The 288,358-nt window shown below is 41.2% G+C and overlaps 2 protein-coding genes across 9 annotated transcripts in view; both read left to right on the forward strand.

Moving 5' to 3' along the window:
• Positions 1-66,397: 66,397 nt before the first annotated feature.
• Positions 66,398-223,591, forward strand: rnf220a (ring finger protein 220a). Of its 8 annotated transcripts, none has more exons than XM_072364645.1 (15): positions 66,398-66,792; positions 79,616-80,800; positions 187,302-187,431; positions 193,903-193,951; positions 197,531-197,626; positions 199,904-199,946; positions 201,603-201,649; positions 202,948-203,077; positions 208,888-209,080; positions 209,183-209,238; positions 209,649-209,760; positions 214,662-214,773; positions 217,811-218,005; positions 218,423-218,497; positions 221,830-223,591. In XM_072364645.1, exons 2-15 carry the CDS (start codon positions 80,146-80,148, stop codon positions 221,899-221,901), a joined length of 1,965 nt encoding a protein of 654 aa, XP_072220746.1. In that variant the 5' UTR covers positions 66,398-66,792; positions 79,616-80,145; the 3' UTR covers positions 221,902-223,591. The 8 variants fall into 8 exon arrangements, with proteins under 8 accessions (XP_072220746.1, XP_072220745.1, XP_072220743.1 ...); XM_072364644.1 differs by having other exon boundaries at positions 199,904-199,944; positions 201,583-201,649; XM_072364642.1 differs by having other exon boundaries at positions 66,405-66,792; positions 199,904-199,944; positions 201,583-201,727.
• A 64,213-nt stretch (positions 223,592-287,804) lies between these two features.
• The window catches only part of klf17 (Kruppel like factor 17), a 2,538-nt gene continuing 1,984 nt past the window's right edge, over positions 287,805-288,358 (forward strand). The window contains exons 1-2 of the mRNA XM_072363162.1: positions 287,805-287,962; positions 288,091-288,358. The exon at positions 288,091-288,358 is cut by the window's right edge and continues 840 nt beyond it. Of these exons, the coding sequence (XP_072219263.1) occupies positions 287,897-287,962; positions 288,091-288,358 (334 nt within the window). The 5' untranslated portion in view covers positions 287,805-287,896. The remainder of the gene's footprint in view (positions 287,963-288,090) is intronic.

Consider the following 288,358-nt stretch of genomic DNA (forward strand, 5'->3'; position numbering starts at 1 on the left):
GGAATCCCATCTCTCCCCCTTCCTCATCCCCCTTTTGTTTGCCAGTGATGGCATGTCACAGTAAATTGTTCACTCGTGTCAGGGGCTATACGAGGTTGAAGTCAAGCACTCTCATCCATTCGATAATTAGGTATATGGGCATTTAGGAGCTACTGGTATTACTTTAGCCAGTTGTGTGAGGGGATTTTGTGCAAAAGAAAACATTGATTTTTAGTTTTCTTACAAACTCCATTTTTTTTCTCTTAATCTGCCACTCCCAAGTTTCTCTCTCCACCCACCACCTCCCTCTTTCTATCTTTTTTCTTCTTTATCTCTCCCAACCCTTCCATCTCCCCTTGTCCACGTTTTCCAATCTCCCACAACACCTCTCTTCCACCATTCAAATCCTCCTCTTCCTCTCTCCAAGTCAGGTGACACCAGCCAGACCACTAATTAGAATTCTGTCACTAAGTAAATGCATTGTGACCGGTGGCTGACAGCTCTGTGTGTGTGTGTGCGTGTCCACATGTGTGCGAGTGTGTGACAGTTTGGGCAGCTTGTTGGCGGTGACGATGGCAGCCGCCTGGCATTTTTAACGTGGCAAGGTGCTGCTCTCGCCACTGACCTGACAGTCATTTAAATTACACAGAGTATGGCTGCTCTGTATGTGTGTGTGAGTGTGTGTGTGTGTGTGTGTGTGTGGAGACAATGAGAGAGATTGAGGAAGGACCATTAGTAGCTGTGGGTAATTCACTGACTTACAGGTTGACTGATTGACTCTCTGACTCATTGTTGGAAAACAGACAGACAGACAGATAGGCAAGGCTTGTTTACCATGTCAGCTCACCAGTATAACACAAAATTCCTCTTTTTTTTCACCTCATACATACTTACACACTTGCAAGCTTTGAGAGGCAACACACAGTGTGAGGACAGTGAGAGATGAGAGGAGCAACAATGTAATAGTAGAAAAGGAGTGTGAAAGAGGCTTAAAATCAATTTCTTCAGCTTGATAAAAAAGACTGGCGGTGCGGGTGGGAGCGAGCGGAAAGACGGAGAAATCTGCAAACAGTATTTACCCGTCATGGCTTTTCATCCGTACTGCGTTATCTGATTGTTTCTCGAAGTTCACCATCCGTGTTAGAAATGCCAAAACAACAGAAAAACTGATAAATTTCCTTGTTGAGCATGACCATTGTGTCAGAGCCATTGTGTTTGTTTAAAGCAAATGTAAATTATGGTGTGCAGCGGCAAGTCAAGATCAAGCACAAAGATACTTCACATGACTCTGAAGCGTCAGTAAACCCTTTGATTTTTTTCTTCACAATTGGCAATCACTTGTTAATTCATCTATCCATCTTTGAAGAACAATTTTGAAAAGGAGAAACAAATGAACTGAGGAAGATGGACATAACGCGTATCTGCAGTATATTACACATATTACACAGTAATGCGTGCTTCTGTTGAAACACGTTTTATTTGGAATTATGACTGGAAATAATATTCCATTTTAGTAGCACACTCCTTACACAAGTAAACAACAACAAAAGAAAAATATGCAAATGGCCACAGGAAAAAGGTGTCTATAAAGTCAAATGATTGATCTCAATTTAAAAAACAAACAAAAAACAAATTTTTTCAAAGCTTACAACCAACATTGAGTGTTTAGACCTGTCAGAATTTCTACATAAAAGCCTTTTCACAACAGTTCATTGAAGCTCATTACAACAACTTCTTCACATAATTGTTGGAATGATTTCCTTTCACAGGGCCTTACACAAAAAGGCACATCTGGATCGTCTGTGAATGTCTGTCTGAGTGCACGAGAGGCGCACGCTTTCTGGCAGTGGGGACAGAAAGCAAGCGGCTAACTTGACTTTATGAAGTCACACGCAATCTCCTCTCGTTTCATCTTCACTTCACACAAAACAAGCAACACTTTGACTGCGTGGCCACGTGGGGTGAAGAAGCTGAAGACCATCTCGTGAGTTCTCAGGAGAGATCAGCTCAGTTTGGCATTACCAAAATGAACAAAGCACACGTGCCGTTATGTTTTTTTATTTCAAATCAGGTTTCCATTTTGTATAATACATGTCTGCATGGTGTAAACTCAACATCCTGCCTGGCAGTTGGAAGTCAGTGCTATTTAGCTCAGTTCAGTTCTGGTGATGGGAGGAGTCCCAGCAAGAAACCTCTTGTTGCCACTGGTTCTTCACATTTGTTTGGTATTTAAGAGCCCCAGCATTTCTTTCTTTCTTTTTTTTTTGAAGTGGAGTTCTGAAGTTATTTTGGATAGTTAGTGTCATACCTGCAGTAGGCAGTGGTGGAATTTGGGAGGATTCCTGAGCTCAGACCTGCTCAGACGGGGAACATCAATTATTTTTACCATCAGAACAACTCACTCCTTAAAAATGATATAGCAACTTGATTGCTTGAGTGACACGATGTAATATGTCATGTGTTGTCATTCACCTGACTTTTTATCATAATTTTAAGCATGTCCCTTATAAGGTTCTATATAAAGCCTTTGAACTGAAAGAGGGCATACTTCCTTGTTTTACAGGTGAGGATCCAAACACTGACTCACAGGTGGAGGCAGGTGGATAAGAACTAAATATCATATTTCATATCAAAACCCACAGACCATCACACTAAATGACAACAGAATAAAAAGTGCACTGCAGACACATGAACTTGTAGCTAAACTACACAGACATGACTGTGATTAATGTGCTGTTTGACCTTGTTGAGTCAGAGCTTTAAGACAAGCGATCTGCAGACAGTAAAGGAAACTGAGAGGGTCCCGTGCTTTAGAATTCAGTCTAACTCTGTCAAGAAGTGTGGATGGAGTTGTAGCCGTAGTCAGTGCAGAGTTAAGCAGAGAGAGGAGGTTTTCAAACCATGACGAGATAGAGGCAGGGAGTTATTGATCGGCGTTGGCATTCCAACAATTAAACCAACTTGCTGCTCTCTCTTAAATGCACAGCTCTGTGACTGCTGGAAAGTACAAGTCAGTCAAGTTAGGGTTGGTGAATCGATAAGGATGTGATTTGACTAGTTTTAAAGAGAAACTTTCTTTCTGAAAGCAGAGCTGGACGAGTCTGAAAGAGCTCCGCTGTCCCTGTAGTATGGGATGGATTATTCCTGATGGGGAGCAGTTTGTTCAGTAAACTCCTGTCCCTCAGTGACTCGACATCTCCAGCTTCTCTGATGATTTTTCAGACCTTCTGACTGAGTTCATTGATCCTGCATTTCTGGTATTTCTGGCACTGATGCTGCTCCCCGAGTAGACCACAGTCGATGGCACTCGACACCAAACACTGGTACAAGATTCTCCAGCATCTTACTGCATACAGAGAGGGATATGAGCTTCAAAGCAAGGGGCTATAATTTTATTGTGAAAGGCAAAGTGCAACCAAGTGCAGAGGTAAAAAAAACTAAACAAAACCGGGGAAACGGAGTAGATCCAAACAGAATAGTCCCCTGAAGGAAAACAGCACTCTGCGTCACAGCCAGCAGACAAGCCACAATGACAGCAGCATGGTAAAACACCTCTAATGCATCTCTATGGGTTTTTACTGCTTCTCATATAGCAGCAAGGACACACATGTGACACATGCCTGCACAGGCAGAGACACAAACAAACCAGCGATCGGGACACTTGCATTTTTGTTTTTGTTCCACTGCAACCTTACTCGCACAGTGTAGATATTTATTATTCACTCTTTTGTTTTGCACACAGACAACATGCTTGCTGTTGAGGGGAGAGGAGGAAGAAGCGAGGGAGGGGTGGAGATAAATAACAGTGATAAGTCTTGTCTTGTCAGAGGAGAGAAGAAGGGCTGAGTGACATACGATTGGTCTCCTGGTCGTGAAATATGCATGGCTTTTTCAGCAGCCAGAGGAGAGGAGTTAATTTAGGCCTCTCGCTATGCTCGGGGTAATTAAAAGAGATGATCGATAGTCCCCCCCACCTATCCACCCCCGGGACTGATAACAACCCACACACACACACACACACAAGCAAACAGGCACTAACAATGCACAGACTACTGCAGCGAGTTTACATGCACACAGCTGTGCACGCTCACACTTGGAGAAGCACAAAAAGAAACAAGGAATAAAAAAGGAGTCAGTTTGAGTTCAGAATAATGTGGCACCTAAAGTGATGCACAGTCAGAGTCATGCCAAAAATGCCTCTTTACGGCAAACTAACAAATCCAGGTTACAGCAGAGGTGTTCACAAGTCATGTTTTACAAGTCCAAGTCAAGTCTCAAGTCTCTCGCCAACACTGAATCAAATTCAAACTCTGACCTTAGAGCTGTAAAATCCTTCATCCTGATCAGTTAGCCTTGTGAGCACCTGCCCATGTCTGTCTTTGTGGTGTTTTAGCTGTCTGCTGTCACTGAAGTTTGTGTGTATGTTGAGATGCCCTCTCCTGAAATTGTAACCAAATCTACCTACGGGTATTAATAAAGTTACCTTGACCTTGATATCGGACAGTATTGATACAACAACATTTGAATCATGTCCCCCCCCCCTCAAATTAAAATGTGGGCAGCAAAGGGTGGAAGTATACAAATATTTATTACGTATTATTAAACGTCAATACCTATACAGTAACATTTATTCATTATTTATTCATAGCATGAATAAATGTTAATGTTATAAAAAGAAACAAGAATAATATGTATGAATTTCATATATATTATTAGTGTTTCTTTTTTATTACAACTCATGAACATCACAGAAACACTGCGCTGCAGTTTAACACTACGGTGCAAATACATGTTCATTATTTTTTTTCTCCAAGCTGCCTTTTACCTGCTGCTTAACACAGCAGGAAATGTATGGGGATATTATAAAATATTTATGTAAAATTACCATAATTAACGCAACTTTGTGTTTATCAATAATTAGTAGCTGAGCCACTAAGTTAGTGACATTAACTAACAGAGTCGTGCTGGTGTCCTGCCTGAGCTTTCAAAATAAAACCATTGCTATTGTGCGCTTCTTCTTATTGTTACTATTATTAACAAACAAATTTGGGGCTTGTCAATTGCTGGAGAAATGACAAAACTGGAGGGCAGCAGGAGATGGGTTCGAAATATGGGAGAACCAGGGAAAACTATTTTATTAGCATAAAATCTCCTGGATTTTACTACTCAATTGTTGGTTTGTATGACATAGACTAATGTTCTGACACATCTTAAACCTGGTGAAATGTTAACCCAAAGTCTGTCACATCATATGCCAACAGCAAATATGCAATCTTCCTGTTCATAGCATTAGCACACACAGTTCGTTATGGCTAGTTTGATGGCTAATTGCTAATTTTAACGTCTTTCACGTTAGCAAGTGACTAACCGGTTTGGGTGGGTTTTCAGATGCCGGATGAAGTTTGATGTAGTTTAACCATAATCTTGGATTTTTTTGCCACACTCGTTGCACACTGCTGTCCGCTTGTTGGCTGCCTGTGTGAAGGCATTGTATCCATACGTCATGATTAGAGGGAATCTTGGTGAACTTTTTGCGCTCGCCATTGTCTGATAGTGAAGTAATGCATCAAAGTATGATACTGAAGATGTGCGCTTCACACATGGCGCAAGTGCGTGACGTTGGCGTTTGCATCTAACTCAGAGCCAGAGGTCATACAAAAAGATGAATGACACAAATAATGAGACTAATAATAACAACATGAAATAAAGGCTGTTCGCGAGTCTCGAGTCAAAGTCAAGTCTGAAGTCTTTTGTGGTCGAGTCCAAGTTGAAGTTACAGTTTAGTGAGGCTTAAGTGCAAATCGAGTCCGAGTCCCCAACTCTGGGTTAAAGCACGTATGTATTTTCAAAAACTCCCTCCTGGAAACATATTTGAAAAATACCAGTTTGGACTCTATGAAGACTATCTTTAAAAAGTGCAAATTTCTACTAGTTGGCTGTGTGCTGTACACAGTTTAATGCTGTTTATGTGCAACTTTTGGTCTTCTATCATGTTCATTTTAATGATAGTTAGCCCTTAGCCAAGAGTGGGTGATTCCTGAGGAGCTTTTACAACACTTTTACAAAAATCAGCTGGCTCACTTAAGACAGGAAGTCAGAAAAGTTAAATAAACATTAATAAAGTTTTTATGTCTACTTACAATGAATAGTTTGAATGATACAAAAACAATGTGAATCCCTATCTCTGAAAGTGATCAGAAATAAGTACTAATACTATACTTTTTAAAATAATAATTCATATTTTAAGCTATTACTCAATCTAAGTTATACTGTAATGTTTCAACATTTCATCAGACCGGCTGAGTCTTGGATTTTTGAGCTGCAAAAATAAGATCAATGAAAGCAAAATGCTGAAATGCTATACTTACTGTAATGTATTCCACAGCTATTTGTGTTTTCCCCGCGCGTTATTCATCCACCATTAAATATCCCGCCGCTCCCCTGGTGATGATGATTTGTATTGTGTCATTTCTGATAAGAAGATGTAGAAGAAGTGAGCTCAGTCCTCCAATCTCTTCCATAAACCTGCACTCTTTCATCAATATTGTAGAGGAATCCATACTGCAGGACTAGAAGACTAATTAGAGCCAGCTCTAAATTATTTAACTCCCTCTGATTTTATTGATTTGTCAGTTCAAAGCTGCGACTCCGAGCTGTAAAATTGACTCTGCTGAAAGAGACATGCTCGTCTGCTAGTTTATGGCTGTCAGCACATGGACATAGACCGACACTGATGTACTAATACAGACGTGCACCGAACAGAAGGAGACAGTAAACGCTCATAGATATAGACAAGAGCGCACATGCCAACTATGACGCAGGACTGCGTGCAATCAACAAGTTGCTGCATTCACCGGCTTAATGAACAGTTTTGCAAAAATAAACACACCCGTTTAGCACACACACTAATTATGTAGCTCTCAATTAACACAGATCTCCTTGTGTGAAGCCCCAGGGATCCAGTTAGCCACCTGTTACTAATATCTCAAATCGAGCATGATAACATCAGGACACAGATGCACACACATGAATTCCCGGTACTGGCCTCCAATCGAATGCACCAAATGTTGTAAACACTTACGCACTCGGAGTCAGCCTGGATCTTAGACGATTGTTAAATTGGTTAATTGCCTAAGTGGTTAACTACAGAGGGGTTCTGTTCAGATGACTGGGAATCGATTGACCGGGCACAAACCGTAGCAGGTATGATTGACAGATGTGAGAAATGATCTCAAAGGCTGTGAGAAAAATCAGATGACAAAAAAGATCAAATGACAGCTGATCTTCCAGTCCTGGAAGTGAGCCTTTATCTGACTAGCATTCATTTTTAGTTTGTTTGTTTGATTTTAGTTTCTATTTCTATATTTTGAAATATACAAACAGTACATGTTGAGGAGTTTAAGATTTCAGTTTAGATTTGGCATTTTTTCTATCTTGTAATACAATCTTTTTTTCTTTTTTCTTAAAACTTGCCGAAAGCAAAAACTGCTTATATTATCATACAGTTTTGGTGTTTGTTCAAGAAATATTTTTCCTGTCATTGCAGAGCAAATTAAAGGCAAGGCAAGTTTATTTGTAGAGCACAATTCATACACAAGGCAAGTGCTTTACAGCAAATAAAATCATTAAAAGATAAAATTACATTAACGGCAGCTAAACACAAGATGGGGAACTGTGGTGCACTTTTGGTTTTGATAAACAAAATCAAGATCAAACTGCTGTGGCCAAAAGTGTCATTGAGCTGAAAACCTTAAAAATGTTTTATCCCTTTCTTCATATAAGTGTACAAAGGAGGAGAGAAAAAAAAACATAAGCTAAAGAAATTCTTAACCATGTACTTAACCTATCTGTAACAGTAGTTTCTAGAGCAAAATACATGACATTCGTATGTAGGTCTGATTCTAGGTCTGCACTCAGAGAGCAGTTTCATCCAAAAGATGGAGTTATGGGGACAGAAACCTTTAGGGTGTTGTCACTAATCTGCTACAGTCTGGGCTCATTAGTGGACTCTGAGATGTTATGACTTTACAATTAAAGCATGTGATCAGCTTGTGTTTCCATTAGTTTTCATGCGCAGGAACGGAATCAAGTTATTGACCAAAGTATGTCCAACACTGTCACTAGGAGCCAGACAGAGTTCTATGGAACAGAACTGACCCTGGTAGGGAGGTAGTAATATTGGGATTACCCTGAAACTCCTGGGTGTGGCTTGCAGCGCGAAGCATTTCCCGTTGTTTTCCCCGACTTTCTGTCTCAGCCTTCCAGAATGTAATATATCCTCAACAGCTTGTCAAATCTGTTAATCTCATGTTGCAATAGTTGTTACCTGTTGTTAGCACAACATTAGATGCCATTCATGCAGTTTTTAGCAGCTGAAAAGAGAGAGGCCTCGAGGTGCGGTGGTTGAGCAAGCTTTAGGATAGATAAGGTGCAGGGGCTCCGACTGCGGCAAAAAAAGCATTTGAATCAAGGGAACAAAACTTTAATATATGACTGTTTCACATTGGTAATGTTCTAAGGCACAAATGAAGACACGTACAACCTGTAGATATGTTTAACATTAAGATATTTTAAGTAAAGGGAGTTGAGGTGAGGTTTCACTGCTCTGTAAGCACAGTGGAGTGTTGGGGAGAAGCGAGACACCTCCACAGACCTCATTTACCTAATTTAACTTGTATCTTAGATGTCAGTGGAAACGCAAAAGACTCCATCCTGAATCCATCTCTTAGTTTGTTGGAAAATGCCTCTGGCTTTTTCTCAGCCGTTGATTTTCAGAACAATGAGAGGACTACAGTATTAATCAGTATAGTACTGCTGTTGTCATTCACTAATTACTAACCCTTTTTTAAAAATGTGTTTTATTCTGGTGTCATGTTTAATGCTAACAAGTAGTGAGGAGTCAAAGCCTTGCTCAAGGACTTCTTAACAGCGGATGTTTCTTATTTCTTATTTCTCTTAGATATCTTTCAGCAGATCAAGATCAAGATCATTTTCTGGCTTTAAAACCACCAAAATTTGACTGATGCTACTGAGACGAGTTGTTGAAGTAATTTCATCAGTTATTGTGTTTGCTAAAGATCTGACTTTAATATCAAAGTGTTTGCTCTGACACACGTTTGTGAGTTTCAGCACAGTACGTGTCTGCACACAAACTCAGAGCAACCAACATAACTGCACGAGAAGGGAAGAAGAAATAATGAGGGAAAACTTGTGTTATAAGAATATAAGAATAAGGCAGGTTCTACCAATTTTCTGACACATTTTTGATGATTTTAAAGTTTCAGGTGTTTTAGTTGATTTGGTTGAACCCATTTTAACTCCTTTTTTGAATGTTCATATGTACAGTCGTAGGTATCAGTGATTCCTGGTGCACTGACACATTCAGCAGCGACACCAGAGCAGCAGAAGCTTCAGATGTTGCAGGATTGCGGTCAATCCATCACTTTACAATCATTTATCAAGCTCTCTCCTTCTCCTTGTTTTTCTTTCCCCCCTCTCTCTTTCTTCATTTATCAAACTCTCCAAATCAAAAGAGAACCAGCGGACCCTGAGGAACACCTGGCCTGCGGTGACAGCAGCCATCTCGCACACACACACACACACACACACACACACACACACACACACACGCACACACACACACACACAAACGCATATAAACACAATGAAAAAACATTCCAGCCACAAAGGGATTTCATTTCTAACCCCCATGTCAATCAGCAGCAAAGAGGTGTGACTATTTTTCATGTTGGTGGAAGTGTGGCAGCTCTGCAGATGTGATGTTTGTGTATGTGTCAGGGCTGACTGGACACAGATTAGAGGTGGCGTTACAGACCACTCCTTCATTGAGCAACAGCTAGAGTGTGACTGCAGTTCCTCTCTATCACTCCGTCTTTACTTAGCCCACTTCTTTCCTTCTATCCCTCTGTCTGTCTGTCTGTCTTTCTGACTTATTTATTTATTTATTTATTTATACATTATCAGAAAGTAGCTCCCATTTCATCTAATGCTTTCAAAAGTTAGATAACTGTCTTTAGTTTACGATAAAAAGCTTCATCTTTTCAGCTCCAGTAAAACCAAAAGAACCCTGAAATGTGTCACGAGTGTGCCAATCCACAAAGTTAGTTTTTCACGTTGCAGCTCCAACACAGAGCACTTTCCTAACTGTTGTGAACATCACAAACATGACAGCAGATAACAGGACTACAGCAGTAATGAAGCCCACATGGAAGTCCACAAAATCACAAATAATGGCCGCTCAGTCATTCAACAAGTCCAACCTATCTGGGCTACCCTACAACTGCAGCGTGACTGTTGTAAGTAAGTTTTTGAGGGGGGTGGACCAAATATCTTTTTCCCCCTCTGTTGAACTGGACTTACTTTACTAATCTAAACATTTGCACTCATCCTCCTGCTTGCTTACATAACTATATGTACTTGTTCATTATATCCCAAAGAAGAAATTAGAGGCAGCGTTTTCTCACATTGGATGGTGGCATTGGATGTAGTTCAATTGATAACTCAATTTCTCTGCTATGCACGAATGCTGGGACAAGGGTGGTCCAATTAAATGAGCAAGGCTAGCTGTAACCATGATTAGGCTCAGCTGTACAGGCAACTGAGCTGAGGTACTCAAAGAAACTGAGCAGATGGATAAGGAAGGCTGCCTCAGCACTTGTGACTGTTGTGGAGCTCTTGCAAAGAAGACTGTTGCAAAAGCTGATCAACATAATTGGACAGTGCCACTTGCCCTCTACATAACATAGTTATCAAACAATGAAGTGTGTTCAGTCAGAGGATTCCTCAGCTCTACAGCAATAAAGAATACAGTAGGAAATAATTTCTTCAGCAGCTATAACGCTACACAGTAACTTTCTTTTACATTTGCTAATGAGTAATAACTGTTTTGACTCTACATGCTGCAAAATAATTTCCCATTTTGGGATAAGTGCAGTATTATTTTTCTACTCTATTCTGTTATTATTTTCCAAGCAGAAACATGACACCTAGGAGGAATATTTAGCAAATTTTTGTAAAAGTTGCATCGCACCAGGAACGATGTCTCTCATGGAGGCAATGGCTGCTTCTAACTGCTTTCTTAAGCTTTCGTGACACTGTGGCTGTCTCACCGTCAGTTTTCAGCCATTTCTGTTCAAGCATCGCACTAACATGATTCAGCTGGCTTCGGGTGAAGAAACAAGATTTAGAATATAACTGTTCTTTGGCATGTTCTAGATGTTCAGTGTGACGCGAGGAAAAAAAAAGTTAAAACCATCTAAATGAGAATCGCTGTCTCTCCCAATCACTTCATATGATGATTCTCCTGGTCGGGTTTTCAAATCTCAATAGCGTGGACAGCATCAGACCATGTGTGTGTCTGTATATGTTAAGATATGCATGTGTGCACCCATGGACACACTTACGTTTCCGTGTCTCAAACATATGTCAATAAGTGTGTGTGTGTGTGAGAGAAGGAAAAGTTTGTGTGTGTTAAGAAGGGGCGACAGACGTATCCAGTGGCAGTCCCATGAAGAATGAAGTCACCTGGCTTTCCCTGTCTTTGAAGGTCAAGGAGACCCACTTGCATATTCATGGTCAGGCGCGTGCTTGGAAGTGTGTATTTCTTGCGCAGAAGTGCGTGCATGTCTGTGCATGTCGAAGCGCGTCCATGCACGAGTATGAGCCTGGGATCGATGGCTTTTAATTGTTTTTTCCTGAGCTGTGGAAGGAAGTGCCAGCAGTTATTGATTAGATGGAGGGATGGGAGAAGAGAGGGGGGAGAGGATGGAAAGACAGCGGGAGTACAAAAGAGGAAGAGAGGGAGACAGTGTGGCAGACGAGAAGGAAATGTGACAAGACAGGGTGGCGACATGGAACACAGAATCACTGTCTAGTGGGTGGATGGGGTGTGTGCACGTGTGTGTGTGTGTGAAAGAGAGAAGAGGGGGTTGATGTGTGCATAGGGAAGTGTGTGTGTTTGTGTGTGTGTGTGTGACGGGGCTGGGGGAATGTCACAAGGTGTCTGATCTGGATGCTACACACACGTTGCGTGCAACACTCACAAGCTGCATTATTGAGTCAGGCTAAGTGTGTCTGTGTGTGCACGAATACGTGTGTGATTCCTTCAACTGGTTTGGAGACATTTTATTTTATTGGATATTTCATGTTCAGCAACAACAATGACGTTTTTATTTTTTTCTTTCTTATCACATCATATGGGGTTTGATGGCCTGATGGCAAATTAATCTGAGATTTATGAGACAAAAACAATAAGTTATTCATATGACATGGTATAAACAATAAAGTAATGTGCTGAAGCATTAACCCCCCCCCCACCCCACCAATTGCTTTACATTTCAATTCCAAAGAGCCAGACTTCCTACTAATCTTTTAAAGTGGTCTTGAACAACAGTGCTCTGCGCTCTGAAGGTCTGTCAAAGTTATTCTTTGGACATTGGCTGCTGTTTCACTCATATTTACTCCAGTCTTTGCACTAGACCAGTTTGTTTAGCCACTTAATACGAACCTATGAATCAATAAAGCTTAGAAAATGCACCTAATTGAAGAGATGAACCAGTGTTGTGTCTACACATAACAGGTGACTTGGCAAAGAACTAGTTTTAAATAATATATTTAGGCATGTTGTTGCTAGCAGTTTGTCACAAATACATGTTTCTTTAGCTGCGTCTACAAAAAAATACCAAAGAGTTTGATGGACGTGTAATGGTATGTTTGGACCAACATGGTCTCTCGCTGGGAGCTACTGTACTAACGGAAAACATGGTTTATCTCAGCGCGGTGAGCAGTCTGGACAACTGAAGAACAAAAGTGGCAGCAGATGAACTGTATCAGTATCAGCGGAGCTCTGGGCCCTTTGGTGTTGTTTCGGCTGACCATGCTCCTTTCAATTTTCATAACCCAGTGCAGGTCTGTCTCTATCTGTACCACCAATCAAGACCCAAAACGTCACTATTGCAAATTACTATGTTTCAAAATGAACAAAAACGACTTTGAAGTGAAACAGATTAGTTGATCTATCATCTATTTCTATTTTTCTTGTCAACGTATAAAGAAATGCGGTTTGACTCAAGAATTTTACGCAGCACATACAGTAAAGAAATGCCTGTAATTGAAAAGGTTTGTGCTTTCTCAATGTTTCCAGGTACTTATTTGATGACTCCCTTGAAAAGAGGCCTTTTTCTGTGTACTATAAAACACCGCAGTAGACAGCAGCACTGTTGTTTTCTCTCTTCAGCAGCTGTGAGGGAAGTCATACTGTGGAGGAGCTCATCTCTCTCAACCCAACAGTTATAAATCAATACATCAATAAATATCACAGCCGAATTTAAATGTTTCACCGAGATGCCTGCTTTGTTAATAGCTATCAGGAGATACACATCTGGGGCACCTGCCGGTGCTGAGAGGAAGAAATATTGCGTTAGTATTGATGGCGCAGATCTTTTTCAGTCTTTTAAACCATGCAGAGAATAAGAGAATTAGACATTTTTACACACTTTGATATCATCAACAGAACCTCAAAGTCCTGCACAGCAGTCGTAAGGCGCTGAGCAAACACCAAAAAGAAGAAGATTTCAAATGCACTCATGGACTTATTAGACTTGCTTTGATTGAATGTAAAAACAAATTTGATCATTTAGTTCTGAATGCTTTTTCAAAATCTTCTAGACTCTGAAATAAAATATAGAATCTTTATTCTTCTCTTTTTTCTAAAATAATTTTTCTTTCCTTTTTTTTTTTGCTGGCTTAAGATGAATAATCAAATATAAATGTGCCAGACATAGCAATGTTAAAGTATATCATTTTTTTGTAATTACATTTTTTCTGCTTCAAGAACAGTCTAATTCCTCCTAGTTGCTGAAACTTATTTTTCTAGAGAACTTAAAATTTTTAAGTGCTTTTTTAAAAAGCACGAAAATACTCAAGAATGAATCACAAGATTAAAAGATATGTCACTGCATGCACTTCACTCTGAAGCTTTACTTGATTTACCGTCAGAATATTACCGTCAGCAATCAGCCACTGAGTGGTCTGTTGTGTTTATTTTAAGATAGATTGTAATATTTAATTAAGGTTTTAAATGTATTTGTTCTTCTCATTGTTTGCTTTAAAGTCACATGCGCTAACTTGGCCGTTGAGCCACTAGTTTCTATGGTGTCACAAAATAAAGAGGAGGAAATCAGGCTCACATTTGAGCTACAGGGCAAGATTAAATTGGAGTCAATAGTGTTGGTCAACCCTGACCCAGTGTTAGCCGAGGCTTTTTTGGATAAGATGTGTGTGTGTGTGTCTGTATTGTGTTTGAGTAAATTCTTGTGTGTTTACGTGTGTTTGGAGTAAAAGTAACAAGCTTTGTTCTTTAACAATGTTCCACCTTGCCCTCATTACACACAGGTTAAAGCGGTACTTGGCCCTGTCTAGACTGCTAAAGAACACACACGTGCACAAACCTACACACAGGTAAGAGCGGACTGTGTCGCAGTTTCACCGATGACCAGGCCACAAGCCCTCAATCATGGAACAGTTAGAGGGAGAGATTGTGATGATTTGTGGGGAGAAGTGTTTAAGGAATTTAACACAAATACAGACCTCCAATCAAGACGTAAAGCATGTTGCACTACGACATTTTACCGCGGTTGTACGATTGCAACTTTTGAATAATCATTTTTAATTATGTTTCTTTGAAATGATCATCAAACAAAGCAATTCCTCACTGTGAAAAAATCAGGATGTGTGTTGAAAATCTGAAGGAAAATGGGAAGAAAAGGGGGAAAAAAACCCATAAATGTCAAGGGTATTTATTTTTGTTGTTCTCTCACAGTACGTAAATCAGAGAGCACTGGTAAATACATGTCCAAGGACACTAGTGCTTGCACCTCTTGGTGCTCTCCCGCTCTGCGAGTGCATTTTCCTGCACTCTAAGAACTGTTTCTTACTCTACCCACATTGCTCCCCGGTCGTTTTTGTCCCGCTGTCACCCACTTTACGTCTCGCTCCTTGCCCAAAAACCTCCATTCCAAAAGACGTGATAATCAGCGTCTACTGAAGCACGGCAGAAAAACATGTAAGTGAGGAGAAGGTGGATGGGAAGGGGACTGGGGGGAAGGGTGTGGGGGGGGGTGAAGCAGCGTTGGGCTTGAGTGTTGAATTGGTGGAGAGGAGATTGCAGCTACAACACACACAAGGCTTTGCTCTGCTCCGCCACACTGTCAAATCTGCCTTGTATTCACACACACACACACACACACAAATTCACACAAAGATTCTCTGTAATAGATTCTCGTCTTGACACTCAATTCCGTGGCGAGACGATCCCGCTTTATCCCTCCCTGCATCAAATATTTAAACACTTGTATTAGTGGCTGTGTCATCCCCTCAAACAACCGCAGCTCAGAGCACCAATCTCCTCTTCTTCTTCTTCTTCTTATTTATTTTCTATCTGTCCTCTACCCTGCTCTCACTCTTTCCTCATCTTCTACAATTCCACCCCTAATATCCTCAGTGTTATCACCTGCTTGCCTCCCTCCACCACCCCACCATTTTATATTTTCTAATACTTTCCACCTTTTTTTCTTATGAAGGAGTGTGATAGAGGGAGGGACATAAAGGAGGGGTTACATTTTTTTTCTTTTGCTCCCTTGTTCTTTTCAAGAGAGGCCTTTTCAATCTCATGAGGCACAGCTCCACAGATTGCAACAAGGAGAGAGGGAGCAGGAATGGAGGAAGCGGGATAAAAGAGGGAGGGGAGAGGGGACGGTTGTGTGGCTCGGTGGCGGCGGCGGTGCGCTTGAATGACGTCTTTCAAGAGGAGCAGTCTAGCTTGTCAAATCGCCGGCTGCGAAATGAATTGGCATATCTGTTTGGCTCGGAGAGGAGATGTCACGCCACGCCGTTTCATATTCCTCGATAAGGCCAAATAACGCAATTGTCAGAGAGACAGAGTGTGTGTGACAGAGAATGAGAAAGCAGAGCCAGTTAGAGGAGAGTGGCGGTAGCGGGGGGAGGAGAGAGTGAACCTGGCAACAATGGAGTGTATATGATAGACAGACAGAGCTTTTACACCTGATACTCTGCCTGCCTGTCTGTCTGTGGTTTGTGTTATGGCAGGCTAATGCAAACCTTTTAAAACCACTCAACACATAAATCTACTGGCTTAAATCTGATTGCTTGCCATTGAAGTTTCCCCACCTTTGAGGCCAAACGGAGCTAAAGCCATGACCTGATCATTTTTGCAAGATTTTTATGGGCGCATATCTGCTTTAGATGGAGCACAATAAAAGATGCATTGGATGGTTGGAGAGGGCAAGCGTCAAAGGCCAGAAGCCATAAACCAACTCTACAATGTCATGAGTAAAAGCAACTGTTAGGACCCCCTGGCTGATCCGCTTTTACACATCAAGCTCTTTTCTCTAACAATGCTCTGCTATAAGATTTGGAAAAAAAGAGCGCAGGGGTGGGGGGGTATATATATTTTTGACCGGACTTCCTAGCTCTTGTGTGCAATTTGTCACTGGGGTGTTCATTGTTATGCTGTCCACTTGTAGACTACAGTCTGGTTCAGGTCTGACAAACTGAGACTTCAGCAGCACTCTGCCAGTCCAGCATGGGAGAGAGTCAGTGGTAGGGTATCGTTAAAGGAGACCACTGACTCCAGAGCTGGCGATGATGATCATGACGAGTCATATAATAACTTATATATACACACCTGCGAAGGGTTGCAATGGCTTCTGGAATCTGATAGTAGAACAGGATGTGACAAACTCTTAGGAGGGTTGTCTGAAGCATTAGTCCAGTTGGAAAGGATGAGGAAAAACATTGGACAGACTTGTCTGATTTTCGGAATAAGATTGCAGGTGTTTTTGTCTGTTTGTGATGGCAGACGGAAGCTTCACTGGGTTCGTGGTTGCTAAGAATTATGCAAAAGAAACAAGAAATGCTGTCAGATTCTGGCAGCATATTGCAGAGGACACACACTAAGCCCCAGTCTCTCCCCTTCTCTCTATCTCTACACATGCACACATAAACAAATGATAAAGTATCCTTGCTGTTTGCTGGGTTTTTTTTGCTCAAAACACTCACATGGATGACTTTTCATACATTGATTAATGAAAGCAAAAGCAAAGAATGTTATAAAGATGTATTATTCTTGCATCATATTAATCTAACTCGTGCATAAGCAAGCAATCTGTTTTTACAGTAACTAATCTCAACATTCAGAAAAATTAAATACAAACCTTTGACTTTTACTGTAATCTACAGACTTTGCCCCTAAGTTTATCAACATCTAAAATTAGATATAAAAAAACCAAACTCATTGTTCATGCGCCGTGAAACTGATGATTTGAGCCTTGCATTTGGTGTGAAAGGAAAAAGCACACGTGTGTTGCATATTATCTGTATGGGTTCATCATTTGTTGCAGCCTACTTATCTTGTTGGTTCACAGCACCGACAGAAATGGCTGTGTTTTTCCAAAAAGCAGGATTGAATTGAATTCACAGACGAGCACACTCTACAGACGCAAAGCAGGAGGTTGAGGAATTTATTGGACAGATCTTAAGTCCACCAGAGAATGCAGAGTAATTTATAATGTGCATCTGTTTCCACGCGGCTCATTGTAAATGCCATGTTTCTGACACAAAAAGACATTTTTGTCTCACCTCGTTGGTAAATAGGTTATCAAGAATTACTGCTGATTAAACTTACTAAATAAAATGAAGATGTTGAAGGAAAACAGAAGATGACACTTGCCTCGGCATGAGATTAGCACATGTGAGCAAAGAATAAACAATCTGTTACAGCAGAAAAATGAGCATCGTTTTCCATTAATACAAAAAGCACAGGGTCTGAGCACTCTCTGGCTTTTCTGTCTGCGGGACTCGCTCGCAGTCTTTCCCTCCCCTCCATCTGTTCCAGCCTGCCTTTCTCCTCTGTGGTCGGCCCATTAGCTGGGTGACCAGTGGACTATGACAGGGCGGCCTGGTCATGGCAACACACAGCTGTAACATGGATGGTGCCTTTCACATTAGTGTGGTGAACAAGGGGAACAGGAGTAGGAGCTTTTCCATTAGCACCTCCCACGAGCTGCCAACATCATGACAGAGAGAGAGAGAGGGGGAGTGAGAGAGCATGTTTTCAAACAGCTGCTTCTTAACATCATGACAGTGACACGAGCCGAGCTGTGAGCAGGCCGATCACTCCATGTTCACACTGAGAGACTGCAGAGACGCTTGTGTGCAACGTTGCGTATGGTGTGTGCTAATATTTGTGTTTCACACTGGGAGAAAAGCACATCTGCACTTGAATATTATTCATTCATTGTATTCCTCTTTGTGTTCATTATTATTATTTGCTCATAAAATACTAAATCCCCTAATGTCCATGTGGCCAGTTGCTTTATTATAAATATTCAAACAGAGATTTCCCCACAAACAATTTTTTTTTTCATAGTTCATTTTCTACAACTAGAAACTGAAGAAACTTAAGGTCACAGCATCCAATGGCCCATCTAAAACATTTAATTTAAAAATCTAAATTAATTCAGTATTGAAAATGATTTGCACAGGGCAACTTCAGTCACTAAGTCACTCAAATTTGAATGCATGTGTTTACATCATTTCTTAAAATGCCAGGTCTCCTTTTTTCCTTCAACTTCTTGTTTTTTCCAATGCCATGACGCATTATTACAGAGCTACTGAAACGGATTGCCTTGCATTTCATCAATGGTTTGCCTTTCTGGATTTATTAGTTTTCTTCATTCAACTGCAAAGGTAGCAGTGATGTTTCTGTTGATAAAGTGATCAAACGACGAGGGGCTCATTTGCTGTGATCACAGAGCAACACATGCTCTCGAGCCACCAAGTTCATCATTTATTTTATCTTTTTGTTCTTCGTCTCCTGTCTGTTCCCTTGTAATTTGACACGGAGACGCTCGTTATGGCAGATCAAAGACAGCCATCTGTGGTCTGTCACATTCCCTGAGACAAAGTGGGACCTGAGACGAGAAGCTCCATGACATGCATATATCAGAAAGAGAAGGAGTCAATCAGAGATGCAGGCATTGGCAGCGTATGACACAGGAATGGAGGCAAAGGACTTACCTGCATCAGAGAAATGAAAATGAAAACTGCAACAACAAACAAAAGGAGAAGGTCTTTGGTGGTGCAAAAGCAAAGAGTAGAAATGTCGGGTACAATGATTGTTTTGTGTGTCATTTTTGACCATTTTGAAGTAGTGAAACTATGTTTAAATCATTTTGGTCCCTTGAAATGTAATGTAACTTGTTAGTTGTTTTAGTAGCCCAGTAGGGTCAAACCAAATGCTGACACCAGAGCAAGCTTTTAAATGTTTTTATGACACCATATTTTGTGCTATGTGCTTAAAGGAGAAGGGTGATATAGATGGTATTTAATTGGTTGCAGTCTACATTTATGCTATTGGGTGTCTATACACCATACATACTGGAGCTTAGATAGCAAATTAGTTGAATTGGTTTCACCAATGCATGCACTGGTGGTATAATTTAAGGCTGTGCTATTGATCTTTATTAAAATATTCTGGCTCAGTTTTGTGTCTCAATTGGTGTGATTGAAAAGTTGTTTTTACTGATTAAAGATGGCAACAACAAACAAGGGCACATAAGGTCTTTACTTAGGACCTGGAAGTTGACCAGTAGACCATCCTTTAAACAGCATGCAAAAGTTGGGTGAAGGGTTGTCTATACTGAATCCTTCCTGTGAAAAGTCCTGTAATTCTTTGTGAGAGTCACTTTTCAATAAGTGCTTTATTGAAAAGTGCTTAGACATAAAAGATACTGTATGACAAGAGCATAGCTGCCAAATGATGAAGGGCACACATTACATGGATGAAGACAGAAACGAACAGGATTGTTGGGACGTAATGGTACAAGACCATCATTAGACTGAACAAGATATCGCAGAGGATGGGACATAAAGTGATCGAACCTTCTCTTGAGAGATAAGAGATGAGAATGACAGAGAGAGGGACATGAGGGAGTTGGGGAAAGGACAAAAGAGTGAGGGCGGGATTGAATAGGAGGACAACTCCACTCAGAGAGACCCTATCCCTCAAAATAATGATGATGTCTTAGTTGGTTAAAAAGCAGTGTTAAGCATTGACCGGGTTGAATATCAGGGAGAGCTGGTGGGAAGAGACGGATAGCTTCTTAAGTAGGAACATCCTGATGGATATGATGGCAGGGGAGCTAAGCATGATGCATACTGTAAGGAGAGGAGGGCATTCAATATTACAGGAGGTGGAAAGATACATCAAGATATGGAACAAATGGGAGAATACATTACAAATATTCATTCTCAATACAAAATGAAATTTTAATTATTAAAGCTTCTTTTAAATGAAAAAATAAAGCTTGGACTAGGCTAAGCAAACATTGCTATTCATCTCGCTTTATAGTACACCCATCTGTTCTCGGATGCACACTGGAATCTATATCATACATCCATGACAATAAGAGTCCAAACAAAACAGAACAACAGTAACAACCACAGCATATTAAACCAGTTACACTTTCATGACTCTTTGCTCTCAGCTGCATCAGGCAGTTGTTGCTATGATACTTTTCTAGCTAAAATAGAGACATAACGGTAATGTTACATGACATGCTGACACACCATGTGTCTATCTTGCTTGAATCAGACAGAACTGAAGAGAAATGAGACATAAAACTCCAGTCTATTTCGAATACAGTAGTGGTTGTGTGAGTCCAGACTTATTACTGTCTCCTGACGTCTACTAGACATCAGAAAAAGACCGTGGTTCACCTCGCCCACATGTGGCAGATTGAACTAACACAAAAACACTTTGGGACGGTACAGTGGTGCCCAATTTGAATCTCCCTTTGGGCCTTACTATTTGCATGTTCTTCCTGTTCCTGTGTGGGTTTTCTCCAGGTACCAGTCCAAAAATATACATGTTAGGTTAATGGGACATTCTTCTTAGCCCTGTGATGACCCAGCAACCTGTCCAGGGTGTACCCCAAAGACACAAACCAGGTTTGGTCAGTTTTATAACATCAACTATCAGATTATACATTTTTTATCACTTGCCTTTTACAATTTCCATATGTTTGGTTTTCTATGTACTGCTGGGATAGGCTCCAGCCCACCCGCTACCCGACCGATGGATTGACGGTATAGAAAATGGATGGATGGTTTTCTATGTGTTCTTGCATTGTCCCTGACTGCAACAGTACTGTAAACACCATCCTCATATGGACAGGAAACTCTCCAAGCAGTGACCCAGAGGTTTCAGGCCGAGTCAGGGCCCTCATTGTGGGGATGCAGCCTTTTACAGAAACTGATAAGGCTGTGGTCATAAATAGCTATTACTGTTATTAAGATATACTATTCATTCTTATTATGACAACATCATGTCTCAGTGCCATGGAAATCAATCCAATAGTGGTAAAGATGACTCACTGAGAACCAAAAATGCCATCTTGCTGGTGCAACAAGGTGAATTCAGGGGTTTACCAAATTCCGTCGTTGACTGACCCAAAGTCTGGTACTGCCAAAACATTGATTAAAAAACAACACAAAACGCCTAGGTGTTGGTGGAGGGGAGGAAACACAAAACACTGACGTTTTTCTCTCAGTCCTCTGCTGCCAACAGAACATGGGGTAGATGGGCACCGGATCGCTGGGAGTTTTCTGTGGTGGTCACAGTGTTTGGCAGCAGATCCTTTGGATCCTGCAGGTTAAGGGTTGGGGCCCTGGAGATGGAATCTCTGTGGATCATGCAAGCTCTGGCACATCTTGAGTAGAATGAATCGAATTGCGAGCTGGGGATTTTAGGTCCACAGTTCTCCAGTAGTTTTTGTTGTGTATGCAGCACATTGTACTGTTGGGGGAGGCTGCTGCCATCAGGGAGGGCTGTTCTCATGGAAGTTGTGCGTACTTTGTGACAATAATTAGGTGGGTGGTATTTATTAAAGCTGCTGGGACCCAAAGTTTCTTAACATTGGATTGTAATGGGATGAGATCGGTGGCATTTCCTGTTGGTTGGTTTTAATGTTGTGGTTAATGAGACGATGAGCATATCATTGATGGATCTAATTTTTTGTTTTGGAATAAAAAATGCACATAAAGTTTCCAAGCTTCTGCAGAAGATGTCATCGTCAACAAGTGCCCTCTTTTTTTAATTTCAGACTGAATATTTCTTGTGTTTTAGAGGAGTTGAGATTTAAGCTGGAATACTGCTTTGTCAGGTTAGACTACGCTATGAAGCGATAGTGTGATCTTATAACAGGACACTGAATGTTTTTGTTGGGGATTTACAAAATTCTCGATATTTTTAAAGCAACTTTCAAAGAGGGAAGCAAGCTGAAAAAAAATAAAGATTAAGGCAAAGAACTGCATCTCGCCTTTAAAAAAAAAAAAAAAAAGTCCATTTATCATTGCCTCTAGATTGCTCTTACCCTCAGACAGTTATTTTGTGCGATAGGACTGAACCAGCCCTCCTCCCCAACCACTCCAATAAGTGTTTTTCAATTACTGCTGTCAGCCGGTAATCATCCAGTGATGAATAGTCTGATATCTAGCCTTTATATTCATCTGCCGTCTTTGTTATATTGTTTCTAGACGAGGGTAAATTTCTGTGTGAGTATAGCGAGAGGTAATGTGTTTTATTTACAAAGTATAGAAGGTGAGATTATATGAATGGCAAAGTTAATGAATTTTGCCTTGTTTAATTTTTTAGAACGCAAATAAATATGAATGTTGTTTTTCTGAACAATTAAACGGTCTACTGTCATTCCTGAGCGAAAGCTGGAGATATTATTTGACTGAATATTTATGATTATTGCTCATCACGGATAATTATTGCAATTAATTTCTCTTTTCCAGCTTTTTCAGTGCCAGTAACATTAGTAGCGAAACAGAAGTGGCCTAATTTTATCATTAGAGGCATTACCACAATATGTAGGAAGCATATAATTGCACCACACAAGGCCAACACAAAGCAGATGGAAAACGCTGATTTCATTATTTAAGGGTCATTCCAAAAATCAAGTGTTTTGTAAACAGCGTGAAGTACAAAAAGGATTAGAGCAGATAAACATGAAATGCCTCTCTGTAGTCGACCGAAGAAAGAAAAACAAGGCGTTATGAAGTTACACGACTCCTGGCAGAAGTTTTGTGGTTTCTATGATGCCATGGCACAACCAGGCTTTCTCTGAACTGTTCATCTTCAGGCTCGAAAGTCAATCCAAGTACAACACAGGGAATGTTCGGTTGAACGTCTCCTGTCACACTGCAACTTGACCAGATGCTGTTGGAAGCCATCACTAAGCTTCTAGCAGAATTCTGGTGGCATACGTGACCAGTTCTTTTGGCATAATTGAGTTCAGTATAATTCTTAAGAATTATGAGACAGTTCTCCTTCATTAATCATGAATTTTACACAAAATACTAGTTCCACTGGGAGAAAACCAGCCCCAGAGTTGAATGCTACCACTGTCGTGCTTAAAAGCTAGCACAATGTGCTCTTTTCCAATCAAAAATAACTCCGCATTTGCCTCTGTCCATAAAACCTTTTCTTCAGGCTTTTTTATTTGCCGACGTGCAAACTTTAGTTGAGCTTTAAGTAGTGAATTTTGAAAAAGGGCCTCCTCTCAGTTTGTGATTACATAAGTTAGGTAAAGGAGTTTTTCAGAACTGTCCAGCACCTATATTCTTCTCTCAGGCACAGGAAGGAACAACAAGAGCCAACTGGGACATAGTTGACCTATGATCCATTGGCAGGAACGCCGCCATGCTTTTAGCTGTGGTTGGCTCAGTAATCACATTAGCGCTTGTAATGAGAGTTGAAATCATTTCAATCATGAAATAAACTAAAATCAATTTAAGCATATTTCTGTGGGACAGCCATAATGCGGAGCATGACATAGAAAATACATCTTTACATCTGGAAGGAATGTGTTCTGTGGACAGTCGATGGTTCAAACCCCGCCCTCCCCTGATCACATGTTAGTGTCCTTTGGCAAGACACTGAACCCCGCTTTGCCTTGAATACGTTCATCAGTGTGTGAATGTCTGTGTGATAGGAGAAAGCACTGCATAGCCTGTAGGATATGTATTTACTAAGGAGTGCAGTTTTATTGTGTTTTGATTTTTTTTAAAGTGACTAAAAATACTCACATATATGCACAGATGTGAACAATACAAACTCTACAGTTATTTCTTGTAATTTTACACGTGTAAATATTACCAAGTCACTTCAGGAAAAACAATGCAATAGAATGCGTGTGCAGGCAGAGGGAGGACTCCCTACCCTCCTCCTCCATCACTTCCCCTCCTGTTTTCTCGCCGCTCTCCATCTATCACATCCAGCGGGTACCACAGGCCACTGACCAAGCCTGTCCTCCCGTCATTAGCCCCGCGTTCTCCCCACGCGATCCGTGTGGCTACCCCTGTCTCCTCTCTCCAGCCCGACACCCCATAATAATATCTCTTTCAACCTTCACACCGTGATAAATAGGAGTGCACAGAACAAAAGGAATGGTGGGAGAGGAGGGAGGGAGAACAGAGCGGTGAAGTTTCAGAGAATAGGGGGCAAAGAAAGAAAAAGAGGGGAATGCTGATGTAGTCCCTCAGTCTACAGTATGTCTATTTCTTTTGTGAACTATTATTGCGTATTATGAAAAGTTTTTATAGAATGTGGACGATCATAGATTATTATCGCATCTCATAAAGATCTATAAGAATAAAAAAAACAAGGAGCACTTTTTGGTTGAAAAAACTTTTATCAGACATTTAAATGTTCCATAGACGTCAATGCTAAAATTCGGCTAAATCAAATTAGAATGTGATTCAGTTGTCTTATTTGAAAATGATTTGACCAGGTTATCATCAGAGCCTACGGTGTCGCTCAGTCGGCTCCAAAAAATGACCTACACAGTCATGTAGAAACCAGGAAGCATTGTGTCTGTGCTGGAGTTGAAGCTGCTCAATGATTGCCATGTTTTTTTGTGCATTGGGTAAGTCCAGCTATAACTTATAGCAGGTGGCCTTGTTATTTATTTTACATTTAAACACTCAACTGCCTCATTTTACAATGTCCTAGATGCATCATGGTGGCAACATACAGCCTGTATAGTTCCATATTTATCACACATTATATGAAACTTTAAATTTAGCCTGAGAAATTCATGGTCAAGTTAGAGCTATGACTAAATGCAACGTTGAAACCACATCTAGTCCTCAGTAAGTGTTTAAATGAATTAAGTGAAATTAAATGATGGACAACACCTGCTGGCATCATACTAATAATTCCAGAACAACTAATACTCTTTATCACTTTCACATCAAGGAAAAAATAGACCCGATGGTCTTAAATTATGGGGCTACATGGAGGAAAAGTGGCATTGTCAGTGCAGGGCCTCAAACTGTCAGGACAACTATAGAAGTAAAGTACATTCTGTACATTCAACATGTAACAGCAAGCAAGTAGAAGCACAGGAGCAAAAGTTCCTTTACAAATGAAATTTAAAATTTAAAAGCAAAAGACAAATGAAATGTGCAACTTATATTTTAATGATAATCCACCGGTTGAGTCTATTTTGTTGCTTTTGTTGTCAGCGCTGATATATTTAATTTCAGGACATTAAGAGACATTATTTTCTTACTTCCATGTGTGTGAAAGTTGCTATGGTTTCATTAAAGTTAATAAAGCGACTCGCTGTTCTTTTCGTGTGTGTGTGTGTTTATACTTTTCACTTTATCATTGTAAAACTGCCTTTAACAGGAAACCATCCCAAAAGACTCACATTGCTTAATGGACAAACTTTTCCCCATGAAAAATACTCATAATGTGACAATTATTGATAATCTGTGGAATTTCTTTAACTTTAGACCATAAGTCATCATAGACTGCACTCAGTCATTTTCTTGTATTACAGGAGCTGGAATTTCTGTCATTGAGTGTTCCGAGGCTGATTATATCCACTGCTTGTTGCACTGTCTAGCAGCATCTTTGTCTCTTGACTTTTTTAATAGCACAAATAATGATGATAATGAAATAAATCAACATCCTTCTGCTCCACCAGACAAAGAGGGATATGAAGTCATTATGCAGGTTCCCCTGAGACCTGCTCAGAGTTTGATCTTCAAGTCATAATTAAAAAGTCTCTCGCCTCTCCTCTTCCTCAGTCCCTGCTCTTATATCGCAGTGATTTATTAGCCCAGCCACAAATGAGTCTTTTTATCCTCTCTGTATGATATGATATTTTCATACTTTATTTCAGCGGTTTAAGCAGATTATTGTGTGTGCGTCTCTATGCATCCGTGTGGACCTGTGCAGCAGCGTGGCTTTGATGAGAGTAGCGCAGTTTACATGTCTGGTTAAGGACTGCAACAGTGAACTAGCTGCCACATCTTTATCACCTGCTGAGATGAATCAGCCATTAGTTGTGGAGCTGGGTTGCTATGAGTAACTGAGTGTGTGTTTGTGTAGTTTTGCATGATTACTTCTAATATGCCAGCCGTGAGGACAAAACATGATGTAAAAAAGACTTTTTTAAAAATTATTATTTCTTTTTTTTGGTTTTGAGCAAGTTGCTCAGACTTCTACACTATAAATCCCTCCATCTTCTCCTCTGTCCCTCTGTCTCTCCGCCCTTCCCTCCCTCTGTCTCTCCCCAGCTTGATTTAAGAGTTGCCCTCGTGGCTTTGACACATTCGTATTTCTATCAGAGGAGATTAGAACCGTGTGTGTGTGTGAGTGTGAAAGGGGGGGCGGGGGTGGTCCGTGATGATTCAGATATAATAGGTCTGTATTGCTGCCTTCCTTCTACAACGGTACAGTTCAGCGTCAGAGATGTGTGCATACGCGTGTGTCTCCACTGTTGTGTGTGCATGTTTGTTGACTCGTGCGGCTGCATATTACAGCCCAGACAGTAATATCGGCCATGCATACATTAACCATCATTCCTATTATCCAGAAATCACAAGCGGGAGAATTAAAGTGCAGCTCCTTTCAGTTATGTTACTGTTTCTGAGCAGAGCACATTGCTGTGCAAACCCCCCTCCACCCCACCCCCCACCTTCCTACAGTCAGAGGTTAAGTTAGCAATCAGGGCAGAAGCGCAGATGGAGAGAGACATTTTAATAATATTTTAATATTCACAGTAGCTGGTAATTGTTGAAGGACAGTCCAGTCATCGCTACTCTCAATTGAGCCAAAGTCTGTATGCAGTGATATTAAGAGAGAAAGAGAAGAAATAAAGACTGTAAACTGGCTGTTGGAATGCCAACTCGGCCACTTGGATGACTGATCTCAAGCTGAATATTTTTTTAAATGCTTGAATGTGTTTTGATCATTTCTGTGCCAAGTTTTTTTTTTCCATGTGTTTTATAGATAGATAGATAGATTTATTACAGACCTGAAGTCCATATCACACAAAAAAAACAATCAATGATAAGATTAAAAGAAAAAAAGAAGAGTAAAAGTACATATGAGAAAATACATAAAGACTCCTAATCTTTTAGGAGGCAGTCATACCAATGTTTCCAAAATACAGATGTATATCTCACTGCACTATATTTAATGATTTAATGTTAGTCAGCAGTAGAATAATTCTATTATTGGATTCATTTAGTCGCCAAATAAATTTATACATAAGATAACTTTAAACAGCCATCAAAGAGCTGACATTAACAGACACAAACAGTTCACTGGCACTGCTCCATCTGGGCTTCTTTAACAAAAATCTTAGTGCATAAAGATCCATACTTAAAAAATGCCAAAAAAACATCAGGATAAGACGAGTTTGCTCTGTTCTGTAGACATTTTATGTTCAGTTCTGATGTATTTTCCCAGTGTCTCTTGAAAGTTACCATTGCATTCCTGATTTATTAACTTGGACAGAAGTCACATTTCCAACGAATAGACAGTTTCTTTAGTAATCTGCCGATTTAATTGTCCTATCGCAGAGCATTTAAATCTGTACAAACACCTTCTACTTTATTTCAAGTCATTTTGACAATTAACATGTTGTTTCTCTTACTACCGCAAGAGGCTGTATTCTTTGAATGTGTTTATTACTACAGATTTTTTATTGTCGGTCATTTTTGGCATTGGGCAGTGTCACAGCAGCATTTATTCATCAATGCATCCTCTTCTTGTTTTTCATTTTTACCTAAAAACCTGGAGCCTCGTCAGAGGTATTGTTTTTATTTCTATTCTTTCTTTTAAAGAAATGAATGTGCCGTCTAACTTTTGTCTGTGCCACCGACTACTTTTCCATTCAGGGTCGCCACTGCCTTGCAACTGTTTAACACCGAGGATTCAGAGAGGGGAAACCACACATTTTCCTTTAATCTTAAACATGCAGGCTACAAAATCAAATGTCAAATTGCATCATGATATGCTTTAAGAGGGCAGAATACACATTTGATTGCCTCACAGCAAGTATCAGAACTATTGGATGTAAAGTGGCCGAATAAAACATGACCAGCTGAAAGGTAAAGGGAGCTGACACCAAAATAGGCTGCCTGCTCTGCATGCTTCTTACTGTTATACATCAATCTATCAACCAGCCTCATTATTATTCAGATTACACCAGCACACACACATACTATTCAGATTAGGGGCTAAAGTGTACGGGAAGGGGTGAGGGGGGGGTACAGCAGAGACATAAGTGACCTTTTCAATCTTTGCTGGACACTTTAAGTCAGCAGTGAATCCATCTCAGTGAACTAGTGTGATAGGCGATTTCTGGAAACCTGTCTAATTCTCTTCAGATCTACTACGAGCCTATTGTAATGTATGCATATTACATTTGTTCAGCTGTGTTGTGCCGTACTTCTGTGTTCCTCATATTGTTGTTGATTGCAAGTATTTTGGGCTCCTGCTAAATCCCAAAAGTCAATAATTCATCATTTCAGTTTTATTTTGCATAACTTTAAACAGCAGTTCTTAGTGTATCAATTTAAAATGAGTGGGAGGGGGCTATAGCAGAAGTCCTTAGCTAAACAGGTATGTAAGTCCCATTGAAGGTGTTGAAAACTTAATGATGTTAAAAAAAAAATTTAACATCAGGTTTTTAACATCAAATTCATTAATTACAATTTTGGAAATTGAATACATTTGAAAAAAAACTAGATGAACAGAGAAAAGTTCAAGGTCTAAAGACAAGATACAATTTACTGTATATAAGTATTTTATACAATTTGGGCTAAATCTTCACTTTTAACTCAACAATGATGTCAAAAGCCCTTTGGCTTTAGGTTGTTTAAAGACTGATCAAATTCACAGAAAGCTGCAACTTTGTTTGGCTGATGTAGTTGATGGAAGAAAAGAATATGCGCATGCTCTTTAATTTTTAATTCTTTTCTATTTTTGAAAAATTGCATTTTTCAGCCAATTTGTTGTAGATTGATAGATTCAGAACATTTTCGTATTCGTATGTCACAGTGATTTCTCAGTTTTTTCGCATGAAGGTCTCGTACGAACACGCCAAGTCAGATTCAACAAACGCTCTTAACTTCGGGAAAGGTTTGTAAACGACCTGCGTAAATTATGAATGCCACCCGTGCGTATTTCAGTGCACATGCACGAGGATAGTAAATTTGCACACCCCACGCCCAAAATAATACCATATAAGGCTACACTTCTTCTCTCCTGTGCAGGAAGTGTTGAGTCATGAGAATGGCATCAAGGCACAAAAAGAACAACTTTACGGGCTCTGAGATTGAAGTTCTGCTGTCAGAGATCCAAAAAGGAAAATCTGCCATTTTTAGCAGTGTCAGCTGTGGAATTACGGGGCCTGTTGTGGGTTTTTTTTTCTCCAGATATAGTGCTGTGCATTACGACCAAACATCTCCCCTTTGGTTTCATCTGTCCAAAATACCTTGTTCCAGAAGTCTTGTGGTTTGTTCAGATGTAACTTTGCAAAACTAGGCTGGGCTGGCATGTTCTAAGAGTGAAGAGGCTTTCTTCTGCAGTCTTTCCAAACAAGCTGTCTTGTTCAGTCTTTGTTTAAAAATACGGTCAGAAACTTTAACATTTAACATGCAAGACAAGGCCTGTACAGTCTGAGATGTACTTATTGAGTTTGTTGCAGTTTCTTTGAGAATTGTCTGACTTTGGGGTGAACTTGATGGGATGTCCACTCCTGGAAAGACTGACGACTGTTTTGAATGTTTTTCACTTATGAATAAATGTTCTCACTCTCCCGAAACATAAAACCTTAAGACTAAAAGAAGGTGTGCTCTGTTTCTTTCACATGTATTAGCACCAGGTGAGGACACATTATTCATTATGATGACAGACAGTTGTGCTGAGTGATAAGGACTGGCTTCAATTTATCATCCATTCATCCATCAATTAATTTCCTAAACCCATTTAATCCAATTGAAGGTTGCGGGGGCGCTGGAGCCTAGCCCAGCTGCTGTTGGGCGAGAGGCAGGGTACACCCTGGAGAGGTCGCAGTCCATCGCAGGGCCACACAGAGACAAATGCGACAAACAAACCTGAACGCTCACGCTCACTCCTACGATCAATTTAGAATCATAAATTAACCTAACATGCATGTTTTTGGTGGAAGGAAGCCACAGTATCCAGAGAGAATCCACATATGCACAGGGAGGACATGCAAACGCCACACAGAAAGGCCCCAGCTGCTTTTGATCCAGGAACGCTCTTGCTGTGAGGCAAGGGTGCTAACCATCCTGAAACCCTCAACTTGTCATGAGAGTGCCATTTGTAATACCTTCACTAATACACAATTTTCAGTTTTAATTATGCTAATTAATGTCTTATCATCTGTCTGCATTGTGATGTTTTTGGTTAGGATTTGTTTATATGAAAAAAAATAAACTAGAAGGTCTGTAGCTCTGAAATATTTATTTGTTCTTTAAAAAAAATTATATTAACAACAAAGCAATCTATACACACTGAAGCAAAAGCGTGCACACAGTAACACATTATGAGTGCCCTAATAGCGGTTGGTGCTCCTTCACGTATATCCAGTTAATGTCTTGGTTAATTATATAGGCCATTAAATTATTGCTATTCTTTATCTGTTGCTTATTAGCTCTCTAGTGAAGCAGACAACACCCAAGCATATTTACTGTGTACACTTTAATAACAATGTAAATGTCGACAGTAAGGACCACAGTGCAGGGATAATATCGCAAAGAATCACAATCACAAATACAGACATAAACATGTGAGAAACATGTTTCTCACAAGGCTAACATGTTTGGAGAAAATTGGGTAATGTTTAAATTGTATCACTTCCTTAAAAATTATCTGTGATATCTAAGACCTTGCTAAATGACTAGTGTTAATTAAGCGCATCAATGCCAGTCCAGTCCATCTTTATTTCCTATTGCAATAACCCTTTTTGCAACAGGAAACATTTTGTTTAAACAATTATATTATTTATGTCCTTTTACCTGTGCTTCCGTCTATAACCTATGGATCACCGGTGACTACTGTGAACAGGGCAGTTGGCATTCAGGGAAGACTGGAGGACAGCTGGGACAGACCAACTGACGGCAGGAAAGACTACATCAGGTGTAGAGGGGCTAGTTACCCTCTCCACAGGTCCACACATCGGGGAAACCCCAGCCAACAATGAGCATAAATAAAGATTGGCCACCCAAAGGTCCACCGAGAGGCAGGATGGAAGATGGACCAAACATCACAGACAACACAGAAGTGACCGGCATGGAAACGACTAATGAGCAAAGGACCCTAACGAAATACAGCTGTGGGTGGTCCAAAGTGATGAGTCATAGGGGCTAAGTGGAAAGGGTAAGTGCTGAGGGAAGGAGCAGAGGCAAACTTGCCCTGTACTAGCAGGCCAGACAAAGAGGAATCAGACCCTGGTTGAGCACCACAGCGCTACTGACTCTAACATTGCTCACAGTCAAAGGGAGGTGGGGCAGCCTTGCCAACAGCTGGTGTGCACACAGCAACAAGTACACAACCAAGAACCACGGGGAGATGCCTAGCACTGAGCCCTGAAGACAAGCAAGGGTGGAGGAGAGACCAATCACTTAACTCAAAGTCAAATGGCAATGCAGCCTGGAAGAGTTTCAATCAGGATTTGCAATTCTTGTCACTAGAAGGCAGCACAATCACCAAGCTAAACCTCTTCAGTTGCATTGTCAATGAGGAAGGCAAGGAGAGGTTTGGGGAGATCATCCAAAGGAAGAACACCCCCAGGGAGAAGAGACTGCGAGAGCTGGAAATACTGAAGCTCGTAAAGGAGAGGCTCAGCAGGGCCTGACTGAAGGTGCAAAACAGTGAGACAGAGGCCCTGAAGGTGCTCTGGGACCAGATCAAAATCAGGCTTGTAACCCTGTGGAGAGTGAAGCGGATCCAAAAGCAGGGAAGCAAGAAAGAAAAAGAGTGGACAAGGCTCTTTCAGGACCCTTTCAAATATGCTCAGAGCTAGAGGAGTAAAAGAATGGAACATTGAAAACTATTCTGCAGGAACTTGAAGAGAACATCAAGAATCAACTACACAACCCTGAGAAGACCACTCCAGGGCATGTGCCTTGTCCCACTGATCCAACCGTCAAGTTCAACTCTACACTTCCTAAGTGGGCTGAAATCAAGCTGGTAGACAAGGCAAGGTTTGGCACTCTGCACCAGGACCAATAAGGTCCCTATAAGGTTTGCAAGAGCTATCCTATGGTGCTGAAGCTCCTTTAGAAACTGATTAGAGTAGCCTGAAAATGCCCCAAGCAATCCCCTCACAATGGAGTCAAGCAATCACCGCATTCATCCCAAAAGAACAACATTCAAATGCCATCACCCAGTTCAGTGGGATTGCCCCTCTAATTGCAGAAGGGAAGATGTATTTCTCTGTGGTGGCAAAGCAAGTGAACAACTACCTCCTGAGCACTAAGTGCATGGACACCAGTAGCAAGGAGGCAGGTATCCCAGGGTTCCCCAGGCGTGTGGAGAATTTAACCATGATCTAGGAGCAGATTCAGACAGCCAAGCATGACAAGTCAGACCTCCATGTAGTCTGGCTGGATCTGGAAAATGCCAATGGCTCTGTTCCCCACCAGCTTATCACTTTTGTCCTTGAAATCTTCTACATACCAACCTGCATTCAGAACCTGGTATCCAGCCACTTTGGCAGCTTCAAGGACTGCTACACAATACAGGAGGCTTCGACCTGTTGGCACCAACTGTAGAATGGCATCACAAGGTTCAATCACCCCCATCCTCTTGAGAGTGGCCTTCGAAATCATAATCACTGGCGGGAGACAAATGGTCCGAGGTATATAAGCACAGAAAGGCCAGCGACTGTCAGACTTAAGGAGTTAAATGGCAGATGTAACAACCCTCCTTTCAAACATTAGTCTGCACCACCCAGATCCTTATAACGCTTGAGGAAGTCCTCACAAGGGCCAAGATGACGATTAAACTTTCCAAATCTCAGTGTCTCTATACGGAAAGGTACCACGAATGACCTGATCTCTTTCTCAGTGGATGGAGAGAGGACACCATTGTTGGCAGAGCAACCTGTCTGGAGCCTGGGTAAGCTGTACATGTTGTGGAGATAAGAGTAGTAGGACTCACCTTTGCAGCCTCTTATGGGGAATTTATTAACAGGAACTACATAGAAACATACGACATGGCAGCATACAAGGAATTCCCAGAAACAACAGCTTGTGACCCTCTTGTACTTCCTGATAACATTCTGTGCATACATGGCCAAAACCCAATCTCTGTCCAGCACCACAATGTCTGAGATTGCCACAGCATCTTCTGTTGTCACCTTGATAGAGAACATTCTGACACTAAATAATATGTGGTGTGAACCGCCACAAGCAACACAGCCTATACTGCCAACCTCTGGCAACATTAGGCAGTTTACTTTATTCACTTGAAGGCAGAACTTTTCCTACTTTTTTCATGGAAACCCGGCTTTTGCTGAGTTACCCCTTAAAAGTTTCTACCATATCATTGTAGGATTACCTCATTTACAGTAAACTATGACAATATCCTTCCTACTTATGGTCTTATAAGCTCATTTATTTCAACTAAGATGTATCAGTTAATGGAGAATAGAGTCAATTTTCTTGTTGCCATGACTGATGCCTATCTCTTTATTCATGTTTTACTGACTACTATTTTTAGTTCTTGATGTCTTCCATTTTCTTTCCATGTGGTTCCTTAAGTGCTACATGATGTTTTCCTGCAAGAAAGTAAACATAAACTGTTGAAAGCTTACCATTTGCCACCAAATAATAACCTGGAGAGAAAGCCTACGGCAGACACAGACAGAAAAGTCAGAAGACATCTATACAAAGACATGTGAAGGAGGACAAGCGGCAGATATCTTAATAGAGGGATTGGACAAGGGCTAAAAAGGAAGAGTGAAATCATTAGAATGCAAATGAGAGGAACAATTAGAGTGTGTGCAAGAGATTGAAAGAGATACTGTATGAAAGGCAGAGGATGAGATTGAGTCATCTCTGCTTTCACTGGGGCTTTGCTCTCAAAGCAACTGTCACATGTTCCCTGTCAAAGTTCCAGACGACGAGTGCAATTAATTTTACAGTGATGACTATTTTACCAGCCGGAGGAATTTGTTTAACAATGCTGCAACTCATGCATCTGTCCAGACCATTTAATGCAGCTTTTTGTCGAAAACCTGAAGGCAAGGTTTGGCATTGATCAAGTCCTGCAAGTCTATTTTCTATTATCCTCCAGAGAAGCGGTCTTGGAGAGGACAGTTCATGTTTATCATATGAATTGTTTTCATCCTGTGTATGTGTAAACGTGTGTGACTATGTTAAACAAAAATAACACACAGTATTGTGCAAAGGTCTTGAGCTACCCCTCATTTATTTATATTTTTCTCTCAAAAAGCCAGACTTTCTTGTAATATTTTAAGCTGGTTGTGAGCAATAGTTCTCCAGGTTTTGTAAAACCTTTGGATCTTTTCTTTGGATGTTGGCTGCTTTTTCACTCATTTTCAGTCCTCTTCTTTTACCTGACCATTTTCAGAGGAATGTGTTTTCTTTGTTTATTCACTCATTCACACTGACCTATGAACCACTCAAGCATAAAAGGCATCTAACTCAACGGGATGAACCAGTGCTGTGTCAACACGAGACAACTTAACAGACAACCAATTTTAAATGATATCTTTAGGTCATTTACCAGTAAAAAAATTGGTGTCCCCAGGACATTCATACAAGTGGAGTCACAAGTCTTCACTGTAGTGTGTGTAATTCATTACATGTACATGTCTGACAATTGTGTGGGAAACCTGGGTTTGATTCTCATTTGCACATCTATCTCCAGAGAGCTGGCAAGCAGTTATCCTTTATTGTCACAATTTTGAATGTCTTGCAAATAATGTCCCTGTACAGTACCTAAAAGTGGGTTTTCGATAGCAGCCTGCCACAAATCCACAATATATATTTATTTTTGTTGCATCCATAAAAATGCCAAAGATAACAGTTTGACAGACAGAATAGTATTTTTGCACTGGTTATTCGCTAAGAGCTATTACCTGAAAACTTGGCATATCTCAGCATGGTGAGCTATCTGTTCTTACAAAAACTGAGGAAACTGGATAAATGAAGGACAAAAGTGTCAGGCCATCGACAGCAGAAAACTAGTATCCGAAAGTGATGTACTGAAGCCTCATGGTAGGGTGACTGTCAAGAAGCTAACTGTAAGGAAGAGATATGTAGAGAAAAGGCTGAGGTCTGCCAAATGACACAAGAAGTGGACTGAAAATCAGTGGTAACAGGTCTTATGGAGGGATGAATCCTCCCCAGAGCCCGGACCTCAACTTTATTGAAGCAGTGTGGGATCATCTTTACAGAGAACGGACCAAGAGGCAGCCAACATCCAAAGAAGAGCTCTGAAATGTCCTTCAGGAAGCATGGAGAACTATTCCTGAAGACTACTTAAAGAAATGACAAGAAAGCTTGTTTAAGAGGGTTCAGACTGTATTGCAGAATAAAGGTGGTCATGCCAAATATGGACTTTAAAGCTGTGTTTGCCTTATTTAATGTATATCCATTTATGTTTGCAAATGTTTCAGCAATTCACTGCACTTTTATTGGGAATTTGTTAAGAAACGATGGCTCAAAACTTTTGCAAAGTAACGCATTTCTGAACAGCAGACACAGACAGACCTTAGACTCTCATAGACTGTTTTTATGCACCACATAAATTGAGCCAGTGTCTTCCTATAGACTCACTCCCCTTTTTTCTCTCTTTTTTTTATCTGCCTTTCACCTGTTTTTTGTCCTGCTTCTCCTTCCTTCCAGTTTCGTCTACCAATGAGATGAGAAGGTTTGCACTCCGTTAGCCGCTGTCTTTGCCGTTGAGTCTCTTCATAAAACAGAAATATGTAGTGGCTCGGGCCAAATCCATGACCAAATAAAATCCAGCCAAGTGTCTTCCAGGGAACCCATCCATTCACGTCATAAAAATGGTTCTCTATTTGTGTTTTCAGTGTGTCAGTCTATTGTTGGCCATTTGGCTCGTCTTAGGTACTGGGATATCCCCCCTCTCCATAAATCCCTCTTTCATCTCTTTCTCTCTTTTTTTCCTCTTTCACTCTGTCTCCCGCCCTCTCCTTGAGTGTTTCATGGTGCATCATGTGAGATTTATTTCCAAATATACGATTGCAAAATGTACTCTGTGTCTTCTTGTTTTGAGGAGGGATTTGCTCCCCGTTAAGAAGAGTTATGTACACTGAGGCATTTTACACCCTGACTCTTGGTAACAGGGTGTTCTCTGACATATTTCACCTGGGCCTTCACCTAATCCACATATCAATCCAAAGCCAGACACACACATTTACTGAGGAGAAGAAAGAGATCTCATGGTGTATTTGACGTGAAACATTTTAAACCCAGTCAGCACTCGACTTGAATTCAACATTGCGTCTAGTCTTGGCCCTCATTTAGTCCTAAATATGAATTTAGACCACTTTCATCCCATGCAGTTTAGGCCTTATTATTACCTAAGTTTTAAATCACACCAACAACTGTAAATATGTAATTTAAATATTGATAAGAGAAACTATATTGGATAATATGAAAATGTTTTTTCTAAACAGATTTTACTAGCAGAAACGTGGTCAACAGAAAGACTACTTTCAAGGTATTTGATTTGTTGTATGAATTTTGAATATGGAACTGCACAAGCTATCTGCTCACACCAAGATGCTACCGACACTGTAAAGTTAAAAAACAGAAATGTGTGATTTAGGAATAACAGCGTTAACGGTTCCATTTCACCTAAATTTGAACATTTATTTAATGTCTAAATATCTGCAAAACTATACCAAATATAACCCAAACCTAGACGAGACATCTATGGACCATATGGACATATTTTCTGCCAAACCTGCTCTGCGGGAAGTGTTGGCTTGCATTGTAATTCTTTTAGTGCAAATTATCAAAGTTCGAAAATACGGAAATTTTGACTTAGATGCTGTTGTGAAGTTGGTATAATTCATATATTTCCTTTTCAGAGCAATGCTGATGAGAAGGATTGTGTTGCTGACTACTAAAGCACTGTGTCCATTAGTACCAAATAAAGCATGATATTAGTGCATGTATATGCAGTATAGGCACTCGCAGCGTGTGGTTAAGATCAAGGAAAGGTCATGTTCTTGGTTTAAAGCAGAAAACCTTTGCCGTGAGTTGAAACACAAGATATGGTGAGATCACTTTATGAACATTTGCTTTAACCACAACCAAAGTCCTGTTGTTGTCTGAATCTCTCAGGATGTGAACTCTGCTCTTTGACGTCAAAGTCCTGTACTTAACACACACACACACACACAAACACACACACAGGGGAATCTAGGAGTCACAGAAAACAATGCATGTATGGACAGGATGTGAGGCAGAGGACAAAAGCTGGTCCATGCTCCCAATTCCCAAGCTTGTAAGATAACATTTGACCATCAGTTTAGTGTTCTTGTGTCAAAAGGCAGCTTTCAATGTCCTGTTTCACTTTCTTTCAATCAAAATGTTTTATGAGGAGACACAATTTCTTATTTTGTCCTATTTTATATGGGTTGTATGGTGTTCTTATGAGTTAAAGGGTTTTCTGATGGGTGAGCTACACGTTTAAAGCTGTACTTATCCACCTAAAAAGGATGATCTTTCCGTGGTTTTGCAAACTTAACCTTTTTGCATCACACAGGAGTTAATAACATGTGGTGACAACAATAACTACCTAATATTGAAGTGAAGCAATGTAGAGATGCACAATACAGCTCAACTGCCATTGGACAGATGTAAACCTTTGCAAGACATTCATGGGGCGCAAAAACCATCAATGTGATGATCCTTTCGATTTTCCTGCTTTAGATGTTGCAGAGATTAAACTGAAATTAGGCTAAACCCACTCACACATACATTGCTCTTGTCTGTGACCTTTGGTAATTGGTGTTCAGAGTACAGAGTTATTGGAGGAGTGACTTCTGTTCCCATTTTCTCATGGCCCAAAGCTACAAAAACTGTTGAAAATGTGCTCTTTACAACCTTTTCCCCACACTGAGCATTCATCCAGTGAGCACTAGATGTGATTTCAACGTTGCAGCTAGTTGTAGCTCTCATTTAGTCCTGCATCTCTGACTGTATTTAGACCATTTTTAGCCTAAGCAGTTTAGTCATCATTACTTAATTTGTTTTGCGCGCCAACAACTGTATATATGTAAGATTTTAAAGTTTATAAATCATGATATAATCATAGAGAGAAGGATGGCAGAGTCCATAGTTACACAGAGTACCTCCTGCAGTTATGTGACTGATAACTTGTTTTAACCAATTTTCACTCAAAATACTGTTATAACAAGGTGTCAAAAACACACAATTGCTTTGTTCAGTTGTGAGTTCACAGGGAGACAGTATTGGTTGATTGGAAGATCACTAGCACATTGAAAGTGATCAACAAAAAGATGCATTTAATTTATCATCTGAATTATAGACTAATTAAAGAACTACATAGACTGTTGACAACAGACAGTAATGGTGGAAGTTGAATATAAAAATGTGAAAAAGATTGTTGTGATTTGGCATTATTTAGGAGGAACAAATCCGACAATGCTACTCAGGCTGTCAATGGTGCTGGAGACAATGGTGCTATGTAGCCTCAGTGGCCTATATTGTTCCATAGCCGTGTAGATCAGTTGGTTATGAGAGGCGCTTGAAAACTGAAGATTCAGAATTAATTCAGAGGGCCATTTTGGATAAATGTAAATACTTAATCAACATCTTGGGCTAAACTTAGACGTCTAGAAATTTTTTTTTTAACAATTTTGACCCAAATTTAGAGTAGGCATTTATGGACCATTTAGGTGTCTTTTAGATATCTTTAAAAAAATGCTCATTGGGCAATATTCCTTTAAATATTGGTAAATACATAGTCAGTGCATACTGAAAGAAAATACCATAACACAATCTTTTCCACTTCCTTTGTGTGAATTACTCTTTCCGTCCTTTTCAATTATTGCTTCTGATGCAAAAATGTTGAGGTGATCAGAAACTATCTCAATAAGGGCAGCCGGACCATGCAGATGGGCTTAGTGTTACTTTATCAGGAAACATGGCTTTTTCAGATTCAGTTGTATATTCCCCTCTGTAGTTTCTCTTTTCTCTCTATTTCTTCCCATTTCACTTCCTCTCTCCTCAGGCTGTGTATCAGGGCTCTATGTTAATGACAGTTGACAGATAGTTGAAGGGCATGGGCTGCTCCCTGTCAGCCCTGTTTTGGACTCATAATTATTTCACCAGTGTCACATCACTGTCACCATTGCCTGTTTTACACTGTCACACACACACAGATCACGCCCACCCTTCCTGCTTGAGGAGAGAAAGACTTTGTGTGTGTGTGTGTCTGGCTGTCAGTCGGCCTCACCGTTGGCCGTTTCCCTGCCAAGACAAGCATCGCTACCACACGACAACCATCGCTATGCATCTCTGTGGTAACAAACCTGAACCACAGCCTTGTGGCAGTGTGTTGGTGTGGTGGAGGGTGACTTTCCAACTGGGTACCAAAATAATGTTTTGGCAAAATGTTTTACAACTGGCAGCAGATGCGCCGAGGTTTGCATGAGAGGAAGTTGAGGAGGAATTTGAGCAGCCTGGCATTTTACTGGAAAGTCACTTTGAAAATAAAACCGACTCATAAGTGAAGGATGCCCTGAAAATAAATCGCCAGAAGAAGCGAATGCAATGGACAGATTCCACTGTCATCTAAAGCTACCATACAATATCAATTTACACATGTTGATTTTGCCTCATCGTTTCAGGTCCAGTACCTGTTGATCCCACAGACATGAATTCAACATTTCCATTATGTTTGTAAGTGCCTGAGATGGTAAGCTATCTTTTCCAGGACAATGATAATCTTTCCTGGTTGCATAAAGAATATCAGTGATGTTTCAACAAATCAGGAAGTGATTCATGTTTTATTCTTCATATTGGGCATGGGGTATGAATGCAAACCAACATAACTTTGACAAGTATACAGCATTGTTATCCCAAATTGTATTAAGTTCATAAACACTTGATAAAGTAAGAAGTAGAAATAACTCCATTTAATAACTCATTTTTTTCTGTATCTAGCTGATATGGTTATCAGGTCAAAGTCATGCTTATTGTTACATGTAATATTGTTAAGCATAAAAAATATGCAATGGGCTGCTTAGTCTCTCCCACCGTATTCACAGCAGCCTTTGAGATGGTTGGAGACAAATGGTGCGAGGTGTAATATCACAGTCAGACCATCGACTGCCAGCCCTAAGGAGTTACACACAGTGGGTCTACTTGATGAGATTAATTCAATTATGGCTATAGTTGGGTTATGCTCCTTATCTGAGCAAGGGTAATTATCCTTGGATATATGGCGGTGAATGAATCGAATCACTGACACAAAGCATGTCATACCTCAGCACGATGGGTAGCCCTGTACCCATTTTAACTATCGCTAATAGAGCCACTTCCAGTTTACGGCTTCACCACCAACAACAACAAAACTTAGGCATTCGAGAAAGATGGCGAACGAAGAGCAAGATGAAGCTATGTGCCTCTATATTTAGTTCGTGATGAGCATGGTTATGGCCCAAATGCGATGCACAACGGTGCATTTTCTATCGCGTTATTTATTTATTTCTTTCCAACGGCGGCAACAACAACAGTAATATCGTCTCCTTCGACTTCCGGGTGACGATCGCAAGAAAAAATGAGCATGCGCAGAACGCACGATCCGATCCAATGTCATCTACATGCACTTTCAGTGGGCATTTGGATCAAGTTATCTCGGGGTCTTAATCCGATCGCAAGTAACCCGATCCAATTCGATTTCTTGTCAGATAAAGGTCTCTACATGAACTGAAAAATCCGATGGCACGCATGTAACCGCACTGACGGATGATGTAACAACCCTCCTCCAAACATCAGGCTTCTCAACCCAGCTTCTCAAAAGGCTTGAGGAACTTGTTGCATGGGCCAGGATGAAGATTAAATAATCTATACACAGCTGAGCTGTCTGACAAACACATGGCTACATGAACACTGTCATGAACTCTCCGAAGGCCTGGAAAAAGCCATCTCCCCGTCAAATTCCAGACCTGGAACTATCAGTGCACCCTATACAGTCATCTGATGTGGTCTCTTAAGATGTATGAGGTCACCACCTCCACAGTGCAGAAGATGGACTCAAAAGCCAACAGGTACATCCGGAAATGGCTGGAGCCTCTCAAGCACAGGCCTTTTTGGGAGGAATGCACTACAGCTGCCACTGAAGTCAATCCATCTGAGCTACAGGTAGGAGAAGGCAAGGCTTGTGTTGGAGCTGAAGGACTCAACAGATCCAGCAGTAAGAAACACCAAGGCCCCGGTCCGAACAGGTCGCAAGTGGAGAGCAGAGCAGGCTGTCGACAAGGCTATCAGACGTCTGAAACACCAGGAAATGGCAGGACACAGTCTGGGAGAACTGGGTTACGGTGGGGAACCGCTCCAAAGATGTGATCAAAAGCCACAAAGAAGGAGAGGAAGAAACTGGTGGGATTGGAGGTAGCCAGGGCAGAAGTATAGGCCCCAGGCCAGGTTAAGCTTCCTCATAAGGTCCACTTATGACACCCTGAAACCTGAGCCAATGGAGTGGTTCAGAAGAAAGCCGTCTACTCCTCAACACCCCTAATCCTAGCCTGCAGCACATATTGTCCAGTTTCAAAACAGCACTGGCACAAGGTCGATACAGGTCGATACAGGTGGTGCCATGACCGTGTTCACGGAAGCTGGCGGAGACCTTTAAGAGATGCAGGTTAGAGGTGGCCAAAGGTCACCCATCAATACCAAAGTTATCCACTTTGTTGGAGAAGGGGGTGTCGCACAGAACACCGACCATATGATGAGATCTGCCCAAACATCAGGGTGAGAGGGACCTCACAGCAGAATTTCCCGACTGAGATCACCACTATCAATTTGTGACCGGATATTGTGCTATGGTTCACTGCAGCCCGTAGTGTGGTCATGGCAGAGCTTACTGTCCCGTGGGAGGGGGGATGGAGGCAGCTTTCATGAAGAAGAGAGAGAAGTACCTGGATCTGACAGCAGTGTAGAGAAGCAGTGTGGTGAGCTGTCAGCTATCCAGTGGAAGTTGGCTGCAGAGAATTTGTGGGAGCATCCAGTCAGCGCTCTCTGCAGAGCGTAGGCGTGACACGGCACAAGCTCATAAAAGCCACTAAAGATCTGGCAGAGGAGGCTTTGGCTTAGACGGAAAGATCAAATGTGGGGTAGGCGAGGTTCCTAGGGTTAGCTGCTGGGGGCGGTAGGGAGATGTCCCTATCGTTGCTCCACCACCGTGAGATGTTCCTGGATTAAAGGAGCGAAACACCAATAAAGGGTGGCTGCCGACTGATGACCCTACCGATACCCAGATGACACTGTCAGTGGTGCAACAGGCAGTAATGTCTATCAGATATGCTTTTACCTGTGCGTCCACTTGCAATTAGATAAACTTGAATATGTTCAAATATGAGAGTCATTAGGGTCAGTACATATATTAGAAGCTATATATTTTCAACCATATGATGCATATTTTTAGGGAGAGGTTTAGGGTACATGGCATAGTTATGTGCTGGACTTTTATGTCTCCAACCATTGAACACATATTCAACATCAACATGTGACAACTTCTTTTTTCACTTCTGAGTTATAGTCGGTGAGTAACACAACCTTGCTAAACGACATTTGTCACTTCCTGTCTGGGTTTGTCCAACAATATTGCTTGGTTAGGGTTAGGAAAAAGATCATGGTTACGGCTAAAATGCACTCTTTTCACAATGCCAATCGCATTGTAAAAAGAGTTGTTAAAGAGTTGTTACTGCCATCGACTAAATTTTGCGGCTTACCTTGGTTATATGTGAACACAAGAACATGTTTAGACTAATCTTTATCATTTCCTGATTGGATTTTGCCAATTGCATCACTTGGTTATAGTTAGAAATCAAAACTACCAGGTTTGAGTTGAAAACATCATTGTTAGGATTAGAATAAAATATTTGCTCAATGCCACCATAACCTTAATTTTTAGCACAATTTTTACACTTAAAATCAGTTGTTCTCACGACAATTAATATCAGATAAAAAATATCAGATGTTCTTGTGATTATAGATTTTTAAATTTTTTTAATCATATATAAACAAATGACCCGCAGGGTTATTTTTTGGTGGACAACACTTGAAATTAGCATCCACTTATTCTCATTACATGAGAATTTGCATAAACTCATAATTGCTTTCAGGTATGTTAAAGGCCATAGAAATGTGATTGATAGTTCACTCAATCATCTTTTACCTGTTTTAAATTCTGTGTCGTGAATGACAATAGGATAGGAGTGTCCCTTCAATATGATTGATCACAACATGACAAATGATGTTCATAGACAGGTGTGTTATCTGTATATTGCTTCATGTTGATTTTTGTATTGACAGCTGTTAATACAGCAATGTATGATTAATGTTACTGATCTGTTTTTTCCACTCCTAATCTTATATAAAGTCATAATCTTGATAGCTTTAGAAATTTACATCTCACTAACAACCTGCAGTGAATTATCATTACCGTTATTAAATTATCATTTATAATAGTCGTTATGTATATTCAGAATTAGATGAGTCACGACAGTAAGGAAACAGTTTATAGTATCAGATCTTCTGAATAATAACCCTCATAAGAGGGAGAATAAAAACAGCAGTTGAGAGAAAACAAAAAGGGTGTAAAATGTAGAAAGTGTCGTTGCCCAAAAGAAAAAAGGCATAGCACAAAAGGTGACTGACACAGAGACATCTCAGGAAGAGAAACGAGAGAAAGATTGAAGATAAGAGCAGCATAGAGTGAAGAGAGCAAGACAGATGGAAGCGATCAATGATTTAAACAATAATGCAGCCCTCTGTATTCACTGTCACACTCTCACTTGCAGCCGCCATCAGGATTGTCCTGTAGACACACACAAGTCGAGACTGTCCATCTGGTTCATGTGGTGTGTTGAAGCTGTCTGTAAGGGTGCTTCACTCTCCTCTTCCTCCTCCGACTCTCCCTTTCAATTTCTCTCTCCATCCTGTGACATCTCTTGTGTTTCTCTCTGTCTGACTTTGTTATTTACACAATCACGTCAAGATCAAACCACTCCTGTTAAATCTACGCTTCCTTCTCCTTTGTCTTTTCTTCCAGTTTATTTATCCGTCTGCTGCCACTATTCCTATCACACACTCACACCCATTTTCTCCATTTATCTGTCCATTACTATTTTCCTTTTTTTTTTTATTAGAAGGACGGAGGGAAGAAAAATTATTTGAAGCTTCTCATTTTCAGTTTCTGTGGTAATATTAGAGGATTTCTGTGGAAATAAGTCAATAAACACTGGGGAAACACCCTCAAAAGCACAGTCACACACATACTGCCCATTTCAACTGCAAGTCTACCAATCAAAAAGCGAAGGTGTCTGTGTGAAACCCTCTCATTCCCTCAGTTCTCACCTCCCTCAGTCTTTCCTTCTCTGCCACTTCCAGCCTTCTGTTTAAATTAAGGTGAGCTGACAAACAAATTAAATCTGTCACATCCTGTTTGCATGAACCAGACGGGAAGTCAATATCATCAGCCATTTTGGTTAGCCAGAGCTCTAATCACACTTCAGGGCCATGGCAACGGGGATCAGGGTGGGGGTAGAGTTGGCCACACTGACTTGTACCCATAACAGTTGGCCTATTATCTGCTGTGTTTGTCTGAGGTAATTCTAATCATGGCAGTAGGTTACTGTTTTTTCTGTCTTATAGATATACAAAGTGTTACCTTACGCTATGCCATGAGGAATTAATAGAATTAAGTAAAAAAGACAGAGCCAAAACAGAGAATGATAGCAAAAGGTATAGAAGGAATGAACCTACTGCTCACATGCGATAACTTTAGACACAGTTTAGGCACATGTCATTCATATAATTCACATCTGAAATGTGGCACATCGCATTTGGAAATCACATGTGAGATACAAAAGAGAACAACATCTGATAGACTAGCATGGAGCTGCAAAGCATTTGCTAACAGGCTTGTAGTGGTTCAGGAAAAAAGACAAAAACAGAATAGAAATAAATTACAACAAAGAAAACAAAAGGAAGCAAAGCATATGATAACAAACACTTATTAGCTGCTGTCACACTATTGAACCAGGGCAGGCTATAAATGGTTTGAAGCTAAGCCGAAAGTCTCTTTAGATTTCAGCTGTTGGGTCGCTGGCCTTGGAGGACTTCGCTAAAATCTGTCCGCAGTATACGGAACCATTGTAAATATCACCCAACCTGCTTATTCATTACATCAAAAGTTTAAGTTTAGATAACTTGTGAGAAAGAAAATCTGGATCCTAGGCAGGCCACAGGGTGGCACGTACGAATGGTAATGGAGATTGAAGCAGCCGCTGTTTGCTGTTGTAGTTTTTCTTTTTGTGGAAGTCGTACCAACAAAGCAGAGCTAAAACAAATTAGTTTAATTAATATAAGGGGGGATCCGAGGCGGGTAGCCAAAAAGCAGTTTTGACTGTGTAATGACATGGAGCAGTTCAGCAACGAAGACTGCATTGGCAACAAAACTGAGGTTTGAGCAGACTGAACAGGTAATATTATGGCCTTGTGTGAGCTTTTTTCAACGTAACCCTCTTTTAACATCACCAGCTATGTCCTGAAACCATCCCGTAATTGCTTTCACAAAATGTCTCGTAGAGAAAAATGTGGAATGCCGCTACACTACTATATTTTTGCCTTATTAAAAAGCTGCGGTGTCACCAAACTGAGATCGAAAGCAATTTATGTGCAACACACAGTATCAGTAAATGTTTTTATCTGTCAAACTGAACCACAGCCAATTGAGCCACAGCACCAAGTTACCGTCAACATTATACCACTCACTAAACAAAACGGAAGAAAAAAAAGATGTGATCAATAAAGAATGAGGAAAAGTCATTAGTTGTAATAAAATAGTTATTGCTGTGGGCAAGACATGCGCAAAGCTGAAGGCTGCAGTACAGCAACCGGACATGTCATTCTGTTTTTGTATGCCACTGGGTACAAGGAGCAACCACTGCTCTGTGCAAACCCCTGAATTCAGGATAGTGGCCAACCTTTTAGCTGTGAGTCAGTCTTCTGTTTGCCACTGTTCTCTGGAAATATACGAGTTTGTCCTAACACACCTCAGGCCTAAATACAGACTGTTTTGAGTAGAGATTTGGGATTCTCTGCTGTGTTGGTGCAACGGATGTTTCCCTCATCCCAATACGGAAACTTTTCATTCAGATTCAGATTCCTGCAACAAGGTTAGGATTAAGGAACTATTTGTTTTTTACTCAGTTACATTACTCTATCAGCAAAAGTTCAGATTTGGATTTTTGTGTATAGAAAGAGTTTTGCATATTAAATGTTGAATTGTGTATATTGACGTTTTTATTGTTCTAAATGATTTTAAGCTGGGATTCATATATGAAATATATGTGTTTAAGTGATTGTTTGTGTAATATCTAACCTTGTGATGCAAGACAAATTTATTGTGAAGTGTGATCTTATTACACCATTTATCAAGCGAATGTAGATGGCAAAAGGGATATTCTGGCACCTCTGCATCGGACAGCGTTTTAAGAAAGTAATGCATGTCAGATTGGGCCAACACCAAAGAGGCTTTGTTTGACAGAATTTGAAACTTCTGTGGGACTGATAGAGGATATTTCATTCCTTAAAACTCTATTTATCCAATGCAAAAGTGAGTGCTGAAACCCTTTCCTCCCAGTGATCTACGAGCAGAGTCAAAAACTGTGCTATGTCACACCAAGTGGAACTCAGTGTGTTGGACAGCAGGCCTTTGGTAGGTTGAAAGGGAATTGGAAATACCTCAATTAAAAAAAAATACTGCATTTTCATAGTTTAATACGATGACGGCTTGGTCACTGTACAACCTTTGTAAATTTCACTTGAAGGGTGGAGGACTGATGAAGATGTTGTGTGGCCTGGGAACTGCTCTGCTGATGATGAGGTCTGATGTGAAGTGTGTCGCAGCAATGCAAAATGTGCTTTTCAAAACAATGTTTTCTCGTGTTACAGGAAACCTTGTTACTGCTCTCTTTTTTCTAATGTAACACTTTACATAAGCATTTTGTTCAAAGTTATATTAGATAGCAAAACTTATGCGATGGAAAAAAAAATCTAACAAAGGGCATCATCACTCACGGCTTTGAATCTAAAAGCAAAGTAAAGAACAGAGGAGCATCACTTTGAGAAAAGAAGAGTGTGTGCTTTAAACATTGCTGTCGTGTTTTTCAGTCATCGCCAGAACGAATGTGAGTTGGGGAGCGACTGAACCTTGTTCTTAAGCACCTGGTTTCCCTCCTTTCACAGTGACACCGTCTCATACTGGAGTTAGCCTGTCCCAAGGGTACTTGTTGCATTAAAAGCCCTTGCCTCTAGCCCAGAGGGAGCCCTGTCCAATCCTGGCTTAATCCCAGGAACAGAGGGTGAAGACGCTGTTAGGACTGGCATGCACATGCCTTCCCACTTTTGGCCAGATAGTGTAACCAAGCTTCACTGTCCACATAATTTGACTGTTGTCAAGGACCCAGACATACAAAAACAGTACTTGTGTGATCCACCTCTGAATGTCCCCAGAAAATCAACAGTATGTTGAAACAACATCTCTGCCAGCATTCTGATTCAAAACTAAATATGGAGCCACAATAGTATTGAAAAACCTGTGGTGCTGTTCAAAAAGAATACCTCTGTGAGGCAAGGTTTTCTACAGCAAATGGAATTAAAAGTAAACTGCAGAACATACAACAGGTGTCACTCGCTGTCTCCTGTCAAGCCCTAATCCTCAATGGGACCATCATTGGAGAGAAACAAGCTGAGGGCTCCCACTCATCATGATATCGTTGGGTTGTGTCACTTGATCTGATTACAACATCTAATATAGACGCCCGCTCATTGGCCCTTTAAATGGTGTGCAGACTGTCTACTCGGCCCATCGTATGGCATTTACCTGCTGTGCAAGAGACCACTGTGGTTGACTTAATTCAGCTTCTGAACCTCCAAGCCTCGATGGTGACGTTCGAGATTGTGGGTTTTAGACAAATATACAGAATACTTAATTTATGAAATGAGATATCTCATTACTGAAAATGTTCAAATATACATTTTTGAACGCATTTATACATAATATGAAAGTGCTTTGGTTGTCATGGATATCTGCAGCACAAAGTGCTAAGCATTCAACAAAAGAATCTCGGAACACCTCTCATTCAGAGGTCACTGTTGTCGTCTCGTCTTTAGCATCCGTGGTTGTCCAATCGATGCAGACTTTCTTTTTTTCCCCAGCCGTTTTCTCTCTCTCTAGTTGTCTCACACACACACAGCTGTGCTTAACTCCCTGTGGAAACATACAGCTAATCTCAGCGACATCAGTCAGAGTCATATGCTTGAGGCTGTGTGTATGTAGGTGGGCAATTTTGTGTATAATTTGCGTGTGAAGGTCAAGGGTCAGAGGTCAGGACACCTGCAGGGCAGAGTTTGACCCTGATACCCTCTGAATACACATTTGACACCTAAAACTGCAATACAGCGAATTTGTAGCCGTAAAGACTCGTCAAGGAAAGAGAAAAATGGGACAATAAAAAAGGTCAAGAGGTTAAAAGAATTAACACTTGAATACAGACGCTATATTTTTGAAACGGGTTAGACTTAAAAATATGAACTATAAAGTTTTTAGAACAGACTCATTGACTCAATGAATTTTGCTCCGAAGAATGAAACTACGAAAAGTAGTATGTATGTAGCAGTATATAAGTAGAACCAGAGACCAAATTTGAATCACTATTTCAGACTTGTTCTATTATCTGGAAACATAAAAACAAAAATTGAAACTGAAACAGTTTTATTGGACATTCAGCTGCATTAAAATACATTATAGACAATCACAGAGAGAAGAGGAAAAGATGTAAGGGGCTTTCTGACAGTTGGCAGAACACTTATAATTCATATGATGTCATTAAAATGGCTATAGCATTAACTCATTGGAATAATATGGAGATATGTATCTTTAATGCATTTGATACAGGTACATGGATGGAAATTATATTATGTTTAGTGAGAAAATTTGTCCTAATGAGGCCCCAGGTCCTCTGAGATAAACACGTTTTTTTTCCCACAGTTTTTGTATTTTCTTCATCCATTCACACTGACACATCCAATTTGTCCACCTATCCTACCCGTCGTGCTCCTTTCTTTTCGCCCTCAGGTTAAGTCCCTGTTTACTCATTTGACCCCACTGCTCTGCTGTTTAAAAATGCATGAACAATAAATAAGGATGCTCCTTCCCTCTTTCTCAGTAACTTGCTCTCTCTGTCCATTCACCCATCTCTCCATCCATCTGCTCATGTTTGTGCAGAGCTCATTCAGCCTCTTAAAGGAAATGGAAATCGCCTGTAGTGACCCTGCAGTCACTGAGGTGACTAACTGATATCCTCTTGGTCAACATTTACAATTCTTTGACTCCAAGGTAGGCACTCATATCTCCTGGGGACACTGAGACTGATGTGTTTTAAAGACTCTGACTGACCCCAATCAGACTGAAGATGGGACACTTTCAGAACCCTGATACCCCTGCATGGGGCATGGCTTCTTGATATCCCAAATAGCTTTCTGCAACTAAATATCCAAGAGCAGTTGTGCTTCAAGTTTCATATTCACACAAGATGTGCAACAACACACATTAATTTTTTAGATACATGTGTTGTGGACTTGTGTTGCTTGAACATCATTAAGGATGTGCACATCAGTCTCACTGCAGGAAAGAAGTGGAGGATGACAACGGTCAGGGTGGTACTGTTTTACAGTTGTATCATTTAAATTTGGAAAAAACACCAAATATCTCATTACACATTAGCATTAGCGTGCTATCATGTTTTTTTTTTTCACTATTATTCTTCCTCTGTGGCTTCTGCAATGACTCTTTCTCAAGCACAGAGCCCTGACAATTGTAGCAAATCCAAAGAAATCACCAGTGGGACTCAACGTTTGCTGGCTAAGCTACAATTACAGGTTTTAATGACAGGTTCTCAGTGAGAGGTGATATGTATGTGACATTTTATATATCTTGCAGTACAATGGTCCATGATTGGCCAACTTTAAAATCCCATTACAGTCGGTTCAGATTTCTTGCCAGACATCTTTTGTCAGTTTTCTCTTTCAAGAATACTTTGCATCAATCCTCATTGAAATGAATTAAAAACCTACATTTTCTTTCTGTGGCACAAAGCAGAATTTGAAGATGACTTTTTTGTTTTCCCGCTTCCTTCAAGGCTTTCTTATATGCCTACACTCAATCTGTAGCATCAGCCTCTAAAATCCTCTGTCCATTTCTGCTCTTCATAATCAAATGCTAAACATATCTGTCCACTGTATGTGAAAAAACAAACGAACAAAAAAAAACATTTTTAATAGGTTTTATGGTTTTGATATATCTTTATTTATCAGTACAGTGAAAAACAAAACCATCAAATAAATACTTCACTGAGAGTATTTTGACATATTATTATTCATTTACTTTCATAAAATGACCAAAAAACAGGGGATCAGATTTCGGGCACAATACCAGTTTGTTAATTAGCAGATCTGACACTCAGCAGCTGATTTCCATTTCTCTTGGTAATGTTCAGCTACTTTCTCCATTTCTTATTTTCAAACAAAATAAACAAAGAGCAAATCCTCAAAGGTGGCGCTCCTGTCCATTCATGCAAAATGGTATGAAGTACCTTCTCTTACTGTATAGTAAGAATACATGTAATGTCATTTGATATGTTATGGTACAGCCACCAAGTGGCAAAAAGACACTATGGACTGTTTCATCGATGCAAAAGTAGGGTAAACGCATCTAAAATGGTGAAGAGCTGTTGTGCAATCCACAGTCCACGAGCTGCAGCAATGCATGACAAAAGCACCACTCTGGCCACTTAAAGACTGGAATTGCCGTGAATTTAGCTAATCTTGCATGTACAGACGCATGTAGCGTCAGAATGTCTTTAACGTTTGTTCACACAGTCAAGAGCATTAAGGCATCGGACACACTTCAGTCTATATCTCGATTCCACTCCCTTGCATGTTAAGGCTTAGTCAAGCTGCAATTGTAGCTCAACTTGACTGTTCATGGATCTATGCTGACTTACATTGGTGCATTCTCTCTATTATCTGTCTTACATTTGTTCTGCACAGTTTTCTTCAGACATTTAGTTAACTTTGCCTTAATGAGCTCTTATGGTAGAACCAGATCTGACAAGAAAGTGGAATACAAGACATGACAAGACTCACAACACACACGCACAGAAATAAAAATGAATGTTGAATGTTTTTCTTTTCAGTGGGTGCCTTTGTTATTTTCATTAAGGTTAACAATGCACAGGAGATAAACGCTGATGAAGAATGTAGAATCCAGTTAAATTTAGTGCAAAAAAAAATGTTTGGAAATCTAAAATGTACTTTGTTTCAATGTGACATTCAGTGATACAACTGCATCATTAAACTGACATCTGGGTGTGCAACTCGAGTGCAATAGAAGATGAAAAGAAAAGAAACAGACCAGCAAGGACAAATGTTTTAAAACTGCAGGAGAACCATCAATCTTTCCCTGGATCAATTTCCTAAAGGCCATAGGATCAGGAATAAAGCCAGAATGGGGTTAATCTGTGGAAATTATTTTGTTATTAATAATCATTTCTCAAATATCTAACAACCGGGAAAGACGTACTGTAACACTAATCAAAGCTGATGGGAGAGTCTGTCATTGCACATAAGAAAATTTCCTCTCCCTGATTGCTGTAAGTGGTGTATGGATTTAGTCTGTATGTCCTATTCACTCCAACTAAAAAATCACGTATTAATCACAATGTATTTCAATTACTCATCATACCATTCTTTTCTTGCAGTCACTCAATGTTTTAACCTTTTTTTTAATGTTTTCAGTTGGAGTTTTACTCATGAAATAGTTGCATTCCATTGTTCCTGGGTAAACGAACCCTTATTCACTTTAATTGCTATGTTGCTCATAAACAGTCACAATATTATGTGGTTAATTGACGCAGTGTGTGCGTGTGTTCTTGGAGAGTTAAAACAAGCATAATGAAGTAGCAAAAAGCTGCCTTCATCCCTAGACCCTGAAACAAGCAATTATGGCTAATTTGTCTTTTAAGAAGACACAGGGAAGCTATTTGTCCTGAAACACACACACACACACCAGCACAATGAGAGAATATTCATGTCTCTTCCTCCCCCTCCACAAACACTTAGGAGCTAATTATTGTTATTAGCATCATGCTTGAAATCCCTCTGCAAGGGCATGTCAGCATACTTAAACATATGTACACTTCTTTTCGTTTCATCAAAGGAACAGGAGAGACGGGGAGAGGAGGGACGAAGAAGTGACACATAAAAATGTCCTGAGATCACCTTGAAAAGGCCTAATCAAAATGTTCCACACTTGCGAGTCGTTTTGTTTCACACACAATGACACCGTTTCACTATAGCCGTAATTGCTTCTCACAAAATATTGGCCCGTTATCTACGTGAACATTGATTTAGCCATAAGCATCACAATTCCCATCACAGCAGTGTTGTTGTTATTTTGCTGTTATTTCAATCACGGGGCCATAATGTGCAAATGCGTTCACTTCTATGACAATATGTTAATTATAAAGCATGGATTTGACTACGGCTTAATATCTGTTTAAGATGAAAGCTATAAACATTGTTGAGGATCAATAAACTACAGATTAGCTTACATATAAAGTATATAATGTATATAATGCGGCAGTAGACTGAATAAAATTGTATTTTATGACAACAGGCATCATACTCTCCCCTCAGTCAGGAGGAGCAGCCCAGTTGTGATTGATCAGCTGGACACACCTGCACAGGTAAGCTTTCAGGAGGCAGCCTGGTTACATGCTCAAAAGGCATTGGCTGTCTCAATGCTGAGCTCCTTCCATTAGATGGAGTTAATAAGTATCACACACAACATGTATGTGTGAAGCCTCGCTCGCATAAGTGTATGTTGTTTTTTTAATTTACTTTTGTTCTTTAATTTGCCTCAGATATGGGATATGCACTGTAAAAATCTGGGCTTTAAATCTTGTAGCATGAATTTAGGACTGTTACTTGTTATGGGCTCGTTTTCATTGCTTTGGTTGCTCGTTTCTCTGGCAACAGAAGCAGCGAGTAGGAAGTGGTGGAGTGTCGATGAGCATATTCATGGAGTGATTTGATCCTTAACTGCATTGTTTGGGTGTGTTAGCCCGGCTGAATTTTGTATGATTTTGGTTGGAGTAAACAAGAATTTTTAGTCCTGTTTTGGTCAAAATTTTTCCTCGTGTCACTACATAACGCGCCATACATAACGGATGGAGATGCTGAATTGTTTTCAGAAATCTCTCTGCCTATTTGAAATGCATTTATAACTCTGCCCAAATGGGCTAGAATCTCAGCAAAAGCGCTTAATTATAAATTTCCATAAATTAACATTTATTTTATCCCCCAGCGCAGTATCATAATGAAACAGAGCTTCTTTCCCAGTTGTGAAAGCAGTTGTGCATCAATGGAAAAAAACGAGGAGGCTGTTTTTGTCGCTGTGGTACTGACGCCAGTCTGAAGATGACCCGGGTTTCTCTTCTTCACCAACATCTGAGTTTTATTGGTTGTTATCAATTTAATTTGATCCTCTTAAAATCCTTTTTAGCTACAGAAATATTTTGATAACCGTGTGGATAAATAGTCTCTGATTAGAATTGCGAAAATGCATAAAAGAAATGCGCTTAATGTATTATTCTTTATGCATCTCAGATTTTTTTTAAATGACGCCATATTGATGATGTTTTTATCTTAAACACAGCAAATAGGTGTAACCACTTGAATTGCTGACTTTTTAGTGTCCACTAAAGCACACGCTGCTGAGTGAACACGCACTCACTCACACTGACACACTAAATTAACTGTCTTGCTCTCAACTCTAATGCATCTGTCATATGAGGGCTAAACCCCTTTGATCTCTCTCTCCCTCTGTTTCTGACAGCTGGCTTGCTGTTCACTGGTCCTAAATGAATTGATATTTCTTCTGGCCACTTGAATTTGTCACTTGACTTCTTTGTGTAATCTTCACTCTTTAGTGGCTGCGGTCTCTGCCCGTGTGCATGTGCTTAGAAACCTGGGTGACACAGTTCTGTGTTTTGGATGAAAACACATGGCTAATAGAGTCGCTGACTGCCAGGCCAGCGAGTCAGACAAAATGCCTGCAGAAGGCCTTCATGATGAACCTGTCATAGGTGATCTCATTTTCCCCTCAAACATAACAATGAAACGTAATCGCCTGCAGAGGCGTGACTAACGCAGTGGAAGAAAAATCCAAATTTACTGGCAGTAAAGAGTGTGGCTGTGGGTGCTGATTGTATGTGCCGTTTGTAGTACCTGCCACGCAGTGAAACTTTGGACAGATATTAATAACAGACTGTAGGTATTCCATCATTGTCTTGTCCTTTCTCGTTATACATTTTAGGGACATATATTAATACCCCTTTACAGCTGTGCAATACATAACTTTAATGGCTTATTTAATCTGCAACTGTGACAGCTTTCTATCGTTCAGAAAAACGTCAGTTTTATATTAATGTTCCCAACAGCATCATTCAGATCTAAACATAACATTGATGGAGATCTTATATTAACCTGCTGCATGCTCTTTTCATGTAAAACATACCATCGGTGGATGGCAGTACCAGTAAATGCCGCCTTTTAGCTGTTTAGGCCTGTCGAGCTGTTGGTCTGATAATGGACTATTGTGGGCTTTTAATTCCAGAAAGGTTTTATTAAACTTAGAGTAACAAATATAGTTGTTGTCAACTTATAGTGCTTATAGCAATTAGTATTCCAGATCTTTTTGGTAAGAAATGATTGTCATGTGTTTTGAACCAAAAAGTTTAGGGTCCATCCAGACTGTCATCAGTCTGAAAGCGAGGCTCTGTGATGGCATAGGGTTATAATAGTGCTTTTTCACGTTTCTGTGATGAAAGCATTAATGTAGAACATTACAATGACATTTTAGAACAACATAAGCTGCCCTCAAGATTGCATTATTTCCATGGAAATTACAAAGTTTTGCCATATGTTTTCAACAGAACAATGCAAAACCACATAACAAATGCATGGCTAAATAAAGACAGGCACTGGACTGGCCTACCTGCAGTACTGATCTGTTTGACATGTTTGCCAGATGGATGGGACGAAACAACACCTGCTTCATCGCTTCATAGTCTCATTGCAAGAATGTCTATTGAGTGTTGTGAGAAGGAAAGGCAGCGTTGGCCTGAAATGCAGATATGGTCTAATAACAGCAAAAAAATAAGCTGACAAGAAGTAACATGAGATATCTTGTGTTCACACGATCTACAATTAAATAAAAGTTCATTAAAGGTAACAACTTTTTTATGTTTGCCATCTCCCAACTTATTCACATTTAGTGTCTTATTCGTACATGATTGAAGCATAAAGTGTACCGACCCTTTAGATTCACATCCAGATAAGGCAATGTGTTTAACTGTACCTCCAACAGAGTGGTTTATCAAAGCCACGAGGTTACAACTGAGGCTCTCTATAAGAGGTAACAATTAGATATACAATTCACTTACCTGTAATTTTGTTACTGTTTTTCTGCATTAGTGTCTTGAATGAATGTAATTCTTCTTCATATTTAATCCCCCTTGCCGTGTGTAATGGATGGACTGAAAGATTTTCTGAACCAGCCCAAGTCCCTCTTCTTTTCTTGAACGATAAACAGAAATCATACCTTATCTCTCATCTGCTTTTCTCCAAATGGCTTTGTTTGAGTCTTATGTACATCTTTCTCTGTGTGTGTCAGAGTCCAATCACTCTGTATCTCTATCAAAAGTGCTCTTGAGGAATATGGCACAATAATATTCAGCATAAAATCAATGGCTTGTTTAATTTAAAGAGGGAGGAAGTGGGGAGGCTGGGTAATTGCAGAGAGAGCCCCACAAATCAACCGTCCTTGTTATCCCATTTGACGGACCATTAAACGTCTGCAGGAATAAACATTATTTTTAGCTCAACTACCAGCCTCTGCCAGCTATAGTGTAAATGGGGGAATCATTCCAGCAAAAAAAAACAAAAGTGGTCTTAAGTAAAAGAATGGGATATTTGTTTATCCAATTATATTCCTAACTATCACTTTATTTTAAATCATTTTTGCCACACATTTGACAGAAGTGGCAAGTTAATTCAGTTGATTGCAACTGCAACTTCCCTGCAAGATAACTGATTTCAAAGTTTTAGCTCTCATAACCCCTGCCAACAACCAGGCAGAGCTGACCACCCCTGCCTCGAGACCTTGAAGCAGCGTCCCATGTGAGCTTGGACTGATGGGACTTCCAATACTTTTCCACTTCTGGAAACAGATGGAAACTAACTGTGACATACTGGTGGAAGCGTCTGTATGGTGTGGTATGGGTGTACTTCACCTGTGTTAGCAGAGATATCAATCAGAGGTAGAATTTGAAGAAGTGATGCACTGATGCTGAGCCTCCAACTCCAGAACTTCAGTGCAGTGGAAGTCATGAGCACCTCCTGTGAAACTTTGTTGCCTGCAAACCCGAGGCTGGGAACCACTGCTCTAGAGAATTTTCCAGGTAAGCTGCATTGAAACAATCTATTGGGTAAGAAGGCAGCTAAAACACGATAGAGCATATGTGAGACAAAATATTAAAGAAAAATCTCCATCATAACTTTCCAGGATTGGAATGAAAGGCTCACTGGAAGGATGGGTGTCGAGTTCTGCCCAAGCCAACAGGGCTGCTACTTGATTGAAAGAAACTTCAGTCTGTCAGCAGAGTCTTTATAAGATGTTGATGCTCTAATAGGCAGTTTCAATAGTTCAGGAGTGGCAAAAGTGGGTGGTTGCTCATCATTCTCATTCTGGTCAAGAGCCCCATGAGTCAATTTTCAACGCATGGGATACCCCTTTACCATCTCTTTGCAACACAACAGGAAGTGTCTGACAGCTGCACATTGCCAGACATCCTTCTGTGGAGGTAAGTGACACACCAGCTGTGCCAGAAGTGAACCATGACAGGAAGATGTCACTCCACAGCCTGTGTTATTACCAGGTAATACGGAACAGGCACGGAGGTTAGAGGGCTGGAAGGCGATGGACACCCAACTCACAAGCATTAGGCCCATCTTCAAGTTCAGTCTTGAGCCTGCTATTTTTCCACTCCTTTTATTCTTTTTACTTCTGTTCTTTATTTAGTCTTTCTTCACTGAAAGTGAAACTAAAAGTACTTGCTTAAGATTAGGTAAACCTAACAGTTAGCCTTTAGTAGCAGACCAGCTTGGGAAACCCTCCATGTCCAAAAGTGATGTTGTACCCCTCTGCATTCAAAGCCCAAGCAAGTTGCTCATAACCTGGTGTCTGGAAACAGTTGAGTTGCTACATGTGTGTGTTTGGTATTATATATCGTACATCTATAAAGGATTCTGGATATACTGATAGAATAAAAACTAAACCCAATAATTAATTTATCTTTTCTTAAAAAAATGTGTTCTTTTTGTGTTTTTTTCTCTGTATTTGTGGCCAATTCCATGGTCAAGACACAGTAAAACATAAAATAACTCACATTTCTGTGAAGTCTTTATGATTTGATTAACATGGTACAAGTTTTAAAAAGAAGTTATATTACAGAAAAAAAATCATGTATACCTTTTGAACAGTATGATGTTAGAGTGGTCCTCTATCTCAGCAGAGATAGCACTAGTGGAAGCAGTATCATTAACAGGGACAATGATGATGGTGATGATGATGATAGGGGGCAACTTCAGGTACTTGACTGAGAGGATTACCTATTCTCTCTCTCTCTGCCCCCCCTTATTTGCATCTGTTTCATAGAACAAAGCAGATGTATGCTTGACTCTTGTGCACCCCAACCCCAAATTCCCCATTATGTTTACAGATAAAAACATGTTTTTTTCCTATGTTGCCCTTGATAAAAGTCGCCCCTGGGAGTTGTCAGAAATTAACTTTATCTAGTCTCTAATTATGGCACATGTGCTCTGATGCGTCTCTCACACACCCCTAAACCCCACCTCCACCCTCAACAACCCACCCCTAACACTGTCATTTTCAAAGCTATTTTAAGACAATGTGTGATTATCTGTGACATTGCTTGACATGTGCCTCAAGGCTGTCTCTCTCTTCACTATCTCTGCTCTGTCTTTCTGTCTCCCTCTCTCTTTCTCTTTCTGTCTCTCGATAATCAAAAAGCCAAGCCATGCAGACAGCTCAGAGCAAATAACAAGTCACTCCCCGTGGATGTTTGAAGATGACAGAGCGATCGGAGCAGCAAGGGAGAAAATACACTGATCGTTCCCTGTCTTCAGGCGAACACAATGTTTCAACGTATACATATTTTCATATTTTTGCACCAGGTTTACTTATTCATTTATTTGCAGATTTTTTAAAATGTCCTTGTTTTTCTTGCTTTTCGTTGATTCGTATCTGTAATATTATTATGTAATGGGTTTTTTTTCTAGATCTAAGGATTTTTCTTTCAGATGAATTATTAATTAATTAATTAATTAGTTAATTTGGATGCAACCATTGACATTTGTAGCCGTGAGACATTTCTGTGAGGTGAATTCCCTGTCGTGAGACTTCAGAACACATTTTCATTACCCTTAAATTTGATTTGATTTTCAAAATCCTACCCTTTTAAACTCTTTTCTCTCCCACTGTTAACTACTTAAACAATCTTTTTTACAAAAACAAAATGGTTAATGTGTAGTGTAGTAGAATAGCCACCATAAATAAAGAGTGCATTTGCTCAGAAGGGGTATCACGATTGTGAAAGTTTAGTTGACTATTGATTGCTGTACAAATTATTATATTCAACTCTTTAGTGATTTAACAGCTTTTCTGTTCATTTGTTGCCATTGTCAAAGCCTTGACCTACTTATCGGTCAAAATGTTTATAAAGAACAACCATTCATTTATGTGAAAATATCTGTCTGTATGCTTTTAAGACTCTTTAAACAAAAATACCAGATATGCTATGTCCAAAGCAGAAGATGCATAACAAGATGACATCATTAAGAGGTCAGGCCAGTCAAACTACCAAATGGTGGAAATATGAATGTGTTAATTATGTCAGATGTTTTCATACAAGTGAATAAAATAGTTCTTAAGATTGTACCAACATGACTGTGATGATCTCAGATAATCAACAAAATACAGTTATCTGATCATCATGATAGGCTGAGTGTTAAAAGGATTAGTCCTGTGTCCATAAATTGATGTAACAGGAGACAAGTTTCAGGTACTGTTTCAGCTTGAATTTATATGTGAAAGCACAACAGCTTGCATGTTGGACAAGTATGTGAGCAGATATTTAAGGCTCTTTGTGCAGTAATTGCCTGGAACTGGCCTGGTGATTCTCTCCTGGATTGTTTCTCAACACTCCTTGTACTGAAGATATCAGGTAACCGTCCTTGTTTGCAATGGAAAATCTCTAGAAAGCAAGGCTTGAGCGTTATACTTTAGAGATGCTCATTTGTCATCTGGTTGTTGGAATATTTGGAAAAGAACTGCATGTGTGTTGTGTTCCACTGAAACTAGCTAGGATGACGAAAAAATGTGGGAAGGTTTGTAAAAATGTGAAGCAGTTTATACGAATTTGTTTTTTTCTTAATTAAAGAAGAGATTAAGAAAAGAAAATCTTCTCCAACTGTCACATAGGATGTGGCTTTGTGTTGCGCTTGTCTCTAGGATATGAGGCACAGGACAGGAAAGAGGGGCGCACACATGCTAATCTTTCAACCAATTACTTGGCGACCAAAAGATATCCTGAAAGTAGCTAATTCTTCCAACTGTATATCTGGATGCAGGATGTTATCTCCCAAGCTGACAGAGCACAGCCCCAAATATTACTGTGACAGATGAGGAGGAGGAGATGAGCCGCAGCTAAGATGGTGTGGGTTCATAATATTCTTGGATCAAGAAAGTTTAGGATCATCCAGGAGCTGCACCTGTACAGTGACCACGTCAAGGTCTACTTTAAGATGAGTAAGGAGCAATTTACCAGCCTGTGTAGTAGAGTCGCACAGAGGCTCACAAAAATGAGAACCAACTTCAGGCAGCCAATCAGCACATTCCCTCTAACTGGATGCGTTGAAGTGACATCAAAAGTTGTCAGTTGAAGTTGTGCATGGACGGCACAAGCAAACTACTCTCCGCTCATGATCAGAAGACTGTGACTGTCAATTTTTCTACTTTTTTGTTTCAACCTCTCATTGCGCAAACCAAGTTCAATGACAAAAAAGAATACAGTCGTCAAGCCTGTGACAACTGAACAAAATCAGCATTTATATTAAAAAAGGTTTAAATGGCAAGCAGTGAAACATTGATGAAATTACCCATCTACCTTCTCTCAAACGGTTGGCCATGTATCATAGCCAGAGCAAATACCACGTAATTACATAATTAATCAGATCATGTATGTTTCCCTTCCTTCATTTTTGTGCCTTTGTGCAAGAGTCAAATGCATGTAATCACTTGTTCTGTAATGTAATCTGATCAGGGCCATGTAATTCTTCATTTTGCAACAGCTCCCTGGAGCAACCGATCTGAGAGCGAGATGAATGTAGCTTCGTCCCTCCTCTCTCTGTCTCTCTGCTCTGCCTTCTCTAAATGTCGCTCCCTTGGTGTGGTTAACCGCTTGGCTGTGGAGCTGCTGTCAGCCGCATCTTCTGCTGAAGACAATATCGCTCCTCCTCACTTGACTCTTTATCTATCTATCCACCAATTCTCTACTACTCTTTTCTCCTCCTCATTCTCCCCTTCTTATCTCTTTAAATCAGCTATCTTTCTCCTCTCCACCCCGTTTCCCCTCTTCGTTTCCCTTTCCTATCTCACCCTCCCCTCTCCCTCCAGTGGCGACACCAACCATCAGGTCCCATCTATCTGTGTGTACGTCAGCAATTAGAGCATCATGGCAGCCAAATGCCAGCCATGTCCCCAAGCTACACACACACACACACACACATTCAAAGGCTATGCCCTGACAAAACAGCTAGAGAACAAATCACGCTATAATTTATAATCTTGCTGTGCTAAAATCTCATTATATTACAGACATATGGATTTGGCGGTATGCACGGCTGGGGAGCCAGCACTATAAATTCCGCCAATCATAAATTATTAAAGGGAAGATAGAAATGACCATCGCCTGTCCAGATTAGCTGTAAATCACACTCAAACATGGTTTGTTTAAGGAATTAAGTCCCATGCAGTTTGAACGACCTTCTGGGTTATGTTAAGTAACTGGTTGGTGGGGAGAGTCGTGTGTATAGACCAACCAGATCACAGAAGACTTCTACTCATCTTCTCATTTCCTGTATATTTCCTGTTATTTGAGCCCGCAGCTTATCTCAACCTCTGCGCAGTCTTTGCCACAATCCAGCCCTCATATTTTAGAGTTTTTAAAAAGGTGGGGTTCAGTTTACGGAAAAAAAACCTGGCTAAGAGGTGAAAGCAGGTTGCCAATGACCAGTCCTGTATTTTGGTTGTCATTTTGGCTTTTTCTCTTTTAACTCTCTGCCATTATTTCTGAGAAGTCAGCTGTTTGCTAAGATCGAACCCTCAAGTTAACTTTTATCCACCAAGATGCGATGTTATGCACTCGTGTAATGTTCCAGGACTGAGGATTTCCAGTAAATACTTCTCCAGATGGTTTTTGAATCTGAAACGTACTGAGAATGATGGTATGCTTTATTATTATTTATTACTCAGAATAACAAAAAGCAAAGATTCCCAAGAAGTATTTTTGAATTTGTTACCGAGGACTTCTGGGGACTGTTTGTCTTATTGGTAAATAGTGGCACAGCATCAATCATTTTTGCAAATTCTCAAGAGATGCCTGTAACTTGTCAGTAACTCTCACAAAGCCCTCTTCAGGATGATGACCCTTTTTGTTTGGTGCAAATGGAAACTGGTCCATCATCAAGTCTGCACTATTCAAATATTCCATCAGGACTGAGTCGAGCTCTATGAAATTAACAACATGGTTATCTCTATTCTGTGGTGAGAAAGTTCTCTTGTCCTTGAGTACTTATTTTAAAGCAAACCATGTTTTTTGTAAAAAAAAATGTACACCTGTTGTTATTAGAAGTAAACCCATTTCAACTAAAACAGAAAAACGTGCCCATTTTGTATTTGTTCATGCGGTCACACAATAATTATATTCAAGGATTGCAGTCATGAGAGCAATTACATTTGAAGGATAAAATGGTCTCCTTGACTGTAAAAATAATGTATAAGTCCTAAGCATGATTATTTCCTAAACCTAACCAGGAAGTGCCTGAACATAAGTTGGTCTTGATCTCACGTCACACAAAGGCCCATGGTCGAAAACACAGTGGGTAACTGTTCCATCCGCACAAACCCACCCCTCACTCTCTTCCTCTTTATAAGGACTTTGTGACTTCTTTAACAAAATACTTTATATTATGTCTCTTCTGATGTGGAAACACTCATAGTAATAATATCTCTTCAGTTACTTGTAGGGCTGGTAATGAGCCATATCGAAGGGTATGAACAAACGACCTATGACCGTCCCAGTTGGATAACTTGGAAGTCATCCTCTAACAGAAGTGATAGTTTGTTGTCCTAAACGTATTCTGTTTGTTCCATTAATTACTCTTCCTGCTCTCACTGTTAGGGGATCCTCTTACAGTGATTTCAAAAGGCCCTTTCACTTGGGACTTTCAAGCCAGGACTGATGCACTTTTGTTGCGCATTGGTGTCATGTGTAAAAGTACAGAGGTGGCATTGGGGTCAAAGTTGATCTGCCACTGATATGCCTCAGAGACGGCAAGGGAGGTTGTGACAGTTTAATGGCAAGCAGTGTCTTCACTTGGCTGATTCCACAACGCCAACTTGATGTGTGTAAGCACACACTGACACAGTATTGAACCCACAGCTCCTCTAACTAGCATGTGTGAATTACCAAAGAGGAACAACAGTGCGCTAACTTGGACATGTCCTTTGTACCAGACACAACCAGTGTCTGAAAGGGGCTTTAACAAGCCATGCAGGTAGTAATCCACAGGCTTCTGTTCACACTCAACCAATTTCTAAAGTTGGAGCCAATTAACACTTATCAGATCAATAGGATAGCTTTAGAAATGACCATGTTTTTAGTATAAAATGGCAGGTTTGTGTTAGACTTTCGCTGCGACAGCTCAGAAAACCAATCCTCTATGTGAAGGGACAATGTGGGGAAACTTGTACAAGCTTCCAATACCCACTTGATTTTACAAACCTAGTCATATGACATTGCATATTTGCTGTTTTGTCCCCTATCGGGAACAAAATTAGAATTTTGTGGAAAGGAAAACACGCTGTAAGTTGAAAGTGGGGAAAAGAAGCGCTACAGATGCTTCAGCAGTGAAACAGGAGCTATCAAAGTGCTTCCTAGTCAATACACACAGAGGCAGCATTTAAAAACATCAGGGGGCTGGACTAAAGGGTGGCATTAGACTTTGAATGAAGAGGGATCTAATACATGGATGGTCCTCTTCCTCAGTCAGCCCATTGACTCCAAACTGAGCCTATTAGCAAGACAACACACCACTAATGGCACTGCTACTGCTGCTGCTGCCCCTCATGTGTATGGAGACCACCCAGCTAACACACACACACATCCCTTTTCACTTTTCCCACGCTTTTGTTACCTGAAACACTGGTATATTATAGCGTGAAACTAGATCAAAGTCTCAGTTCCATTAAAAAACATAACACTGTTAGAACTGAATGTTAGTCTTGTATTATTAATTTTGGGTGGGAGATAGAAAGCTTGGTTAAAAACTGATGGAATAGCACTGACTGGCATCCACAGAGTTGGGTTCTGTTAAGTTCTAGTGATGAGATCAGATGGCATCATTGATATCATATGTGCAAGTAAGATGGACTTAATTTTTCTTGTATAGCTCTGTATGTAGGATTTGTAGCATTATCAAAATCATATAGTAAAATGTTTATCAAAAGTGTCCATTCCAACTACAAAATGCAGTTGTGTGGACTTTTTTTTTAAATCAGCAAACACTCTGGCAGCATTTTGGTGCGGATGACGCAGTGATTTATTGATAGAGATGAGAACTCAATTGAAATCAAAGTTTTGGCGGATGTCTTGCTCTTTCAGTTCGGAGTTGGACTAACGTTCAGTTCCTCGCGTGGCCAGCAGGGGGATGTAGTAGAGAGGGAGACGGGACATGAAAGCTTCTCTCCTCCCTGCATCTCTCATTCTCTCTCTCGGTCCTCCCCCGAAGCCACACAAACACACACACCTCATTTTTGTCAAGTGATCAGTTGTTGTGGCATTTATTTATTTATTTTTTAATTGTTGCCATATTTAATATTCTGTTTTTGGCCGCGAGTAACTTTTTTCATTCAGAGGTTTAGAACTACAATGGAGTGAAAATATTTGATGGATTCAATTAGATTATGAAAAAAAAGAACTAACATTTAATTTGGATGAGGAGAGAAAAAAATCACTGTCACATGCTCGAGATCATTTTCATACTCAACCAGAAACCCACACTTGTTTCTCAAGTTGGTTCATTTTATACAATTGAAAAGCTCAGCTTGAAGTATTTTCTGAGAGCTAAGTACCCAGATAAGCGATTAATTTTATTTTCAGAAAAAAAACAAATATATATATATATATTTGTTTATATATGCCGACTCTTGGACGTTTTGCTCTGTCGCTACTGACTTGTAACACCCAGCTCCAGATCTCGGGCTTAGTGAACTCCCGCCTGTCTCACTAACTTCAGTCTCTAGTGCGCACTTCCTGAGAGTGTCTGGTAGTCCACTTCTTTTTGTTAAGAGGTGGACTTCATTGGCTTTATGGCAAATAGCAGTCTCTCCACCGGGTGAAAGAGACAAACGGGGGGAGAGAGCAAGCGAGGAGGGGGATAATTCATTCACTTTGCGCACAAAGCGCAGTGGAAATCACCCAGGGGAACGAAGCGCCAGACAGAAGGGAGAAGCAGAAGGGGGTGGCGGGATGGTGCAGAGCTGTGAAACAAACCGGTTACAGTCCACACATGCACAAGTCAAACACTCAGAAATATCTTAACTATGTAGCTTTTATTATCATTGGATTATTTAATGCTGTTTTATGTTGTGGAATGACAGGAAGAAATCCAGATTTTGGAAAGGCTCCCTAAGCGTCAGAAGTACTATAAGTCTGTTGGTTTAATCTGTTGAAACGCAAAACACATGAATGTGGGATATTAACATTGGGACGTGATCACTCATAAGTGGATCCAGATCATTTTCAGGCCAAGGGAACGTTCTGCTTTGGTGGCCCCGGTGAAATGAGAGTAAAACAAATGAAAGCTCGCGTCAGTATTTCAGAGTAGCAGATGATTGTTAAATAACAGTGTTTTGTTCTAACCAGACGTGGTGTATACAGTGTGTGTGTCTGCCAGGCACTGAGCGACCCGAGCGCTGCGCGGCAGCACTGCACCTCATAGGCGCCCCGGACCCCGGACACCCCCCTCTCTCCTCCCCACCTCCTCATTCACCCCCACATTCCCCGCTCAGCCTCGCGCAGCCCAACTCCAGCCTCACACACGTCGCTGTTGAGCACCGTGAGCTCCCCCCTCTCCCCACACACACTCACACCCCCACCCACCCCCGACACCACTGCCTGCCACCGTCTCTGCGATCCTGCGCTACCTCATCGGCTCCACTGCTCTTTCCTCTCACTGATCGTCCCTCTCGGTGTTTCAGCGGAGGGGCTGCGCGCGATTGTGCTACTGATGCCCACTTTGCAGCGCGGCTGTGGAAAGTACGCTTGTGTACGCGTGTTTGTGTGTGCGTGTGCGCGCGCGCGTCTGTGTCCCTAGCTCTCCCCGTCCTCCTCACTGCTCGTGCTTTGGTAAACTAACAGGGAGGTGTTAACTACTTTTGCTTTTCCAAAGCGCCTCCCGTTATCTCCGGTGCTCCTGCGCGAGAGCCAGAAGGGGCCGGTGCTACTGATACTCCTACTCCGAAGAAAGTTTTCAGTTTGTTGTGAGGATAAAAAAAAAAGAAAAAGAAAAGGAGAAGAAGCCGGAAACCGAGCAGCCGTCTGCATTAGAAGCGGATTCTGCCACGGCGAGGTGAGTAACACCGACTGCCTTTTTGTTTTGTTGTTGTTGTCGGGTTTGAAGCGTGTACAGTTTGTGCCTTCACGCCTCCCGCCGCTTCTTTTCTGTTTTGGATTTGAGTCTTTTCTTAACTTTCTCTGGGACTGCGCGGTTTTCGTCGACGCGAGCGGGTGCATTTTCAAGCCTGGGAAAACAAAACAAAAAATAAAATGGGAAAACGCCACAGCACCGTATCGGACACTTAAGTTTCAAACGTGCGCGCGAGGATGCGTTTATGTCTTCTGTATTTATGCGCTCGCGTGCGTGCTTATGCGAGGTTCGCAAACGAGAAGGTGGCTTTCTTGGAAGCACTCTGAATTGTTTGGTGCGTGTGTTGATGCCATTACGCATGCATTACCATCACCAAACTACACTCCAATTCTACTGTGCGACTCCACTCCGCAGCTAGAACTATTTCAACTTTTTACAACTCTGAATTAGTTTTGTTTTTTTTCCTCTAACTGTGCTTAGTGGGACTCTTATTTCTTATGGGAACTGGCGCGGCTGGTGGAATTATCCGTAAACCCGTACAGGAAAAAAAAGACTTTCTCCGGCACCTCCTCTCACTGCAAAGATGTGCATCTGTCCGCGGGCCGGCTGTAGATACTTAAAAGTTAAGCTTTAGTTGTTGTTTTTTTGACACGCAGAATTCATAGCTGACTGAATGTTTTCTGAGAAAGTCACTGCTAAATTGGAGCATTAAGGGCGCCGATAATAATGAGCGCATGCCGAGCAAAGATCCACTATAGTGGCCTCATTAGCTGGGGTTTAATAAAAGACGTGATGAGACGGATTTTAATGCATCGCATAACACAGATAGTAATGAAGGGCTCCTTCTCCACATGAATGTTTGAGCTGCCATCTGCAATCATGGATTTTTTTTTTAATTAAACCTGTTGTAATTATGGCGACGTAGATCATGACAGTTTTGGGGGAAAAAAAGAAGAAAAAGGGCGCTTTGAAAAGAAAGAGAAAACCTGAATATTTGATCGTTAAATCTGTTGTTTCGAGCGTCCGTGAACGCGTGTTCTCTAAAAAAAATTAAATCTCTCAAAGAGAAACAGACGGCTTGAATTGAGCAAGCGCGTGCACGCACAGGAGTGCACCCACGCGCACACACACATAAGCAGAAACAGTTGGGAAACACCTGTTAACTAGGGAGCCACTATAATTTACATCATCCCCCTAAATCAGCAGTGCCCAGCCTCTGGAGGTCCCGGGGGCCTTCCAGCTCCGTGGCCGAGCAAAGGGAGCCACAATGTGGATTAATTCAAGCTTCAGCTCCCACCCCTTGCGCCGGTGTTACCGAACATTCGCTTTCAATTTACAGTTTCGATATTCTGTCGAGTCTTATTAAGGAGAAATAACTGTTTGTGCGTTTTGTCTCTATTCATTCCGCTCACCGTAGGTTTAGTGAGTTGTATTTGTTTCAGATTGTTTTTAACTAATGAGAATTCAGCGATGAAAGCAACAGAGTGAGACCGGCCCTTTCTGTTCACGCCTCACATCTCATGATCTTTTGATGCATTTTACAAAACTTTTCCCCGCGCCTTCATTTCTCTGTCCGTTCACCGGCCCATCGATGCGTTCGTCGCGGATTGAAAAGCAAGAACGCCAACAAGTGAGCCCACGTCCACGCACATCGCGGGCGCACCAAGACGCGACGCACAGGAGAGGGCATAATGAAATTAGGAGCTCGCGGAAAATGCGGCAGAGTTATTAGCAGTAATTTGCAAGTTGAAAAGTCTTCTCCGTGTCAACATTAAACAGCGCGTAAAAACGCACTTCTGGACCGAAGGTGCGGCCGAAGCGGGTCAGCGAGCTCGCGCCGCGGCGATGATTGAATTATAGCACCTCCAAAAATAAACAAATACGATTTAAAAGAGAAATAAAGAAAAAAGAGCAGATTGAGGGATTCCTTCTGATTGATTTTATTGATTGTCAGATCAACCAGCTCTGACTCGTAACGACCGACTGAGCCGTTTCATTTTCCTAACCAAACACTGGAGCAAAGCAATAATTATCTTTAAATGAGGAGGTGTCGCACAACTATATATTATTCCCACAACGGGTCGCGTTGATAGATGATGACGTGTGGACCAAGTGGCTTGGGTGGAAGTTATTTATTAGATTATTTGTTATAGTGAGAAAATAATAATGCGATTAATTAACTCAATTCAGCGTACATGTGGAAGGGTGAGGTTTGCGGCGAAGCGCGGGCACGTGTCGCTCTTGTTCTTGTATACTGACATCGAGATATTTTTTAATTTGATCATTTAAAGGATTAATTATCCAAAGCAGATATTTTTTCCGTTGAATTTAGAATCAACTTGATAAGAGGTGGTGCGGTTTTACAGTCTCACACTCCAAATGTCAGAGTTGTGTTCTGAGTTACATTCTCACTAATTCTCACTAATGAAGACCATAAGAGTCATTTTTTTTGTTGCATTGTGGATCTAAATGAGTTTGAAAAAAAGCCACATTTATTGGCTTTTTTTTAAATACAGATCCTGTGATTTTTTTTACTGATGCACGGCCTTATAAATAAAAGGTTTTAAATCGTAAAACGCTGTCATTCGGACTTATTAAGGTTCTATTATTCAGTTGTTTTACGCTTCGCTTTCCACGCCCGCGTGACCTCCATCCGGTCGTTTACTTCTCTCATTAGTTGGATTTAACTCTCTTGTTTTATTCTATTTTTAAGCTCATTCCGATCTCTCATTGTTTTTGTAGACCTCTTTCTATTGAGAATAATTATCTTGTTGGTTTTATTCTAAACTTTCGATGCCTGCTCTTTTTTTTATTTCTTTTTTTTTTTGTGGCATTAATTCAGAGAAGCGGCATTGAAGCTCCAGGATGAACCATTATGATTCCCATCTTTAGCTTAAATATTGAAGAAATAATTTTTTCATTTGGGCCTTAAAACTCAACATCCAATTCAGCGTTTTTCCGTCGATTTCTTATTTAAAGTCTCGGTCTCTCTCTCTTTTTCCCCCCATGTAGGCCTCACCTTTTTCTCTCCCGTCCCAAAGGAATAATCTGCAGGCGCAAAGAGGGGCAGGAGAAAGTGTTGAGGTTGGAGGAAAAGTAGCAAAAGATGATTTATTTGTCAGTGTTTTCTACTACTCCTCCAACCCCACCTTCTCCTTTCTCCCACTCTCTCAGCAGTCAGCTGTTATTGCTCGCCATTGATCCCCTCCCCCGCCTCCCCCCACACCGGTGCTCACTCCTCTTTGCGCAGCGAGAAGTGAACTAAAATTAATGTCCATTTCACACTTCTTTCCTGGATCGATGGGCACGGGGAGAGAAGTTTATTTCAATTTGGATGCCAAGAAGCCAAAGAGATCCTTCCACCTGTTTAATTGCTAAGTGGGGGGAAGTTTACTTTCCCTTTTATGGCGACGGAGATGATCATTAAGTTGATGGGATCACATTCAGCAGATCCGTGTGCTTTACAAGAATGAATCGAAGTTTAGTTTTTTCTTTTTCCTTTATGTTCGAATGTAAGAAGGGACTTAAGCTGCTGTATCTCTCAAAGGAAAGGGCCTGTTTAGATGCATCTCTGCAAGATGAAATTGGTTGTTTCTCCTATTTGGAAACGTGAACGCGTTACCCCCCCCCCCCCCCCCCCCCCCGTTACATGACACTCATAGCGAATTAACCACGACTCGTTCAGTCGGGACAAGTTTGATGACCTCCTTCAGTCTATTAAGTCCTATCAATATGCACTAATTCCTCATTCTTTATGGAAAGCAGAACCAACTCCTCATGCCCCCCCCCACCCCCTCATCCCCGTGTGTTTTATCATTTCGTTGTGCTAATAAACACAACACATGCGCGAGCTTATTTGACATGCAGGCTGTAATTGAAATAAACGCGTCGCCGGTAAATAACAAGTGTTTGAACACGCGGGCGCGGGAACGGCCTCCCCCACCGGAGAGAATGCGCGTCGTGTGCGTTCTGCGTCTCCAAACTTTATGCTATTGTTTCCTTGTTATCGCCGGTGTAATCACCATAATTAAGCGCGTGGAGCTGGATGCAATCATTTGATGGCTGGATATTGTAGGGCTGTCTCGCTTATCAAACGAAGCAAATGTTTTGCTGCAGAAATTGCACCCTGTCGGCAACGCAGACTGTGTTTTGGGGGAGATTTTGATTGATTTGTCTAATGTTCCGTGTTGGAACTGGGATGGAAAGTTTTTAGACGACATTCTTTTTTTTCAGGAACATCAGCTCATCAGAATGCATGCTAATTTCTTTCCTTTTTAAAAAAGAAAATGTTTTAGAGAAAACAAACAGCTGTTTTTCTCTGATATTTGAATGAGAATGTGCAAGACTTGCCCAAATGTTTGAGGTTAAAGAAGCACCTTTAAATTGTAGTAAACACATAACTCCTGTAGCATTTAAAAAATGCCTCCATTATTAATGATAATGTCTCTGCTAAACCAAGAGTTGTTGTGTAATTCTGAAGTTTATTCCTGCCATGCAAATATACATGCAGAGCCAATTATTTCTTTTATTGATGACAGGAAAGGGGAGTAGCTCAAATCCAGTCATTTTCTATTGGAAGGAAATCACTCCATAGAGGGGATGCAGCACTGTGTTTAATGGTTTGATTGCATTGGAGAAGGCAGCCTCTGGCCGTTATAGGGGAAAATATCACTTGGAGAAGCTATTGGCAACAAGAGAAAGTCATAGAATTAGCCTAATGGGGGGAGTTGTGTCGGGTGTCAGATACTTTCTATTCTCCATATTGCTCTGTGTCTCTGTCTCTCTGTGTCTACCCCCCTCATCACCAGTTCTGCAACCCCCCCACCTCCTCGCATCACATCTCTCTCAAGTTTCCCCCACCATTCGTCAGTTACACTGTGAGCCGGATCATAGGCTAATATAACCCCCCGAACACCTCCCCAGAAGACACTGTCGATGCATTTGCTTCTATCGATTGGAGCCAGCTTATAATTTTTCTCCGTGTGGCCGGCGAGTCATGCAGGCAGGAAACGAGGCTGATGCAAGCAGGCTGAGCTGCGTGTAAATGCACACAAATACCTGCAGGAACAGACCACTACAGAGCTGCTTATCCACACTCAAGCAGGTTGATGTTCGCTTTGTGTGCTTGGCAGCCTTTTTTCAGTGAAAAAGTTCAGGCAATGATTTGGTTTTTCGATCGAGCATCCTCCCAAAATCCCATCCGGGTCAGCGCTGCTGCTGTCTTGCTAACGCTGACCTTTGACCTCTCCGACGAGCAGTACAGATGGTATCCCCGCAGGCATTAAAGAACTTTCCCTTTGTTCAAATTACCATTATTAACTCTACAATTGAGGATTTTACAGCAAAAATCTGAGTGAAAACAGTGTACCTGGCAACAGCTCTTTCTTGTTAAACTGCAACTAATTGGCTTGCACGCAGCCTTTAGTACAGGCCGGCCAGCCTGCCGCCTGTCTGCCTGCCAGCCAGCTAGATTAGTGGCTGCTGTTGTACAACCCAGCACAGCAATAAAGACTCATAGGAGGGAGGCTGGTGCCATGCACACACGCACACACACGCACACACACACACACACACTCAGTCATACTCTTACAGGGAAGATGGTTAACTTTGTCATCAAAGAGACATCAGTGTCAGATATATACTTATATGAAATCAGAATTTCAAAGTATTATGGCACACCCACAGATGGGGATAATATGACCAAGCTCGTTGTTGCAGCATCTCCTTATCCATTAGCACAAAGCTCAAGCACAACGTATGGCTTACTGGATGTAGTGAGGGACGTCTGTGGTTAGATTTGTTAGATATTAAGCAACTTTAACCAATTTCAAACACATTTTTTAAATTAATTTTCAATCGCACAAACTCCGCATAGTGCAGTATATAGACTGGCACATGCTGCACCTGACTGCAGTCGGATCTAAAAAGAAGTCAACGTCATTTCAAGGAAAGAAAAATGACGAGAAAAAAAAAGAGCTGAGTTTTGGTTCACTAAGGCACCAGAAATACACCCTGTAGGTGGCAATCTGTAAGTGATGGAATGGCGTGCTTCTCCCATTTGGTTTCGTCTGGTACCAGGAATTAGCTGGCCCCGCTGAACTGGGCCTGGCCAGTGATGCCGTGAATAGAAATCCCCGCCTCAGGCCATGGCCGTCTTCCAGAGTGATTTCTGTCTTCCGGCCACAACTCTGTCTCCATTTGACAAAGGCTGATTTCAGAAGTAAATCTTTTCTGCTGGATGCACGAGTATTTAATGAAGGGTTGAGAAGAAAAAAAAAACACAAATCATTTAAAGTATTCTTGCTTAAGTAACACTTCTTGTAAATATATTTGTTGTCTGTGAACTGCTGCCGTCAAGCATATCCAATCCGTATTGATTCTGGTGCTGAACATTGCCCAAGTGTCATTATCCACCCCAGGGTGATGTGTACGTCTGCCTATTATTAAATCTAACAGTAATATTTCTCACTACGGATGCATATCTCCTGTTAACTGCAGCTGCTGCTGGCTGAAGCAAATAACCTGGTTACAGATTTCATATCGGAGCAGATGAAAGACGGAGAGGGAAAAAAAAGAGGACGACGCATGAGATTGGATATTTGAAAGACATTTGGAAACAAAATTAGGGTTTTAGAGCCGAAAGGAACAGACAAGGACTGATAATATGAGGGAGGAAGAGAGGAGAGAAATAAATGGGCGTGATTCTTATTCACAAGGACATTCGAGCTTTGCCTCACGGCCAGACATGAATGAGTAGATTTCAATAGTATCGACTGTTGCTTCGGACATCAGCAAACACACATGCGCACATCTGCTCAAACACGGGCACAAACACCGTAGTCTGTCTGGAATACAGAGTGGACCTGCCTGCAGGTCAGTGCACACTTTTTATGCTAAAAACGCACTGTATTTAGAGACAGCTGACTTTGAATTTCCCTCTATCCCAGTGTCATGAAGACAAATATGACAACAAGGTGTTTTCTTTGTCTTTTGGTCGTAGAAAAGAGTCCTCAGTCTGGTTTACGCTGTAAACCTGGGATAAATGTTGTGTGTCTGAACCATTTAGAGCTCTCTTTGTTGTTTATATGGTGCCAAACTATTTTTAATTTACTTGTTATGCTATGTCATGCCTCTGTTCGGGGAACTCATCAACATATCTGGTGAATTTTTCAGGTTTTCAGACAGCCTAAGAAATAGAATGCTCGTAAATGGCCTGAAAGAATAACCTTTCAGTTACGTGTGCGTCTGTTTAATAATTCATGGAAAGATTGTAGTTTGTTGGTGGTGTAATTCTTTTATCATGCACTCATGTCATATGTGCCGTGTTTGTGACAGTGAGGGCTAAGTGGAGGAACTGGGTTCGATCACTTAAAGATGTTCACCTCCACCAGACCAGAGTCAAAAAAATTTTTTTTTGAGTAAAAGATATAGATTTTTCAAAATGATTTTGACTGCTTCGACCCACATATGACACGTGATGGTTCAACTGCACATCACTGTAATTCCTCTAAAGTGATAATGAACCAAAGCTTTGCGGGGTTCAGGAGTTGGGTGTGTGTTTATGGAAGAAGCTGACGGTGGACTTTTGAGGCTATTCATCTTGACAAAGTTTCCCCGGTGTTGGGACATTTTTGTTCTCCTGAGAGTTTTTAAAAAAATTTTTTCAAGACCTCATATTTCAAAATGCTTCCGATTTACCACAAATACAAACCCCCATTTCTTGAGAAGTTGGGAAATTTTCTAAAATTCAGTTAAAACCTCTCTCTGTAATGTAAGAGACACAAGTCCAATGAAATCATATTTTGTGTTTTCTGACCGACTTAATTGTGTAAATGAAAAAAGATTTATGCCAGTGACTCACTCAAAATAGTTTGGAATAGTATCACGTTACCAACGTGTTACATCGGCTTCCTTTTAATTTCACTTTTTAATTATTTGGGACCCAAGGGCGCTAATTGTTTCAGTTTTTCAGAGGAAGCCATTTTTGCTGAATACAGGATTTCAGCTGCTCAGCGGTCAGTGCTTGTTGTTGTCAGATTCTCCTCTTCTTGATGCTCCATGCATTTTCGACAGGAGACAGATCTGGACTGCATCCAGTCCAGTCAAACCCACACATCCTGCATCTATGAATCCATGCTGTTGGAAGTCCTGCAGAATGGGGTCTGAAGTAGTTCTGCTTAAATAACCACCCATCTCCCAGGGAAAGAAGTTGCTTTGATGTCTATAGATGTTGAAAGTCCAAATGTCTGGCATTGGCTTATTTTTTTCCCTCTTACTTCTTGATGATTCTGACTTAGCTTGGCATAAAGTGATGAGCCACCACCACTTTTTGCTTGGGAAGACCCATTCCTGACACCTCCACCTGTCACCACTAATCTGCTGATTGTTGAATCTTTTCTTCACTCCTAACATTTTGAATGTGCTGCTGGCATCGGATTTAAATTTTTCATTTTCTAAATACAGTGAAGTTGGTCAGTTTTTTGTATATATATATTTTTTTAACAAATAAAAGTTTTCCCTGTATTTTAGAACATTTTCCAACTTTTCTGAAAAATGTTTATTTTCATCTACCCAGGTCAAGTAGTAGTATATTCGGAGCATTAATTTAAAATATACTTTGTGGTCATATTCAAATTTGAGTAACTCTGAGCTGGCTGTGTGTCTGCGTGGGTTCACCCGGCAGATGCGAGGACTGACACGCCTTGGCCCGTCTTGTGATAAAATGTAAGAGTGGCGCTTTCACGCTTGTCAACGATCTCTAAATAAACCCGCAAACCAGGAAGTGTGCTAGCACACATTTAGACAGACTGCTTTTCTTTCTGTCTCCACGAAAAAAAAAAAATAATTCAGTCACTTTGGTATTCAGCAGTTTCAGCAGACACACACACACACATCGATACATATACACAAGTCACAGTCGACAAGACATTTATATGAGAAAAATTGGATTCCTTTTCGTTCCTCTCCAAAACTCCGCAGTGGAAAACTCACTGTGACAAGTTTCAGCTCCATGTTGGAACAGCAAAAAGCGTCAGTTGCACACTTAAAGCGGCCGTGCAATAAAAAAATAGTTATTCCAACTATAGTCAACAAAAATGATGGCTTGGAGAAGAAGGGTGCTCTTTGTTGTGTTGCCGGTGTAGTTGTTTGGATCCCATTAACTTTCCCGCTTTTCTGATTCTGACACTCATATTTGAGCTCATATTTCTTTCCTCCACCTCTCGATCTAAGAGGAAATGTGCCGTAACAGCTGGAAAAAACATGATGAAACATTTTACTTTATCCTCCATGGGAACCTTTTCGGAAAACAGATTATTCTTATTATTGTTGGCCTGAAAACGATATTTGTATCCATAACGCCTTCATGAAAAAAGTCTCCACCTCCTGATATTTTTCTTATGAGTTGTTCAACAATCAAATAACATTCTATGATTATTCTGAGGAACGACATTATTTATGACCGTTGTATCAATTATTTTACATGGAATCTGTGAGTGCTCCTGCTGCCCCCCCTCCCAGTGACTCCTATTTTCTGAGTGAAATTCCCCCTCAGAATGATGTTTAAGCACATTGTTGTTGACACCGCAATTTCACCGACTGCTCCAACATTGTCACTTAAAGTGCAGATTGGATGTGAAAAGCCCTCCTTGCTGTTTGTATTTAATATCGCGCTGACAGCTGTATCATTCTTGCACACTGTAATCAAATTATGACAGCGTGGTAAATGTTCCCTTGTGACATTTTCTATTATAAAATGCATATGCCCGATGTCAGACAATGTGTAGGGGGTATCGCTCAGTGGCAAATGGGATTGTAAGTGGCACCGACTGACATCATGTGTGTTTGCATTAGATGTAATTGCACTTGTATATTATGGTATGCATAGGTGTGTGTCATCTGGAATTATGAGTGTTGTTTTCGAGATAAAGTTGGAAAAAAAATAGCATGACTGTCTATTAGCAGCTTTTTGACACTTCTATTAGTGGAATATTACACCTGTGGCAGGTTGCACTTTGAATTACACATAAGGATGTCTTTTTATTTAGAAAAAAAACAGCACAAAATTTAAAAGAGACAGATTGTTTGGTTTCTGGTGGCAGTTTTTTTTAGAGCCTCAAAACACACATGCATGTCTTGTTTGTGGGAGTGTGTATGTGCATAAACACACAAAACCACCAGGCCAGAAGGCTGCCAGCTTGTGTCAGTCACCCCGGGAGATGAGCTGTGTACCCTTTGCTCTGGTATTACACCCTCTCTTTCCCTTCTTGCTTCCTCACTTTTTTCTCTCTTTTCAACTTGGATCATTTTCTTATCACCTCTCATTTCATTTTGTCTCATCTCCTCCTTTCTTGTGGCTGCTTCTTCTCTTTTCTGCTCCTTTGTTTCCTTACCTTCATTGTCCCCGTTTCCTCTCCTAATCTTGCTCTCTGTTCCTTTAGTTTGATTTTCTCTCATCTCTCCTCTTGTGTTGCGGCCTTTAAGGAACTATCCACTGTCCTTTTATTGGATTGGCAGCTTGTTGGATAATGATAATAAAATTGGAATATCCCAGTGCTTATCAGTGTATTACCTTGCTATCAACACCTCAGACACCGTCCATTTTTAGAGGTTATACAACAGAACAAATGATCTGATATACAGCGTGAACAGGAAGGATACCAGCTCAGAAAGGGAGTGTAGAAAAAGTGATTGAAGAAATTAGTTTCATTATGGCTATATTTTCAAGGTGTTATTTCCAGGATTGATGCGATAGAAAGGGAAAAGAGGGTGGAAAGAGGGGATGGACTCGCAGGAGAGGTGTGTAATGTGACTCTTTGGCGTGAGTCCAGACCAGTGATGTGTAATCGTAAGCTGTTCTCAACGCTCCACACTAGTCCACTGTACATTTGCGGTAATGTAAAACATCTCACATCATCCCAACTCTCTCCCTCTGTCTCTGGGCCCTCTCCTCTCTGCTTCCTCTGGGCAGTTGTTGTTCAATGTGTGGGTGCGCGTCTTCGTGTGGGAGGTAGAGGAGCGTGCCAAAGCCGAGATCAGGTTTGGAAATTGATTTGAATGAGTGTTGTGGACAGCTGATAGCTATAAAAGATTTTCTCCTTTATTTCCCAGGGAGTTTCTCCTTTGATGTTGGCTGGTAGTCAGCGCAGCTTTGAAGCTCGTCTAGAGCAGGCCGGGCTGCGACTTGATAACGTGTGAGTTTGTATTTGTTGTGTGTTTATGGATGTATACACATGACTTTCTGTTTGACCTTTTTTAGTTGAGCTTGTCTGCAATTTTGACTGGGGTGGCTTTCAGAATACAGCTAAGGATATTGCTTTTTCACACTGCGAAAATGTTGCATATGATGCATAATTGAATTGCATATAATTTTATCAGACTTAAGTAAATCAGGTAAAAGCAGTCATGGTGACTTATTTGCATTTAGGCTGATCTTTTCTTATCTGCCACAAAATCCCACTTACACATGACAAACGCATCTTTACCTTCTTTAAAACTTAACATCACCTTCAAATTGCCCTTTGGGGATAAGAAATGTTATTTTTGCATTTCATCGGCTGCTTCTTTGCGATCCTCCAACCCACCAAACCCTGCAACAATCTAATCCCCAAGAGGGAAGATTCTAGTCTCTTCCCTTGGATGCTGGGGGGGTCGACAGGTCAAGTACGGCTAATTTATTCACTCAGTCAGATTTCCTCTGACTCGTGGATGGCAGATGGAGAGGCCTGATATGATATCACCCATCTGAATCACCCAGGGGAGAAAGAGGAGGCAGAGGTGGGGAAGGGAGGGAGAGATGAGAGGAGGAGAGATTGACAGGAAAGATATGAAAAGAAAGGGGGCACAGATAGTAAAAATTGGGGAATTAAAAATGGTTAGATGGAGAGATTGGGTAGCATTGCCTGCAAGAGTGTGGAGTGTGTTCGCCCCACCGAGTCGGCTGCTGAGCTCAACATTGAGCCACACAGGATCTTATCTGATGTGTGGGTGTGGGCGTTGTGTGGATATGTGTGTGTGTCCTTATCTTAAGACAAGTGGTTCTGGTCCAATAATATCCTGGGAGATGGTAGGAATAAGCGGCTTAGACCAAGATCTGAGATGGAGAAATGAAGGAGAATTGATAGCGCTAGGGAGATGAGAGGAGGTGATGGGGATGGATAGAAGAGGAAGAGGAGGATGAGATGAACAGATAAGGAGAATCGAGGACAAGACAGGGACATTTGAACAGATGAGATGTAGAGGTCTGTAAAGCTCGGAATGGAAAGATGTGAAGTGGAAAGAGTTTGGAGAAGTTTTTTCAAAGAGGAAGGGAAATCGAGAGAAGTTTGAAGTTTGAAATAGTTCTTGGCTTTTTGTCAAAGGGCAGGGATTTACAGGATTTGATCAACAGTGTCAAGTTGAGGACACTTTTTCCCAAGAGGGCCTGCATTTGTGGCTTTAACAACAGTCTGCACCTAAGAACACTCTGTCCCAAAGGCTTTGACTTCAAGTCTTGGCTTCCAACAGCTTCTTTATTAAAGAACATTCCACTCAGCTCCACTCCTTCCCACTACTTACAGACAGAAGGAAAAGTATTGATATTTGTTAAAATGCTGAATGCCTCTTGAAAGTACCTATCATTAAGAAAAGCTTTTGGGGGCAACAAGTTCACTAGATTGCACGTTTTTTCTATTCTCTTTATGTATTAGCCAAAATTTGTTTAAACTGCTGACTGAAAGGTTTTAAGTTGTTTTTAAAGAATTGATAAAGAATTACCTCTGAACACTAAACAATCTGAGTCTAATGCTTTTGCTTTGTGTGCCCTTAGTTTGGTGACCACCCGAAGACAAGGAAACAGCTACAGATGTCCGCCCTCTCTGGACCATTCGGCTTCAGCAACACACCTAGCAGTCACAAGCGTGGGAAGGTTTTAATCCTTTTTATCCAGGAGGACAAACTACATCAAGAACATTTATAGTATTTATCATCAGGACTAAACTGGTACAAAGTTGGACTGAACAACTGAAGATACCCAGTGGCAGTTTCCTGGCATGGAATGATTTGAACTGAACTATGCCCATGTGAATTTGGCTTGCGACACATTTAATTATTTTAGCTCCACTCAAGAGAAACTAACTCAATTCAAGCTAACCTGAACTTTAGTTGGCTGACTTTTTTTTCTTTTAAATATACTCTTCCTTCTTGCAAAGGGAAATTGAATCTTTTTAAATCACAAGCCATTTTCCTGCACCTTCTCAGACCCATTCCAAAGGCGTTGGGTATTGTCCCCAATTTCACTGAGGAGGAAACGTCTCCTCCTCCTTTTAAATTCTTAAAACCACTTTCATCTATCCAAACATGGACCTCCACCGGGCAGCCTTCAAGATGGAGAGCTCCTCCTATCTGCCTAATCCACTGGCCTCCCCAGCCCTCATGGTCTTGGCGTCAACTGCTGAAGCTTCCCGCGATGCTTCAATTCCCTGCCAGCAGCCACGTCCGTTTGGTGTCCCAGTTTCTGTTGAAAAAGATGTCCATTTGCCATTTAACAATGGTTCTTATACTTTTGCGTCAATGTACCACCGCCAAGGTGCAGTCCCACCTGGATTTCCCAACAGGGACTTTCCTCCATCCCTGCTCCACCTCCATCATCAGTTTGCACCACCTAATCTGGACTGTTCGCCCATCAGCATGCTGAATCACAGCGGGGTTGGCGCCTTCAGGCCTTTCGCATCACCTCCAGAAGATCGGGATGGGGTGCCAGGCGGGTATCAGTCTGCTTTCACCCCAGCCAAGCGCCTCAAGGGCTGCCTGGATGCAGACGCTTCCCCCCACCTGCGGTACTCTGATGCTGAGGGGAAAGAGTATGACTTTGGTGGCTCTCAGATCCCTCCTGGAAGCTCGCCCAGCAGCGCCTTGAAAGCAGTTGAGGACAGCGGAAAAAAGATCTTTGCTGTGTCAGGCCTCCTGTCTGATCGAGAAACTTCCTCCAGCCCTGAGGACCGCATTGAGCGCTGTGAGTAGCTATTCATATCTGATACCTCATTGCACTCAAATGCACTCAAAAAACTGCAAATACATTGAAGTTTGCATTCAAAAGATTTACAAACAGTAAAATCATTATAGATCAGTGGAAACACAACAGTATTTACCATAGGGGGTAATTCAATGACTTAATGGGTATGACATGATCTTAATCTTATGCTATAGTCTGTGCTATAGTTGCCATGTCTCAAATACTGAAGACGATGGGGCATTTTGGAACAATGTATAAAACAGTGCTCTCTGTTACATAAATGAAAATTACACAGTGAAGACTTTACTCCCAAGAACTGCATCGTTTTTCCCTGTGTTTATTCCTCTGGAATTTAGAGACTTCGAAAACTTCTGCAATCCTTATGTACCAGTCTTACTACTGTCCATTGGGAATGTCTGGGTTGTCAGCAAATTTCTTTCTCTTCTCAGCGTGTAAACACTGTCTGTACTGTCAGACCATATTCTTTTTTTTTTTCAAGCCATTTCAGCATGTCAAATCCCCAGTGTAAGTGGGTCTGTCAGAGAGGAAGAACACTTTGATTAGCTGTTCAGCATAGCCAGAGAGGCCACAACTGAACCCACTTAGTGGTTTTTTGGTATACAGTCTTTGCCTCTGTCTAATGTTCTCCATAACCAACAGGTTGAGCATTGCCAAAACTACTCCCACTGCATTGCAACATTCCCGTTAGCCATCTCCTTGATATTCTTACAAACTTTTATAGTAAACAAATCACAGTGCTCTAATAAGCAAACGCTACTTTGTTCACCTCATTGTTTTTTTTATTTATACACTCTTTTGGCATTCCTCGTCATCTTCTGGTTTCCTTTGTTGTTAAATAGTCTTTTGCCTCCTTCTATGTTGGAGAGTTATGTCCTCTTGTGCAGCCATTTATGATACATCTAAGCTGGTAGTTGGATGTGGTAGTTATGGTATGTTCAAGTGCTGTCTTTTTGTGGGGACCCTGGTGGACGCAGCACAGTATTGATTAAAAGACACTGTGCTGAGTTCCCTGGCTGGTGGATGCGGAGTACCCAGCACAGCAACCCTTCGTCACTGGTTCTTTACCATGATTTGGTGTATAAGAGTCCTAAAGAAAGAAGCATTGGAGCTGTTCTTGAGGCTCCTGGCGGAACACCACCTTAAAAATGCTTTACGTTGGGTTTTCCATATAGACATGTTTAGAAAAATATTGACTTGCAAATTGTGCTTGCACAACGATACATTTACTCAGCAGTCACACCACACTGTCATATAGATTACTGGTGGAGTCTCTTCAAGGTCATACATGAATCAGACCCTCATATGCCCTTGTACATATAAGGAAATGGTGCACAACTCGACACATTACTAGTTAAACATTAGAGTCAAATGTACAAATTGTTAGAATAGTTCTCTAAAGGTTTTGCACAATTCCACATTTTGAAAAGTATCCAAACTTCTTTCGGAAACACATAAAACACAGCAAGACGCATACAACCAAATCTGATTCTAGCTTTCAACTTAAAACAAAGTGTAGTTGTTGCACTTTCTAAAATGATGCAAATGTTCACACACTAGCATCAAACGCACTCATAAACAAACCCATCTATGTTCGCTTGTCATCATTTCTCCTGGCTCTCACTATCCTTGTTTCACAAGCCCACAAGCTCCACCGGCCACATTAGCATTCACCAGTGGAAGGATGCCATTTGGCCCGCATGGACTGGGAATCTGATTAGTGTGTGAGCGTGCGCATGAGTGTGAGTGTGTGAGGGACTGGTTCAGAGACCAGCCATGCTCTTTGCCATCAGCATTCATCATAGCTCTGTGCTGGCAGCCCCGTTGCCAAAAGATTTACCCACATACCCAAAAGCTTGGCAGGCCCTGTTTCTGTGTGTGCGTAATAAAAGGAGGGTGGGAGAGGGGTTGTAAAAGCTCAAAGCACAAATACACAAACACTCTAACAGACACACACAACAGCTTTTTAGCATGACCACCGACATGTCCTACACATGTCAACAAGCTGCATCGGATCTCAGTGACTAATTAGGAGACAAGCAGACAGAGATGCATGCATATTGTGTACAATTGTTTTGAATAATTGAGTAATTTGTTTTTGATATTTTCTGATAAATTTAGTATAAAGTGTTCCTGCTTTTCTGTCTATGTCACTCTTCCTCCATTTCATTTTCTTGCCTCTTTCAGTTTATGTGTGTGTGTCTGAATGATACCTCCTTGATGGAAGACATGAGAGACAGAGGCGGCGACCTGAGACTGATCCGATAAAAAAAACATTGTAGGAGAGAGGCAGAGGGTGAGAAGGAGAGGGATGAAGGAAGGGAATGTAGTGGAGGAAATAGGGAAAATGACACCCACTGGTTGGCAGCTGAGGGGGATTGAAGGAGGAAAAAGATATCAAAAGCATTATTGTAAATAAGGCAATGCCCCTCTGCTACACCATCTTAGATTGCTTATCCTGCACATTTAACTTAAATGTATTTTGTTTTATTGTCTGTCTTGACATGTAATGTCTCCGGCTACACTGAGACACAGATACAGGCATAGTGCCTTGCTTAAACAAACTGTGGCCATTGAAGGCTGAGAATTTTGCTGCTATGTATCATTATCACAGATTCATATGCACTGTAAAACTAAGTCCAGAAACCGAAAAGAAGATGGGTATAAGGTGTCAGTGCTGTCTTTTGGAACAGTTTAATCTGCATCTAATCAGGTTAAATCTTGGCACAAGTAGCCTCCACCTCCAAAGTAGGCTTCTAATGCAATTGGATGTGCAGAGGCACTGCTTACTGCAAAGAATTATGGGTTCTCCTTCACTGGGTTTGGCTATCCAGGGGAGGTGTAAAGAACAAACAACTCTTTGGTACAGTCCCATGAGAACAGTGCGCTTGCTGCTACACACACTCGCACACACACACACATTAGCTAACTAGCAGCTTTCGGACTGCTTCACACAATAGCCTATTTCTGACTCTCACAGGCAGGAGCTTTATTGTGCTTGGAATCATACAGAGTCATCACAGACTGTGAGAGTGAATTGTAATTGAGTTAAACTAAATTCATAAAAACATATTAAGGTCAGTACGTAATCAGTTAAAACACAAGTTTCATTTGCAGGGTTTCCCAACTTGAATTCTGAACATTTTTAAACATGTCTGAAGTCTACAGAAAAACTCAAATGTCTGATAAACTGCATGGCTTAGCTCAGTGACATGGTGGATATCAGGGAACTTTGAATCCTTGTGTCATTACATCTTTATCTGTGCTGATATTATTTACAACCTATGGATTGAATTTATGTTGCCAGGAAAATATTGGTATCTCTCTCTCTTGGAAAATTAATCACATGCGACATTATGACTTTAAGAAGTGAATAGAATTTAAATCCTGAAAGGGTAAATGTATCGTTGAATATTATTCATTATTTTGATAAAATGACTACGTAAGAACAAACAGTTATAACCAAATTAGTTATTGGGAAAAAAGCTATTCTGTGGGCAGGAACAACATTTTGCACTGCTCCTTATTGCAGTGGACCTGAAGAAGTCTGTGACTGAAGTGTTGTCCATTATGTTTAGCATATTGTTCAGCATTCTTCTTTCCAAAATCAGTCCCACAGGCTATAGAGCAGTCCCCAGTCTTCTTTATCAGTTTGTTTGATTTTTTGAGTCACTGACTCTGCTGCTGCTTCCTCAACAGATGGCTTTGACGTGAATAACACTCCCACCACAGACTTCGAGAAAATATGCAACATCTTGCCGCAAATGTTGAAGTTTCAACCACTTTCCAAAAAAGCGTTTGAGGTAGAGTAAAGTGGGCTCATTTAGTTTAGCTCCAAACTGATTGGAAACACACAGTGTTGCTTATTGTGCAGTTGTTGCAGTCCTATTCTTTATGTTACAAATATGTGGCTCATGCCATGTGGAAAAAATGGCCTGTGTGTCAGCTGTTTGTCTTCATGCTTATTTTCGAATATATCAGGCCTTTAGCACCTGTTCTTCGACTTTATTCCATCCATATAATCAAGAAAACCCTATTAGGTGTTGAAAGAAAAATAAAGAAAAGAATATGGTACTAATTACAGTCATCCCATTGCAATTCTATCAATGGAAGTTTATAGGTGGAAAGAAGACCTTGACTTTCTTCACACCTAAAAAATGCCATTAAACAGCTTAAAACCCTGGCAGTTTTCACCTTCTTGCATGGAATTCTGTTGAGTTCGCTGCCACTCCAGGCAACTATGGCCTTCTCAAAGCTAAGCCTTTCTAAATCCCCCCACTGCCCCAGCAGGCACGTTGGCTGTTAACTAAACCCGCTAACCTGTCAGCCGCTAAACCTGCACATAAAGGCCCAATCATGCCTTAAGAGGACTGTGCATGTCATATTATTGTAAAAGCTATTACCACTCACTATATTCACATTATGAGGTTTTAGCATAACAACAGAGGAATTCAAAGCATAGCAGGGTTTTTGAGAGCATATAACATGAGTGAAGGAGAGCTATGGGATGATATATGATTGGAATTAATGGGAGTGTTGACAAATGAAACAATCCAGCATTGCACTGCACTTGTTTGTTTGCTGAGGGGATTTGATGCAGTTGGATTACATGTCAATGTGAAGGTCTGTGTGTGTTTGTTCCCCGCTATCAGCACGTTCCATCATCTTTGTTTTCTCCCGACTCTTTCCAGTCTCTTTGCTCTCCTACATCCCCTCCTTTTTTTCAGTCTTTTCTCACTTCCACCCTCCATGGTCTTTTGTATGTGTGTGCATTTCCCAATACAAGTGTGACAGCTGTAGTTTATTTGTATACGTTCTCCCACCTCTTCACATTTACACGGCTGCAGAATTTACCTGATCAGGTTGAGTTTTATACTTTGCTGTCAGTCATGGTTAGGGTTAGGCATAAAAAGTACATGGTTAGGCTTATTACCTACTGTAGCATGTGTTTTTTGTCCCTTTTGACCCTTTCGTGACAAACTATCTCAGTTTTTAATGATTTTTGTAAAACATGAGACAAAGTCACAAATTTAACATAAAAAGCTGAAGGTTTAACCCCTCAAAATATTTTTATTTCTTGTTTCTAGTTACCTCAGAAGTGGAGAAATAAAAGGGTTTAGCGGACAGTTTCAAATGTTCATAAAACTCTCAGGTTTTAAAATTTGTTAAAAAAAAACAAAAGGGTTAGGTCAAGATAGGTTGATAAATCATTAGGGCGAGACATGAAAAAACAAAGGGTTTTGCCAAATATGAATAAATACATGATTTCTGGTTGGTATTGCATAATGTGAGCACTGCTGTAAAACAATGGGTCCGGGCTGCTTTTACACAGTCACCAAATAAAACAATAAATACAGGAAAGGAATGTAAAATGTAACGGAGAACGCAAATGTGCAATCGCGAGACAGAACAGAATGTGTTGGCAGGAAAAGAAAGAAAACACAAATTCTCAGAGCACAGAGTGAGAGAAGGAGAGGATGAGATAAAAGATAAAAGCCAAAGGAGAAAAAAAGGGTTGTGGGAAGGAAGGACGGGGGGATAGCGGGTGGATGGTGAGATGTTGAGCTGAAATGCAGATCCCATCTGCCTGTCTCAACTGAAAGCAGAGGAATTCCTATAGAAGCCACACCATAGGTAGGTAGTTAGTGGTAGCTTTCGTTTATTGCTAATATCTCTTACACAAGCTTGATTTGTAAGCAAAAGTCAAGAAATTAGGGCTCAAAATGTGACATTTTAAATCAGGTCCAATTTCTTTTTGGTGTTCTCAGTGACATGAAACATTTTGAACTTTCAACCAAGTGCATCACACACAGCTGTTAAAACACACAGCGAGAGGCCTTCTTTTCATCCTCCTCTTCTCCTTTCTTCTGCTCTTAAGCAGAGCAAATGTCACGCGTGTTGTTTCTTTCTGGGGCCGAGTCGCACAAACTGTGCTGCTAAAAAAAAAAGTCACAGTGAAGAAAAATAAACTGTGGAAAAGAAAAGATATAGAGTTCTCACAAATGGAAGATGGGTGGTAGAGATACTGATGTTGATGGATGACAAACAGATTATGTTGAGATTTCTTTTTTTTTGTGTCCATCTTTAGCTGTGGGATTTCTGCACAGCTCTTCCCACACACCTCATGTCAGTCAAAGAAATGTTCCTTACGTTATCCTTTACTATTAATGTCGTTCCTTGACAATCTTTTAAAGAAATTCCGTCTTTGTCATAGCGATGTTGATGGTAGTTGTGATATTAAAAGAAGAAGAAATGATGACATTGTGATTTGATCATTTTTTAATTCGGCTTGTGTTTTTTGGCATACATTCATTCGCACTGGTTTTAGGTTTAATTCAAAAGAAAGAAATTTTAAATGACAAAGACTATCTATTTTCAAGTTTTCAGTTGTTATTGTGATGACATTGTAATTGAAAATGCTTTTGGCCATGGTTATTGGACGGCACTATCATTATCAGTCCTCTCTGTCCTTCTCTCACTTTTCTGTGGCACACATAGAGTTAAAAACCAGTCAAGGAGACAGAAACGCTCATCCCTCTCCTTGTCCTCACAAAAATCTGCCCCCCTCTCCCCCCATCCATTTCTGCCTGTCACGGTCTAGTGGCAGGGTTAAGTTAAGTAAGAGTGTTCTAATAATTAGGACTGGGACTCGGCTGCCTGCTCCCCAGTGTGTGTGTGTGTCTTCCTGTCAGTGCTTAGCCAGATGTTAAAAGGCTTGTCCCTCTCATGTTGCCTCCCTGTCAGTCTCCACCGTGTGCCACACACACAGTGGCGCACACACACCCTCGCACACATTGGCTGCAGGGATATTGGAAGCTGTCCTACTTGTGGTGGCTTTGTTTACCCCCAAGTGTGTGCCCTTCTGCCCTTCTGGCAGCTCCCCCAGGGAGAGGAGTGTGCGATTTTTATGTCAATTCCAGCCTCTGTGCATCTGATCCATACTGTTCACATGTCGGACAGCGACAACATTCAGGTGTTTATTGAGCTGAGTAAAAAAAAATATATAAAAAGAATAACAGTAATATTATGTTTTAATCTGAAATTATGGAAATGGCTTATTTATTTGAGCATTTGCCCCTTTCTCTCTCACTGGGTGGTAACTGGAAGCAAGCAGTCTGTGTATGTGTGTATGTGTCATTTGGTGTGAGTCTTGCGGTCATTCTTGCGACGCCGCACAGATCAAGGATTAGTCGCTTCCTGTTGAGCCTTTTGTTAACCCAGCCACACCATTTGGACACAGATCGCTGGTGTGTTTGCGTGTGTGTGTGCGCGGAGGAAGAGGTTACACAAATGACCCACTGGAAATTGTGTAAGGCACATGAAGGAGATCGGATGAGCTGCGAGGATTCCCCCTGCAGCGCCTGGCAAAATATTCTCCAGCCTAGAGTCCTTTCATTTCATTTGGGGAATTTTGTAGAAACATGCTGAAATCAGGTAGAACAGGATGCCACTTTGAGGGGAATTCTTAAGAAAGGTTGGTTTGAAATGAAAGTTTTTTTTCCTGCACACACACACACACACATACACACTTAGACTCATAACATCCCAGGTTCCGGAATTCCACTTTGTTCCCCCGGTGATGTCAGCTTCGGCCAATAAAAACCCTGTGTTAAAACTCCACTGAGCCTCATACAACTGCAGCACACCTGGCAACACAACACACATTTAGCCTTTAATATGTGTACACATACACACACAGGCTCTCACAAGGTCGAGGCGTGCCTCAGCCCTGAACTTACCGCGACAGCATGCTGTCTTTCACATTTTGCTACTTGGCTGAACTTTTCTGAAAAGATGCAGCATTACTTTAACAGCCTGAAGCTCATTGAATTTTTAGCATAAAAATGCAAACGTACTTTCAGGGCCAGAGTTTGGTGAAAGAGATCAATGAGCTTTGAAAGAAAACAACTAAAACAGGTGTATTCTCCTCAGTCCAGCCAAGAAAGAGCCACCGTAATAATTCATGGCTTAACTTTCAGTACAAAAATGCTACACAGTTAAATGTGTATTCTCTCTCCAAGTGCCTCCTCCATGTCTGACAGAGGCAGAGATGTGCAATTCAGACAGACACCTCCTAATGCAGATGTGGTAAAAGATTCTTCATCAGTCCCTCCTCTTATTCTTTATCTTTCATTTTCCTTCTCATCCCCCATCCTGCTCTCCATCCATTCTTTCTTCAACCCCCCCACCCCCCTTTCTCCTCTCCTTTTCCTCTCCTCAGTAATCTAATCTGCAGCCAGTTTGTGGATGCAGTCTACTGTGACAGCCCCCCCCCCCCCCCCCCCCCCCTCACCCACTTCTCTCACTTTCACACACACAAATAGCAGGCCCGTTTCCAAAAGGCCCACTTACTTGGCAGAGGGGTGCCCCCCCCACCACCTTTCCTTTCTGTCTTGGTCACAGCCTCTTTAATATTGAATTATTCATCAAATCTGATTGGATCCTGCTGATGGCGGCCATGATGCGAACCAACGGTTTGTGTGTTTATGCGAGGAGTGGGTGTTGTGGGTTTGAGATCACTAGCTCTACCGAACACGCTGTCGCTTCCCAAAGCTGAACTGACTTGTTTTTTGGCATGAACACAAACCTTTATTTCTTTTCTTTTTTTCTGCTTCTGTGTGAACGATGATACACTTCCTCTGCACCGCTAGATTTTTGGAAGGTGAAAAAGATCTTTCAAAAAGTAATAGCAATAGCATAATTTCCTTTTTTTGATCAAGTTGAAAAGCTCTGGTTTGTTGTCACCTTCTCGGTTCTAAAAGTTGCAGCCCACCCAGAGGGGTGCAGCTTAGCATCTGCTGCTGCTGCTACAAAAAAAAAAAAATGGAAAAGAAAGCCTCCCAAGTCCCTTGAAAAGGTGAAACAAATCAATAATGGGTGTTTTATATGCATACCAGAGTGTGTGTCGATGTGTGTGTGTGTGTGTGTGTGTGCATCCACATATGATTTGCATTCACCAGAATCTATACTATTCAATATTGGGAGTGCACTCTGCTATCTACAGAGTTAAGGGTTTCATAAAACGTCAGCTCCTGTTTTATCAGCATTATTCCCTCACAATGTGTACTAGTTTTACCCACGTTTCATATTCTATTTAGTGGTAACTTCATGCAGCCTCCTAAAGTGCTCCAACTAAAAAAAGCCGTCTGGGAATATTGGTTTAAATGATGAAAAATTCCCTGCCTATCTGCGATAAAGATGTCTCGGCTGCAGACATAATGGTGCGTATCTGTCCTGCAGCATGATCGGGTTTATCCACAGTATTTGCTGTGCCGCAGACTTTGTTAAAGGCATAAACAGTCAATGGTCACGGATTTACCTGCACTTCAGAGAAAGACGCGGATATAGCAAGGATGAGTGTGTCGATGTTTGCACACATGTGTGTTTGGTATCTCAAACACCTCACAAGACACTTCACATTGACCCTGCGGTGCGTCTGCATATCTAGAAGGCATTAGAGGGAGCCTGTGTGTCCACGGGTGTGTTGTGTTGGAGTCGCTAAGTGGAGCTTAGGCACATTCACTGCAGTCCAGGTGTCGCAGGTCACACACTCACAGTGAATTTTCAAGTAAAGAGACAGAAATTTTTTGGTGGAGCTGTGTTAAAACACACACGCTGCCCTTCATCTTCATCCTTCTTATTCACATCCCTCTCCCATCTCCACATTATCTCTCCCCCCTCTCTCTTCTTCTCCCCCTTGCCTGGGTGTGTGTGGAAACCCAGCCCACTGTTCAGCAGATGAATAATTTAGCGGTGTGTGTATCATCTGTTTACCGTGCTAATCCATCTGTCAGCAGGCACCTATCGATTCGCGCCTGCCTGGTAATTGTGCATCCGCGCCACATGCACACACACCGCTGAGCATACACAAACCCGCGGATATTACAAGGCATACACACACGCTCGTGCGCCCTATATGATGTGCAGGTTAGCTCATATTCAGATCCTGGAGTTGTCAGCTGGACACTTCATTTTCACTGAGTGAAACTGAATTTAAGGTCAAGGTTACAGAAACAATCAGGTATTTGATGCAATTCAGACAGTTTAATGTTAATGATTGACTTAATTTGGGGATATATGTCATTCTTTTGCTTCTTAAATGTAGATGATATGACACTACTATGATGTTCACTACAGCTTTACCAAAAACAACATATATTTTAACTGGCAACGAGTTTAGGTAAGTTTAAGTTTAAGTTTACTTTAATTAAGATTACTTATACATATGATCCATGTATGTATTACACATATATATATAATATACACACATGTTTATGTATAGACTGGACACCTGCACGTCTGACGTTGTTCAGTTTGATCCCACAGAGGGATTTTAAACCTATTTTAAGGATAATTGAAAACGCGTCCTTGGAAATTTGTTCCTGTTTTTACTTCTTCATTTTGCTTTCACTTGGCTCTTGTACTTGTACTGTAGTATGTATAAGTATATCTGATTATCACTAGTTTTATTAATTGTTTGTTTGAATCAGGTCTCTCTTGAGAATGAGACCCCGTGTTTGAGTGAGATTACCTGTATAAATAAAGGTTTAATGATCAAAAAAAATAATCGCAGTTATTGACAGCTGTAGATCAAAGGGGCTGCATCGGTTCAGTAAATTAGGAAGTAAACCAAGAAGTAAAAAAAATAACCCTCCACTTTTCTTTTGTTTCAGTTCTGAGTTTCTGTTTTCACATAGACATACGGTCTTTCTTAGTAATTCATCTATAAACAGGATTGAATCTAGTCCTGCCTTTTTCCATCCCCATACATTTTTTATGTTTATCCTTATTTAGCCTTATCTTTCTTTTCCCACTTAAACCACCATATTGTCATATTGGTTATATGTTTTAATTATCTTGAAACACATTGCTTACGTGACTTCTTTTGGCCGATATAGTATATTTCATCATGTGTCGATGGTTTCCTGCGTCTTGCTTTGGTTGTAATTGATTTGCATTAGCTACAGTCCAGTCTACAAGTTACACTACACCCACTAAATGCTAGTTATAAGAGGGAAAACCTTTGCTGCACTCTGGAGCCCTGCATATGGTAAAAGTTGTTAAATGAAGTAAAATCATAGAGACAGACAGACATACTGGCAGGATGCAAGGAGAAATCGTATGGCTAAAGATTGTACTATAATGAATTCATGGGTTACCATTGATGGTTGTAATTATCAAATGGCTGGTTTTAAAAGCTCATTGATTGATGTCATTAGCTCCATGAGTGATTACTAATTGCTGCTCTAGTATGTTAACCACACAGGACGGAGACACACGTACACACCCACGCAAGATTTATCAAACGCACACATGCATTCGTTCTTCTGCTTGAAGCCCCACGTCAGATTTGATTGTGTGTAGATTGAGGGTGATTTAGCGGCACAGCTACATAAAATATAATACTGAGCCAACAAGGAGGGGAGACCCCACCCCTACATGTTCAGAGTGTGGTTTAGTGAACATTATATGAATCTTTCCCTCTTCTCTGCCATTTTCAAATCAACACGACCTTTGGTGCTTTGATCAGATTGTAATTACTTCCATCAGGTGTCATCCGTGAATTATTAGGATTGTGTATAGACTATTATCTAGTTAACCCTGTGGTGTTTCGTGTCATGTCAAACCCCCCCCCCCCCCCCCCCCCCACCACACACACACACACACAGACACACACACACAAACCTCTTATGCAGCCTGGAGAATGATAGTCAGAGTTGACATTCAAACAAACAATGATTCTGCTTTTGAATATACAAAAATCAAGCAAATGAAATCAAGCAATATTTTTCTGTTTCTCACTGAGGAGCAGATGACATTTTCCACAATGAAACTTGAGAATATTATCAATATTTAAGGGGTGTTGACTGACTTCGTTCAAATGGATATTTGGGAATTAAAGACAGGTGACTGACAGAGTATTGCATAGAGGTCCGGAGGGTGATTTGATGTGGCCGCAGAGTCTCACTCCAGGCTGTGAAATAACTGTGTTGGCAAAAAATGTGGAAGTCTCACTATAAAATCTCAAAATGCCAAAGTGGATCTATGCTTATGTCTGCCTTTTCAAATTGTAACAGGTTCATAAAGTCAGTGCTTTCAAGGTTCTCACCTTTAAAGAAAATGTGAGGTTGACTATGAATTCTGACGCTTTCTTTTGCATTTACACAGACTCTGAATTCTAACTTTTGAATGATGTTTCTACACTCAGACTGTAGGATCAGCATCTAAAGTTGTATTTGAGTCTATTTTTACTCATAAGAAAATGCTGCCCATAAAAAAACAATGTCTCTCATGAGTTTCAAGATGATCTTTTTTTTATCAGTACAGTGTAAAATGAACACACTTTTACATGTATTTGGAAGTATTATAATTAGTTCACCTAAATAAACTGGCCAAAAAGAGGGCAGTCTGATTTCAAAACGATTATTAATTTGCGGAACTTGCATTCAGTGGCGGGATTCAGTTACTCTCAGTAAGGTCCAACTTCTTTTTCCTTTATTCTTTCTCAATCTCTCTCCTTCTCCACTAGATATGGCTTTTTTTAGCCTAACAAAACAAAAACTAACCAGATAATAATGACAATTGGCAGAAATAACAAGAGAGTAATCTTTGATGACACACGTGCTGTTTCTTTCTCCATTGTGTACCTTTCACATTCTTCTCTTTGTTCTGATGATAAAGAGATGACTTGCCCTTTTGCTCTGCCTCCTTTCCCTGACTTTTTTTATGCTACATGCGTCCTCTGCTCTTGCGTTGTCCTGCGTACATTAAGTTATGGTGCAATATTCGTAACCACAGCTCCACCAGTCCATCTTAGAGTCTAATCATTCACAGTAACCACTTTATGGCTATTTTTTCTCCTCAGATGTCTCAATCACTGCTTTATTTCTGTGTTTCTTTTAATGTCTCTGTTTAAAACCTCATGAGTTCCACCATTTCTTATTTGCTTCTGCGCTATTGTTTGTTCTGCCCTGAGGTACAACACTTTCCAGCGACGTTGGAGATTGTATTTAGCTGTCGAAACCTGGTCTCCACCGCCCTTCAGCCTCTCTGTCTCTCGCACACATTGACCGTACAAACGTATACACACTCAGCGGGATGCGCAGCAGGGTTCATTTCGATGTGGAACGTCTAATATCACATCCCTGTGGCAAAAATGCTCGGAATTCTGCCCTCTTGGAGAAGCGTCACATCTCTGTGCGTGTTTGTGTATGCGTGTTTCTTCTTCTATATGTTTGAGTGTGTCTCCATCTGTGTGGGTGTGTGTGTGTGTGTGTCAGGGGGTGTTAGAAGCAGGCAGGGGCTTAGCAGAGCAAAAGAGAGCAAATCTGTCAGCTCTCCCTGGGCAGACAACCCTTCTGACCCTCATTCAAAGACATATTGATTCTCCTCTACACCCAACAGGGGAGGGTGAGTGTGTATGTGTGTGAAAGAGTGTACAAGTGCTTAACACAGCTGCTTTCCTCCATCCTTCCTTCTTCATAAGGACAGAGGCTTGTTCCCGCAGCATTGTTAAACAATCAAATAAATCTTTTTCTATAAATTCATTCGTGAGTCCAGATATAGACTAGAGTCAAAGATGGAGATTATTCCGAAACCACAGCTCTTGAAGCACTGTCTGACCTAGTTTGCTTGTCCTGTGGGTTTTTATCTGCTTTGCTCTATTTCCTGTCCGCCACACACTTTGTTTTGGTTCTTGATCAGAGAGATAAAAATGTGCCACTGACACAGGCTCTCCTCATATGTCTACGCTAACACCATATTAAACCTCGCCTTGCACTTGTTAGCTTGGCCTTGTTTCCCAGGAAGAAGCCTAATGACCTATGGGACGTCACCAATCGGGGCTCTGCAGACTGTTAGGAACCATGTGTGTACTTTCACATAGTTGTCAGAGCGGTGCTGTGCAAGGACTGGGTCATGAGCGAAGGGCCAGTGTTAAGACTACAATCGACACCCCAAATTGTACTAAAGATAGTATTTACCATAACTTCTTGCCTGCTAATGACTGAAGAAACTGCAGTTTCCATATGATGCTTTTGTGTGCTCATTTCAGCAGCTCGGATCAAATTCTTTGATTATCCCGCATAGACAAGATGCAGAGAAAAACTTTTTTGTCTATTTTGTTTGGTGATGAGAGCCCAAACCTGTAAAGACCCTGGGCTGCCCCCGCAGGGGGCAAAAGCTAGCATTGATTGCTGTAAACAGTCCAAGCTTTAAGTTCCTAACAGAAGGAATATGTGAGAAAAACAACTGACTTTGCATCAGTGTCGGGGCAGCTTGTTCAACATATAGTATGCGCATGCATTGGTGCTTGCCATTAGGTCACATGTCTCGCGACCTGGCACGGCAGCACGATGTAAGGTCTCTGGTAATGGCTGGTCGCTGGGGGCAACCAGTCCTGTGTATGTGTCAGAGGGGAGTGTGTTGTGGGAGGTAAAGGCTTCGACATGGCGAGGTTGTTGTCTGCAGCACAGGAGGGATGTGGCATAATGTCAACAGGCCACATGCTGCTGCTGCTGCACACACACATCACACACACATGCACAGTCAGTGGTATAAGCTGAAAAGTGCTGGCTAAAATAATGAAAGGCAGGTGCACAAGGAGAAAGAGGAAGACAAAATGAGAGAGGACAAAAAGAACATGTGAAAGTCAAAGATGGTGAAGAAAAGTGACGGATTTGTGGATGATGATGTTAAATCTGTGCATGTGAGAGACAGGTGTACTGTGTCGAGTAGGAAGACAGATATAACACCAGAAGACGAGCAGACGGCAGAAGAGAATTTGCATATATGCTTGTAGTTACTGTCTTTGACTCTACCTGTTTTGTCACCACAGCATTCATAATATGACACCAATACACACATTTAGAAAGTGATGTACAATGTGTAGTGGAAGGACCTACGCGCACACACCCTCATCAATAAGAGGTCAATATCTTAACTGTGACAATCGAGTGGACACATAAATCAGCATTTTTTAAATAACCAAAAATCTGTAAATGTACTGTAAAGCTGTAAACAAACACAGATTGTGTTTTTCCTATCCTCACGTTAAAAAGAGCTCTTTGACGGGTGACACAAAGCTTTTTTCTGTAATGCAGCCTGCACACCTACCCACCACCAGACAGCATCGTGAGTTAATGAGTTATAATGAGAAGCTTTCCAACACTATATGAAAGGTTGAAAATCAATCTCTTATATAAAATAAAGTCATTTTTCCTTTTAATTCAACCACTAAAGTGTTTTCGTCTAAAAATTCCTGTCAGGCAAACAGAAATGAGCTTGTACCTTTCATGTATTTTTCCATTTCCCTAAATTCCCCCAATTATGGCATTTTAGAGAATTTAAATGGACACCGTTGTATCTTTATCCTCCAGGAAAATGTTAAGGAATTTATCTCCCACACATTTTCAATTTGTGGACAACTCACTTCTGACATTGAAATAGCACAAAAAGCATCCCTTTAATTTCTGGTTGATATTGATTTTGACAATAATCGTGCCTTATCTGTATTGTTTCTATCTCCTTGTTCTTTTGTCACTGTCTCCTCTATCTGTCTCTGTTTCACACTCACACAGTGACACACAGGGCGGGCCACAGATGGCATGGTGGTGTCAGGGTGAGAGGGGTTTGTTAGGATCAAAGAGCTCCAGTGTGTGGCCCCTCCACCCTTCACTTGCTTTCTTCTTCTCTTTCTTTTTTCTGTTTGTCATTTTATTCCTCCCCTTCCTCAGCTTTCAATCTCTCTTCCTCTCTCGCCTGAACCCCACCCCCCCATATTTCTCTCTCTCGGTCCGTCTCTCTTCATTTTTTCCCCTAATCTGTCCATCAGAAGTGTTGATAAATTATTCATGTCCTCTGTCTGTCCCCAAAGCCTTGTCACCTCTCCTCCAGTCGCCGGTTTCTCAGCTTCCTCTCCTCTGTTGCCCTCATCCCTTCCTCCTCCTCCTGCTTTGCTAACATCCCCTCTTCCCTCCATTTCCCCACCTCCTCCTCCTCCTCTCCAGTGTTGCAGAAAGCTCGACCACACACGATCAAGAATCAAATCCAAAAGTGGTGTGACTTAATAAAATGAATTCATATTACTTCAGAACGTTCAAGTAATTAAAAAAGGAGATTGGGTTGTGTAAGTTCAGTGAAAAACAATGAAGGCATTTGTTTTTTTGAAAAATTCACTTGACTAAGAAACATTTCCTTGATTGTACTTTAAATCATTTGTTTGATTTGATTGTGTTGCGCTTCTTAAAATGCAAACGGTGACCTGCTGATGGATAGAACAGACGAGAAGGAACTCAAAAGCTTCTTAAAGTATATCCTTCCTTTCTACCTTTTTTCCTTTCCAACCTCCTGCATCCCATATCCTGCCGGATAGAGCGCAGAATACAAAGAACAAAAAGAAAAGAGAACAGAAATGAAGAGGTAAAAGAGGCTAAAATAGTTCAGAAAAGACAGACAAGGATGCAGTTGAAGGGGTCGTCTTGTAACTAATCCAGCATTCTCTCCCCAAACTATTAAACACTGGTTTAAGTCTGATTAAACTTACAAACACACATACACATAGACACTCAAATGCAGTTTTCAGAGAGATAAAGTTTACCGCGGAAAGCTATTAATCATAGGAAATCCAGATGAATACAAAGTTTTGGAGTCTAGTGATTAGTGATGAATTGCCTTGTATTTCCCCATAGATATAGTGTCTGTGTGTGAATGTGTGTGTCTGTGTGTGTGCTGACACAACTTTGTGAAGCACTTGAGCTGAACCCTCGGGATATTAGAATGCAGCTAAGTGTGTGTAGGCATGTGTGTGTTTGTGTCACACATGGTCTCACTCTCAAAAGATGGGCCTGTCGCAACCACTCTCATCCGCCGTTACCACGACGATTAATACATTTTAAAAAATGTCCCCTCCACTTTTCCCCTGAGCTGGTCACACTCTCGCACACACACACACCCACACACACCCACCCACACACACACACACACACACACAAATACTGCTCGCTATTCAACAGGGGTTACTGCAACATCAGCAGCACACACAGCTCTGCCTGTAGAGGCTGATCAATCTGTGCTGCTGCTCACACTGATGAATTGCAGAAGTCAAGAAAAAAAGGTTGGAAGAGAGGAGGAAGAGGAGGAGTAAAAGGTAGTGGGAGTACGAGAAAGATGAGTGAAAACAAAGACATACAGTAATGAGGAGACAGTTTGGCTGGAGGAGCAGACATAAAGCAAACAGACGGAGAAAAGAAAGAATAAAGAAGCTGGAAGAGTTTGATGAAAATGAAGAGGAAGGCCGATGAGAGCAGATGCCCATCACATGGATCTCTCATTTAGTCATAATCAGTCCAGCCTCAAGGACAGACAGACGAATGACAAACAGAAGCCAAGTGCTCCAAATCCATCCCTAACTATTACGAAAGCCGCAGAGAAGCGTTAGGCCTGAATAGACGTCTTTGTTTGTCAAGGGAGGGAATTTGTCTTATAGAATGGAGACTCTCCAACATCTTGCTGTTTTTAAAGAGCTGTCGTAAGGGTTCAAGACTGGTAATGCATGCAGACAGTCTTGCCAAGAAGTGTGGTCAAGTGTGCAGTATTTTCTCATGATGCTCTCTCTCCCACACACACACACACACACACACACACACTTGATGTGAAGTGAGTTCATCTTAAAAGCTCAGACACTGGCAACAACAGTATTTGAATTGTTAGGATATATTATAAACTCAGTGGACAGTTTACTTTTCTGTTTTTTTCTCTGTTAGAAAGGTAACAAGTGGCATGAATTATTTCTAAATGCTTCTGCTCCAACTAAGAAAGTTCCTTAGATATGTTTTCTCTTTTATTGTTTTTTTCCCCCGCATGAAAACATGATAAAAATGTACCCTCCACGATGTCTGAGAGAATATGTGAAACATTTTTTTCTCTCCCTCCCTCTCCCCTCATCCATGCTGGTGATAAATCTATAGCGATCTATGACAGCTTTGTTGCTGCTGGGAGGCCCCTCCTGCCTTGTTTGGCTGTGATTTCAGCCGACAGCTTTAGGAGCGTGTCTTTATTTAAGAGCTGCTGTAATTACACAGGCTTTAGCATATGTAGACGGCCAGATATGATTCAAACCGCCACGACAGGGAGAGGGGAGCTCAACGGGTGAATGAGAAGGGAGATAAAACACAATGGTGGGAAGAGCAAGAGGGAGACGGTGAGAGCCAAGGAGGAGATGGAGGGAATGAGCAGGGAGAAGAGACAGAGAGGGAGAGATATGGTGAGCAGGGCAGACTGATAGAGCAATTGAGAGACGAGGAGAGGGCAGTTGGGAGGGGGTGAGGAAGAGATATGGTTTGGCAAATAAAAGAGGAGCACGGTGCTGCTGCAAACTGTTCGCCTTATGATGCCTCATTAGGGCTTAGGGCTGTAGATAGTGCCTGTTAGAGAGATCTATGGTCTCAGCCCTCAGAGAGGGCAGAGGGGGAGAAAGAAAGAGAAGAAGATCAGGGCAGACAGGGAAAGATACAACACAAGAGCGACGGAAGACTAAAAAGTAAAGATTCAAGCTGCTGTGCAAAACATTTCCCTTAAGTGAAGCACATGATTTTCAAATGACTTGACCATGGTAATTAAGTGATAATACTCAGCATCAAATAATACTTTACTGTCCAAACCACTGGCCGTAGAGTGGGATACAAAGGAGTTTTTTCTATTCTTTTTTGCTGTATTAAAGAACAGCATAAATCGACATCGGTGGATAAGTTGCAGTGTTTAAGCTTCAGGGTCCCATCTGCATTACAATGTAATACCTAGGGGCCCAAATAACTTCAGTCATGTCAAAAAGGAAGGAGACCCCTCTTTTACTTCTAAGTTTTTATGTATCAGTACACGATAAAAAAGATAATCTGCTTCTTAGAATTAGGGAAATACAACCTCAGATAAACAACAATGCGTGACTAATTTCACCGTGTCACTATTTATTTAACAAAAGCAAAGCAAAGTGCTGAAACAGTGGGAATGCCTAAGTCACAGTCTTAACCTAAGGGTAAGCAGGACCCAGGGACTGTTGATAAAATGCAGTTCATTAATTCATCAACAGCAAGTGTGACCACCTCCATAAAAGCAGAAGTTCTGTTTATTGCTCTGTTTAAAAAAAATTCTCCATTTATTGAGAAATGCAGAACACATCCAGAACATGTTCAATATTGACAGCTAACAGTGTAAAGGGTACAAGGGATTCTTGTACTATTAGTTTCCCAAGTACTTGTATTGACCATCAAAAGGTGTTGGCTGTCATATGTGACTTCCTTCTCATTTGCTAAAGACTTCAGTGTACACACAACCTCTCTGAGAGCACTGACAGATGACCTCATTAGTTGCTTTTGCTCACTCAAAGACAACAACGATATTCTCTGATGATTCTGCAGCAACAACCACTTCATTCACAAGCGACAGGTCCACTTAGGTCTCATCCAAGAGCAGCAACAGTGCCAGCTGGTTCTGTGTTAGATGATGTTGCAGTGACCTCCATAGTTCATGCTGACGCCTCTGTTGTTCAGTATAGTCAGCGAGTTGCTGTACACTTACGTGCAAACATGAAAAGTCATGTGACCAAGGTCAGAGCACTGTGTTGCTGGCACTTCCCTTTGTCGTGCCAACAAACCTGAGAACAGTACTGTAAACACTGTTACCATTTTCAACCTGGCTGGAATTTATTTAATCATTCAAATTTTAGGGGCCAAAACTGCACTTGCATTTGGGTGATGAGCCTAAACGTACAGGAAAATCTGTGTTTGTCAAGATGCCTGCACACATGTGGACAAGGCCTTAGAGGAGCAATTGTTGCTGGCCATCAATCTGTGAAGCATCATGAGGCCATTTCCAAAGTATATGGAGCCCATCATTCTACAGCGAGAAAGAATATTCACAAGTGGAAAACATTCAAAACAGCTGCCAATCTTTCCAGGAGACATCGCAGCAAGTTCACCCCAAGGTCAGACTGTGCTCAGAAAACCCGTAAGAAACCAGGGGCTACATCTCAGACTCTACAGGCCTCAGTTAAATCATGACAGTACAATTAAAAAAAGACTAAAGAAGTATGGCTTATGTAGATGGGTTATAGGAGAAAGCCTCTTCTCTTTCAAGAGAACATGGCAGTACGGCTTAGATTTGTCAAGTTGCATCTTGTCATTTATACATGTATGTTATGGCAATAAGGTATAACGGAAAGCAAGACTGCTACTTCCTTCCCCCTTCCTTCCTCCTTTTTATCCCCCTTTGTATTGTGGGATGACATTACAGCCAGTTGAAGGAAAAATATTTCACAATATTGTCTGGCAGAGCTTCTTATGATAATATCACTGTTGTGGTAACACAATTGCTTTAACTGAAATGAACGAGCAGCCTGCATTTTCTGTGACAACGCTAATGCTGGTCTGACCACAAGCTCATTTGACATAGCAACAGACAAGCAAAATGAAAAAAAGGGCAATTGTACAACAGTGAGGAACAAAGTACAGCGACAGAGGGAGCAGAGCAGATAAGTAATCAGACACTCTCCAGTCAACATGATGAAAAAAAGACCAAGGCTCGCTAAAATAAATGCCTCTTTTTCTTCAGCAGGTGCAAGAAAGATAGCAGATAGTATATCAGCTGATTACACAAGGACTAATTAGGAGACTTTTTTACAAGAAGAGAAAAACAGCGAGGCAGTGAAAAAAAGAGGGAAGGAGAGAAAGAGACAGGAAGGGGGCTGAAGGTGGACCGTTAATCCACCGTCCATTGTCGGTCGCTACAGGAGGGAGCGCGCTGGATGTTTCACCATGGGAGACGGCCATAAATCTGCAACGCAACCTTTACACGGCGCACTCACAATGTGATACAGATGCAGACGTACATGGTACATGATACCCTGCTGACACAACTGTAGCCACTCAGTGACGAATAGCTTTCATCAGAGACACGACACAAATCAACTGACTGCCTGTCTCACACACACACACAAACACGCACACACACAGTGACGGAAGCATAATCAGTAGGCATTTTGCTGCACTTGTCCAAAGTAGTAAATCAGAACCTGTTGTTTCTGTCATGAAAGGCCAGTGCTTATCTGCAAGCTACAGGTGTGTGTGTGTGTGTGTATGGTCTGATGGTTATCTTTATCTTGTAGCCACAGAGGGGCCCTTTGTGGTCTGTTGCTGATTAGCTGTCTGTACACATGGCCAACCATAAATCTACACAATCTCTATGCGAACCAATATTAGCCCTAATGAGGCATAAGAAAAGGAAGCGTAAGAGGTGAGCTCGTGTTTGTGTGTGTGTTAGTAATTGCATTGTCATTTCCACAGGGGTCCAGTCCAGGTTTTCTGTGGGATTTGTTAGGCTGACTCACAAGAGCTTGATACCTGCTGCCTAAGTGGGCCTTAGAGAAAACTACACACACACTCGCACAACACGAACATACGCATTACACAGCTGTAGTCCTCACCCTTACCAGGTCCCTGCCCTTTCATAATCATAGCGTACTCCCAGAAACAACAATGTAGATGCGGTTCCCACTGTCCAGTGCATCTGCAGATACGAACACATAAATCATGCACACACCTCCCGCTGCCTCCCCGAGGTCTAAACATGCATGTTCTTCATCTTAACCCCCATCATTTCCCTAACTGCTGCTTTCCTCGCCCTGGAGGAACCCTTGTACATGCTGATCATAGTCATGATGGGCTGCATGCAGGATGCTCTGCAGGGGGCTGGTCCAAAGTGACAATTGTTCAAAACCCTGCATGTAGACCACCCGTTCAGAAAAGACATGAAACAAAGTTTACAGACAATGTGATCTACTGGAAGTTTGCAGAGATCTTTTTCTTTGTAGTGAAGTCTATTGTCAGGAAAATCTCTAACATGAAGATAAAAGACCTGCACCACTTCCATCCATTTAATTAGGGAACAATATCAGATGTTCACTACATAGTTATTGTGGCTAAAGAAATTAAATTAGAATGTTATAGTGCGACAGAAATATTGCTGCATGATTATTTGTTTGTTTTGTGTTTTTGGGAATTGAATTACACTCAAAAAGGTAGCGAGCAGGTCTTCTTCTTTTAATGTTGTGATAAGCCTCGGTACTGGTATACTGCAACAACCCTGATGGGAATGTTTTAGCCAAAAACTGCCTATACATCTTGATAAACATAGGCATTATATATAGGCATATATATTATATTCATATAAAAACAGAAGCAGAGGCCTTCCTTGTAATCGCAGTGAAGATGTTGTTGAGCTTCTTAAAACAGTTGAAAAGTGACCAGAGTGCATTCACACTAATGGGAGTTTAACTGGGTGCATAATGTTTGGTCTTTCCCTCATTGTTCTTCCAAATGGGACCTATTGACTGCTTGTGCAGTCACAGTCCATCACTATGAATGTACAGTAGATTAGAGACTAAAACAGCGGCCTTTAACTCTTCCTCACTGTCTCTTTACATCTATTTATCTCCTGTGTCTCTTTCATGTCTTCCCCTCTTCCGTTTCCAATTTGCAATTCAATTTAAATGTGCTTTACTGACATGAGTGTTGAAGAATTACCAGTGTTGACAAAGAGGTTTACAATAAACTGTGATCACAACAATACAAAGAAATGATTAAGGTATAATGTAATCATTTATGCTGCCTTTGTTTCTCTTTGCACATCTCCGTTCCTCTGCATATGACAACCTCGCAGCTTGTAGTGGTTATGTGATTCAGTAGCGTGGCGCGTTTCCGAATGGTAATTTGCAGAAATGAAAACTTAATCAAGCATGCTGCAGAAGTGGTCCTGAATAATTTAGCAGTGAGGGGAGGACAAGCGAGCAGAGGAGGGTGTCAGGAGGAAAAAGAGAGGAAGGCGGTTAAGAAGAGATATTTTCATCTGCCCTCCACTCTGGCCAACTTCTTACTTTTCCTCATGAATTGTCTTCCTGTCATTTTCCAGTCGTCTCATTACCTGTTTCATAAGTTCTTATTTGTTGCTAACTCCTCTTGGTCCATTTCTGTTTTTCCTCACATATTCCTTTGTTTTCTATATCCTAAAATATTCGTCACATTCACATCTGGACTCTGTGAAAGCATTTGCGAGAGTTTATCTTTGTCAGACGCTTTCTGAGAGGATAATTAATTACTTAGCCCCTCTTAAACTTTTAATATCTTCCTTCTCCCATTTTATCTTTGATTAATTTCTCATTGTGGGAAAGAAGGAGTTTCATTAATAGTAAAACCATTAGTCTTCCCGCAGTAAAGAGGCCCATGTATATGGTAGCTCCTGATGAATCCTCTAACCCCCTAAATAATAAAGATACACAGAAAAAACATTTTTCTTTTGTTTGTGAAGCTGAGGGAACTTCTCCGACTAGTGCCTGCAATGACCAGCTTTATACATGGAATTTAAGCAGATATTATAGCGAAATTGGTCCATTTTTAAAAACATCCAATCAGAAATGGGTTTTGCTGCATGTCAAATCTTCTGATATTCTGATACCGGAAGCTTGTTTTTACATGTGTCAACGTTCATATCTCAATCTTGATATTTTGACATCACAATATGCCAGTATGCTCGTTCTTACGCGTAATTGTGCGTAACATGGAAGCTCCACCTCTCTGGTACAGGTACACACAGAATGGGCTTATCAGTGGCATCTTGTATAAGTTAAACTTTTGAAATGAAAATATTCACTCACTAAAATCCTTTAACCCCCACCCTCTTTTTTTTTTTTGCTATTCAAGAAAATGGCATCTTTGTGGTTTTAGTAACTTAAGTAGACTAAATTTGCTACTAACATAAGTAGCAATATTTGGTATCATCTGCTGCACTAAACATGCAAAAATTACTTCTCTGTCCTAGCTTTTCACCCATCAGACTACATACTTTGGCAGGCTGAAACAGAGGGAACTGCAGCCCCAGATTTTAGTTTGTGTAAGCTTTACACTCCTCTCCTCTAATGGAAATTAAGGGCCAAGTATTTGTAAGTGTGTGTGTGTGTGTGTGTGTGTGTGTGTGTGTGGGCGCGCGCTATGCTTTGTGACATCGCCTCACAGGACTCATAATTTTATTAAGCACTCTTTAGAGAAAGAGTGAGAGAAACAAAACAAGGGAAATACTTTTCCCTGTCTTTCTCTCTCCCTCTTTCATTTACACCCAGCCACACACACACAGACAGACACGAAGACCAGACTCAGAATTTTATTAAGTACCCTTTAGAAAGACTGAGAGTGAGACAAGAGGGGAAAAGTCACCGACAGCATGGTAATCAGGCCTGCTAACCGAGACAGCAAGAAAAGAGGAGAGTTCGTTAAAGGAGAAAGAAAAAACGGGGAGAGGAGAGGGGGAGGAAGAGAGGAGAATGAGGGGGGCATTTTCAGAGCTTCTTTTAGGGGGAGGTGGGGGAACATAGAGAAAAAGAGAGGAAAATAAACTTTGCATATAAATGAAACACTTTTCTTTTTTTTTTTTTTAAAAAGACAAAAGTAAAATCAACAATGAAACAGGTGTTTTTTTTTACAGCTCTGCTTTGAAACGGAGGCATTTTTCCCTTTGTCATTCATTCTTTTTCATTTGTATGTACACAGTGTGCATGTCTGAACATAGCTCTTGATCTCCGGAGGACATCTTGGTATAGGTGCGGATTTTCCCTGCTCCAGTTACAAAACAATCTGCAGTGAAATTCTGTGCATATTTCAGCAGCCTTTTCTCTTATTTCACCAAATATGCCCACTTACTCGAGAACAATAGACATCAAAAGCATTCTTAGTTTTACATGTATTGATTTGAAGTACACTATCAGTTGGTGAGGCAGAAAAGCTTGTCAGTGTATTTGGGTTAGTAGCTTTCTTCACTCTAAAATCATCATTCATTTCGATAGAATCTTCACTCATAGAACAGTGTTACCCTCTGTGGCCCTTTTATGAGTGTCAAAGAATACAATCTGTTCGTCCGAGTGTGCAGAACAGTGAGAAATAACTGAGCTGCAGTGCAGACAGATGCACATCGTAGATGGGCATGAAGTCAGTGAGCGGGAGGGGAAAGGAGGACAGGGAGTGACGGGAGATAGCAGGAGGAGGAGCTGGGTGATACCTTGCATGACTGCGTTTTCCCTGGAGGAGCTCAGCCACGCACACACACGCACAAACACACTGAACATTGGCTGGTGTGCGGGTGGCTGTCTTGTTGGCAAAGGTTTCTGATTTCACGGCCTACTGGGTGGTGGCATTCAGGCACCCCTCTTTTAGCCATTCACACCCCTCCCCACACACAGAGTGACCCATCCCCTCTGCTCTGTCCACCCAGTGTCCTTTCTCTGTCTTTTTTCCCCCTCATCCCCAATCCCAAAAGTCCTCTTTCTGGACAGATTTCAGAAGTTTGATTTTACTTGTGTGACAAAGCTTGTTTTTTTTAACAGTGATGGAATTCCTGTTCACATTTTCAGTGGTCACTACTAGCCACAGTCTTATCCTGGGATATAAGGTCATAAAGAATATATTCTACAAATGTTTGGCCAGTTTTCGCAAGACACTCATTCTGCAGTGTCAGGGTTCAGTTCCCTGCGCACAAGGCACTAACTGGCCTTTGGTTTTGAGAGGGAAAGCTGATAATGCTGACAAGTTGCTTCTTTCTCTGAATGGGGAGAACAGACCCCCTGCTTTCCCAACACACACACATGATGCACTCTTACTTCTTAGACACAAGCAAGTATCTCGTCAGAGAAAAAAAAAAAGCATTTTCTGAAAAGAAAATCCTGGAAAGTGTTCTCAAAGTAACAACAAACGTGTTCTGATGAAAGTTAAAGCATATTGATTGGCTATTTTGGACAAGTGATCATTTGTAGACAGAAGGACAGAAGAGCACAGAAAGAGGAAGGTGGGAGGTCCTGTCAGTTTGTGTCAGAGTAGATCAGCTCAGACTGAGGACTCCGGAGGTCAAGAAACAAGAGCTCTCACATACACGGTGATACTTTTTTGTCTCAGGCTTTGTTACATGAATTAATTTAGTGCTCAGTAAAGCAGCCCCAGCTAGTAGATTATTTTTTTGCTCCCCATTTGACTTCATGAAGTTATCTTTGGCTTTTTGTCGTCCTCTTCTTTCTTCTTTACATAGGACCTGATGGATGGCCTTTGATCAGTTTTGCTCACAAAAAAGTACTCACAGCTTTTTGACTCTGAGATTCTTCCCATAAGAGCAGATTTGACTCCGCTGCACAATTCAAATGAAAACATTAGATAATAGCACCGCACTGGATCAGCAAAGAAAGGAAGGACGGCAACATTCTGATTTATTTGTTCAAATCATTTGCAGATGACATGAAAAGACTCACAAAAAAAGAAGCTTTTGACAAACTGGACTTTTTATTGTATCACTTATGACAAACCTTGATATAACTTGTTTTCTTTGACATCTACCACGATTGCAAATATATTCCTCTTTCACTCTGATATGTTTTGTCAATACATCATAACCCAGTAAATACTTGCAGTCTGGATATGTCCAGAACTTTAGAAAAACATGAATATGAAAGGAGGCTTACCGTGTAAGACTTTTAGAAAATTAAGTAGAAGAATTGTTATAAACTTGATTTAATCTGGGAAAATTTCACTGAGTTCAAAGATCTCTTTTGTAAGTGTGTCCAGGCCAAGACAACAGCAACAGCACAGCTACAACACAACAACAGATACTGACAAATGCAAAAGACTGTAAAAGCTTTGCATAGTTTAAACGTGAAATGAGAATATACTGATGAATGATCAAATCATGAGGAAAAAGTATCACAGGGCCAAAATGTATCATAAACACACCAATTTATTAATCCGCCGCAGAAAATAGTGTTCAGCAAATGCTAGTCCCTCCTGTTCAATTAAACTAGTTATAAAACAATTTAAGAGACGTTTTATAAAATTATTTTAGTTATTCTTATCAGATATTTGTGGTGTGTTTTACTCAAATCTACTAAGAGTGAAGAGAAAATGTTAAAAAAACAGCCTCATTTGGGAGCTCAAAATATATGTTTTTGATATGTGAAATCAAATTAAGATAGTTTTTATTATTTATCATTTGTTGTTTTTTTATTATTTTTACATAACACCTGCACCATCTCCATGGCAACTTGTTACTGAAATAGTTGAATTTTGCATCCATTCAAAGCTCACTAGTTTGTTTCCACGTGGCATAATTAAGATGCATGTATAACATCTTATTTCTTGCCCTACGTTAGTTGCCTTATTTATCATTTGTTGTTTTTTTATTATTTTTACATAACACCTGCACCATCTCCATGGCAACTTGTTACTGAAATAGTTGAATTTTGCATCCATTCAAAGCTCACTAGTTTGTTTCCACGTGGCATAATTAAGATGCATGTATAACATCTTATTTCTTGCCCTACGTTAGTTGCCTTTCTAAATGTGATCAGTTTCTCCTTGAGATAATTGATTTCTTTAAGAGGAAGTGCTCGTTGGAATAACTCTCTGTGCTATGAGTTTATTTGAGAGAATGTATTAGTTGCAGACACCCAATCTATCCTCCTCTCTTCACTTAGCTTTACAGAAACAGTAAATGAAATCCTGCGTCCTTTAGTCGAAGTTCCTCCTTTTGATTTAAGGCTGGGCAGCACTAACAACCTGTTGAAGAATCACTCTCCTGAATTTGGTTTTGCACAATAAAACACTGCCCAAATGTAATTAAAGAACCTGCTCCGTCCTTTTCTGCTTGTCGTTAACCCCTCGTGATACTTTTTAGGAATTACACCATAAAGCCCAGACTTTTTAATGGGCACAAATCAAATATACTCCCATGTTAATTTAATTAAGGCTTGCCTTCAAAATGTTCGGCCTTGGTCCAAATATTTGCGAAGAGCAATACTTTTCTCCCCTCCTCCAAGTTGATTAAAATATGTGATATTTCACATTAGTTTAGTTTTTATGGGCAGTGAGGTAATTCATTGTCAGTAAATGGCTTGTCAGAGTGCTCTGTGAGTGATGTAATGCTATGAAGTCTATCGTTTGAATTGCCCCTACGCCTATTAGAGAAAATCGACTTCTGAGCCCATTATTTGATTATCTTGCAGGAAGTTTGGAGAAGGCCACTGGCATCATGTTATGGGAAGGGATCGCATTTTTCAGGTGTAAAATTAGGCCAGTCGTATAAAAGTGCTTCTGCTGTTTTATTGCAAGTAAAGGACTGAGACTCAGAACTTTGGAAAGATATCAGTGCAAGGACAACTTCTTTTGCTGTTGTTTCTTTTCCTTCAAAGCCTTTACATCTACTACATGCTTATGCAAAAGCCCCTTTTTCCATGTCATTTATTCCCCTTAATTAAAGTATGTCAGGTTCCCACTGGCAGCAAAAACACTTGAACACGTTCTTGAGGTCCCGTATGAAGGTAAATCCTAATACCTGAGCTTAATTAACACGCATTTAAAAATACTCATGATGCAAATTAGCGTTAACATCGAGACAGGGGTGCAGGGGGTGGAGGGAGTAGATGACAAGACGAGATAATTCGACTAATGCATATTTATCTCATGCTAATTGGTGTGCACGGCCAAAGAAAAGCATGCACCTAATTAATTGACACGAAGGGGGTCGCAAATGAATTGGAAGCACTCAATCTGGAGAGAGGAAGACAAAAACAGAGAGAGGGGAGGGTGGGCAGAGATTGAGCAAAGTGCTAAAGCAATAACTCACAAAATGTGCTTTTTTCCATTTTAATATGAACTAGATGAAATAAAAAACCTTTACAGGGACATCATAATAATGTTATCTTACTTTGTGATTGAAGGAAACATGAAATGACCATTTTTAAGGAAAACTCAGACGTTATTTAACATGTAAGGAAAATGTGTATAAAACAGAAAAGATGGCTGTAAAAGTTGATCTTTGGTATTAAAATCATTGGCCTTGTATTTTGCTAACAAGTGGGACATGGTGGATTTTCTAAGCTGGCCCTAAATGTCTGTCGCGGTTAGTCACTCCATGTGTCCCTAATGGCAGATTTCAGAGAGGTTTTGTCTCCAAAATAGCTGTGTCTGTCCACCTCGCCCCGTGTAATTTGGTTTGTGTAGCTGGCCCTACGTTATAGGGGCCCTCTCACGCACACATGCACACTCCCTCCGTATCTCTCATTTATTTGTTAGCGGTCTCCCCCCTTTTTTTTTAAAGAAAGCGACAGGACGCAGAAGCAGGACCTTTCACGCTCGCCCCCTCCTCCCCTCTTTGCTCCGCCCACTCAGAGAGGCATAAGAATTAAAACAGAAATGTTTTTGAACACACTCACAACACTCATCCATTTCAAGCCACAGATGGTCTTCTCAATGGAGCAGGGGTTCCCGTGTGTGTGTGTGTGTGAATGTGGGAGTTTACCCTCGCCTTTAGCCCGCTCCCCCTCCTCTTCCTCCTCCTCCTCCTCTGGATCGACGCAGCCGTTTTGCTCCGTCGTTTCTTTTTCTCTTTGTGCCTCCAAAGTCTCTCTTTTGGAAAAGTCTTTTGTGTCAAACCCACAGCCACTGACTAACTCTGCCTTCTGCTCCTCTGCCCCCATTTTCACCTTACACATGCTTCACCAAAAGGGCCCGTTTCTGAGATGAATGGCATCACTATCTTATATAGAGAGCTCACTGAACAACTATTTAATGTACAATACATAGTCACAGTATTGTGGGATAAAGACAGCAGACAGAAACCTCTTACCTTCTGAGTTTTTAATCATCTCTCTGGGAAATGTAGAAGAATTATAGCATTTTTTTCTCATCTTTGAATGGAAAAATCCCCTTACATCTCTCTTCTGCAGCATTTTAGGGTTTGTTACTTTGCCTAAAATGCCATAAACTACAGCAGCAAATCCACATATTATTTGGATTTGTTTAGATAATTTGCATACTCACTTCTGCTGAACATTTGTAAGTTACCTCTGTGGGGGATTATCCTACAGTGGCACAATATTCTCATTGTATTTTCATCTCAAGGCCCCGTGAAGAATCGGGCATTACGGCAAACACATGCTCACTCAAATTAGTCAGGGTGCGGATGAGGAGAGAGGAAAAGAAAAATCATTGCTACTGTATGGCAAATTATAAAACTGGCCACCTGTTTCTCATGCACACACATGCACAAGTACTTATCAGACGCATTCATAACATGTATTGTCTTTCTGCACAAATACTGGAGCAGGCCAGAGCAGCCAGCTGTCCCTCTTGGTGGTCCCAGTTATGTGTTGAATTTTACTTGTATGTAAAACGAAACCCAATCCTTTTTGGTGCGCTATTCCCTGCGTCGTGTTGTTTTACGGCGTCATTTTAAGCGTCTACATTCTTCACGTACATTGGAGGTAAAGTTTCATTCGTTCCTGTGACTCCTTACCACTTTTCAGCTGTGCATATTTAAAGTGCTCACTTGCGACAGAGCTTAGGGAAAATAGCACGGACACATGGCAAATAGTAGGATGTCATTGCTTGTTGCTGTCTGACTGTCTTCCTTTCCTCCTCTCTCCCTAGGTGGCTTGGGTAATAAACACACTAGCTGTCCGTCTGTCTTGCAGTCTTGGCAGGTTGAGGCCTACTTAACCAGGCGAAACCCCTGCTCTCTTTTAAGTCCCTTTGAATGCCTCCCTTTGTCGGCGACACGCTACCATGTTAATGTCATGTACCGTAGAAATTGCTGCGGCTATGGCTATTAGCCTCAGCGCTAAAATACAGAGGTGGTGGCAAGAGCAAGCAAGGCTGCCACAAAACCCCACCGGCTTCAAATGCAGACTATAATTGCATTGCTGTGAAGAGCCCTTTTATTCCCTCCCTCCTCTCTTCTCCTCTCTCTGTATCTTTTCCTCCCCCCTCCCCTCCACCTCTGTCTTTCTCGCTTTCTCTCCCTTTTTGTGTGTGCGATTTGTCCCTTAAGCCGGCGTAACGTCTCGGCCGAGGCCGCAGAATGTGGAGAGCAAATTGGAGGCAGAGCGTGAACAATGGAACATGCATCACTGCTGGGGCATTCTTCTTCTTTACTGGGAACTGTGGAAGGGGTGGAGGGAGAGAAAGTCATTTTGTGAGGGAAGTCTAGGGCCATAGACATCCAGGCGTAGACTGATAGTGTCCAGTGAAGATCTGTGTGCTGGACTCACACCAGCTTAAAGATAGTTTTGCATGTATTTTTGGTCTGTTTTAGAGCTAAAAATTTGATTATTAACAGCTGAAATTATAATAACGTTTGGAGAAAGTGAGAAGAAGGTTGATACGTACAAAATACAATAGGTGAAGGCTTTCAGAATGCCGCACAAAGAGCTATGGATTCCTTGCGTTCAAAGTTAGAACATCATTATTTTATTTTTTTATTTATTTATTTTGTTGGTTTTAAGTTGGCCACAAAGCTCAGATCTGTGTGTGGAATATATAGATGTTTCTATGTATGTTTCACTCCTCTGAAGTCAGATCACTGAGGGGAAAGCACAACTGACAGGAGGAGATGAAAGGACACAAGAATACAGGGAGGAGGGTATAAACATGGGATATGTGCAATGAGCAAAGCTGTAAAGCGCAGGTGACAGCAGGGAAGCACAAAGCAAAGATGAGGATTGGAGAACAAACTAAAGAAAAAAATGAGGAGAAATATCGCCGGAGAGTTCAGTGAGGGTATTTTCTTTCACTGCAACCGCACCGCAACATAATTTTCAGCAGTCGACATTTTGTAGTTGAGCTCCAGCCACACCTGAGTACGGAGGCCTTTGAAGCCAGAGAGTCAAAGGCAGAACAGGATGAGGCTGGAGCAAAGAGCGGAAAAAAGGGGGCAGATGAGAAAAGAAGTCAAACACAGCACAAGAGGCGAAGAGAAGCAGAACAGCTTGTCTTCACTGGTGAATAGCGGCGTGTATCGTTCACATTGAGTCAATAGATTAGCGACAGAGGAAGCTTAGCTATTCCTGGCCTCCCTCGTTTGATGTTTCGGGAGGCCTAATTTGATTTTTCACCTCCCATTGTTTCAACGCTGTGTGCCCCTAATCCACTTTAAAGTGGAGACAGCTTTCATCCCTTTTCTCTCCCTTTCTCTCAATGTTGCTGCGTCCATCTTTCTTTTGTTACTCTCTTTTCTTCCACAAACATCAGCTGATTGATAACTTGAAGGAAAGTAACAGTCGCAACATTTTACTTTTAGTGAGTTTTTGCACACCACCACTGTAGGTCTTTAATCTGGGATTGCTTTTCCTATTTTTATTCATCCTCTTTCTTTCTAACTATTGTTGATTGTATGCTACAGATATTTCATGTCACATAAACTCAGACAAGGAAAATAACAATATCTGCCTGTGTCTCCATTCTTCCATCAGAATTGATCCAACAGTTCTTCTTAGTAATAAAATCCTTCGGAGTTGCAGGGTTTTAGTTTGGCCTTAAAGCACTCCCCTCTACCAAGCTACCCCGTCCCATTCTCAACTGCAGGCTGTATTAACCCTGAAGAATGGTCTGAAAAAAAGGTGGAAATTGTCACCAGCGAGAGACCCCCACCTCCACCTCCTCTTTCTCTTCCTTTTTCCCCCCTCAGTGAGAACAGCGAAATGACCATCCCCTTGGCTCGCTGACTGCGCTCAGCTCGGTATAAGGGAGCTTAATGCACCCGATCCTCCACCCCACCCCAAACTACCCCTGAAAGAGGGGCTGTTCCTTCCATACACTCACACACACACCAACAAAAACACCAGCCTCCAGAAGTGCCACACACATCAGCTCCTTTTGTGTTGGCTTCTTCTGCTGCCATTACACCCAGCTGCATCACCTCTGTATCATCCCACCAGCCCGTCTTCCTTCCCATTCTGTTGTCTTTTTCCTCTTTCTGCATCTCTCTATCTGTCTACCTTATCCCTCCCAAAGTGGTGGTGAAGCCCTTTGAAGCTGAGGTAAAGTAAAAAGAAGGGCTGAATGAATAAGAGGCCAGCTTTCAGTACGTATGCTGCTTGGCTAAGTGCAATCCCGTATATTTAAAGAACCATCTGTCGTCTTTCACCATGTTTATTCAAACAGGTAGTGTCATCAGAAGGTTGAGAGAATCCCTCGATTCTTCTTCTTCTCAGTTCACTTCCTTTGTCCTGATTTATTGTTTTTTATTAGAAAGCGACACTCTTTTTTTTCTTTTCTTTCTGCTCTTAACCAAAAATTCCCTAGTATAGAAAAAAAACTCAAATTAAATTTAGATAAGTTAAATAAAACAAAACAGACAAATGAGAAGAAGAGAAACATTCTCAAGACTCTTAAATATAGGAAAAAAATGAACAAATTTCCTTTTGCAATTGGAGTACAATGTCTGTTTTCATACTACATGTTTGTCAGTGTGAGCCAGCATCTGTGTGTGTGTGTGTGTGTGTGTGTGTGTGTGTGTGATGGATTAGCTCTGTAAGGGGCTCAGTGGTACACTGATATCTTTGCTCAGTACTCACAGCATGATACACAAGATGCTGGCACGTGCTCCCTCTCTCTTTCACACACACGCACACAGGCACACATCTCTGAGCAGGGATTTGGTGTCCAGCAGTGTGTAGACAACTCAGTGGTGAGCTGTCACTGTGTGTGAAGCCTTGTTCTTCTAACAGTCCTCTAATCCTTCCAGAGTGGCCCTGATAGCCCTAATGACACACACTGGGACACTACAGGGTGCTGCACCTGTATGTGTGCATTTCAATGTGTGTGTGTGTTGGAGCTATTACCACTTGCTGTGACACTTAAACACGATACTTTCCTCTCCCACTTTTCTCTTTTTTGAAGGAGGCCTCTTTCTGCCTGGCGCACTGAGGCTTGCATCACATAAAAACTTCTGTAAAATAACTACAAACACCCGCAGAACAGTTCAGGTTGTGGGTTCTGCTCTGGCTACTGAAATACTTGAGACAGCAAAGAAGTGTCAGCTCCTGGCACTGCAGGAGCAGAAACACGCTGGTCACTCTCCCAGCTCCACCAACACGGCTTCAGCAAAGCAGTCACAGAAAGTGGAGTGAGTGTGCCTTCTGCTGTTAGAATTACCATGACCTTTTCTAATAAGGTCTGTTTAAGGTCTGTCACATATTTTCTGCTTTTATCTTCTTCTTGAGCAACAATTATTCAGACTTTCTGAAAGTCTTTTCTTTGGACATTGGCTGCTTTTCCACTCATTTAAGTCCAACTCTTGTATATTTCCATTTTTAGAGGAATTAGTTTTTTGGTTTGTCAAGCCACTTAACACTGACCTGCGAATCAGTCAGACATAAAAAGGTTCATAACTCAAGAGATGATCTTGTGTTGCTTCTGTCTATAACAGACAACTTCACAATTAACTAGTTTTAAATTGTATCTTTAGGCAAGATGCCACCAGCAGCCTGTCGTAAGGACTTTTTTTTCCAACAACTAAGATCACACAGTTTCACAGACATGAAATAGTATTATAAAAACGACAAGGTGCTTCTCAAAGATCTATTAGTTGAAAACTGGACAAGTGGTAGACGATAGAAGAAGTGTCAGCCCTTAAAAAACTGTATCTGGAAGTGATGGCCATAAGAAATAGGAAAAAAATAGAAATAGGAAAGACCTGACACAGGACCTGCGAGATGCATCTGGACCTTCAGCTGATCCATCGACTGTTCACTGAAGCCTCATCAGAAATTATCAGGACTGAAGATAAGTAGCAACAGGTCTTATGGAGTGATTAATCCTCCATTATTGAAGCAGTGTGGGATCATCTTGACAGAGAACAGAACAAAAGGCAGTGAACATCCAAAGAAGAACTCTGGAATGTCCTTCAGGAAGCCTGGAGAACTATTTCTGAAGACTACTTAAAGAAATGACAGGAAAGCTTTTTAAGTGGGTTCAGACTGTGTTGAAGGATAAAGGTGCTCATACCAAATACTGATTTTAAAGTTTGAACTATACATATTTGTATTTGTTTTTGCCTGATATAATGTATTTCTCTTTATGTTTGCATATGTGTCAGTAAATCGCTGCACCTACTTTCCATTTTCCTGGTAAAATATAAAAAAATTAGGGATGGCTCAAGTAAGAGTTGAAATATTTTATTTGCCATCATAGTAACTTCGCAACTTTAAAAAACCTTGCAGGCTGACGTACACATATACTACAAAAGGAAGTCCTTAGAACTGAAGTTACTGACACACACACAGCCTCTCTACATAGGAAACAGACTATTTAGTCTCGTAAACTAAGAGGTACCTGTTAACTGAAACAGGTGGCTTAACTACTGTCTAGCCCCTGGGTACTGTGCTAATGGCTTCCTGCACACACACACACACAGTCTGTTTCTGTCCAAACACATGCTCTGTGACCGACAGGAAATGTGTATATCTCCCTCAATGACAGGTCCCAACATATAGCACAGGCACTTCCAGACAGCGTGTGTGAAACACAGTGCACTTCTTTTTCTCCCCAGACTTTAATAACTATTTCCGTTTCAGTTCAGTGCACAAAGTAGCAACATGACTCGGGTATCTATGGCATTGTCGCTTGCAGGAGGTGAGGGAAAGGTAGTGCAATTTGAATAAGAAAAGAAACTTAAAGATCAAAACATTTGAAGTAAACTCAGCAAACACGTCTCTATGTCTGAATTAGTCTATTCCTTTCACTGCAAAGGAAAATGAAAAGAAACAGAGACAAGTGATTTTTTACTTCTCCGTCACTGTCTTATAGTTGCTGCCTCTTTATTTGTGCAAGGAAAAAATAACTTTCCATTTGACTGTACATTGAAAAGAAAGAGAGATAAGATAAAACAGCACATGTGACAGAGTGTTTGGCTGCATTTGTGTGAGTGTGTGTGTTATGGCAGCAAAGTGGGGTTAGATTATAGGGTCTGGTCTCTGAGGGAGATGCAGGAGGGGGGGTAGCGCAGGGACAGCTAGTGACATGATGGGACTCCTAATGGTCATAATTGGTGCCGGTTTTGACAGCAACTATATGATAGCTGCACAATATACACAGCCCAGACTGTGTGTGTGTGTGTGGGTGAGTGTGTTACTTTAAGGAGAAATTTACACAAAATTGCTGCTCAGTTGTTGAACCGCTTGTTTGCAGCCGTTGCCTGTTTCACTCTTTTCTTTGTGTTTACGTGCAAGTGCATGTGGGTGTGTGTCAGATATAAATATTGTATAAACACAGTTGACTTGGCTCCTGACAGATTTAAAAGGTAGCAGTTAAGGCTGTTCTCCTCCCACCCGTTTTCTCTTTTTTTTCTGTCTGTTTAATGTTGCTTAAACCGACACAACTACAACAGCAAATGATAACTGACCAACTTCCCTTCATTTAGAAAATATAAACCGATTTGTAACACACTTAAAAAAAGTTGGGATAGAGGGCGTGTTTACCTTGTTTCGTAACTGAGGACACAACTTGTTGCAGTTTTTCTGTGGAATCTTTGTTCATTCTTTCTGAATACAAGATCTCAGTTGCTCAACAGTCTGTTGTCTGATTCTCCGCAAAATCTATATTTTTTTTAACTTACTGATGATACAGATGATACAGATCTATAACCCACAACCCATCCTTGCTTGGAAAACTAAGCCATTTACCGGATGCTTCTTTTATACTCAATGCTGACACCCTCACCTGTCACAAATTAATCAGCTTATGATAGAATCTTTCAGAGTGGTTTTACTTGTATAATCACGAAAAACAATTTGCCTTTCTCGCAACCTTTTGTGTCGCTACTGTCAAATTTTAAATGTGTTCATATTTTCTAAATACAAAGTAATTTCTTTGGACTTGATTAATTCATTTTTCATGCTCGCTTTATCCAAGTCTGGGTCTGGAGCCTATTCTAGCTGTCACAAGGCAAAAGGTAGGGTACAACCTGGAAAGTTGCCAGTCACAGGGACTCCCAGAGACAGACAGCAATGCATGCTCATATCACTTCTAAGGTCAATTTAGAATCACCAGTTGACCTCACATGCATGCATTTGGGAAAAGCATGCCGGGAACCTTCTTGCTCTGAGGTGACAGTGCTAGCCACCACACACACACCACACACCTCTTTGCACTTGTGTCTGTTAAATAAAGGCCCCAAATTAAATTCTAAAGAGTAGATTTAGATTTGGTCTCCTTTTTACACCATACTTAGCACTATACTTTATGTCTTAGCAGTTCCCTGGGGGTAAGATCATTTTAAAAAGAGGTGACTATTCAATCCATTTGTGTCTCAGAAGTAGAAAAGTGAGAGACATCGACAGAAATACAGTTTTGTATCAAAGGGAGACACTTGCATTCAAAATAGCAGAGCAGCTCTTGCACCTGAACGAGCGGCAGCATGGCATGTGTAAGCCAAAACGCTCCGTCTGATCTTAGTTCAAAGACAGCAGGGAAGAGACTCAAAGCATTCTGGGTCCAGAGGAGAGATGAGAGAAAGAAGTAAAAGAAAGAATGAGGGATTACGCAAAAGAAAAAAAAAGCCAAGGATAGAAGGGGATAGATGCGGTAAAGATTCCCCTGGGCTGACAAATCATTCAGAGCACAGATGGGTACGTGGGTTCAAAAGCCTGTTTTGGTCAGTTTAAGAGGATGTTATATCTCAGATTGCACATAACCAGTTTCCTGGCTAAATTCTTGGCACCGTTAATCTGAAACGACCTCAGTCAAATCAGTTCTTCAAAATGACAACTAAGAACAGTTTTTAGAGGCGATACCAAGGGGCAATTATACTAAAAGCTTAGTTTCTTGTCCTATTTGGACTCAAAGTCTGTTGAAAACTGTTAAAAATGTGTCAGATTTTGTTTGCTTACACGGCAAAACAAGGATTCCTGTACCTCACAGTAAAGTTGGCTCTGAAAAGGCTTTCAAAGGTAGAGAGCAAACAGATGCCAGTGAAAGTCAGTGGTTAATATGTGGTACCAGATACTATAAAAGACAAACCTGAGAAACTCAAAGCCTCAAGAATTAAAGCCTCAGAAATGGCACTGTGTGCGTCTGTGTGTTTGTGTGCCTGTGTGTGAGGGAGAGGAAGAGTCTGATGGCCTTAACAGTAAAACTAATAGTGGATAACTGCCTTAGTTGGAGGCTCGCTTCTCTGTGAAGTTTCCAGCTGCTTTCAAAAGACACGCACATAGTTCACCGAAACTACACAGGCACACATACACAGACTCACACACCGTTTGGAAAGTCAAACATAAAGCCAAATAGGTTAGATTGTAAAAGAAAGACTATTTCATGTTACGGGATGTTGAAATATGAATCTGATTTTTTCTCTTTGACGAGAGTCGTCTTTGCTTTCAGGGATCTCAGGGGTTTGTTTGACAGTGGAAGAAGGAGAGGGGAAATGGTTTTGGAGAAAATTGCGCCTTCATTTGGAGCTGACATAACTTGCTCCCATTCTATTTAATTTAGGCCTTTAGTTTCTTTTCTCTCTTGAAAAGACACTGCGGCGCATACTGCGTCTCTCATGTCTGTTTATCAAACTGTGTGTTGTTTGTCTTGGCCGTAAAGCTGAAGCTGTGAGGGTTAAATGCACATTTGGCCACGGAAACATGCAGACAGTCATTTGGTGTGTTTGTATGCGTGGATGTGTGTGTATGTGCATTTATGTGTGTGTGTCCACCAAACAATGATGGTGAAGGTTCTTTTTGTCTGGCTGGGGATGGGCGGCTGGACACCCGTCTGTTCTCATACCTTCCTCCTTCACACACACACACACAATCAGACACACGGACACACACATGGACAGGTTGGGTCTGTTTTTGTGGGAGGAAGGTGTCACGGGTCAGCAGGAGAGGCCAGGCCTGCTTTTTCATTGGTCGACCCCTACTTCCTACTTCCTGGATGACCTGGCACCATCTGGGGAAGTGATTGGTTGAGAAGAAGAAGCCTCTTGAGTAGGGTTTAGCAGGGCTGTTGTGGGTTACCCCTCAGAGGCCTGTCACTCCAATGAGTCGTAGAGCCGCTGCTAATGATCAAACCAGCTTAGTCACGAACATCTTCACCTCAAGGCATGGCGAAAGTTTCAGTCTCCGAGTGGGATTTAAAGGAAAGAAAGATAAGAGTTGATATATTAACAATTCAAATATTGTACCGACAGGAAATAAGGGTAGATGAGGAAGGACTGGAAACAAGAGAAGGAGACAAGACGAGGGAGGAAGAAAGAGACTGAGAGAAGAAGACAGAAAAGATAAAGAAAGGCATGGGAATTATGGAATAGGAGGGAGATAAGAGTCTAAGAGTGGGACAGTTGAAAGGAAAGGAGGGGGAAAGGAGGAAGACGATAAGGGGAAAAAGGTGAAAAGATGAGAGGACATGAGACAAGGTGACAACAGATGATGTGAAAAAACAAGAGAAAATAAGGAAACGAGAGCACAGAAAGATGGACTAGAACAGTCCAGAGGAAGTTTTTCCTTTAATGCATCCTTTCTTCATCCATGTTTCCCTACTGTCTGCCATCTCCCTGCCATCTGTCTTTCATTCCCAATATCCTTCTCCTTTCCCTTCTTTCCTTTGTCCTCACCTCTTTTCACCCTTCCCTCCCTCCATCTCTCCCTCCTCTGTCTTTACGCTCCTTTACCTTCTTCCTCTGCCCGTCTCTCCCAGTCTCCTGTTTATGAAGGTAAATTTATAGGTCTACCAGGAGCTGTTAGCTGGAGGTGGCCTCCGCTGCTCAAACCACAACAAGGCTTCACCCTCCACATGGAGAAGAAGCAGCATAGTGGGCATACTGGGTTATTTCCATCACCGCATATTACACCTGATAGCACACTCTCACCTCCATATTATCTGCTAATGAGCTTTTTTCCCCCTTCTTTTCTGTCTTCCCTCTCTATTCTGCCTCATACCAATATATTCCTGTTGTGTGGTTAGCTGTTTTTTTTCTCCTTTTTTACTTTATATAGCTCCATCTAGCATTTGTTTTTTATTGGTCTACAAGGAGCAGTTAGCCAGTGGTGGGCTCGTCTGTTCAACCAGCACATGTGTTGTACTGTTTTCCGCACACTGCTGTTATAGGTCTTCTCAGTCAGTGCATAGTTGTATCATTTACACCATACATTTGTCATGTTTTGTACTTTACAGAAGCTCTGCCGCTTTTTAAGTGTGTTGTATAGACTAGTTGTCTCCAGAGCAAATGGGATTTCTTTATTTTACCCCTTAACTTTAAGTAGAAGTCGAACAGTGTTAGTTTTTCTGTAGCCGATGCCGATCTTTAAAAATCCAGACTGGCTGTTTTTTTCTTTTTCAAATGTTTGGCTAATTTTATTTTTCCCTCTATCTGATAACATATAACTTTAATTAAGAATAGAAAATGATAAACAAAAAACTGACTAGCCTAAAATAGATAATTATTGAGCAACACTTTTTTTCTTTTTCATATATAAGAGCATTCTCACTTACATCAATGAAACACATGGTAATAGTAGAGTTGGAGACAGTGGCAACCAGCAGCCCAGTAGAAAAACAATTAGTAATGCCAGAGTTTAGCAATACTACGATCTTCATAACTTTTGTCCAGAGGCTCAATGCAGATTTTGGTCACAGCTGATTTAAGGTTTGTCATCCATACACTCCCAAAGTTTCCTAAAGTTATTTGCATTTTCTCTCTAAAAGTAACTTTTCATATCTAACCAATTAAAGAAAGGTGTGTGCGACTTCAAAAGATCAAATGAAAGGTTTACTCTTCTCCCTGTGAGATTGTTCTTTCAAACAATTTTGCCTCTGTTGGTCAACCTCCTATGGGGTCTGCTGGTAGCGCGGCAGTTTAATAGACACAAGCGGCAGTGTCACATGTTGTGCACAATTTTATGTCCGAGTGTTTCCACAGTAATAACACTGATAACACTGCAGTGCCCACAGATGCGCCTGCCTGTTAATCGGCTTAGTATGCTCAGGCGTCAGGCGGGTCTCATCATTTGAAAGAAATCAACACGATTAATCAGCTAATCTGTTATTCAGCCGACTTCCATCTTTAGACTAAGAGAGTGGAGGTACCGAGGGTTGAAGTTAACACCTAAACTGTCTGATTTAAACACCTATCAAATCATCTGAACACTCAGTTTTCACAACTTTAGATCTTAATGTAACATCATGAACAGAGATCTCAGCTACTTTGTTGGTGAGTGCAAAATTATCATGACTGAAAACACCAGAAGCATAGAATCAAAATCCAACTTGCAACAAATCAAAATTATCCACAGATCCTTCACTTCTGAGAAATAATCCAAAGGGGAATGACTTGTTTGTTTTTCTGCTCTCCTGTTGAGTTGATGTGGTTTGTCTTTCTTTTCTCTTTTTTTGTCATTTCTCTTTGGTTGCCTGTGCTGCTACGCCTCCCTCATCTCCAGGTAAGTCAAGTTTCTTTCTTTCACACACACGCAAACATTCACATTCATTAAAACACAACCTGAAAACACCTGATCTTCAGTTCATGGGAGCAGAGGAACTGTGAAGTGAAGTGATGGAAAGGATGGGGCTGGTGGTGAGGGGGAGTGGTGAGCTTCGGGGTAAAGTGGGGGTTGAAGGGGTTCAGACTTTTATGAAGTCACCATGAGAAATGGCCTCGACTTGTGTGGCTGGCTGTTAAAACAGTCCCAAGCCATTCAGCAGAGCGGGGTTACAGAGTATTATAGTCAGCTGCTGCTGAATGACAAATCGGCTAGCCTCACACTCACCCCCTTATGATAATAGCTCTGAGTTGACGCACGCACACACTCGCATTTCATTCACATGTTAAGCTCAAGTCTTTAACACGAGCGTCTTCGCATGAGTGCTGCTGTAACCGAGTGGCAAAAATCAGAGGCCTCTTTTTGCAGCCATCTATTTTTTCCTTCACACATTTCTCCTTCCTTCAACTTTCTGACTTTGTCTGTTTTTGTTTCGTTCAGTCATTTTGCTCTCATTCTCTCTTACACACGCGCACACACATTTACACTGTGGCTGTAATTCCTCAGGGAAGCGGTAGTCATGTCAGAGGTTTTTACTGATCGCTTGTCGTCTGGTGGGACCAAGGTGACATTTCCTCTTACGACCTAAACGTGAAACACAGTGCATGTCGATCTGTGTGGGTGTGTGCGTGTGTGTGCATGGGTGTGTGTGTATGTGTATCCCTCTTTAGATAATGAGGGGTCTATATGCAGGGTTTGCAGCATATTAAATATGTAACAGCAGGTTGGAAATGGTGGGCAGAGGTGGCTTGTCATGCACACAAACGGACGCACACGCTCACGGTTGAGTTTCTTCCTCTCTTTCCTTCTATCTTACTTTTTTCCCTTCTTCCTTCCTCAGTCAGGTGTTTTGTCTTCCTTTAAGGCACACAAATGTGTGGCTGCTTCTTCTCAGTGATTAGTCTCAGTAATAGAAGTGTCTAAGTTTGACTGTTTTTAGGTTGGGGTTAAATGAGACACAAACCAAAGACACTCCCACCCTAAATACCCTAAATTCCTACTGAATTCTACAGGATAGCTGCATTTTTCTGTACTTTTAAATTACCTCAAAATTGTGCTCAGAAAATTAAAAAGTTTTGCTCTCTGTGTTGATTTTGAAATCTTAGCAGAAAAGAAACTTCCTTGCTGTTTTATAGAAACATGGGTACACTGTTGTTTGGTTGCTAGGATGACTCCACAGCTATTCCCCAGCTGTGGCCATACAGGACCCGCTCTCACAAAGATGCAAACGCACACACTGCCGGGCAGTTTGTACCATTCAATAGGAGTTCCCACCCTCTCTTATACTTTAAAGATACCCATCGTAAAGACCCCAATCTATGTCTTTGTTTTTTGTTTCTTTGCCTTTCTCTCTCTTTTCTTCACTCTATCTCTTTCCCCTCCCTCTTTCTATCTTTTCTTCCCTGCAGCCTTTTATCACCTCTGTCGTTATCCTCTCATTTTCTCTTTACCTCTGCCAAGATTGATTTCCTTTCCCACTATTTCAAGCAGACCTCTCCTGTGCTCTCCAATACAGTCAGTGTGGCTTGCTAATATGTACACACACACACACCCACACACACACACGTAAGCACACAGACTTTTGAGAGTCACAGTAATGGGATTAGAAGGGTCTGCTGAAATATTGAAGAGTCCTGATACAAATAATGAATAAGCTAGCAATGTATCTGGATAAGTGTGGGTGAGTGTATGTTGAGCAGTGGTGCAGGTGCTTAGCTGAGCTCTGTGTGTGTGTGTGTGTGTGTTATTAGCAGCTTGTAATGTATGGTGGGCTCACGGTGCAGTTAGTACAGCCTGGAGGTACAAAGAAGCTCCGAGCTCAAGCACACACTCTCTCACACAAGGTTGTAACACGCTCTTCATCACCTGGCACTCTTGTCTTCACCCTGCAATGACTCCCCACTTACATCTGTCTTGTAGCAAGAGAAGGAGATGAACACCTTTGTGATACGTGTGTGTGTCTTCGTGCATGTAAGAAAAGTTTGTGTGGAGGTGTGACGATGTGTATTATGTGTGTATTATAACAGTGTCTAAGGTTGCTGGCTGAATGGAGGAGAAAATTAGACCTGATACGATAGTCATGCTTCACACTGTTGGTGTGTGTGTCTGTGTGTGTGTGTATGATGTGCAGCGTATGATGACGGTCACTGGAGCCCACAGTACACAAAGACGGCAGAATTTCAATGAGAGTTGATAGGAAGCAGAATAACAAAACGCTGACATAAGGAAACACTTGAGATAGTGAGAGGTGTTGAGGTTTATTGTTTGCTCTCATGTGTTTCCATATCATCAATTCAGGTTGCTCAAATATATTGGCTTTCTTTTGCCTTTCTTTTCAGCTATATGTATGTAGAGATGCGCAGGTCTATTCGGTGCTTGTAAATGAAAACGATGTTGAAAAAAAATGGGACCAGATAATTATTAAAATCTGCTCAGTCTTTTTCAGATATAGTGATGGAAAAAACAGGTTAAAGAATCATCTGATCCTGACCAGGTCATTGAATTTGGATAAATACATACTCAGACTAACAACACATGACATATTACATGACTATATTTGTTGAACAAAAACTAAGCTAAAATGCCAACACAATGTGAAAAACATATCAACTATCAAGCACAGTGGTATAGGAGTGATGATCAGGGCTTGTTTTACAACTACAGGACCTCGGCACTATGCAGTCATTGAGTCAACCATGAATTTGTCCTTATATTAGAGTCAAATGTGAGGCCATCTGTCTGACAGCTAAAGCTTGGCTGAAAATGGGTTAAGCAGGAGGACACTGATCCCAAGTCAAGTCAAAGTACAGACCTCCACCTGATTTAAATGCTTTGGTAGGACCTTAAGAGAGCTGTGCATAAATGACTGCTGGCAAACCTCAATGAAGCAAACCTTGTGAAGAGGAGTGGGCTAAAATTCCTCCACAATTATGTGAGACTGATAATGTCCTACAGAAAACAACTGCTTCAAGTTTTTGTTGTTAACCTGATACAGGCTTGATGGTTGATGGCCAGATATGCCACCGCAATGTTTTAGTTGAAAACATAACACAATCACACATTCTTTCAGACAAATTGAAAGCAGTGCTTGTCTGGAAGGGGCTTAAATTAATTCACTCTCAGTTCCTGGATGAAAATTGTTGCAAAAGAATTGGTCTAGTCCATCACTATTTGTGTCCTCCTGCTTAGATTAGACTCTTGTGCAATCCAGAGCTGGTATAATGACCTGCTGGCTGTTGTCAACTCACTCCCATGTTAAGTGAGACAAGAGAATGGACCTGAGCAGCAGCAGAGTGGCCACGCAGTCTAAGCAGCACAGACAATGGTGTGATTGATTCTCTGGTCAGACCATGAGGAAGGAGAGAGTGGGGTTTACAGATAAAAGATGAGTTTTTCAAATTCACGCTTCACTAAAAGTAGTTCTGAGCTCCATTCACACAGTATGAAATGAACTATTTCATATTCATAGTTCACTATTTGAAATGTTGAGCACACAGTCCCAAAATGAACTAGTTCACTCTCCTTTCTCACCTATTTTATATTTAGGGTTCTCCCCATTGGTACGTTTTTCAGCAATAATGTATATCAACCATACATTGCCAGCTGTCGACCAAGTTACCAACTGCTAACATCTTATTTGATGGAACAGGAGGGATATTACAATTAAGATGCATCTTATTATTATTATTATTTCTTGTCAACTATTGCTCAGTGAGTGCCACCCCAGTGTCTCCATCATTAAAATTACACCCAACTGGACATGAGGTCATGACTGACAGGTGTTTGAGCCAATAGCGCGCAGGTGTAAATCCCTCCCTTAGGAATAGAGCAGTCCTAATCAAGCCCTTGTAATACACTAGTTCCCGTTAGCTCCCAGGGGCTAATTAGCATTCTAATTACTGATTGCAAATGAGAGATGCGTTGATTGTGTTCCGCCTGTGAGTGGAGAGGCACAAGAGAGATACATACACACACACATGCGTCTCACACGCATACTGTCAGCTACACTCACACACTGAGTGATCATCGTTAAGAAGCTTATCATGCTCACGTTCCTCTGCGCTTTTCCAGGCCCCTCTCATCCACGGCGTCTCATTACGATCATAATGCAGTACATATACACACACAAGCCTGAACACATGCATGCACATAAACGTGCAAACGCACGCACATATGGCGATGAACACTGAAGATGGTAATAAAGAAACAAACATAAAACATTATATACTGCCAAAGTGTTGCTGTTGTTCCTACCAATTAACACTGCACTGATTTACCGCTCGAGGGAGAACACACTTGTACAAACCACAAAGGCATCACAAACACTCACAAATTCACACTAATGTGTGTATAAGGACATGAAAATCAAATTCTGGTGGATGAAAGGGTATGGAGTGGACTGAGGGGGCAAGAATAATAAAGGAATTATTTCTTTTCACAGTAAAACCAGAATGTGTCCCTTTTGTTTGTATATTTGTGTGTTTATGTGCGTTGGTCAATGACTGGAGGAAAGAAGAAGAAATAGTGTGAGGAGAAGTAGATAAGAGCAGACCCACTGACAGAAAATCATCATATTATGCAGCTCAGTGTGGTGCTTTAATAAGGCTTCTGTGCTGCTCTTCAGTTCAGTGTTTGCGTGAGTGTGTATGAGCAAAAGAGGCTTCTGCATGTAGTTTGCTGCAGATAATCGAGCCAACTTGTTCTCGTATCACCCTCATGCAAACCGTTTTTTTAAGGAAGATAAAAGTTGTGCCCCTTCATATTTTTACTTTTAAGTGCTTTTGTCAAGTGAAGGTAAGGTGTTTTATGGCTTTGTCCTTGTCTGACCTCTCAAAATGTGACCAAAAATGAGCTCCTCCTCCTCTGTCACACATAAAGTTTTTTTCATACATTTTCATTTTATGAGATGTTTGGGAATCTTTTGCATTGCTAAAAGTGTGTTAGTAGGCACCCATCTTAACATAAATAATGAAAAACCATCAAATTATGTTTCAAAATGAGCCGTATTCACGGAGAAGGCTGATTGACAGATCATACACTGGCTTGAATGATGTGAAACCAGTAAAAGCATATTGCAGATATTAGATATTCTGGTAATCCTGCAGTTGAAAATGAGGCGGGTGTTGTCAGGGATCTTCAGCTCTTCATCAACGTGGCTATGCAGATAATAAATCCACTGAGCATCCACTGACCATAGTTACTTCTGTCTTCAGAGATGCTTTGCCCCATAACCTTTGCAGTGTGGCTTTTCCATTGAACAATTTAACCCACTGCACATTCAAACATCCTCATGAACATGGAGAAATTTTGCAAACCAATTTAAAAACGGTCTAAATCATTGTCATCATGGATCATGACAGTTGCTTCCCATGTGTTTGATATGTGCCTTCTCATTGTGTTTTATTCAGTTGTTTTGTGCTGCTGCAGGGACACAGTCTTATAGGAATCATTTAAGAGTTTGTCACCTTGTAATCACGCACACAAACTCGCTTTAGATTGTTCTGACCATATTCCGAGTAAAATTGGTGGTAAAGAAGCAGCAGTGAAATTGGAGACTCGCGCTCACTCTCTGCCAGTGTGTGTGATGTGATTGATGCTCAGCAACCGGTGTTTACTCTTGTTGGCCAATTGAAAACCCAGCGTGGAAGGCTGGGAAAGCACAATGGGGAGTGGATCTAAAGTGGCGGTGTGAGGTGCTGAACACTGACACTGAGACAAATAGATAGAAAGCTGTTAGAGGACACAGTGGGAAGGAGGCACAGACTGCACTGATAGGCAGCATTAGATTTAGTTGCAGCAACAAAGAGTAACAGGAAAGAGTAAGGACAAGATGAAAAGGAAAGAAGGCTAAAGGGAAGGGGAAAGAGAAACTGCAAGGGAGAAGAAATGCTACAAAAGTCAAGGACTAATGAAAGATAGTAAACAACTGCTAATAAAGGGAGTCAACACACCCAAAGATGTAATTTGAGTGATTGGTGGAGACAGGCAGATGGTTTAAGTAACACAAAGAAAGCGAGATAACCAGTGGGAAAGGCAGAGACAGACAGAGGGAGGGTGAAAGGAGAAAGAGGAGCCAGGAGAGGAGCAGAGATGCTGGACATCACTGTCGGCAGGCCTTTAAATGAAAGGCGACAGTGTGTGCTGGGGAGAAGATTGGAAGGCATTAAGGTTTGGCATGTCCTGTGATATTCTGAGAGGCTGAAAGACCCAGAAAGGGGCTGGAGGGTTGAGGGGTGGGGCAATTGAATTCTTCTACCAAGTGCCCACTTGTCCATGTTAAATCTCTCTATGATTGGTTGTGTGCATGCATTCCTGTGGTGTAAAGGTGTGAGTGTGTGATCCTGAAAGGTGAAGAGATTTAGTGGGAACAGAGGAGAGGGAGGATCTATGGCGGACATAGTGCCCTTGCCTTTGTTCACAACCAAAGCCATGGGGTTAACTTATCGGCTGTACAGATTACGGCTGTATCGATGGCACCTCTGTTTGAGTGTGTGTGTATCCTGGGTCTGCATTTAGATAAATGAGAATGACCAGAATGAAATGCCAGACCTTGAGAATCAAAATATAAATTTCAGACCATGAAATCACATCAGGATGAGGCCTCATTCAGGTTGAAGCTATTGATTATTTTTGTAATCGAATATTCTGTTGATTTTTCCATCAATAAATGGCTGATTTTAAAAAAAGAATTATCAAATGTTGTTCTTAAAATCATCTTTGACAACATCTGTGTTTTGATCTCGGTTGTGTGTTAGTTGACACACACAGCTCACAGCAGGCTGCAGCTCTGCAGGACAGAGGGGCAAGGGAGTGCTCGCAGGGCTGTTCAGGCGACACTGAAACTGAATTTAGCCACAGTTTGTCCAACACATCGTTTCATCGAACCCTTAAAAAAAACACAGAAACAAACAGTGTCAGGTCATAGTGGTATAGTGGTACACAGTGTCTGATTTTGTATTTAATTTCAAAATACTTTTAAAGACAAAAAACAAAACACTTCCTGAAATTACTTGATTCAACATTTCAGCTCTAATTACTTGCAGGAGTTCCTTGTTACCACAGTGACATCATCGAAGCTTTGACTCTTGCTGCAAGACCTCTCGACACACGTTCTGTCTTCTTTTGCTTTATTGCTTTTTTATTTGCACCTGTAAAGAGCAGAAGATTTGGAGGCGATACAAACAAAATGAGAGGAAATTGGAACCCAAACTGATTCTAATGCAACTCTGGAAACCCTATCACCTGTAAGAAAGAATACAAAACAACAAGGATAAAATATGCATCTGTGTTGAACAACAGCCCAAAGGCTACTGAGTTTGGCACTGATGCGTCTTTCCTTCTCCTCTCCGCTTATTTTTTTGTGTGTAAAAGATTTCTTTTCACAGTAGACAGACTTGTCTGTCCAGGATGTATTTTTCACACATATAATCAAGACATCAACATGTACACATTAGCTAGACTGGCCCTCCTTAAAGCACTCAGCTTTGACGGGCTTGGAGATGCTCATTTTCTTGTTTGACCACAATGAAACCACCTCTCTGTGTGTCGGTGTGCATGTGTTTTAAAGAGAGAAAGATCAGGAGGGGAAGAGTGCTATCTGAGTGTGTGTGTGCTCCTTAATAGAAGGTGGTTAGAGGTGTCACCCTGCACCCATTTTAATGTGCTCCACAATTACAGCTGTCATGGCTTGAAGATAATGTCCCCCTTTTCTTTTTTTTTCTTTCTTTCTTTCTTTCTTTTTTAACACATTCACACACACACACACGTGTGCACACTGGAGAGGTAAAATATGGCAGACAAGGAACAGGCTCATGCTCATATAAAACACCTCAACGACCCCATCATAGTTGTATGTGTGTGGATGCACTGAAGATGAGGTCGCATGAATTATGAGTTTGTGTAGATGTGTGACTATGTAGGTGTGTTTTGTGCGGGCATGCGTGTGTCTGTGTGTAACAATATTTGCTTTGTAGAACGAGCCCCTTGGTGAAAGTCAGGGTGGTTGTAGAATTCCTCATGCAGCAGTAGAGGTGTACCGGGGATGTGAAAAACACTGTAACAACGACACACTTTAAGAGCTCCTCTATATAAACAGCAGGTACATACAGAACAGCACCCTTGAAAAGGTGTAAAATGTTTGCAAGCAGCCTCTTTCACTGAATAGATTGAAACATATATTCTCAAAAAAGTAAGGATTTGAGTTTATCTTTATAAAGAAAATTGACAATATTAAGACATGAATTAAGCAAGACAGCTAAAAGACTCCTGGTCAAAAAGGCCGGATGAATGAATTGACAGATTAAGAATAACCTTCATAAAGACTGTATATGTGAGTATGGCTGGTGATTTTATAAGGTTACCATACTTCATAAACTCATCTAAGAGTCAGCAACTTTTCTCTAGTTGCTGTTCACACGTGTACTTCACAGTGGGAGACTTTCTGCTGGAGATGTGCTCTCACAGCGAGAAATTCGAGGAATCAGGGTGTGGGAAAACGTTTGTCTGGAGCGCCCACTCTGCAGGACATGATGCAAAAAGCACAGTGTGGAAATCACTGTGTTTACTTTACAGCATGTCGAGGGCGCCTGATGAGGCTCTATGATGACTTTTTTTTTATATTATTATCAGTAGCACATGTGTTTGAATGTATCCACAATATTGATGAGCAAGTGTAAAGCAGCTTACAGGTCAACAGAAAATTAGCTGCTGCGTTCTGACATTGTCTCAACCGCTGATCTTCGGGACCTTTTATTTAGAGTCTGGGTGGAAAAATCTAAACAGAATGCTGAGAACCTTTGCATTCTTGCATTACACCCTTCTGCGACATTTCAGGAGCGCAGTGCATGTGTGAAAATGGCTCAAAAAACAAAGTTACAGAAGAGTGAAGGAGATTTCAATCAAGCAGTCTGTGAAGGGCTTTACTCAGACACACTTTGTGACATTGATAGAACATTTTGACTTTAGTATACTGGATGGATCTTTTTTTACCTCTCATTAGGTATGACTTCTCATTTTCTTTCTTAATCACTGGAAGGGAATCTTTGTATGGTAATCTGGCCCTGTGTTAACTACATCTCTGCCCACCAGCACCAGCCAGCAGATAACACCAGCTCTGGTGCTCCGTTGATTCAAAGTTAAAATCATCAGTCACTGTGACTGAGGGTTTATGTCTGATTTTGCTCATTATATGCTTTGGATAAAAGGATAAAAACTTTGAATAGTAGTGGAAGGAGGGGGGGCTTTCTTTTAACTTAAAATATTTCAACTTAGATAGTTTACTGTCAATCAATAAATCTTCTTCAACCGCAATATTAATTTGACTATATTAAACTCTGATTGGTTTAAATCATTAAAGTATGAAATCAGTTTGCTCTATATATTAATGAGTGTTCTTTCTTTCTTTCTTTCTTTCTTTCTTTCTTTCTTTATTTCTTTCTTTCTTTCTTTCTTTCTTTCTTTCTTTCTTTCTATCTTTCTTTCTTTCTTTCTTTCTTTCTTTCTTTCTTTCTTTCTTTCTTTCTTTCTTTCTTTCTTTCTTTCTCTCTTTCTACCTACCACTCTGTGATAAGATGGCTGTGGCTGCTAAATGGTGTGTTGTATTGACTTAATCTCTTCAATATCTGACCCTGCTGTCATAAGCAAGGTAACCCCAGGCTTTGAGTGCTCTTGGTATACCCTTCTCTTTCTCTCTCTGTCTGTCTGACTCTGTGTCAGTCTGCCTCTCTTTACTCCACCTTTTTGAGTGCTTCATAGATTGGTAACATGACCTCTAATTCTCCTGAGACGAATATGCGCACACGGATAAAAAAGAGAGAAATGACAAGAAAAGAAAAAAATGTCTGAGTCGTTTTAATGTCATGCATTTAAGGCAATGACTTGAGATTACACCACATGGTGCACGAACACAAACATACACATACAGACACACGCACACACATTTGGCTTTGGGGTGTGTGAAATCAAATCTCTTCAAATCTCTATTCTGGCGTCACGGAGCTGAAGGTGCAAACACAGATGATCACCATTCGCACATACGCATACACGCACATTACATGCATGCACGCTTACACAGAAGCAAACATATGAACTTGACACACACACGTATGCGTCCACGCAGTTGCACACACAGAGGGGTAACCCTGGTAGATTTATCAGTGGAGGTCTGCAGCACAGTGGCTGCCTTTCTCATTTCATAGGCCACCGGGGCAGAACAGGCATGGGCTTGTTCAAATCCAACCCAGCAAGACCACCGCATACATACACACACTCTCATGCACACACACATGCATGCATACACACTTTCTCTTTAGCGGCTTAACAGATGCCAACCAGAATCGGTGGAGAGGAAAGCAGGGAGGGATAGAAGATGGGAGGTGGAGACGAGTTGGAGGAAGGAAGAATGTGAAAAAGAAATAGAATATTGAGTACCAAACAGACAAAGAGAGCATGATCGGCACCAACCAAAAGGTGAAGGAAAAGAAAGATGAAGATATGCAAGCTCTTCATCACAAATGTAGAGATCTTCTGCTGTTCTCCAGACACATGCACACAGATTACAAGTAAATGAAGGAGACAGAGACACCGACAACTGTACCCTGCCTGAGACAATTTGTGTGTGTCTGTGTACAATGTGTGTGTTTGCACATTCTCAGTGGAGAAAATCTGTGTTTTCTGAGTGCAGCGCTGTAAGACCAAAATTTAATTGGATTCTTTGGAAATGATGCAGGCTTATTGGTGTAATGGCTCGCTCATGGTGCGGTTGGAGTGCCTCGTTAGCTTGGCAGCTACATACACGCACACACATACACCCACACACACACACAAAGGGTGTGTAACAAACGAACAAGACCACAGGTGGGTTTGAAGCTTTGATAAAGAGCCCTGTGAGCTGAAAATTGCTTTTTGTCTGCAACAAGAGCCCAGTTGGGACAAAGTGAGGACACAGAAGAGCCACCTTGCACCTTGCACTTGTGCTTTTACACAACTCAAGACACCTTTTCAATCCCATGTAGGATATCCCTGTTCAAATTATCCCAAATTATCAGTTTTGAACTTTAGCAAACACGTAGAGTTCTTCAAAGAATGTATCTGTCTTCATTCTCATGGCATCACAGGTGTCTGGAAATGACAGAAGGCCTGCCCTGTTTTTCTCCTTGTCGTCTCACTTGCCTTCTCTCTTTTTCATCTTCTCCCCTTTGGTAATAAATAGAATGCCTGCCAATATAGGACCAGTTATTTCAGATGAGTAGTCAAACCCTTCACACCTTAACTGGAATTCAGTTCTCATCTCTCAACCCTGGTGGCTCTAAAAAAAAAGTAGGCAGTGTAGGTCTGGTTGAAGGAATGAGGGGACAGGAGGTTAAGGCATTCTTTGATCTGAATGGTTTCAGCTGAGGGAAAATAAAGAGGCAGCCAGGGAAAAATATACAAGGCCCCAGGAGGAGCCTGGGCTTCACCCGTGGGAGGCGACCCAGCGGAAGAGCCCCGCGTTAGGCTTGAGCGCTGCACGGCAGGGCTAGGGCTGCTCATGTTATTCTAACATGGTTAGCATATGGGCTAAACTCCCCAGTCATTTATTTAACACACAGACTCCCCACGGTGCTCCCAGATGCCACGAGGCCAAAGGGAGCTACAAACACCTCGTGAGAGGCCGACTCAGCGACACAGCTTGTTTTTTATCAAGTTATTTCCAGTAAATGTTTGTAGCTTCTTCCAGACACAGAGATGAAGGTGCATGCCTGCACACTAGGACACTCTCAGCTGTCCATATTATCTTGCATATCACTCGTTTGTTAGCTTAGAACTTTACTGCTGTGGCTTTCATAAACCTGTTTTAAGTTTCAGTGCTACATTTGTTATCATACACACACACACACACACACTAAGTACACAAGTACACATACAAAGTGGACAGCCGACCTCTTTGCTTGCTTAGAACTCAGAAATCAATCATACATATACTAATTTGATAACACTTGTTTCAAGAATTTGTGGTTTCACGTCATGTGATTCAACCAAGAAAATAGTCACCCAAGAAAATAGGTCCATATGGAGTCTGGGCTTGAACTTGGTTCGGTGACATGACAGTCAATGCTGTATTGCACCCGTCCACCTCCATCTAATCACTTATAAGTGTTTTTAACATGTGCAATGCCAGTTTAATGTCAGTTTCATGTAAAGCTGAACCTATGCATGTTGTAGTTTGAAAAGACAAGCATAGGAATGCAATGATTTTGGTGCCGAGAAAGTGTTGTAATTTCACAGTTTGTGAACAGACCACTGTTGTAAAGTGGGGGTGCAACAATTAGATTTTTTTTTTGTCATTATCAGTCAGTTATTAGATGTTTACCACAACGTCCAGAGGTAAAATCCTGTTTTTATCAGTCCAAACCCCAATTTTTCCCTTTCCTTAAAGTAAACAAAATATTGCGGCCAACTGTCAGGTACAAGAAGCTGCACTCAAAAATTGTAAAAAAAAAAAAACATCAAAACTGGTGATTCATTTTCAGCCGATTAACTAATTGACTGCTGATTTGCTCTAAATTGAGGTCAAAACATAACATGACAGATGAATGCTATATAACGTGGCTGATTAATATTTTCTCTTCTGCACGTGCACTCATTAACACACACACACACACATTCATGTAAACATACCCATACATGCATGAACAAAAACAGAAACTGGATGCCAGTTGGACATTCACTGTTTTAGTCTTGTGATATTTGGCAGCCTTGTTCCACAAACAGACAGTACACACAATCCCCACTGGACACCTCGCTGTTGCAAAGAGTGTATTTGTGTATGTGCATGTGTGTGTGAGTGTGTGTTTACCCAGTGAGCAGCAGCAGCTGTGTCAGTAATAGCTCTCTAAGCTGCGGGCTAATGACAGAACTCAGAGAACGGGACTCTAACATGGATAGATGTTTAACCCCGTTTAGCCCCGATCTGGAGACCACTGGGCAAACACCACGCAAGCACACACACACACACACACACATTCATTATATCTGCCCCTACTTCTTTTCTGGTGGCTTTAATTCTGTGTGTATAAAGGAGATGTAGAGCAAAAGACATATAGGAGGGAAGAGAGGGGGGACAACATCCTTCACCCTATATATCAGACCTGCCTCTTTCCCCCGTTCCCGTGGCAACAAGACCCCACACACAACCAGCGGTCCCCAAATCATCAACCCTCCCACCACATACACACACTCACGCAAAGTCAAACGCACACTGTCCTTTGGAGAGCAAGAGAGGGCAGGTGGTCACATCAGTAGAGTGTGTATGGGGGGTTGTTAGCTTTTTGGTTTGGTATGTTCGTGTGTGTGTTAGTGTGTGTGCATGCACATGACGGCCTGATCATCGCTCAGCCAGCACTCTATTGTCCAGGCCCATGAAGTGACTGTGAGGTCTAATTAGCAAGTTAACAAGTTAAGAGGTGGAGTCTGTCAAACGCTTAGCTCTTTCACCCCAAGGGTCAGCCCACCTCTGTTGGGCATGTTGGGGCGCCGTGTGTGTGTGTTGTTTCGAGAGATGGTCACCAGCCCCATTTCAGAGCTTCTGAGAACCATACTTAAGCTCTGAGAATCTTTTTCATGGAAATGGGAGACAAAGGTATCCATCAGATATTAGCAACTGAAAGTGAATTTAGAGAGAGAGGTGATATTAAAACAACAATTCCACCCTTTGGTGAATTGAGATGAGAAGACTGATGTGATTCCCTTATCCTATAACAGCATTTAATTAGCCTGGCTTGGCAGACAACTCATTTATCAACACTTTCTACTTTGTTTATGAACAAAAACCAAATTGCAAAAATTATATATGCTGAGACTATTTCTTGCCCCAGACAGTGATTTATTTTAAAAAGACTAAAAGTTTCCCCCTCTGCTTCTAGTCTTTTAATTATGCTAACAGTCTTTTGGAAGTAGCCTCATATTTAACAGACAAACACACAAGTAGTATCAATCTTCATGTCTAACTCTTCTTTATGAAATTTCAAACTTTCCATTTGGTCAAAAGTGAAATGGAAAAAAAGTCATCTTAGAGCATTAACTCTATGTTCAGCCAAAAATAAATTAATCAAGTAGATTAGCAGCCATACTATAGCTGCATCAACAGTTGTACTCTTGTGAGCATGCATATATATTCATGTTTTTCTGAGAAGCTCGCAGTGTAATAATTGGTGTGGTGAGACGTTAGGTCTATTCTGGGTGCTTTTATGAGGTCTGTCGAGACTCATTTGTAACCAAAACCTGCTACAATCACTTAAAAAAAGTGAGTGAAGTTTAAATTCCTTTCTCCGTTGTAACCCCCTTCTCCAGATTGACGTAATTTTCTTATTTGAGGCCTGGATGCCAGAAGTTTCACTTACTGAATGTACATCTAAAAAATGTTTAATTAAAGGTAACTATCACAGTGCTGCATTTTAACTGTTACTTTCCTTATGTGACCACAGTTCCTTAAAACCACTCTTTGTGCTACATTGCTTTGATTCTTAAACTTTCATTTCCATCTAGTCCACATGAATGAATGTTCCATCTTTCCCTTCTCTCTTCTTCTTTTTCTCATTTTCTCTGTCTTATGCACTCTCTGTCTTTCACCCTGTTAATCTGTCTGTCTCTATATCACTCCCTCAATGAACTAAAGCTCTCTACCTCCCACAAAGGCAGCACCATATTTCTCCTCTTAAACATCAGGGGCAATGCCTATTGTCTGGTGTGCAATGGAACTTGCCTACAATAGGGGTGGATGGCTCAATGTGTGTGTGCGTTGGTGTGTGTGCAAAGTAGGGGTTCCTCCACCTCCCTTTAAGCAGACAAAGATCCCAATTTGTCACCTCGTGTACAGCTGTAGACCGTGTGGATTCAGTTTGGATGTGTGCGCATGTTCATATATATGTGTGTGTGTGTGTTTGATTGTGTGAAAGTGGGGGTAGAAAAAACAGGGAGGAGGGAGAAAGTGAGGCAGGATACTCTTTTCTCCCGCAATACAACCTTTGAGGGGGCAGTGAGGAGGGGGTAAGAGGTTAGTAAGTAAAAGGGGGGTAAATGGTTTCTGCCCGTTTTCTGTGGGAATGTTTGTGTAAGAGGACAAAGCAGCAGCCACTCTGTTGCTGTGTGTGGGAGAGTGGGGGTGGGGGGGTGTTGTTGGAGGGGGGGTGAACTGAAACATCTCACAGGAGATTGGGAGGAGCTTGGTCAGAACCCCCCCTCTGCATCTTCCATCCTCTATCTTTCCTCTTGTAAGATTTCTTATAAGATAAAATCATCAGATTTTGGTGGAAAAACTGGCAGACATGGAGTGCCGATCATTAGACAACAACACGTGACATATTATACTGTGTCGATAATAATTCAACAAAAAGTAGTTGTGAATGCACAAGCTCTATGTGGAAAAATTAGGTACATCTCACTGCTTCGGTAGGGATAAGCAGCAGCAAGGTGCTGTGACAATCAAATACAAGGTTTGGTTTGTAAAGAAGCATCTGAGACAGAACACAAGACTACTGGAACTATGTTCTTTGGACAGAGTGTAGATGTTTGCTCATAATGCACAGCAGCACATTTGGTAAAAACCAAACACAGCATTTCAACTCAAACAGGTCGTACATCTCATGCACACTGTCAAGCACAGGGGTGGAGGGGTGATTATTTGGGCTGCTTGCAGCCACAGGACCTGGGCACTTTGCAGTCATTTGAGTCCACCATGAACTCCTCTGTATATGAAAGTATTCTAAATCCAAAAGTAAGACCATCTGGCTGACAGCTAAAGCTTGGCTGAAACTGGGGCATGCAACGGAACAATGATCCTAAGCACAGCACCAAATCTGCAGCAGAAGTGTTGCAGTGACCCAGTCAAAGTTCAGACCTCAACCTGATGGAAATGACATGGAGGGTCCTTCAGAGAGCTTTGCATAACAAATGCCGACAAAGCACAATTAACTGAAACTAAAAATTCCTCCACAACAGCGATGTGACAAGACTGATAACATCATACTGAAAATGATTAAGTTATTGCTGAAAAAGGTGACTCTACAAGCTATTGAATCCGAGGGTGCAGTTAGTTTTTCCACACTGCTTATACATTTTGCACTTATACACTTACACATACAAATAGTTTTTGTTAGATTAATATTGTCAATGTGTGATATGTCATGTTTTTTGTTAATCTTAAATCAATTTTGAGACCTTTGTGATAACCAGATGTTTTCTTTTTCTAATATGTGAAACTTCAGAATTGAAAGAGGGTGTGCTTTCTTTTTTCAAATATATATTATATACTGAACGCTACATCAAGGCTACTGACAATTTTCAGCAGTCATTAACTAGCTGGTTTGGATTAAGTTTGATCCTAATTTGTGCTTTGAGCAAAACTTCAAGTGAAATGTTTGAATGTTTAAAGTTACTCAAACAGCTTTCTCACCTCTTTCTATCAAAAAGCAGAATCACTTTTGATGTTTTAGAAGGAATTAAAGACACAAAATATGGTATTAGTGATTGAATTACTGCTATCCCTTTCACTCCATTCCTATCCCATCGTGCCCCAAGCCTTCTTCACAGTCAGCCATCAGGTCAGCGCCATCCTGCCTGCAGCCCTCTTCGTCCCCTGGCTGGCCCCTCATGTTGTGACTCCTGACAACTTCTCCAATTTGCTCTGCTGTGTGAAGAGGCTGGGAGCACATTGATATCTTCCCACCTACACACACACACACTAAGGAGCAATCTTTTCACCTCACATGCACACTCACACACAGACACACAAACACTAAAGTCATCAATATTCTCCCATTTATAAATGATCTGGCCCCCGAGATAGAGTTTCAAACCTGCTGGGCCCCTTCTGCCCCCTGCTTGTCACACACATACACACACAAAAAAAGTCACACTCCTCACTGGTCATTGATTGCCTTCTCAGATTTAACACAGCTTCATCCGTTGTTTGAGCAGCAGTGGGGACCTCTGTCTCCGTCCATGTTCATCCCTGCTTGTACGTGTATGTGTGAGTGTCTTGTGCATTTACATCAGCAGATTTAACCACACAGTGAATGAAGGTCAAGTGAGTGAAGAAAGATCACACTTATGTTAACCATTTTAATGTATGGATAATGGCAAGAAAGGAAGGAAACATGGGAGTGAAACATTGTGTGTTTCACTCCCATGTTTCTATTTATTATTTATTTATTGACTGATGTCAAATTTCTGTTCATAATCTCAAATCATGTGGACACATGATTCTGTCTATAACACACCATCGGGAATGATAAAAATTCTTTGGCATTTTGTTTTTAGTGGGATGGAGCTCATAAACTTTACTTCTGTACTGGCACCAACAGTACTTACCACGCAGATGGCCTCCTTCCAGAGTGTTATGCTTTTATAAATAGGTTTGTTATATTAAAAAGGAATATGGAGACAACTGTTCAATATCTCTCTTGGAAAAGTAAGGAAAAAGTATATTAACAGAAATTCTACACTGTTAAAGTTCTGTGCTTCAAAATTGCTAGTTAAATGTATTTCCCATCGTGCTGCACAGTGTTGTGGTGGTTAGCACAGTATCCATAAAGCAACAAAGTTCCTGGTTCAAATCTCAGGATGGAGTCTTTCTGTGTGGAGTTTGCATGTTCATTAGAAATTATAAAAAGAAATAAAGAACTTAAAAAAAAAAGATGGCATAAATCTTAAACTCAAGTACACTTAATTGTGAATTAAAAAGCAAGAGGGTTTTCCAGCAGATGTCAGCTGGTATTTTTAATTTAAAAAAAAGCACAAAAATATCCTGTTGGACGATGCCGCAGTCATGTTGTGGCAGAGCATAACCCTTAAATTTTGATATGCTGGATAAACACTGTTAAACTATGTGCTTCTACGTCATTTCCCTGTACACTGGATTAACATCATGGAGCGGCATATCTTAAACCTATGTTTAAAGTTAACCAAACAGTGGCTGAAACAGAAGCTGCATTCCATTCCACAGTGTACATAAACAGTACTCCCTACCCATTGCTCCTCGCTTAGGGAATCAAGAGAATGAAAGTTTTCTTGACAATATTCCTCTATTCAAACATGCTGCAGAGTCACTCTACAACAGAACACTTTGTGTGCATGACGTTATTCACTCAGTCACTTAAGATATTAGTTGCTGTTACTAGTTTATAGCTAAGTTGCTAGCTTGCTAATAGGCTAGTAGCTCGTAGCAATGTCTCTCTTTATGCTTTTAGTTTGAAACTAGAGCAAGCGACAATGACTGATGAGTAATCTTGCTGTTCAATTGAATGTGAAGTGAAGAACGAGTTCTTCCTGAAACAGTTAAAAGTTCACTTTAAACTTAGAGTTTTGGCCCCTTATGGTTTGGAATCTTAACATTGCTGCTTTTCTGTGTTGTCTACTTCACATGGAGCTAATGGGCAATTAAAACACAACCCTAAAGTTAAACCAAAAGTAAACTGGGAGTGAATGAAAGGAAGGATGTGAATGAGCAGGTGTCTCAAGATGGTCTCAAACTTAAGTATGTTTTTAAGTCATGCCAACACCTCAGGAAAATGTTTGCTGTCTTTATGTTATGTTACAGCAGCCTATGTGTCAGCGCATCAGCAAAGGACATCTTACACTTATTTCAAACGCCAAAAATGCCATGAGCTTAGACAGAACAAATGTATTTGATGCCCTGGGAATAAGATTGGGTTCTTCCTTCATGTTTCATCCATTTAGGTTGTAGGTTACTAACAGTAGGGGATATAAGGATTTAGAATTAGAAGTTATGGGGTTTTATTATAACACTCACTGATATGTAATAACACTGTAACATTTGTGATTAACAGCTAACCTACACACTCTGTCTCCCTCCCTCCTCACAGTCTTATGGGCTGTGGCTCACTGTAGATTCCTTAAAACCTGATCCTGTCTAAATTTGCAGGCCTTTCCTCATTGATTTCCCCGGGTGAAAATAAGAGGATAGGAAAGCATGTTAGACGTCTCCGGAATCAGAGCCAATCCATTAGCAACGATCAATACGCTGGCAGAGGAGAGGGAGAGAGAGACAGAGAGACAGAAGGAGAGAGGGAAACGTGAGTGTTGACAAAACCAAATAAATATAGACGCGCAAAGAGAGGAGAAATCAGATTAGTGCTGAGAGAATCTAAGCACAACACTTTTAACCCCTAACCTAACAATCTGTGTTTACACCACAGTAAGAGGAGAGGGGGAGAGGGAGAGGAGCGACAGGGAGGAGGGCGGTTTGCGGTCGCACAGAGAGTACGTCTGTTCCCAACTTGAATTTAACAAGGTTTTTGTGTGTCGCTGATGGGTGGCATTAAAAAACTGTACACCCTCCACACACAGACGCAAACTCAAAACAAGACACACCAATAACTATTGACATGCGTGCTATTCTCATAATTGCTGTGGTTGAGAATAATGTGACTTAAGATTTACAGTCATCTTGTGGTGCTGTGAAGTAAGTTCTTTTCATATAAAGATCATTACATGGTTTAAGAGAGACTGATGGAAATACAGGCCATGTGTTGCTTAGTAATGTTTCTAATATTGTCTTGCTTTTTCTTTGTTTTCCATGTGCCTTGTTCTCCCTCTGTTTGGCTTCTCCCTGCAGGTAAGTCCCATTTTTTTTCTCTTCCTGTCTTTGATCAACCAAATGTAACAAAGCTTTGTACCCCTGCACTTCATTAGAATGTATTCAGAGTTGAGTTAGTATAAAAAAAATATTTCTGATTTGGGCATGCTCCAAACAGAGCATGCCAGAAAGATTCTGACACCTTCTGAATGAACTCACATTCCTTATTTCACCCTGTTAAAATTAATGGAACACATGGACATTAAATACAACGGCATGATGTGGAGAAACAGATTTTTGGATTGCACCTTTACACTGTTACACAAAACGCTGTACAATGAGCAATGCAACGCACCCCACCCTCCGGTTTTCCCCCTCATACACACATCATCATCTCTGAAATCATTATCAATGATACCTTGGCATTAACCAAATCGAACATATGGTCTTTAAATGCTGCAGCGTTGTAATAAAGTCAGTATAAGTACAGAAACTGCTCACGCAGGGAGTGTGAGCGAGAAATACAAAGCGAAATGTGGCCCATGCTTTCCTTTAATACTTAATTCTAGGGTCACAGAAACAAAGAGACACACACGCATGCTCTGCTGCTACCCAGATGGAGGCACAACCTGGAAGAAAATAAATAGCTATGATTAAATATTCTGTCCTCACTGAAGTGTCACATTTTTGGATTTTTGCTCCCAGAAGCAGTGATTTGGCTAGTGGCAGTGATTTTGCACTTTTTGGCTAAGGAGGACACAAAATAGTCTATGAAATAGTATATGACAAAAATACTCTTTTGGCTTGAATGTAATTGTACTCACCACTTTCATTTTCCCACTAGACTTCCCATAGTTGTGCAGACAAACATCAGTTTTACAAAATATCATTTTTATATCAGTTTCCTGATCTCAATAATTATCTTTATGATTTTATTGCTGCCAATGTCTTCAACTGTGAAAATACAAACCATATCATAATAAAAGAAGTAAGGGTGTATTGTGCTTTAACTGCAGAGCTATACAGCATGAGAGTTTTGGCACAGCTTATCCTGAAGAGTGGCAGATAAAGAAACTCTTTAAAGAAAGCTCTTTCCAGAGTTAGAAGAAAAAAAACTAGACGAATAGCAACCCAAAAGCTTCGCTATTAGCACATTAGATAAAAAGATGTAAAGGCTGTCATTGTAACTTGGTTCAGAATCAAACGAGCTGGTGCTTCTTATCTCTGATTCGCTAAGCAAATCATTTCCTGTTTTGTTCATACTGCATGCAAAGACTTGCATCAATATTACACAGATTATACTCGCCTTCATTACCGCTCGTCTCGATTATTGTAACGGGCTGTATTTTGGGGTCAGCCAGGCTTCCCTCTCTCGCCATCAGCTTGTCCAAAATGCAGCTACTCGTCTTTCAACCCAATCACACAGGCGAGAACATATTACTGCTGTGCTGGGTGCCCGTCATTGGCTCCCTGTGTGCAACAGAATTGATTTCAAAATGATTTTATTTGTTTTTAAATGTCTTAATGGCCTCAGACTTGCTTCACCCGTACTCTCCGTCACGTTCTCTAAGGTCAGCTGACCAGCTGCTCTTGGCTATTCAAAAGAGGAGGCTGACGCTCAGAGGGGATCGGGCTTTTGCTTCTGCAGCCCAAAAATAGAACGAGTTGCCTCGGCATGTTAGACAGGCTTCTTTACTGTCTTCTTTTAAATCCTATTTAAAGACTCATCTTTTCTCGCTGGCTTTCAACACAGCATGAGTGTTTTTTGTGTGCGAGTTGCTGTGATTTCTACAAGTGTTTTATGTCTGTTTCACTAATATATAAATAGATAAATTTATTCACTTTATTTATTCTCTTCATTTACAGCACTTTGGTCAACCATTGTTCTTTTTAAACCTGCTTTATGAATAAATTGGGTTGAATATTCTTATCTAACTCTCGGCAAGAAAACTTGAGTCAGCAGTTCCAAAAATCTCAAATAATTGCTTTCAATGAGAGTTTCTGACAGGAAATACGTCAAGTTAACGAAATGGTTGTCCTGATACTGTTGTTACTTTTTTGATGCGCTGTTTTTCACTCATAAACATAGTTTTCACAAATACTGTGCATTTGTAGAAGTATAACTCACCACAGCAAAAAGCCCAACTGAATGCTCACTTTCAGCGACTTTCAGTTTGCCAACTGTGAGCTTGTGTGTGTGTGAGTGTGTGAGTGTGAAACATAAATCACCCTTTCTAGAGCAAGAGGGGTTTGTCCAAGTGTCTGGACTGACTTTGTTACAAACACTCAAACACTCTCATACACTCTGAAAATAGATGGCCATTTTTCCCCTCTGGAAGATAATCACATTCGAGGGATCGTTATGCATTACCATGTAGTTCCTGTCAAAGACTTATACTGAAGAGTGAAGAGGTGTTCTCCTCAGCTCTGACTTTGATAGATGGGTCCTGTTCTCAATGTGAAATACTGATGTCATTATCCATAGATTGGTATTCAATCAGTGTCCTATATTCAATCTGTGGCCTATTTTTTATTCCTCCTCTTTGAAACATTGTTTTTATACAGAATATTCTATTAAGTTGAATAAGATGCCTAATTGCACTTGGACTTCAAGTCAAACACAAACTGGCAGTTTTTGACTCACTCACCGGTGACTTCAAACACAGGGAGGAATAAGTCCGTCATCTCTGCCTCTGTGTCTAGACTTTCTCTTTGAACGCCTCCATTTCTCTGTCTCCACCCTCTGTTTTTTTTATTTATTTTTTTTACCATAACAGGATATAACAAAGATATAACATAATTTCATCTGAGACTCAAGTGGAAGTTAACTACATCTAAAATCTCAACAGTGCCAACTCTCTATATTCCCTCCTTTCCTTTATGGTCTTTTGAGCGTGAGATAATAACCAGTTTGGCTATAAAGACACTTTGCTTTGTTGTCTTTCTCCATGTGTCTTAATGGTTCATGATTACCCAGCAATGACAGTGTCTGTGTCTGTGTGTCAAACAGGGGAGGGCCAATGTCTATCTGAAAATGTCTCTGAGGTTATGTGTACTGGTGTGTGTCTTTTCAGCTGCATAAGCGGAGCACATGTCAGTGATAGGCATAGGAATATAGTATTGGCAGCTGTAGATGGATAGGTCTTTATTTCTTCAGATAATGGTGACATTTACTGAAGTGAATAATTAAACTCATCCACCACATGCCCTGGTGTGGAAAGAAATCACATTAACCATTTGAAATTTTTCTGATCTAGCACCATTTGTTTGGGATTCAGGTTTTGTTGAAACTATAAATTGACTATGCTTAACTACAACAACTGTACATCCCCCTCTTTCAAACTGCTGGAAATATATCACCTTATAATGTAACAGCGCTATGGTTATGGTTTGTTTAGGTTTAAGCACAAAGACAGCTCTGCTGGACAGGCCCTCTCATCATTGGTAAAATAATGTCCAAAATCATCTGGAATTAGGGAAAGAATCCCACTAAAACCATATTTCCTGTAACGTGTTTGACTTGTTTTTACAAGATGTGATTTAGAAAAGATGAAGATGGCAAATGTAAAAATAAAAAAGTGTTTTCTTGAGGTGTTTTTTTGTCTGTGTCAAAGAAAACTTGATGTTCATTGACTGGCATCTTCCTAGATATTATATAATATACCCGATAGTCCCAGAGAATCTCATGTAATTCATGAGAAAAAGCTCCTCCATTTACTTCTCCGGGATATCCACCACAGTTGCTTTTTCTTTTTCTTTTTTTCTACTGAAGGTGGCTTTTGGTTCGTACACTGCTTCTTCTATTCACTTACAACTATAAGCAAAGTACCCCAACTGTCACCCTCTGGTGACACTACGCAGCCCACTTTATTCACTTAAAACTAATCAATGGAAATGTGTTCAATTGACGTTCCTTTTTTTACGGCTTTTCAAAAGTTTGCTTCAGATATTCTTGCCTAGTTCATGGGAACCCATTTATTGACTGCCAGGGAAATGGAAAACCAAGTCCCACCTTTTGTTATATGATGTCTAATCCATGTTAACTTTATAGTGGAATCACTTTAACTGTGCCATTTTGAAGCCCTTGGCGATACACGTGATGCTGTCTGCCTGCTTAGGTCTTATGATAGTATGATTGGATGCATGTCATTGAAAGATATGACAACGTAAGTCTGTATGGTTTGTCTACCTTTTGACAGTATCAGTAGGGCGTGTAAGTACAGGACAGATAAACTGATTGGAGAGGAGGAAGAAGCTATTACTCCTGGCCAATGACTGGGCTTGGTAATAGTTATCAGTGTTTTAGGGCAAATATTATGGCCATGTAACGAAGGCCTTGATTACTTTATTAAGCTCTTGAAGTCATTTGGCTTGTGCTTACCGATGTGACCCTCTTCTGAGATGGCCTTGCCTCTTTTGCTTCAAACACTTCACCACCATCATCTCAGCCTTCCTCTCCTTCTCCCTTCTTCTCTCCCACAACATAACCCTCCTCCCCTTTATTTCTTGCTGCACCCCGTGATGATGAAATCAAATTAGGTGCACTGGATGGGCCTAAATCACGGCTCGCGTTGCGGGCCGTGACATAAAGAATGGCCACGACGAGGTTACCCAGAGTTCACAGCAGATAATGAAAGAGACAGGGAGGTAATAGCATGACGAAGTGGTGGGGTTCAGTATACTGGGGGTGGAGAGGATATGGGGGTTAATACGAGGGGAGGGTGGAGGTTCATTTGGAGGGTACCTGCCTATATGACCATCTGGTTCGGGACACTCATTCCCCTCCTTCGTCATCTTCTGCTTTCTCCACATTTTCTTTGCTCTTCTTCAGTTCAAGCAAGTGTATATCCTGTCCTCTCCTTCATCCTCTGCCACCTTCTTTTTCTTTTCTCAGCCGTCTTCCCTCCTCTCATCCATCCTTCTTCCACTCTCTGTCTTGATAGTGATAAAGGTTTCACACTCAATTAAGTAAAGTATCACCTAAAAGGGAGTCTAGCTGGCATCATCAGGAGAGATTCACTAAGTACTTCAGTGATGGTTAGCCACTTCCATAATGGCATATTTCTTCTGAGTCTATTTGTCAAAGAACCTCCAATGTCCACTTTTGTCGCTCCTTGCTTTAATTGACAATATACATAGTCCCTCTATCTTCTTCTTGTAACGTGCACGATATATTGTTAAAAACCATATGAACGCTCACACATTGCTCCTATGTATGACTGCAGACAATCTCATCCCAAAAGTAGCTTTTAGCCTGTATTTTTTCTTGAATGGCAAAACCTTCCTAAGCAGTCAACACAAAGTGGAATAATTCTATCAACTAAAATGCTGTTGAATGTTACCGTGTTTTTATTTCCCCTCAACAAAACAAAAGTGCACAACTCAAACCTTTAGAAACATCCCAGAACACATCGCACCAAAAATGTCCGTACAATGTTGTCTACAACGTTGTTGACATGAATTGTAGTGGAATTAATTCATCTAAGTTTATTAGAATATGAATAATAATTGTATAACCCCCTCCGCAAAAAGAAAATATATATATTTTTGTCTGCATTTTTCCTTATTTCCCAAGGATGATGTATATGTAATAAGACTGTAAAATATCCAAAAAGATTAACACATTGTAGCTTTCACTGCTTTCTGAAATTTGGGAATTTTAGAACATTTTCCAGACCTCTTTGAATAAAAAAGCACAAAAAGAAAGACGTGACCTTCTACATACAGCACAGTGTTTCTATAATCAACAGATTAGGACAAAAAAATATGTATTGCATGAGATACTTCGGTCCCTTGTGCAAGAACAATTGTTATTGGACCTGGTTAAACATTAAAGGAGGACATGATAAGATACTGATAACCCCTTTTATCAGTTAAAAGAACCTTTATGGTATCATCATGACATAGAATATGTCTCTTATGTTGTTCTATCTCAGCTGCAGCCATTTCCACAGGTAGAATTTCAATTTGCCAAATCAAAGGCTAATAATTGACTGGAGACATTTTTATTTAACCACAATGAATAATTTGTCACTCTACCAGATGGTAGCTCACAAGTGTGTAAGTGTGTGTGCATGTGTGTGTGTCTGTCTTGGTAACTCTAACGTAAGTAGACACCTGTCGCTGTTTACAGTTTGTTCCTTCATTGTTTGCCTTCTCATTACCGAATACCACAGCATAAAGTATCCTGTTTTGACACATACACACTTACACACGCGTGACGCGCTTTTCACACAAACCACCCGTTAGCGTGTTCCGATACAACAACATCAGATGACCCTTGACCTTTTCTGCTTAGCTTATTTGCTTCCTGTTCCTCCCTAAGTAGGGCAGGTAGGGTAAATGAGATCATTGGGGTCACAGTGGATTTGTTGGTCTGCTGCCAAACTAAACTCCTAATTAGTGGAGCTGCTAACTTGTAGCTTCATTCCAGCTTTTCTGTCTGAAATGCTGCCAAGAGTAACCTGCTTTGTGGCACTTGATTGTGGCAAGAGATTGATATGCAGCAAAGTCTTACATCTGACGATGCCTTCAAAATCTCTGAGACTTGATAGAATTTATAGCTTACTTTTTCTCCAGTACCTTAGAACTCATTTGATTTTGATTCATTTTGTGCATCTTGCTTTGAAGCTGAAAGGTGTCTCACACGCCCAACAGCTCTCCCAGTGACCTTGGGGCCACCTTGTCCTTGATTCACCAAACTGGGCTTTAATTCTGTAGGCTAGGGCGACCAAACGGAAATAAAAAGCCCATTATGTGTAGCCTGCGGCGGGGGCTTGTTGACTGGGTTTTATTACATCGGGGGATGAGAGCGTTTGATGCCTTCATTTAGGGCCGCGAGCTCCCAGCACTGACAGTGCTGTGACAGTACTGGTCCCCGTGGCACTGCTAAAGAGACTGTGACTAAAAAAAGGCACTATGTGTGTGTGTTTGTGTGTGCATAAAATATTGTTCGTGTCCTGGCTGTCTGCAGTCCAGGCTGGCATGGTGAGACTTGCCTGTACAAACGCCCTCGTAAAGCTGACAGATAGACATATGTATAGATCCCCCATTAAAATTTTACTACTAATCAGTATGGATAGCCTGCCCGGCCACTGGCTGCATGATGACTTCTACACATCCGACATCCTTCCCCAATCGCTTACTCCATGCACACACAGGAAAAAATGCACAAAATCTGAAAAATGTGATACATGTCAATATTTATGCATGCGCATACACATGCTTCACATCCATCCATACGGTTACTGTAGAATACACTGTGCCCCTAATGCCATGTGAACACTGTTTATGTCATCTTACAAATCACATCCATTAATTGCAGCAACGTTAAAGCCAATTGAAGCAATGTTAAATCAAGTACAGTGAGCAGTTGTACAATCTGGCCACCTCAAACAAAACCTGACGTATTTTCATTATCAGAGCCTGCAGTGTATAATGATACTGTCAGTGTTACCAGCAAGATCATCCAAAGAATTTGGTCGAACAGTCGGTGGATGTGCACAGTGGGCATATTGAAAATACCACGTAAGGGTTCAAACTGCTCACAGCAGCACTATGTTCCTCACACAGTGGGTTTAGGTAAAGTTCATCAAGGGGTTGGCAGACTCATAAAAGTCTATGTTGCGTGTCTTAAGACCCATCCATGTTGTGTTATAATGCTATCAGCTGAAGTGTGAGAACAATGAGAAGAGAAAAGGGTGGAGGGCGTAACACAAAATTTGTGGCAGAATACATGTAGAATGTCAGATACACTCTGCTGACAAACTACAGTAGGCCACTCTGTGGCCTCCTTAACATTCAATTAGAATGTGTCGAGTAACAGAAGAAACCTAGGTGCCAAGCTATGAGTGTTTCTCACGGTGAAGTTGATGTTTTCCGGTATTTGAATATAGCAGATCATTTATGAAAATGCTGCAGACTATTACTGTGAAGACTCACAGCATGTACAAATGCAGAAAAGTGGTTACAGTGAGAGCTTGAGCGTGAAGACAGAGGGATGTAAGTGAGAATATAATGGGATGTCGGCGACCTAAACCTTAGGCGTTTGTCCACTTGTGACAGACAATAATAAGTTTGTTTGATTGTGTTCTCTCCCTCATTTTATAAACTTATGTCTCCTCCCTCTCAGGTGAAGCTGTAAGATTTTAGGGAGACCGGAGTCCCTCTCTGTCTGCTCTGTGTTCTATAGGTTACGTAAACCAGTATGACAGGGGCCACCTCATATGCCACCGAGGTGCCCTTCTATCTGACAGGCAGTGTGTTTTATATGTGTGCATCCGCGTGCAACGATGTGGCGGAGTAAATAAACACATCGTTGGGGAGGTCACAGTGGCAAAGGTGAAGCAGCGGTTGCGATCGATACCCCTGGGGTGTATGTGCAGGCAGGTGTAAGCACAGCTCCCCTCCTCCCTCGGCCTCTTTGTTCCTAACACTGTTACCCCACTTGTTAGCCAGTGAGGAGTGACCCCACACACTCTCTGAAATGCACCGAACTAATGGGCTCTAATGAGAGGCAACCAGAGAGGGAAGCTTCTTTAACAGTTTGCCCAAGGGACTCAGGACGTTGTGTGCCTTTGCATGTTCATAGGTCATGCAGTGTGTGTGCATGTCTGCATGTGTGAGTATAGGTGCACCACGAGTGACCCCGTTACAACACCAGCGTGTCCTAATATCATTAGCTGAGGCCAATGTGAGGTCAGGCTCTTGTGCGTACAACATTCCTGCCTCCTTACAGTAGAACCCAGAGGACATATTACAGGAGCACATGACTTGCTCAGACACTTTCCTTGTTATCTCAAATTATTGCTTGAAATCCTTTGAATTAATTACAGATTTTATGGTGGAGCAAATATTTTGCTATCCAATGCTTTTTGTGTGAGGTTGGCACAGGAGAGGATTTGAAAACTAAATTGAGTGTGAGTAATGTTTTTTCTTTCAGTCTGTCATCTTTGGAAATCACTGAACCACCAAGATGTCATAAAGTAGTGGGAAAAAAAGCGCTTTCAATTTCCTCTAACCCATCAAGAAGTCCTCTAACTATTTGTTTGGCCTGAGCAACATCCAAACCCCAAATTCCACATCCAAGAGTCTGGGACAAACAAATATATAGAGTTTACACTGTATAGCTTCTCAGCCCAGTTTTGCTTTGAAGTGAGTCCAGAACAAAAAACTGCTTTCTAAAGTGAAAAACTGATTACAGAATAAATAAATTCTTTAAGCACTAGTAGGCAAATCAAAACATTTTTTAAAAGTATTTCTCTGGTATGGCATAGTTGAAAATGAATTCCGCTTTAAACTCTCTGTGTGTGAATACAGTCAGATCAATTACACCTGAGGCTCAATGAATGAAACTGCTTATAGTTTCACTACTAAAATTGTGTGTGCACAAAATCAGAAATGCACAACATTTTGACAGATTTATCTAGCCGTGAGTATGTATGGTTCTCTTTTTCTGAATCTTAGTCATCCTTAAACTACTCGTGCACAAACAAATTTCCACTCCAACTTTTAGTTGTGAATATAAACCAATTGCATGTAAAAGCATTGTTCAAGTATCAACTAAGTCGCCATGACAGTCCAAAACAGCCGTAAAAACGAAGTGGAATTTTACCAAAAATGAAACTGAAACACTCATAAGTGAAGTAGAGAAAAGAAAATATATTCTCTGTGATATACATATATACATCAGGGCTATGGCTAGCGGAGCAACACCTCCTGATTTATTTGCAATGGATAAATACATCCAGTGCAGTATACTGCATTGTATAGAGAAGATTGGGAGGGTGACATGAACATATACATAGATTACCGTATGTTGACTGTTTTCTTCAACGATCTTTCAAAGCCTAAAGCGTTGTATGAGCCAATCCCGTGCCAGAAAATCTGAACGGTCTTTAAATAATCGCTTTTTACAGTCTTGTTAGCTAGATCTTCCACGACCAACCTTCCACGCAACCATGACCATGGCTGCAGTTAGTATAACACCTGCAATTAGCTAAGATAATATTACAAAAAAACTCTAAAACGTGCTCTAAAATATATGCATGGTCTGAAGTATGTACTTTGGGCACATTCTCATTACACATTTATCCTTAAACTGGAAATACAAGGTTGTGTGTTAGAAAATGCGTTTGCATTCTTTTTGTCTTTGCATCACTTACTCATCTGGCCATTGGTATCAGATGCCCAAAGCTTACTTTATTGTTGCTGTTCCCACAAGATGTCACTTCTGCTGGCTCCGGTTTGTTTTTGCTTCATCTGATCATGTGCTTCCTACTTTTTAATAACCTGGAGGCATGTTACATTAGCTAGCTTTGCAGGTTACCACTGCATGAATAATGTCTGATGTTTAGCACTTTTACTTGAGACCTGGAGTTGAACAAATAAACTAATGTAAAAGCATTAACATTGACAGTGCATCCATTATGAGCAAAAAGAATACAGACGTAGCAAAACACAAAAACTTTTTCATCATCCATATATCCATTCCAATACTCATAATTACGCCCGATGACAAACTGTCTGTCTGTGAAAAGCCTCAAGATTAGATCACCAACAATATGTGTTGGCCAGATATGACCACTGGTCCCGGCTCTCTTTCCCACCCAGTTTCTCTCGGTCTGTCACCCTCTTTGAGTCGATAAGCCTCTATTCTCCTCTTTTAGCTGATATGATCGCTGTCTTCAGAGGCACTCAGACCACTTTTACAGCAACCACTAACCAGTGTTCCAGGCAGCTCAGAGCTATCAGCCGAAATCATGTAAGGCTGTCTTCATGCATGTGTACTGTCTTGCGCGCAACTCCTCTCGTCCATCTAGCTGTCGGCGTGTATCGACCAGGGCCATCATGTGTGTTTTGGCCAGAGCGAGGCCACAGATGCTACAGGGCTATTAGGTGCCCATTGTTTGTTTTGAATGGCAACGGAAACAAAATTGGTCTCATTCTGATCTTATTGTGGGTAACCCTACCTCTCTCCACGGCCAAGGGAGGCAAAAACCAATCCTAATTCACTTACCCCACCCTGACATTGGCTTTTCTAATGCTTTTTGAGGGATGAAAATATGGCGACATGCAATAAGTGTCGACAGTACAGAGATCTTAAAAGCAAGAAGGGGAGACAAATAGATGGACAGACACGTGGAAGGATAGATTAAAAACTCTTCCTTCGTTCTTTTTCCTCTCACTTTCTGCTTTACAATTGTTGTCCTGCTCTATTCTTTCTTTCCTCTTTGCATTTGTCTCTCTTTCATTTCCTTCTCTTCTAATCCTCTTCCTGTGTTTTCAACCTCAGTGCACTGTGGCTCCAGTCACAGAGCATAGGTGAAGCATTACAAATGGTTTAGAATCTATGGTTTCTATAGGTGAACCAGAAAAAAATTATCCTGGTCCTTATGAGGTCTTGAAATTAGGTGAAGTCCACCTCAGAGCATCGGCAACACGTGAAATATTACACCATGTCATTATTGCCAAAATGTAGAGGCAAAATGTGAAAAACTACATACGCTCTTACTGCTTCCATAAGAATTAAGATGGTACGTAGCAGCCATTTGTTGCTGATCAAATATACTTGATTCATTTATCATCAGCAAGTGTTATCACCTCTAAAGAAGCAGTTTTGTCAATAAGGAAAACATTAGAGACAATTAGAAATTACCCAAGGACTGGACGTCGTAGCAAGTTCACCAGAAGGTCAAACTGTGCAATACTAAGAGAAATTGCAAAAAAAAACAAGAGCTACATCTCAGACTCTACTTGTCTCGGTTAGCGTGTTGAATGAAGACAAGAATATAAGCAGCAATTCTACAACAGCATGGCTGAAAAAGAAAAGAATCAAGAAGTTGTAATGACCCAGTCAAAGTCCAAACTTCAGCTCCTGACTCCAAAAATGACTTTAGATCAGACTCAGTGTAATTTTTCTCTTTCACACAATATAACCAGATATTTTTTAGTTTGCTATATTTCCTTTTTTATGGTGCCTGATTAACAAGTTCTTATTTGGTGCGGCTGTAGCTTAGGATGAAGAGCAGTCATCTGCGAGACGGAATGGCAACTGTTCGATTCCCAGCTTCCCCGGACCACGTGCATACCTGTATTTGGGCATAACTATATCCAATGCTTTCACAAGTTGGCTTAGTTTCGGTTAAATAGTGACACAGCGTAATATTGTTCATCTCCCAGGTTGCATTTACTTGATTTTAAAACTTGGTATGGACCGGAGGATTTCTGATCTTTTTTTGATATGTAGGCCTATAACCTTCAAATTGAAAGAGGTTTCGCATATTTATCAGATGCAAAGAAGGGGTTAGCAAAATGTACTGGGTGAACTGGTGCTTTAATGATTTAATTTCAAAGTATTACAAAAATGAGCACAGATAGGAACAATAATTCAGAATTGAGGGGGAAAGCTCCAGAGTGAATAATTACAACTATGGACCTAGGTCAGGTGCTTTGTGGGAAATGTAGGTTTGTAGTTAGAAAGCAGTCTTGCATTCCAGTTGTCCCTCTGTCTCCAAAAACTACTCTTGATCATTGTCAGTGTCTGTTTTCACTTATACACAATATTACCAGGGTGTTCTTTCAAATTTGCATTATTTGCTTTTTGAGGGGGTTTAGGGGTTTAAATCACTAATGAGTTCTTGTCTTCCTAGTCTCCCCCTCCTTGTCAGTCCAAGCCCCCTTCTCTCCACCAAGCAGCACGCAGCCAGTCCTCACAGGCCAAAGCTCTGGAGAGAAAGACGATCTTCCCCCAGTGGCCAGCTTTGCCCTCTCATCTGCCCTTCACATAAACACACACACATTCATACACAACCTTGCCCTCTCCTCTGCCCCCTGCACACCCCCTGTAATGATGTCTGTTGACCTCTAACACAAAGGCTGCCCTGGCAGATTATTTTACAAGTGGCCTAGGGACACTGGGTTTCAAATCTTAACCTCTACGATTTTCTTCCATTGATTATGAATGTTCTGTCTTTTTTTTTTTTTCAATTTAGTAATGCCACCAGTGTCAACACAGCTGGTGAGTAATACAATCCCATCCACAAGTGCAGTTTTGGGTCATATTTTCAAGGAATATCAATAGTTACTGTGTAGCTCTCCTTCATTATAAAAAAAAAAGTTGTGACATGATAAAACCAAGACCACAGAACAAAGCCCATTTTCTGAAGGTCTTTGAAGTCAATACACTTCAAAGCTCCAGAAAAACAAATAAGTGGACTTTTTTGTCAGCTTGTTTGTCATTTAACCACATACACTGACTGTAAAGCAGACTGAAAGGCAAGAAAGAACCTTCACACAAATAGAATAGAATATTTATGCCATATCTTTTATACTACTGCTGATGATGCTGGAATCCTCTGTACCCCTACAAGTGGAAATATGACTGCTAATTACATAACATGAAAAGCACAGCTACATAGAAATATTCTCTCCTCCACAACAAACATAAGTACCACTGATCCCTAAATACATACTCAATCACCTCTAACCAATATATGCATGAACATACAGACACACACACACACACACACTGAGACGTCAGCGATAATAAGTGGAAAGTGAGTAATAGCCTAGCTGTCTGGCAGCCAGCTGCTAGGCCTACTGTTTACATGCCAACTGATTACCCTAATTTCAAACGCATGCATGGCAGTTAGGCTGATAAATAGCCCCCCAACACCACCACCTTCTATTTCCCTATTGTCAGCCACTGCAGGCTAGTCAGCGAGCTGGACCCATAATACCTTTTTGATTATTCAATAAATAACACATAATTCGACATTGATTGGGGCAGTGAATGGGCTTTGTGGGGAGTAGGAGATGGAAGAAATGAGGGGGGTGCAATTGGTTAGGTGGTTGAGTGGGTATCGACCAGTGGTGGTCAGTGCTTCCGATGACCACTGGTCGTTGAGGTCACTGCTTTGTGAGATTGCACACGCAGGCAGGGCCACCTTTGTGTAGCAGGACACACCTCTGGCTGGAGTCTGATGTGATTAGAATAAGGGTCATTAGTTCAGCCTCATTGCTTATTGTCCAAACAAAGATGTCCAAGACAAATGGGAGCTACTTAATAATTTGAGTGAATGATAGACAACGTTGAGGCATTGCAGATGGAAATTTTATCCTGTCCGACTGTTTTTTATTCAATCAAGTTGTCGTAGGTCACATTTCCAAACATTGGTGGAATGTCTCTATCCATATTATTGCCTTTTCTTTTTTTCTTAAGTTGTAGCGTTAAGCAGACAGCAGCTGCTCAAGTGATCCCTTCTGCTTCAACTCACCAGGGTGCAAGGTTGACAGTGATTATAACCATCAGTATTCGGTCACATTTGTTAGCCCTAGGCCCATTATGTTAACTACCTCGATGAACATTGATTGCTAATTCTTATCTTAGCTTCCGGCAATATGACCTCACTACGTTGCTTCCAAACTTTGCCAATGTATCTCGGTCCAAAATTATCCCAATTGCGTTTGGTGGGCACTTCACTGTGACATGGTTAGTATGGACTGTATTGAAACCTGTCCTCAAATGGATTATTCCGTCCTCCTAAGTAGGATGGATTTTATGGTGCTTGCCTGATCACTATCTGAAACCCGCTAATCGTTAATGTGTGTGTGTATATGTGTAAACCCGGCTGCCTTGATGTTGCCATTGAAGTGTCCCTGGCGTTGTACTTATTGGAGTTCCCTGATGTTAGATATTGGAATATTGATCTCGGAGAATGTTTAGCTTTCACTCCTCTCTGGTTTCATTTATATGCTCACACAGCTGACGCCCGCTTCACACAGCAGTACATGGCTGCAGATGTGACAGTACATGAGGGACCTAGATCAAATCAAAGTCTCAATCAATGCAGTGAACAAAAAAAAAACAACTGAGTAAAAGATTTAGGTTTCATAAGGGATTGCACGCATACAACGCCTTGCGTGTCTGATGGGAGATTGGAGCCAGATCAAGTGAACAACAAATAGTTGTTTTAAAAGGGAATGAATAATTGAGTCACATGATTTTGATTTCATTTAATCTTAACTGTGAGGTGGTATGCAGCAAGCTTTTGAAGCAATGACAAAGCAATGATCTATACTTGTGATCTTAAGGACTGAAGTGTAAATTCTTACAACCTTCTACAGTTTAGTTACATTTTCCAAGACAACTGTCACACTTTGTTCAACTGGCAATCAAACTGCCCCAAAAGCTTAGAGGCACACTTACACACACTCACTTGAGTGTGTCCAGATCATGCCCATGCAGTCATCACCACTTAACGTGCAGCTAACACCTTCAAAAGGAAAATGGTGAGCAGCAGCCCTCTACATTTCAGAGACACCGACTGAGTGAGTTCTCCTTTAACAACAGTAACGTTGCAGTGCAACGCCAGTTTCCTATTAAATACCTTCTCCCAATTACCCATTATTTCCCCCTATAAAACCACTGCAGACTACATCGGAGGGCTGTTTTATCCCCTCTTCACCCCACGTCCTTTTGTTTCAGAAAACATGTTTCAACTTAATGCAACTGGGACAGCTAAGAGGTAAAGGGAGAGAGCGCAAGAGAGGAGGGAGGGGAAAGAAAAGGTAATTTAATGAAGTGAAACGTTTGATGTTGTAAATAAAAAGCAGGCTAGTCGTGGGTGAGAGGCTGGGGCTAATGGACTTTGTTAGGTGGGAGGTGTGGAGCTGCTGATCTTTAAAAAGCCTAAATAAAAAAGGGAACTTCTCAGATAGGATGCCAAAAAAACCTCTGGCCTTCTTTGCTGGATCCTTCGCCCAGGGCAATCACATCATTGGTGAGACGCATTATGCAATAGTGGCTAAGGTAAAAAGCCCCGCCAACCTCCTCTGAGTGTGTGGGTGGATGATTATTTGCGTTTGCCTGTGCATTTAAATCCGTAAAACAGAAGCCTGAAGAGAACGAAATACAAGAGATGAGAGGTGGAGAGTGACATGAAAATTAGATGAGAGATGGGTAATTTAAAAAAAAAGCAGGATGAGGGAATTGATAAGCATCAAGAATAAAGATATGAAGAAAAGAGGAAAAATTTCAGAAACAGAAAAATGTTGGATATTGAGTTGAGAGAATATGGAGCTAAAGGAAAATGGAAGACTGGACAAAAAAAGAAAAGACTAAAGCTCTTAAGTTAAAAGAAAAATGACAAAAAGAGGAAAGCAAAGAAATGAGAACATACGATTATGAAGGTTAAACAATGGCAGTGGTCATTACGCCTCACTTTCAATGAGAGGCAGGAGAGAAATCACTTCCCATTTATAATTCATATCCTCAATTACCACTAATAAAGTGGCATGAATGGGGCTAGCCCAGGGAATGGTGCCGGCACAATTACATGTAGTATAGCCTGGCATTAACATTTTCTATTTGAGCATTTTTCAGCCTCAATTTCTCTTGGAGTTAATAAGAGCGATGATCCCTCCTTGACTTTTTCATGAAATTATTGTATGGTTATAATATTCCAATCTATTAGACCCCCTTTCACTATAATGTATTCTATCGTTTAATAGCCTGACCTGGCTGGACAGAAAGATGGTAAGAGAGAGAGTTAGAGAGGGAAAGAAGGAATGTGACATTGATGAGAGGAGTAGGTCTTGTCGTTTTGACCCGAGAAGGGGTGAGACAAAGGTCTGATACATCCCATACAGCGTTTGAATTGAGGTCTCTCCTGAGGCCGTGCCTATCATTCAGATGCTTCTCTACAGGAGCACTACCTTTGTCACCATCTAGTTGTGGAATCTCAGTGTGTCTGATTTCAAACAATTTCAGAAAGGTTTCCATGTAACTTGGTTTGCTGGCTTTCTGCAGTTACTCCAGTTAAAGTGCCAAAAGGGATACACCCTTATGATGTGAACATGAAAACAGACCAATCACTGGGAGTAGCTGCCTGAATATAAATGAGGAAGTGATGTAGTTGAAATGCACATTTATCAGTTGACTTTTCTGAGATTCCTTCACCAAGCTCTGGCCCTGTGTAGAACCACCAGCCTTTAGTGTGCGATAACGGAGTGCTTGGATGTGCATGGCCGATAGCTACAGAGCAAAAGTTGTACCCTGCTGCTAGACATGTATAAGCATCCAGAAGGAAATGGATAATGCCGTTTTTCTGCAGGAGACAGGCCACAGTTACTCTGTGAACTTTGGTGTTAGCAATTCAAAATGACTGCACTGTGTAATCTGACCCAGAGACATATGAAAGCATTGAAGTCACAGTGCCTTGCTTCTGCGTTATTATGCTGGTAGTCGCAGCTCGTTGCAGTACGTGGCCACGTGCCCGATCTTCAGGCTGGATGTCTAATAAGCCGGTGTGCTCCACCTTTCCTCTGCTGCTCTTTCACCGGCTCCCTATCTCCATCACTCCTTCATCTTCCCACATAAAATGGCAAAAGTATTCAGCAAACCTGCCCGTCTGCTTTTATATAAAATAACAAAGTGTGCAGAGCTTGTAAAACATTGCATGACTGACAGTTTAGCAGACTCCTCACAGTCTAAAAGGTTCTATTGTCAGCAGCAATATTGACAGCAATAGGAAGTTTAAGGAGAATGGAATAGAATCAAATAGAATCTGTCCAGAGCGTTGACATCTGGCACAAGCCATTATTAAAGAACTTCTAAGTCTACCTCAACCATTGTGGTGAGGCATCTCATTTAAGAGCTACACCTCTTTTAACACACACAGATGGAAAGAGGAGACAGACTGAAGCGCTCCCTCTATTCCTACTATCTTTTCTTACACATACACACACACGCACACACACACACACACACACACACACACCATGTGGCTAGCTGAGAGCCAGCTGTTCCTTTCCACTTCACATCACTATGGGCTAACGACTGCTAATCCCCCATAGCTTTTCTCTCAAAGGAACTAAGGCAGCAGCCATGATCTAACCCCTATTGAATTCCAATTACCCTCCACCGGGATTTCACTATAAGAGTTCCCCCTCTTGCAACCACCACCTCCACAAACATCACCCCTATATCCCATATGGATTCCACTGTCTCATTAAGAGCCACCCACTTTCATACATCCTGAGGCAACAGTAGTAAAGCGCAGTAGAAATACTAGTTATTTATTTTGAGTATTTCAGTTTGGTTGCTTGCAGCTGTCTCGATCACTAGCTCATCAGTACATCAGCACTCACTGGCCTTGAACCAAATTGAATTGAGAGGTACCAAAGAACACCACTGTATTTTTCCCCCACATAGCAACAGTTGCATCCCTGACTGGACTTGCCCACCCCTTTCTTTTTTATCCTGGCAGGTTGGCCCCTTTCTGCCAGGCAGGGTCCCTTATAAAAGAACAGCTTCAGTGAATGGAGGCCCAGCAGGGAGTCTGGCAGGCTCACACGCCTAAACCCTCCCTTCCCTTCAAACACACAGACTCTCACATACACCCACACTTGCCTTCCTTCTTCTATACCTTTCTTCCCTTCTGCAGTATTGCACTTTGACTCTTAGTCAATGACTTTACAGGAATGTATCAGGACAAGTTTTAGTACTGATGCACAAATGCATGAACACACAGTATGCAACCAGAGAACAACAAAATGGTAAAAAAGAAACATGAGAATTTGAGTTTTAATGTGTACTTTTATTTTTTTGTTTGTGAAAAGAGTACAAAATGTTTTTGATACATTTGAATCAACATTACCGCAGCATCTTGATGGTTATATTTAGTGGCAGAAAAAGGAAAAAAGTTCAATAAGTTTTTCTTACTTGTCATGAGCAGGGTTTTACCAGTGTAAGTTAATTGCTAACGGGAAGGAGACCTCAGGAACAAAAAAAGCAACAGCAACTGTGGGGGACATCCACAAGTGGAAAATGGAAAGATCTCTTCCTCAGGAATTACTTTAGTTTCTGGGAATATCTGGGAAGTCAACGGTCAGACATGTGAACATATTGTTTGCCTGCCCAGACTGGAAACAGCTGGTGAGTTATGTCATTTCAGGCATTTGCCAGGTCAGACGTGACTCGCAGAGATCTTTCCATTCTCCCTTATGCACATAATGTCTTCTGTGAAACAGGCAATTTCCATTCACATTTTGTTATTGAGATCTTCTAAATGTGAATCAAAAATGCCAGTGAAAACCCGGCTATTGAAAAAAGCCAAGGATATTTCTATTAGTTTCAGTTCAGTCATTTTTGTATCACATAGAGGATGATTGAACATTCCCTAAAAACACAATTGAAGATGGCCGATATTAGTTATTGTTAGCCTCACATTTATTTTGGTTGTGGCATGGCTGCTTACAATCCATGGGAAACTAATAAAATTATGACATCTACGGCAGTTTGTGTAAGCCTGGAGTTATTGGGACAGAGGCTAAAGGTAAAAGCAAGTTTGTGTGGCACTCTGATTGTGGTATTGGCCCTCTTTCCCCCCCCCCTTCTTTAAAACGTGCTCATTTCCACTTTAATGCCCGGCTCTGCTTTTAGATGATTACAGTATAATGGAGAGATGGAGTCACTGCATGGTTTATAACCACACACAGACATATTCACATCCAAAAAGCCCCCAAAACCCAGAATGACTTGGCAAGATGCAAATAAAAAAGATTAAACTGGACTTATACAGACTTTTTGGTATGTTTTTAACCATTTGAATGTGAATATTACTCAAACACAGTTTCTAGTAGAGACAAAATGCCAAGAACAAGCTCCTGTTTAGTCAGATTACAGCAACTTTTCCTTCTGTTCACTTCATATCAACCCATTTCCTTTTTTCTTTCTTTTTCCTTTCCTTTCCTTTCCTTTCCTTTCCTTTCCTTTCCTTTCCTTTCCTTTCCTTTCCTTTCCTTTCCTTTCCTTTCCTTTCCTTTTCAATGCTTTCTCTCTGTATTTAGTATCCGTGCTGTATTGTTTCGTGATATTTTCTGCCTAAATAATGCACAGTATAGTGCTAGGCGATGCACCATTCTCTTGAATTCATATAATGACACAACTTCAGTTGTCCTTTCTTAGCCTGACGTAATTTTCATATCCCCAAAGTGCAAAGTCTTGAAAGTGAATGACAAATGCTGGTAGCGGAAAAGAAAGAGTGCGGTTATTCCCCATAGAAAACAGGCAAATAAAGAAAGTGATCTCTTCAGCCACAAGAGATTTGTTGTTGATGTATTTCACCCTCTCGATATTCATGGTCATTTATCATGGGTTTTTTACAAGCCTCCCTGCGAGGTCCAGCTGTTAAACATGAGTATGAGACAAGTTAAAGTGGGAGGCGATCTTAGAACAATCACAGTTATACAGGAAAGTGAGGAGATTCGCTGCCATGTCTGCAGTCCAATCAGAGAGGGCTGAGCCTTTAATATCGGGTGAATTGGACATGAGGGTGCTTAGGTTGTTATGACTTGAATGGAAAAACATGAGCTGAGCATTGTTTGGTTAATTTCCTCTTTCTTTCATGACTCTGTGTGAGTGCGTGCTCTATGGCCATCTATCCTCTCAGACATGTTTAATAGGGCTTTGGCTGCGTTGACCGGGGGTGTAAATGTGTCATACTTTATTAGAAATCCTAAAGAAGAGGGCTAACATTAATCACTGGCTCTTGTTTATGAAAGTCATAAATGTTTCACTGAGTGCTTTATTGTTGGCAGCCAGATTCGGAGTCACATATTGTGAGTGTTCAGCCCACTTCTGCGTCATGATGGCACCCCAAACTCATGAGAAATTCTCTCCCTCGTGCTCTGCCTCTTGCTTAAGCTTTTTGTCATGTTGTCAGAAAGTATGACATCACCCTGCCCTTTGACCCAAGTCGTCAGGAGAGCGCCGATTGGATGATTGGCTTATAGAGGACATCCACATTGACTCCAAACTCAATTCTGCTGATGTCAGGAGCTATTACAACTGACGACATGCACACGCAGACAGGACAGGGCACCGTGCGTGAGTGTGCATTTGTGTGTGCAGTAATGTGTGCGCGTATCCATGTGTGTTGATGTGCAGTCATGTTCAGGGTTATATAGGTCAAATGTCTAAAGCTAGAACATCTCCCAGCTGAAATACCAAACAAAATGTCAAAGTCTGCCACCGCACAATCCCTCAGATCAATAGTTCAATTGGACATAAAGGCATACATCATGTGCCAGGCTGTCTGAGATACATTACCATTAACCACTTTGAGCCAGTACAGTGGTCTGCTGGTGAAAATATATGATGACTGGGTTTGAGAAATAGATGTATGTAAGGCTACAATCACTAATGCACTTACCGACAATAGCTCTTTTACAGGGCACAGATGGAAATGATAACAGTTTTTCATTTAGGTTTCCCAGTCACATGGGAAAAAGCAAGCATGCACAAATGCATAAAAATGAGAACTTTTACTCCAATTTCATGACAAAACATCAAACAGTTACGTTGGTTCACAACCTTAAAAATTCAAAATCAAGATCCCAAAATTGTACAACTCCCATGTTTTCTTTACTCTGTTCCCTATAGAGACGCAGCTTCAGCTTAATAGGTCATCCTGTTCACTTTCAACTTCACCAAATGTCTCCCTACACAATGACATTCACGCCTCACGTTTTACTACTTATATCGTCACGTCACGTCTACTTTTCGCACCTTACTAGATGTTTTATGATTTTGATTTGGCCTCAAGCACTTATAAAGAGGAAGGGGAAGATGGCAGAAGGTGCTGATCTGCAGACTTCCATGAAACACACCACGAGTTCTAGACCCATCACCAACATCACGCTTTAATCCACTTCACATCTACCTCTTATTTAGCAACTTTTGTTGCAGATTTAGCAACTTTTCAGACTTTCTGTGTCTTGGTTCGCTGTCCAACTGGAGCACATCTCTCTGCTATTACTCTGTTTTGTCAGTGGCAGACAGGACTGAGCAGCAGCACTTGTGAATAAGACATTTGAGTTTTAACCATTTTTTCTGCACAAATCTATCATTACACGATGGAGGTAAAACAGAACAGAAATCTGAATGACACAGATCATGCAGTTTTATGTTCACAGATAGGTGTTGAACATTTATTTCGAACCAAAAGCCTTGCTCAAGTGAAGGCGACATCCTATGGAGCTGTAAGCTGATAATTACATGGCTCAGTTGTCAGGTGGGTAATGTTTATTAGATGCTCCGTGCTTTCCTTCAGCATTTCTGTTGAGTCAGTGTTCCCCATAAGGCCTGAGATGCTCACTTTGAATAGGCTATTATTATGCAGTAGGTCCATGAGATGACTGCTGCAGCTCCATTGTGAAAAGTCATCTCTCCACTCCTGATCTCTATGCAATCATCACTGCTGCTTTAGCATTTCCCCAAAGTCCCACGTCAAAGCATAAAAGTCATAACAATACATCTGAAACAGCGATGGTTCACGACGCCTGCTTTACTCATGAAATCACGACAAATCATAAATTCAACGAGCCCCCGCCCCTGTCCTCGTCTTCCTGCTAGTTAAATGTGGAATAATGTCATCTTAATGATTATTTTTTTGCGGTGCGCCATAACAGCATAATTCAGAGAGGGCGTAATGATTTTTTATGCCCCTGACATATTGTTTTGCGGGGAGTGACATAAAAGCACGATGACATGTGGCATTTTGGGAAAGGTCAGGCGCCCCATCTCGGCCGCCCGTCCATCTTCATAACGTCGCCACTTGTCATATGGAAACTGGCATCACCAATCTTTGTCTCTTCCTCGCTGCTCCCTGCCCCTCCTCCCTTACATCCTAATTCTGCACCTTTTCCCTGTCTCCTTCTTTTTATTTCATTTTCTCCCCCCATTTTTGTTGCCTTTTCTTTTTTTATTCTTGGTCTCGCATTTTATTAAGAGGATGATTTTGTTTGTCAAATTGTCACTGTAGGGAGTTGGAAATAAGATTTCGCACACGTATAGAAAAAGAACATGCTCATATGGCCTCAGGGGTGCTGTGGGGGTCTGGGGACCGCATGTCAACACCAGCTGTGAGGATCGCAGTGACAGAGAGAAGGGCTAATACTAATGTGATAAATACGTCAGCACTCACTCCAGGCACTTTGTGTGTGTCTGATTTTGTTTGATGATTGTAGAAATCTGCTTTGAGCCAGCCACTTCTGCCAAGTGGATACGAGGACAGCATTTTGTTGCATTCCCCCTCAAAAATATGGCAGGTTGTGAATGTCAAGGCCATAGGTCACTGAAGGAAACAGTTACTAAAACCAGCTTGAGACTAATTTTGTATTCTGTCATTGAACGTTTCCCTTCTTAAAGGTTTTGGTATTTTAATGTAAACAGATGGTAAATAATTTTGTTATGGCACAGTATTCCATCAGAACGCAGACCCCCGCTGTGTTTTGCTTGGATTGCTTCACAGCAGGCCAAATCCCAAGGAGAGATTAAAAAAAAATTGCATGCAACACGAATTAATATATTTGAACTTATGATAACTAACTGCACAACACCAGTAGTGGAGCCAGGAAAAGTTTATATGGATGGCCAAGCTGAGACCATCACTGGGACACTGGCCCAGAAACTGATGTCTCATTACATTTTTCATCACTGTTTATGTATCCCTCCATTGATCAAATTAGATCAAGAGCAGTTTCTAATGTGAAGCTTTATGAATTGCTGATTAAAGTCATAAGAATTTTACATTCAATGTACTTAATCTCTGTAAATGAGCAAGATACTTAACCCCCTCCCAGAATACTGTGTGTTGTCCTGTCACGCATACTCTCACTCATCTTCGAAAATGAACTGGGTGATGCGGGCTTGAGTGTCTTTTTGCTGCTGCCTCGATGGCTCAGGTTGGTAACCACGCCTCCTGATTAGAATATAACAATTGGAAATTGAAAGAGCAGGAAAATTACTGTGGTGTAAAAAGTCCTCTGAAAAATACAATTAAAGCTACACTAAAACAATGACATGTTGGATTATAAAATCATATAGAGTTTTGAATTTTATTTATTAATAGAAATGTTAATCATTTAATAAATTAATTCTCTATATCTGTATATATATATATATGAGAGGAATGTATTTGAGGAGACATTATATATGATACCTATTTCTTTTACATATTTAGGTATTTATTCAAGCATTTGATGTTAATTGTAATGGCATCCTATAAATAGGAGTCTCCAGATGCAACTCCAGTACATAAATTGCCCTCTGAAGGACATCACTACTTGTGGGCTGGCACAAAGGGTCACCTTTGGCCACCCCTCGGCTCTGTCCCAACACGAAACCAAAGTGCAAAAACCGTGGAGGCATAGTAACATAGTGTAAAGCACACTTATACCAGTAACAGTGGGGTGGGGGGGGGTTCTCCCAGCAATAAAAATGTGTGTCAGGATGGTCATTTATTTATGCATTTATTTGCATATGCTGGTGGTGGAAAATTAAAGGATACAAGATAAGACGATCTTACAGTCCATCTGCACCCCCCAGCCAAGTCCCTGTCCTTTCTGTTTTCCCTCAATCATCCAACTGCCAAACCCTCCTTCCTTAATTCACACGCCAGCTGTGGGCATGGTGGGCCTCTGTCCTTTCTTCTTCAAACTGCCATTTTCTTGACAACAGTGCCTTAGGATCTTCAAGCAGGTCCATCTCTGCCTCAGTTTTTACAGTCCTATAAGTGTGATCACACAAACTCTGGCAAAACAGAACATGCATGCATATAAGCGTGTACTGCGATCTGTTCACTCCTAGTTAAGTAAATGGCCCTGTGATGCACGGCGGGTCACTCCGCTGCAAGGATAGGCATAAGGAGGGAAAAAAAACACACTTTTAGGCACACGTAGATGTGCTTTACATGCAGGAGGTCACGGGTGTGCAGGGTCAGCCAGAGAACTTGTGTGTGTTTGCAGGTCATATGGTGCCGTGCAGGGGGAGGGAAGTGTAATTTCTCAGCAGTATTACCCAACACTCCGGCCCTGACAGCTTTAATGGTGATGGCCTTATTATAGAGAAGACACCTTGTGTTTATGTGTGTCAGCATGTGTGTGTGTCCATTCTAATGGTGATGGCCATGTTATAGTGTGTGAAAGATGGCTAAAAGGCTTGGATTTATCTTGGGCCACATTTACTGGCATAAGAATAATAGAGGGGACGATGCAATGTCTATATGTCTGTGTGTGTGTTGTGTTTTAACGTTTTTATCATGTGGTACCTATAGAAGTAGTTTAAATGTAATGAAACCCTGTTTTGTTCTCATGTTGAGGAAAAAGAACCTTGGAGTCATTGTGTAGAATAGAAGAGGCCATATTTTTGTCTTATATTTGATGACATGCCACACACACCCATGTAATCAATGTTCAAGGTATTTCAAATGCACATTAATGATACGTTATGCAGTCTCCACGTGGTACAGTGAGAACAGAGTAGCATGAATCTTGCCTGCGGTTTTTGTTATGTTGGTCTGATTTACGGTCACATAACTCGTAACCCTTTTCTCTCTCGTCTGTCACTCAGTCTCCCCTTTCCTCACTCATTTAACCACAGTGTTAGCTAATCTTCTCTCCTGTCTCTGTTGCTCTCAGGGTACAACTCACTTCCTGTAAGTACTCACTGTGCAGCACCTGCCGAGCCGTTGCTGTAAAGGAAAAGGGTTGTGTGGCGTGTGTGTGGTTTCAGGAGCGCTAACGGATACGCTGTAGTTACACTGCAGCACTGTCTGGCATGGCAGGTTAACCTCTTCCTTGTGTTACACAACTAAAGACTGATCAAGCCCTCGTTTTATTTTTCCCTCATGTATAAATCACTCATGACACACCTATTTCCATTCAGTTATTCGAATATATGTATAGTGTCTCAGAACTATTAAAGTATCATCTCAGAAGTGAATTATAATGACCATGTGTCACAGTGGTGCATGGCTCAGAACTCCAGTACTGCTCAGGATACTTGTGTAGGCATGCATTTGATTTAAAGCTTAAAGGTAGTTTATGCTGAGAACATTCATCCTCCAAGCAGCAAAAGCACTTGATCCTGAAGGATCCGACTCTCATTTCAGTCTGCAAATAAGCACGCCGTTAGAAAAGTAAATAAGCCATGTTTATCATGGATCACCACACTAGGCCTAAACACAGCCTCTTAAACACATGTTTCTTTAGCACTTCCTGTAAAAAGGCATATTTGAGAAACAAAAACTATTTTCTCTACTTATTATTTTTGTTTGCCTGGATGGATAATGAGCACCATTTTAAAATTAACTTCAATTATTTTGTTTGTTTCTTCTTGGTCAACATATAGGGCTTGAGATATTTTCCATAGTTCTTATTAACATAATAAGGTCTATTAAATGACTGTATGTACACGAACATGTTTGCATTTTTTGCATTAAAAACATGGTTGGACTATTGTCTTGCAGCTGCTCTGTAAATGTCACATACAGGCAGTTTAATATCACATTTTAGGATTGCTTTTAACAGCTTATGATGCTTTTTGAGTGTGCATGATTAAGAAAACTGCAACAAGAAGTCTCTGTTCTTTTAACTGTGCCATTATCTCTGAATTAAATGAGCTGTTCAACACAAAACCATATTCACTTAAGGAGCAATGACTTTGATCAGTGGGATTCACAGAACTAAGTGTAAAATAAGCAGCATTTATCTCTGATTATGCATTTGTGGTATTAAAATTCAATGTCACCTGTTAGCAGTGATGCATTCAAAACAGTGTGGATCACACAGCATTTACAAGCAGAGCCTGCTGTGGTAATAATAGCACACAATGAGATAGTGTTTATTGAATAAGATAAGAGGCATTTCCACGTGCTTAAAGCTACATTTTCATATCTAGTGATCTTTCCAATGTGCTTATATTTGTGTATTGTTAGATTAAAGCTTACACGACCGATAGGCTTGTTTTCCTCGCCGTCTGGCTGCTCGCGCTCTGTAGTGGAAATGAGGCTCAGCTTAGTACCAACACTGTGGTGTCTGTATGTACGTTCACACACTATATGCACCTCTCTGCATCTGTGTGCGTGTGTGTATGTTTCTAAAATGACTATGTATGTGTGTTCATTTATGCAATCTTGCACTTACCAAACAACACTAGTAGAGGCGCAGATCTGTCACATCCTGTGTGTGCGATAAGCCCTAATGACGATACCCTATGACTGATTGAATTTTTGATTTGTTCACTGACATCTCTATCTGGCATCCTTTTGATTTGAGATAAAAGAAATGGCATCTTTCGTCTGTGTGTGTGTGTGTGTCTATGTGTAGATCACAGCAGGTGATATTTGCCAATTTAACTCAACAAGAAGAGGCAAATAAAGCTGTTTTTGTGTTAGCTGTGTGTGTTTAAATAAAATAATGTATGCAACATTTTCCCTCTCAACAATCAAATGTTAACCTCATCAACTCAATCCATATGTTATCAGCTTCACATAAGACATCATTCTACACAGTAGCCATAAATGTTTGAGTATACCACTCTTCACTAAAGTGCTAATGTGAGATTTACAAATACGATAAACATTTTCTCACACCTGTATGGATAAACCTGTGCTCTCAATATTATTCTCTCAAATAAATGCTAAATTGTGAGGGACTACTCAGGCAGACTAACCAGGGTCTTGTGACTAACATATGTTGCTAGCTCTGCTAGCTAAAATCCTGTGCTCGGAAAGTGTAATTGATGTTGGGGTTTCATCAGTGACTTCAATACCAGTCAGTCAACAGACAAAAAAAAGCATTGATTGGCTCACTTTTGGAAAATTTGTGTTGACTTAGTTTGGTTTGACGAGCCCAGACTATTTGCTTTCACTTGTACAACTTTTGCTGTGCATGTGTGTGAAAACCAGCGTGTACTGTTAAAACCTGATCGTTAAATACTGATTTCTTGTATCTGTAGCCTACTTATCTTACTGTATATTGCTCAGGGTAATTTCAAGCACTACACATATCCAGTGCTGTGTGAAGTTAAACTCAAATCCACAGCAGTATTTATTAACTTATTAATGTTGATACGTAACCATAACAATCCCATTTATAGTAATCCTAAATGTGCTGAACAGTATTTATGATGGCTGTGTTTATTATCAGTGTCCTTGACACTTTTTCAATTCCTTGCACTTCTGAAAAATGTATTTTTCTCTTACAGTAAATCACACTAATGCTTGAAGTGCGTATGATTCTGTGTCGTATGATCGCCGAGCCCTTCGTCCAGATTCACCCCGTTGCCTCTTGCGTCCTCTAATCTTGTTTGTCAGAGCTAAATGAGCTGCCCCAGAGAGGTGTGTTAGCCACTAATGAATTTATTGCTTGATAAGAACGGAGCACAAGCAGCTACAACTTACTGCAGTCATAAAATGCTGGAAAAAAATCTATGTAATTAACCTTTACTAGCTGTGTGTAGGAGGTGCTGCTGCTTGATGTGGTGTATATGTGGCAGTGAGGGGAGACGTGTTTGCTTTTATATGTACTCCTTTGCATGTTTGCATTGGTTTGTGTGCATGTTTACCTATTTTGTGTGTGTTTTGTACATTTGAAAGTTATAAAGGGGATTGTTTTTCCTTTTACGCTTTTAAAAAGAGGAGGTAATACTATTGATAACACTGCTGCTATCAATTAATCGTTAATCATGTTCTACCAGATTAGCATGTCATCCAGTTGCCTGCAGACTGCCTGGAGACAATAAATACATATAGTCAATAAAACAGCAAAGCACCTAGAGAGGTCAGGGAGATGGGTGTGGTCTGACACATGCACTAAGGTACCAACATCACAGGCGCAACTATAAACCTGATGTCGGTTATGGCTTTACACTCTCTTGGCTTATCTGGAAGAACTTAATCAAAAGAGGGAAAGAAGGAATGAAAGCAGGCAGCCTCCAGAGAAGACAAGAGAAGAGGAAAAAAAAGGAGAGACATCATAAGACCAAGACCTAGTTCATTCCCTAACAGGAAACTGTTTGTTGTCCAACGAGACACATACAAGTCTTGCAACTCCTTTTTCCTCTCCTTCCTCTAACACTGACCCATTTCCTCTATTTTCAAAGACTCATACACACTTTAATGGGTAATAGATATAGGACTAATGTCTGGACGGTGGAATAGAGATAGATGGATAGGGAGGGAGGGAAACGAAAGGGAGAGGAAAGAAAGAGAGGAGTGAGTTATGAAGCAGTACCCAGGGGGTTAATCTCTCACCAGCAGTTTTCATACGCTATACACACACAGTAAAGCTGATGTCTGGCCACGGCCAGCCGGTAGCATGCTAGTTAAAAGTGAATAAGTTTATGGCCGGTGTAGGCCCTCATACATCAAGGAGCAGTTTGTTTAGCCGGCAGGGTGACAGGGTACAGTAACATGGGCAGGGCTGGAGAGTGGCTACAGCTGTGATAAATGGGGGATTACAGGAAGGATGGTGTATCAGCTTGAGTGTGTGTGTGTGTGTGAAAGGGAGACATCAAAGCATGTTTTTAGCTCTCAGATTAATGGCAATTCCACTATTAGATCTAAGTGATTTTTTCTCTATTTGAAGAATGTCTTTTTGAAGCTGTAAATATTGCAAACACCCATCTCGACACAGCTCACAGTACAGAGTGTGAAAGGATTTTTCTCTGCAGTATTGACAAAAGCTTACGGGTTCCAGAGGAAAGTTTTAAATTGCCAAATATTTCTTCTTCTCTTCTACAGAGTCTTTTCTTCTTTAAAACTGCAATGGGTTAGCGAAAAAGTAAAAGGTGAATATTTTCTAGCAGTGCCTACTTGGTATCTTTCAACACAGCTTTAAAGCATGCACTGTACAGTATCATTTCAGTCTTAGCTACGCTGTAATAATTTGAATTCTTTGTAATAGAATGGTCAAATGTATCTGTGGCTACAACTGACCTTGCGTAGTAGTGTTGAAGTTGTGATTGGAAAAAGTATTTAGTGTCTATGTCTTTATCTTGTTTATTGTTGTAGCTTGTACCAGCCGAGTTGGAATTCAGGGAGTCACCACGACGTCTCACAAGGTGATGGTTCAGTTCTGTGGTTCTGTGGTGCCATATGCTGCAGATTTGATGGTGCATTGTGAACCTCTTACCCCAAATATCTAGATGTGTAAAATTCCATGGATATTTAGCAGTCCACACCATGCTTCTTTACCTCTACTTCATATTAAATTCCACTATCAAAAGTCCCATTTTTGTCACCTTTCGTCCCTCACTCTTGTCACCCCTTTTCCCACTCACCACCATTACCCCAGCCACTCTTCCTGCTCCCTCTTCCCTGGATCCTTAACTCCTCCTCGTCCTCTGTACATCCTTGCACCAGTCTCTGCATTGCACTGGTCCAGCTGCGGATCCGACTGTACCACTGTGCTGAGAAACAATAAGCCAGTCACTCCGTGCAAGTGCAGGCGTGTCTCAAAGGACGCAAACAACAGGCTCATTATCACTTGACCATGAAAAGGACAAAAAGTCTCTTCTCATTTGTTCCTTCTGCCTGTGCATTCTCAACACAACCGGTTAGTTTAGTGAGACAGAAAGACAGACAGATGGACGAGAAGACAGAGCAGATCCAGAGGCAGTCAGGACGATAAATAGACAGCCTGGGAGTCAGAAAAACAGGTAGACCGGGAGCACACAGACGATCCCCGCCACCCAGCCAGCTTCCATTTCCCACCCAATAACTCACTTTTCTGCCCCTTGGAGAGGGAAAACAATAAGATATAACAATTGGCAAATGGCTGAGGCAGGCAGAGCATTACAAATGAAATGTAATGTTGTTACAGTTTGGAAATAATGAATTATGAGGATAAGCGGGGATCTGTAAAATCGCTGTAGCGATTTACCGGGGTTTCATTTTTCAACTGTATTGAATTATGGGGAATTGGCCTCAGTCAACTGCAAAATACAAAATGGGGAAAAGGAAGATGATTCACCATTACATTGTGTGTGAGTGTGTGTGTGCGTGTGTGTGTGCGCGCGAGTGGATGTGTTATTTTATGCAGTTGTCGGCAAGCATGTCCAACCTCTGACTGTTTATTTGGCTTTGTTTAAGCGTGCACGAGCAAGTGCGCATTTGCATGCATATAGTGTGTGTGCATTTCCGAATCTGTCAATGCAGAACGTGTGTGTGGTTAGACGTGTGTGTGTTCCTCCCTCTAGACCTGTTGAGGGCTCTTTCTCTTCCTCAGCCCGCTGCACATGTGATAAATGTCCCTTATCGCCTCTGTCATTGTAATTGTCCCACAGCAGGGCCACAGAGAGGTGTGGGGAGAGGAGAGATGGTTGGGTAAGGGGCAAGGGGGGGTTGAGAGAGTAACAGTGACAAAAAAAAAAAAAGTGGTGTGAGTAGGAGAAGAGAGGAGAGAGATAGAGGGATGGCGGGGTGGAATGGGGATAGCTGGAGTTATCAGCAGCTCTTGTAGGGGAAGAATACGCATCAAGCTGCCAATCATCCGGCCTGAAAATTGCTCTGAGATTTGAGTCCCTAGACGGAGTGTGTGTGTATGTGTGTGTGTGTCCGGAGAGAGAGCATCCAAAGCTCCTGTCGTCTCTGTGCTATTACTGCCCCCATCCTTCCACCCATCCATACATCCCACCATCTCGCCCTCTCCTCACTCTCAGTTTGTAAGCCTCAAACTCAAAAAAACACTTCTCCTCTCCTTCTAAAACCCACACTCAGGTGGTTTGAAGCACTGTTGTCGTCAGTGGCACCAGCTATTAGAGGAGGGAAAGAGACACAGAGAGAAAGAACCAGAGAGGGATGATGGGAAAAATGGAAAAGAAAGGCAAAGAAAGGAGAAAAGAGAAGGAAGGTTAATGTGTGAGCAGAAACCATTTCGGTCTCTTTAATTTTCTATTGATTTTAGCTGCAGACCTGTCGCCTCAAATGTGTGTGTGTGTGTGCGGGTGTGTGACAGCCTTCAAGTTGTCTCCAGTCAGACAACCTAACTACTGTCCAGACACAGGCACATTTCTCCAAAGCTGGAGATGTTTTAACTTGTCACAACCTAAAACAATCAAATTTGGAATCAACACATTTTAAGCAAATTCAGTGTATTTGTAATGCTTTAGCTGCCTTTTTTTTCATTGAAAAAGGAACATTTAATGCTTCGGTTTACCTGAAATCTTCAAATGAACCATATGTGGAGATCATATGAAAAGTGACTGGATGAAAGTGATAAGGGAAGGTTGGAATGTACAATAAAGAAAATATTCATGTTAAGCTCTAAAGATGTTTTGTCTTGAATAGTTTAGTAGAACTGTACTATTTGATCAGATTATTTTTCAGGAATCCTGCGTAGGCGAGTCGCACGTCTAAATCATGCATTTCATAGAGGTTACAGTTTCCTCTGAAAGCCTCTGAATGTCATGGGGAAAATGATGATATTGTTTCATGAATTAGGCTCAAGAGGACACATTTACAAGAAGGGAAAGATTATAAAAGTCTGATAGCAAGGTTTGGATTATATGATGTGGCATTTTATGGATCGCCACCTCCTCTGAGAAAAACACCCGCCAACAGCAAAGTATAGTGGAACATCCCCCTCTATTGGACAAAGTGTGATCACCATGCAGACAGAGCCTGGGAGAAGGAGAGGAGGAAAGAGATGGAAAAAGACAGGAAATGAGAAGGAAGGATGGAGCTGGAGTTGATGAGCAAACCCCTGTAGAGCAGAGAGATAAGAGATTGATAAAGATCACAATGATGTCCAATTGCCGCTTTGTGATGTTTGTCACACACACACACGCACGCACACACAAATAGCCTCAGGTGTGATCTTTGCAATATCCCACTCCAGCAGATGGATATTTTTGGTCAGCTCATATCAAAAATTACCTCTCAGGTATTCTTGTTATAAGCATTACTCCTACCTGAGCTGTACCACTTCTTAAACATTGAGAAAGACACAAACAGACAGACAAATGGAGAGAAGGATCACAAAAAAATGTAACGTCGCAGAGAAGGGCCATGTCTGGAATGGGTTTACCTCAAGTGGTACGACTCAGCGTGGGCAGCAAGTTATTTTATATTATTTTGGGTTTATTGGTTCATAAAGTCTCATTTCAGAACAAAAGGGCTATTTCAAGATGATTTTTTTTGTGAGGGTTTTTTTTTAAATGAAGTTCTGTGACATCATGTAATGCTGTGAAGCTATGTTTTTTTTTTGTTTTTTTTTTTTTTTACAACACAACACTTTGGCGGATTCAGGGACGACTCTGATTCTTTGAATTCAGAGTGACCCAGAGTACCCACTGGCATGATGACATGGCACTCTACCAAACCACAACACAGTGTTCCGAAGCGTAGGCGAGAGAGAGGGGGAGTTTTCACTGTGTGGGTTGCAGCCGTTTTTTCCGAAGGAGCCTGCGGTTCATTTTTATTCCTACCAAGACAACTGAGACCTAAAGAAAACACAAACTTCCCAACTTTTAACTCACTCTTTGTGTAGATAATGGCATCCTATTCATATTGAAAAAAAGAAAACTTGCGATTGTATAACTTGCCACTTTTCAGTCTTTTATCAAGCTCACCGGCCCAGTCATGCCAGCTGAGATTACCGAAATGCAGAACTTTGCTTTGTGTGTGTTTGATTTCAATTCCAGTGTCACTCCTATGAGACGGGTAATACAGCAGACAGCTAGACAGACAGCTAGATAGATGGAAGGGCAGACTGTACCCCTTGTATGAAGGATTATCCCCTATCCTCTGTTTGTGACAAGAGCTGATAAGGGCCTTAGAGGAGAGGCAGCAAGAGGCTGAGAGGGCCAATGACACACACACACAGACACACACGAGCACTTGCGCATATAATCCACAGTGAGAGAGATATCAATCCATCATTTAGAGCCAGGGATTCTGCAAGAGGAAATGGGTTCTTCTCAATTGCTGACAAGCCAGCACACACACACTGCAAACACACATGCCTACAACAGCATCTGTGGTACAAAAGGCTTGTGAGGTTTCACAGTTAAATGGGGCTGTTTGAATGACTGTTCAATTTCATCTACTTATCTGATTTACATTTGGCTATTGTTGTCACCACGGCTATGTATCCGTGCGTTTATAGCTGTTTTTGTGTCTGAATCACATTACTTTTGCTGATAGGAACTCTAAATCTAACTGTCCTCATGCTAGTTATTGCACTCTGTAAATCCTTTTCTTTTTTTCCACTTTTGGTCAAACAAACCGAAAAACATGCAGGCGTGCGTGTGACACAATGTTAAAGCCTTTCATTTCCCTTCATCGGGCAGAGTATGATAAAATAATCAAAGACTTTTGTCACTTCTTTGTAGGCCTTTAGTAGGAATGTTAGGAGAGCAGGAGAAATCAAAATAATGATCTTTATCAGGAAGGAGAAAAGAATAAGAGGGCCATCATTTGAAAATCCATGCTCTTCCCCCCTTTACACCGCTACACTTTAGGGATATTTGAATGTGAGTGTGTTCAAGAAAGAGTTAACGCAGTTTCTTGTGTCTTTTTTTACCTCAACAAAGCAAGGAGACCCCGTAGCATGTAGCAGACAATTAGAATGAAAGTAAGTCTAAGAAGCAGAATGTCTATTGGTCAGTTTCTCTCTCATTTGGTCTCATTGTGTCACATGATTTCTGGGCGCGTAACAGAAGCAGACTCATGAGTGCTGCTATTGATTACAGTTTGCAGCAGCAGGTCAAATGGTTTACATGTGTAAGTGGAGGGTCAGCTTTTTTGCAGCGGGACATGGTTAACAAGGTGCCTGTGGCTCTACAGCCAGCTTTGACGTGATGAGGGTCTCTGAGCCTTGCGACTGCTGTGGAGAGCGTTAGAGAATGCCATGTCCAAAAAAAGAAAAGTCACTGTGCTTTAATGAGGAAAAGCCATTCCGGATAAATTAATCTGGTTTGCCGATTTAGAAACTAGAAACTTGATTTGGAATGAACCACTTTCAAGTCACTTTAGCAGTTTTGCTGTGTATCATTGCAAATGCATTTTTTTTTCTATGTCAGATCTGAAGGTGGAAAACAATTCTTCCAAACTCAACTTGTACGTCTCCTCTTTCTGGCCACCTCTACCACTAACAAGAACAGAAACAATGAAAAATCGATGGCGACCCAGAGAAGGTGAAAGAGATGCAAAGAGTAAGGAAATAAGAAATGTAGTTTAAGTGGGAGAAAGATAATATGTTTCAGAGACATGGAGAGGAGGGTGGGTGTGTGTTTGGCCCCTGCATTGCTAAGATCCAGGTTAGGTGGCAGGGCCATTTGGCGAAGGCGGCGGTGCTAGACTTGATGGATGAGACAAACTGTGGGCCCTTTTCTCTTGTAACTTTAAAATCATTAAGCCTTTTACACGGCCATGCAGATTTTTATAGCCACCTCAGACATTCTGCCGACGTTCATGTCTTTAGATCAGCAAGATGGGAGAAGACCGAGAGAGAAAATGTTAGAATTTGATCATCTGTTTCATGTCTGTCAATAGTTATATTAACAGGGTTGATTTAATGTGTGCTTTTTGAAATGAGCAATTAATTTTCTTTGCAGAAACTATGGCACTGCATGAACCCAGTCAAACCTCTTTCTGAGAGACATAAAGTGGAATTTAGATTTATCCATAAGAGTTTTCAAATTTACATGTATTTGGATTCACATTTATCTCCTGTGATCCTGCTATCTTGAGGCAGACGAGAATAGAGTTCAGGTATGCAGCAGGTAATCCATCGCTAAGAGGACAGCATCACATTAATCTAAGATACTAATCTGCTGCTTCTCTTTGCCAGACACGTTTTTGCAGTTTTTGCAGTTTTTGCTCATACAACGAGGAACAACCAGGAGCTACACGGGGAGGATATGAGTTGTATTAACAAAACATAGTCAGCTAAGACAAACTCTTGCCCGGATTCTCTGCATTCTCTTTGTTCTATTTTTCTTTAAGTGTGGGTGTCTTACACAAAAGGCCAGTAGTGTTAATGATAAACCAGTGGCAACAACAGGGTGGGTGGTACTGCGTTGCGCTCTGAATATTATCACTAACAACTTGTGTGTAAGTGTGCACATGCTCTATCCATCCCTCCATCACTCCTGTCCTGCCTCCACATGCTGCCTCCCTCACTGTTAGGATTCAATTAACACGGTGCAGGCAGCCACGGCACCCTCATTAAAGCTAATTAGTTAAAACATCAGCCAATCTAGCGTTAATTGGCTTTGGTAATTAATTCAGCTGCTAGACCATATGAAAGCAGTAGGGAGAGAGATAAAGAGAAGCTGCAAGAGAGAAACAGAGGAATTAAAGGAGTGGGGAAGAAAGAAGGGAAGAAAAAAGATGAATAAATGAGACAGATAAGTGATTGACAGAGGAGTAACGTGTAGTAAAAATCCTTGTGTGTGTCTGGACACCTTTTACAAGGTTTGAAGTGTAGAAAAATTAGTGCTGATGCAAGAACTGGAGCTCAAGGCTTCTATCTGATATATGAATACATAGTTTTTGTTCAGTTTGTACGTACAGTAGTACACTTTGAACTTTTGTACAGCAAAAACAATGCAGTTTACAGCATTTAATCAGGAACATCATACGCTGTCATTTCAAATGTGTGATGAAAGTATTCTGATTAGCATTACTGAGCAAAGAAGCCCCAAACACACACACATAGACACACTGACACACTGACTGAGGCTGACTCAGGGTGTCTATTTCAGACTTGCTGATGTCCCTGTTCGCCCACTGACACGGCATGTTCCTGTCGTGATTAGACTCCTTTGGGATTGAAATGAGTGCCGACAGGCCTCACGCCCACACACCTCTCTCCGTGTTAGGTATCCCACCTCCTCCTCCGTACTGCTGAGGACGGAGAAATGGAAGAGTCAGTCAGTAGAGACGGGGCTCAGGTGAGAGGAGGCTAAAATGTCTTCCTTCCATGTGTCTTAATCATAAAAGCGCTCTACTCCCAGATGGATCAGACATGTCATAGTGCAACATCCAAAGCATTCTCATTCCCAACGTGCAGCTTGACCAAGCTGCAGCATGTGACACACCCACACATGGTAGTCTTCAACACACGGTAGCCCTCACTTGACAATCTCCAATGTCCGAGGAACTTTCATACTGCCACAGTTATCCTACTACTATGTGACGCATTGGCTGCTCAAATAGTAAACAGCAACAGTAAGATAATAAGAAACAGCATTCTGCAATGCTTGCTTATCAACTATTAACATCAACCACATAAGGTCACAGAGGAGGAAAAACAACCCCGCAGCCCCCCCGCAGTTACAGCACACGGATACTCACCACTAACCCTCAAATAGGAGTCCCACTTAAATTAATGTTGAGGTTTAACCTAAAACAGGCCTGGAACTGGACTCCTTCTAATTGTAACCCTTCGTTTGGTGCTCTTGGTCAAAAACATTCTTAAACAGATTGCCTGGAGTATACAAAGCAAAGAGGTATAGCTGGTCTACAGAGGTTAAAGCAGATTTGTGTTTTCAGGATGCAGTTGTTATAGAAAAGAAAGTGCAGATCAAATATGACAAAATTGTTGCAGTAAGCACTCCAGAAACCCATGCCAATGCTTTCCTGTCATGAAGAGAGCAAATATGGTACAAGAAATCATCATGATATTATGGAAAACCTTCCATTCAAAGCTTGTTGTAGGCAGTTTAACCACCTTTCATTTACTGGCACACTGGCAGTAGACGGTGGTTTGAATTGTACAGTTTTACACTTGTTAGGGGTCTTGAACAGACTTCCGGCCTGTAGCTTCTGACCGTGGCCCTGCTGTGGGTCAGTGCTTTGCTAATGCTCCATTAATTTACTTCTATCCCCTTCACCACTGTGTCTGTGACACACACACACTTAATGCACTGACATGGTGATTGATTGAATAAACAGCTGTCAGTAGTTTGAGATAACCTCACCAGCATCATACTGCTTCCTTTGAGGCAGATATGCACATGGCGCATGGTCCCAAGAGAACAAGCCACATTACACACGCTGACACACACACACTCACACATACACAAGTGGATCTTCAGATGACCATTTATCAGTGTATGTTCAAAACCAGTCAGCTGATGATTTATTATGTGTTGATGTTCTGGTTTTTCTTTTCTAAACTGTCCAAAATTCATTCACCTGTTTTTTTTAATCACTATTTTTTGTAGTTTTTTTTTGTAATCCTGAAAATTCTGTTTACTGATCACAAACCTTATCCCTGTGACAGAGTGTTCTGCATACGCTAAGTGGAATAAATGTCCTGTCCATGTAAAAAAAATACATCTTCCATTTTACATATTACTCACTCTTCGCCTCGTTCGGGCACAGAATTATTCTAGTCTCTTGACTTAAACTGATAGTAAACAGAGCCACACTAACACACACACACATTCACAGGCAAACACACCTTTCCCCCTCTATCCCTCAATCCGACCATCTCTTCATCCCTCCTCTCCGCTGAGCCGACATTTCATTTGCTTTTCTAAAAGTGACAACCCCAGGGAGCAAGGGAGGGATAGCGAAAGAGCCTGGTGATGAGTTTTGAGCAGGGCGTGGAGGAGTGCTATTTAAAAGCACCATGCATCACTGTCAGGGAGTGAGACTGCATACACGAACACACACAAACACACACACACGCAAGGTCTGACAGACACAGGAAACGCACACATGCACAGAGTAACGCAAAGCAGCCCGGGTGGCAAACTGAAGCTGACCCCCGTTCCATTTCATCAATGTCCTCAGAATGAGCCACACAGCCTCATCTATTTTACACACACACACATGGGCAGAGATCAGTGTCTAGCCTGCTTAGATCACAGCTCACTTAAGAAAAAAACCATATCACTTCACTTGGAGGCACACACACACCTTGCCGGTACCATTTGTGTTAATGCGGCCCCTGGTTTTGGGCTTTAGGGCTCATATTTGCCATTATGGAGATGATGACTTTACGGGGACCCTCTCACCTCACCTTGCGTTGGTCTGTGAGAAGACAGGGGAGATTCCAAATGAGGGCTGACACCTCGGCGGGATTTATTTGATTGCGGATACGAGGCAGTGTCATCCTGGAGAAGGGGAGGATGTGGCGGGAAGAGGAGGAGGAGGCCTGGCCCTCAGGCTAAGTGAAAAGAAGAAGACGGCGGAGAGAGGGGAAAGAACGAGATATAAAGAAAAGGAAAAGGAAGAGATTGGAAGGGGAGCAGAAGTGGCCCTCTTTCCCTTTCGTGAATCAAATCAAATTCCCCTTATCGCACATTATTTGAAGAGGTTATCGGGCGCGGTAATGCGGTTACGCGCCGGGCCGCGGCTGAGAGATTTCCTTGTTTACCAATGTTGGCGGGTGTTATAGCTAACCGGCTGGGTGAGCAGGGAGGGGAGGGAGAAAAAGGAGGAGGAGGAGGAGGAGGAGGAGAAAAGAGGGGTAGCAGGCATAAACACTTGATGCATGTCAGAAAACTAATTTAGGGGGAACAGCAAGGTGGGGGAATGGAAGTGTGTGTGTGTGTGTGTGTATGCGCACATAGGGAGAAGACAGTTGTTCAAGGACAGAAAAAGTCTCTACATATGGACACTGTAATTCCATTTGGGAAATGTGCCTGTGTGTTTTGCAAGTGCGTCTGCAGCAGAATGCGTGTGAACCTGAGTGTCTCCCACAAACACACTGTGTGTGTGCCAGCCCATAAATCTGGCCCTCCTCTTATCTGACTCTTGTTGTTGTGCTTAAATCCAGTTTACATGCTCAGCACTCATTAGCTGATTGTGTGTATAATTTACAAGTCCACTCAATACTTTACAGAAGATATAAAAGAAAAGATATAAAAGAAAATGATCAAGTTCATGGAAGGTCAAGTTTCTGCTCTTTCTTTGCACGGTAAATGTTGCTCCTTCCCTCTTCTGAGGAAGCAACACAATAAAAGCAATGGGCTGAAAGTGTTACATGAATACTTTTCTGATCCCAATTGATTCCAGATTTATTAATATAAACTTCAGTGTACACCTACAATACCGAGCAAAAGTGAAAGCCACCCCTAATTTCTTTATGTTGCATGGGAAACGGAGGCGCTTATTTATTGAAATGTGCAAACATAAATGGAAATAGAGTTATAAGGAAAAAAGAGAGTTTGTAAAACTTTTAACAATCTTGAATCCAATATTTGGTATTTTTATTCTTAAACACAGTCTGAACCCTCTTAAAAAGCTTTCTTGTAATTTCTTTAAGTAGTCTTCAGGAATAGTTCTCCATGCTTCCTGAAGGACATTTCAAAGCTCTTCTTTGGATGTTGGCTGCCTTTTGTTCCATTCTCTGTAAAGATGATCCCACACTGCTTCAATAATGTTGAGTTCCGGGCTCTGGGTAGGATTCTTCCCTCCATAAGACCTGATGCTACTGATTTTCAGTCCAGGACACGCTGCACACTATGTTGAGGCACGTTTTTGGCATAGCTCTTTGAGAATCACCTTGTTGGTGCAGAAATACAATATATATCTGTCAAATTGTGTTTTCATAGGCATTTTTTTGGAGATGCAATTAAAGAAATGTAATGTCTTTGAAACGAGTGGCCAGTAGCAGAATGCCTCAAGATGAAATTTAAAATGGTTTCTTTGCTAAAATATCTGTTATGTGAGGACACACACACACACACACTGGTTTAACCCTTGAGTTAGATGCCTTTTTATGTTTACATCATTCATAGGTCAGTGTTAAGTGGCTTATCACAAAAAAAAGAAAAACTCATTCCTCTGAAGACTTTTGCTCAGTACTGTATAGCCATTTCCTTAGAGGCAGCAGTGCTGGGCAGGATAAAAGTGAAGAGAAGACGCACAGTACTACCCATTAATGTGGTTTGGACCCACAGTGTTGCGAGCACATGCTTAGACTCTTAGCCCATTGAGCCATGAGGACACCCCAAATGGTGTTTTATCTCTGGCCCCATTGAGAGCAAGTATTGAGCTGACAATCCCTATCTTCTATGAAGGTGGCCTTTTACCTCAGTCCATTGTAGTCTGTGACTGCGAGCATGCGCTATCTACAATCTATTGATTTGCGCTTCAACTGGGCAAAAGCAACAGAGGGAGAGGGGAGAGAGACACTGAAAGACAGAGTAGAGAAAAGGTTTGAAATTAGGTAAGGTGAAGGATGCTCCCTAAAAGGGATTAAACTGACTTTTTACAGTTTTTATCAGCCGTTGGCTACAAAGTCAGGGACATCAGAGATAGATTTTATAGAAGATCCTATATTGTTCATTTATATCTTTTGGCGAATATAAGGACGGGAGGAAGGAATACCAGAAAGTGCTACTGTATAGGAAGCAATGAAGAAAGAGTGGCACCGTCAGTGGAGAAAATAAGGATGTTGTGGTTGGAAGGCAGAAAGAAAAGGAGGAATATATCGATGTTTGAAAGCAAGGGTGAAAGTTAAACAATGCAAAGGCATGGAAGAAGGGATAGGGAAAAGGAAAAGTAACTCTCTTTGCTCTCCACTCTTTTGTATGATCGAGCTTCCTCCTCCTCACCATCTGCTGTCCTTAATGGCCCGTCTAGTTGTGTTTGTTTGCGTGACTCCACTCATTATTTAAGGATATAAACACTTAGCCAAGGGCATATTTAATTTTAACATTGATTAAACATGACTTGGAACTCGCAATAAATAAAACATGAAGTGTTCCGATAGTTGTACTAACATTTGATCCTATGGCATATCAGAAACTTGAGTTAGGTTAAGTTAGACCATTGGCATGTATATGGAAGATGGACATAACCATTTTGATGTCACAATTGGTTTGTGTTTTATCATTGTAAAGGAGACAGATCATACTTTCTTTTTTCATGAGATGACACAACTTCCTGAGGTTTGAAAGAAATGTCAGTAACATTCTTTGGTCAAAATACAGCTGGTTTTGGAGATCGGATGAAGACACTTGACTTTGCCCCAGCCCTCTCTTCTGCCTTATTTGAGATTGGCACAACTTTTCAGGACCATGTGAATGTCAATTTGGACACGAATTTCACACAGTAACACTTGAAGCACATTATTACTGTATCACAGTGTGTACGATACCTGGCCTGAGAGCTCACACTAGCACACACGGCAAACTGAGCTGAGACTGATTGAAAACTGATTGAAAAATGCTTGACTGGCAGTTTGATTCTCAAATACTTACATTTCCCTCATCTGTTAACCACAGAGACTTGGTACCGACCTCTCTTGTCCTGAACTGGCCCAGGTTTGTTATAATTTCCCCCCACAAATAGGATAGCTGAATCAACACATTTTAACATGGCAACCTAAGTACACTGATTCACTTTTAGAGCCAGTCTCAAATAGCCTTTCAATGAGCTGGATTTCTACATTGGCTTAATTTCTCAATCCTAGAGGTTAATGCTTGAGTTTGCCCAGCCCAACTGTTATGTCAAGACCATCGGTAAACAAATCAGATGAGGATACGAAAAGTCAGAGGATGCGCTGCCTGTTAGCTGAGTGACTTACTGTTTTGTGACATGAACAAAAACAGTGCACACCGTTAAGTGGATCAAGTGACAAAGATGAAAAGGAGGGAATGTGGTGAAAGGTGGTGACAGGGGAAATAAGGATAGAGAAGTAGGAGAGAAAGAGATCTGGAAGGAGAAGCAAAAGGGAAATAGGAGATGGAGGGAGAGAGTGGTGACAAATGGAGGGATTGAGAGAGGAAAAGAGAAAAGAAAGGAAGTCAGAGAAAGTGAAATGAGATGATCCATCTTGGCACATTAGGGGGGATCAGGCCTATATTCCATCATCCCTGTCAGTAAGATGCACACCTCTCTCCTCTCGTCCCTCTATGCATCCATCCATCCCTCGTTGGGCTCCGCCAACCAACATTTCACTGAGGAATCTCACCACTAAAAAGTCCTGTCAGGCCTATTTCCTTGTTATTGTCCGGACGTCTTCTCACCTACATCCTCCACCTTCCCCCACCCTCTCTAACGCTGGTGCCTTCCCTGTGATTCCTGAGATTAAACGCTCCCTTGTTGCACTGCAGGGCGAGTGTGTATTTGCACTTCTAGGCCCAAAGCAGAGCACGTTGGTGTGTGTGTGTCTTACCCCAACATTAATCATCTTTAAGGGGCTGACAAGCTGGTCTGTGACATCGCATCACATCAACACCTTACCCCCTCTCTTCCTTTTCTTCTCCTCCGCCACTGGATTTATCTGTCCATTCACATCTCCCTATCACTCACTTCCCTGTGGGAACAATGGACAAAGACAGGGAAAAACAGAGGAGGAAAAAGGAAAGAAATAAGGAAGTGGGAGTGATAAAGAATGAGAGACAGCAAACGAGTTGGAATAATAAGGGAAAACTTTAAAGAAATAGTCAAAGCTCATAAGTCAGAACTTTGGACACCTTTTTTTGATGGAACCACATTCTTCTGAGTCATAAACGCTACAAAATGTTCAAATTGGGTCACTTTTGAGTTTGTTTTGACTGGCAGATATTCAATTAGCTCAGATGGCATAATGATAATAAAGAATTTTTGAGTTGCCACCTGTTTGAGACTGTACAAGGCGCCCAGAGCATCAAACGCAGCTAGTACCATCTCTGAAATATCCACAAGGTGTCCTTTTGCAGTGCATAGCACTCATTAAGAAGTCCTAACAAAGCAGCAGTGTCAGTAGCAGGGAAACCTGCTCCCTCTTAGTTTTTCAGGATTCTACATTATTATTCATGGTACTGCATTTCACACTTTGATAAGGTTTAATTTTGAAATATTTTGTTGTAAATTTTATGTCCGCAGGCTGCTTTTTATGTTTTCGTGGCTGCAAATTAAAAATAGTTTTGTTTTACTAATCTTTGTGGCATCTGGCCACTGATTCCACCTGCTTCCATGTCAGAGCCAGTATCAACTTGGTATAATGTGCAAGTTTGGAAACAAGTTTAATTCAGAATCAATTCACATATTGTAAAACTTTTAACAGTTTAGTCATTACTTGTATTCATGGTTGTGTTGATGTTGTCACAACCATTTGTTATCATGAAACTACCAATAGAGAAAGTCTCACTCATACAGAATATTTCACAGCTCAAAGGAAAATAGCCTCATTGAAAATAAAAACACAAATTTAGACTATGCAAAATGAAAATTTCTGTTTCTCACATTAGAAAAGCCTAGAAAATAAGCAAACACAGACATATGATTGTGTGAGGAACCTCAAGGAGTGTGTTTATCTGTGGAATAGAGGAAGCCCCAACGGCTGCAGACAAGGATTGGATCTTTCTTTGTTTGCGGTGCTGGGTGGCATTGACTTCAGCGTGACTCAAATTATCTTGTCAAAGCAATAAAGGGGAGAAAGGGGTGCAGCGGCGGTGGGGAGGGTCGAGTAAAGAGAATGGAGAAAAAGCAGAGGGGGAAATATCTTCGGGGCGCGTGGAGGAAAGAAAGGAAGAACGAAGGAAAGAAAGACTCCAAAAAAGAAAGAGATAGCAAATTAGAAATTGATCAAGGTAAAGAAATTTGTGTGTGAGGGAAAAGTGTGAAAAACAAAAATCAGGTAGATAAAGAAAAAGACAGAAGAGGTAATCGATTACCTATTTTTCAAAGTCACTGAACATATCCACTGCTCTGTGTAGCAGCAGTGGAAAACAATGAGAGGCTCGTATGCACACACACACAGTCTGAGAAAAGACTAGAAGAGGAAAGGTGTGTGTGTGTGTTCCCTTCAAGTCGTCTCCTGATGAGTCCTCTTGCAGACCAATATATGAGCAGAGATACACGTCCCCCAGAGAGTTGCATATCCATGTACATAATTGTAAGTTTGCGTGAGTATAACAGAGAAAAACACCAGAAACAAGACGGAGAGAGAGTCTGACCTACCTGTCCCTCTTGTTGCCTTGGTGACAATGAGTCTAAACGGGATGTCCTGGCTGAGGCGGGGCCTTTTGTTCATGGACTAAAAAAAGCCTGTTTGATTGGCTGAATACAATCAGGAAGTGTCCTCCAACATTAAGCACCGATATGATTTCAATAGCTGCTATTTTTAGACAGACCCAAAGGTAAACTTTGAGAGGTGGGACTTACACTGTTGCACACGTACACAAAGGCTCAAAGAGTACATGAAGTACAATTTGCAGCGCACACACACGCACTCCACACAAACCACTAGATGCACAATGTCATACATGCTAACACACAACAGGTGGGCTCCACCCTGTTGCCCTGCTGATGAAGGACAATGAAGTGAGGTAGTGTTGGCAGACTCCATACAGCATTATCTCATCCACGGTAGACACTTCTTTAAGTCCCCCACCTCCCCCACCCCCTGCTTTGACCTGAGAGCAACATTACACAATAGAGACTGTGCAGCACTGTGGTCCACTTTTTGCAAGTGTTTAATACAGTAATCTGAAGCTCATGCACTCAATTTTTTAGAGATTTTTTAGAGATTTTATAGAGTAAAAATTTAGTTAATGGATTCTTAAGTTCATCTGCTGAATTTTTTCGACTTCGGTTTTTAGGTCCTCTATCATAAAGCCATCTCTGTCAACTCGAAAGGATAGCACTAAAACGAAAAAAGCTCAAAGACAACTCGACCGGTCCACGTTAAAAACTTTTTCACTTACAGGGAGTGGTCAGGTGCCTAATTCTTGTCTGTCCTATCTCCACTGGTTTTTCTGTAATAGTTTCTTTTGGTTTTTGTTTTGTCTCCAGGTAAAAAGAAGATGTCCCTGTATGACAGCCAGGCTCCAGTCTGTCCCATTTGCCAGGTGCTGCTCAGGCCCGGAGAGCTACAGGAACACATGGAGACAGAAATAGAGAGGCTAGCTGCCATATGCCTCAGGTAAGACTTACATGTATTTCTAGTTACTGAGAAGGTGTTCAACTTCAAACTGAGTCCACTGAATCCAAAGTATTGTATTCGTGTATGTGTGCATGTGGAAAAAGTTGCCTGATGATGTGCAAAACTTTTGAGTTAAACAAATGGAAAAAAAGAAGAACAACAAAACAATGCCTACGGGTTCATAGAGCTGCATGGGCTGCACTTCAGCTCATGCTTCCCGTCAGTCTCTCCGACCCGTATTTCTCTTGTGCAGAGACTCGGTTGCCATAAATCTGCATAAAAGGAAGAAGCATGCCGTCAACGTAAAGCTAAGTGTTTCCTACAGGGATTAGGATGCAAACCTGTGACCTCGAGTTCACAGCTGCCCCCTTCTTCTCCGCGTGACAGTTGCACGAGCCGTTTTACGACGGATAAATCAACTCCAAGCCCTTTTAACGATGGGACACAACCATTAGGACCCATATTTCACCTTGACCACACGCCTGGATGTGTGTGTGTGTGTGTTTGTGGGTATGTCTCTTTGTGGGTATGTTTGTGCGTGACCCAGTGTCCACCTAAGCGGCCCAGCTTTATGATAGCACCCATTAACCCAGAGAGACAGGGCGCCAGATAGCGTCACCCCATGTGGAAATCACACTTCATTTACCCCAGGTTTACACTGCTCGTGCCCCTGCCGTCCCTATGCGTCTGCATCTGTCATCTTCATTCTTCCTCTCCCTCATCATTTGATTCTTGCTTTCATCTGTCTGTCCTCCTCAGTTGTCTCTAATCCTCCCTGTTCTCTCTTATCTCTTTCTTTCAGTCTCCCTCACTTTTATATCAATTCTCTTGTCTCTATGCTTCAACTTTTTTTCAACCATTTTTCATTCCATCTCCTGTCCTCTCTCCTGTTTTTGAACAGGATCTTGTCATTTATTTACATTGTTGAAGACAAAAAAAGAGGCAGCAAAACAACCGAGCAGAGAGCAAACTCAAAAGAACAAAGTACGGTTAAAGTCATGAGGTATTCCACATCTCACGGTCTTTGTAATAAAAGATTTGCTTGGTTTAGTTTATCCAAAAAGCAGGACGTTTTGGGGTAAAAGTGGATCCCAAAGAAAAGAATAGATCAAAACAAAATAGAAAAGGATTGATGGGAGAACCTTTCATCATCTTGTGATATGACAAGGTGTGTGTTTGTGTTTCAATTATTAATGAAGGTTAGAAGTCTGTCCTTCTCCCTGGGTTCCAACTTGAGGAAGCTCAGACCCCACATACAAACACACACCTCTCTCTCTCTCTCTCTCTCTTTCTCTCTCTCTCTCTCACACACACACATATGGTTATTTAAGGAAATAGCGTCATTCCTGGGTGAAATGGGATGATGGCCAGCGTCACGCCTGGCTGATTTACCTGCTCACCATTAACCCATAGTCACACAGCCAGAAGAAAATCTAAAAGAAAGGGGGGGGGGCAGAGGATCGCACTTCAGGATGTTTTTGTGATGACTGTTGCATCACGTGCAGGAAAACACGTAAAGATACACTGAGTTTTTGTGAAGGAATGCAGACTGGAGACAAAGCAGAGGCAGAGAGTGTTGTGTGTGTTTTACATCACAAAAGTAACCTTATGTTAAATCACACACACACCCGCTGTCTCTCCTTCTTTCTGTCTCTCTGCATGGTGGCTGCCACCATTGAAAGTGACAGTGGGAATTTGGTCCAATTTGTACTAAATCTGCCTTTAATGACACCCGGCGCTGGCTGAATAAAAGAGCCGTGGGTATGGAAATGAAGGTGTGTGCCACATCTGCCTGCTCTAAGTATCTGTTCTTATGCGTGTTTCTATTTGTTTTGTATTCCTCCTCCTCAGGCTGGCAGTTGTTTGATTAGGACTGCCAGCCTGTCCCCTCTTGTGACTGGGAGCTCTGTCACATGTTCATGGGCCACGGCTTCTGCATGGACATGAAAATCACACACGTACATGGAGCTTGGCAAATGGAAATCTATCATGCCCTGTACACGTCAGGTGGCTCAGGGGGGCAAAGTAATCTACATAGCCCATCACCCCCCTCGTCTTTGTACCTCTGCTCCTCTTCCTCTCCCTCCTCCACTACAATCAATTTGCCTCCACACAGCCAAGCCCCCACCTCTCAACCACATGACACAAAAAGGCAAAAAGCAATCAGTATTTGAGTTTCACCCCATCCCTCTATTCTTCCCTTTTTCCATTCCACCCTTCTCCCACCAAGAAAAGACTTATTCATCTTTATGTCACTCTCGCTGTCACCCCTCTGCTAGGCTGTGGAGCTAGCAGGCTGTCAATCCAACCCAGCCTGTCCCTTCTTGTGTAGGATTGAAGACGGATGGTTTTGGTGAATGGAGCTGCTTACAGATTAATTTAATTTAACACCGCTGGTTTATGAGATTGGTCAATATTGAATGTAGCAGCTAATATTATCTTGTTGTTTCTTTTAACATTTACAATTAAATACATTTTTTAAAAAGGGAAGTAGTTCTGCTTGTTCTATGTATCAGTGGTGCTATACATTACAACATCGGTCAGTGATCACAAAGAAATAACTCATTTTGATCAGTTTCATGTGATCCAATGCAGTCTCACTCCAGAATACATAATCGCTACAATGGTCCACAGTGCAAAGCTTTAGAAAAATGTCTAGATACAACAGCTTCTGGGTTAAAATGCCAGGTCATTAACAAAAATATGGTTGGGGTCAGTGATATAAAACACATGGTATGGGTTAAGTATTAATAAGTACATAATTACAGATTTGCATCATGTCGCCTGGACGCTTCTGTATTAAACATCAGGTAGTAAAATGAAAATTGTTATTGTGACATTATGACATTTTGAACAAACCCAACTATTTTCTTATGGGACTGGGCTGTAAAATCACAGAGAATCACAAAAAGAATCCTCTTTATACTCACAAATGAATGTCCAACATCAATCTACGGGGGTTCTTGGTGCTTTTATCCAGCCTTTAAAGTTCCAAAGCTGAAATTATAGCCCTGGGTTTGTCCAGTGTGTTTAAATTTAGTGGAGTATTCCAAAGAGTTTACATAAAGAAGGAATTTTATTACCCTTTTACTATACCCTTCTCCCTATTATTACCTTTTTTTTACCACTGTGGTCAATACTTTAAGATAGTTTTCAGTACCAGTATGGCTTATAGTATAGTACCAGTAAAGTTGCAGATATTTTACTGAGTTGAAAATCTGAGAATCCTTTTTCTTTTAGATCACTGTTTTAGACAGATTCCTCATGCACTTCAATCTTGAAAACTATGCGTTACATCTCAAAAGTTGCTTTGGTGTGTCACTGCAGCTATATGATGTGTGTCATTACATAACATTCTCAAAGACTAAAGTTTCAACTTGTTGTTTGAGACGGACTGGCGGTCATGAACTCAGTATGAAGAAATCGTTTGCATTTTTTTTTTTACAGGAGATGACAGTAAAAATGGTACATTTGACCCACCACCTGGTCTTTTACTTCCTTATCATGGTGTGATTCAGAATGTCTACTTCTGTCTCTCTAAACAGCGCTCCTGCCCAACATGATGGGACTGTAGGAACTACTTGTTGAGGCACCCACATGCCCTCACCTGTCCCCTGTCCTCACAACCACAACACATTTTAAACTGTATCTTTCATTCCTCCCTTTCCCCCCGGCTTGTCTGCTGTGTTTGTTTCTATTTGCCGTGCTGCTCATTTCCACACCACCCCTCTCCTGTCTTTGACGTGACAGCCAGCTGGAATTTCCAGGCCCCTAACCCCCACCATCAAAAATTCATAGAATCGGGCGAACATACATATGAAGCCGTGAGAAGAGGCGGCAGCACACCAACTCTTCCATCACTCCCTCTCTTTCTTTCTCTGGTTTTCTGTCCCCTTTCATCTCGCCGCTTTGTGTTGCCCGCTCGTCCTCCCTCACCACATCCCCCCACCCTTCCTTTTCACTCCTCTTTCATCTCTCCATCACCCCCCTCTGTCACTGTGGCAATTTTCTCCCATCGAGGCAGGCATGCAACTGCTGTCCTCTCTCGCGCTCCCTCCGTCTCTTGTCGCTGTTTGACACTGTCAACAAGCAGGTGGAGGTGGCTGTTATTGTTGATGCCTCTGCAGAGGTTCCAGGTAATGAATAAAAGAGAGATGGAGGGAGAAGGAGGGAGAGATGACAGAAGCAGGGATAGGGAAGAGGTATCTGTGAAGAGGGAAGGGGGGTGTTGGCAGATTCTCCCTGCATTACACGGCAGCTTGACTGTGTCACCCATGTTTGCGCTCTTTGTTGGTGAAGGTGAGGCCAACACACACATATGCGCTCACACAGTTACAAGACAATGTACAGATGCATATATGCATCTACAGGTGTACACAACACAGGAACAACCTTTATAAACCTGTTTGCCATGTTGAAGTTGAAGTCATACCACACCACAGACCGTATCTAAACTCAAGATTTTCTTTTAGACATCATATCTAATGTGTGTCCACATGTCCAAAACGTAGACTGTTCACAACCAACTAACCGTATAGTCCATGACAATGTATAGTTCCTAACTATGCATTTTGAACATTTAAACCTAAGTGTGTACAGTACTTTGAACTAACCATGGCCACGACCAGGTGGGAGTGATGTAGAAAAGTAGGTAATAGTGTAAGTTAAGTGGTGATAGACCCTGACCTGCACAACCATTTTTGCCCTGGTGAAGAGTGGCAGCTGCCAACATCATCACATGAATTGATTCACGCAGTAGTGGACTGAGGAGGAAAAAAGCTCAGTAGTATACTGGTGAGGACTATGATTATTAACAATATCAACAACAAATAATATAATTTTATCTTATATAAGTTTTCAAATCGCTATCCTGGGTCATTGAGTTTTTTTAATTTTTTGTTAGCAAATATCTAAATTCTTGTAAATAATTAAAATATTTATTTGGAGTGCTGCTCATCTACTGTTAATACTGAAACATAAAACTTGTCTAAATGACTGTACGATTTGAATGTATGACATCACTATAAACTCATCAAGGTTACTTTTTTCACACTTGCAGAGAGTCACATAAGAAGCTGGATACTTCCAGGATTTGAAAAAATAAACACCTTTTCTCTCTTTCTTTCTTGTCCGTGTGCAGCAACAGATTATATTTCAGTTCAGTTATTCTCTCTTCTGTGATCTGTCTGTGTGTCAGTCGCTGTGTGTATGAGTGTGTGCCCATGCTTGTGTGTCCGAGGGATCGGGCTGCTAACAGGGTCTCAAAGCAAACATAACAACCCCGCCTCGCTATGTCAACGTCAAGCCTGTTGAAACGCTTCGTGAAGCTATGAGAAATTCATCTCTGTGTTTGGGAGACAGAAAGAGAGCGATGGAAGGACTAACAGAGGAAGAAAAGAGGGGGAAATCAAATGAAATGAAAGAAGAACAGATCGATCGAGGATGAGTGGGGTGGCTGAAGGCGTTAGAAAAAGCCATCAGAGAAAAAGTAACGTGAATAAATGTCATGTGTCTGCGTCGCTAGCAGAACAAAGGCACACAGGTGTCAGTTTAATGCATTTTGACTTTCCACGTTTCATCTTGAATCTAAAATGCCACTCTGGTTTCAAACTACGTACAACCAGCCCTTTTCCACCCCCAGCCCCTCATTTGAACTTTTATTTAGCAGACACAAATCCACACAGAGGAGTTTCATTGTCTTCACTGACCAATTTCAAAAGATTTAGAATATAAAAACTACTTTATTTAAAAACTACTTTAAAACTACTAAATTTGATGCTAGACATTTTTAAAAAAAAGTTAAAGTCGGGGCATGTTTACCATCACCCGCCCTTTTAGTCAAACACTAGTCAAACTAGCAGAGGAATATGTGTCCATTCTTGCTGAAAACAAGATTTCAGCTGCTCAACTGTCTGTGGTCATCGTTGTCCATACATTTTCAATAGGGGATGGATCAGGCACCACACTGTGTGTCTATGAAACCACAATACTTAAAGTCACACAGAGTGAGTTCTTAGATTTTTGTTTCAGACTCAACATGACTGCACTGACAACTGAAATCACTGCTTAGACTGTCATTTTTTTGCTTCTGCCTCAGCACCCACTCTGTGGTTGTGTGTTTGTGCATGAGCGTGATGAGTAACGTCAAACATCGGTAAATGTTCTTCTCGTGTACAAACAGCCAATTTTCTGAGTAGTCGTCGCTCTCATAGTAGTCATACTTGCTGTAACTCTTCAATTACTCTCATAAAGTAGCAGGGATGGATGGATAAAGGGTCAAGGAGAATGGATGAAAGTGAACAAATGCATTAACAAGAATTTGGTAAATTGGTCTCATGTGAGACATCGGTGAAAGTCACAGAAAATGTGTATTTTAGCCCGGAAGTTGCTGAACAAGCACAAGACGACTCAGCTCTGCATTCTGTGAAGTAATCTCACTAAATTCCACTCTGACTTCTTTCTCCACAACAGTAAGAACCCCTCGCCCAAGGATGGAGCAGTCACTCCAGGAACCCCCAAGGTGAGATCACCTTCATCTTTTAATGCAACGCATGTTTACAGAATGTGTGCATAATTCATCTGTTTAGATTTTTATGGCTAGTTTTCATGGAGATGTGCAGCTGCTCCTCATCGTTCTGTTGTCAGAGCTGTCACTCCGATGCCTCTGTTCCTCTCCGCTGCACTAACGGGAAATGAGCTACACCGTAGACCTCTGCCTTGTGTCTTACACGTACACACACACACACACACAAACACACTCACAGAGCAGTGTCGGTGTCCCATGGTACAACAGGCAGTGGGACCAAGAGGCACTGTTCTGTGATTGTTCCAATTAGCAAGGAAGAGAGATTTAAGATGACAGAGAAGAAAAGAAGAAAGACGTCAATGACGATGTCAAATCACATGAGGAAAGATTTATGATTCCATCAAGTAGCTATTCTGTGCTGAATCCGGCGCTAGCTGCCAGTCTAAGACCTTTATCAAAGACCTCTTCCTCTGACATCTTATTTCCTCGCTAGATGTGATAGAACCAAGGCCAGCTCACAGTTGATTAGCAAGTCGTGTGAGCTTTGAAAGGACTTTATTAATTAAAAGGAAGGAGGAATGTTGGGGTGGCTTGATGGTGACTATTTTTTTTATGAAATTACATTTAAACAAAGTAAAATGTCACTTTTCAACTAAATCTAGATAACCTATGATAAGTATGTGATTTGAGGCAGTATTTATTAAACTGATTTGTCTTTATTTGTGATTTATGCTGATTTGAGCTTTTTTCCACCTAAGTTTTGTCAATGCTCGTTTTCTTGAATGGAGAATCTCAAGCGATCCAATTGTCAGTTCATCAGCGTTTCCACGCTTGTTTCCGCATCAAAAAGTCATATACTGCAGTACAGCCTGCATCTCACTTGCACATAAATGCCCAAGAGATCTAGGCTAATTCACATGTTCCTTATTATGTTCCACTGCGCCTTTGGGTGCTGACCTGGGCTTAGAGCAGCGCTCACAGCACTGTGGGTGGGCTTGCACTTGAGGGAGGTAGACAGAGGAGGGTTGAGGGGTGAGCGCTGCCCTTCCTCTGCAGCCGTGACTGTGCATCCCACCGCTGTTGTTTAGTATTCAGCGGTAGGCCACGGAGAATGGAGAAGGCCAGTCTGAAGCACATGGGCCTGTTGTTTTGTCTTCCCCAGGCTGGTATGCACCGCCCGCCCCTGTTAAACCACAGACTAACCCCAAAACGCCTACTTACGGCTTTTTCGGAACCACTTGCTGGAATAAAGTGATTGAGGTTAGATGGAGAACATGTGATATCTGTAGGACCTCACACTCTTTTACATACTCACACACTCTTAACTCTCTGACATGCATTTGAGAAAACTGAAGAATGTTCAGATGTCTGACCCCATAAGGTGTAGCTGCGCTGACTCACCTGAATGCAGCCTTTTGATTAAATTTCCAGCTTTTAAAGAGCGAATTTTGAGGAAGAGCTTCACTCATAATCTATTTGTAGAACACTATTAAATGTCATATTCTAATGATGAAACTTAAGCATATTCGTAGAACACCCCCAGGTGAAGGACTCCTGACCTTTTTAAACCTGAGAAAAGGAAGAAGAAAAGACCTCACTCACTCACACACTCACACACACAAACACACACACACACAGAGGCAAAAAAGCACCATGCATAATGTCCAATTTACTGTGGCAGCACTGGAGGTTGGTCATTTCTCACATATTATTATTAGATTACTGCTGTCGAGCACTTAAGCCTCTGCTCTGCCCCTTTCCACTTGATTAATAGGAGACGACTGTAAATACAAATATTTCATAGCTGCCTTGTAAAAAAAAAAGAAAGAAAAAAAAAGATAGGAGCAGCGGCACAGGCACGAATGAAAATAAAAGTCCACACACACTCGGAGAGCTACGACTATGTCAGGACTAAGCCTTGTAAAGAAGTTATATTACCTCCCTTTTCTCTCATTTTCACGTCTTTCTCTTACCTCCCTGTTCCTGAGTCACTTGACGAATTCCCTGGTCTTTCTTTGTCACAGAGTGGGTTAAAAGAGGATATTCTTTTATATACGTGTGTGTCTGTGAGAGCCTGTGTGCAAAAGTGTTGTGAGACGGATTTATGAACAGGCGGTGTACTGTAATGTCAGTCAGTTACACTCTTCTTTCTCTGATATTTACCTCTTTTCCTGTTATCCCTCTCCTCAATGCCCTCCTTCTCGTCCCCTTTTTCCAATCTCTCATTCTTCTCTAACTCCCCTTAACGTCTCATAAACATTAACTCTAATCAGTGGAAGGGATTTTATAGACAGTCTGGTAGGTTACAGCCGTCAATGACGTGTTACTTTGAGCATCTGTGACAATAACACTGTAGAAAATCTCCAAGGATAAAGGTCTAATTCCCTTTTTAGATACACCTGCACACATACACACACATACATATATACACACATGTATATATGTATATATATATATATATATATATATATATATATATATATATATATATGCTCTCTTCTGGACAGAGATCTTTGATATTGTTCCCACAGTTTTTTCAACATCCTCCTACAGCCCTTGGTATTTTTCGAGCCTCTCGTGTTCCTTCTTCTTGATGTTGCTGTCACTTGGAATAGCTACATATGTCACTACTGCTTTCCTCAGTAGTTTTCTTCTGGTTAGCTATCACCTGCTTATCAGTCTGGATCCATGGGTTATGGCATTCCACGTATGCCGTACTTACCTGCATCTTACACCCTGCCACTATGTGCTGTACTCTCTCAGAGGCCTCCTTGCGCAGCTTAAACATGAGGTCCCTTCATCTGAGCTGCTTTTGATGCTTTAACTTCTCGCAATGCTCATGTTTCCCCTGAACCTTAAACTTTCTTCAATTCTTACACCTAATTTCCACCAGTATGTTGTTTAAAAGGTCCATATTACAGGGAGTAATTCTGTCCCGCAGGACGTGCTGCGTAAATTAGATCTTTCAGGCCAGCCTTTGTGGAGTTTAGGCTTTTTCTTTACTCACTTCAGTACGATTGAATAGTCAAAAACATTGCCTCTTGTAGTCTTTGCCTGGTCACTTTTCATTGACAATATTGGAAAACATTGATGAAAAATGTAGGAAGAAATTTAATAGGACTTTAGCATTTGTGCTGCAGTGAGAAGCAATAAGAATGACCTGTTGTAAAAATATTCCACAAAAAGCACAAAAAGTATCAGAGCAAAATCCCATTGTTTCACAGTGGCTTTATGATGTAACTCATATTAGTATAAGGTATTAATTGATGTTCCATTGAAGCTATTTTGCTTTGCATTTGAAGAATTTAGCCAGCTCTCATCATGGCCGCCACCTGCATTACATCAGGGTCATCATACACACTCTCAAGCAAAATGGACTATTAATAATATATAGCTTTATTCTGAATCAACAAGCGCTTGTTCCCATTGTTCCTCTGTCTTTTTTCACATTGTTTGTTCGTTCTCATATGACAGGTGTAGAGCGAGGACACGCTCTGCTTACCCCCGAGACAATGACGTAACAAGGATCATCTGCATAGAAAATGACAATTTTGTTCCTCTCTGTCTCTCCAGTCGATGCTGTTGTCGGTGCACATTAAGCGAGAGGGAGAGTCTCCTGTGGTCTCACCCCTGTCGTCTGAGGACGCCCACCACTCCGACAGATACCAGGTCATACACACAGACATACACACACACACATCTACAAATAGGCAGCTTGAGTGAGTCTGGGTTGAAATCAAATTTTTCTGACCTCTGCATTTGGACATTTCGGCAGTGTTGCGCTCTGATCTATCAGAAATACATTAAATCAGGCAGCACAAAGTGGTAAAGCTTCTGTTTGATTAGGGTTTATCAACAAACAGTTAAATGACATCTGTGAGATACTGCTAAATCAGACAAACCTTCAATATTACCTTCCTGAGACTCAAATGCTGTACTGTTATTAATTAAAGTGTCAGAATAAATCGAAGCTAGAAATGGAAGGCACATTCTTAACGTTGATATATTGGCCCAATTAACAATGTACCAAATCATGAGACTTCCATGACGTATTGAATAAAATAATGAATTTCTGTAATTATGACATATGACAGTGTAGCAGAATAATATGGTGGATTTGGGGTTTTTATGCATTCTCAGCAGTTAAGTTGACTAACAGGCCAATCTCTTTAAATCTCAGATGTCACCCTGACTGCTTTTATCTCTTCTATTCATCAAAGTTTGTTCGGGTAATTCCTCTGGCCGTGATGTATCTCAGGGTTAAGTGGGTTTCCCCCCTAACACCATAAAATAAGAACTATTAAGTCCATGCAGACGTTACATCCATACGTTCAGGATGACACAGCTCATAAAGACCTTCCAGCAATAAAGGAGATTTTCTCATTAGGTGAAACTGCTGAAATCACCTTATATTAAACAAATGATTAAGTCAATGGTGACTCTTTTTAGCACCCAAAGAATAAAGCATAATGGCAGACTATGCCACCTTCTCTCTGCCAGTCGGTCTGAGTGCTCTCTGCCTCCTATCTGCAGCCATTCAGTGAGTGTATCATAATGATAAGGTTGTGGCTGTGTTGTGAAGACAGTGTGCACCTATAACTCGTGCGTTAGCAGAGAGGGAAGAGGAGAGAAAGGACCAACAGCGGGGGAAGGTGAAGGCCTGGCTGCTTGAGGACTCACTGATAGTAGATGGGTGGACAGTGAGAGGACTGTTGCACTAAGACAGGAGATCCATAACTGCGAGCGCTGATGCTTTAGTCAGCACATAGTTAAGACATGCAGGCCTCTGGGTTTGAATCCCAGTAGACCTGAGGTGTACATTCAGCAAGAGACACGACCTCAATTAATTTCATAATATTGTACTTTTATTGCTAAGACCATTATTTTTAATGATGCAGGTAATTTCCCCCAGGCATCCTGAACTAGCTAGGACCCCAAAAGCTCCAGAAATACTTTGAAAATGTATGTTTAATAATTGATCCCTCAGCTGGAACTAATTGAGAGTAAATTTCAGTACAATGTTGAGCAACTTTTACTTTCATTCCACTCCAGAGGGAAACATTGTTCTTCACTGGAATGTGTATATTCACAGTTAAATTGCATAATATGATTAAGATATAACACAATTAAAACCAAACACACCCTTAATAGAGGTATAAATATTAAATTAAACAAAATAAAAGAATGAAACCTTGATTTTGGACAGCTGGGCCGTACCTGCTATCAACTCTAGTGCTACAGCCTGATGCACTGATATTCAGTGTCTATGGAAGAAAATATAATATGAGTGAACATTTTTAAGCAGAGTGAGTTTGTATTTTTCATTATTTTATTACACTTTGATATCTCCAACTATTCTTTCTATTTTACTATTCTGTCTAGAGACTTTAGTCTGCTCAAACATTAGTTTTTTAAGAGTAGTTAATCTGCATGTATAAAACCCAATCTATCGCTGGTTTACCTCTAATGAAACCCGTTGCTACCCCCTAGCGGTGAAGAAGCAAAGCAACAAGTGACGTCCACCAACTTCCGTTTCCACCGCGGTCACATGATCATAACAAGCCAACATGGCGTCGAATGTAAGCGGTAATAGCCGATACGGGCGCCACTTTCAATCCTTTTCCATCCTTATGAATTTTTAGACACAACGCTCAGTTTGTTGTGATGTACGGTGTGTGGAAACACACTCGAGCTCTCTGCAGCAGTGAGTTTTAGCGGCTGTGGATGGCGCTGTGACAGAAAGCTGTCAAGTCATGGAGGAGGTGGAAAACAAGAGAGAAGTAGGTGTAATTATTTACACTGCTCGGGCTCAGCCAAGAAACCCCACAGCATCCAGAGCAATCCCATTCGGAACAGCTAGAATTGCACTTGTAAATACAACTTGATGCCTCCTTATTATCTAACGAATATGTCCTCCCTCTTTTTTCCTCTGTTTTCTGCTTGCAGACATTTTTACGAGTTCGAGCAAACAGACAAACGAGATTGAATGGTAGGTATACCTAATGTTTCAACTCCTCAGTGATTTAGTTGTCCTTGGACATTTGAAAGTCTTTTAGATGACGTTAAGAACATTTGAAAATCAGCAGTTGAACATTAAACTCAATGAGAGATGAATAGCTATAAATTATTGTTGACATGTTGGGTAACAGGATGCAGAACTGTCCTGTTGTATGACATGATGGGAATAATAACTTGATGATTTTTATTTGTGACGGATGTGCGCTTTGAACACTTTATTAACCATGGACGGTGTTCCAGTCATTCACTTGTAACTGCTGGTAGTTTTTTCATATTTGTTCTGTTTACTTTCTTTTATGCTTGGTAAAAAAAAATAAAAAAAAGATTTATTATTGTACTTTTATTACTAAACAAAGCCACCTCTCCCCTGGGCCAATCCTATTGTAAACTCACCCTGATGGTATTATGTAGAAGTTGCTACTCAGGTCCTTTTGTAGTTTTTTTTCCCCCCACTTTGGCCACTTTTCTGAATAAGTCTTGGTACTTACCAGGTCATGTGAAAAAAAAACTACATTTTTTTGTTCCTCACTTAGTTGAATAGATCTTCATTCAGAGGAAAACAAAGATGACTTAATAAAGTAATAGTTTTTCATTTGTCATTTCATTGCAAATGTTTCTCAGACCTGCAGTGAAGGTGGAAAAAATGAGAATCGACATGTTTTACATGTTGGTTGAAGTTGATTGGGGGGCACGTTGAACAGCATTCATGAGCTGTGAGCGTTTTGGCTTAAACGTGACCCGTGAAGTTACTGAACTGCAGATCTTCCTTCACTTTGCGGCAGCTTGTGTAGAACTGCCACTTCAGTGCTTCCTGCAGACTGATTGGAAGATTTAAAAAAAAAAAACTTTTTAAACTGCAGGCTTGTTGGGCCACATGGAGAACGGTGGAAGAACTACACGACATTACTTAGTGTGTCATGTCAGAAGGACAGGAGAAGTGTAGATCTTTCAGCAGGGCAGTCCTAATGGGGAGGGGTTGCTGGCGGAGCTAATCAGCAGCCCCTTCCCTTCCATTCAGCAGTGCTTATCTCGATTAGTGTCAGAGGGGGGAGAATAGGTCAGGAAGTCCCTCCTCAGCCCTCTTGTCTTCTCTTCCTTCATCTTCTTGCCTCACAGTTATGACATTAAGCCTTATGCCCTCCTCCTTTCCCCCCGTCCCTCGCCACAGTCCCTCATGGCATCCCGTGCTTTCCCAGCCAGCTAAAAATTAATGTCCCCGCGCGGCATTTCCAGTTAAGAAAAAACGACAGAAACTTCGGGGTGCGCTGACGGCTGTTCTGCCCTGTTAAATTTCTAATTAAATGTCGCTGTGACAGTAAGGAAGAGAAGGAGGAGGAGGGGACGGGGGGTGGAAGAGGAGCGAGATTGTCACATCCAGCTGTTTCTTCCTGAACACATTCCAGGAGGTGGAAGGTTTAGCCAGAGCTGCCATCTTTCATAACCCTGGTGACTTGTAAGGAATCTGTGAGGGTGGCACTCTGTGTGTTTTCTGAATGACTTTCGTAAGATGCATCATGTGATTGTGAAACTAACACAGCAGTGAACTCCATTCACATCAAAATGTCTCAACATCAAAGATTTATCTCGCTCCTGTCTTTTTTCCTCTTTGCTCCCCATGCTCGTCAAGCCCGTATAGGCAAGATGAAGAGGAGGAAGCCAGAGGAGGGGGGCCAGGTATGTCCGCTGTGCAGTGCCCCATTGGCTGGGAGCGAGGAGGAGATGAGTAGACATGTGGAACAATGCCTGATCCAGGTAGTACAATCCGGACCCAGAACCCTGCCTACCGCCAGTCGGACAGCCTATCTACCCTTCTCTTCCAGTCACCTCTCCACTTCCTGTAGAAACCCACCAATAGAAACTGTTCCACTAGATCTTGACCACCTCCTAACTTCCTTTCCATGGCGGTGTATTGCAGTCACATCATATTGGGTTAACTGTCTGAGTGACTTGAGCATAAAAGAGCAACGCTGACACTGAGGTAGCCATTGCCTCATGGTTTTCAGTCAGCACACTCAGATCTGCAGTTAATCACATATGACACGGTTGCATCTTATCCCTTCAGTCACATCCACTGTATATATGACAGCGGAATTGGCTTTGACTGCTCTAGATGTAGCACACACAAGTAGTTATATCCTCTCCTGCTCCTCTCTGTAGATTTTTCACTCTTACCCTCTTTTCTACGGTAGACCAAAGAAGTCACCCCCACTTACTTCCTCTCCTCCTTTATCTCACCTCACTCGCTGCTCTCCATCAAACTAGCTAGAGATACTAATACCTGTTTCCCTCTAGCAGGCTTTAGCATTCCAGTACTGTACCACACCAAATGATTAGTTTCCAAGTTTCCTGGGCAGCGCTGAGGCGTGGTGCTTGAACTCTTCTGTACAAATATGGATTTACGCTGTCTTTTTAAAACGCTGAAAAAAAGTTCTAATTAACAAGAAAGTTATTTGTGGAAAACTCATCCCACCCTGCTCTCTGATTTATTGGTCTGTAGTGGTTCTATGCAGAGGGAATGCGTGTATTATTGAATGTTTTGCAACTCGGGAGGGTGTGTTTAGATGGGACAGTGACATAGGTGCATTCCCTCTTTAGCAAAGCTTTACAGGTAAAACTAAACGGTTCTGGTTGGGTTATTCCCAAGTTAGGCTGTTTAGTTCTGAAAAATATTAAAGGTAACTCAAAGGAAGCAGTAACCGCTGCATGTTTCCAGGTCTTTGTGCAGTAGGTGCAGACTGTGGTTTAGATAAAGCAGCTTCTTTCCCATGTGGTACAGTACAGGTAAAGCTTGCTAGTTGCATCAGGACTGTCTTCCACAATGCTTTATCTTTGAGATGTTGAAGAAAGTTGTTAAAAAATGCTTCATTTTCTAAATCCTTTTCTTTTCTTTCAGAGCAGGTTTAAGCAGTAGACATTTCAAAGCTCATTACCCCCTGTTAAAGTCTGTCCCTGCCTGTGTTTTTGTGTGCCAGCGTGAAGGCGCTTTAGCCGACGACGACTCCGCCGACATGGATGGAGACAATGGGCGGGGCTTTGAGGAGTACGAGTGGGCGGGGCAGAAGAGGATCAGAGCTACAGCTTTGCTGGAGGGAGGTTTCAGAGGTATGAACGCACACACACTCCTGCGCTGGTTTGGTTTCCCACTCACTCGGGGCAGGTGGTGAGTCCTGCTGCAGCTCCAACGTCACAGCAGTTCGTTCCCTTCTGTCTGTCTGCCTCCGTCTTCGTTTCTCCGCTCATCCATCACTCACCGTGCTCCTGTCCAGTGTGAGCACTGCCAGTTGTGTGAGACCGGTGTTGGATGTGAGCAGAGAGCTGTAATGGTACTAGTGGTCCGGTGGCAGTGCGGACTGGCCCGGGGTCAGCCCAGCTCAGCTCGGCTTGGCCCCACACAACCCTCTTAGCGAGAGGAAGGAAAACACATTTAGCTGGGCAATTGACCTGCCGGTCACCGCTCTGCGTGTGCGTGTGTGTGCCCAGAAATGCAATTATAGAACTGGATAGGAGAGCTGGTCACTGGGGAGCGCCGCAGCGCCGTGACACAACACACCTCGTGTGCAGCCACTTAGCTCTCTGTCACCCTCTGATTTTGATTTCGACTCTCAATTCCGCAAATTGTTTTATTATATTCAGCATGTCAGACTTATTTCGTTCATCTTTTGACTAAAGCCAAGTCATTGACCAAGTCTCCACAGTTCCAGATCACTTTAAATGTTTACTTCAGCTCGTGTGAGATCTGAGCAAAGCAGAAGAAGTTAACCATCATTTTAGCAGTCTTAACCAGATAACAGCTGGCATTTTGCTCGAAAGATAGATAGATGGTAATCAAACATATCGCTCAGTCATTTTTGACTAATTGATTTATGAACCAGTTGCTGCAGCTCTACTCGTAGTTGTTCCATCTGTTTCACTAAAACAACAGTCAGGCTTCCAGTGCTATTTAGAGGATGTGAATAAGAAAAGGTGAGTAGAAAGGGTAAAAAAAACCCAACAAACTTTTCCACCATTGGGCAAATAAAGCTTATACATTAAATCAGAAATGGATATTTATATCGTGTTCGCTGAATCACGGGACCGCATGCAGCTTGAAGATTTAAACCTCATTGCGCTCCACCGTGGCCTCCCACTGTGGCCCCAGTTGTGTAAAACAGGAAAAGACAAACGGGTAGAAGCAAGCCATTAAGATGTGCCCAGATGGATGTACAGGGGTGTTGTCATCTCCGAGAGGCCCTTTCAGACTCCGGGCTCTGCTCCTACTTTCATGTGTCCCTCTCCCTGTTCGATCTGTTGTTTAACACACATGCTGAGCCTCACCTGCCTCCCTTGCAGAAAGGAGACAAGACAGATCAATGCTGAATTCTCAACTAAACCGCGACAAAGTACAGCTCTTAGGGTGGGAGGTGGCTTCTCCACCTCTTCATCCATCTCCCAGGCGCTCCCATCTTTCTTCCACATCGTTAAAGCGAGCAGACACAACCTGGACCCTTCTGTCGCGCTCTAATAAGGACGCTTGTGATGTGACGCAGATAACTGAGATGGCCTGGGGAGAGCAACTTGAAACGCGCGCACACACACACACACACACTTGGCAGAAGGCTCAGAAGGTGGATTTAGTCTTGAAAGCTCCTCATTGGTTCTAACACCCAGCTGAATCCAGAAGGCCCTCCGCAGCCAGCGGCTGGCTAAACGGATAGAGAGATGTTGCAGGGGGTCTCCTCAGCTGGCGAGATGAAGAGCGGGCCGATTCCTCTGTGAAGTGGCACCATCCTTCTCTCCCTTTGAGAGCGCAGGGAAGAAAGGCAGGAGGCCCGAGAGAGGAAAATCGAACAAGATCAGTATATGATTCAACTCTGTGCGAGTGAAGACTTCCCTGAGCTTCGCACCAGCTTAGCCAGGTTGAAAGGAGCCATATAGCTCAGATAGAGCTTCCTTTATCTGTCCAGTGGCCCGTCTGTCTGAGTCTCCGTTTCCTGAGCTGCAGAGTAACCAGATTCAACTTTAAAGTGGACTGGATGCCTTATAAAGTCTCTAGGTAGGAGACCAGTTTGAAAGAAGTTTCTCTTTTATGCCAGGTTGGGTGTTTTTTTTTTAAATGCCACAGCCAGTACAAATGTGAGTCTAGCTCAATAAACCAAAGAAAAATGCCCTTGTTTGACTATAAATCGGGAATTACCAGGAAGTACTTAGATAAAGAAGTATGAATTCTTAAAAAGCAACACATCTGTTTTATTTCAACGTGTCCGTTGTGTAATCAGTTAAATGAATCTCATCTTCGTCAAAACCGAAAGTGAGACTTAAAATCAATTAGATTTTTCCTCAAGCATGTAAAAAACATGGTTACAACCTCTTTGCATACACCTGAACACAGTGGCTGATGTGTCAGTTCAGCCAAGGACAGACAGTGAGGTAGCAGACAGATCCTGATGTTTGTTATCAGGCTTTCCTGAGAGACCAAGAAGGAGAAGAGGGGGATTACTGCAGGTTGAGATGGCCCAGAAGGATTGAGAAGAGGAGAAATCTCTGCTTTGTACATGAACTTCAAAGATGACCGTCTCATGCCTTTGTGTCTGCGTCCCTATCCCCATGGCTCCCCCTCTCTCTGTGACCTGTAAATGGCAGAAAGATAGCGCAGTGACCTTTGACACACCTCCCTCTTTGCTTCTTAGGGGGTCCTGATAATTGCTATGGTAACAGGATGTTGCAGAGGTCGGTCGATTGGTTGAGCCGGGCTGCCAGTCAGCCTGATGAGGGCTTTGATCCTGCCTGCCTGTTCAGATCTGTACCCGTGGCCTTGTTGTGGTGACGTGTATGTAAATTAAGGGTCTCTTTCATTGCTGTCATGGCCGTGCGACTCTTGAGGATGAAATGTGTGGTTAACGTGTTAAAGAGCCCGCGATATACGGAGATGGGTGTGCTAATGAGACAGACCAAGACTGATGTAGAGGAGTAAGTATGCGTGTGTATTGATTCATCGTATGTGGCAGAGAAAAGGGGAGACTGCTCTGTGAGATGAAAGGGGAATGATACCATAAAATAGATAAATAAACAACCCTAAAGAGAAAGAAAAGAAAAAAAGTGACAACGGAATGGGTTTGAGAATTGTGTAAGATATAAGACAATAAAAGAAGGAGCGATTATACGCAAGGGAGGGGAAAAAGTGAAGAAAGGAGGGGTAAAGAGAAAGAAAGGTAAAGAGGAAAAAGTGGGGGAGGGGGGCATCGATGCATAATGTGAGTGAAAGGCAGTTAGAGTGAGGCTGACCTTTCCCTGGCCAGATTAGATTGGCCTGCCAAGACTGCTTAGAGGGACAGATAGAAGTACGAGGATCACACACGTTCAGAGCTAACGGGCCACACTAAACACATCTGCAGTGTGCGGACGCACACATCAGCTCATGTGGCATCCTGGGTGGAATTTCAGGTGAAAGTTGCTGTGATACGGCAAAACATCCAGAGATTGTTCAGATTATATTCCAAAAGAGGAGTCAGCCGGATTGTAGGTTAGTGGGACCAGTGCAACATAAAGATTGTTGATTTATACAAATTAGGATTTTATTAGAGCAGAGCTGTCTGGAAATGCTTTCACTGACCACAGGTGGACACAGAGCGTTAAAGGGCTCGTGTTTAATCACAACATCTGCGTGTTTAGCCTGAGAAAAGAAACGGTCAAATGCGTGAATGAGAGCAGCTTCATGGGGGCTGTATCAAGTTGGATTGAGGATCATACACTTTGATTTTTACTGCTGTTTATACAAAAAAGATGGAGGTTTGGAGCACGTGCAGAAGAGCCAGACATGAGCCCGGAGTGAAGCTCGGTTTTGTGCAACTGCAGTTAGGTTAAAATGCTTATGCACAATGCGCAACCCACTGCTTCTTTACACACACACACACAATAGTGCACTAGAGGTTTGGAGTTCATCTAAGTGGCCACTCATTCAGATCAGATGAATGAGCGGCAAATGTAGGATCCAGTGCTTTTGCAGCATGACTTCTACTCAAAACTGGAACGTTGACCGTGTTTGCCCCCCATGGATCATGACCACTCTTATTAGTAATAAGTAATAACCCCCCTGCCCTGAAAAAACCATTTGTGACCCCCTTGTATCAACGACAGGTTGAGCTTAGTGCTGCCTGTGAGCCATCATTCATAAATACAATCTTTTTTTATCACAGAAAAACTTCAGCACCTGTAAAAACTGCTCATTGATGGCGCATTTTGATCCCAGTGGATTTTAGTTGGTAGCACCCACCATCTGCGTTCTCCTGGCTCCTGGTCCTGGCTTCTCTCGAGTTTGACTGAATTACAGAGTGAGGTGGAAGAGAAATCTGCAGCTGATGCTTGTACCTCAGAAAATCCTTGGAGACAAGCCCAAATGGCTGATGTGCACCCTGACAGAGAGACCACAGAGCTGTGAGATGCAGCAGTGCACTGAGAACAACTGTTATAAGAAGTGTAGTATTGATAGTCACACGCACCGGGACAGGCGGGTTAAATAAGAAGGGTGTCGACTCTGTCTGGTCCCCCACAGACACTCACACGCAGCACACTAGTCCAGCTGAGAGCTTGTAGAAATTGGAATAGGTGTAAATAAGATGGCTGTCAGGCCTGTCATTGGCAGACAGTCACAGACAGCTTCAGTCACAACACACACACACACACACACACACACACACGGTCAGAGCAGTCAGGGTGGAAGTGACATACACACCTGAACACAAACACACACCTACCTACCTTTACCTGGTAGATAGACATGGTTTAAGTGACAGGAAGACATGCTCACACTCGTGTGTGTGTGTGTGTGCGCACACGCGCCCTTTCAAAGGGTTGGAGAGACGGTGCCTAAGTGACAGAGGGACAGACAGTCTCAAACAAACACTGAGGAGACATCTCTAAGTGACGGACACACACACACACACACACACACGGCCGACTCGGTGGTTAAGTGGAGCTGAAGGGAGCAGTCAGGCAGTGGTGAGGGTTTGTCTGGGCGTTCATCACTCGGTTTATAGAACTGTCATTCACACACACACACACACACATTTCCCTTCTCTCTCAAAGGCTGATGGGTAAAGTGTCAGCCTCCATCAGCTCACCCCAATGTGTGAAGGCTGTCTCTCTCTTCTCCGACCACATCTCACTCTTTTTCCTCATCTGTCCTCTGCTTATTTAAACATGTTTAATTTGGTTTGGACAGGAGCTTGTTGCAGGTTTATTTTTTATTCAGCACATATCTTGCCATAATTTGTGAATGTTGATGGCTTTTAAAACACGTGACACCAATAACTGACTGAGGAGCAGACGCTTATAATGTGAAAGGACTGCGCTTCAGTCATAAAGAATAAAGTGCCAGACAGTTTTTGTCTCTTTTCTAGTGTATACAGAACCGTGTAAAAGTCACCCCTCATACATTTAGATTTAGCTTCAAAGAAACAACATTTTCTTGCAGTCCTTTAAAGTGTTCTAGAGCAATAGTTCTCCGCGTTCTCTGAAGGTCTTCCAGAGTTTTCCTTTGGGCACTGGCTGCTTTTTTATCATTTTTAACAGCCTCACTGGCCTATGAATCATTCATCTAAAGATAAACCAGTGTTGTCGACACATCACAGACAACTTAGTAAAGGACTCATGTTAAATTGTATCTATTACAAGCGGCCTGTCACAAAGACATTTGTTTTTCCTCCGTTTCTTTAGCCGCATCCACAAAAATAACACAGTTTGACAGACAAAAAAGTAAAGAAGATATTAGCTGTACTTTTTCGCAGTACTTAAGACATTTCTCCGCCACAGATGATAAGTTTAAAAAAAAAAAGCTTTTCAAAATTAGGGAGTGTAAATGCTCACTGACAGTTTAAACCATCCTGTGGTCCTTTAAACCAAAGCCAAGCTTAAAATTGTCCCTTCTCTGTCCGCAGGAACAGGTTTTGCCACATGTAGTATTAAAGAAAGCGCAGCGGACAGCGACGCCGACCTCGATGTGGACGGAGACGACACCTTGGAGTACGGCAAAGCCCAGTACACCGAGGCCGACATCATCCCCTGCTCCGGTGCCGGAGAGGACCAAGGAGAAGCCAGGGAGCGGGAGGCGCTACGGGGAGCTGTGCTCAAGTATGGCTGCTCCTCGCCTTCTGGCAGAATAGTACAGTTTGCACGATGGAAAGCACCTTTGAGCCGATCGCTCTCACTGACACTCGTGTCTTTTTGTCACAGCGGCGGAATGCCTTCTAACAGAATAACGCCTGAATTCTCCAAATGGGCCAACGATGGTAAGTACGACGCACTGCTCAGACCTTTTTATGAAGACACAAGCGGTGTAATCAACTATTTCGTTTTAAGAAAGCAAAGTTGCGGCGTGTGCTTGTTGAAAATAAGTCAATGAAACGCAGAGGGCAGGAAATGCAACTGTTTTTATTTATTTTGTGGAAGGTGCATATCAAGGACTTTGATAGTGAAGCCTTGGAATGAAGCGAGCAGAATGAGTCTCTGTTATTTAGCACTTGACTTAGCATTTCTCACACAAAGGTGTGATGAGCTGAGCCATAGCCCTGAAGAAGGAGGCGTCCTCATTGCTGCATGGTCCTGCATGATGCTGCGTCCTCACTGCTCACCGTGCATGTGAGCTCTCCGCCGTGGTGAGGAGCTCAGAATGACCCGTGTTACCTGCTTGTGTCTACAGAGATGCCTTCTACGAGCAACGGAGAGAGCAGCAAGGCCGACCCCAGCACTCCTTCGTCTTCCTCCTCTTCCTCCTGCGTCCCACGCACCTGTAAAAACAGCGAGATCGAAAAGTAGGTGACAGAGAGAACGTCGTCACTGTTATAGTTTGGGTTATAGTATGTTGACTGTGTGGGCGCGGCTTTCAGAGGAGGCTGCTGGTTCGTTACAGCAAACATGCACAGCTGCTATGAACCGTCTCCCGTCTGTCTGAGGCTGATAACTGGAAAGAGATGCGTCCAAGAGTCGGCATTTATAACATTAAAATATCAAAAATAAAAAGGATGGATTCTCCCATGACGAGCATCTCAGGAATCCCAAACCTTTGCAGGCAGCAGCAGGACAACACAGAGCGTTTTGCTGTCTAAAGGTTTTGGTTGTCTAAATTTCTCCTCTGAATACCCCCCCCACTCAGACTTTTTGTGTGGCACAAATGTTGGTGCGTGATGCAACATGATGTTCTAGCTCAGGCTTTAGTGGCCACCTGGAGCAGAACATGCCTTAATCTAAGTATCCATTTAAAGGAAGCCAAGTAGATGCTGAATGATTGCATTGGAACAAGCAGTCAGCTGCCTGGCTGGAACAATTCCCTGCCTCACTTCTCTCCGCTTGCTATAAATGCGCGTATTTGTGGAGCTTCTGTGCCCTCCCGTCCTCAAATGAAAATGAGATTTGTCTCCTTTTGTTACATTGATACATTGTGCACGTGTATATATGTGTGTGTGTGTGTGTCTGTGTGTGTGTGGGGTGCTTTGCGCAGGGTAGCCTTAGTGAAATCTCTCTCTGTCTCTGATCCCAGATGGGTAATGATCTGGCCGCCTCCCGGGGCGTCCTCGTTCCCCTGCTCATTCCCCTGCAAGATAAATGAGCTCTTTCTGTCTCTCTCTCCCTCTCTCTCTGCCTTACACACACACACACGCATACATACATATACGCATACAACGCCTGAGACGCTCTTTCCCCTCCAAGATAAATGGCCCCTCCAATGCCGCCAATGCGATTGCTGCCAAATTTGGTGCTCCAGCTGGAACAATGCTGAGTGATTTCCATGTGGTTTCTGCAAATAATTGAATCTGTCCTCAATTTGGAAGTGATGAAGCTAGATTTCTGCCCCCCTTTACACCCACCCACCCACATTCTACCATTTCTTCTCTCATTCTTAGCTTTGTCTCATGGCCGCTGTGCTGCATTTCTCTTATTCTCTTCCATCTCTTCTCCATTCTTTTTGTCCGTCTCTTCCTCTGTCTCAATTCCTCTCACTTCCAAGATTTCACTGAACCTCAGCCACCTTGCCTTTTGCTGTCTGAGACCCCCCCACCCCCCACACACACAGACACACACACACAGGCAGGGAGAAATCAATAGTGACTTAAATGTTTTATCATGGTGTGTCAGTGTAGTTAAGGCCTTGGTTAAGGGGGTGCAGCACAGAATGATGCTCGAAAGGGATTTCAAGCTGCTGTTTTTGCAGCACATACATGTGAGATTTATTTCCCTACATGGAAGAATAACGACGTTGGACCAGAATAGTTTTTAAAATTAATTGCTGTTTAATTTGACCAATTCTGTGCTCCCGTGCTGAGAGAGAAGCTGAACGAGGCCAAAATGTAGAAAGACGGCAGATGAAGACACGGAGCTGATTGAGATAGATGGTAGAGATCTTCAGCCACACACACACCCACACTAATGAAATGAGAAATAGCCCGGCACACGTTGGGGACAGAGCGCTAAATAGAGGGGAGGCAGAGCCATCTATCTGTCTCTGTTGGGCTTACTTGCATGCTTTCTGCCACAGGGATAACTGGAAATGGAAATACGCTTTCTTTCCACACACACACACACACACACACACACTGTGCAGAGGGCCCTTTGGGGCAACTTGGAGCAGTGATATGCTGTGTAAAGTTTAAGAAATTTTATGATATCAGGTCTTTAGACCAAGGCCGCAAATTAATTCGGAACAGGCCAGAGCTTCGTCCCTGAGTGCTCACAAAAGCTCATAACTTACACTCAAACACAGCCGTGGAGCAAGTGTTGCACAGCAGCTAACCGCTGAGCACCTGCGATGCTCTGAGGGAAGCAAGCGTTCACGCTGTTGTACCGACAGACACGGTTAACAGTACCGCTCACTTTGTATGACACCGGTTGGGGTTCGGGAAGTTTTTCCGTTATAATTCAGGTTGGAAAACTCCCAGATTTGCTCGGCTCCAAGACCAACAAGCTTCACATCGTGCCAGTTATATCTTCATGCCTCCGTTTATTGACAGAGATTAATGGACTAGATATTAAGTGGGCAAAATTCCCACTTTTGGTCCTCACTCAGTTGTCCCTTGCCAGTTGGATTTGCAAACAAAGGGAAGCAGATTAGATACATAATTAGTTGTTGATAATTAACAAGAAAGCCACAAGTAACTTGAGGAAAAGCCAAAATGAAAATTGAACTTAGCCAAAGATCCTTTGTTAGAGATAGAAGCTCCGCTCTCTCCAATTTCAAATGTTTTTGCAGTTAAAAATCAGGTGGAGGGGCTCGGGTTGTCTGTAGGTGAATGATCCTGAATCACATCACAGAACTGAGTTAAATCTCTTGGTTAACATCTCTTTCCTGATCGCAGTCTCTAATAAACGTGAGAACTCAACCTAAAGATTCAATTCAAGCCGAAGTTATCAAAGTCATTTAACATGTGCGTCAGTCCTTACACCCCCGTGGTTTTACCGTTTCCAGTAGCTGCTTTCACTCAGCCCCGACAACACATTACAGCACGTATGTGTTTGAAGGCCCGAGGAAGACTGGAAACATGGGCGCAGGTACTCATCAGGTGGGATAAATGACGGGTAAATTAGGTCAGTCTGTTCATGAGACTTCCTCTTATTGAAATCCTGGGACACACTGTCCAGCTCATTAATTATTTTTGTTCCCAAGAACAATTTACATTTCAAATGTATTTTCTTTCCCTCTATCTTTAAATGACTTCAGACGAGGCAAATAGAGTCCTAAGCAGAGTTTTTTTGTGACTGAGCCACAGAGGGATTTACTAGAGCTGTTAAATGAAAGACACTCCGTTGTTCGAGGGACAGTCTTTGTCCAGCTTTGTCCAGCCCTGGGTCCACTGCTGCTTTATAAGCCAGAAGGCTAATCAAGGCTAAATGGCTTTTTACAAGCTCAGGACTAATAAGAGGAGAGGGTAAAGCAGTTTATAGGGCGGGGAGGGGGCGAGCCAGGCTCAGTCTTTATAGACATGGGAGGGTGATGGGGTTACAGGGAGGAGCAGGTGCAGGTGCGCTTTCCCCAAAGATCGAGGTTAGGAAATTGCATCAGCTGCTACAGTTGTCTTTCCTTTGCTTGGCCCTCTTAATTCTTCTGGTAGCAAAGCTAGTTTTTGTTTAAAAGTAGCAGGTGGAATCCAAATGACTGTATTGACGCACAACATTCAACCACCTTTTAAGCTCGAGGGGAAAAAGCAGTTCAGACTGTTGGAGTGGACCAATCCACTATAAGGAAGTAAAGAGGGGGGTTTGTCCCTTTTTTAGAAACTTTCAACCTATTTTTTTCCCTTGGATAATAAGAATGGGTACCTCAATGCATTGTACCGAATAATTTATTTTAACGTAGTCAGATTTACAAAGTTATGCTGAACCACTGTGTAAAGTGTCGGGCAATCACGTGGCAAACGGGAAAGATTCATCGTCATCTTCAGTTTAAATATGTAACTTGTTTTAAAAAGTTTGTCTGATGAGTCAAATACATGTGACTGCAGCTGCTGCACAAGCAAAAACAGAAGGTCCATCCCTTTAGCTGTTCCCTTCTGCTGTTTGAGGAGGCAGCAAATTAAATCACACACACACACAGCCACTTACTGCTCTTTTACTCTCACACTCCCTCCTTTTCTCACCGCTTGTCCTTCCCCAGCCAGATCAATACCATAGATCAGCAAGCTATCAGGCTGCAAAATGACCACATCACCATAAACACACACACTGCGTTAACACACACACTTCTGTTGCCAGAGAACGAGCGGCGCGCTACAGTAAACATCAGCCGGCTCGTCTCTCTGCACCGAACTATCATCAACGTTGTGGTCTGTGCATCGTTGGTATTGATTTAGTTATGGCTGCTTCATATGCTGTTGGACAGTGTTAAATGCACATTTCCAGTTATCATGCAACGCATTAGTCACAGGCTGCTGGAAGACGGGAAGAAAGGAAGGATGCTGGATGGAATACAAGACAGCTAGAGGAGTGAGATGGAGTATGGAAATGTGAAGATGAGGACAGGGAAATGGATATGGAAATTCAATGAAAAAATACTTTATCCCAAAGGGAAATTATAAAGGGACAGTCAGGAAAACATGTAGGGGACACAAGAGATTTGAAGTTGGGAAGTGGCTTGATCGAAGGAGTGATTAGGTGGGTGGAGTCTGAGAGGAAGCTAATATCAGGTGAATGTAAATGTGGTAAAAATGGTCCGTGGAGGACGCAGTCGGGTAAATAAGGACAAAAGGATTTCAATACGCAAAGTTGTGTGATAAGATTCAACTTAACGTGTGAAAAGGTTCAACAGAGTTGTGTTTAGTAGATGTTGAATAAAAAGAGAGAAAGGTGGCGCGGCATGTGCGTAGAAACGATGATACACTTTTACATTAGCTGCATTTTCTAATAAAGTTTAAAAAAAAAAAGCCATCTGTGCGTGCCTCAGACTGTGAGCTGCATGCATCTTGGAGAGGCGGTGTGCCTTGTGATCCAGCAGTGGGCGCTCTAATGTGTGACCTGAGCAAAGCCGCCCCAAGATGAAATTCACACCAAATAATCTGAAGTGTTTTTTGAGGTATTTTGTTATAGTAATTAGTAATTAGCAAAGGCCGTTTGTAGCAGCTGTCATTAGAACCTTTCCTTTGTGGTTGTTGGACTGACTTTTTCGCTGGCTGTTGTTATGAACGTAATCCTAAAATCTTTGTAACTTTCCCATCTTTTGCTAAAGGGTGACGGAGGAGGAGTCCACGGCTACCACTATGGAGGCCCTGAAAGCCCGAATCCGAGAGCTGGAGAAGCAGATCCTGCGAGGGGACCGATACAAGTGTCTCATCTGCATGGTGAGTATAACATTCATATGAATGGTGTCCGTCTGTCCATGCGTCAACCCTTAACGGGAGTATCCAGCATTTGTACAAGAGTATAGCATTTCATGAACTTCTACTATTACCACGGCCTAAGAATGGTTTTGATTGGTTTTCCCAATTAAGTGTTTTTAATAGTAATTTCTTCATAACTTTGAGGAAATTTCATGTAGGATACAGCTTTTTTTGCTCTGTTTGAGCTAAATTAGGAGTACCCTCCTTCTATCCTTTGAGCAGATTTCCAAACTGATGCTGGTGGATATTCTGCTGTCGTTTTGGGAAGAGCTGCAGGTTTAACCTGACTTTCACAGTCAGTGTAAATTCTGTCCACTAACTGACACAATTCCCTCTACTCTGCCTTTTTGCCCACTTTTGTTTTGCTCTTCAGGCGCAAATCCAGCAGTGTTATTGTCCCACTGCTGTACTGTATGCTGGATGCTGGTGCTGCATAAGTGTGTGTATTGGAGCTATGAGAATCTCATTGGCTCCCTTTGTGAAAGCTCCATCTGTGTTCGCTGGTGCTGGTTGTGTGATGGTGGTTGTAGCTCTTTGCATGGCTTTGCTAGTTGACTGGATTGTCTGCCGGCATGAATGGTCCTCGAGACAAACTTTTTACCTGCTGTTGACCAAAGCTGCTCCAGTGCTGGTTCGGGGCGGTATTGGTGCCAGTTCTAAGTTGGTTCTATAAAGAACTAGCAATGAGCCACATGTGCTCATGTTCCTCCACTGCCGCTTCGACTTCACAGCCATGTTGAAGCTCAGCTTTTTTATGGTTTCCTATTGGGTCTCTTGAGTTTTAAACGCCGTGGTCACAACAGTTTAGTTAGTCTGATTGGTCTCTACAACCTAAGCACCACTTTTTGCTCTGGCCTTGCAGAGTTGTTGCTACTGTAGCACCAGTTTTAACCAGTCTAACCAGCACTGGAACTGCTTGGGTCGAAAAACCCTCGAACATACCATTTGATTTAAAGCAAGCGCTTCAGATACTGCTCAACCACAGATATTCAAATGATTTGATCTATTCTCATGACTTTGCAGTACATGATGAGGATTGAGCATAAAATAGCAGCAGTTGAAGTGAACAGACTCTCCTGTGCTTCGCAGCTCGTTTTGATTGATCAGCTCACAGATCGATAAGATAAGCGACATCTCGTTCTCTGACAGTATCAGACAGACCGAGGGACATTCATGCTCTTCAGATGTTCAGTTGTACTTAAATCCCATCAGCGTTTGTGTTCCCCACTTTTATATACAGCACCCATCCTGTCATCCTTCAAGCTTGTGGACAGTGCAGCGTCGGCATCCTGGGTTTGTGCTGCGTGTGTGTGTTTGTGTGTGTGTGTGTGTAAAGCAGGTAATTACCAACGCCTGTGCTTCCTAAAGGTCGCTGGGTGCCCGGGGTGACACGGAGGGCAAGGCACAGCGATCGATCACTCACTGCCCAGCGGACACATGGCTCTTCTCCGCTCATCCGTCACTGTCCCTTATCTCTCACGCACACACCGAGGCATACAGAGCAACACAATATGTGTACACACTCGGACGTCTTCCATCTAATCTGTCTCCGTCTGTCTTTGAGTTGTCTCTGTGCCCCCTTCCTGTCACTTGGTCTGATCTAAAAGTCATCAGATTACTCTCGCTTGTTGGTAAGAGGGGACACATTTTGAAGTAGGCGGCGATTTGCACTGCAGCCTCCAAGTATACGCAGAACACTTGTAGCAGCGTTGCGACTTGTGACAAGGACACAGTGAGAAACGGCACTCCTCTCAAGTTCAAACAGATTTCCTTTTTATGCTCCTTTCTTGTGTCTCGTTGATGCTCGGGGTTTTCAGTAGGTACCTACCACCATCTACTGGTCATTTAAGGAAGTGTAATTCTATGCTGACGTTAAGATTTCTGTAAGTTGTGAAGTCAATATTGACAGCTAGTTTTTTGGGGGTTTTTTTCCCCGTCATCTCTTCGTTCTTTTTTCAGACCTCGATTAACCGGGGTTACAAGAACAAGATGTTCAACTGTTCAAAAGTCTCGATCCGCCACTTGTTTCTTTATATATTCCCTGAAAAACCAGAAAAAGATGCAGCGAGACATAAATAGAAGTGAAGTTTATAAGACAAATACTGAAACTGTACAATTCTGAGAAGCTTAGTAAGCCAATATTTGGTACATTCCAAAGCTCTTCTTTGGATGTCGGCTGCCTTTTGTTCTGTTCTCTGTCAGATGATCCCACACTGCTTCAGTAATGTTGAGTTCCAGACTCTGGGGAGGATTCATCCCTCCATAAGACCTGTTGCCACTGATTTTCAGTTCACTTCTTGTGTCATTTGACATAGCTCAGCCTTTTCTCCCTGTTTCCCAGATATTCCAAGTTTTTAAGCCAATATCTCTTTGGGAATCATCAGATGCAACTAACCTGATGACTTTCTGTGACAGGCTGGTAGAAACAAAGCGCCTAAAGATACAATTTAAAACTGGTTCTCGAAGTCGTCTGTCACGTCAAGACACATCCCTGGTTCACCCCTTGAGTCAGGTGCTTTTTTTTAATGCCTGAAAGAATCATAGGTCTTTGCTAAAAGGTAAAAAAAAACTAAAACAATTCCGCTGCCAATGTTCAGGTTAAAAAACTGGACTGAAAATGAGGGAATAAAGCATTGATGTCCGAAGCTCTCTGAAAGACCTTCAGAAAAACCTGTAGAAGCATTGTTTGGGAATCAGGTGATCAGAAGGTGTGCTGACCGCTTATCAAGCTCCCCTTAATGCAGTCGTCCTTTGACAGCGTCGGACACAGTTTGCGTGAATCACACATAATTTTGGAACCAGTCACACATTTTATCGTGCTTAGCGTCGTACCTCAGTGTGCAGCAGTCACCTCGGCATCTGTTAGTGTTGGTATGTGTGTGTGTGTGTCGTGTTTGTCGCACTTTGGTGTTTGTGTGTGTGCGATCAGTACGGCTCTGTGATTAGCTGCCACCTTTCGTTCCCCCCTCTCCTCCCCCACCCCCCCCTCCTTCCGCAGAGAAAGCCTGCTATCCGAACAGGCGCAGAGATCAAGAGCATAGGGGCGTGGCCAGGGTCCCGGCCACTGGCCAATGAGGTCGGAGAGAGGCACCCTAAGTCCCTCCCCCTCGGCCTGTACTGCCTGTACAGGGGCCTTGTGATTGGTGGCTACAGCAGCAGCATAAAGAGGCTCCTCCCACAGCCCCTACGGAGGGTAAGGCACTCCCTCCTTCCCTCCTCCACTCGTCTTCCTCCCTTTAACCCCACCATTCCCCCGTCATCTCTTCGTTCTTTTTCACGAGGAAAAGAAATTGGCACTCCTTCACGGCTTGACCCCGCATTCTCCCCCTGTGCCCGCCTTGTTCCATCTCTGGTCGTTGCTTGCCCGGTGTCTTGCCAGTCTGTGTGTGGTTGTGTGGCCTGCAGGATGCTGGTTCTGTGGCTCCCTATTGTGCTGCCTTGCTCAGTGGTTTCATGGCTGATGGCTGTGTCCTGCCATAGATTGTGGTCTGATGTTGTGGATTTGACAGGGAATGTACAGTGCTGAAACTCTGTTAATAACCGGCATGTGTGTGTCCTGTGAATTTGGTGTAATTGAACTTCTTTTCTTGTGTTCTTTTTTTCGTTTTAGGATTCCTACACGATGCCGCTCACCTCCATTCAGTGCTGGCACGTCCATTGTGAAGAGTGCTGGCTCAGGACTCTGGTATGCTCAAACTGGATCACACGCACACACACACACTCTCGCTAACTCCTCTTTTCTGCAGGGCAACTCCTCATGATATGCAGTTATTGCAGCCTCATTTCATAGTTGGTGAGTTTCTCTCTGTACTCGTGCCCCGTGGGGAGAGACTAAAATGGAATATTCCCCAAATGACCTGTTCTCTCACTGCACACACAGTTCAGGCAGTGGAAACACTTACAGTCTCAGTAGAGGAAAAGCGTTGATGGAATAGTCCCCAATAGGCTCCTTAAAATGTTGGAATAAAGTGGTCAACGCTAATCTCCAATGTTTTCTGCAAAGTGCCGCAGGTCTACACACACACACACCTCTGTGATTTTGTTGGTTATTAGTTAGTCTAATATATTCAGTAGAGTGTAATTAGCTGGTGCTAATGTGGTAAATGGAGCGTAGAAATAAACCATGCTCCCTTCTGCTGGGAGGATAAACAGTCTACTCATTGGCTCTCTCTCTGATTTCTCTGCTATTATCTTATCTCCCCGACTCGCAGTTTTCTTGTTTAACTTTGCTTGTCTCCCAATTCCCTCAAGCCCCCTCTCACTACCTGGGATATTAGTTGCCAGTTTTTACCCACCAGGAAAGGAAATCACAGATAGTTGTAAGGGTATATGTGAGCATATAATTACAGAAACGATGTCCAAACACGGGGAGAAAATGTTATGCGTACACACTCAGATTGAAGTAGTCTTTAAGCACAAATCAGAAACTGCTGTCGGGTTTCATCCCTCTTTCCGTGTTTTTTCAGCCCCTATTATTTACAGGTTACGGCCCTGAGGTAAACAATGTAGAAAAATGCACCAAAGCAAAGACATTCCCAATTTCTTCAGCATCTAGCATTATTATTTTTTATCTACTTTAGCTCTTCCTCGCATGGATGTTGGGATGCAGCCTAGTTTTGTCCAGAGTTACCAACATTTTTCACGATCAAACTGTTTTTGAAGCACCTCCGAAATGTAAATCAGACATTTTTTCTTAGACTGGTTTAAAACAAATTAAAGGGGACGATCACGTCATCCCACAAGACAAGAGTGTAGAAAGCCCCCAATAACAACAACACGGCAGCTCTGAACTAACAGTGCAATAGCACGCGTTTGTTCATTCATTTATCTTAAAGTATTGGTGAAATAAAGACAGATTGTGCCTTATTTAGAGGCTGTATTGTCTATGCCCCATTCACTCCCATTATATGGATATACGTGGCTCTCGGTTGATCTAAATAGCGTTGGTGTGTAGATGAACGTATTTTATAAGACAACTTGTCTACACCAGAAATAATAGCCATTACCTGAAGGGAAAAAAATGAAATACTGCAGTGGACATCTACACGAGTCAAATGGAAAGAGCTCTAAAGGAATTACCTTAAATCTCTACGAATATCTGGGATATGATATCATATCAAGGGAAACAGCAGTTTTTGTCAGCCAGCTCATTCCGGAAGCAGCTGGAAATGCTTGCTTGTCATATGTGATTTGGTAAAGTTGTTACCATTGCTCTTAATGAGCATCGTCCTTTTCTTTGGGAAATCAAAAAAGCATTGTAAATCCAAGTAAAATAAGGCACACGGCTGTAAGGAGCTCGGCCCTTATTCAGCTTTAAGTGGGCATGTATTAATGGTAATGATTGTGTGGAACATGTATTTAATCCAAGATCAATACTGATTCATGAAGGACTTAATTTGAGTACAAACAAAACAGCAGTCGGTGCATATTTTATGAATTACTTGCACTGTGATTCATCATTAAAGAGAAGGTGTTCCTGTTTCCTCTGTGTGTGTGTGTGTGTGTGTGTGTGTGTGTGTGTGTGTGTGTGTGCGCTGCCATCACTGATCTAATGTATGGGGCATTAAACTTATAGCCTGGAGACAGCTATAAAAGCAGCAGGTTGATGAAAGTAAATGCGCCCCCCCCCCCCCCGCCCCTTACTGCTGTAATGAGCGAGGCAGCTGGAGTACAGCGTGACAGACACACACCCACTCACGCTTACCGTCCTCACCAAACAAGACTACTGAAAATTTGACGAGCAAGCGGACAAACGAGGTTAATGTGCCTTCATTTTACTGAGTGAAAAACTACGTGGTTGACAAAACATGCTTCCTGAAAGGTAAAGCACCTAAAGTGTGTTGCATTTTGGTATTCGTGCTAATGTTTGGGTTATAACCCATAGCCCCACATCCTAACTGTCATAAAACTGTTTCTAGCTATACTTTAAATACTGCCTCTTAATGCAGCCAAATCCCCAGTAAAGCTGCTCACGCTCACAGATTTCATTCTCACCAGTCCACAAGGGGTCCAGCAGGTCCAACACATGCAGCCAAAATATGTGGAACTGTGCGGACCGACCAATGCGTATCAGTCTCCATTCATACAGACAACATACCAAACGCACAAGAGAGGGAAAAACAAGGTGGATGCATGGTTTGAGGACAGACTCTGCAGGAGAATCGCCTTCATCCACACCTCTCCAATGTACGGTACACTGATTACGTGCCCGTGCATGGGAGGCGTTGGTGCAGCTGACCCAAAGGGCACTTTGTATCGGACAGCATTCGCTTCAGAGTCCCAATCACTTCACACACAGGGATACAGAAACACTGAATTCTCTATTAGCTATGAGAACATATGATATGAAATAAGCAGTTGGGGTAATATCCACTCCTTATTGAGTCCAGATGTTTCTAATCTATTTACAAATTTTCTGACATTTATATTTGTTCTATAACCAGCACACGGTGAAAATGAACAGAAGGAATGCGCCTGCAGCCAGCTGTTCCAGCATTGAAGTAACAGGCTGCTGGTGGGGCTGAACACTCAGGGGTGGAGGACAGTGGTCCAGACCACCCAGTCAGGATCTTGTAACACTGTTGGCCCTGTGTTGCATATTATCGCCTGCTGCTTTACTGCAGATGGCACGCTATCAAAGCATTGCAGAGGAAGAGGAAGAAGAAGAGGGCTGAAGGGAAGAGATGGTGTAGAGTTAGTGAGAGTTACCGCAGATGTTGGTAAATGTGTCAAGCATTGGTGAGCTTTAATAGAATTATTACCTAGGAGCCTCCTGCGTCACCTTATCCGTTCGCCACCACAGAAGGGGGGGATTTTAGGTCTGCTACTAAGGATTTTTCTGTTCTCAAGTAACTTACAAGTCATGTTTCCGTAAAATGTCTATTTAGTGAAAACGCTGTAAAACTGGTCACTTGTGATGATGTCATCCCTCTCATTTTACGAGGGATTCAGCTACTACTGACAAACCGACAATTTTCCAAGAAGCCGAGCTAACCATTCGCTTTCTGTTCATCACAGGGGAACAAGAAGCTGTGCCCGCAGTGCAACACCATCACCTCGCCTGGAGACCTGAGGCGTGTCTACTTGTAAAGAGCACAACCCCCTGCCTCCTCATCTTTCCAGCCCGTTCATCTTCTCCCGTCGATCGCCATTTGTTGTTTTGGTTGTTTTTTTTTTGTTTTTTTCTCTCTCTGGTGGACTGGCTCAGTAGAACCGAACCCTGCACGAGCGTTCAGAGACGAGACAGCTGTGTTTGTGACTTCTTTGTGGAGGGCAAAAGTGGTTTCAACGAATGACTGAGCAGCACTCATTGACTCTGGCTGACGGCCTTGTCGTTCACTTAGAAAACACAAGAAGAAGAAAAATACAGAGACCTGCAATCTCTGATGGGTAACACCATTGTTTCCACTGAAGGACTTAAAGCCAATGGAGACCCTGAAAACCCAGCCAAGCCCCGCTGACACCCGACAGCTTCCTGCTGCTGATGGACCTAAAAGGAATGTTCTTGCTCTAGAATTGAAAAACTTGTCTTAGCCCGGCTTCTTCCTGATCCCTTCAGTGGTGCTGGACAGCAGGCGCCACCATGACTTGATAAAAAGCTTCTTTGCTTTTTTTTTGGTTTTGTTTGTATTGTTTTTTTTCTGTTGCTTGTTTCAGAAAGAAAGAACTATTTAAAAAGAAAAAAAAAAGGCGTGTGGGGGGGGACAGTTCACTAAAATTAAGCTTTCAGCCAAACTGAGAATAACCTCAACCTTTGGAAAAGGAGCTCAACATTCGCTCTTCCACTTCTTCTCTTTCCCCAAACCCCGCCCTTTCTTCTTCTTCTTCTTCTTCGTCCCTTCTTTTGTGGTGTTCTAGTGAAGTAAACCAAATTTTTCTCCCCCCTCCAAGATGCAGTGCAAGCACATGTAATATAGTTCTATGTATGTTTACAATGTTGAGTGTAAATGACATGGAGTTCACACACGTGTACACACACACACACACACACACATTGCCATCAAAGGACACACTGAAATATATAATATCAAAGTCCTTTTTTGGGAGGAGTTTGGAAATAATGTTCCAGGGGAAAAAAATGGCTGGAATAAATAGCCTTCTGTATTTTTGAAGAAAAAAAAAAGTCATTTGAAGATCTGCTGAAGTTTTATTTGAATGTACAGGAATAAAAAATAAAAAAAAAGTATAAACTACTCAAGACTAGACGGTCAAGATTTAGGTGGTGTCATTTTTCTGCAGACTGCCCTGAAAAACTAGATCTGAACATGAAGCACACACGCTGTGTTAGTTTTATCGGATGGAGAGCTACCCATCGGCCCAAGACTTCCTCGAATGGTTGAAACATTGTCAAGCTGAGACTCTTCTTTTAACCCCCATTCCTACTTCCTGTCAGCTGGGGTAACAACATGCTCAGATCATAGTCTAGACACTATATTTTTTTTCTTTTGTTATTTTTTACCCTTACATGTCTCAAAATAATTTTTCTTTTCTATTCTCATTCTGCTATGCTGCAAAAAAAAAAATTTAAAAAAAGGTCCAAAGGGCAGGTTCTTTCTAAGCTAACAGATGAGTGAAGGCTCTGAAAAACAAAACGGGACACCCAAGGCTGAACTGGCAATCTCCAGAACCCGCAGCATTTCCCCCTCTACAGCAGCATCAGCAGCATCAGCAGCCAAGGTGGTGGTGTGCTTTGTGTTTGTAAAACTATGTAATCTGTGATGTCTGTATTGTTGTAAGAAATACTGAAAAAAAATAAGAAAAATAAAACTTCTCAAAATACTATGGGTGGTCCTCTTCACGCAACCTGGGTGGGAAAATAAGACCCAGTGAAGGAGAATGGTTCACGGCCACTGAAAGGTGACAAAGATGGCTTTAATGCAAGGGCATTTCTCGTGTGCTTTTAAATAGACTTCACGCGTCATCACGGTGTTTGTCGTCTTCACTCACTCGGAGGTACTGATTTTTTTTTTCTTCCTGAAGCTGGACATCAGCCATCCCTGCAGTTAAATATAAAATGATGAAATGCTCTCCCTCGATCCTCAGAAAAATCTGGAATCCGTCTCAGTAACACGACGGCTAATTCTGGGGCAAAGAAAGCGAGAGTGAGTCACCTCTTAATAAACTAAGTCATCTGCGATGAACCTTTATTTTACCTTTTGGTTTTAGTTCATTCTGTAGTTACACTTCTTGGTAGGTCAAATACTGGGCTTCAAAATAGGATGTGATGGTGCTGCATTCACTTGATTCCCACGAACGTTCTGATTGGAACCTGCCCAAGAGATTTGTGTCAGACCTAATTTGTGTCTTTGTATATTCTTGGAAATGGTACGTGTCTTTCCCGTTTGTAAACTACAATTGACATGAATTAAATAATTGTAAATATCAATTACTCCCTATTGCTTCTCTTGTTTCACTCCCTCTTTTGCCAGTGTATATGTGCCAGTAAAGCACTCACCCCTCCCTCTGGGATTAGAGTTTGAGCGTTCATGTGTAAATCATCTTGTTTTTGGTCCACTTTCAGGCTTTATGTATATATGTGTACGTATATATATATATATGACAGATTTATGGGTTATCCACAGAGTCTGCGATTTCCAACCTTTCTTTCTCTCATGCCCCCCCCACAGCTCTGACCACCCATCATGTAAAAAATGTGTTCTCAACCCTGTTTGAAAATCAACTTGTTTAACTGTTGAGTGCAGAAAAACAAACATTGTTACCATTGATTATATTTATTTGTATATTTCCTGACTGATTTAACTGAAAGATTATTTGTTTAGCCATAAAAAGTTTCAGGGCTCTCAAGTTTTGAAAGAAGGCAAGAGTGAGAATCCCACCCCCCCATTCCAAATTCTATATATATCTTAATTTATTAATGGCAAGTTTGGTCATTTTCACCACTTTTATCTTTTAAATTATTTATTTTATAGTCGTAGCTAAATAGTGAATTTGGTTAGCTTTCAGTTACATTTAACTATTTTTGAACGTACCATGTACTTATAACTGTCTGCCATTTATCCATTATTTGAAATACTTTGCAACATTTTACTTGATTCTTGATATAGGTATTATATTAGTGTTTAGTCACTTATTTTAGTTACAAATGTATTCATTATCCTTTAATTTATCCACGTTTTTCATGTGCTTTTCAAGTTTTCTGGCCATTTTCATTATTTTTTTAATCACCTTAACCGACACCCAAAGTTTTAAAAAAAGGGAATATGCATGTTTGAGTATTTTTATACAGATGGGACTCCTTTAATCCAGTAGTCTCAAACTCTGGCTCGTGCAAGTTTTTCCTACACCATTTTTATTCATACATCACTACATATATATATATATAGAGAGAGAGAGTTTCCTTTAACGGTGAAATTCACCAGGTAATGAGGAGCTAGAACGTGAACATTATCCATGGCGACCATTTTTAAAGTGGAAGTTATCGCGCCACAATGTACTTTTGAAAAGACGCTACATTACTTTTGCGTCGAGGCTGTTCCAACACTAAAAGGGCTCAAGTCTAAACCGGAAGTCTTTATTGTTTTTTTTTATTAACCTTTATTTATACAGGTAAAATCTCATTGAGACCCAGGGTCTCATTTGCAAGAGAGACCTGTTTTAGGTAGGCAGCAGCAAAACACAAAGTTACAGATTAACTGAACGTACAAGAGACAAAACAAAACAGGAACATATGATAATTAGCAATAATAAAATTAAAGAAAAAAGGAACTAGTTAAGTACAGTACATGTGCAGACCCCCTTGACTGTCTCACCAGCCTTCCTATAAGTAATTTGAAGTCCTCTAATGAAATAAAACTGGACAGCTTCAGCTTCTGTTGGAGCCTGTTCCATGTTATAGGCGCAGCATAGGAGAACGCCTTTTTGCCAAGTTCAGTACGGACTGAGGGGATGGCAAATGTGATGAAATCCAGGGACCGGAGGCTATGATCAGACTGTTTCCGTGTCAAGTATGTGGACAAATAGGAGGGGAGTAGTCCAATGATGGATTTGTAGATAAACAGATACCAGTGGGTGGTTCTGCACATGGAAAGTGAAGACCAGTCAGTGAGAGAGTACAAAGTGCAGTGATGTGTAAGGGGTTTACAACCAGTTATGAATCTCAAAGATCCGTGATATGCAGCATCCAGTAGATGTAGGGAGTGAGCAGAGGCATTCATATAAACAACATCACCATAATCCAGGAGTGGCAAGAAAGTGGCTGCAACAATACGTTTTCTTGCATTAAAAGAAAAACAGGCTCTGTTTCTGAAGAAAAACACCAGTTTTGATTTAAGTTTCTTCAGTAATTGGTCAATATGGCATTTAAAAGAAAGGCTATCGTCCAATGTTATGCCAAGGTATTTATAAGTGGCCACAGACTCAATATGGGTACCCTGAGCAGACATAATACAGGGTAAAACAGCAGGCACCTTCTTTTTATTTGAAAAGAACATAGACTTAGTTTTACCTGCATTTAGAACTAGCCTGAGATGAGACAATTGTGCCTGAATGGTGTCAAAAGCAGATTGCAGTTCTTTGAACACCTGGGCGACAGAAGATGCGCAACAATAGATGACGGTATCATCAGCATAAAGATGTACAGATGCATTTATGTTTTGGCCTACCCCATTCACATAAATAATAAAAAGAGTGGGTCCTAAGACGGAACCTTGCGGCACACCATTTAAAGTGTTTAGGAACCCGGAGCTAAGACCATCGGACTGCACACACTGCTTGTGGCCGGAAAGGTAGTTGGAGAACCAGCCAACAGCATGGTCTGACATTCCAATGGTAGACAGTCGCTGACATAAAATACTCTGATCGACTGTATCAAATGCCTTCAAATTGAAAGATCGATAAAAGGGCAGTGCAGTATTTCTTGGCATCCATGGCTTCCACAATATCATTTATCACCTTAATTGCAGCAGTTGCTGTACTATGCCGCTTCCTAAAACCTGACTGAAAGGGAGATAAAATATTGTTCAGGCTCAGGTAGTCCTTGACCTGGTCATTCACCAGCCTTTCAAGAACTTTAGCTAAAATCGAGAGCTTGGAGATGGGTCTATAATTATTCAATAAAGTGGGGTCACTAATAAAGTGGTGAGAAACTCATTTTAAACGTCTGTGTTGTGCTGGCATTACACTTATGAACAGATTTTAGAGCAAAGCTCATGGTTAAAAACGCAGCTAAGGATGCGAAAGATACTTTGTGTTACTCAGTTGTACACAAGACAACTAAACTACCACTTGCTGCTTCTACAAGCCCTGAGGAACACCTGGGTACTAGCACAGCAACCACGGGTACAGAGCATATAAAGACGTACGGCTGTAATCTTCTTATGGCGGTTAGCTGTGCTGCTCGATTTGGTTTTCGGGATGCGATTCAGACTGGAACACATATGACCGGGACCTGTGGTTCTCAAAGTTTTTTCTTGTGTGTGTAGCTTCATAGCTAGCAAATGGAGCCGTCGCCGATCGTCTTCCCCAACCGCTCGACAAACCTCCAGATACTGACCCCTTAGATGAGAATATACAGTAAATTTGTTGTCCTCAGGAGGACGCTTCCTCCAAGCTTTTGAAGACTCCCTCATTCTGAAACAATTACAAACTGTTTGCAACTAAGAAATGTGAAAAAGCTAATGTAGAGAGCTCCAATATTAAGAGTGAAATGATGCCCGCTTTACTTTTTCTAAGCCATTAATTTAAGCTCGCTATTTAAAAATAAGTTTTCCATGATACCATGTCTACTATTTATCTGTTGCATAAAGTTATTTAACCTCCCCAGTTCTGTTGCCGGTGGAAGTACTGCAGGTTCTGTTAAGTATAACTGAAAAAACATCGCTTCTGACAAGAAAATGGCTGCCTAACAACTAACCATAAAACCATATCTTGAGTTTACTGCCGAAACTGGATGCTTTTGTTATGTTTTCCTTCCTCTCACAGACTGTACCAGTTCTTCCCGACACGTACATTCATCTGTAGCTCAGTGTCATGAGAATAGTCGTGAAACTCGTCTTGTGAGATTGCGCACTGATATTCCTAACGCAGACCATGGAAAAAAGGGCATATTTCAAATAAAAGTGTTATTATTAATCTAATTTTTCAAATTGTTATCAATTTGAATTTGAAAGTCGCTTTTGGTTGTTTTATTTATTTAACCTGGCTCTACTATCATCTGCTTGCCAGGTCAGACAGACACTACAGTACCATCTAGTGGTAAAAAGTGGTACTACAGCCCCCACAGTAGCTTTATATATGATATAATCTTTGTGATAAACACCTGTATATGGTGTGTGTTTTCACATTTGTATCGATCCATTGGCTTATTGTGTAACTCAGTCCACGCCTTAGAACATGTTTGCTCTCCCACCAGTGTTCAGGCGGAGGGGCAGAAACTATCGCCGTGTGATAGATGCTGCCAAACGACAAGCCTGTTTTCCATAATGTGAAGTAGCCCCATGTATATGTGTTAGATCAATGTCAGAGTGAGTCATTACGCCAAGTGTTGTCAGATGCTAGTAAAGTTTTATTGCAAGGGAGGAAGCCACAGCAGGAGATGAGTCTTGCTGGAAGCCGAACTGTGTTGAGATCAGTTTTGGATGGCGTGGCGGCATGCTGGTTACGCCGCTTCCAGAACCACAATGTCTGCCCCAGACGGCATTCCTGTCGGAGTGCATCCGTCCCATGCAGAACAAAGCTACTCTTCAGAAACTGAACGCCGGGATCCTGTCACACGCTCTTGCAGCATATGCTCAAATGTTAAACCACGTAAAAAGTCACCTTTCGACAACAAATAGTCAGCATACAAGTTAATTTAGACTATTTAAGGCCAGTGATGGAAGATCCTGACGGGAAGGGTGCAGCAGCAGCAGAGATTGAGGTGTCCTGACCTTTAGTTTGCTGTAAACTTCATGAGTTGACACAAGCAAACAGCCTAACTATGAATCTCCACAACAAGCCATCTTTTAGCAGGTATAAGCAGTATGGAACAGGTAAATTGGTACGTGAATGAAACAAACAGAGGGCAGCATTGCCACCTAGAGGTCTTTAACACACAGTCAGAGTTCTCTCCATAAAGCGCCGCATAGTCCTGCGATCAGGCGGCTGTCAGCAGATCAACAGATGGCGTCCGCATGCTTGGATAAAACCTGTGCCTGTGTGTTGGCTCGCACAGTCGAGTTAATCGTACAGAAACCACCCCTGAAAAACATCAGAACTCATTTAGGAGCTGCCTGTAACATTAATTAGCAAGAATTACTGCAGTATAATCTCTCTCGCAACCGGTCGGTGCTCAGATCTGCGTCCAAGCCTTAAACAAAAGCAGCGTTCGCCTGTTCTCCACCAGACCAAGGTGAGGCCTTATTAGACCCAGCCCGGAGCCCCGCCCTGTAAGCGCTCATGTAAGTGCTGTCAGATGCTAATAAAGTTGTGAATGAGAGGCAGTCACAGCAGGAGTCGAGCTTTGTAGAATATTCCTGACATGAGTGTTGCAATGTACAGACTGTGCCAGTCTCTCCACTGCATATATAGAGTTAATCATTTTGGTGGTGAAACTGTGATTCATCTTTAAGTCTGCATTCTGGTATTTAAAAAAAAAAAGGAGGAAATTACAATTAGTACAGACTATCTGGTTTGAGTCTATAAGAAAAAGATTGTTGGCTGGTTGCTCCTTGTATGAAACTGACACTGTGGCTGTGACAATCTTTAAATAATGACACATGAAATCACAATGTAAAGTCATTTTCATCATTTAGACAGACATGATAGATCAGTCCCGTGGAAAACATACGTGCAACCCCGACATCACACATATTAAGATCCATACAATCAGAATCAGGGATTCCACCTGCCTTTTGTCTCTTGAAATTTATTTAAAATGTCATCCCTCTTTGAGAAGATTCTTCACAAGTGACAAGTTATCTCAAATGTTTGTATCCGTATCATAGACATTTTTACATCGCATCAAAGACTTGATTTTTGGCTTAAATATGATAAAGGATTCCCCCAGTTGGATGCAGTGTTTTGGGGGTTTTCTAATGTCAATATGATACAGTATAAGCTTCTTCCTGAGATGAGTGACTCTGAGGCCGTTTTGAAGAATAAGTCACGTAAAAAGTAAGAAGGCATTCTTTCAGTTTTAAGGCATTTCATATTGGGACATTACCAGGTCTTAGAATGGGATGAAAACTATCTTAATCCCTATCCCTGTCACACACATGTTAACACAAACAAAGCCAAAATCCAGAAGTCGTGGGTGATAAACTAAGTAGACCAAACTTAGGGTCCAGCAGCTTGTAGAACCACCTTTAGCGACAGTAACTTAACTGTTTCGTGGATGTATTCGACCATAAACTGTAGCACTGGCAGAGTAGTGGCAGGCACTAATGGATCTGGTGCAATGTGATGTGAGCAAACAAAAAAAAACTCCTGCCTGTTTAGTGTGTATTTGTTACAGTTTACTCTGAGTTGATGGCACTCTCTCAGAAATGACTTTTGGGGGTCACACAGTGTGTGTCCTAATGAGGACGTACACTGTGTGGCGTGGTCATTAATGGTATTTTAAAAACAAACACCCCACACAGATGAATCGATATGACACCTAATAGTACCCTCCCCGTCCCTTTGTCCACCCACCACACAAACACATACAAATACACACACACACACACATTTTGACACCAGGTGTTTATTGATTTGATGACTAAACTTAAAAGAGAATAGTATTGGCCACTTCAACAACACATATTGTATGTGTGTGTGTGAGTGTGTGTGTGTGTGTGTGTGTGTGTGTGTGTGTGTGTGTGTAACTCCAGGCTGGGTGCCTGAGGTACCAGGAAATCTATCCAAGAGGCGCCTGCAAAACGATGCAGGAAATTGAACCAGATGACAGAAGAACCCCCTTAAGGCTGGTTAAGAGTCATTAGGACCATTTACCTCACCAGCTAGCACCACACAAAACTGCTTGTTGAGTTCTCATGGTGCGCTTTTTTAAAAAAATATTTTATTTTTTATTTTTTAAACTCTTTTGGTCCTTTCCTTACAATATCCTCAAATTCTGGAATCAAATCACAAAATTATCCTCTGATTGCAAAAGTGGGAAGATCCAGTTTGCTGTTTGCAATTCGACAGTTTCTATGTCTCATGAACATAATACAGTTAATAAAACCATTCTCACCCAGGTGGAGAGGCAGTGATACAGTTTTACAATCAAGAAAACTTTGAATAAACTCTGTATTTAAGTGCAGTTTTGAGTTGCTCCTTGAGTTTTTGGGGAGCTTATTTGCCTAACACTTCCCTTTTTTTCACTCTGTTGCTTTAATGTAAATAGTTTGTTGAAGATATAACAATTAAAGTGACAAAATACAATACGAGTTTACTTCAAATTTAGTGATTTTAGTAGTATTGTTACCTCATTTAAGAACCGAATCGGAATATTCCAACCACCCCTGCAGTACACATGTGGGAGCACCAGGGGGCAGTGTGGTATGTGCTGAGGACTTGTCAGTCCAGGTTGTTTTATCTATGATATCAGCTCACAGGCACAAAAAAGCTCTTTGCTCTGAAACTGAAATGGATCTATTCAGTGATGTCATGCTTCTTGATATTCATTGTGTATCATCATGGGTAGAAATTCTTTCACAGACTGAACTAAAGTGTCTCTAATACAGTGGTTTCTTATTGCGCTCCCAGCTTTGGAAGCTCTTCTCTTGCAGTGCCTTTCTTTTTCCACAGGGTGGCAGTGTTTGACAGCAAACATACTCCCAGTTTTAGTAGTCCCTTAACGTTTGTAAGATTCTGTTAATGTTTATTTTACGCAGGCTTTGAGAAGCATGTACCGCATCACTAAAAGCTTTGACTCCATAGAAATGATTTAAGTTCAGTTATGTTTTTATTTTTTTTCAGACAAGTTGAAGTACATTACCCAGTATCTGACAATGTAAACACACTGTTTGACTTACACAGATACAGACATGACACTAATTAACATATTTGTTCATTAACATTATCTGAAAGCATGAAGGAATTGATATAAAAACTGTGGTTGGCCTTGGTGCCGTATGGAAATGCCAGGATTCAATATGACAACCAAACCGGAGCTCGTTGAAAGAAAAGATGAGGAGCGAGGTCATCTCATCTGTTTCATCTCCTCCTTTAGTAACCCCCTCACCACTCCTCCTTTCATCTTGGTCAACTACCCCAGGGCAGAACACTGGCCCTCTGTGTGTGTGTGTGTGAGTGTGTGTGTGTGTGTGTCGGGCCAAAGATGGTGGGTGGGGGGGGGGGGGGGGGGGGGGGGTTGAGGGTCTTGCCAGAGGATCCCCATACTTGAAAGGAGGAGATGACAACATGAGATAATGACCTAGTAGGGTGGGTGTGTGTGTGTGTGTGTGTGCTGTAAAGCTGCTTTCCTTCCCAAACCGACTCAGAGAAGCTGATGATATCCTACCTGCTCATCTTTACGTCCTCACGTGCAACACATACTGCGCTTTTCACTCAAACCAACTTCGTGTGTGTTATTTGTGGCCGACCGTGTCACTTAAAGGAACACCAGAGGTTCTTATAATTGGTTTCCGCTCTCCTAAAGAACACAAATATGCATGAAAAGTTTGTCTGTACGTGAGTGATATTAAGTATACATTTTTCATCTGAAAAAACTGGCCCAAAACAATCAAATTCCACCAAATTCAATCATTTTCTTAAATTTCGGACAGGCATCGAGGACAGACTTTTTCTTTGCTTCTGGTTAGGCAACAGCTAAAATGACGACAAATTTAGTTTTTTTGGGGGGGGGGTGGGGGGTGGGGTTCTCCATATTCATCATCCATAACCTTGTGAAGACACGGCTGCAGGTGTGAAATGACACAGCTGCCGCATCACTCAGAGTACACACATTTGATCTGGTATATGCAAAGCCAAAAGTGACATCCTGCTCTTGTTTAAAAAGAAACAAGCTCTGCATGACATGTATTCATCGTTGATCACGAGCTGGTTAATCCCACCTGCCTGTTGTTGAGAAGACAAGTGTTGACATATTAGGTGGGGCGACAGGAAAGAACACATCACTCCGTGTTGGTCAGTTTGATTCCACGCTTATCTTGGCTGACATTCAGGACCGGTGAATATCTTGTGATATAACCTCAATCAGACCTTTTCTAGGCTTTTGCCTTTATGTCACAACAGTAATAAGATGGAAAAAACACATCATTCAAAGCTCCAAATGCTTACCAGACTTGAAGCCACACTTTAATGTTAATGTAACCGTAGACCGTTAAAAACGTAGTGTAAACTGCTGTCAGTTTTAAGTTGACTGGAGATAATTCATCATCACATGTGTTGGGTGACTGCAGCCTTGTTTGCAGGCGCGACTAATCTTCCCAAAGCCTGACTGTAAGGTAATGATAGCTTTTGTTTGCATGGTGCGCTTTCTGTAATCAACAAAGAGCTCAAGTAAAGATCAACAAAAGGTGACAGACAACATACAACATGCACCTCGGCTCACAGTGAACGGCAGGTTAAAGCTGCAGGTGGAAATTCCACCTTGTTAATAAAGACAGGCCTGGAATGTGGTCGGGACCGTTGAGGCTGAACGTGGGAAAAGTCAGAGGCTTCGCAATTAAGAGATCAAAGAAAGGCCACGGAAAACGTGATTTTACATGCTACTGAAGAAATTGTGCTTTTACAAGATGCGCCACACACTGAGTTTGAAAATACATAAACTAAAGGGACTCGTCCAGCATGCACCTTGCCTCTCGACCAACAGCAGCTGGAATGTCACCAATTTTAAATAGTTACTTCAGGCACTTTGTTACTGGTAGCCTGTAGCAAAGACACATAAATAATGTTGTATCGACATAAAGATCAGTTTAACAGACATGAAATGGGGTTTTTGCTCCAATGTACGTGATTCCCAAAGAGCTTTTAGTTGAAAATTTGGAATATTTCAGCTTATTAAGCAGTGTGTCTTTAAGACTTTTTTTTTAAGGAACTGGATAAATAGAGGAGAGAAGAAATCCAGCAAAGACCTGACAGGACCAACAGGACCTGAAAAGATGCATCTGGACCTTCAGATGTGGTCTCTTTTCACCAACACACTGCATTTCCTCTCATGCTTGCCCGTTTCAATAAATCGCTGCACCTCTTGCCATCATCACCTGTTTTCCAGGCAGCAAATAAAGAAATGAAGGTGGCTCAAGACTTTCGCACACTACTGCGCGCAAATCTTTAGAGATGCAAAAGCTTCTTGTGAACAAATCAAAATAACAGCCAAGTCTCCACACAAATGCGACAAAGATGCCTGCAAAGACAACAAATGAGTAGCTACTATTGATGCTCGCATTAACGCGGCGGAGGAAAAGAACTGTGCCAACAGACTATCAAGAAGAGGAAGATGGCGCAAACCCTAACCTCAAACGATGCAAAAACACGTGGAAACTTTCCATTTTAGTTCTTGTCCTTGCATTTCATGCATGTCACTGACGGAGCTTTACAACATCTCTTGGATTACTGTTGTAAACGACTGAAACGGTTTCTTTCAACAGTCAGATCTGAGGCCTGACATCCATCCCTCTGAAAGAACGAGGTTGTAAATTTTGCTTCAGGATATCTGTTGGAGTTCAGTTGGTGTTTTTATTTTTTCCTGCTCTCCTCTGGAGCCCCCCCCCCTCCCAACTCCTCTGGAGATGATCCTTCAGTAATCAGAATATAACACTTGTAACTGCCAGAGGCTAATCCACATCCTAATCCCATATCTTAGAGGTCAGTTTGTCAAAGGGGAAGTGTCCAGTTTGGCTGTTATTGTTGTCAAGATTTTTACAAGCAAATGGGTAAACTCAGTGCTCATACTCAGGCAAACAGTGAAACAATGCTCGGTTAGTGGAGGCTTATTAAGACACAGACACGGATTGCAGCCCTGGTGTTTTAGCACCTTTACCTGAATGTGTGCACAGAGCCCATCGGTTGTATTACTGTAAGAGGGACTTAAGTAATTCTCATATTGGATGGGCAGCACTTTAAAGAAGAAGTTCTTCTACTCATCGTAGGAAGGTCAGAGGTTGTGGTCACCCGACATGGTGAATATCAGTGTCTCACAAAGAGGGGAGCCGCGGACGTCTTTGGGTGAGATTAAAGTGGGGTTGAAATTTGAAACTCCTCAGTCTTTAAGCAGGAAATATGAAAAAGGGCAACTGTGAACTCGAAAGAGGATAAAAAATATTCTTAGGACATTTCTTTTTACCTTCAGGGTTACGTTCAGTCCGTAACACAGTAAGGTCTTTGTGTCACTTCCTGGTTGTTCTTAGGCAATAACAGTATAACCCAAATTGTCCAGTTTTTGTCCCTAAAAAGCCATTCAATTTTCACTTGAGGTTTGTCTTTCGTGATCATGTGTTATTCTAATGTCACACAGTTAAAGTGATTAAAAGCGCGTTTGTGCCGGCTGACTGACGTTTTCGCCCTGTGAAGCAGAATAAACTGAGGAGAGCTGAAAGGTATTTTGTACGTGCTCATCGACGAAGTGTGCAGAGTGAAAGTAATATCTTTCTTTTGTAAAGAGGAACCATCTTGGGAATTTTGTCTAGTAAAAATTTGCATGAGAGATGTGCAAGTGCTGCTTTTGGGAATAACGGCTGAATCCAATTGTTGTTATCAAGGGTTTCATCAGAAATGTCACATCTGAACCTGAACATTTCTATATATATATTTTACAGTCCTAGTTACACAAAGTACTATGGACCTAGTTATGGACCCATTTCAACACCACAACCAGCTAAATTTGAAGTGAACATTTCTCTCTCTCTCACACAAAGTTATAACAAAAACAGAATAACTGTAGTTTAGTCCCACTTACGTCATTCAGCACGGTTACATGCAGAATGCGTTAAGCTATGGTTAACCTTTGTCCTTGTATACATGCATGGTGGCAAAATCAGTAATCGACTGATGTATGTCCAATGCCGGGACTCTTTGAACCGTGTGAGAAAACGTTCAACACATTCTGCTGCTTCTAACTTTCTTTTTGGGAGATCGTCGTACATTTTCGTTCACTCGAAGTCACTCCACAGACAGGAGTCATTCTACCACAATCAGTATTTTAAAACCCTTTTTTTTTCTTTCTACATAAGCATGCTTCCAGAAAGGGGAAAAAAACTAATTGTAGAAGTAAGCGCGTGCACGTATCCGTGTGTGCATGTGTGGTGGGGAGGTGTGGTTCCCAGAGAGTGGGGGAGGGGGACATGAAGGATGAATGGGAAGGCCAGAGGAGAGCTGTCTGTCCATATGAGTTGTGTAGCTGAATAGATGTCGCCTCAGGCTCTACCTGACACGCTGGCTGCCTACCTGCACATCACTCTTTGACTGTACTCACCTGTTCAAATACACCCCTGAACAGAGGGGGGATGTAAAGCCGGAGGCCAGGCTTGAAAGTTACACATCACTTTGTCTTGAGTTCACTGAACTTGTTCCACACTCTGGCCCTCATCTGAATGTTTGCGCTGTCCTCAGAAACCCTCCATTTCTGTGGTTTTCTCATTCAATGATGAATCTTTATCCTGTCTTTTGATTCTTTTGATCTAATGTAATATCTGTTGGAACTAGGGTAGAAAAAACAGTCAAACAGTTTAGAGCAACTATTGTTTAAAACATGTAACTTGTTTCCATGCAAATCTCTGACTTTGCATTCCTCGGGCTTTAACTTCGGTGAGTCGGGTTTCCAGAGTATTCTATTGCGATTATTTGCGTAAAAATGAAAATGCTGTGCGGATCTCTGAGCTTCTTCGGAGTCAGCTTTAGACCATATATGTTTTACAATAAAAGATGGAAGTTTAGCTGTTGAGGAGGGTCAGATGCATGAAATATTCCAGCTTTTTCTCACCATCACACACACATGACCAACAGGGACCCTTTAAAATATGGCATAAATCAACCAAAACAGAGTCTTTCCTCCACTGTCACCTCTCACTTCCTAACTTTCCCCGCCACTCATATCCATCTCCCCTCAGCCCTTGTCTGTCGTCAGTGACTGCGCAGAGTAAGAGGGATTTCGATGTTGTCCCAGACAATGGACAATTTGGGTGATTTCCTGTGCGCCAGTGTCATATGATTTTGTCCCGAGGCAGTGCTGCTCCTGAGCCTTTTGTCTGGCTGGCCTGAGCCATGGAAGTCAGACTTCCCTCTTTCTCTCCATCCCTTTTCATGTGGCCTGTGTGAATGAATCGAGTCCGCGGCCATTGTGGCGTGATTTAGTGATTTATCCATTGGATCCAATGACTGAGGGTTTGACGTGCAGTGTTAACCGCGTATTTGATACTACCAACCAGAGCTTTCACAGGGATCGTCTCTCTGTGTAGGAAAGACTTTTGCTTTGTGAGAAACAATAGCTTTTGTTTAGTTGGATAATAGATAAGGTTTTAGAGAGGGTTTTTCATGTTCCTGTGATGGTTAGATGGCTAAAATGTTTAAGTAGCGTAAAAAAACACTGATATCTTCTCTTTGATTTCAATGACTGCATCATCACACAACAACCCCCCCCCCCCCCCAATGTGTTCAGATTAAATGAGTTGTTGATTTTCAGTCTGTACTAATCTACAGCTCCGGCAGCATAATTTGCCTAACAGGGCTGATTTCAAGGCAAATGTTGGTGAAGATCCGACATATCAACATTGAGCAGAACTGACATGGCGCAATGAACATATAGACGTGTGTGTGTGCGCGTGTGTGTGTATGTGTGTAAGTGGGGGAATGAAATGCCAGGTATTAATCTGAGTTGACATGGATGCTTTAAATGATTTTAATCAGGAAATGTCAGCCTTAGGTTAAGGAAATTCTCTCTGCCTGAACATGTTCCTGACCTGAGAATCAGAATGTTACAAATGTGAAAGCTGGGCCTCAGACTCCTCACTTCCTGACAGCTGCTAGCTTCATTATATTGAAGCCTGAAATACACGCCACATTCTATATAATGAGAAACTAACACGCAGTGGGAAAAAGCTTTAACCTGACATTAAATAGATGTTTTTAATGGGGGTGCACATCAAAATAGGAAGAATTTGTGACCCTGCTTCACGTTCACACCTTCACACTTCCAGCCAGGAGACATAATTACCAGACTTTTTGCTTTGTTGTTTCAGGCACCAGTGAAACAATAAGATACGATCCAGGCAGTTCAGCTTGAGTAGTTTGGACTCTGTCGGAAGGATTTTACACCTCTGAAACATTATCAGTTTATTTCATGTGTGTGAAAGCAATAATGAGGGATAGCTTTAGACTGATAGTGTAATAGGATGTGCTTTGTGAAAAGACAAGAAATCTAAAAAAAAAATCAAAAAACATGTAGTCAAGTTGGAGAGCTCTCTGTATCAGCACCGACTGACGCATCAGCGTTTTGAACTCAAGTCAATTAGAGGGCTGCAGTTTTATACACAGATATATGCCTGAAGCAGCCATTTGTACTAATGCAGTCTCGGTCCAGCATGTGGGATAGCTATGCTGTTCCACAGTGCAAGTCCTCGTAGTTTCAGGGTGCAGACTGAGAAGCTGTAAAAATATGACTTTCGAGACTTAAAAGTCACTACATGCTGCCTTTCAAAATCATACCATTGCCTTCACTTTCGCGTGAAACTGTCACGCATGCTCAAAATCAGTAAAGTGAAGATTTTCAAATCTTCAGAAACATGACATGCCTACTTTTAAGCAGCAGCAGAGCAATAAATCAAATGCAGAAAATCCAAAAGAAATAAAGTACAAGGACAAAATAACATTTGAAATATAATGAAATAAGCACAATATAAATGTTACACGTCAGATGTGGTCATTTGGGTTTTGGCATTAAAAATGCAGGGTTTGGGTCGGGTATTATGGGAAAAAATGACATGGCAACATTTCAGCATCATGTTGCATTTACTGTGTGACTGTGTTGCCTGACAGAAAATGTGTACACATGAATGTTTGTTCAATGTGGTTGATCTGTGACATCCGATACTGCAAATAGTTCACAGGTTTGGTTCTGGTAAAGTAAGCAAGAGTCATACCATGGATACCAAGTGTCAGTGGCAACCCTGGTGGATTGGTTTAATGGAGCCTGAAAGCTCCGTCTGTGTGTTGTGTTTGTGAGCCACGTTCATGCGCTGCTTGAACATTTCCTCTGTGTCTGTCTGTGTATCACATCCCCACAAGCGAAGACAGACCTGTTGGCTTTGATCACACACTTGTTCCGTCACAGAGACAATCACACACACACACACACATTCGCACACACATACTGAGGGTCTCCATAATGCTTGTCCCTCTTAAAGATTAGCTCCATCAGGCTGCACTTGTAACAAAGGCCGTGCGCGTATTCGTGCGGATCCTCTTACAGAAGATGGATGTGGGCGAAATGTTATGATCGGACCTGCCGATACTGAGAAGGGGAGTGACACCTGAGAAGGTAGAAGAGCAAAGAGAGAAAATGAATGGAGTATGTGATATACAGAAGAAAAGGATATGTTCTATATTTAGCATCATTTGTGTTAATTAGGCCTTTGCTAAGCACAGATTAGCAGCCATAGAAACACGCTTACAAAACAGCTTGGGATCTCTCATCTGAGAGAGAGTTTTGAATCACATTTGTAGGAATAAACAAAAAGAGAAGAGATAATATTTTGTCAAAAAGAATTAAGCTAAACAGCAGAAAAAAACGCTGGCTATGTCACTTCATCCTTTCTTGATGACTTAGATATGTTTGAATGGATTTTGTTGTGCTTGTGGGGTTACAGCTGTACATAAAGAACAGAAACACAGGATCTTCAAACCTACAAACCTCAGTCTGCATGCTTTTTAACAGCCATCTCTCTGGACTTGAGTGGAGCGACAGGTTTTAAATATAGAATCTGAGCGCTAACCTGGAATGCCTGAAGTCTAGACCCGTCCTGAAACAAGAAGTACACCAATGGGGGACGCCAAAGCCCTTTTCACTCTCAAGATTTCAAGGAGAATGTGTGCACCCTTTGGTGGGGGTATTTTCTGCAGTTGCTGTTCACACACAAGCTTCACAGTGGCAGATTTTCTGATGGAGAGCAAATCTTGAAATGTTCGAGAGGGGGCGGCGACGAGGTGGGTTGTAATGTAGATACTACGCTGTGTAAACTGCGTATTTTCTTTGGAACACATTGACACATCCTTGTTGTTTTGATGTCGCTATGATCCTACATCAACCAAGTATGGAACATCTCACTTTCAAAAGTACACCAATAGTCTCCTCAGTTCCCGAAACTGTCACAAGGATTGTTGGTAAAAGTAAAAGTGATTCAACAAGACGGTACACATGCTCCTGTTGCAACTTTTATTTCTGTTTTCCTTATGATAGGATTGTAACTACACATATTTGTGATAGCAAAACTGTTTAGCAGAGAGGATATGACTAAGTCACACCACGTAATAGTAACTGTTGGCTGTTTTAGTATCGATCTAAAGCAGCGCAGCAATACTGCATTAATACTTCCTCCATCAAAGTTGTGGTTTAAAGTTTTTATAGAGGTGTTTATTCTGCTGTATGTTCAGGTTACTCCAACAAGTGTACTATTTTCTCTATGAGTGAGTAATCAGCACGTACACCACTTTGTGTTGCAGTATGCTTCAACTTCACTGCAAACCGTCTTCATCACAGAAACTGTTTCACTGATCTAATCCAGCCACAGTGCTGATCGGACGCTTTGAAAATGGGTTCCTACACACAATATTGAAAGTTTTATTTGTTTTTTTGCTTGGTTGTTTTTAACACATGCCATCGTCATTTATATGTATATAACAAAGGCACCAGAAGTCAGAATTTGACTTTTGCATCCATTGCATCATCTTGACTGCGATGTAATATTTCGGGCAGAAAAAAATAAGTACTTGAAACAGGATCCCGAACAGTGTGAGGCTGTTGCAAAAGTGGGTTACATGAGACGTGCCTCAACTGAAGTCTGGTATGTTCTCTATCATATGAGAACCCGATTCTCTCTAATAGTCAATAACTCCAAGGCTTAAACTTGGCAGTTGTGAAATAGACAGTAATTAAATAGTTCTGTCTTTCATACCTATTAATGAGGCCAATCTTATCAAACCACTGTGAATGCAGGTCAGGCTTCAGGGTTTGTGCTGTCATATTTTTATGACTGGTTTGCCATAGTTTTGCTCTGGATGCCTTCGTATTTTGTGTGTTTAATCAAACGTGCAGATTCGTGTTGTGTGTGGTAGGTACTACCCGGCACACACAAAAGCTTTCGTGTTTTCATCAGCTTTTGGTCGGTGCGTCTTTCTTTTTAACAGAGGACTATAGCATCAACGCCAAAATCATGGGCGCCCCGTGCAAACTCTTTAGGACTGTGTGCTAAAAGGTTATTGCCAACGCCTCCATCAGATAACATTCTTCCATTTTGCACTTGTATGCCACTCAGAAACTGCAGCAAACATCTGTGCTGTAGCACAGTGCCTGACGACAGGGTCTGTTCACATGGTGTCAGCAGGTTGATGCTGCATAAAACACAGTAAAATGAATTGTACACATACACGGTGATATTTGATAAGTCCCTAATGGCTTCACATCCTATGTGCAGGAATGATGTGCATTTCTGACATGAACCACCTGAGGGCAGTATATTTCCCTGTTGATTAAGTGGCTTTAATGCCAATTTCAGTGCAATGTGGTGCCTTGATGCATGTGAATGTAAATATTCAAATTAACCATTAACAAGAAAAACATTGGCTGATTCCCGCTTTTGAATTATAATGAGAGAATAAGACAAGAAAACGCTTCAGTCATATTTTTGCTAGTTCCAGTCTGTAATGTAGCCTGAGGTGTCAAACCATCAGGGCCTTTGTCTCAATTCTGATCCCTTCTTGTTTGCACTTTGGTGAAGGGACAGCCAGAGGATTATGAATCAGAAAAACAAATTAGCACACAATTCTGGAGGAGCCATCTCAACTTCCCCAGGCCTCATACCTCATTTCTGCTTTTACTCCCTTCGTTTTCAGTGTTTCAGAAATGGCAACATGGCCACTCTGTCCTTCAAAAGATAACGTGTAGTACTGTACATGGACCTTTTCTTGTCTTGCTGACCATCCAAAGTTCTTTCACACTGCAAGTCACGTTCACCCATTCAGCACTTCTTTGTTTATACAGTCTTACAGGTCACTTTTTCCCTTCTATTACACACATTCACACACCGATGGACACATCAGAGGCCACTTGGGGGTTCAGTGTCCTACCCAAAAACACTTCCACATGGGATCTGGGGAAGCTGGGAATCAAACCGCCGCCCTTCCAATTGTCAGACGACTGCTCTTCCTCCTGACCTCACAGCCCAGTACAAACCCCATGCATTCTAAATTGAACCGTCACTCTAAAAGACTAAAAACTAGCACAATTTATGTCAATCAACTTGAGGTGCACTCCTCATCACAATTTCTAAACATTTAATCACTTTATTCTTTTTGTATGTAATTTCCCTCGCTGTTACATTCACAGATCTTTGCGCAGTTGTACAGACTTTAACATATTTGGGTGTGCATCTGATCACGGTTTCCTTTTTGTCCAGAGACTTGTCTGCCTGTTTTGTTTGTATATGACATGGCCTGTGATAACCTATCACAATCCTCCAAGAGACACTTGCCATGTTTGAGTAAGTGTACTGTGTGTGTTTGTGTGTGTGTCTGTGCTGTGGGATAAGCTGAAGTTAACTCACGTCTCTCGTCTTATCAGCCAATTATGTTCATGAGTTGTCTGTATAGACATAATGACTGTGTGGAATCAAGCAAGCATGCACACACACACACGCACACACACGTATACACACACGCGAATTCAGTATTGAGCAGTGCAATAGTGATGAAGAGAAGTTTCGGAGGTTTTCATGATGTTTTATGGGATGTAGAGGGTTTATAATTGATCAATATCAACTGATTCAAAATTGGCTCGTGCTTTTGAGAGAGTAAACAAGGAGAACTGTGGGTATAACGATCGAATCTAAAACAGCAAGAGCTTTTAACAGGACATGAATCACTGGGACACTTGAAAGCTTTCATTAAAATAACACTTGGTTTAGAGATACATATCAAAGTTTCAAGACAAACAAATTGACTGATGTTATTATCAGTGTTTATGCTGTTTGATGTCGAGTATGCGAGGGCTGTATATACTGCATGTTTCACTCAAGCTGAGGACGTTACCAAAAAGACGTCGGGGGAAAAAATAACAAGTGCGCAAACAAGAAAAGGCGGAATGTGCAGGGAATGAGGTCAAATGACTGAAAATGGAGGGGAAAAGTAGCGACAGAATTCCAAAAAAGGGGTTTTCTAGATGTTTGATAGTGCTGCTGTGGTGCCAGCGCTGCAATAGCATCTAAATAGAAAATCTTCCTGAGCAAATGAGCATCCCATCTGAGGCCTTTGAAGTTCCTCAGTGGCAAGACTTAACACTTCCTCTTTGCATTACAGAGCCAGTTTGTGGTCAGTTTCTCAAGGGAATGAACAATACGTGCCTTGATTCATGTGAACCTAAGTGAGTTTTTTTTTTTCCCCCCCCCTGTTTTCTCTGATCCTGTGAGGCTCATTACATTAAGCGGAAGCCACAAGGCTCCAAGCTGGAAATTGGAGAACATCTCTTCTTGAATCTTTTTTTTCTTTTCAGATTCATACATACTACACAAACATACATGCACACGCCGATGGCAACGCTGGCTTGAAGTACAGATAGAGTAATACACATTGTGACTTTGATGCTAATTTGCTGTGATGTGTAATGTAGCTTAACTTTAGAAACATACTTGATAAGAGATCAACTAAGCACCATGCTGATATGATTCCATGTACATTCCTGCTAAATTAAGACTACCCTGTATATATCTATGATTAGAACTGCTTATTGGCATAAGATGTAACTGTTATTGTGTGTGCAATGCAGAAACTCATGACTGATTCTTAAAATGGACATGTTATGGATATTCATATAGTTTTCCTGTGCTTCAGAGTATATATTTTGGGTGTCTGAATTTACTACGGGCCCAAAAACCCTGACATTTGGTTATGGGCCCCTTAAGTCTGAACATATCACACCTTATGAGTCACTTTTTGTGTCATTTTCTGTGGAAACTTGCATCATATAGGCTCCAGCCCCCCCCGCAACCTGACTGATGGATTAATGGATGGAACTTGCATCATTCCAATAGTACATTCAAACCAAAGTCACTCAAGTAAATCAACATTTTAAATAAACTTTAAAGGCAAACAGGAGGCAATAGTCCGATTGAACTGGTAGTTCATTATTATTTTTCTGAAGCTTAAAAATGCACCAGTATTATATCATGTATTATAAATGTAATATATTTCCAAACAAAACATTGGTCTTCGTTGGTATTCTGTCTTCACCTGTCTCGGCTCACATCTGATGTCTGTTGCTCTCGTGTCCTCTGCTCTTTCCTCCTCAGTTCAGAATCCCTGAGCCCCAGTTGCTTCTCTTTCCCACTCCAAGTTTGTAGATGAAGCAAGTGGCGCTCTCACATCCTGATTCATGTGCTGCCACCGCTCGTCCTGACCCTTTGTTTACCTTTGTGGCTGTGAACCAACACCCGGCGGCTCCGATCTCGAAGATTCATTAATCTTCATTATGTACAAATCATTATGTCTTCAATTTCATAAGTACAGGTGAACCTGAATCTTTCCTTTGTTAAATGGGCCAAATTCCTGTTATGATGGGACTTTATGTTCTTTCTTCTGCAGAGTTTATCATCTATAAAAAGGACTTAAACTTTTATGTTGATCTCAGATCAATTTGACTGAAAATAAGAGGAGCCTAACCTGCCCCTCTTTGTAAGAACCACATCCGGTAGTATTTGTATTGTATTATCTATATACATGTGCATGTAATTCCGCATTGTATAGGGCAATAGTTACACAATACAGTAAAATTGGGATATCACGGCAACTTTGCATTTTCATATTGCTCCAGTTGTTGCAGTATGCCCACAGCATTCAATTATCAGCGTGTAGCTTTTGTATCTGCCTGCAAACAGAACTCCGTGTTCTTTTGTTTGGTTTGCTTTTTACATTCTGCAGGTGCACCAGCAAACACAATCAAGAGGTTCATCGTTCATCCTTGGCTTGTATCCCAAACTCATATCTCCCTTTTGACTTTTTCTTCACGTAGCATCCCACAGCTGTTAGTAATTACTTGGCAGATGTTTGAATGTGTGCAAGAGATAATGAACCATTAAAAAGGTTTGGCAAGTCATCTCAGCTTTTTAAGATTAACACTAAACACTTAAATGTCTTATTCAGCACTTTTATATCATTACTGGCTCATCAGGTGCTAAAGTTGCAATACTCTGTTATGCCACTTCCTGTTTGAACTCCGTCATTATACAACAGTGTCTGCATTCACCACAGGTTTGCAGCTGCTGCTCACACAATGTTGTTGACAGGCAGTAAAGGATTTATGGCCGGCTTTGTGTAGCCTGGTTTCTTACCACTGTCACCTATGAACAGTGTCCTGAATGGTCAGGATTGACCCTGACGTGAAGGGGATAAATGTGTATTTCTGTGCACGATACTTTTAAAAAAAATATTCTGTTTATTGTCCAGTCACAGTTTGCTTGACCTGAGAAATAGGAAGGACAAGCTTTTGTATCTTATGGCCTCAAGGCACAGTGCTGTTGCTTTGCAATATATCTAACTTCCCAGAGTATAGTCATCCGCGCGCAACAATACCTAAATAAATCAGTAATTCCTGCCATATAAACCCATTGTCAGAGGTAATCTCAACTTGCCTCTCTCAGATATCCACATGTACGAAATAAACTGCAAAAATGCTATATTTGTCTCTCTTGTTGACCAAGGCTGTGAGAAATGTGGATGTGATTGGCTATCCTTTGACTGAGTTACAATGTTATGTCTGCCAAATATAAATGTCGCTGTGCACATTAAATCAATCAGGCCTTTTCTGACAGGGTAGTCCACCTGACTCTTGGCACAGCCCATGGTTATTTCTCTCTTGGCAGGTCTGTGAAACCCCTATAGATGGTCCAGAACACAGTGCCTGGTATTTGATTAATTAAAAAGGTTTCTCATTGATAGCCACTCAAACTAAACTCAAGTCACTAATGCTTGCTTACAGAGGAATTTCTGGGTCTCCAGCCAGCTGTTTAAACCCGGTCATACAGGCTCATGCCTCCTGACTACTTTGGTCCTCTCAGGAAGTCTGGTACTGCCATTCCCATCCAAGAATGTTCCGATTTGGTAGAACGAGTTACTAAATACTATCGAGGCATTCAAGAACCTCTTGAGAACCCGAGAACACCTCCTCTCCTTATACCTCTAACACCCAAAAACACCTAAATTGTACTGACTGCACTTTTTTTTATCTGTCTCACTTGTATTCTGTCATTTGAAAAAACTTAGTAATTCTGAGTTTCTTACTTGCATGGCTAAATATTCATAGAAAAAAAGAAGAAGAGAAGCTTGGCGTCCAAAATTTTAAATGAAAAAAGGGGTGTAGGCTTGGATATCACCGGTTTGCGTACTGAGCAAATCAATCCAAGATCTTTACTAGAATTCATAGTACAGCTTGACCGTGTAGAATATTTAAAACCAATGCTACTATTGACGTTTAGGAATCCAGTTATGAAATCCAGTTTTTGCAGAACTTGCGGAATTTTCTTTTCAAAACCTTTATCACAACATTGGAAATGAAGCTTGTCTCTGGTGGAAGCACTGCCGAATGGTTTTAGGCATATGTTCAGGATTCCTGTGCGGTAGTCATTGAAATTAAAGCTACTTGGCCACATGACCTGATCTGCTAAATGTCTACATTAAAAGAAAAACCACACAGTCACACAGTTCCTTTCCCTGCTTATTGTATCCTTCCATCTCTCTGACTTGCAGATTTTATATGTGCAATTTCCGCACAACTGGGAAGTTAGGAAGACAAAACGGCTCAGTTTCCGTCTCCATGCTTATGGCGCTACAGTCTCCAGAGGAGTAGCATTTCCTCTTTTGAGGGAAGCAAACAAACACACACACTCAAACAGCCACAATGCATCCAACAGGGGATCCAGTCTCCTTCCCCCACTTTGGCTTGTCTCCATCAGTTAGACCCAAATTATTAAAAGGGGCCAATAGGGGATAGTTGGTGGTCTAGCCTGGTTGTTTCTGCTCTCAAACAGTCTGTGTTCATGCACGCTAGCATTAGATTAACAGCATTGTAGTCAAAGGAACAAAATGGTTGTGTAGATTAATATTTGAAAGCTTTTTTTTAATTATATGTGTCATGTAAACCTTTATCAACCCCTGTTCCTTCTGCGAATAAAAATGATATAAACATTTGTCTCGTGAGGCTGTGAGAAGAACATTATAGAGCCTTCTGAACGGGTTCACAGGCCACACAGAAAGTGGGGATTCCAGGGGGTTTTCCCTCCACATCCTACCTCCACGGTTGAGGTGAACAGTAGCGACGGAACTGTGTGGGAAATATTTATCTCAATCAAAGTAACAAGAGTGCACTGGGTGACATGTAAGAAAGCCTATGCATTGGGGATCATATCGGTAACCTGATAAGATGAAGAATAAACAATTTAGTTCCTGTTCGGTCTGCAGTTTGGCCCGTTATGTCTCTTGTCTTGTGCACTGGTAACAGAAAATGTGATCTTGAGAGATTCAATAATTTAAACCAGTATGGATCCCCACCATCCAATGATTGAATCAGTGAGTATGTCATCATATACAGTCATGCTTTAGGCAAATTGGGCATTATGAATTTTATGGAACATTCCATTTTTACTGCTGTTTTGGTAGCGGTTTTTCAAAGTACTGTGATGTTGACTGGTTGATCAATCATTTTTTTGCTTATGAAAAATGGACAATCATTGTTTTGTATGAATTAAAGAATAGATGCAAAAATGCACATAATCTCCAAGGGTCTCTCCCTCCAAAGCTTGAGGCGCCCTTCATGCTGCACGAGAGAAAAAGTGATTCTTAGCAACAAAAAAAAGCTCATTTGGTCGTTACATTGACCTCATATCAGCAACAAGAAACCTCTCACCCTAGTTTCAGTGTGTAGGTGAAATGTGACGGACATGGAAAATACAGCTTGCCTCATGATGATCGTGATTGGTGACAATTAAAGATTTTCTGTTCATTTTGGCAGTTGTATGATAATGCTCTCAAGTCACAGCCGCGGAACTTTCATGCCTTTACTTTTTGAGTTCAATTAACGACAGCTTACAGAAAATTGTGTCTTTGTGGCCATTACCAGTGTTCAGAAATAATTGTGCAGGCAGATGCCGCTGTGAAACAGAGAGGTCAGCGGTGTGGACACCTCAATTTTTAACAGAATTTATTTTTATTCGCACCACAATTAAACAAGTTCTTCCTTCGCCCAATGCTCCAGCTCTCTTGAAAAGCCACTTGGAAAGTTTTCAGGTGTGATTTTTCTTCCTCACCAAAATCCACTTCCACAAATGATAAAACATTCTGTAACTAAACCTTAGTGCACTTCTTTTATTTTCTCTGAGCTGTCAGCTCTTGACCGGACCAAAAGACCATGTCAGCTACTATGACATTTTTCTCTCCTCATCATATTTAAGATGCATGTCTTCCCCCTGTCTGTTTTTGTTACGGTCAGCTTAAATATGGGCCTCATACAGGAGGAGAGCTGCTGACACAGCATATTAAGTTACACCTATTATCCTCTGTGCTAACTCTTTCAACACCATTACGCACAGTTAAGTTGAGCTACGGTCACAGCTTGATTTGACTATTTAACTGGACCACCGGCCTTGGAACGGCATGTGAGGGGAATAAAGTTGATGACCAAAGTACGTTCGATGGCGTGACGCGGCAAACTGCACGAGTTGAACGTTCGAAAAATTCTGCTGCTTTGAGCTTTTTCTTTCAAGAGATCATTGTACAGTTTTCAGTTTAGTTCAATTTTCAATTCCTTTATTGATTTGATCATTTCTGATTATTTATATATTTATTCCTCTATCCTCAAATTTACTTGTTTATTATATTTTCTTTTTCATTTTCACTCTATTTGTTTCCCTGTTATGTCTTCAACTTGTTTGAGCTTTGATGTCTTTTGCCAGGCATTAGTGGAGTTTTGGAAAGCTAGTTAACTTTTAAACAACGATTCTGTGGGCAAAGTAAGTCATAACAGATGGTAAAAAGGGTCAGAAGTATGAAATCACTCAAGCAGCACTTCTAAAGCAGGGCAGGAAAATAATCTCAATAATTAGTGAAAAAAAAACTCCATTCAAACTCCAAATTCCTCCAAGTCCAATTTCCCTCCAGCTAAATACCTGAGAATCGTTGCCTAAGACAGAGCAATGATGACGTGCTTGAGCTGAACGCCATCATTACTGTCATTCTGACACATGGTTAAATACTTGGGAACACACTCGTGTGGGTGTGTGAGTGTGGGAGTGTATTTGCTAAATTGTGAATGTCAATGGAATGCCAGAGGTAGGAATTCCAACAGGCACAGCAGGAGACCGGTGGGATGGTTGTCAAGTCAACAGCTACCATGATACTTTGTGTTGGAGATTGTCATTATGACCATTGTGCATTCGAATGTATAATTCAAGAATGTAGTAATAAATTGATGACCGTATTCCAATGTGGCTTGACATTAGTTCTGGTTTTTACTCAATGTTGACTAATTCGTGTGACACTTTAGTGCTTGAGAAGTAGGAATTTTAATTGACTGTGACCATTTTCCATGAAGAGGTGCCTAAATGAAGATGGCAGAGTAATTATAGCTTAGAGCAAATGGTGTTTACCTGCTTAAAGCTGTTCTTTGGAGTCTGTTGGTTTGAGAGATTGAAGTGACTGAAGTTGCATTTAAAATTAAACCAAATAACTAAAAGAATAACACTTATGGGGATACTAAAAGGATGCAAAATACTAAAAGGGATCCAGAGATGGGACTTGAAAGCTCTTATAAAAAACTGAGTAATGCCAACTAGGCTATGTGCAAAACCCATAATATAATTCAATTTCAATTCAATTCAGTTTTATTTATATAGCGCCAAATTACAACAAATGTAATCACGAGGCACTTAAATAATATAGTCTAATTCAATCCAATGAAATCCAATTAATTAACTTCAAAATGATCCAATTCATTCATATAATTAAAAAACAATATCCTAGCTAAGGAAACCAACAGATTGCAAAGGTTGGAAAGGTGTGACAGATGAGGTTCCCCAGCAGTCTAAGTCTACTCTGGTGTGTGAGGAAGATTCTTCATTTACAAGAACAAACTGGAATCTTTCAGATAAATATGACTTAAACCAGCCTAATGAAGTTCCTTTAATCCCAATAACATGTTCAAGTCTCTGTAATAAAATACTGTGATCGACCGTATCAAATGCAGCACTGAGATCCAACAGGACAAGCACAAACACAAGTTTGTTGTCTAAATAAGAAAAGAACAACGACTGACATAACACTTTCAGTGTCCTCGTGTCACCTCCTGCTCCAGCTCATCAGATAAACAATAATTTCACAATTCGTTTTCATTTTGGAGATGCATCGTGAGGTCGTACCAGGAGAGGGTGAAAAGGCTTTACGTCAGTCTGATTCAGCCATCAGTTACTTCATGGGAATTAAAACAAAGCAAAGCGTAGCAAATGCATTCCATCTGATTTAATCATCTAGTAAATAACATCTGACTGTGTTAAACTAGCTGTTCAATCTCAGAACAGGTGGCAGCACACAGCAGGCTCATACCTCATTTGATGCTACTGCATACATATACTGTTTTAGACCCTGGAAGGTGGTTCAATCTCTGCACTTAAAGTCCTACTCCAGTAGTTATAAATCCTCATATAAACTCACCTCCAACCTGTACATTTAGAAGTTTTTCCAGTAAAAAACCCCAAAAACTCTTAAAATTTGAGAATTGTTCAGAATATGACTCTACAATTCTCTCATTTAGTGCATGAGGATTCAGTGAGTTTGGATCTGTGAATATGCTGCTATGGCCCTGCCAACACACACCAGTAGCTGGCACTGGACTTCCCTTTCGCTACTACGCAATAACCAATTCTGTTGTGATGTGTGTGATGGCATGTGGTCCCCTGATTCAACCCAAACCCTATGATCATGACAGCACATTTTCATCAGGTTGTTAGTGCTAACGCAACATGACCTGCTAGCCCTGAGCTGTGCTTTGAACAGTCTTACTGCAGTTTCCACCAGCATTAACATCCATCCACACTTTGATACACACATACACTAAAAAGAGTCCGCAATCCTACTAGCTCTACTTGTTTATTGAACTATTAATACACAAATGGACATATTTGCATAGACACACTCTCTGGCGTAGACAAATTTTAGTGCAGTGGGGGACATGTACACACTCTAATACGCTGACATAGAAATTAGAAAAACATTCAAACCCATTCATGCATTAACACACAGAGAGCAGAATACTTCACATGCTCAACCATCTTAAATACAAACACACACTCACACATGGAGAAGCTTTACTAAATACGCACCCTGCCCTCCCATATTGACACTACTTACCGTACATTGTCTCTCGTACACTGTTACTTTAGCACTTCTCTTAGCACTCAAATGATCCCCACATGACAGATTATCGCCAGTAGTTGTTGATTTTGTTTTTGTTGTCAATGACAAGTTGGCTGACATATCCTGAATCATGACCTCTCTGTTGTCATAGGGTGTGTAAATATTGGAAACAGAGCCATTTCTCACTGAATGTGGAGGGACGAGTTTAGACTTCCAGTTTGTTTGCTGAGGCCTGCCGGTGAGTGTGCGTATGCATGTATGTGCTTGTTTTGATCTCATTACTGCTCTGTACACACGACATGAAAAGCTCAGTAGCTGTGCATTTGTTGATGCTGAGCACAACATTTTATTGACTGCAATAAACAAGTTCGGACAGACATGCTGACTGTTTGTGTGACCATGTTACGCTGGTGTGTGTGTTCCCTCTCCTGTAGTGTTATTTGCTGTTATCCCGGGACTCTGATGGTGTTTGATATCATCCCCTACGGTGCCCTCTTTAGACCCTCTTTAGCGCCTGGTGGGGCAGCCCAAAGGCTAGGGCAAGTCTGTGATTGTAGCCCCCCGCGGTGCTGGGAATGAGGGGCCGGTCTCCCTCCAATTACACCCTACACAGCCCCATGAAACACAGAGCTTTACGGCTCTTATCCAATATGAACCCCAGGCAATAGAGGGCAGGGAGAATGGTGCAGCAGCAGGTAGTAATGGCGCTTAAATGGCAGCAGGCATTCCACAATGTGAAGCCTGTCTCACTGCCAGAGACCGACAGGGCCACAGGTGCACGAAGGATCCCAGAGGATTGTGAGAGAGCGGTTTCACGCACAAGCACACATGAACACAATCAGACTAGAACACGTCTGCGCATGCACAGTCACACATTCACACACACTTTGATTGGCCAATTTTCTTCTTTTCATAACTTTTATTCCGAATGAGTTCAAGTTTCTTTGTGTAAAGGACAATTTCAGACATTTTTTCACAGAAAGCATAAACATTCTTGCAGCGCACATCTGTCTGTAGGTATTAAGTGTTATTATTGCCATTATTAAGCTGTTATGTCTCACATCACAGCACTGACAAGCCCAAAAGAGGAAGAGGCCAAATGTGGTATCTATGAGGTTCAAAACCTTGGCCACTTGCTGCGGTGAAACACTTTGGCAGCTTTGACAGAAGAACACCATCACAAACCTACTACTTCCTTCCTGTTGTCTAAGAGAATTTTACAGTATATTCAAACCAAACATATGGTAGGGCAGTGAGCCACAGGCCATCAATAAACAGGAGGGACCCCAGGACAGGGCTGGACAGGTATTCTAACCCCTGCTGTGAGAGCCACTGGGCAGCCCCGGGAAGCTCAGGAGTGGTTGCACAGCTCAGTTAAACTGTCAGCTATAAATCAAGACTGCTCATTAGGAGAGCTGCTTGGAACAGAAAAAAATCATTTTACCTGCAAAACAAAACAAAACAAGGTTATTATAAATAAACTGTGAAGTCCTTCAAACCATGAACCAGAAAAAAAATTCTCCACTAACAACTCCACTAATTTAAAACTACTAAACACGTAGTAAGAATTTTTTTTGTATATATATATATATATATATAAACTATCCTGAACATCAGCAAGCAAAAAAAAAAAAAAAAAAAAGATAAACTACAAATATTAAGAATTTATTTTGTGAAAAGTGCAACCTCCAAAGTTGCACTTTAAACATCCATGTATCTTTCCCTACAAACAGAAATATATGAAAGAAAATGGGTGAGGCTGACCTAAGGGAAAGGTGTTCACATGGAACTGCCCATGCTGCTACCCACTATATGACCCCATGGGGTAAGCTAATGACGTGCTAACCTACTCCCCTCCATGTCTCAGGTGGGAGTTTAATTAAACAAGCATTGTTCACATTTTGCTAAATGTATTTAAAGGGCAATCTTGTCCTAAACAACAGTAACTTGAGATGCATGCCTTCCATGAATAATGAGTGGGATTTTATTGTAGAGGGGGACCTCAGGAAAAGGGAGCTGCTTTGGTATTTTGGCCCCTGCTGAGAGGCTCACTGGGCAGTCCTGAGACCCAATGATGAAACTGAAACGTAAAGCTGTGCTTTTGAACATGTTTTAATTCTCAAAAATGTTTTTTAAAAAGTAGAATTGGAATAAGTTGTCAGTCTTTTTACAAAGTACAACACTGCACAAACTGCCGCAAAGGTTAATGAACATAATGGACAATACTACTCACTATTTATATAACATATTGCTGAAACAATGGCGTGTTTTCAGTAAGGGGCTTCTTCAGTTCTGCCGCAGCACAGAACTATACAGGAAATCGCTCCTGCCAGCAGCAGTAACCGTACATAATGACAGGTCAGAATAATCGATGAGAGAAAATAAAAGAAGAACTGCAACATTATGAATTCCCTTAGGCATAAATACTTTTTTTTTCATTTCAAACAATCAGAACTATATAACACTGTAACATGAGTAGGCCGGTATCTGCCAGTAAAATGAACTAAACTGCGAAATTTCAATGAATGTATACAACAAAAACGAACTGGTGTTTACCAGTCCTCCTGTGTGGTGTGTGACTGTGAATATGACTTTTGGACACACCCAGACACAGACTGACTGGCTGAAATTTAACCCAGTAATACCATGTTGCATGACCACAGTTTCCAGTGTACAGTGTACTGCAACACACAAACCAAAACTTTCAGTACATTTACAGATCTGCGCAAATACGGACGATCTGAAAGAGACTTGCCAGAAAGAAGAATTGGTGCACGCATCAGCGGTGTTACAGTCTGCTTCATAATGCTTGACAACCACAGAGATGTATTCTTATGGGGGAAACCCCTTACGATTAAAGTCTTAGGTTGTTCGTAAACTCTGCTGCAGAGGAACTTTAAGCAAACCGCAACATGTTCTGCTTATTCTGTGTATTCTGCTTTTTTTTTTAATCCTGCAGATACATGGAAAGGTTTTTTTTTTTGCCTGGAAAAAAGTGAAATGGAACTGCCACCATGTGAATGAGGTTATCAGCAAAAGGTGTATCAAAGTGAAAGTCTGTTTATTGCTTTTCTTTGGCTGTGGGGTCAGTGTGTCTTTTTTTGTTTGTATTTTTTTGGCTTCGCATCAACCCGCCTGTGATCCTTTAAATACCATCCGACCTCTGGCATGTGAGGCACAGTTATGGAGGCTCTGCCAGAAATTCAGCGACGCAATTAACAAAAACTCTCTGATGTCTTATCAGAGGCACGAACCCTAAAGCGTGTTGCAGAGTGTGTGTATGTGTGGACTGAGAAATTAATTGTAAGCAAAAAAAATAAATTGAAAAAAGTCATATTGTGGCAGAAACACTAACAGATCTGTGTTTATGAAGCTATGGACTGATTGTACTAATAAACCATGATATTTTGAACCGCTGACGTGGCAGATATGGCTCTGGGATGTGTAAACTAAACCTTATCTCAGCACATTATGGTACATGGAAACAGTCATTACAAGAATCACTTTGGCAAAAGGCACGAGCACACTGTACTTTTACGTGTTAATGCTTTTTATACGTTTTGTATTCAAGCAGAAATTGCACCTTTTCATATCATCTAACAATTCTGGCTGGAGACAAGCACAGTGTTATAAGTGTGTTGCTGTGTTTCTCTCTCCTTTAAACTTTCACATCCCATGTTTTTATTGTTTGATTTGGGATTTTATTTCTAGCCCTCGCTAACTATAGATTATCGTGTGATTTAGATTTTCTCGTGCTCTCTCCTTTGGAAGAAATACCTGGTTTAAATCCTGAAGATTTGAAGGGGCTAGTCAAAATGAAATAGAAAAAAATAACCTTATTGGGGCTCCTGTGGTTTCAGGCCAGAAAGATACTTGTTACTGGGAGTTCTGCAGCGGTCTCAGGTTGATCGAGACAAAATGGAACAGATGTTCCTGTAGTATTCTGTAAAGACCTCAAACTGATTCCTGTTTATTTGTTTTGAGGTTAGCAATTACTTTTTTTATAGTCTAACCCTTTGGGTAGCCTGAGCTTGTAATGCGTACAGATCTTTAACAGAGCGAATGTGCTGCAGAATGTAACTTTTTACTGGCTGCAGTGCTGCATGTGGCTGTTTGAGTCACAGACAAAATGAAATGGTAAGTTTTATTACAGAATAGTGTTGTTTTCAGTTGCTGGAACCTGAACACTATTCTGAAACGTCTCTTTGCACTTCTGATATTTACCTGTAAAGGTTTACTATTGTGTATGTATCTTATCTTTGGCTTATTCTGTAGTTTATAAACTGAGGCTCTGCAGGCTAATAACAAGAACAGTAGCAGCAATATCCACTTTAAAGGGCTTTGTTCATAAATGCATTTAAAAAAAAAAACATAAAATCAAGCTTGTGAGGCTCGATTCATATACCTTATAAAGTTGCTGGGATTTTATTAATGGTGCAATGGAAAGATGTGACTCTGCAGTTGTTGGTAAGAGCTGTTATCTTCCTCACCACATAACCAGCAACATTCTCATTACTTTCCACTGGAGTGGCCCCTTTTGTCAAGTTGAAAGTTACTGATTGCTGTGTGGGGCTGACCGGAGAAATTACATCTTTTGTGGAGCTATGAAAGCCCAAAGAAGCTTCTTAAAATCTGAAATAGGGTTTCTCGCCACTGAAAGACACTCATCACTCAGGTCCAGTAGACATTTTGCTGTGATTGCTCTTGTCCCTTCCTTTTGCGCCAGCGGAAATAATCAAATTGAGTTAATGCAACACAATTCAGATAAATATGAGCTACTGCCGTAGGCTGATGCTATAATAATTGCTGCGAGACAGAGTTGCAGTCGAGCTGAATATCGTTTTCTGTTTAGTTTATTCCTATTTATTTGGAAGATGTGGTGAGGTGCGGAAACTTGCACCCCTGCTTATATTTGTTGCGCCCACTTCGGGCAGACAGCGGCACCACCGATCATCTTAGACGATGATGACAGTAACGTATGGTCTGGCAGAAAAAAAGCAGAGGCAGAAGGAAGATGTCGTGTCACGCGTGCCCTCAGAATGCCAATGCCACCCAATCAGTGTAGGGTGTTACACTCAGGCTGTCAGCATAACTTGCCACTGAATGGATAGACAAAAGTGTGACATGGGGACAGAGTAAAATATATTTATAAAGGTTAAATGATCAACCTGCAGAACCTGAGACACATCAGTTGTGGCACATAAACATGAGATGCAACCAGTTCCAGGTGAAGCCTTTACTTTGGACTTCCAGCCATGCGTTCCACAATTCTAGCTAATTTGATAGCAACAGAAAATGTAATGTCACTCAAGAAGAATCTTCAAGGTGCTAAACCTGCTAACAACGTGTGAAAGTGCAACAAAAAAGTTATACAAACATTTTCCTTTAAACAAAGGGAACAATGATCCCACTCCAATTTGCCTATCATGCCCTGTTTGCTTTCAGAAAAATGAGAAAGTATACACAGAAGGAACCACACCAATGGTATCATTGTGTGCATGTGGTGTTTGGTGTCAAGAGTGATTTTCCTTTTACAAGTCATACACTGATACATGGGAATCTTCAAGTTTACTCTGTCTAACATGAACTGTGATCAGTGAGCCGTGCACAGGCAGATACTCACACCATTAATTTCCAGTTAAGAGCCTGTATTCGTAAAGAAAAACAAAAAAGTGACTAAAGTCAAATTAAAAAAGTTTTTTGGTAACACCTGTTAAGATGTGATTCCCAAATGCTCACATGCTGCAATGCTTTGACTGTGTGCAAACTAGAATTTTGGGTGGCGATCTTTTGGCTGTTCTTGCACTCCTCTGATGCTGATTGCTCATCTACCTCCATCCCTGCAGAGTGTGCGCCCACTGTGTTAAAAATTTATGAAAAAAAATCACTATTTTACTGAGAAGCTCAGAAAACACATTTACATGTATATATATTTACATAAAATGAATTACTGTATTAGTCCAATCAAAATCTCCTTACTAGAACAGCACACCCAGATAATGTGGTTTTAGCTTGATTTACCCCTGCATGTATATGCTAAACTAAATTCAAATAAGCTAAGGTGCTCTACACATGCTCCAAAGTTCCATTTTTTTGTATACCTTTTTAGTTCAAAGGTACACAAATATAACTGCATAGAGAAATAAATACTCAGAGCAAAAACATAGTTAAATTACCCTAAAAGAACTGTTCATTATGTTCAAGAGGGGAAAATATCCATTTGGCTGTCAGAGGGGTTTGGAAATAGAAGTACTCACATGACTGTCAAGTGGAAGTTCAAAGCCCAGCTTCCATCCCATTTAATGGTCTAAAATGAATTTAGTTTAAAAGGCTAATGTTGCCTTCAGCTACTATTTGTGTTCAGACGTTAGAAACTACATGACTTGGTTAAGGAATCTAAAAGCAAATGATTAAGTTGATATAATCACAACTTGCAAAACAGCAGGTACTTTAATACTGTACCTCATCAAAATTGATGAGGTACAGTATATATATATATATATATATATATGGCAAAATAACAAAAGCGCCAATCACTTCAAGAAAATTCAATTTTGCTGCTTATGTTGAGACTTAATTTAGAAAGGAGAACGAACTTCAAAGAAAAAACACTGGACGAAGTTCCTTTAAGAGCAGGAAATGATACATTTAAGCTCATCTCAAACATTCTAAAGTAAAGGGCTTGTTCAGTCCAGTCAGAGCGGGGAGCAGCCACTGTACCTTGATTTTTATGAGCCATTGTAAACTTTGCCAACTTCCTCTTTCCAGTAAGAGTTACAAGTCCAGTATGATGGAGCAGGATCTCCTTATCATGATGCTAAATGAACAAGGCTGACAAGATTTTCCATGGAAGTTTCCATGGAAGTGTGTGTGCGCAGATTTTGTCTTTCAAAATTCCGCAGACTAAGCAGATTCTTTAGAGAAAAAAAAAAAAAAAAAAAATCTAAAAACTGTTTACCACCATGGTTAGCATCGTCGCCTCACAGCGAGAGGGTTCCAGGTTCATCTCCCTGCTGGGGCCTTTCTGTGGGGAGTTTGCATGTTCTGCCCGTGTATGCGTGGGTTCTCCCTGGCTTCCTCCCACTATCCAAAAATATGCATGTCTGGTTAATTGGTGACTCTAAAATTGTCCTTAGGAGTGAGTGTGAGTGTGTGTGGTTGTTTGTCTCGTGTGGCCCTGTGATTGGCGATCTGTCGTCATCAACACATGCAAGACTCAGTTCTGCCGAACGGCTGCTAAATCTCTCCTCTGTTAGTGTACAGCCTTTTCGTTTTATTTGCAGGACAGTGATGCAATTGTAGCCACGGTTTCTGAGGAAAAAAATCTCAGATGAAAAATTCAAAAGTCTCAAAATGGGATTATATTTTTCTATTTCTCGGAGTTGCTACTGAACATGAGAAAGTATTGCTGTATTGTTGATTACTTATAAGTTGCACAATTATCTAACAATCATTGCACATAATACTTTCAACCTCTATCTCTATCTTTGTTAGTAACTTTGACGCTTGAGTGTAACAAGACTATTCACATTTAGTGAAGCACAATACTTTAAACCAATCTTTAGTAAATCTATACATGACAAACAAGAATAAAATAAATGATTTTCAACTAAGGTGTTGTTTAAAAAAGCAAGCTCCTATGAAATCTGCTCATCGCCCTCACTTGCACTGAAGTGTGTGAGTGGGAATTGGTTAGATTGAGTCGATAAGTGCTGTGGAAAAGACAATCGCTAAATCTTGATTCACACAAAAGAAGCGTTTTGAAGTCTTTCTTGTGAATTTATATTTATAGCCAGAAATATAGTCAGCCTTATCTTGTAGCAGGCACAGAGTCCTTCTATTTACCTGCTACACCTTTCAAATCCTCCTTTATAGTGATAAAAAAAAAGTGATCATATGATAAACAACACTGAAAAGCACCACTTTAAGTAGCTCCATGCTTGCTGTATGTTTTCAATACTAATTTAGAGAGCCCATCTGCTAGACATGAAGATGGATTTTTCTATGCATTACAAAATGTATTGTTAGCAAAATCAGCCATGAGTGATAGGCCTGATGATTTCTGCTTTCAATCTGCAGAGCAACACTGAAGGCCTCAGAGGCGAGGTTCAGACAGCATGTTTGTACTCCGCGGATTTTCTAGAAGAACCAGCCTCAGCCAATTCTAACTAGTAGCTGATTGTGGCCTTACAGCTGATTTGCATGAGCTGTGAAGGACAGATGAAACTAGCTCAGAGAGCGCTAGTGGATAGGGATAGGAAATTCGCTAGCATGGGAGCTAGCAGCATGAGGGTTATAAATGTCACCATTCCGACTAGTCCGACATAGGCCTAAAATTGTCGGAATGGTGACACTTAATTTTCTATCAAACGTCCCGTCATTCTGACACTTTTTTTCTTCCTATGGTCGGAAAGGAAGGTATGTTTTTTTTTTTTTAAACATCCCCCCTTTCCGACAATTCCTTTAACAGCCTATTAAAGCCTTTTTTTTAAGAGGAACTCCACAACCTCGCAAACCAACTTTAATAATCTATTATCAAAATCCCCTGAAATTTCAAATATCAAAAAGCTGGCCTACGTCCTGGAGTTAGTAACTCTTGGATAGATAATTATTTTTTTTGTTAAACTGGGTTTTACTGAACATTGATCGTAACACCTTGAATATGATAATGTTTGGGTCAGTTCCACCAATATTTGAATTGTTCGTTGCTTATAAGAGAAAGCGAAGGCTGGTGTCAGCTGCTGGTGGTTGAAGATTCATAGTTCCTCATTCAGTGATTGAGACAAAAGATGAATACTCAAATCCTAAGCCACAATTTGATGGTACATAAATGAGCTTTTAGAGGATTCAAAACTGCAAGCGTCAGACTAGAATGTGGAGAATTACTATGTTACAATGATAAAATGCTACTTTAAACTAACCAAAGGGTCTCAGTGCTTCTACTAGTACAGATTATTATAATCGTAATTGTTATGATTATTATTATTATGTGAAAGTGGTAACAATTTTTAAAAAGAACACAGCAGTTTATTGAAGAATTGGTTTCATATGAACAGTTTGATCTATTTTAGTGAGAAAGATTTAACCAGCAGTAATTGTTAATGTCATGAGAAGTTATTTCAGTGTCAGAGTTATTTTAACATAGCTTGTCCTATTCCTGCCTTTCATGAAATGTCAGCCGAAATCTCGCTCGATGTGTGATGGTTCTGACTTTAAATAGCAGACGCAAGCAGTTGCCTGTACAGGGGTTATACGATGAAAACGGATCGGCGTGAGCTGTGAATGAAGTGCAATTATGGAACAATCTGAAATAATTTTGTGTAATTATTTTCTGTGCAGCCCAGAGGATACGCTTTGTGTGGAGACTCATGTGCACACAACCGTTTTAGGTGTGCAAAAACCCCCATAAACATCAGCCAGGCTCACATTTGCACCTTTTATCACGATGGTTGTATTATACCGTCCTCTCATGACACTATTCATGTGTATTATCACCATGTGTTTTGTGAGTATGCAGTGTCCTTATTGACCATTGAGTGTTTCCATCCACCGTTCTATGCGCTGCACAGTGAAGCACTGCTGTTGTTTTGTACTTGAGAGTATAAAACTCTCAGAGAAATTACAGTTTGAAATCTGAATGGATTTTGTCCTGATTGTTATCCTCCAGACTGCAGCTGCACACGAGAATATAAAGCACATTTTCTGTTCTGAAAATTTCCCTATAAAGGACAAGAGGTCCAATTAGAGTTATTAAACTCTCTCTTAAAACAAGAGGTACACTGTAGGTGAGAATCCTCTCATTTCCATAGCTGAGTATCGAGCTACTTTCCCAACCCTGCTCTTCCACTGTCAAAGACAACACACCTCAGGGTCACATATGCTGGCATTAAATGATCAAGTAACAACTGTCAGGATTTCTCTCTTATCCAGTTCAGCCCTTAAAAAAAACAGGTCTTTTTTGGGAGGAGGCAACCCACATATTTAATTAAAAAATGCGGTAAGATTTTCATCTTTATGAAAACAATCTGAGCAATTGATTAAATGCTTACACATTTCGCCACATCTACTGAAAGTGTCAGATGCGGTAGGAATAGTTTTCTTGTGAAACAGCGAGGGTTGAGATGGCATGCTTTGCCTCAGAACATTTAGACAGTGAGAATCTTCTGAATCCACATAATACAGATGCACAGTAGCCCCTGTGTATCAGTGAAAATGGTAATGGGTTTAAAACATGACGCCAATCACATCAAACGCTTTACATTAAGAGAACATAGCCTGTGCCATAATTTCCCATTTAGCTTTTTATGCAGGAGTTGTAGTTTGGAAAGATTTTTTTGATAGGCCCAGCGTGTCAGACCCACTGTGTACAGTGTTTAAAGCATGCCTGTATGTTTATTCCCTCTGTCAGCTGACTCAGAATGTGCTGTTTTTCAGTGTTTTGTTTGAAGCATTTGTATATTTGCTTATCACAAATACGGGATGTTATTTAGAAATTCACTGTTCACAATGAGTCAGATGTCCTCAACTATAAACTGTGAGTGTGCATGCATTTTCACACTTGTGTACTCCCCAGTCATTCTTCACATTTTATATGTAGTAGTTATTAAACTCAACCAGGAAGATTAACACACAGAGCCAGTGTATGTTGTTTTCTTATTTGTTTCTTTGTATTTTATTTTGGTTAAAAAGTGCCTGTACGAGACATTTGATACAAATGTCTATGTGTATTTGTGTTTTGCACTGTGCTGTAATGCTGTCAGGGCTTGGAGGTTCCTGTTCATTGTAGGTTGTGTCAATAAAACCTCAATTAATAAAAAATATTCTTGCATTAGATATACCAGGTGACGAAGCGTGTGTTATTTTGTGCCATTTTTCCTGCAAACGCATCTTTAGGTGTACAAAAGTATCAATGTTCGCCACATAATCTCTAACGGGGTCAAGTCAGGACTGCAGGCAGGCAGACCAGTACTCTCTTCTTCCTTAGCCACACCTTTTGTTATGTGTGCATATTGTGGTTTTGCATTTTCTTGTAAGAATGGATGTCCCTGGAAAGGATGTTGTCATTGAAGGCAGCACAGGTTGCCCTAAGATCTCAATGACCTTTTCTGCATTCATTTTGCCATCACAGAAATGTTAATAAGCTTTGTTAACCCCATACTGTCAGAGTTCGACATTTGGATTTCTAGCTGTGAACAGCCTAGATTATCCTTTTCCTCTTTGACCCAGAATTCATGGCATCAGTTCTACCATCAAAGATCTTGGACACCGATAGGCAGTACATGTTCTCACTGTGTGATGGGTATTTTAGTGCTCAACAATTGTTTCCCCTCACTTGCCCATGTGACGTTGCATCAGCTACTGATGAAAGATGTTTCTTAATGAAGTGCCGTCTACAAGATTGTAGGTCACTGATGTCAAGCTTAGGCTTCCATCCTTGCTCCTTCCTTCAGAATGCTTTAATACAACCCCTGGCAAAAATAATGGAATCCCCCATACTTAAAATAATACCTTAATACGAGGAAATAGATTTTTTTCAAAGCAAGATGAAGGAAACAGCTTATAATTTGCATTTTGGAAATCTAAATATGCAAATGAGTCTGCAGTTGAAAGAGAGTGCTTGAAGACCTTAATGAACTGTTCGACCTGACTAACAGGAAACGTGACCCCAACACGAGAGCTTCATGCTCCTGAGAAGAGATCATTCAGCTCGAAGAGAGGCAAAAGATGTTGGTTGATCCCAGTTAGCTGTGTCTAAAATTTGGAACAAATACAAACAAAATGGGATGGTTATAAAAGGGAAAAATACAGTTTAACCAAGAAAGACGTGGCATGGAGATGATACTGGAACTTTTGTTTAGTGCAGGTTTAAAAAACATAAAGAGGACTGCCTGAATGAAAAAAAATGTTGACAATCATGAATGATATGGGGTTGATGTCAGGTAAAGGAGCTTTCATTGACAAATAAGCCCTGATAGCTAAAATAACAACAATAATTCATATATTTTAAAAAGCCGCTTTACGCGCATGGATTATTTCGTGCTACTTGAAGTGTTTCAAAATGCAGATGATGTGTTACCTAATTTGATGTGAGCTAACTTGAATTAATAGGAATTCACTAATGAAAAGGATTTTCAGCAGTGACACAGGCTTAAAGCTTGAGCATAGTTTGGGACCATTCAACTTATCTCTTTTTAATTTTGAATTATAAATCATACAAATGAATTACATTACTGCGGTGTAAACTATCATGAAAGATACGCTATTGTTACAGATGACAGAATAAGATCAAATATAAAAATCAGCTGACAAACAGAGACAAACAGTGTAACAGAGAGATGTGTGGTAGAAGAGATCACCATGACTGTTAGATAGTTAAAGTGTCCCAGGGAAATATCATCCAACATTCCCATCAAAAGATGGGAGAACTTTGATAGAATATGTCTGTGTATGTTCTTATCTCACATCCGGGAAGTCAGTCAGACAATCCCTTTCAGCAGTGAGTCAGATGCCTGCAAACACAGTCTGGACTGGACTCTCAAATTAATTACTTACACGTAACTATAAAATGTAGTAAACATTTAAGGCAGCGGTCAAGAGGACACACTGGTCGCAGTTGGTGAAGCAATAAATACTCAAATGTGATCAAAAAGGATCTGCAGTTTAATTCAGTAACAGTCATTTTTGCAGGTGAAGATTACACAGATTTCGACAAACATTTTCTGATCAGAAGCGCTTGTCATAATTTAGTTTGGCTGATTGACCCATTATCGGGCGTTCCCATCGAAATATTTAATCTCCTAGATCTGAACCAGTCATGTCCCCGAAGCAAAAACATCTTTTTGCAAACAACAAAACCCACCAGCTGAATAAATGCAGCACCATGCATGACAGGAGCTTGTGTTTTGTGTGTGTGTGTGTGAGTGTGTGTTTGTATTCCTCCCGTTGTAAAACTTTTAACGCTGTTCCAAGTTAAAAAATGTATCATCTTTAATTTAAAGGCTTGGTTTAAAGGTACATGAGGTTACTGTAATGCGTGGGTGTGTTAGTCAAGTCAGCGTGTTGCCACTGAGGTGGTGGCAACACAACTGTGAGCCAATAGTGCTGGAAGTGTGCGTGTGACTGTAAAACAAAAGGTATGTGTTTAATTTCAAGGACTTCCAGAGAAATTCATTCAAGAGTTTTCACCATGTGATTGCCAAATCATTTGAAGGCTTGATCTTTGATGTATGGCTCATCCCCGAGAACACAGCAAAGCAGGTGATGACACTGTCAGGAACAGTATTGCATGAAAGAAGGAGGAGGAAAGGGGAGCGATGAGAGAAATACGAAGAGGTGACAGAGGGGGTAGATTAAGGAAGTGAGGGGTTACTCAGGAGGATTTTGGTTACATTGGTAGAGAATACAAAGTGTCAAGAGAAAAGAGGATAGAGAGGTTACTCCATCCAAAGAGCTGTGTTTTACTGTCACAAGGTGACAGGTGAAAGGGCCTGAGAGTAAAAAAAAAAAAGGGTGTAACACAGATAAAAGATTACATGTCAGTGAGAGGCCAAATACTAACAAAACAATATAAGGTCAGTACCTTTCTCAAAGGAATGTTTCCTTAGAAATATCATGGTGTTAAAGTATTTGAAAAAAAAAAAAAAAAAAAACATTAGACATGAACAACAGCAAATAATTAAGAGACATTTAGAGGAATAAGTCATGGAATTTTTCAAAGCTCGCGTTAAAAGTGCTGCTGATAATACTTGGGAATATTTAGTGTTCGACACATTCATAAGAATGCAGGCATTGAACCATAGAATGCTTGTGCTAGACTCTTCCCCAGTCTCCTCAAAGACAATGCTCTGCAAAATTCAGGAAAAAACAAACCGGGAAATTTGACTGGCATCAAATCCTAAAGTCCTGACTGTTTAGAACTCCATAAAACTTTATTTATGCCTAAAAGCAAAAGCCGACTAGAATTCTGAGGGTCCATTCATTCAGTTACCATGAAGCCCACTTGTTGTTGAAGCTTGCTTGCCTCGTACATTTAAATCTGCTTTTTTCTTGCGTGGCGGAGTCATTGTGTTTTCTGAGTAGAGATGGAGGCATCATGCTTGTGCGCTGTGACTCATCGATTGCAAGCATGGAAGATGTGGACATACCAACCATGTACGCTGTCGGCTTCTCCTGCTGTGTAAGCAGTTCCGTTGTAGTTTGATTGCTTTGCTCGGTGAGAACTGGTAAAACGGGAAGAACTCTTGGAGGGCTTAGCGTGTACGCCCACAATCTTTTACTTCATGATACCTCGGATGACACATGTCCCGGCACACATTTTTGAGACTTTACAAGATAAAAGAAGTACTTAGTGTAGAAAATGTATCTGCATTGTCGAGGGTTCTTTTCGTCTCCTGTTCCAAGGGGCAGATGAGTGTCGAGAGGCAAGGAGTCGAGGCTGTCTGTCAGTCTTCAATACAACTTAATGATATTGTAACTATTTTTTACTTCACTGCATCAGATCTTTCCAGCAAGCAAGGTGGTGAAAACCTACCATAGGAATTTGTGGACATTTGCAGCCGGATGTTAAACATTTGTGCTTAAATGCACTGTACTAATGTGCACATGAGCACTATATTATCTCTGTTTGCTTTCTGTGATATAAAGTAATACAGACTTGGATGACCAGAGTTTGCAGTCCACACAAAATTACAGTACAGCCAAGAACTGGCAGTTACTGTAAAGCCCTCATGGGGCAACCTTCATAGCCAAGGATTTAATACACACTTTTAAAAGATGGACTTAAATCTGGCTTTTGAGTGAAATATGAAAGGGCTCTTTTGGCATTCAGTAAAAAGAATGTGACTCTGCAGTAGTATTTATTTATGGCCTCCGGCTTACACAGCATTGATAGGAACACAACACAGAGGGTGACTGAGGTTTCTGCGGTCGAGGCTACAAAAATGGGCAATGCTCACTAATTCTTTACAGAATTCGCAGAAACGATATTTGCGGTTCCAATAGAGAGCTGTGCTCATCAGAAATTATTGTCCAACACAGCCTGCTAGACATGTTGAAATTCCTTCATGCTATACTAGTTATAAGCTTGTTCCCTGGGAGAACTGGTAAGTTGTAGGTCTGGCCTTCAGAGCACTGAGGAAAAAACATGGCACTATCAGCAACAGGAAAGCGTTTAATTGGTTTGTTTTACAACTGAAACACTCTACTTGTGGTATAATATTTCTAATTCTGTTGTACTCCCAAACCAAGGAGTCCACCAGTTGTCACCATGACATAAGCTCCCACAACAATCTTTTTAGCACTAAAAAGATTGTCGACTACATGTCGACCATGCTAGTTCTACCATTCACCAGGTTCAGCTTCGTCTCCATGATGTTCGGATTGTTAACCTCCTTGAGCTGGACCAGTTCTCTTGCTGGTACACAATCTATCAGGCCAAAAACTAAGATGAATTAATTGGAAACAGGGAAAACATAGGGACTCTCAGATCTGTCCTTTGCACATGATCTATAGGCAAATGCAAAAGCCTCCTTTAACTGATTTCTTAGCCACGTGGTGTTTTTCTCATTTAAAGAACCATGGCTGATTGCTAACTCTGGAATTTTTCTTAGTGGCGACACAGAACAGCATCCAGTGGATCACAAAGAAAAATTGGCTTGTTGTCTGTGGTTAGAATGACGGATTTAAACTTTAAATGCATGTGTAGGCACTAGGTTGCATGTATACATTGTACACTTCTCGTAACTATTGGAATACTGCCATTTGTGCTGAAAGAACTTCTGTGTTGGCACTGTGAAAGCTGCGCTACTTCAGGTGATTATTGTCTTCTACTCACTGTGTGTGGCCACAAAGAAGTTCTTCATTGATCACCAGGTTGAGGTTAAACATGATCAAAAAACATACAATAGGAATAGCCAGAAAATGCATGCAGAAACATCCAGGCAAACCACATTTTTTTCCGCATTTTGAGGATGTAAATGCTGTAAGAATTGATAGGTAGTGAAGATAAGGTGGTGTATGACTACAGGATTGAAACCGTTTGTCAATTGTTCATTGTGCATCTCAGAAAGTCAATGAACTGAGGAAGAAATGAATTAGATCATTCATAAGAGAGTGTGTGTGTGTGTGTGTGTGTGTACACATGGGAACACTTTGTCATAGTCCTGAAAGCTAACTTCACCTGGTCAAACAGTCTGGCTTGCACATAACATCACACACAGTATGTGATGTGTAATTTTCAGGCAACACTTTACGCTACCTCAGTATGTGTTTGACCTTTTCACAGGAAGGACAGGAAAACAACTTTTTTTTAGTTTAGCACTAAATCCATTTTTTTCTAATCTTTTTCATCCCTAGGTTGTTATGGTGCTCATGCATGAGCTGCAACTCAAGCCTTTAATTTGAAATGTATTTTTAGTGTCACGCATTATTAGTATAATTTCTTTATTATCAACATATCAAACGAGGAGAACACAGAAGCAATATGGTGTCTTTTTATGTATCGAGCATCAAAAGTAGCATTCACCCCGAAGCCTTGTCTCTTGCCATGCCACCAATGTGAGTCCAGTGTTCCCACTCCTTTCAGCGCTAGTTTGGTCTTCATCGTGATTCCCCGAGCTATGTCCACCTCTAGATGCAGAATCCAGAAGTCCTATCCCCTTCCTTTGTCCCTATTGCTTCCCTGTGATGGTCCAAAAGACCCTTTCATCAGACATCATTTGCCATCAAAATGACCAACATTTTCTTCAATATCTGCACATGGCAAATATGATGTGGTTACTGGTGTTATTTACTATGAACAAGTAAAAACTGCATTTGTCTCACTTGTCGTGGCGCAGGAATGTATTCTGTGACATTCTCAGTTCCCAAAGCCTTGCGTTACTGTTTATCTTTGTCTCCCTTTATATGTAGTTTTTGTGAATGTGAGCTCCTCCTATCATGCATGAGTGCAAAACTGACACTCACATGTAAGCCAACAGGCTGTATAGGGGTTAAAAATGAACACAACCTACGAGTCAGCTGAAGGAAGGAGAAAAATTTGAAACATGAGTCACGATACTTTTATTGTTAAAAAAACTTTATTTTTCCATGGTAAAAGGCATCCATGGACATGCTTTTAACTTTTAACTGTTTTTTTCCAGTCACGTGGACATAGATTGAACAAAAATACAATCAGAGAAACCTTTTCCCAGTCAACATTTTGCACCTTTGTGAGGTTCCAGCAGGTCGGATAAGGGCTTAGACCAGAAGGCAGATCACGTAGAGAAGGTTGATGCTACCCACTGAGCAGGATGTGGAACCAGCATCAGTATGTTACACAACACAAATGTGCTTCATTGTGTACCCTGTCCTGTACCTTGTCCTGTACCTTGTAAGAATTGTATTGGCATATTGCAATGATTATGTAAGTACAAAATGCATATGAAGGCTGCCAAGAACTTTCTAGAACACCATAAACGGAGCAGATTTATGTAAGTTGATTAAATAAAAACACTTATTGCTGTAATTGTAATATCCCCACCTAACACAGCTGTTGTATGACCCTGTGGTGGCTTTCTTTTTTTTTACCTTAATGGCTGATCAGCTCATTAGGATGTGGGTTTGATTCCTGCTTGGACCAGTTGTTTCACAATGCTGCTTATGGCTGGATTCTGTTTTTCTAATGTGCAAAAATAATAACTTTCCAGTTTATTCTAACCATACAAAAACTCAGGGTCAGAGTCAGGTTTGGACATCCAGGAAACACAACCAGCAGCCAATGGCCAGAGACTATCTTGATGGCAATACTTAAATTATAAACATTATTAATTATAAACACTTTTCATTCTTTTTGAAATTTCAGTGAGCAGGAGATCAAGTGAAAAAAAGAATTTAACAAGATTAATTCACGTACAAACAATTGAGTTAAAATGCTTCAGCTTTGCAATTATAATCCAACAGATCATCACAGTGCGACAGAAACATGAACAAAGGAAGCTGTTGTAGTTTATATTCCAATAAAATGAGCCACTCAATGATCTGTGTGTGTTTGTGTCCATAACCCAGCCTCACCGCAATGCATGTGACAGGAATGTTTGTCCACAAGTGCAAAACACAGTAGTGCCACTTTCCAGAGTTAGAAATTGTGAGATGGCATCGTATCAGTGGGAAGTTGTTTTACATCATCTGGGAACAACCATGAACTTTCCTATCCTAACTGTAACCAGTTTTAAACATGGAATCTCTCATAAAACCATGAATTAACGCCAACTGCCAAACCTCTCCATCAACCTTTTAGGTGTTTTTGTCCAACTCAACAGTGATAAGTTTCCTCATATAGTGACCCAAGTCGATGTGTCGCCTGTAGCATGACGAAAGTGCCTCAGGAAATGAGTAAAGAAACCAACTGAGTTATTATGACTTTACTGTGAAACTGTAACATTCAAAACCTTGGACCAGCATAGCTATTATACGTTCTGCTGTGTTATTGGGTAGGACTGAACAAGAAAGGGATGGGATTGCATCACAGTGACAAAATCTAAGTCATTACATCACTCACCAGAGTGCATGTCTATTTTAATTGACAATCTGACAGTGTGAGCACGTTTTTTTTTTTGTAAAGCTGAGCTGCTTTTTGCAATTTCATAAACCTGAGGTCATATTTACAGAAATACAATCAGCCAAACAAAGAAACTGTACACCAGAGGAATTCTGTCTATTTCTTGGGAATTAAATAACATTGGTTCTGTATTCTGTGGAGATGCTTTGACGAGAAAAGTTGTGCTCCTCTTATTATTCTTTTTTGGACATTTACCAACAACAAAAATTCCCGTGTCACTTGAATGACTTCTGCTCAAAGACAAACATAAGGACACAGAGGAGGTAGAATGCTGCAAACTGCAGTGAATCTGAATAAAGGAGGGAGGGAGGGTGGGTGGCATAGTCTGCACTGTTTTGTTTTATTTCAACATGTTTAAACTGTGTTGAAAGTAATTTGCATGAATCACCCAACCACACATTCTCCCACACATCTCATACATCTGGGAGAGGTGGTGGAACAGGTCTGCAAATTTCCAACTAATGGAAATACAACCAACTGCTACCCATAGCTTGGTGACTGCACCGGTCAACGTCTTCATGGTTGTCGTATATCACCCACCAGGACAACTCGAGCATGACTGTCTCATAATGATCCTTGGTGATATGAATAACCTCCTTGACAGTTCTGACTCTTCAGATTTTCTGACACTCATGCACTTGAGCAACAACTGGTCTGCAGTCCTCCAACTCCCAAAGCTTGCAAAGAGCTAGATCTCACTTTATTCACTTCAGAGTGAGTCTCCTGGGAAGACCCACTGCTTCCACCCTTATGGTTTCCTTCTACCAACCCCTTCTCCTCCCTTGTTGTCTCCACTCTTCCGACCTCCAACACATTCTCCTCTCTTGAGGTTAATGAGGCCACGGAGACCCTCTGCTCTACACTGAGCTCTTGTCTAGATAGTATGTGTCCTCTATCCACCATTGGCTTAATGATACCCTCTGATTGCTTGCTCACCAACCTCAGAGCTGTGGCAAGGAAATAGCACAAATCAAAAGAACCTGCAGATCTAACAAAATTCCTGGCACTACTGTCATCATTCTCATCCAGTGTCACTGATGCAAAAAGGCTTTCAACATTGACAAGATTCACAGTACTACTGACACCCGGAAACTATTTTCCACCTTCAAAACTCTACTCTACCTCCACCACCTGCTAGCAATCTGACAGCAGACACCTTTGCCTCATTTTTTAACTGACAAAGTGGCAGCTATAAGCAAACAGTTTACTGAAACTTGTACCACAAAATTTGCATGCAGAAGTTTCTTCATTCACACCTCTCACTGAGAGCTGTGTGTCTAAACTTCTACTCGTCCTACTTCATACCCGCTGGACCCTGTTCCTACTAATCTATTCCAATCAATAGCTCTTATGGTAACTGCAGCAGTCACGCATGTGATTAATGCTTCACTGACATCGGGTACGTTTCTTACCACATTCAAGCAAGCTCGGGTTACACCACTGCTCAAGAAACCTTCCTTCCCTCCGTCTAATGTGGAGAACTACTGGCAGGTAACATCTCCTCCCATTTCTGTCTAAGTCCATTGAAAGGACGGTCTTTAAGCAGGTCACTGATTACCTCTCACATAACAACCTCCTTGGCCCAAACCAATCTGGGTTTAAAAGTGGCCACTCCACTGAAACAGCTCTGTTGGCTGTGACAGAAGCCTTAAAAGAAGCCAGAGCGACAGCTAAGTTCTCAGTACTTATCCTGCTCGACTTATCGGCTGCATTGGACACTGTCAACCACGGCATCCTTTTGTCCATCCTCTATAGCATGGGCATCACATGGAGAGCACACTCCTGGTTTGAATCATACCTCACTGGTTGGTCATTCAAAGTATCCTGACTTGGTTACACCTCTGCAGCACGCCATCTTGCCACAGGGGTCCCCCAAGATTCAGTACTGGGACTTCTTCTCTTTGCCATATACACCACCTCACTGGGCCAGATCATCAGATCACATGGCTTCACAATACTACTGCGATGTTGACAATACCCAACTCTATCTGTTTTTCCCACCTGACGACCACACAGTCTCAGCACAAATCTCAGACTGTCTTTCTGACATATGGACATGGATGAAAGCCCATCACCTCCAACTAAACTTCTCTAAAACTGAACTGCTTGTCTTCCCAGCCAAACCAACCAAACATCAAGAAAGATCAGGCCATACCTAACCCAACACGCCACCCAGCTCCTGGTGCAGTCTATGGTCATCTCCCACCTTGACTACTACAACACCCTCCTAACTGGTCTCCCAGTCTGTGCTTTAAAACTTCTGCAGATGGTCCAGAATGAGGTGGCGCGTGTTGTCTTCAATCAGCCTAAAAAAGCATGCGTCACTCCTCTGTTCGTTGAGCTCCACTGGCTACCCTTAGCTGCCCGCATCAAATTTAAGTCACTGATGTTAGCCTACAAAGTGCTTAATGGAATGGCTCCCATCTACTTGAATGCACTCGCAAAGGCTTATGTCACGACTCAGTCACTCTGGTCGTCAAAGGATTGTCATCTAGCAGTGCCTGCACCACGCTCAAGACAATCCAGACTCATCATTCCATGATGGTGGAATGACCTACTGAGCGCTACAAGAACAGAACCCTGTCTATTTTCAAGAAACTCTTGAAGACCCAGTTCTTCAGACATCTCTTACCCTAGCACTTAACCTGTACGTCCCTACCCCCTCTGCTGCACTTTCTCTGTCTGTACTTCCCTCTATGCCTGCACTCTATTTCTACACTGTCACCCCTGTCACCTCTGATGGAGCCTGACTGATGGTTTTCCTTCTATGTAGCTTATTGTTAGCTTTGATGTTAGCTGCATAGTTACATCCTCATTTGTAAGTTGCTTATGATAAAAGCGTCTGCCAAAATGCATAAACATCAACATAAAACATCTGTTCCAGGTAGAATTCCCTTCTTGGAAGAAAATCTGAATAGATGACTAAACAAATGAACATATTGTTGGAGAATAAATATGAAGCAAGAACAGAAAATTATGCAGATTTTCTTTGCCTTTTTATTTTTGTCTGTCTCTTAGGGAGATTCTACTGAACATAAAATGTCTGTTACATACAGTAAACACCGTGATAGTACATTTATTTTGCACCACACACAGTCTTATTTCAGAAATATCAACGAAATGTCTCTAAAACTGACGGTTGCTTAAAATACCTTGTACAAATGATGCATAGACGAGCATGTAAGCTTTTGAATATCTGTGCCATCTGCTGTGTGTGTTTGTGTGTCCCTACAGTGATGTGCTTGTGTGTGTGTGTGTGTGCATTTGTGTGCGTGCGTGTGTGTGCGCATCAGCATAACATGTTTACCCAGTGCTTCATCGTTAGTAATAGTATAATTGACTGGCGGTTTTTTCTCTTTATGTGGCTGCAGTGAATGATGCTATCAGTAAACCACTGGCGCCAAACCAATAGAATGGAGTAAAACAAAATAGAATGAAAAAAAAAATTTAAAACGCAGCAACTGAAACTGCTCTCTGGAGCCGGACCGTACATGCCTGCTGCTGCTGGAGCTTTGTGAGAGTCTGAAAGAGAACATCTGTAGTGTAACTTTAGAAACAACTAACCAAGTCCGAGGATAGCGGAGTCATATGTGACACTTCAGGCAAAATCACCATATAACATTAAGCAAAACAATCCTACTTTTACCTAATTAATTATATTGAGGCCGTGACCTATGTCGTGTCAGAGGGAAGTGGAGTGAGTAACTGATTTTTATTTATTTTTTTCACCTTTGTTTGTCTTTTTATATTATCTTGCCAACCTCTTACGTCTCTTTGTGTCTACTGAAGACTCTGAATTGAATTTAGAACTCCTAAAATGTGGAGAAAAAAAAGTCAAATTAGACTCCAGCATACTACAACATAACGAAACATAACATGATTCACTGATGGGATTTATATGATTTTTACTGTACATTTGAGGATGCCACATCAAATGGTACAACGGTGTATAAACCAAAAGCAGCCATAGAACAAGTTTATAGTGAAAAACTGCTATTACTATCATATACAGACCAATAAGGTATTTGCACATCAGACAAAAGGATTCTGCTAAAATCTTGTGTTGTGGTTAATTATGCATCAAGCAAAAAAAATGATGGACATCAAAATGGAGCAATGCCAAAACCCATTTTTAACAAATAATCTTAAGCATTATTAAGAGATTTGTATCATTTTGTACAGAAGGATTTTTTTCATCTGAGTCATCTCGATGCAGCCAAGAGTGCAAACACATCAAAGTGCGGTGTAATTATCCAGAGACACCCAGAACATACTGATTCAAGGAAGAATGAGTGCAGCCAAAACAATTATGTCTGTCAAAGCAGATACAGGATTAAAAAGAGTAATCACTCTGCAGTTTACTTCATAGTGATTGGGTACGCTTTCAAAATATCGTTAGCACATAAAGCTGTTACATAACCATGAACTTACCAACCAATGTGAGGGAAAAGGATAAAAGTCAGTTCATCAGCTGCTTTGTCCTCACCTCAGTCATAAATTTGTGATATTGATGTCATAATTATGCCAACTAGCCACAAGTAAGTCAATTTTTGGTTGCATGCAGTGTGTTAAGAGTGTAAGAGGTATTTTTTCAACTCTTAAGTTAAATTTCAGAATGTGAAATCAATGTGAGCACATAAGACACTAAATATTCACCTTGGGTCACATTTGCAGAAGTATAAAATGAATTGCTTTGTCAGTTGTTGACAGCTGAACTCATCAGAAATGGGGGGTAAATCTGGACATTTGAACCATCCAAACCACTCTAAGCCATTTCACTCTCTGTCACACTTTCACTTAGTGATGCATTTTTCTCCTCCTCCCTAAATTTAACCTTGGCCTGTGTTGTTTTCCATTTCAATATGAGGCTGCATGCAGGACAGACTTTGATAAATGCTGTTTTTTTTCTCCTTCTTATAGGCTTATGCAGTCATGTAAAAAGAACAAATATCCTCTTTCAAAACGAAGATTTTACATATCAGGACACCATTTTTTCAAAAAAGTGATGTTTCTTACCAGATTTTAAAGCTATGTAGAAATGACCTCTGGTGAACAACAACACATGACATGTTACACTGTGACATTATTTATTCGAAAAAAGAAAAAAATCCAAGAAACTAAGCCAATTTGTGAAAAACTAAATCCACCTGTACGTCTACTATAGGAAGTAAGAGGGTAAGTAGGAAGGTCGTTTTCACGATCATCAGCCTGTGTGATCACCTCTGCAAAAGCAGTAGTTTTGGCACTTTGCTGTTCTGGAGCAATAAGGTGAAACAAATGGTGACTCCTCATCTTTTTTTAAACCAAAAGTAGGGAGCAAAATCTTTCTTTTTCTGCTCAATGCAGTCATTGATGTCCATGTGGGTGAAATATCTGGTATTCTCTCCGAAATCTTGTTACCTTAACAGAATATTAAGTTCTGTGAGGCAGTTTCAAAATTTTCTTTGCCCACAGATTTGTCTTTTCAAATGGACAAAGACAAAATGACTATTTGTTTTAAAACAACAACTCGAGGCAGAGATCAGGAGAATAAAAGAGAAAAACAAATATGAGGCGTGTGAAAGTAAAAGAGCTGAAGAAAAGGAGACACAAAACTGGAGCTTGTGCTACCGTATAGCAAGACGAGCATTTCTTGAAGAAGTAGGTTTGTCTAAATGTCGTTTCCACTAATCTGCAGTGGACAGACTGGACAGTATAGAGGGCAAGGTGAGATAGCGCCTTCTCTAACGGAAATACCAGAGGCCAGAGTCTGATAAGAGATGCGAGGAACTGTCCAGTCCTCTGTGTATGCGATAGGGAGGAGGTGATAACACAGATCAGCTCGCAGGATTCTTAGAAAACACGACAGACAATCATGTGCTGAGAAGTTGAAGCCCTTCTCACCAACAGAATCTTCAATCAATCATTGTTTTCTGAGCTCTGTGGCATGTCGTTTACTATCAAACGAAACTCATCATAATTACGCGATGACCTATTGCGATCATTCTAAATTTAGAAAAGAAAAAAGCTAATAAAAGACATTGCTGAGCTGGAATTGGTTGTGAAATATCCAGAAATCAAAGAATGAATGAAGAAGTTTACAAACAAAAGGGGATTCTTAGAGATAAAAATCATGAATATACAAGAAATAACACAGGAACAAGGAAAATTATGAAATAGCTGACATTTGAGTCATAGATTTATAAGAAACAAAACCAAATGAGATCACGCTGTGTCGATTTTCTCTTTGTGTAAGTTTGTTTTTAATACTCTGCATGTTGAGAGAAAGGTTCGAGACAGGCTTGGTCAAACAACAGTTATCTCAAGTGGACCCCATTAGCCCCCCAAATGTGACAGGAGAGTGGAGGCAGGTAGTTAAGCAAAGTAAGTGAGCACATATGATGACAAATTAGTGGGGAGAAAGCTTGTCAGCCTGATTTGAAAAGCCCAAAGATGAATGTATGGGAGCTAAGCCCTGTGCAAAACACCCAAAGACCACCTGGTGGTTTTCGGAGACGTTTAAACAGGTAGAAAGGAATTAGCCTGTCAGTGCCGTACTCTGTTGAAAATTACACTATTAACTATGTATAATGACAAATTAAGACCATAAACACGAGCTTTTCTGAGAAAAACAAACAGATAAATGAGCTAAGTGGCCCAAAGATGAGTCCACACAGTCAGTCTCCTTTTCATTGAGCAGCTACATGGCTTTCTCTTCATGACAGTGCAGATAAAAATCTTAGGAGATATTCTGTTTTTAAGACCTATCCTGTGCAGCATTTATTGCATCAAATTCAAGCTCTCATGTTGTGTAAATTTTAAAGGGAAGATTAGGCACAAATGTTTCTTTAAGGACCAAGGTGTCCTTCACATGAGATTCTTGTCAAAATGATTTTCTCTCTGTTGCCGTCTGCATTCATTGAATTTTTTCATTGCGCATATTTTCCTCATTGTGTGTCATATTGATGGCACTTTGAGTCACTCTGGTCAAACTGTTGTCTTCAAATTTCTTCCTTTTTTTTTGTCAAACATCTTTCTGTCCTGATTTGTATGCTGCCAAAATGATTTCTGCTGGCAATTTTTTTCATCTGTTATGATGCGTATCCATGCCAATTGCAAAGTTGTTTGTATGTGGGAGAAGCTGATTGAGCCTTCCAAAGCCCAAGTAATGCCTGCAATAAGACCCCAAGTACAGACAAGTTGAAGAAGAGACATTTAGGATGTAGGGCAGGAACAAAACAGAGAGAAAGGAGGAGGAAGTTTGAGCCGTTTCTTTCCCTGATCATCATGGAAAATGTAAGATCACTGGAAGACAAAATGGCCAAGCTTGGGGTCTGGGCCTGGACGCGGGCTGCAGGAACAGCTCTTACACCTACCTGCTCAGCTTTCAGACTACATGGGCAGACAGAGACTGAATACAGAGAATATAACGGATATTATAGTAACAGATGAAGGTGCTTGTTAACAACATATAGTGTATTGCTGGACATGTTACTTTAAAGGAGAGACTCTGCTTCCCAGATATTTAACTGTTGGCTCTGAGTTCATGTCAGTGCCGTCTACCAGAGGAGTTAAGCGATGTTATGTGACCAACGCTGTGGGTGACAGCTCAGCCAAGTTGTTGCTAAGCTACGGAGCTACAGAGAACAACTTCCCAGTTTATTCAAGGTGATCTCGGAAGTATTCAGCCACACCTCTCTCTGCTACTATTCGACTTTAAAAAAAGTTAGTCAACTGACTTTCAATTCATTTAAATCTTTTTTTATTCCATTTCTACTAGTTTTTCTTCAATAATTAATACCACAGCAATGTAATTCCACTTTCGTAATAAATAAAATGATTGTTGAATTGATTCCTCGTGTGTACCCTTGAGTAAAACACCATGGATGTTTTTTTCAGAAGGGACTGTTGGAAAGCACGTGCCATTCCATTTGTAGCGCACTGACACATCAGGCACAAGAGAAGCACACAGGCTTTTGGAGGGGAAATACCAAACAGAGGGAAGGAAACTGGGAAAGAAAGCACAAATAGTTAATTAAATAGACACTGAGGCTCTGAGCCAGCAGCAGGTCCTGTTCTTCTTGTTGTAATTGCTGCCTCCTTCTTTTTTGCCATATATAATATGCAGACTCAAGTACAGACATGTTCCTAATAAAAGGAAAACCCTGGGAGAAATGATTAAATGTGCATGCTCTCGTCCAGGACTCACTGACTGAATTTGCAAGAATGGTGGTGCCACAAAAGTCCAAAGCCTTCACAACAAAATATCACAAGCAAAGGACTTTTTAAAAAACTTCTTAAAACAATATTTAACTACGATCTTTTAAAGAGAAATCTCAATGTCATTGTACTTTCAAGTGTTATTCAGGTTTTTTATTTTATTTGGGTTGTGTGGAGTTCTTATGAGTTCTCTTATGGTTTGACTACTTCTGCTTGGCTGGCGGTAAAAAGTACATGGTTAGGATTGGAATTAATACACACGGTTAGGTTCACATGTTGAGAAAAAATGCTTAGGGTTCGAAACGTAGACATTGTCAATACAACGTTTTATGCTCATTGGTCGTTGTTCCCGACACATCGTCTCACAGTTTCTAGGCTGTGAAACTACTATGTATTAGAGAGTGAACAACCATTTACATTTTACAAGTTCTTGTAGGACAGTAACTTGCTAATTTGGCAACACTGTGTCTTTTGCTTTTGCAGTGTGGCAAGAATGTCAGGCAGTGCATGAAAATCCAGATTTGTGTGTGTGATTGCACGTGTTCTCAGTTGGGTCTTTGCCTGGAGAAGTTAACATGGTGTTCTTTCCCTCTTTGAAGGAGGCCCTGCGGCTGTTCAGGTCTTTAATCTCATAATGGCTTCAATAACAGCAACCTTATCTTTGTGACAGCTATTTCAAAGGCCTGGCAGATTTAATGTACTGTACACCACGATGCACACTGACAGCCCAGAACAGACACCAGGGAATAAGTTCTGAATGCTTTCCCTCACAAGAAGGAAAAAGGGGCAGAGGAAATGAGACTGGAAACTGGTACTTTGGAAAAATATGGATCTGGAAGTCGCAAAACACTCTGATCAACAGAATTAGTAAAACCGTATTTTGTTACTGAGAGTGCAAAGAATGGTATTATATATATATATATATAATATATATATTCAAAGCAAGTGAATCTATCTTGTAAAAGATTTCGAGATGAAGCTTACTCGTGTCTGTGGCCACTGTTAGTATGTGTTTGTATATGATATATTATAATATATATATATATATGTATATTAAACTGAATCTTAGGAGAGATGAATTTGCTATATATTGATGGCCTTAATAGGTTTGGGTTTAATTTAAAGGAAATGTACACAATCTCACATGCATGAAACTAAAGATTTTGCAAGACATGGTTTTTATTTCCATCTGCCAGATAGTGCCACCATGTTAACAGATGTACACGTTCGAGGTTCAAATCTGTTTAATGAGGATGCATGCGTGTGCATAAGTGAGCACATGCATGCATTTTTAAGTTTCGTGACAAATATTCACACCCCCCCAAGCCTCTTGAAAACTGAACTTATGAGTATAACTTCTGAGAAATTCTGCTTTTGGCCATGCCTGAACCTGTTCACGCGTGTGAAGGCCCAGAAAAATGCTGTCCAACTCACTGGAATGCTTTATTCAGGCTGTGAACCGCACCAGTAAAACAATTCATTCATGTCGCTGCTGCTTGGACATGGATTAAAAAGACTTGGTAAACCAAACAAGCGTTTTTTTGTTGTTTTTTTGTCAAAACTGCAGCACTTGAATGAAGAATTTGTCCATCTCTCTTGACCACCTAATTCACTCCTCACCCCTCCTCCATGAACGAAGAGGCTCCCAGCCCGGTCCCATTCAATCATCCCGCTCAGCTCCCCTTTGTCTCTGCTGTGGGGGGGGGGGGATTGGAGAGTGTAATTGGCCATGCCTGCTCAGGTGAAAGCAGACCTCTTGTCTGGGGACACAAAACCGTCTCTCTGTGTTTGTCTGCAGTGCCGCAAGGTCAAAAGGACATGCCGTGTTGGGGGACTCACACACACACACAAACACACACATGCCCCTTCATCCTTCAGCCTCCACCAATTGCTGCAGCTACCTGGGAAAAATAATTATTTGCTCTTGTTCCTGTCTTCTGGTTTTCGTAGGACTCAGATGTCAGGTCTGAGAGGGATGAAAGACAGATGAAGGTTTGTGCCACCCTCTCACTTCTATGTCAGATTCATTTTGCCTCTTTTCTAAAAGGTTTTTATTAGCAGTAATTTATGTCTTTCTTTGTTATTTTGAAAAAAAAAACAAAAAAACAAAACAAGGTTTGCTAGTGCAGCTTTGCCTTCAACAACATCTTCCCATGACGTGTCCATTGTTGCTACACCTCTGCCATCACAGTGTCTCTGAGAAGCTATCACCTGTTATTTTTCATACTCATCTTAGTCATGAAGCATTACGGTAAAATCACTTTGATTGTGATGATTAAGCCCATTGCTTGTAAGTATGTCATAGAAAAAAAAATTGACATTCCAGCATAATCAGTTAGGAGGATGTTGATGAATAAACGTTGAGCCACCATTCTCCATCAAACTTGCCATCTAACCAAAACCCTAAATTAAAAACAAATCATGACATCTCAAATGTGGTCTCCAAAACATGCCCATATGTCATTTGTTCATACAGGCAAACGGTCAATATTTACATTAAAAGAATATCCACTAGCAACCTATCAGGTTGCTAATCTTTTTAAAACAATGGAAAAGTAGCTGGGAGTCACAAATATCAATGCAGTCAGCATTTAAACAACCAGCAAGCACACATTTAGCTTACAACATCTGGTGATTCAACTGAATCTGGAGATTTGGTTTCAGTTGAACCACTGCCTATTTCTGATGAGTCAACACAGTTACTCTGAGTTGATTATATCAGATACCAAACGTTTCCTTTTCAGGTGATGATACTTTGTAATATTATGAAGATCACATCGTATGGATTTGGCTTTAGATAACAAGTAAAATTTTAACAATAATTGACCTTTTATGTGAGATGACCATTGTAACTCTAAAGTCCTCCGTGCCATTATTTGAATTCTTTCCCAACATGTAAATACAGGAATTATAGATTCCCAAAAAAAAACGCATCATAGCTCATCCACCGGTGTTAATGAGTGTGTGTACAAAAGAACCTGATCTCACAGATATATTTGAAATAAGCTCAACCTTTAACATGTGCCTTATGTGGTGGTGGCATGTAATGTGTTAAAATGATATGCCGGTGCGACGGAAACTGCCGTAGTTAGCAGATTTGTTGTGGAGGACACACCACTGCAGTTGTAATGGTGGACACGCTGTTGATCAACTCGGAGTATAAAGACTTTGAAAACACGCATATCAGGGAAGGAGAAGATGGTGATGGAGCAGATTTAATGCTAAACGTTCAATCCAGTGACTCAAGCTTGGGTATGCTGGGAAGTAATCCTGTTTCGATGAAGCAGGTATTCTTTAGCCTATTTGAATTATAACAGCAGAAAAAAAGTTAATTTAGTTTTTTCATGTTGTTACTTTAATTATTGTGTTGTTTTACTTTGGTTTAATCTAATAAAACAAAAGTTTTTAAGCATCAAAAACGTCAGAGTTCGGTTAAAAGAAAAGAGAAGAAAACAATCTAGCTCAAAAATGTATGTCCAAGGGTGTTCAAACACTGTTATTTGATTACAGGCCTCACTGTGTGTTTTTTGTTCAATTCCCATTCAACACAGATCAGATTGAATATTTCAGAGTTGTAACTACGAGTGTTTTGCATGTGGCTTTCATGTGAACGCTCCAGACATATGCACTAGATACCTCTTTGCATTCATCATTTGTATCAACAACAAAAACAACAAAATGTAATGTTTTGTAAGACCATTAGGGAAATCAGATTGAGACGCACTGACAATTGTGAAATGGAAGCTATCACAGCTGATTTGTGGATTTAACATTTAACTGTAGAGGACTCCAAACATCCATCCATCCATCCATTTTCTATACCGTCAATCCGTCGGTCGGGTAGCGGGTGGGCTGGAGCCTATCCCAGCAGTCATCGGGCGAAAGGCGGGGGACTCCAAACATTTGTCCAACCAAACAGAAAAAAATAATTCAGAGCGGCAGGAAAAGCTTGATGGCTAGCTTTTGCACTGCAGGCGTGCATAGTTGCAAAAAGCTTCATGGAGTCCGATTTGATTCCCTCCCTCACTCATGTTGCATAGCCGCATATTGGATATATATCTGATTTAGGAACACATGCTGAAGTGATACACAATAAATGAATTGACGGTCAGAGTTCTATGCGAACGCAGCCCTGAAAAAAAAAAATCTGATATGAGTCAAAACAAATTTGGATATGAGTCACATTATCCAGGTAATGTTAATCTAGCCTTATCCTCAGTCAAAGTGGTGGACCAACAGTACCATTGACAGGTGTAGCTTATGACAACAAACACAGAATAGGTCATTTCTTATCAAAATTCTGCAACAATAAACCTCAGAAAAATTCCTGCAGGGACAAAACTGTCTCCTTATAGATTTATGGTCAGCATGGGTGGCCCCACTGACACACAAACTCAGCACCTTCCCATGAGACACCGCACTGACACTGAATACACTGTGTTGTACTCGATACATCACCCTTTGGCCTCTCGCTCACCCAAATCGTGCACTGACAGAAGGCAAAGACACGAGATGTTTCAGAAAACAATACGTCATTTGACATCCATCACCTATATTTGAATTTCTCTTGATTGCTATGCTTTTGACTTTCTTAAGGTTGAATAGGCTGGATGAATCAATGTCAGTGAAATTAAAGGCTTGCGACCCTGATATGATCTATGTACTTGGCTTACAGTGTTCCCCACGCATCAAGTACCGAGATGTTTGCTCTCACAGTGACATAAGAGTTTGCTCTTATTTTGATCTGAGGACAAAACCTGCAGCAAGACATGATTATGTAAGCCGATACGCTCGTATGCAAAAATGAGCACCATTATATGTCAAATGATTACTAAAAATATCACACATTATATGTTTTCTTTATGCATTTTACAAAAGCACAACAATGGATATGATTTTACCCCTTTGTAATGCAACGGGGTAAAGTATCGGGGAAGTAACATTCACTGAAAGGTGAGCTAATTGGGGCAGCCAAAGTGGCTGAGGAGCTATCACTTATTGCCCATGAGCACAAGGATTGTTTCTTAACAGATCATATATGAAGATATTATGCAGCACGGCAACTCTATACAGTCTCTGTTTTGCACGTCACATTTCTTAACATTATTCCCTCCTTAATGACTCATCAATTGATCACTATCTCTGCCACACAGTCGGAGTACTAACAGCGTCAGGTCCCTGTGGGTTTTTTTTACCGGGCCTCTTGTGTTTCCTACAAACATTTTGCTATGCTTTGGAGCATTCTTTTTAATTGTTTCCTCCTTATATTTTGGTGGTTGAAAGGCAGTTTTTTTTTTGGGGGGGGGGGGTTCTGTAACAGCACACAGCCCAGGCAAACATATGGAAGTGCGCACTCACTCACACACACACACAGAAAAATATCCTAACAGGTGGAAAATTTAAATAGCCCCTGAGGTACTCAGAGAGTTGGTAGCAGTCAGTGGGTTTAGACCCTCAGCTGCTGCAGTCCAACACAAAGCTGTGAAGCTGAAACTGAGAGCAGCAAAACCAGTTTTCCAAGTTCACTTGCATAAAGTGCTAGAATAAAGATCAGGTTCAAATAACAACAGCTCAAATTTAAGTTGGTAATTTTGTTATTCCGGCCCAGACCCTCTTAAAACAGACAAACAAACAAACTTATTTTAGATTTAGTGTGCTGACTGTATGATTAGAGGTTGTTTTGGGTTTTTTTCTCACAAATTCACAAACAAGTATATGTGTTGATAAGATAATAGTGAAGAAAATGTACAAATGGTTATAGTTTTTGCAGTGGATCATCGTACGATTGAACCTCCTAATTACAATTGATCCTGCTCACACTAAATATTTGTAATTCAGCCAACAGTCTGGCAAACACTGCTCGTGTGTTTCACCCTGATCTCATTAGGCCAACAGCTCGCTGCTAATGGCTTCATTAGTGCTGAATGCTACTAAACCATTTAACCACCATGAGCTTGAATAAACCTTTTAACACCATCGATAGCTAAACGCTATAGCAGGGTAATCATCTTTTGTTTGACAGGAGTGACTTCATTAGCATATGGGATCATGCTGACTCCTGCATGTGATTTAATTTAAACTTGTTGCTTTTTGCACATTTTAGATATCTCTGTTCTTTCCCAGATTTAAAATACATCTCAATAAGCATTAATCCATTGAACCAACTACTTTTTCTAAGCTCAAAGTGAGACTATTTGACCCAGCAAGGCATTTAACTCTGACCTCATCTGGAAAGACAGAATTAAAGATCAGACAGGCTTGTGGGCTGATGCTATCACTGTTCTTCTTTCCCATCATTCTCCTTGTTTTTTTTCTTATTTCCTCTCTTTCCCACCTCCTGTTGTTATCTTTCTGGAAGGTAACTAGCCTGTCTCCTTGCCGTCGTCCGCGTTCCTTTTTTTGCTCTCTAATCACTTTGTTGCTTTTTCATGTCATGCACGGCAGCATATTTATCCAAGATTAGAACTGGGTTTCCCCTCTCTTTCTGGGTCAGGGAGAATAATTGCTGTTGGTGTTTGTGTTTGTCTGCGTGTGTCCCCATATTCTGCCAAGTAGATTGTTCTTGACTGTTCTGAGAAGGGCTAATATTTAAACAGGAACACACATTAAAGGAAAGAAAGGAAACTATTCTTAAAACTTGAACGAATGTGTAGGTTTCAAAGTGAGAGAAGGACTCATCTGAATAGAGGAAGCAAGTTTCACCAGGCCCATATTGCTGGTGTATGATGATACCTGATATTAACATGAAAGCAAATATCCTAAGCTCTCTGTCTGATATATCCCCACAGCTATGTTAGATTAACTCAAGTACTAGCCCTTTAATAACACCTGTGTGCTCTAAATCTGCGCCGTTCCGTTACTCTAAACTATTAAGAGTGGTTTGATGTAGGGTTTTTATATCATTCAGCCAGCATTTCCTGTGTTTAAAAGACTTTTTTTTATTTTTAGCACTTTTCTGCCAACTCCAACATTTTCTTTTAGCTAGCTAAAAGTTTCAACAGTTATGAATTACACAAAAACATTTCCGTTGTCCCTCAAGTTAACCAAAGCTACTTATCGTCATTTCTAGATAAATTACAAAAAGTTGTTTCTGAATGACCTTTGTTTGAAGCATTTATCCATTAAACTAATTAATTTCAACATGTAGCACGCTAATGTAATTATATGCTAATTTTTCTGTTTTGGCCAAAAAAAGTTTTTGGCCGAAGACTTTTGCTGAATAAAGAAAAGGCAATAATCAGGTATTTTTACAATATGGTCTATTCACTCCAAGAAACAAATGTGAGGCTTTTAATTACAGACGCAAACAACTGTAGATAAAACGGCTGGTTTTTCTATGTTTGCTTAGTTAACATTTCAGTGTGTCCAGGTTGAGATGCTTTGGTTCTTTCTGTCTGCTCCACTGTAATCTTAAGTAATTGTGTTTAGCAAACACTTCAGCTGGAAGACTTCCTTCTGTTTAGGAAAAGACAAAAGAGAAACCTGAGCCCAAGGTGATTCTTTATCTGTGTCTGTCCCTCTATTCTCTGCTAGTTGGTTTTTACATGAGCTTAGTTTGATAAGGCCTTTGATGAGACAAGATTGATGATGGTTGTCTGTGCAGGGTAGCTAATGTAAGGTTTTTGTGAGTTAACTTTTTGATGTTCCTACATTAGATTTCATTGTTTTGTTGAAATCAAAATTGTGCATTGTGTTGGTTTTTTTTTTCAGACCTAATCTTAACCAGTTAATGTTGTTGCCTAAATCCAACCAGGAAGGGATCAGTGTTTTAGTAAAGTATTGTTGTATTATCAACTGAATGCATGTTGGTATTGCTCTCACACCACACAGAGGCCCATGGTTGAAAGTGCAGCACTGAGATGCTCCATACCGACCGCTTTCCTTCCACTTAAGAAGACTTTGTTGCTTGAGAATGATGGCTGCTCTGATGTGGAAACACTCATATGAGTGGTATTTCCCTTCTGCTGCTTGTATTATCAGTTCATTAAAGGCTGCTGTTATGAGCCACATAGAGGGATAAAAACCAGCTGCTTATGACTGTTTCAGTGGAGAATTGATTTAAACAGAGCATCGGTAACGGGCATGAAACTGTGGATTCTTCCACACAAGTCTGCAATAAAAATGACTTGACAGTGAACACAAAGTTTTCTGCTTTATCACGGGGCATAGTCTGCACAAAAGGCCAAGAGTACATCTGCATCCGTCTTAGTGTTTGAGGGTGACTGCAGAGTGAAAGTACAGGAAGCAAGTGTGAAGTTTTTCCTCAGGAAACAGAGTCCATTTCCACTTGGCTTGTGGGCTGAACCGGAATTCGTTTTACGTAAGCAGAGCAGGTCAAAAATAACGGCGTATAAAGGCAGAGAGCTGCTGGACGCTGCCTTTCACAACACCTGCAGCGGCAGAGGGAGATGGAGCCAGAGCAGTGCGTGCATGATATTGTTTGGCTTTATTGCACTTTGTGGGATTTACTGTGAAAATCTAACCAAACTGATCGAATCAATGATATATTTGGTTGGGTAAATGTGTCAGTTTTATGTTAAGCTGTGACAATGTTGCTTAAAAACTGTTCATTTGTAGTAAAGTTGAGCTTTACCAACGTCCGTAACAAGGGATGAGAGAGTTTTAAGATTTAGGTTGATACTGTTGGATATGACCACTTTTAAACCAACTCATTAAAGAATTGAAGTGATACCAGCATTCCCACATTTCAAACCACAGGCCTCAATTTACAAATTAAGCATGATGTGTTGAATTGAATTAATTAAAAAATACTTTTATTTGGTCAGCGTAAATTTAGCTGTTGGAACATGATACTCTTATTCTATATAGGGAAATATAGGGTTATGGGCTTGCTATAGGCTTGCTATAGGCCATATTAGTACAAGGCTGTGAAACTGTTATTTTATATTTGATAAAGTTTTATAGTCTTCAGCTGCCTTCTATCTGTTTCTCACTATCGACTCTCATCCACCTGTACACTTCCATATGAATAACTGCAGGGTACATTAGCATTTGTTGGGGGGAGTCATTAAGAAACGTGTCTTTTGTTTACTCCCGGACTAACAAGTTATCTCGATGGGCCTGAGTGACCGCTTCACACCTTTGTGTTTGTGCTGAACATGCAGGCATGATTTCGGGTCGAAGTGACGATGCGTTTTGTGTTCGGAGTGGCTCAGACGAAACTGTGGGAGACATTTAAATTGTTAAATGCGGTCCTTTTTCTGGAGAAAAGTCATTTCACTGGGACTGTGGATGGTCCGCTGTGGCGACGACCCACTCCTGTCAAAAGCATTCATATTAATGAAAGTTTTCCCCTCAAGCTGACGGACACCTTTGACATATGAATTATGTTTGAAATGATAGTTTCGCGCATTCTTAAGTAAATTTGTTTCTCAATTCACTCAATGCACCTCAAATTTACCTGCTTAAGGCGCTTTTTCTTTCTTTCTTTCTTTCTTTCTTTCTTTCTTTCTTTCTTTCTTTCTTTCGTACTTTTTTTCCCTTTCACGGTCAGCCGTGGGAGGTGCGGTTGTGCGTGTGCGAGGCCACACCTCCCTGTCTCTGTAAAATAGCTATAAAAGACTCCGTCAACAATGTTGATGATCACATCCTGAATCCTGGAAGGCAGTTCAACTGTCAGCGTTACCAAACAGAAACTCTATGGACTCAGAGAACATCGTCATTTCGGGTTTGGAGTTTTAGGTATTTGTTTTTTGTTTTTCCCCCCCAACAGAAACTGTCAGCATGGCCATGGTTGAATCAATGATGCCTTCCTTAATATCGTTTACGAGTGGAAAAGCGGTGGATAATGTAAGTACAGGATCGATTTGAAAGTTGTGCTTTTCTGTTTTTTTTTTTAATGCAGTCGTCATTCTTGATTAGTTTAGTTTTTCGTTTGTTTTTCTAATATTACGTTTTCAATTCGCGCTCTTCTACAGCTGCTCAAGATGGATGAGTGTGCACGTAGCGGCGCAACAGGTGGCGCAGACAACCCGCATATCGAAGTGGAGTTCAACATCGTTCAGTCTTCTGCGTTACACCCCAAAGAAGAAGACGAGCTGGGGAAATTTCTGGACCTCGAGTTCATTTTGTCAAACACTATCGGCACTGATGTCAGCCACGGCAACGGGAGCGTGTCACCGTCTCAGCAGCAGCAGCAGCAGCAGTGCTCATACTCTCTGCCAGAGTCCCCTGAAAGCTGTAGCG

This window comes from Leuresthes tenuis, unplaced genomic scaffold (genome assembly GCF_036924035.1).
Source record: "Leuresthes tenuis unplaced genomic scaffold, fLeuTen1.0.hap1 SCAF_14, whole genome shotgun sequence".
NCBI classification, from domain to species: domain Eukaryota; kingdom Metazoa; phylum Chordata; class Actinopteri; order Atheriniformes; family Atherinopsidae; genus Leuresthes; species Leuresthes tenuis.

What these genes read in the sequence shown, in the direction of transcription:
- rnf220a (XM_072364642.1), top strand. Translation starts at nt 80,146, where the DNA reads ATGGACCTCCACCGGGCAGCCTTCAAGATGGAGAGCTCCTCCTATCTG. An exon ending in GCTGGAGGGAGGTTTCAGAG is followed by an intron (nt 203,078 to 208,887) that starts GTATGAACGCAC and finishes CTCTGTCCGCAG; the next exon opens with GAACAGGTTTTGCCACATGT. An exon ending in TCCCACAGCCCCTACGGAGG is followed by an intron (nt 218,006 to 218,422) that starts GTAAGGCACTCC and finishes TTTTCGTTTTAG; the next exon opens with GATTCCTACACGATGCCGCT.